The sequence below is a fragment of the Desmodus rotundus genome, chromosome 8 (genome assembly GCF_022682495.2).
Source record: "Desmodus rotundus isolate HL8 chromosome 8, HLdesRot8A.1, whole genome shotgun sequence".
Taxonomy (NCBI): Eukaryota; Metazoa; Chordata; class Mammalia; order Chiroptera; family Phyllostomidae; genus Desmodus; species Desmodus rotundus.
In genome coordinates, this window is record NC_071394.1 from 10,503,260 (window position 1) to 10,789,628 (window position 286,369).

The 286,369-nt window shown below is 45.3% G+C and overlaps 6 protein-coding genes across 24 annotated transcripts; 3 read left to right on the plus strand and 3 right to left on the minus strand.

Moving 5' to 3' along the window:
• The first annotated feature begins 24,249 nt into the window (after positions 1-24,249).
• MTSS1 (MTSS I-BAR domain containing 1) lies at positions 24,250-162,646 on the plus strand. 10 transcript variants are annotated; one of them, XM_045204854.3, is made up of 16 exons: positions 24,250-25,301; positions 47,220-47,281; positions 51,043-51,116; positions 134,534-134,618; positions 136,679-136,770; positions 138,072-138,146; positions 142,099-142,110; positions 149,408-149,565; positions 150,312-150,419; positions 151,614-151,711; positions 153,972-154,182; positions 157,364-157,483; positions 158,468-158,662; positions 159,773-159,946; positions 160,243-160,405; positions 161,776-162,646. In XM_045204854.3, exons 1-16 carry the CDS (start codon positions 25,230-25,232, stop codon positions 162,474-162,476), a joined length of 2,400 nt encoding a protein of 799 aa, XP_045060789.2. In that variant the 5' UTR covers positions 24,250-25,229; the 3' UTR covers positions 162,477-162,646. The 10 variants fall into 10 exon arrangements, with proteins under 10 accessions (XP_045060789.2, XP_024427899.2, XP_045060785.2 ...); XM_024572130.4 differs by lacking the exon at positions 157,364-157,483 and having other exon boundaries at positions 24,270-25,301; positions 161,776-162,129; positions 162,238-162,646; XM_045204850.3 differs by lacking the exon at positions 157,364-157,483 and having other exon boundaries at positions 24,258-25,301; positions 159,824-159,946.
• A 2,823-nt stretch (positions 162,647-165,469) lies between these two features.
• NDUFB9 (NADH:ubiquinone oxidoreductase subunit B9) lies at positions 165,470-169,932 on the minus strand. Its single transcript, XM_024572009.3, has 4 exons — positions 169,776-169,932; positions 168,702-168,894; positions 167,846-167,959; positions 165,470-165,690 (listed from the first exon to the last, which is right to left on the minus strand). Exons 1-4 carry the CDS (start codon positions 169,874-169,876, stop codon positions 165,559-165,561), a joined length of 540 nt encoding a protein of 179 aa, XP_024427777.1. The 5' UTR covers positions 169,877-169,932; the 3' UTR covers positions 165,470-165,558.
• Positions 169,933-169,944: 12 nt separating this feature from the next.
• TATDN1 (TatD DNase domain containing 1) lies at positions 169,945-200,229 on the plus strand. Of its 6 annotated transcripts, XM_045204855.2 has the most exons (13): positions 170,039-170,190; positions 175,637-175,702; positions 177,542-177,591; positions 180,713-180,776; positions 182,339-182,482; positions 182,595-182,637; positions 188,965-189,050; positions 189,130-189,170; positions 191,073-191,149; positions 195,330-195,400; positions 196,637-196,763; positions 198,803-198,879; positions 200,029-200,229. In XM_045204855.2, exons 1-13 carry the CDS (start codon positions 170,082-170,084, stop codon positions 200,043-200,045), a joined length of 972 nt encoding a protein of 323 aa, XP_045060790.2. In that variant the 5' UTR covers positions 170,039-170,081; the 3' UTR covers positions 200,046-200,229. The 6 variants fall into 6 exon arrangements, with proteins under 6 accessions (XP_024427775.2, XP_053785388.1, XP_053785389.1 ...); XM_024572007.3 differs by lacking the exons at positions 170,039-170,190; positions 198,803-198,879 and adding an exon at positions 169,945-170,017; XM_053929411.1 differs by lacking the exon at positions 198,803-198,879 and having other exon boundaries at positions 170,045-170,190.
• Positions 200,230-200,638: 409 nt separating this feature from the next.
• Positions 200,639-212,519, minus strand: RNF139 (ring finger protein 139). The gene is made up of 2 exons (XM_053929410.2): positions 211,962-212,519; positions 200,639-202,825 (listed from the first exon to the last, which is right to left on the minus strand). The coding sequence occupies exons 1-2, from the start codon at positions 212,140-212,142 to the stop codon at positions 201,015-201,017; spliced, it is 1,992 nt and encodes a 663-aa protein (XP_053785385.1). The 5' UTR covers positions 212,143-212,519; the 3' UTR covers positions 200,639-201,014.
• A 6,555-nt stretch (positions 212,520-219,074) lies between these two features.
• Positions 219,075-235,322, minus strand: TRMT12 (tRNA methyltransferase 12 homolog). 3 transcript variants are annotated; one of them, XM_053929424.1, is made up of 3 exons: positions 234,742-235,322; positions 231,260-231,329; positions 219,075-221,580 (listed from the first exon to the last, which is right to left on the minus strand). In XM_053929424.1, exon 3 carries the CDS (start codon positions 220,987-220,989, stop codon positions 219,670-219,672), a length of 1,320 nt encoding a protein of 439 aa, XP_053785399.1. In that variant the 5' UTR covers positions 220,990-221,580; positions 231,260-231,329; positions 234,742-235,322; the 3' UTR covers positions 219,075-219,669. The 3 variants fall into 3 exon arrangements, with proteins under 3 accessions (XP_053785399.1, XP_053785400.1, XP_024427988.1); XM_053929425.1 differs by lacking the exon at positions 231,260-231,329; XM_024572220.3 differs by lacking the exons at positions 231,260-231,329; positions 234,742-235,322 and adding an exon at positions 222,448-222,598.
• Positions 225,180-278,139, plus strand: TMEM65 (transmembrane protein 65). Of its 3 annotated transcripts, XM_053929426.2 has the most exons (9): positions 225,180-225,201; positions 235,729-236,247; positions 250,816-250,896; positions 258,812-258,856; positions 261,856-261,923; positions 266,178-266,232; positions 267,339-267,381; positions 269,156-269,261; positions 272,186-278,139. In XM_053929426.2, exons 2-9 carry the CDS (start codon positions 235,947-235,949, stop codon positions 272,285-272,287), a joined length of 801 nt encoding a protein of 266 aa, XP_053785401.1. In that variant the 5' UTR covers positions 225,180-225,201; positions 235,729-235,946; the 3' UTR covers positions 272,288-278,139. The 3 variants fall into 3 exon arrangements, with proteins under 3 accessions (XP_053785401.1, XP_053785402.1, XP_053785403.1); XM_053929427.2 differs by lacking the exon at positions 225,180-225,201 and having other exon boundaries at positions 235,419-236,247; positions 250,819-250,896; XM_053929428.2 differs by lacking the exons at positions 225,180-225,201; positions 250,816-250,896 and having other exon boundaries at positions 235,419-236,247.
• The last annotated feature ends 8,230 nt before the right edge of the window (positions 278,140-286,369 follow it).

The window sequence follows — 286,369 nt, forward strand, 5'->3', positions numbered from 1 at the left end:
GGAAGAAACCTTAATAGCTATACAATGTAGTGCTTAAGAATATGGTCTTGGTTTGAATCCCAGCTTCACTTCGTACAGGAATTCTGCTCAGTCAGGTCACCACAGAATAGCGTGCTCATCCCGGGCCCGCCCCAGTTCTGGGAAGATGCAGCAAATTGGTGTGTAGTCAGAGGAAAGGGCCCAGGGTGATGGCTTAAGGAACTGAGGGTGACTGGTTCTAGGAAAGGAGACTTAGGGCACGTGGCATGACAACTGTCAACTACCCGAAAGGCTGTCAGTGCGACCTGTGTAGTGGTTCCCAGAATCCAGAACCTGCGTAAATGAATAGAACCCACAGGCTGACAGATTTCAATTCAGTCTAGTGAAGAATTAATAGTCAGAGCTGTTAATAAAAGACACAAAAGTTTCTAGAAGGAACACACGAGACTATTGGTAGTTGTTGCCTCTGGGGGGGGCGGGTGAGGGGGACATACCATTTAAAATTACCCTCGTGTACCATTTGAAAATGTTTTTAAACCATGTGCATGAAATACATTTATAATGAAGAAACAAACTTAATAATGCTATAGAACAGAAAGAAAACACAGGTGGATTTTATCAACTAAGGTATTTTGGTTGCAAGCATCACATTCCGATTATGGCTAATAAGCAGAACAAGCCCAAGGAGGGTTTAATGGAAGGATGAGTGTGCTCACAGAGTTGAGGGGAAGGCCAAGGAAGGTCAGGAGTCCCCGAGCTGCTTGAGGCCCTCGTGGGTCATCTCTCTTTGCTGCGACTTGGTTCTGTCAGTTTTCTATCTTGGTGTCTCCGGGTACCAGACTCAGATTCCGGGGAGCGGCAGTCTGATTGGCGTGACTTGGAGTCACATACCCATTCCCCCGCTGACTGACAGCCCCTAGTAGAATGACTTGCAGTAGGCATAGGCAGTTGCCCACAAGAAATTCGGGAGGCTATTATCACATGAGACGGAAGCGATGCTGGCAAAACCAAGATATCCATTACATGGGTTTATAATAAATGGAGTTAGCTCTCTCACAAGGTAGTGAGGTCCCCATCCCTGGACGTATTCCAGATAGACTGGAGCACTTGGTGACAAGGTGGTAAAGGGATGTGGCATCTAATGAGGTTTGAACTGCACCACATCCGTATCCCTACGTTTGGGGAAATGCTGTCTTTCAGACAGGACAGCTAGGGCCACACTTCCACAGTCGGTATGCATTTCAGACTCGCTTTGTCCAGAGCCCACCGGAGCAAACCCGTACCCTCGCCAGGCTCCCGGAGCACACCTGCCTTTTGTCCTCTCTCCTTCTGTCCATTTTCCTTGCACTTCTGACACTTCTCCTTCGATGACTTTGAGGACTCAGTGAGAATATTAAAGAGGCCTGTCTTTGGGGTCAGACTCCACATCCCCTCCAGGATTCAGCCCTCACAAACTGTGTGACCGTGAGGAAATTACTATTTTGTCCTCTGTGAAGTGAAGATAATAATAGTGCCTACCTCCTGGGGCTGTTGAGGGAATTAAGTGACACAGCTAAAATGGCTGTCAGAGGGCCTGCCATGGAGAAAGGGCTCAGAAAACGCTGTCTCCTCCTCCTCCTCCTCCTCTTCGCATCCTCATCAACAACATTATTATTATTCAAAGAAGCAGCACCAGAACTTTGCCACATAGTTGCCAAAAGTGACCTGGAAATGCACTTTGCACTCCGTGAGGAAAGGGGTCACATCCAATTCATTTTCTGAATTCTCACCCCCAGCGGAGTTCCTGGCGCATGTGGGTTCTTACTAAATATGTAACTAAGTGAGCGAATGGGAGACTCCATGGAGCAATAAGTGAAGGCCGATGAGTAAGGACATTTCTAATGCGGGGCTCTGTTGAGGTTCCAGAAGAAAAGGAAGTCAGCAGAGGAGAAAAACCCTCTCCAAGGGTGTGATGGGGTTAGTCAGCAAGTCAGTCAGGACGGAATAAGCCTGAAAAGCAAAGTCCTCGGGACCACCCCCACGGCGGCCCGTGGGTGGAAACTCGAAAGCTCAGCCATCGGCAGGGCCCCAGGGGACCATCTTGTCCTGATCTGGGTTTCAGGGTTGAAAGCACATGGTGGAAGTTTACAGAGTGAGGCACTGGGGCGATCTATTTTGGAAGAATTATCTGGAGAGAAGAAAATGAGAACTGCCGGTGACCTTTGCGTGACCGCGTTAGGCGGAGAAGGGGTGATTCTGGGACATCCTCTCGGCCTGATTTTTCAGGCCCAGTGCGCTGGGGGTTCCCATGTGAATTCAGGTTGGAAATATAACCGTGTGACGGTGTGTGATACAGACTAGCAGAGGCAGAAAAAGTGCTCAGTAAAAAGACTCTGTCCTGTATGGAAGGGCATTTTGTTCAACTTCATTTTTTGATTACAGTTTGCATTCAACACTTCTTTGTATTAGTGTTAGGTGTACAGAACTTCCGGCAAATTCACTGCCCACCTGGCACCATAGGTACTTATTACAATGTCACTGACTACACTCCCCCTGCTGCACTTTACATGCCCAGGACTATTTTGTAACTACCGATTTGTTCTTCTTAATCTCATCACCATTTTTATTACCTGGATAGGATTTTTTAAAGTAAACTTGTCATTAAACTACAACGGATACAGAGAAAAGGGATAGCTCAGAAATGTCTCACTCCATGAATTTTCAAAAGTGAACATGCCCATGTTACCAGCACTTTGGTATGGAAGTGAGTGTTAAACACAGAAGTTCGTGAGAACCGCGTGGGGTACTTGGCAGGGAAGTTGGTGTCTTGGCCCCACTGCCCGGGACTCCGATTCCACATTGTGTTGACCGGGAGTCTGCCTTTCCATGCGCACCACCAGATTCGGGACCATGCTTCCACAAACACCAGGCTTTTGGAGGAGAATAAGCTTTAGAGTCGTGTAGTCCTGGAGTTGGAATCCCACCTTTTCCCTGAGTGAGTACTTGACCTTCTCACAAGGAAAGTGGGCTAATGGTTCTCACAGGTTTGCTTTGAGGGTTAAACAAGAAAATGCATGTAAATCCATGAAAGCTGCTTAGCACGGTGATGGGCACACAGTAAACAATAAATGTACCAGAGCAAACCCATGCCCAAAAGAACAGCATTGTCCTCAGGTCTATGTGCCCAGCACCTAGCAAGGTTGCCATTGGACAAGACTAAGAGGAGTTTAAGAGTTAGCAATATAGGCTTGGTGGTCTGACACCCTGGGGTGTGAGTTTGAGTCCTGGCTTCTCCACTTACTAGCTGTGTGACCTTGAGCAGGTTGCTTAACTGTTCTGACTCTGTTTCCTCATCTGTGAAATAGTCATAGCAACATTTACTTCACAGGGCAATGGGGGGGATAAAGTGAGATGACCCAAGAAAGCCCTGAGCCCTGAACCCAAGTCCTGGCCCCTGAGAAGAGCTCGCTGAAAGTGGCTACTGCTCGTATTGTAGCTGCAGCGGAGAATGTTCCACCCTGGGTAATGGAAAGGTCCCCCTCAGGGGCAGCCTGAGGGGCAATAGCCACCTCACTGTGACAACAATGTAACAGGACTCTGGGATGAGCAGTGTAATAAAAAGGCTAAGGGCTGGACATTTATTACTAGGCCAAAGTGTCACCACTGTGATTATTGGGCAGGGGGGCTGCCCAGGAAGCCTCTTCTGCGGTTACACCTCTCAAGGCGGTGGAGGCAGGACTAGAGTGAGGGGAGGCCTGGCTCTGCATCTGACAGCTCGTATCTGACTTCTGCCAGACACAGAGGCTGGGATTTGAGTTCCTGAAGAGGATGGGGCATCATGCCGTTTCCAACTACTCTTTCCAGTGCTCACATCTCAGAGCCTTGACTTTGAAAGTTGGTTTTCGGGGGTCACCGCCACATACTCCCTAGGGAAGTAAATGACACTGTCCAGTTCCCCAAGAGCTGGCGTAGAGACAGCATACCAGGTCAAAGTTTGCATCTGCTGCCTGAGATTACGCCTAGAATCGGAGGTTACTACAGGCCAACCGGATCGCCTGGAGCAGGCCAGGCACCTTTCTCTAGCACTCGTGAGCCCAGCTCTGCGGCAGACAGTGGGTGTACGAACCACAGTACAAGATAAGTTCCTCATTCTTGAAAGTAGAGCTGCCTTGTAGAGCTGCACAGGCTGGAAACTGCCCAAAGCCATTTGACCGAGAAAGGGGAGGGGCTGAGGTCCAGCCGGCACTCTGGTCTCATGGGTCAGGCCCACTGTGGGAGACAGGGTGCCTGTCTACTAATTTGCACAAAGGTGCTACAGAGGCTAGTGGTGCATTTCTTAAGATGGTCCTGGTTGCTGACACAGAGATATAAATAAAAACTGCATTTCTATCTAACATGAAAACAATTCTATTTGTTCATTTCAAGAGCAGTTGAGAAGACCAAGTGGGAGAACAGAGATAACAACGGTCTGAGAGAGCATATAAGTCAGACTACAGCTCTAGTGACGCTCTAGCATAATCATCTCGTGTTGCAACCTAGCGGTGTGATCTTGGGGAAGTCACTTTGCTTCTCTGGGCTTCATTTTCCTCCTGTGTGAGATGAATCACTCTCCAGGTAACTGATGTTCATAGTCAGCAGACCTAGTGGATAAACTTCCACTTGCTCCTTCCAGGTCCCACCTTCTCTGAGCCTGTGTCCCACTATGGAAAACCAAACCCACTAAGGTAACTGGAAGCAGGCAGAGGAAACAAATAACTTACAAAAAATACAAAAATGCAACAGGCGTTCCCTGCCTTGGCTAGCATTATGTTTCACTGATATGACTCAACGTTTTGCAGCTGCCCACATCCATTTCCTTCTGTTCCAACTGAAGTTTCAGCCTCATCGTCTGCAGGTTTGTCTGCAAGCCCAGTGTGGTCAACAGTGGTTGAAACAGGAACCGCAGAGGCTGGATTGCTTGGTCTGCGACTATCAGGTCTCAACCATAATGTCACTATACACCTAGGCAGGGTTTCTTTGCCCCAGATTCCTGATTATTTATACAGCAAACCTTTAGGTTCTCAAATGCCTCTTCCTCCCTTGGGTGGGGCTGTGGGAGTGAAGAGCGTCCACCCTCCTCTTCCACGTTGGGATGGGCATGGGTGGAAGTGAATTGGAGCTAACGTTTATTCAACACCTACTATATGCTCCACTCAACAACCTTGTAAAGGAGAGGCGCTTGCCCTGAATTCACAAATGAAAACACTGCTGCCTCGGCAGGTGTGTCTGAACGGCCCAAGCCCACACCTCTGGTGATAAAAACAGCCATGGCATTAACAGCTAGCATTGCTGAGTACGTCCCACGAGTTAGGTCTGTGCTAAGCACTCTTACAAACATTATCTCATTTTATTAACTCCACAAGGTGGGTAATACTATTATTCCCATGCTACAGATGAGAAAATGACGTCTATACAGGTTAAGTAACTAGTCCAGGGTCATACAGTCAGTAAGTTTGGAGGAGGGATTTGAACTTCAGTCATGGAACAAGTCACAGATTCCAGACTTTTTTTTTGGCAAGCTGGCCTTGAAACCCCTTGTCCTCGCATTGTGGGAAACCAATTTAATTGGGTTAATAACTAGAAACAACAACAAAACACAACACCTCCTGCCAAAGGAAAACAATCCTTAGTTAATGTGTACTAACTAGTTAATACACTTCTCCCTCATTTAGGGTCCAGTCTTTCAAGATCTGGCCTGAAGTTCATGGGCCAATTACTGCAGACAGGCCAGCTGTGTTGTGAATCAAACAAGTCGTTCTCGCAGACAACAGGCCTCCATCGCTGGCCCGACGAGCAGCCACGTCTCTGATTTGGAAGAGAGCCCTCCAGTGTCGTGAAGACCACCACTGCCGTGTTCTTCATGGAGCTCTCAAGTCAAATGAAGTCAAAGTGAATGGCCAAGAAAAAAACATTGAGAGAGCGAGCCTGTTGGCATTCGTGTAAGTCATTTGTTTCCCTTCGTGAGCTTCCAGTCACCTCGCTGAGCTTGCCTCTCGTAGGCTGCAGGCTGCTGTTTAAAATGGCAGGTGGCACTGATATGTGGCTACACTGCGGAAGGAGAAGATGTGAAATCTGATCTCTGCTCCTGTTTGCTTTAGTAAGGAAAATAGATTTTAGACAGGCAATGCTAACAGCAATAATATAATTGCTACTGTATCAGCCAGCGAACCCTGAAAGAGCCCAGAAGAAGCAATGCTGATGGCCAATGGAAGGAACTGCAAGGTGTCACTAAAAGGTGTCATTTTAGTAGACATCGAATCCAATTTTCTTGTTTTCAAATGAGTAGTGCACAGGCCTCCCAGAACCCATGCCCCTTCCCCACTGGGTAGCAGCTCTGAGCTCTGTACGGCACTGCTCCAACCCCCGGGTCTAGCCTCATGTCCTGGCCACACACCGGGGAGTCCCCTCCTTCGCCTTGGTTTAGGCTGAGCGCGTGGTCTGAGTCAGTCTAACCACAGTAAAGCTCAGGACTTCTGTTTGCTGGTTTCATGCTAAGACTCTTCTTCCTCTCTCTCTCCTGGTGACACATGTCCACGTGGCCTGGAGCCACCAGGGACACCAGGCTAAAGGCAAAGCCGACACCATGAGGGCAACTAGGCCAAAAGAGCTACAGAGAAATGGAGCTGGAGCCCAGGCCTGAAGCATCTTCAGGAATGAGCCATTTGGAGTTGGGTTTTCTATTATTTGTCACCCAAAGCATCCCAAAGATACACATGAAGTGTTTTACCCTTAATATAATCAAGATCGAGTATCAGGTGGGGAAGGGGGTGACTGGTTTCAAGGAGAGAAAAACTAGTCCACACCAACAAGCAAAGATGGAATTTATTAGCTCCAGAACACGAACAGTTAGCGAATAAATTGGGCTGCAGGCACAGCTGAACACAGAATTCACACACAGTCTCAGAACTCAGTTTCTCTCCACCTCGCTGCTCACTTCTGCCCTCCTTCGTGTGTGGGCCTTGTTCTCAGGTACAACCTCCCTTCTCAGTTGCAGTCTAGACCTTAGGACCTCTCACGTTCAAGGCCAGTGGGGAAATGGAAATCCCACCTTCAGAGCAGTCCAAGCAAACCCTGGGGCTTTCTGATTTTGCCTGGCCTGAGTCCTGTTCCTCTCTGGACCAGGCACTGTGGCCAGGGAACCTGGACTTCCCGGGTGACTAGAGCTTTAGTCCCATGATTCACCAATGCAAAGGTCAGCTTCATGCAAAGCACGTGGCTGAAAGGGGGGGGTGGGTATTTCCCCCCAAAACTAAATCAGGCAACACAGAAATAGGCCACAAAACAACAGATGTCCCTGACAGCTCCTTGAAAATGCCTCTCAGCCAACATTCCTAACATAACACAGATTTGCGGCAGGTGGGCTCAACAGAAAATTGCGTTAGTCGCGGCCGAGAAGCCCTGTCCTACATTTGTCAGCCTAAAACCAGGAGTCATTTCTGTGAGACTTTTGTATGTCTTCTATGCCATGTATTCATTGTTTCAACTAACATTTCCTTTCTTTTTTTATCCAAAACAATTTGTTTCAACTAACATTTTCTGAGCACTCATGACAATAATGGTAATAGTTCTGATCAGACTTGCTAACCACTTACAGGTACTGTGTATACATTCTCTCATCTAACCGTTACTCTAGCTCCTCGGCTTTCAAACAGGGATGATGTTGCCTCCTTAGGGGACACTTGTCAATGTCTGGAGACAGTTTTGGTTGTCACAATGCCAGGGGTGCTTCTGGCATTTAGCGTGTAAAGGTCATGGTCACTGCTAAAAACCCTGTGATGCACAGGAGAGTCCCTCATGGCAAAGAATCATCCAGTCCAAAATGTCAACGGCACCGCGGCTGAGGACCCTGAGCTGTTGCAGCTCCTGATGCCGTCTCCATTGTTACGAATGAAAGAGAGCAAAGCTCAGAAAAGTTGAACCGCTTGTCCACGCTTAAGCAAGTCAGGAAGAGGCGGCGCTGGGACTGTCACCAAAAGACCTTGCTTTCATCTAGTGATCGTCAAACTTGCAATGGAGCTCAGTGTGCCTCCTCCCCACCCGCACCCATTTTCCATTCTGGTTCAGTGGGCCCCCAGGAAGAGGTATAACAGAATCACAGGTGATGCTGATGTGAGCAGCTAAGTGACGAGAATTTGGAAGGCCCTGCAAGACACAGGCACTGGGGACGCTGATCGCCAGGCAGTCGGGAGGTGAAAACGCATGATCTCTGGAGGAAACAGGCTCACGGGCAGCTATGGCGGACCATGGGATGGATGCATAATGACGGGCACCTCCGTCCCGCAGTCTTTGCACCTGTTTCCCCTCTGCTTCGAAGTCCTTTCTCTCTCTCTCGGGAAGCTTCTCACTGTCTAGCTCATCTAGAGAGCTTGTCTTACCTCCGTCTCTACAGTCCTTTTAGATGGTCCCATAGCACGGTAAACAGAATTCTGCTCTCCCACTCATCACACCACGTGGTAGTCTGTAATTTATTTGGCTGTCTCTTTCACTAGACCTCAAGCTGCCTGCGGACGGAACCCACGCCTGTGTACCCAGTGCTTGGCTGTCAGTTATTTCAGGAGTCAACAAACTCTTTCTGTAAAGGGTGAGGCAGTAAATATTTTAGGCTTTGTAGGCCGTATCTCACCACAACTACTTAACTCTCATGTTGTAGTACAAAACAGCCATAGAAAATATGTAGGTAAATGTGTGGTTGTGTTCCAATGAAACCTCATTCACAAAATCAGGCGGTGGGCCGGATTTGGCCGTAGACCAGAGTGTGCTGATCCCCAGAGTATCACTGTGTCCTTTCTTCCATAGTAAGTCCTCACGGTTAGCTGTACGTGTGGCCGCTCGGCAATCCCCCAAACACATTTATACTCCAGGGCAGCCCTGCAGCCAGATATGGACATGTGAGTAGATTCCAGCCAATGAGAAGGAGGTGGGGGAAATATTTGGGATTTCTTGGAGAGCTGTTTAAAAGGAGCTGATTTGTTTGAGAAGGGTCCCTTTCCCCCGGCTCTGCTTTTCCTTCTTCTTCCATCCCATGAAGGGCCCAAGCAGCCATTTGGCACCATGCTGTGGTTTGGAGGAGGAAGCCACCAGCTAGGAGGAGAGAGCAGGAAGATAGGAGCCTGGGTCCCTGATGACACCAAGGGCCACCGTACCTGCCCTGCATGCCCAACATGCAGACTTGTAATAAGGAACAGACAAGCTCCTGCTGTATTTAAGCTGCCACGCGTGTTCGTGTTATGATATGCAGTACAGCCTAATCTTAACTATGTTCCAGTGCTTAGAAATAGCCAACAAACATTTGATTAGTGAAAGGAATGCCCGGGGTGTGAGGAAGCACGCTGGGGGAAGTTAATTTGCTGGGGGTGGGGGGGAGTCAAGGAAACAAACAAACAGCAAGGCCTCCGCAGGCTTTTCTGTGGATTAGCACCCAGGGTGACTCAAGTCTCTGGTCTGTTCCTCCTGCTGCCTTTCTTCCTCCCCACAGGGGACTTTCCTTTTAGAGGGGCCGCGGTCAACCACTTTATCTCTGGGGTGTCCTTTGCCACAAAGATAATCTCGTGAAGAATTCAGTTTCCTGCAAGAGAATGAACTGTTATCCATTGTTTGAATGGGGTCTCACCACTGGACACCAAGGGGGCGCAGCAAGGAGAATTCCCGAAATAACAAAAAGCGCAATATCCGATATGGGCTGAGGAAATGTAACAGGCCCTTATTGTCATGGTCCCTGATTTGTCAGCACATGGGCGGTGCACATGGGGGTCATAGAGGGAAGACAAGGCTTTGGCGTCAGGCAACGTTGGATTTGAATGGCGAGATATTGGCTAAGTCATGTGATTTCCCTGAGGGTCAGTTTCCCCTTCGACCAAAGAAGTCAATAGGAACTTTCTCATAGCACTCTTGTGAGCAGTAAATAGTGAAAGGGAGCCTGGCAGTGAGGAGGAGTCCAACTTACAGTCTGGAAACTTCTGTCTGCCCGCTATCCTGATAATCAGAGTTGAGGTGTGGCAGGACGATAATTTAGGATTTGGGTGGGTCCTGCCCCTGCTTTGGAAGGCCAAAGTCTTCCAGCCTTCACACTGAACACTTCCTTCCCTTGCTGCTTTCTGAGCCTGTCCCTACACAATTACACTTCCTTTCGTCCCCCCACCCTGCTTTAAAGCGATAGCAGAAAAATCCCCAGAATCAGTAAAAAACAAAAAAACAACCCAACTCGTTCTTTTTCCGACATTATCTCTGCCACGCCAGAGTCCTGTGTGAGCATCCAGTGACACTAGGACATTCACAATGTCACACTTACTGGCCGGGCATTTTCTCTTTCTGATGAACATGGGTGGCCTTGACATGTCTCCAGCTGAATAAGTGGTCACAGGATACTTCAGACCTGGGGGCCCTTTCCATAAAGGTGGCTTACAAATGCAAAATAGTCCACGTCCCTGGAGATGTCTGAAAAAGCTATTAGTGCCATGCCTGGGAAATGAACAACCCAAAAAAAGCTGCCAGCAGCGAACAGGATCCCGCAGCCTTCAGTGTGTGCAAATTGGGTTCGTAGAGAGGCTGTAAACTTAGCACCACTACCTGTAAATGGTGTCAAGGAGAAGTGTGTGATGTGAGCTCCAGAGAGAGGGAAGGGAAGGGTACCCTCAGGTGATGGCTCTTTGGAAACATTCATGGCAGAGCCACTTACTGGGGAATAAAAACAATATACCCAAAAGGGAAAAGGAGCCAATTATGGATACAGATCGGGGTGGGAAAGAAGCAAATGATCTCATTTCTAGCACCTGTTGAAACAAATGCTCCTTGTCATTCTACAGGGCATCCAATTATAACAAATGATACATTAGACATCAGGTAAATACGAATAAAAGTCTCACGGAGGCAGGGTAAACAAGTGACTGCTTGTGTAGAGTGAAACCTTTCTCTCTGGTTGTTAACCATAACTAGAGAGAAAACAGGGTAAATTCAATCAGGAACACAGATCCAATGTGTACAGGATGTTGCGTTAGGCTCTGTGCAGACTAGATAGAAGCCATTCATTCATTCACTCCATAAGCACCTGTTAGGCAGTACCTGTTAGGTGCGTGGCCTCTTCCCTTATACCGTTGGCATTGCAGGAGGTGGGACTGGAGCAGTGGGCAGTCCAGGTTCAAGAATCGAACTACCTATGTATAGTCCTGATGCTGCCATACCAGCTGCATGACCTTGGACAAGTTACTTAGTGCTACCATGCCTCAGTTTCCCCACCTGCAAAAAGGGGGCGCCACTAGCATCTCCCTTGTGCGGGCAGGGAGAGGCTTAAATGAGACAATACACACGAAGCATTCAGAGCAGAGCTGCCATTCCATATGTTTCAGTTGTGGCGGTGGCTGCTGCTTGTCACTATTACTGCAGGCAGAGTGGGGAGAAGGCCAGCCCTGAGCAGTTAATGACAAACACACCGAAAACTGGGAAGGAGAAGGGCAGAGCCGAGAAACACCTTCTATGAGGAACTAATCCGAGGGCTAGATGGGCGGTTGGTGGCAGGCTCTGGACTAGGACCCAGCCTCCTGGGTCCTGATCTAGCTGCTCTCCTAGACCAGCCTGATGAAAATTTACTCAAAGCACAAGTACGATGGGACCCCGGTCCTCAAACTAAAGTGTAAAAGCCAGTGAGCCATCGTAACACAAACATTAGTGTCACCTGAAAGACAGCCACGCAGAATAAGGGTTTCCAGAAGCTAATGGCAGCCAGAATGAAAGTCAAGCTCTGGAGTCCAACAGACCAGGGCTTACACCCTAATTTCACAAGGTCAACAGTGTTGTGAACCTGAACAATTTACTTGATTTTTCCTAACCTCAATTCCTTTCCCTGCTAAATAGGGTTAATAACACATTGTGGTGTTATTGTAAGGATGAGAGGTTCAAAAAAACAGAAGGCTTTGTGATTGGCACCATTGTTGTTTAATCTGATGGCCGGTTTACTGTGGGCACTTATTAATCACTTGTTTTTTTTTATTAGTATGTCTTAAAATTGGGGTCATATGCACACTGTTCTGCAGCTGGCTTTTACACTTAGCATTTTTCCAAGCTAGTACTTACAGATACACTTTCTTTTCCTTCATGTAACAGCATTTCAGAGACTCCACAAATAGGCATTGCGCATTCTAAATGAATTTGTGTTTTGCACATCACAACACCGGCTATAAACATTTGAAGAGAGTGGTATGTGTATGAATGAGTCATATTACAGCTGTGATTTATACTGTGGCAATAAGTCTGGACCCGCCAAATGAGAAAAGCAAAGGCTACTTATGCTGAGCTTACTATAGTGAGGGAGTCAGCCACTGCCACTTGCATCATGGCAGAGACTTAAAGTCAGGCCGTGCAGTAGGAAAGCTTTATAGAGGAAGGAATGGAGGGAGGGCTTCAGTGGGTCCTCATTGGAGGCTGTTGACCTGAGGAAGCTGGAGGCGGGCTAACTAGGAGCAGGGCATCCTATTGGCTAGAAATGACTTTCTTAGATTGGTCCCACATGAGAACAGGGACAAAAATTAGGGAAGCTGTTAGTTATTAATCCTGGCCATTTGGCACCAGTTTTTACTGAATTATTGTTTAGCTTCCTAGATTGTCACTAAAGACAGCAAGCTGGCTTCCTGCAAGTCTCACTGACAGCAGGCTGGCCACCTGGGTTGGCTATAGATAAGGGGTTTGTTTCCTGGGCAGGCTGCAGGTCAAAGTTCTGTTTGTTGTTTTAAATTATGACCTGGCCATTGTCCGTTTATATATTCAGTCTCTGGTTCTTAAGGGTGTATGGACCCCTTGCAATAAATTCAAGAAAGTCTCTCTTCACAGCCCACAGAAGGGAATCCATTGCTTTAAAATAGGAAATAATGCTGGCATGTATCCTGGGACCTAAATGCTTTCTGTGGTAGCAGTCTTGCTTGGACATCTGTACCCCAACAGCCAGATTATCGCCAGGCATGGAGCCGAGTATTCAGTGAATACACCCTTCTCTCCTAGGTAAGGAGAATTCAACAATGGTCTTGGCTGCAATGCTCTGGAGAGACGGTGTGGGGCGCTGTTGAGAGAGACTTTGAATTAGAAGTCCTGGGTTCAGGTGCCACTCCGCCACTTCTAGCCATGTGCCTTTGGGAAGTCGACAAACTCCCAGCCTGCTCCCACTTCTGGAACGCAGGTCCAGCTTAGCTCTTTCATATCCATCTGTCTGGGCGACAACGAGATTTGTGAAAATGCTTCACAAACTGTGTTGAGCTATGCAAATGTAAATGCGTATTATCAGGATGATAGAAATGTTACTGCCTGGAATCATGCGTTCAGTATTTTATAGCATCCATTGATGGGATTCTCCTAAAACCAATTCTCCCCTCCCGCATTGTTCTCCGCCAGGCTAAGGACTCTTACTTGCTCAGCTAGTAGGTCTTCGAAGCGGCACACAATTTTCAAGCGAGTTATTCAATTAATCACTTCTGTCATAACTGCATTGTCCCTTTGGATTATCTGCTTCTGGGAAGCCACCACAGCTGGTGGAGCGGGTCTAATTCCTCACTCGTCCAGCCAACAGATCAAGCGGCCTCGGCAGGCTGGGGGCGGGGGGGAGTCCAACTAATGGCCAAATGAATAGTGAGGGGGGAAAAAAGAGAGAGCCAAATGGTTACCATCACAGTTTACCTCCCCTTGCACAATGAGGCGGCCCAGTAACGCCGCTAAATGGGATTGCTACAGATTGAATCAAAACACCGGAGATTGCTATTTAAAAGGCCCTGGGGGGGAAATTACTTGATAAAGGATCTTTCCATTTTCATGAATGAGTCCCCTGATAGGATTGCTTTTTCTAAATTTGAATTTTTATACTCTAGTTTTCGAATTATTATGTATTATAATATATATTAAACTACAAATTATATTATCAAATGGCATATATAAATATATGTAGAATATATAGAATGTAATTTCTATAATAATCATAGTTACTGAGACCCAGTGGCTAAGAAGTACGTGAGGTGTGTGGCTGTTTGAACTGCTCCTCTGAGAGATAATGTTTAACGGAACATGGTGCCTTGACTATAAATCCTTAAGAAAGCTCAACAAGGGAGAAAGACCTCAGCTCAGGGTAACGAAAGTATTTCAAATAAATAGTTAGGACCAGTGAAGAAATGAGTTGCCATTTCAAGTGTTAAACTGCCTGTCAGAAAAACTTAGATTGTGGGGAAGCACTTTGTGGAAATCTGTTTTCATCTCATGATTGGGCTTGAATTTTCTGGAAAATACAGGTCTATGGGAGGTGTGAGATGGATAGGCCTCCTACTTCAACCTGTTTAGGTTAAGTACTTTGGAGTAAAACAAGTATACACGAGTTCTGGGGAAATGAAGTGTCCACGTGACAGCTGGGACAAGCTAACGGGCCGTGTACGCGCTGATTTGTCTGGCGACGGGGGGCTCCAGCCGTCTGCACTTATATGTACAGTTGACCTTGAACAACATGAGTGTAAACTCCAAGCTCCAAGTGCCAAGCTCCACTTACACACTGATTTTTTTTAAACTTATGGTGTTGATAAATATAGTGCAGTACTGGAAATGTATTTTTTCTCTTTCTTACGATTTTCTTAATAACATTTTCTTATCTCTAGCTTGCTTTATTCTAAGAATGCAGTATAAATACATATAACACACACAATATGTTTTCATTGACTGTTTATGTTATCAGGAAGGCCTCTGGTCAACAGTAGGCTATTAGTAGTTAAGAACTGGGGAAGTGAACGTTATACCTGGGTTTTTGACTACGTGGAGGGTCAGCGCCCTAACCCCGGTTTTCAAGGGGAAGCAGTAAGTGTCACCTGAGGGGACTCCCTACATTCATGGAGCATGCCCCCTCTAGTCACTACCTGCAGCAAATAGCACCCATCCCTTCCCTCGTCTCTTTCTCCGGAGGTCTCCAGTCCACAGACACACACATACCGGCAGAGGCAGGTGCACACGCCTCCATATCTAACGCGGACAGAGAATCCAGAGAGAGCCTAACATCAGGCCTGGAGGTCAGCCGGAGTCACATCGAAGCCACCTTTAACAGCCTTTGGAAGAGATCAACCCTCCCATTTTACAGATGAGGGAAGTGAGGTCCTGTGAGGATCTGTGAGTCCCCTGGGATCACACAGCCACTGAAGCCCAGGTGGGGATATTGTTTTCTCTTCCTCTATCTCTGGATGGCCACCGGGCATCGGTTGGGGAGATTACTAAGTAGGATTGTCCCTGCCCCGGGGACAGGCAGCCAGGCTGTGCTGTGCTCATTAGTTGGGTAATGCTTACCATCACCTTTGAAGCTGGGGGATAGGATTGCAGGTAAATGTCATTAACCTCTGCAAAAGTAATGTTTCCTTGTACAAAACCTGTTTTCACTTGTCGCCCGTAGCCGCTGGCCACTGGTAGCTAAAGATGGTGACTGAGCTCCCCTCCCCTGCTCACAAGCTTCAGACAGTAGGAGGGCTGGGTCTGATTCATGTTATTAAAGACAAACAAGCCCATTATTAAAAGTAAACAGGTAGAACTGCTTTGAAACAATTGATTAAATGTCTTCCGTCCCAGACATCTAAATTCACCCCAGTTACCCCCAACAATCCCCTCTCTTTATTGAAATGTAAAGAGGGAATGGCAGCAATACCTTAGGAAGAACAGCCCCCTAAGTGCCTGTTATAGGTTAGGCTTGGTGACCACATACTCTCTAACCCCTGAGATTTATAAGTGGGCTTTAGAGTTAGCATTTTACCAGTGACAGCACAGGCAGGTGAGGTCATTGTTCATGGAAACATTAGGACCTATGACTTCTAAAACCCACACCCATTCCACTCTAGCACATTGCCCCCACTAAAGACAGGTCTCCTATGCCCCTGTTTCTGCTGTTGATTTCAAAGAGAAGCTCAAGACATAGAAGAAACAAGCGTGCATCTGCCCTGGTAAAATCTCCTGAAATTGCAGGCATGCTTGTGGGGTTGCCAGGGAGAGAAAGCCTTTAAGCCACCTGAGTGATTTAAATGTAAAGTAGGCAGACTATAGATGCCAAATGCAGGTGCTCAGCATCTTGCCCCAGTGCCTGCCTAATTCTTCAGCTACATCAAAACTCTGCTTTCCAAACAAACCGGAATGTAGCTTTGCAGGTCCAGAATCTCAGCCTTGCCCATGAATCTAGGGTTAACTGACCCTGAGTGACAGACTCCTGCTAGCCAAACTTATTAGAGACAAATGTATAGACAGAATGTTACTTGGCTGCAGTAGGATTTTGTTGACCTGAGAGTCTTAGTGCTAGAAATATCTAAACAATGACATTGATCTAAAATGAGATTTTTAAATGTCCAAAGTCATGCCATGGTTAGAATCAGGAAAGTTTGCTCTGGCAGCCACGGCAGGTAACAGAGAGATGCTCTACACTGCCAGTGACCAGCTGCGGGTGACAAAGCAGCCAAAACTATTCAGGCGGATGGGAGGTGTCACTGTTACGAATAGATTGACAAAGACTTCATCAGAGCTAATTCATGTTGTGAAAAACCCTGTGAGTTTTATGGAATTTTAAGAAAAATTACTGGAAAACAGTACGACAGTTTCTCAAAAGGTTACAAATAGAATTTCCACGTGACCCAGCAATTCCACTGTAGCATATGAAAAAGATATCTGACAACATATGACCACACAAAAGCTCATACACAAATGTTCACAGCTCCTTTGTTCACAGTAGCCAAAAAGTGGCAGCAAGTCCAATGCCTATGGTTGGATGAATGGGCAGACAAAATGGGGCGCATTCACACGGTGGAAAATTGTTCAGCCAGGATAAGGAGCAAAGTCCTGATACATGGTATAACACGGACGAGTACTGATATAGGCTATAACATGGACGGTCCTTGGAAACGTTATTCTGAGAGAAAGAAAGCAGACACAAAAGTCCACACATCATATGACTCCATTCCTGTGAAATGTCGGAACAGGCAAATCGATACGGACTGAAAGTAGATCAGTGGTTGCCTAGGTCTGAGGATGGGGAGGTCGGGGGAGAAGTGGCGGGGGTGGGGGGCTCTGCTAATGGGTGGGGAGCGGCTTTGTGGGCTGCTGTTCTAACATGAAAATGTTCTAAAATTACTTGTGGTGATGGTTGCACAATTCCGTGAATGTACTAGGAATCCCTGAATTCAAAAGGGTGCATTTTATGGTATGCGAGTTACATTTCATAAAGCTATAAAGCTACTTAAAAAAACAAAAAACAAACCCATTTACAAGTGAGTAGGAAATCATTGTCCTGGATATTTTCCATCCCTTTTCCCACCTCCAATCCATTCTCCAGTCTTACTTCGCTTTGTTCCTCAGGAAGCTGTTCCTATGGGCTGTCTACCCACAGTTCCATCTGCGAGTGATCAAATAATTTATTGTCCAAACCGGGACACTTTTGAGCAAGAACAATGGAGGTAGACAAACTCTCTTGGGCAAGCCAGGGGTCCTGGCTCTGTTGGGGTTTGGTTCCAGCTCTGCAGAGGGCTAAAGCTCCTGCCAGGCAGACCTCTCCCTGCACAGCTGCCCCTCTGGGTTCCAGCCCCACCCCCTGTCCTTGTCCTTCAGGCCCAGGGGTGGTGATGGCTTCCCACCTCGGCCCCCGGAACTGCACTGTCCCCCTGGTTTCCCTAGACCCTGCCCATGTCCTTGGAAAGAGTTTCTGTCTTAAATTTCCTCCATGTTCAGCTGCAATGGGCCATCTGCTTCCTGCTCGCACCCTCCCGACACAAAAGTCCAGATAAACAGCCTGAAAGAGAAATGTGAAGAGAGAAGTGCGGCCAGCACAGTGACACTGCTGGATCGCAGACCCTCCTCCGGTTTCTGTGGACGTCTGTTAGTCCTGACAGCAAGTCCTGACAGCGAGGGATTTTACTGCGCCCCCCCACCCCCCAGGAAATACAATAAAACAAATTACTGCAAGGGGTCTGTTTTGCCACTTTGAAGGAAATGTGTGCATAGTACAAATTGCAATTTTCATTCATAACCATTAACCTAAAACAGAATTTAGAATATCTGCCTAGATGTACATATCTTTCCTGTGTATTTCCACTTCAGTAGAATTTACCTTACCTTTGGAGTTAACCAAAAACGATTTTATGACGTTCAGAAGCATCAAATTAATAAAAGTTTAAAAATTGAGAAAAACCCACAATTTTCAGTATGAAAGTTCAGTATGAAAACATATATTCATTGGTTTTGCCTTGTTCAGAATGTGCTGTGCTACCTCAAAGCTGAGGATTTATGTATTTCGTCAACTTTGGAAAATTCTCCGCCAATGTCTCTTGGAATAGCTGCTCCCCCCTCCCCCATTCTCTAACAGTGTGCTTTAATCTTGTTATATCCTCCTTGTCTTCTAGCCTATTTTTTCTAGTTTTCTACTTTATTTCACTGTGCTTTCTTCTGATCTTTCCAATCAAAAATGTTCTTTTCACCTCTGTGTCGATTCAGCTCCCTAACCTGTCCATATGTAGTCCAAATATATATGGTAATTTCAGTGACTACAGTTTTCATTGCTAGTCTGTATATTTAATTCTTTTTTCATGGTGCTTTCCTTCCTTTCCCATTTTAGTCATTACAATATATTTATCCCTATCGAGCTATTGGATTAGTTTCAGCTGTTGCAGGTTAGACCCCAGTGCTAGTTGTGTTTGCTGACCTTGAACGCCATGGGTAGACTGTTCCTTGTACAACTTATACTTGTGAATTGTGAGCTCATTTCAGGGGACTTTGTCCCTGGGAAACTTACGAGGACTTGACTGAGGGTGTGCCTCCTTAGAGCCATTCCTCATTTGCTTCTGCCAGGCTCCCCAGGATTATTTTAGGCCAGTGACAAGTTTTCACGTCAGTCCTCATCTTGGGCATTTGGGGTCCATTCAAGGTAAGGCAAATTCACACGCCAGACAAAGCTGTGCTGGGGGTCTCTGGTTACAAATTCTCAGTGGGTGCTTTAGACCCATCCAGAGCCCCGACCAGGACTATCACGCTTCTGTGCCAGCTACCAGTTCTGATGGGCACACTGCTTCCTGCTCTACCCGCCCCCCCATCCTTGAAGCTGCGAGAGATCGAGTCCCGACTGCAGGGGGCTCTCAGGTGCACGTCCCTCCTTCCGTGGGCCCAGGGCCTCTTTTTCCTAGGGGTTCCCCTTAGGGCATCGGCTTTTGCACATTCTCTTCTGGTTTCCAGCTTCCTCTATGTTTCTGGCCCCTAACGATTTCCCTTCTTTCTTGCTAGTTCTGCCATGGATTTAAAAGGGTTGTAATTACATTTTACCCAGCATGTCTACGTGGCTGTAGTAGGAGGGAGTTTCAGGGTATAGAATCTGTCTCTCTACAGACACTGGAAGTCCCCTTTTCATTGTGTTTACATCACAAAAATGCTCGGTTTTGTGTATGTGTAACATTTTCCATTTTTAGTTGAACTCAGAGGCCTCTGATTGATTAGAAATAACTAGGTGTTTTTCAATGGCTTCGCACGGTATGTTAAAGGTTTTCTAAAATAATGTTTTTTCATACTCTGATTGCTACTCTAACCAGAACTCACATCTTATTTATAAAACGTTCCTTTTCTCATCGTGCGTGTGTGGAACAGAAAGAGATGAGTTCCAGAGGAAGAAGACGTCAGATCCTGGACTGCTTCGTTCTCTAGTTTGCAGTGGGACTACTGCTCCCTCAGCGTGCCCTTCGCAGTATCGCGGTAACTCAGAAGCTAAGTTAGTAGTCAGCAGACAGCTTGGGGGAACATAAACAAGGAGAAGGAAATTCGATGCTCCTGGGGGACGAGAGTAGCTTGGCACACAGTGGGTGCTCTAGAAATGTCTCAGGAACTGAGCTGAACCATCCCGACCCCGCTACAGAGTGGACACATTTTCCTGGCGACCTGGACACATCAGACAGGGGGCCAGACACACACAGATTCTCCCATCTTCTCTCTCTCGTTCCTATCTTCCCTGTGAACCAAACCCCATACCCGACTTGCAATCACAGGCTGCTTGCAGCTTGCTCGCAGAGGAGTTTTTAAACATTTAGAAATTTTAAAATATTTTGGTTTGGGGGAAACTTGACACCAAGATTCAAAGTTTCAGTTCCTCTGGAAAGATTGGAACATGTGGCAATTAAGGGCCCACATTCCCCTTGGCCTTGGACTGGAGAGCAGCTGGAGAACTTGCTCTCCAGGTCACTATGGCTTCGCCACCACCTATGAACTTACACCTGACCTGCTGCTGCGCACAGATACACTGTCTGACCCCCATAGGCACAGGCTTGTGCCCCTGCTGTTCTAGCATCACTTTGGTCTAGCAACCAATCAGTTCATGAGGACATACCTTCTTTCATTAGTTTCCTGGCCCAGGGACACATTCTGCACTCTGAGGTTACACCTGGGTGTTTCCTAGGCCACCGTCCACAAACACATGACAAACATCTCTTACGGCAACTCCTTGTGACAGATATTATCTATTGATTCTTGCTAGTTTCATTTTCAAAAGGGGATTCCGTTTCTAGGTTTGTGATACTTTATACACTGACAACTCCTCCGTTTTTCTGAGATTGAGTGGCTCTGGGCTCATAAAGAATTTTGCTTATAAAGCGAGCTTAAACCTATTTTGTTTCAGCGATGAGCCGTGGCGATGATCAATACATACTAAGAGCTAACCTATATTGAGCCATGCCGTGTGCCAAGTACTAGGCTCAGTAATCCCATGCAGTCCTCACCAGCCTTCGGAGTTAGCACTTTTATCGTCCATTTTACAGGTGAAGAAACAGAGGCACAGAATGCTGAGAAGTGAAGGAGCCAGAATTCAGACCTAGGCAACCTGACCTCGAGCTTACCCTCTCAACCCCCTCGCACAGCTGCCGCTGAAGCCAAGCCCCTCACTAGGCTCAGGAATTTCACAAACAGCACCTGAAGTGTCATAGCAACCCCGGGGGCCGCACATGGCAACCTGGCCTCACATTAAAGTCATCGGGGGAGTTCTGAGAGCGTCCCGGAGCATGGAGCAAATATCATAATGGGTTAACATTTGGGGAACCTAATAGCGGGTAAATGAGAAACCTCTGTTCTACGCTTGCAGTGTTTCCATATGTCTGAAATTATGTCCAAATTAAAAAATTAAAAGAAGACAAGAATGTGTTAGAATAACATTAGTTGATCTGGAGGGATTTTTACAGAAATCATTGGTAGCAAGAAGTGTTAACAGGAAGTGTTAATAGCAAGATCCAGAAAACTGTGTGTGTGTGATTCCATTTTGGTAAAACAAATAATCACACACACACACACATGCACACACACACACCCTCCATAGGCTTAAATGAGGATGGAATAAAATACGTACGATACATTTTAAGAAAAGTCTGGGGCTCAGTCCCCAGAGATTCTACTTTAGTTGTTTAGGGGTTGAGTAGGTGGGTATGGATATCTTCTTTTAAAGTTCCTTAGATTAGGATTCATAAAATTGCTTCATATTGGAATCACCTGGAAAGCTTTAAAATGTTTTGATGCCCAGAGCACAGCAAAGACAGACTAAATCTGCCTCCTGGGGAGGGGAGCCCAGGTGGGGGTGACTTAAAATTCCCCCAGGGGATTCCAGTTGCTACCAAGTTTGGGGACCAGGCAGGGCTCTCGATGCAGCCAGGGCTGAGAATCGCTTCTGGCAAGGAAGGGAACTCACGTGTGTGGCCCTACTGCATGATAGGCATTCGACATCCGTTTCAATCCTGGGAACAGCCCATCAGTTAGGCACGGTGGCGGAAACGGTGGCTGGCTCCGGGGATCAAGCAGCCTGCTAGAGGTCACAGAGCGAGGACATGGTGGACGTCCTGACCCGCCATCCTGCTTGAGGAAGACGTCATTGCCTCCCCCCTCTCTCCTTCCTAGGATCACAGGGGTTGAAATTCCTCTGGTGGAGATTCATTCCTTTGGGTTCCTCCTTCTAGGAGCTATTAAAAACAAAAACAAAACAAAGTAAAAACTTCCGGGAGAAATTAAGTGTTAATCATCTTGATGTCTGCACAGGGAGCGCTGGGTGTTCCCAAGCAAGGAGACAGTTAGAGGAAGGTCCAAACACGGCGGGGAGGAATGTCCATAAGGGGGTGTACATCTGATCTTGTCGTTTTTCTGCTCGCAATCCCTCCGTTCACCAGCCTGACCCCAGGCTTATTAAAAATGCCAAGTGTTGTCCCATGTCTGGGCCTTTCCTGCTTGGTGGAACTTTCTTTGGCTCCCTCTCAAGGTGGTTTGGGGTGCTTCACTTTCCCACGAAAGACAGGCGTCTGCTTCTCAGTCCTGAGGCCAGTAAAGGCCCCAGGGAAAAGGAGACAAGAGGGGTATGTTTGGTTGCCACTGCTAAGGTTGGGTGTTCTGGGCCTTTGAATTTAGGTGTGTGGCAAGAAAGCTGAACACGGTGTCTTTGTGGCTAAGTCAGGAACCCCTTATGCCAGGAGGGCTGGAGACTGAGGAGGAGTGAGTCCTCAGGCAGGAGAGTCAGAAAACCAAGGTTGAAGTCCTACCTGCCACTTTCTAGTAGTAAAACGAGGGCTAGTATGACAACCTCCTTCTTAAGGTTGTGGTGAGCATTAGGTATAATGCACATAAAATGCCTACATTGTACACAGTAGGCCCTTGGCCATGTCGGAGGGACAGCACACAAACATTAGAGACTTACCCCATGCCCTCTGGGACCGGGACTGGAATGAACCGTGACCTGGCCCCTCCTCCTCCTTCTTTTTAAAAATTTATTTCATTGTGGTAAGACCACAACATGAGATCTACCCTCTTAACACATTTGAAAGTTGTAAGTACATGTTATTCAGCACATCTCCAGAGCTTGTCTGACATGATGGAGCCCTCATGCCCATTGATTAACGCCCACCCCCAGCCTCTTGGCAGCCACTGTTCTACTCCCTGATTCTGAGTTTGACTTTTTATTAAGTTCTTCACGTAAGTAGAATCATGCAGTATTTGTCCTGTGACTGGCTTATTTCACTTAGCCTAATGTCCTTCAAGTTCATCCATGCTGTTGCATCTTGCAGGATTTTCTTCCTTTTTAAGGCTAATAATATCCCATGGTATGTCTACACCACAGTTTCTTTTCCATTCATCCGTCATGAGCATAGGCTGTTCCCACATCTTGGCTACTGTGAACAGTGCTGCAATGACTCTTCCTGTGCGTACGATTTATCAGGGGCTTATTTACTACATGCCAGTAACTGCTATAAATGCTTTCCACATAACAGTCTAGGTGAAACTCAGAACAGCCCTCTGAAGTAGATGCTATCTTTATCCCCATTTATGAAGGAGGAAACTGAGGCCCAGTTAGTGTGGCCCAAGGCCAGGCTGTTAGATTTTAAGCTGGAGTTTGAACCCAGGCAACCTGGCTCTGAAAGCCGAGGTCTTGGTCACTACAGTATCTGCAGTATTGAAGTCCTAATAATGACTGAGAACGAGCTATGCGCCAGGCACTGTTATTGGCAAGGTGAAGATGAGACCTATGCATCCAAATGACCTTGGGGATATGGTCCAGCATCAATTAATTCTAGAAGTGACACTCCTCCTTATGATTTTGGGGAGAAAGGTGGAGAAGTGGGCTGTGGTTAAGAGTTGGGCAGAGTGGCCCAGGGGAAAATGATGTTCTGAGCTGTGATATACATCTCTATGGGTCTCTTTGATTCATGCAGTTTTTCAAAGTCAGAACTTTTCCTATCACTGAGTCGGACACAAGTCTCTAACATTTTACTTATGGTTACTTTTTAATTTTATTTTTTGTTGTATATTGTGCTTCAAATGGACAGCCCAAGAGTCAAGGGGACAGTTCCGAGTTACGTGCTTAAGTTTTAAGGTCTGTAAAAGCTGCTCATTGGGCTCCCGTCCTCCCTGTCTTTTTGATGTTGATCTAAATGAAGGATCTTGGCTGTGCAGTTCGGCGGTGGAGCTGCAAAAATGAACCACCAGCTCCCAACACAACTTGGTCACATTTGCTCTCTTTCCAGGTTAAACCTCCCAACAGGGCTCTCTGCAGTTATACCAGCACCAATGACCTCAGTGGGCCTGGAAAAACAACCATCCAAGCCAAGGGCAGTCAGCAATAATGCTCTTAGGCCATTTATTTTGCAATGGCAAATCAATCCATTTTTCCAGCCTCCCGCAACTTTATTGAACTCCGAATCCCGCTGCAGGACACGCCCCGAACTCTCCTTAAATGACATATTTGGCGGTTTGCAGTCGTGACTTGGCATTGCAGTCCCGATACCACAGACCAGGCCTGTTGTGAGAAGGTTGCAGCAGCAGCTGCAGCAGTTTTCTCTCCCTGTTGAGCGCTCATTATATATTGGGCACTGCGCTAAGCTGGCCAAAGTGATCCCTGGGGAGAGTCGGGTGCACCCTCCATTCCGGGCGCTCGCAGCCATTGTGGGGTGGGCGTTCGCCTAGCCCTGTGTTGACACGCCCTCTCCGAGCTGCAACGAGCGGCCTGGGAAGGAGAAGGTGCCCGGTGCGCGTTCGGAGGAGGAAGCTCTAGCAGTGCTGGGATCCTCGCTGCACCGCCCGCCGGCTCCTCTCTGTGGCCCGCGCCCTACGCGTCTCCAGGGCACGCGCTCCCAGCCCCGCCCGCGCGCGCGCGCCCTCCCCGCGCCCCCGCGGCGGACGCACGGCCACGAGCGCGCGTGCGCCTCTCGGAACGTCCCCGGGAGCCGAGCCAGACCGAGCGCCTGGGCCGGGAGCGCAGGAGTGAAAAGGAGGCGGCGGCCGCGGCTGCGAGCAACAGATCCATCCGGGCGCTGCGAGCTAACCCGCTCCGCTGTTGGGCGGTTTTTTTCTTTAATTTCCAAAAATTTTATTAATTTAGAAAACCTTGCATTTTTTAAATGGCGCTGGCCCCGGGTCAGCGGGCGGTTTTCTCTGTTTCAAGATGGGCTTTGCCGTTTCCGTCGTGGGCACCAGTGGTGGTCTGATTGTCAGCCTTCTCCGGGCATTTTTAAGGCCAGGAGCCGAGCGCTGCATGTAGGCGAATCACCCTACGGAGCGTCTTGGCTTTTAAAATTATTGTTATTATTTTGGGTAGAGAGCAGTCGATCTCGGGCACTTAGTCCTCTTTGCAGGAGAGGCTGCGAGTCTGAGGTGGGTCGCTCCGAGGGTGAAATTCCTCCCGGGGTGAGCGAGTCCCGGTCCCGCGCACAGTCCAGGCGGCCCAGAGTGTGTGTCCTGTCCCTGCGGGCGCCGGGAAAATGGAGGCTGTGATTGAGAAGGAATGCAGCGCGCTCGGAGGCCTCTTCCAGACTATCATCAGCGACATGAAGGTAGGTCGCGGGCCGCCGCGCGCTGACCTGGCCGCGGTGCTTCGCCTCCGCCCCGGGCCAGCCGCCCAATCCTAGTCTGCGCGGTGGCCGGTAGCCACCTGCGGGAGCGCTGCGGCCCGGGTGTCACCTGCTTACCCGGGGCGCCGTTTCGGGCTGTGCTGGGTCACCGGGCGGGTTGGCGTCCATGGAGGTGTCTGATGCCCCCCTGCCCTCTCCCCGTTCATTGTCCCAGGGGGCGACCCCACTTCGTTTTCCTGGAGGATTCAGGGCCCCGGCTCCAAGTTTTCCATTGTCTGTTGCTGGACGGAGTGTTTTGCGACCCGAGGAGGCTGGATGCCTGGGCTGACACCTGATTCCCCGGGGTACGGGGAGGGGGCCCCTGGCGTGGAGGTGGGGGTTGTGCCCAGCCACGGAAAGAAGCTCTCGACCGGAGAGACTGGGAGGGAAGCTTACCTTCCCCTCCCCGGCTTTCAGATCCACCTGGGGGGAATCTGAGCAAATTAGGTATTAATTAGGCTGTTCCAAAGCTGGTGAGAGTGTGCATGCTTCCCTCGGCCCTCCCCAGAGGTACGGAGCAGAAGTTCCCAGAGCAGCCTTGTAGGCGCCCCTCCTTTCCCTAGCTGAGGCTCCCAGCCTGAAGGCAAGATCGGGGCCCCACAAACAACTATATCCTTTTCCCCACGTACCCACCACACACAGACTCCAGGTTTTTTCTTGGAAGGATTGTGAAAATTGTGTGTGCGCGCGTGTGTGTGCGTGCGCGCGCACACGCGAGTGTTGGGGGCGGAGAACAACACCCTGGCTTTTTCCTGCGAAGGGTGGGACTGAGAATAACCTGATCCTTGGATGTGAATTTTCTGGTGCATACAGACAGACAGGGCCCCGTGTTACTCATCCAAAGGAAATATATTCAGCCTTTGGAGCTGGCTGGAGGTGGGAATTGGGGGCGGTGGCAGGAATTTTTTTTTCATCTGTATTTAGGGAGCTTCTCTTTGGCTCTAGCCCAGCCTCAGTTTGCCTCAACAGATCCGGGGAGGTGGTGTTTAATTAAAAGCTCAGCTTCCAAAAGGAGTGGGCAGGTTTGGAAGCTGTGCAGCGAGTGGGTGTGGACAGCCCCTCTTCAGCCGCTGCTTGGGTGCGGGAGGAGCTTTTGTCTGATGAAGTGTAAGGTTTGGAGAGGGCTTGGCCTTGGAGATGGACTTTGGGAAGGAATGTTCAGCTGTCACGAGCTGCTTCTCCCTTTTAGAACCATATGCCACCTTGCCCAGGGTGAACTTTTCCAAGGTGCCTCTGTCACAGTCTTGTCTATTTTGAAATCCTTCTACAGAGCCAGTGCCTTTTGTTAGAAACTGACACTCGTGTAGCATTATCTTCAAAGATACCCTGCTTGCCTAGGAATGCCTCTAATCCAGCCACTTGGAATTAGATTATTTCTTGTTCAAAGGCAGGCCCCTTGCATTCCTTTGCCTTCAATCCACCACTGAAGTGCGTTTTTGAGACAAAGATTGATTGGTGCCTCCTGGGACTCTCAAAAGAGTATTTCTGGTTAACTTAAATTCTACATGCGTTATAATCAAACGAGATTTGGTTTGAGGCACCTGTCCATTCTTATCACTAGGGGAAGAATTTGAGATGGGTTGATAAAGTTGAACCCAGTGACCTAATTGATCTGCCCACTGCAGTCTCAGAGTGTTCACACCTGGAGTTTTTTTTTTTTTCTGCTCTTTGTTCCTTAATCCAGAATCCAGGCTTGGTTTTTCCCATTTACTGGTTTGAGCCCAGAGTCCTTCTGAAGGTAACCCAGTAAAGGGTGGGCCCTTCTGCTTTCCACCTGCCATCCCATGGCTGCCCTGCGGCATTGTGGCCCTGGGGGATTTGTGGGTGCTCAGTTGGCATGCTTTTTTTCCTCTGCAGGATTCCAGTTAAAAATAAAGACTTATTTAATGCCCCTTCAGTGCTGGGTCTATAGTTTGTGGTTCCTGAGTTCTTCCCCTTTGAATGTAGTAGCATTTGTTCAACATGCTGTGGGAAGACATTTATTTTAAAGGTTTCTGTTTGTTTTGTTTTGGCAGTGAAAGATTTTAAAAGCAAGGCGGAGTGGAAGACTAAAATCTGCCTCAGGGGTCTGCAGGATTTCAGACCTTTGGGGAGAAGAGAGATAAGGAAAAGGGGGGGTGTCTGATTTCCAAGTTTTCTGAGTAAAAGATTTCTTCATGGATTAGATGATAGTGGCATTTGAAAAGGGACCTTTAAAATTTGGGCATAGAGGGTAAGCAATGTATAGTATGCATACGCATGGAGTTGCCAGCAGTAAAGGTCAGTTTTTAATATCTGAAGTCAGTTGACTTTCTAATGACCTGCTTATCTGCTTTTTCTCTTCTTTGAACTCCCGGATGGGTTTATAAAGCCTCTGGTTCCCTTACCATTTGCTTTGAAGGACAAGTGTAAATGTCGGAAACCCATTTGGAATGACACCTTGTGGAAATTTTTAGGTTATTTGCTAGGAAGTGATGTTGGCCTGGGGTGAGTAAAGGTAAGGAAAAGGGCTTTTTTTTTTGTAGCATTTGATTCTCCAAAATGAACAGTAGCACAGGAAGTGGGTCACTGTCCTCTTTGAAGGAAAACACACACACAGACACACACACGAGAAACGGAGTCGTGGCTAGGCCTACCACCATCCATCTTCCAAAACCAAAGCACCTCGAGACATCGAAGAGCTAGAGCGCATTCCTTCTGCTTCTTCTGATGATCCTTCATCTGCTTAAGTCCTCCACTGTCAGGATGTGCTGTTTTACCCGTTGCAGGGGGAGGGATGCAGAAGAAGCCCTCACTTTTCTCCCAGGGGGATGCAGCTGTTAAATAACTTATTGATTCCTTGACGAGAGGAAACCTTGTGTTTTTCCCCTTCCTTCCACCCCACTGTGGTGGTCAGTAATGAATGGTGGTGTGCAAAATCGCTTACTGGCTGCCTTTCCGCCCGTCCACATAAATCAAGTCGTCTGGTGTGAGCTGATCCCAAACGAAAAAGGGGAGGCCGGAGATTCATGTGGCTGGAGGCAAGGGCCCATCGTTTGCCTCGGGCAGCAGTGGGCTGGAAGTGACTGTGTGTGGAAGGTCAGTTGACTGACTTCTGATGTTTAGGGAATGTTGGCTGCGTTATGGAGGCCCTGGGAGCTTTTTGAAGTTTCTATCCAAGTCCTGGAAAAAGACAGGCTAACTGTTGCAAACAGCTGATTATGCTATTTTTTTCTTTTTTGAGTTGAGATATAATTGACATAGAACTTTATATTGCTTTCAGGTGCATACCATACTGATTTGATATTTGTATTTTTTAATTGACTATTTTTGGAAAATTTAAATAATTGAGCCAGCACAGGATTCAAGGATGTCTGGGGGAGCTCTTAGGACTGGAGACTCGGGCCAAACTTGGGGGCAGCTCACCCAGTGACTGCCTTTCTTTTTTTAATAATTAACTTAGTTCAAAAAAAAGCTAGATGCTAAAATCAAATATTTTTCTTAGCCTTGTTGCTCAAGAATGAGCACGTTGGGAGCGGAATTGGGCCTGATGTGGGAGAACTTTGTGCTAGGTTGGAGAGTGTGTTTGGGTTATATAATGTGGCCGGGAGTGAAAAAACACCCCACCACACCTTGAATTCCCCACCCGAGGTCTCGCCTCTCGGTGTCCTGTTACCAGCACCTGTGCTGGGCAGAATAGGGGCCTTGTTCAGCTCGTCTCCGCTGCCCCCACCTCTGTTTGCTACCAGTATCCTCTCTCCTGAGTTCTGCCTAAAATTAGAACTGCTAAAGGGACTTCTTGAATTCCATGGAAGTCTCTTTGCGGTTCAAAGGCACGCCATGATATTTTCCCTCACTTATCCTTGGATCAAGAATGTGGGCAGTGGGTCTAATGCTGGATAACGATTTCAGGGTTGGTTTTCTCTCCCTCCTGCTTTGGGTCCCTATCAGAAGAAACGTTTACTTTCTCTGTGTTTATCGAGGGCCTGCTCTGTGGAGGCCTTTTGCTGGGCCTCCAGGAGCCAGCGACCCCCAGGGCCTGCCCGCCTTTGGAGAGGGGCCTGTCCTGTGGGCCCTCAGTAGCTAACACCAGATACAGTGCTGTGGCTGTGAAGGAAGGGCTCGGAGCCTGGTCTGGGGACGGGCATCCGTCGGTCCCTGCAGGACTTCCTAGGACTCTTCGCCAAAAATGTTTTCTTTGAGAAGATACCGAAAACTCAGCCAAGGCCCCTGCCAGCAGCCAGGTGCTCCGAGGGAGGTGGGCCGCTCTATAAATGGCGGCACACAAAGGCAGGACAAGCAAAGCTTTTGTAAAGTACACATGTTGGCTTTTCTCTTAGCAAAGGGCTGTGTTTGTCCAGGGTTTTACAGCTTCCTCAGGTGGAAGTAAAGATGTCATAAAATCCGCAGCAGGGAACTGCCCAGAATGGGTGCTGTTCAGAGATTTGGGGCCTTTCTATGTAGATCAATCTGTTTGGTTCTTTAGGTGCAAATCTTGTTGTCCAGGTTTGGATGAAATTGTTTTTTTTTCGATCATGGTTTTGAGAGTTTCTGTGGGAAAATCCCCTCATACATCATATGTAACCAAGTAGTTTAGAACTAGTTGCTTGGTGTTCTGAAATTCCGCAGAAACTAATGCCCCAAATGCAGAGAGAAGGTCAGTCCTACGTCCTGGTTTGTATGCAAGGCAAGCTGAATTTGAATTTTGCCTGAACTGAGCTGACATTCAGGTCTTATGCAAGGAACATGTACCCAAAATAATAAAGTATTTATTAAGCACCAGCAGAGTTGCAAGTTCCAAGCTCCGTACCATGATTTCAGAAAGTAAGATACAGAATTCCAAGCTAAATTTGAATTTCTGGTGAACATTGAACAGTTTTTAGTGTAAGGATGTCTCATGCATATTATGACTTCTCAGCCACTGCCCTCTTGGCCTCTGAACTCCTGTTTTGCATCTCGGGGGTAGGGAAAAGGAAAAAACTAAAATGATGTCTGTCAATTTGGCTAGCTCCTTTGGGGTTGTTAAAATGCTCAGAGGGTGAAAAGGTTGAAACTATTGATCTATTATCTATAATTTTCATCTAGGCTTTTTCCATCTTCGCAGAGATGGGTGAGAGCTGGCAAGATTCCTTCTGTAGTGAGACCTTCAGATGTTAAAAACTGGGTGTGGAAAAATGAGATCATTTCAAGTTCACCGTTATTTCTCGGAACTGCCTTCGGGATACTTTCCCCTAAAACCCACACCTCTGCAAAAACAAAGAAATACCTCTCCCCAAGGGCCAGAGGACAGATGCAGCTGCCTGAGACATGAGATGAGAAGTATTTGGGGCCCCTTCACTGATGCCTTAATCAGTTTAACTCAGATTCGCAGATTGCACTGCTGATAGGGCCTTATTAAGTAGCAAGCCAGAAAGACAAATGGAGTAAATTAATTGGCTGAGCACTGAGGAAGCCCATTGTATTTGATTGCCAGTGTTCTCCCTCGAATTTGCTAGAGACTGCGGAAGGTTTCATCTGGGTATGCGCCCCACACACGCACAAAACGCCAAAGAGCAGAACCCAAACCCGCCCAGTGTGTGTAGATTCCAGAGCAGCCCACCCATTGCCAATGTTTCCCACCCCTCAGCCTCAGGGAGGCCTTGGCGTGATGCTGTGTCATCCATCTCTGCAGCTTCCCGATTTAAGGTGCTCTGCTGTGGCACCTGTGCGTGGTAAGCGGGTGCTCAGTATTCACTGCGTGTAGCGAACAGGGGCAGAAAGGACTGTGCCAGGCATTGTGCTAAGTGCTTGGCATTTTTGGATTCACGTTATCCTCACGTCAGCCCCACTTTACAGATAAGAAAACTGAGGCTTGGAGAGGGCGTCAGTCACTCGTCGAAGGCCATGGTGAGGCGGACTGGTGTTTGGGCCTTGGCCTATTTGATTGTAAAGCTGGAACTCCGTAGAACATGCCTAGGGTAGAGAGAGGGGTGTGGATTTATTTCTAGAAGAGAGCATTTCACTTGCCTGAGTCCTACCCTAGGCTCAAGACAGAGGCAGGGTCTTATCTCTGTGCTTCTGGCCCAGACCCAGCCTGGAAGTGCGGGCTTGAGCTGAGGTGCCCTCTGGAGGCGTGTGGGCGGGCGGGCGGCTCCCAGACGGCTGTCACTTTTGTGGACATCATTCAATTTATGGTATATCGACATGTTGTGGCTCCCCTCCTTCTTCCACTTACCGGTCTTTTCTAACAGATAACCTGGCATTCTCCTTTCCTCTTCTTTCCCTGGGTGTGTAGAGGGGAAAGAATTCTTTGGGCCTGGCTCTGGCAGTCACCCTTCGCTCCTTGGCTCCTGCCCTTGTCCCCAAAGCGCCTCCATGACAGGCCAGAGGGCCACATTTATACATCAGTCCCTGAGGCAGGGCGACCATGCAAGCCTGACAGCCCCTCCTAATTATATGAATTGAGTAAGTTCACCCAAAGTTCAAATGGCTCCTCAAAGAGAACTCCTTACCTTGAACTCATTTTGTGTCCAGCCCTGGAACTCCCTTGTAAAAGGGCTTTCTGTATTTAATTATGTCCCCGGTAGCCCTCCGGTTTGGGTTGAGTTGGTAGAGCCATTATGAGTCTGTGTTTGAAGAACTCGATGGGATCGCCAAAAAAAAAAAAATCCTTCCTCTGCAGACTCTTGGCACATACGGCCTTGGTCATAGTTTCTAAGTGGTTTTTCTTTTCCTGTCTAGTTTAAGTGGGTGAAAAAAAAAATCAATTGAGTGCCTTTTGAGCTGCGTGTCTTTTTATTTGCTTTCTTTCCCTCAAAGAATTTGGCCCGCAGTGAAGTATTAGCTTGTGCAGCATCAGTGGCCTGGAAGAGGAGGACGGTCGGGTTTGCCCCGGACTCCCTTTCCTGCCGCCCCCCACAGGACAGGTGTCTTCAGGGGGCCGGAGGAGTGGGTCTGGCTGGAGGAGCTGGTTCTGGGCAGGTGTGTCCCTTTTGGTATGCTGGGCGTGGTTACAGGGACAGGTGCATTGGATTCCTGGAAGCCGGAAGACACTGATGCCTGGACCCTATTCCCCAGAGGCTCTGATTCAGTGCCCCCGGGGTGCCTTCCTGGGCGTTAGGATTTTTAAAAGCACCCCCAGGTAATTCTGCTGTCAGGCTTGAGTGAAAGCATCTTTAGATGGCCGTACAACAATGTGAATATGCTTAACAGCACTCAACAGAGGTTTATGTTAGGGCTGTGTGTTAGGTGCCCCTGAGTCAGCTCTGACTCCTGGCCACCCTATGAATGAGTGATGCTGGTGGACGCGTGCCTGTGGCTTCTTTTATGGAATCAATCTGTTTCATACTTGGTCTTCCTCTTTTCCTGCTGCCTGCGATGTTTCCTGGCATTATCATCTTTCCCACGGAGCCCCGCCTTCTCATGGTGTGCCTGAAGTAGGACGGCTTCAGTTTTATCATTTTTGCCTCTAGCAGTGTTTCGGGCTTTGCTCTAGGACCCACTTGTTCGTCTTTCTGGCGGTTCAGGTTAGGTGTATTGTATCACAGATCAAAATCAAAATCAACTTACTGTGAAATGACATTAAAGTAAATGAATTGAAATATAAAAATAACACAGAAAGCACCTTTAGCGTACTTGGCTGTTTTTAATTGATATGTAGTGGTCCTGTCCAATTTGGTTTTTTTGCAGTAATGGAAATTGTCAAATATGGCAGCCAGTAGTCATGTGTGATTGTTGAGCACTTGAAGTGTGGCGGGTGTGCCCAACGAACTGATTTTTAAATTTTGTTTAAATTTAAATAGCTCCATGCGGCTAGTGGGCACTGTATTGGACAGTGTGGATCTGTAACATACCATCTAAGGAAAAATAGGTGCTTGCTTTTCTACTTCCTTCTGGCCACGTCATTGCCTCGAAACCCCTCGAGTAGAAATTTGACTCCAAGGTCAGAGCTACTGCTTACCTTGGAGTCAAAGAGATATGGTTTTAAATCCTGTGGGCAAGTTACTGAGTCTCTTGGAGCTGCATTTTCCTGTTCTGTAAAGTGGGCCCACCTTATAGGGCTGTTGCAGGGATTCTGAAATGGGCTGATGCTTATGAAGGGGCTCACATGTTAGCTGCTGTTACTATTCTGTCTCGTAGGATGCGGAGTGAAGAATTCTGACTTCCTCAAATCAGTGTAATCATTATCTCCACCACTTCTTAGAGCAAACACTATCCCACCCACCCCTTGTCCAGCTGTGGTGAGAGCTTGCTGTGAAGTTGCAGGAAGTGGAGAAGTTGAGTTTTTTTCTTGCTAAGTAAATTGCTCCTGAGTTTATTATAACCACCTCATCTGGCTTAGCTAGGCCTCCGATTTGCATTTCTGTATTTGCAAACCCACTGTCAGTATAGAAAGGGAAGGGAGGACTAGGTGCCTGGCTGAAGTCCCCAGGGTGTTTAATTTAATGTTTAAAAAAAGTTTTTGTGGTTTTTTTAAAATGAGATATTTACACCAGGGTAAGGAGAGAAGAGTTGCTTATAAGGGCCAGCATTTTCTGTCTATATTTTTTGAATCTCTCTTCTTTTTCTGGAGCGACCCCCAGGAAAAATGGCCTTGCTTGCCTGTAGCCTGTTCTGTTGCAGCACCTTCCTACGGAAACTTCTCTTTCTTCCCCAGACTGGGCCATATTTGGGTTCTTAACTGCCTCTCTGCTGAATGTGGCCCAGCTGCCTTAGCCTGGCCTTCAGGGACCCTGGTGGCTTGGCCCTGGCTGAGTGGTCTGCTCTGGGCCCAGTGCTCCCCAGCCTGGTTTCCCTGGCGTCTTAGGTCACATCCTGCGCTCTGCATTCTTGCTATTTGCCCCATTTGGAGGACCCTCTCCGCCATTGTTACCTAACAAAATCTTTCTCCTTCTTCAAGGCCTCACCAGAAAGTTGTATAATTTCTGGTCCCTCTTCTTTTCACCAAGCCAGATAAGTTACCTTTAGGGACTTTTCACATCCTGTGGGGGTTCTGCCTTTAGTGGTTGCCCTTCACCTTTGACACCTAGCTCTGCCACTTCTGTGACTCTGGGCAAGTTACTCAGCCTCCCTGGGCCTTGATTTTCTTATCTGTAAATAGGGGGGTAATACCTCTCCTCTTAAAGTTGTTGAGGAAAAAATGAGAAAGTCTGTGTAAAGAGCTTAGCATGAATAGTTGCTGACTAAAATGCTCTGTGTGTCTGTCTCAGCTACCCTGGTAATTCCTAGCGGGGTACCCTGCTGATAGCGGCACTCGGGTGTCTCAGAAACCACAGGAAACCCATATCTCCAGTAGAGACAAGAGTGAAATGATTTGAGGGAACGAATTACATGTATTCAGCAAATTGATGACGTGCCTGCTGGGTGGTGGAGATCCACCTGTGGACAAGAGACACACAGACCTGACCCTAAAGCCGTGTAGTCCAGAAGAGGAGCAGACGAGGAATTGGCGATCGGTGTGGTTGGCACCACGACAGATGTCAGAGTGACGTCTTTGGGGGTCCTGGGTAGGGCCTCTGGTTCTTATGTGTATGGAGAGGGCAGAGTCAGGGGAGGCTGTTGGTACAGGTAACACCCAGGCTGAGAGCCAAGTTTTATTTTCCGTATTTTACAAGCATTTAAATGACACAACCAGGCATATTCTAGTGCTTTACAAATGAAAACCCTTCATCCAACAGCCCTGTGAGGTAGTTAACTGCCTCATTACCATTTCACAGAGGAGGAAACTGAGGTGCAGAGAGGTTGAGCCATGTTGCCCACTTTATCAAGCCAGGAGGAGGTGTAGCTGGGGTTTGAACCCAGGCAGTCCAGCTCCAGAGTCTGTGCCGTTATCCAGCGTGCCGGACTGTCTCTCATGGCGTACATAGTATTTGAGCATTTCATTTTCAGATTCCGTAATGGGTGTATTTCATTGATCTCTTTGATGACTATTCTGCCTACACCATTAGGACTCTGGATGAACCAGATAAAGCTTAAGAAAATCTAGGCTTTTTTCTGGTTCACTTCAGGAAGCTCAAGGGGCCTCCCTGTATTTGAAGAGGAGTTTGATCCAAGCAATAACAGGCAATTATTGGGCAGTGGACTCACCTGGGGAGTGCCTCTAACTCGTCAGCAGAGGGGAGTCGTGGGGAGTGGGCGGGGTGTGAGACCTAAGCGCCTGACATGGTTGTCCAAGGTGACAGCCACATGACACATGTTTGTTTGGCAGGAGAAACCCCCTCCATCGGGGTCACCCCAGTAACCGTCTGTGCACCCACATGACTGAGTGCTAAACAGGAAGGGGGACATTTGCAGCAGGAGGCTGACCTGCTTTGAGATCGGTTCCCAGGGAGACAGACCTCAGTTGCACATGGAGGCCTGGCTCGCTTGAGCCGGGCTCCAGCAGCTGCAGCAGGTGGTTGAGGAAGTCTTTGAGTTCGGTTTAATGGTCGCTCTTTGTTTTGAAGTGATTGTTTACTGAACCTTCAAAGCCAGCTCTCCAGCAGGATGTGATCTGGGCCTGAATAATTGGATGAGGCACCCCAATAGGAAGCAAGTAGTGGGGACCAGAGCCAGGAGTAGCTAGCTGATGGCCAAGCCTTTGGCATCCGAGCACTGGGGGGCGGGGCCGCCTCTGGAGGGCCTGAGGCCCTCTTGCAACCAGAAGTAGACCTGCAGCAGGGGTCCCTTGGAACCTGGCCTCTTTGATGTCTGGCTGGCCTTAATTAGGGACACCCTAATTAAGTCACCGAGGAGGAAGCTTTTTCCTAAAAATAAATTAGCAAATGTTTTGAGAGCATTTCATGAGGGATTACTTCTCAGATTATGCAAGTAATGGAAAGTTAATGGAAGACAAACTGAGAAACCTTAGTTCAGGAAAAAACCAAAGTCACCCTAACCACTCGATCACAAAGTGCCTCATGTGCACACATTTTCGATGAGGGTTCACGTGGCCTGCGTGGTGCCAGAAATCTCTCTTTCCGCTTAGCCTTTCCCTGTACTGCCTTTCCGTATGCGTAATTATAAGCCATGTCAGTGTCCATGGCCGCGTGGTGTTGCATTGTTCCATAAGCCTGTAGTTAATGCAACTAGTCAACACGTGTTGGGGACCCACTGTGTGTCAGGTTCTCAGTTACGTGCCGGGGGCACAGCAGTAAATAAAAGGGACACAAATCCCTGCCCTCCTGGACTTACATTCCAGGGGAGTGGGGACAGACACACTGAGTCAGTCACGTGTCTTGCAGATTAGAAGGATTGCTTGCAATGGGGAAAAATAAAGCAGGGACCACGTTGCTGTTTTTAGATAGGGTGGTCAGGGAAGGCCTCACAGAGCAATCGCTTATGAAGTTATGTAGATGTCAGAGGAAGAATGTTCCAGATGTGCAAAGGCCCTGAGGTGGGAGCCAGTTCCGTGCCGGTTTGTGTTTAGACGGTGTCCAGGTTTTGATGAATTATAAGCAGCACTGCAGTGAATACATCCTTGTAAGCTACATGTTGTTAGGGTTCAAGGAAGGGGCGGTGTGATCCACTTGTCAAATCTATCCCGGAGAGCAATGGCCTTACAGCACTCGGCATAGTTGGTGCGCTCTGCCACCTTCCACTAACCAGGGCCTCCTCCACAGCCCCGAATCCCACCCCCGGGCAGCCGGGAAGGGCGACAGCTGTGCGCCACTTCCACACTATGGCCCTCTCCTGACTTCCGTAGTCAGGTCTCCCCAGAAGGATTTATCCTGGGTCCAACGCCTGTGCTTTTCACGGCTTTTGGAACCCATTGCCGAAGCCTTTCAGAAAGCGTGCGTGTCAGCTCACAGCCCCCTGTGTGGGTGCTCATCACCAGGGATTTCGTCTTAAGGACCACTAGGACTGAGAAGTTGCCGTGGCCACAGCTTCTGAGCCCCCGAGGGACATGGTGTCTTATCGAGTGTGGGGACCCTCAGTCTTGCTGTTTGTGGTGTTGCAGAGCAGAGCATGAGTGTACCCTGGGGAGTGTGTGAGGTACAGACCCCTGCGCCCATCCCCGGAGGTGCTGCCTGAGAGGATCTGGGGTGGGGCTCAGGTGTCTGTAGTTCTGGCAGACATTCCCTGTCAGTGTCTGGTAGGTTGTGCTGGGATTATACTGCGAGTAGGTGGGAGTAGGGGTGGCTCTTGGGCCACCATGAGCCAGCCACCAAGCACCTCCTGCAGCTCCTGAAGTGAGGAGGAGGGATCTCCCCGCTCTCAAATCACACCTACCTGGAACGTGTTGTAGGTGAGCGAAAGGACTCCTGTGCCTGAATGTTGCACGACCTTCTCTCTGCCTGCTTTTCTTTGCTAATTTTGTTTCTTTTGCAGGAGTGCTTCCTCCTTTCCTTCTTTGTTTCCTTCCTATTGGCCAGGAAGATTCTCTTTTATCCTGTAATTCCGAGGGGAGGTGTCACCACCACTTGCACCAGCCCCACCTCCCAGCACTTCACATTTGGGTGGGTGCCCTCCAAAGGCTTTGGGACTGGTGGCTTACATGTCAGTGTTCTCTTGTCTCTCCATGGCCAACACCCTGCTTGTCGCTTGTGCATAGTAGGTGCTCATTAAATGCCCGAGTCGGGGTGGCTGGCATTGTAGACTGACTCATTGACATAGCTGTCGCCAGCATTTATTGAGTGCTGGTCACCCTTTCGAGCAGTTGGATTATTTCACGTACTCTCATTGTCATCCTTTGAGGTGGGGTCTCCCGTGGGCATCATTTACAGAAGAAGACAGGGCAGCACCAGCCGACTGAGTAACTTCAGTCATCCTGCGGGGAGAGCTGACGTTGGCCAGGCCGACTCCAGAGCCATGCGCGTAAGCCCCGCTGGTGCTTTCGGACTCTGGAATGTGGTTCCCCTCGGGGTCCTCTATCCAGGCAAGGAGAAGGACAGTCCATGGAAAGATGTCAGGGGCAGAGCAGTGACTGCAGAAGTAACACACACACTCATTGCCCTTTTTAGTGACGCCCACCCGGGAGTCATTTCCAGCAGCCGACTGGGCTTTTGAGGGTGTGGAGGAGGCTCTGCATGACGGAAGGTGGCAGAGCGCACAGGTATGCAGGGGGCAGTAAGGCCGTGCACATGCAGGATCCCCTCCCGGGTCCCCGGTGCTGGAGAGATCACCCCCAAGCAGAACTGATCCCTAAAGGCAGAAGCAGTTGTGGAGATGGGTGGAGGCGAATCAGAGAGGGAGGTTCCAGGGAGAAGGGGCTGAGTACAGGCACGCAGACTAGCAGTAATAATGCCTGACATTTGTATAGGATGTGCAGGTCACCAGTAATTTGCTTAGGTTCCTTATCTCTCGTGGACATTTATAAACGGGAATAAACAAATGCAGCAGAAGCTTTGGACTCTGCAGAGTGGGACAAGGTCAGAGGACAGATGCTTTTATTCTGTGTCCAGCCCACGCTGGACACAGACGTTACTTATTCGCACGTGGACGAGAGCAGCCAGACCCTGTCAGGTGCTTAGCGAGTGAGTCCCTGAGTTTCCAGTTTGGACAAGCAGGAAGTTTTTGGCGAATCTGGGGAACAATTTTATTTTCAAAAGAACTGGGCAAACTTAGGGAGCAGTTTACAAAGTAAGTTAGGTGTGAGGGCAAACCCTTCCCTGACCTCTAGGAAATTATTTAAGCTCTCTGTGCCTTAGTTTCCCCGGGGAGAAAGGGGAGTGTTTAATGCCTGCTCTGCTGCCTGCTCTCTCCTGGGTGGCTTTGTACCCTGTCCAGTATGTGTGAAGTGAGACGGTGTGCTTAGTGAGGGTCGTGAAATAGCGAGAACTCCCGGGTGGCTCCAGACCACTCTCTGAAGTACTAGAGGAAATAGCATAGGAGGACAAATGGAGGCGGAGGCAGGGGCGGGGTGGGGTGGGATCAACTGGGAGAATGGAACAGGACAGGGATTTCATTTTCAAAGAAATGTACATCGTGGCACATGCACAAGTTTTGCAGAACTTAAAAGATAGAACCAGAAACCTCGTTGCAGCCAGAATACCCCCCCCCACCCCCCCTGGACGCCCAGGCGACGTCGCCCGTTGGGGCCGGTGCTGCCTGGTGCGGTGCCGTTCCTGCTGGGAGAGAAGTGTTGCACTTCTGCGCCCGCCAGCCCTGGAGCCGCCAGCCACCTGTGGCTGTCGAGCACCTGAGTGAGGAACTGAATGTTTGGGCTTATTTTATTGTGACTAGTTTCAGTTTACGTTAGTCCACGTGGCTAGGGCCCCTTTTATTGGAAGGCTTGGAGTAGACAAAGGGAAGGCTCCTTGGTAGGAAACTTAAAAAATAAATACTACGTTGAAGATACAGTGGACATATTCGTTATTTTTTTTTTTAATTTTATTTCCAGTGGAGACCTACCCATATGTCAGAAAACAGGCATTCTGGGCCTGGAACCTCATAACCCAGGAGGAAGAACAAAGCTTGATGTCCTTGCCTTAATTAGGGTGTCATAGTTACAAATGGAGCGGTTTGTGAGGGGTGGGTGGATGGAGGGAGCACCTTTTGTGGTTCAGTCTTCTTTTTTATAGGCGTATTTATTGCTGGTGAGCTTGGGCAAGTGGGCGAGGGTGGGCGTGCGAGGAAGCAACCATTGATTATCTCCAAGGCTGTCATCCGCTTGATGGACAGGGATAATTAGTGGATTAGGCGAGCTCCAGTCAGCGAATAAAAGCCCAGGAATGGCTTTTATGATGGATGGGCTTACACAGTGCCTTTTATCTGAGGATCCTGGGAGTCCTTCATCTTGCAGGATGGGGTGGGGAAGGGTGGTTTTGGGGACAAAGCTGTGATAGGCACTCACGGGCCCTGTCCTTCATTCTGCACACCCACTTCTGGAAGCCGCAGGTTCCTGCCTTGCACTTAAAGAAGCAAGGGGTCCAGAGGCACTTCTGTGTGGGTCACACGCTTCCTCTTGATGCTTAGTTTTTTTCGTTTCTCCAGAATCTGAGCTCACCAAGGGGTGTGCCCAGAGGAGGAAGGGGAAGGATGCTGTGGGCTGTGTGCCTGACGCTCACCCCGGCGAGGCTCCCGCAGACCCACCGAGGGACCTGGGGGCAGCAGCAGCCCATAGAGATGACCCGGACGGTCTGTCCCATCTCCTGGCAGAAGCAGATTGGTTCCAGGGTCTCCAGAAAACCTGGAGATGTGATAAAATTCCCCGTAATCACAGCACTAGGGACTGCAGCAACTGAACATCGCCAGGGTGTTCCTGGGAGACCTTTTTCTGCATGAAGGGCTTTTGTTTGTTTCGTGTTTTCTTCACTTGGTCGAGGACCCTGACCATTCCTAGGGTGACACTACAGCCCCCTGGGGCATTGCCTTTGTTATCGGGGGCTGTGTGTTTAGGGAGCCCCCCGAACATCCTACGCTGCCTGGGCTTCTACAGGACCCCAATGAAAAGCTGGACCCAGCCTGCCCGCCGAGTGGCTGTCGGTAGCGCTAAGGCTGGACTGGGAGGCTGGGGCTCTTCATCTTGCTGGTCGTGTTTCCCAGAATCAGGGTAGAGCTTGGGTCACAAAGTCAGCCTAGCCCACTGCGTGTGGCCTCTGTGGTCCTCAGTCTCCTTGGCTGTGAAATAGTGTCAGTACCTGCCTCAGGGAGTGGCCGTGAGCCTGTAACAAAAGTGTACATCAGACTGTGTCTCAGAGTGTGGCCTGGGGGCTGCTGCCGTCACTCCAGTTAAACACGCCACATCCAGGTCCCTCCTCACCTCAGACCCTGGGAATCAGAACCTGTGTGTTTTGCAAGAGCCCCAGGCTTGAGAAATGCTGATGTAAGTACCTGGCACCTAGCCACTGCTTAGAAAATGGTGATGCTTGGTGTCGGTCGTGACAGTGACGCTTGTCAAGGTGGAAAGAGGAGCTTGAGAGGTTACCTATCCCGTCGGATACCCCAGCCTTGAGTTCTCATCAGCCATAACCACTGGGGAGCCAGCCTTCGTCTGGGACCTGTGGACAGGGTGGAGGACTTTGAGCTGGAACCGGTGCTCTATAGCCTGTCCCCCACTGGTCCCTATTTTATTCTCCGCTGAGCCCAGTTCTCCTCCTCCTGAGAGTCTTCTCCAGTTCCTGGCCCCTCTGTTCCCTGTGGGGCTGCGTGGGTGTCCGGTTCCTTCAGCTGTCCTCGGAGGCTCCGATGTCACAGTGGGCTGGGCTGGGAGAGGCAGGTCCTGCATTATTTATGGGGCACGTTAACCAGCCGTGCCGATGAGTTTCACAGTGTGGTGTTCTGCTCCGTGTGTGGGATGCCATCCGGGACTTCTGTTTGATCCAAAACAAAACAAAGCAGAACAAAACAAAACAGAACCCCAAGCTCTGCAGAAGGCCAGTCACTGGCTCAGTACTGTGCCCTGCGTAAGACAAGGGTCCTGCTCAGCTTTCTGGCTGTGGGCGAAGTGGAGGAAGAGGAGGAAGACCCAGGGGTGTGCCCAGGGCTCAACCTTGAGGGTGGGGGTGCGGAAGCTGACTCACATGTCAGTTTCGGTGGCCACCAGACTCTTGAGGAGCTGAAAGCTAGATGGGCCTTTTTCCTCAGAAGTAAGAAAATGACTTCATTCTCTTCCCCACTACCCAAGGGACCAGGTTGTGGTCAGGTGTGGGACCCCTTAGCCACGTCCTCTTGTCCCCTGGCTGGTTTGGGATTTTTGTCACTCGCCATGTGAACAAAGGCCATATAGTCTTCCTCGGCTGCCCCATTCGTGGTACGCTCTGGACCTTGGCCTTGAAGGCTGCTCGTGGTCACCTTGCCTGCCCCACCCATCTCCTGCTTCTCCCAGCGTGAATGCCCCACTCCAGGGGTGTCCTGTGGACAGAGCCCACTTGGGTCCTCTCTGCCCCCATTGCTCAGCCCTCGAGCCCACAGTTGGGAGGGGGAGACTCAGGCTCATAGACAGGGAATCTCATGATGCGAGAGAAGCAGGTGCGTCTGAGAACACTCTGGCAGAGGTGACACTTGAGCTGGGTGGTGACAGCTGAGTAGAAGCTTTCAAGATTGTTGAATCTCTGTGGAGGTTAGGAGAGAGGACAGCCATCGGGGGTGGGGCCTGATGGCTGCAGGGGTGAGTTAGAGCCTGTCTTCTGGGAAGCCCACCTTGCTCTCCTTGTAGGACGTGGGGACTGTCACACCGCTTGATTTAGGGAGTCCTCTCCATGCTTGTAAACAAATGCACTTTCTCTTCCCGTTTCAGTAAGGGGGGCTTTTCCTTTCTCTCGGAACCCAGTGTGATCTCAGTTCTGTTTTCAACAGCTGCCAAAGGTTCCAAACCTGCCTACTGTCCGCTGTGGAGAGATTCAGTGGTCCTGGAGGGAGGAGAGTCTGTTTTTCCCTTTGCCTGTGACTTTGGCCTTGGCTGAACCCCGGCTCTGGGCGGGAGTCTCATTTTCTTTGATTTGGGTCTGTCTGGAAAGTTATAAACCCTGATGTGTTCTCTGGTGAACCTCTCAGTGCGGTCTGTGTTGAGAGTTTTCACAGCTCTGGGACAGCCTTTCTAGAGAGTTCCTCAAATGTGGACTCAGCCAGAAATGTGGCCCCAGGAGAGGACCTTCTAGGGCTTCTCGGTGGGCAGTGGTGAAAGACCAAGGACTACATTGGAATTGCTTTCTGTAAGGGCCCTCAGGGCACGCAGTGTCTTGACCGGCAAATTTCTTTTAAAATTTGAGTACGATTTCCTTTACTGAGTCCAGAAAAATCCCTGGTTTTATCTCTGACCTTTTCTCCAAGTCCCTTCTCCCTCCTTTCTCTCCCCCTTCAAGCTTGTGGATTTTTGTAGTAAAACTGATTTCAGGTGGGTAGAAACTTCGAAAGAAACTTTAAAAAAAAAATCTGGAGCAACCCAAATCACCTTGCCTTTACATTTTAATAACATTTACACACTTCAATTTTTTTTTTCTTAAACAAGGAGGTTTTTGTCTTCTGTTCTTAGAAGTTCTTTTTTTTTTTTTTAGAACCCATTAAATTATAGATTGCTTAAAAGAGGTAGGCCTGACACTTTGAAAGACTGTCAAGTATCACGAAGGCAGGAGAGAGCTGCTTTTGGCAGGCTTCTCCTGGCTGAGTGGGCGTCCGTAGGCGGAGAGCTGTGTGCTGCCCCCCTTGACTGGAGAGGGGACCCTCCTTTGGTTGCTAATTTGGTAAAGACTGAAGTGAGGCTTCAAGTGGGGGCAGGAAGTAGCTTTGGGAGTGGTTTGAACAGTCGTTCTTCGGCACATTCATCTCGGGTTGGAGTACTCTACCCACCCTCTGCTTGGGAGGGGCAGGGACGGTGCCTGACTCCGTGCACCCAGCCGCCTCGGTCTGTGGAGGCTGTGGCTGACCGACAGTGGGACGCACAGTGCACCTGTGCCCAGCTGGCTCTGTCCTTGGGAGCAAGGTCGAGGGATTCCAGCCTGGATGGGCAGGCCGACTTAGAGGGTTTGTGCCTTCTCTCCCGACAGCCTGAGAAACACTTGGACCCATCCTCTCCAATGAGCCCTTAACGAGCACTTTTATTCTGACCTCGTTTGTTCCTCACACCAACCCTGCAAAGTCGTGACTGGTCCCCATGCAGAGCTCCAGCAACCTGCCCGATGTCACCTTGCAAACAGGAGAGTGAAGATTCAATCGAGGAGACTGAACTCTGGAATTTGTGTGTGTGTGTTTGAATCCTCACCCCAGGGTATATTTATTGATTTTTAGAGAGAAAGGGAGAGAGATAGAGACAGAGAGAGAGAGGGAGATGAGAGATGAGAGAAATGAGAGAGAAACATTGATTGGTTGCCTCTCACTTGTGCCCCAGTGGGGATCGAACTTGCAACCTAGGCGTGTGCCCTGACCAGGAATCGACCCCGCAACCTTTTGGTATGTGGGATGACTTTCAAACCAACTGAACCACCCAGCCGGGGCCCGATTTCGTGTTCTTTATTCTTTTGTACATTCTTTCAGTGTTCAGTGATGTTAGTGTTCAATAATGGTGATGGAATACCATCCTAATAAATACTTTTTATTAGTACTTATCATTATAAGGAACAGGCCCTGAGAGGTAAAGTGACCTCACCCAGTCATTTATTTACTGGTAGGACCCTTGCTAGGATTCAGGGCTCAGTGCTTCCTGCACAGGCATCTTGACATTCCGTCATGCTCTCAGTGACTGTGCCTGACCTTTTTCTTAAGAAATATCATGGATCATCTGAGTGACCTTCTTCAGGGGCTTCCTGGGTGGGAGTGGCCGGTGCTGGGAGAGAAGGGGCAGCTCTCGTGTCCTTTGTGTAGATGTGAGGTGATGGTGCCTTTGCTGGAAGCGGGTGCTCACGGGGTCTGAACATGGGCTTTTCAAAAAGCTTTTCCCACTGGCTTGTGGATCCGAAGGAGAAGGGGAGGCTGTCACTGGTTGGTGGAGCTCTTGTGCTCTGAAGGATGCTCACCGATGCCTGTCTAGACAGAGATCCCTCCTGGCCAGCCAGCGAACTCTGATCTCAGCCCTTACCTCTTTCATTATTTGGATGTAGATGTAGCAGGGGTGTTCACACCCGGACTTGATAGGAAAATGGGACATTTTTAGGTGTCAAAATCAGAATTTCCCCTCAAGGTCTTGATGGGCCTGGAATGGTGGCAGCCTGTGCTCTTGGAAAGTTTCATTCAACATAAGTTAAAACAAAGTAACGCTCTTGGGTTGTAGAACCGCCCCCCAGGACACAAAGAAGGGATGGAGGCTCTGTGGCTTAGCAGTATGGTGACGAGATCTGTGCATGGGTGTTGGTGTCAGTAGCTCGGGTGTGGCTGCCTAAGGGCCTCCGCCAGGAGCCAGTCAGATGGGGTTGCTGACCTGGTGCAGCTTGGCATCCCCGGGGAGCAAACTGTGGCCGGAGGAGTAAGTCCAGAGGCTTGCAGCGGGCCAGGTGGGTCTCAGGAACCTCTGTGGAGCTGATGGTTGTGACCCAGCAGCTTGTGTGCTGGAGAATTCAGGGTTTGGAGGGACTGCAAATCCATGCTGCTGCTGTTGCCAGGACCTGCCGCTAATTTGATCTTAAATTTTGTTTATGTAACCACTTTTAGTGTTTTTATTAAAATGATACATGACCTTATTAAAAACAAAAAACAAGCTATGGCCAGAGAAGAAAGTACAAAGAAGAAAGCAGCGCATTGGTCCAAATCTTAACTCCCAGAAATAATCCATTTTAATATTTGGTTGGCAATTTTCCAACCAAATATTTGGTTTTCCAACCAAATGCGTCTCTCTGCACTTTGTCAGACAGACTTGATAGCTAGAGAAACGTATGTACATACGCACTTTTATAACAGGGTGTTCATGCTCTGCACGATGTTTTCAAAATAAAAATATATTTAATTTTACTTTCATTTATTGGAAGAATTGAAACTGAAGTGAAGTAATACCAAAGAAATTGCCAAACTTCCAAGAGCTGTTTCAGCCCCCAAAGAAATAAAGTTTCTCAGATATCCTCTAAAGCAGTGGTTTTAACCAGGAGTGATTTTGCTCCCAAGGGGACATCTGGCAATGTCTGAAGACATTTTTGGTTGTCACAACCAGTGGCATCCGTGAATGTTAGTGGCATGTAGGGAACACGGGTGATGGATGCTGCCAAACATCCTACAATGCACAGGGTGCATTCCCCCACCGAAAAGAATAATCTGCCCCAAAATGTCAGCAGTGGCAAGGGTGGGAAACTGCTGTCGGGGTAAGAGAAGATTATCAGAACCATTGGGAAGGTGAAATTACTAAGTTTGAGCTCAGCTGCAGTTTTAGACTGTTTTGATTGGGCTTCTGAAAAATGAGACGATCGGCTTCATGATACAGGTTCTCCCTCCTGTCCTTAGCAACGGAAATCAAGAGGCAGCCCGTGTTGTCTCTGCCGTGTCAAGGTTCGTAGCGTTTACCTTCTGTCCTGCAACCGCAGCCCCCCAGGTGGTTAGTCTTCACTCTGTATTTAAATGATTCAGTGCCAAACATAACTTCTGTAACCATGGTTTCCGCTTCTCTGGGTTTGTTTTGCATCGCCTCTTGGTTGTTGGCTCCTTGATCTTAATGTAAATGGAATGAGCGTGTGCAGGGAGGCGGCAGGCCCCGCTCTGGCTTGGCCCTGGCAGAATTGCACCTGCAGGTTTGCGTTCGCGTCTGAGCACCATGCTTAGAGGGAGGGAGAGTAGGGAGACACGACGGGGCGTTCCCAGGACCCTGTGGGGATGTGAAGCAGGGTCCCGGGTAGAAATGGAATTGAACTTGGGGGTTGCTGAAAGAAGGAAAGCTGTGGGTGAATGTGCTGGTCACCCTCAGTTCTTTGGAAAGACGTCCGTGTGGAAGCAGGTTGGTCTGAACTCTGAAGTTGCCCAGAAGGTTAGAACTAGGACCACACAGATATGTGTAGGACAGGGCGGCAGATACTGGCCGCTGTGGGAGGGTGCTGAGTTCACCGTCTGCTGACCTGTGCCGGGGAGCCGTCTGCAGCCACGCTGTAGGTAGATGCTGTGTTGGAGCCATCAGTGGAGCAGCTCCATTTAGGTAACTTCCCAACCTGGAGATTCTGAGAGTCTAACAATGCTTCCCAATGGCCGCCTGGGCAGGAGCCCCAGTCCCTCTGAGTCCCTCTTCCCTGCCCTGTGGGGTTAGAGGAGAATGGCCAGGGCCACTATCAGGCGGCTCAAGGTGTCCCCGCTCATCGACTTTGGGTCCCCCGCCCACTGACTCGAAGAGTGATGCATCAGCGTGTGTGTGAGATCCTGCCCACTTGTCCCAGGTGGTGTCTGAGGTGTGTGCCAGGTTATGGGGTGGAGCCCACTCTGCACCCATTCCGGAGCCAGTGCATGTGCAGGTAACCTGGGCAACGGACCATACGCTGCAAAGGGAGAGGGCATGCACACTGTCCCTGGCGTCACTGGGACCGGGTGTTGTGTTATCGTCTCCATCAGGTGTCTCTCACGGCGCAGTGCGACCTACTGATGGACGGCTTTGTTTTGTTGTAGGGGAGCTATCCAGTGTGGGAAGATTTCATAAACAAAGCAGGAAAGCTGCAGTCCCAGCTTCGGTGAGTAGAAGCGTGTCGTCCCCGGGAGAATGGCTACGTCCTCAGACAAAGGATGGAATAGGATGGCCCTGGGATGCAGTTCGGGGTTAATTTTGAAAGGGTTACAGATATAGAAGCGTGTGGTTGGTTCTAATTTGAGCATTGTCACTTAGTAGCCGTACGCCCTGGCCTCTGAGTCCCATGTATAAAATTAAACTCATCCGCTCTGCCTCCTTCCACGGGAATTTCCAGAGTGAGATGGGGTATTCTGTGTAAAGTGGTATGGGCAGCATTTATAGGGCACTCACTGTGTACCAGGCATATGTTAACTTAATTAAATCTTCCGACCCCCAGAGCTGAGTACCGTTTCTATGCCCATTTTACTGATGAGGAGACTGAGGCATAGATAAGCTAAATAACTTGCCCAAAGTCACACAGCTAGTAAATAATAGGGATTGGAATTTAGGGCATTTGGCTCCAGAGTGCATCCTCACAAAGTGTAAAACCTAGCGCATCGTACGTTGTAGAAGCTCATTTACATGAAATGTCGGGAAAAAGTAGAGCTGTGGGGGCAGATGTAGATTGGCGGTTGCCTGGGGCCGGAGTGGACAGAAGGTTGGCAGCAAACGGGCTCCAGCAGTCTTTTTGGGTAATGGAAATGTTCTAAACTCGGATGTGGTGGTGGTTGCATAATTCTAAATTTACTAAAACACTGTTGAACTATACACCTGAAAAGGATGAATTTTTATGGTATACAAATTATGCCTACATAAAGCTGCTTAAAAAAAATACAACTTAGTGCTATCTGCCCCCAAGGAGCTATTATTATTGTCTCATCTTGTGCTTTTGCATACATTGCTTAATAAGAAATAGAAAATATACCTACATCTTCTTGTTGAAACTACATGCTTGTAAATCAGTGGGAAGAAGGGCACTTTTGCACTTTGTGGGTGTCCCACGAGGGGGTGGGACACTTACAGAAGCAATCAGTTTCGTGCCCCTCGTTCATGGCACGTGGGTGATGACATAGGTTGGTTTGGATGTGTGAGGGTGATTTTCCAGAGAACAAAGCAGGTAAGTGTTTTTTAGGATCCAGAGCTCTGCAGATGACAGAGAGAGGACAGAAGGATGACCCAACGCTCTTGGGCCTTTGCTTGTGGACACCAGGGGTTACGGCTCGGAGTTGTGGCCGTAGGACTGGACATAGCATGGCTGGCTGCCCTGGAGACGAGGGGGGAAGCACTCGGGAGCAGTGGACCTTTTCCCTTTCAGTCCTGCACCTGCCTGCAGCCTGGGATTTCCATCCATGAACCGGGCATTTCCGGAGCCATGAGCGGGCCTCCTGGTGGACAGGGGCCTCTGTAGTATGGCTCCTTCTCCACTGGTCAAGTCCTTCACCATTTCTTTGCTTGAGAACTTATGATTACTTTACACTGAGTCGGCTCCAAACTCCTGCACTCGGAATGCGAGGCCCTTCACCTGTTTGTTAGTTACACGTGCAGCCCTGCCTCTGCCACTCTGGTCACTTATTTCCAATAGGTCAGCGGCCATCCTGTAGGTGCCTAACTGTAGTAAAACAATAAAACATTTAAGTTTCCCTGCTGCCACCCTCCCCCCCAGTACACACACGTCTACTTTTTCTTACCTCATTTAATTGTGCCCGGCAAGCTTTCAGGATTGGCCAAGGAGAAGATTCCTTCCCCTTTTTTACCAATGAAGAAGCCAAAGCTTAAGGTAATGAACTGATTACACGTATCAACACAAAGTGAGACTTGGAGCAATGTTGTCTTAGCCCCATTGGTCCAGAGTATGATACATTTTCTGTTTTTTAACAACATCTAGGCCTCCTGAGCGCAGGGGCCGTTTCCTCATTCTGGGAAACTGCTGGTACCCGGCCGAGGGCACTCCCGGGGCCTCACACCCATGGGGTGGTCTTCTGCATTTGAGAAAGGAGGAAGACCAGACGGTAGAAGAGGCAGTGAGTCCGGGAGCATTTCAGCTGAATCACTCCTTCCCGCTGCCCGTTGGAGAGGGCTGGGATGTCTTGTGACAACAGCAGGCAGTGAAATGCGACTCACTGGAAGGCAGTGTTTAAAGGCTCTTAATTCGTCACCCTTGACACCGTCCTCCTTTTCAGTGAAGCCCTGGTGACACGGGATGCGCAGGGCACCCCTACCGCGGGCTCGTTAACTGTGGATGGTCAGCGGTGACTCAAATGAGAGTAATTCCAGCCATTGTGTCAGATAGTAATTGTGCATCAGAACGAGCTCTTTATAAGCTCGAGGATGTTTGAGAAAGCTAACCTTTCCGGGGTTTGCATTTGATGTCAGCTCTTTTCAAACTGTGCTTCACAGTGTAATTTTTTTTTTACTTTGGTTTTGTTTTTTCTTTTTAGGTCATTTTTAAAAATAATTTGAGCAGGATGCTTTCTCACTCCACTGGAAAATGTTCAGGCCTCGTTTTGAAGTTTGGCTCTAAGGGACTTCCCAGGGCCACGCCTGGCACCTCCAGGAACTTCCTTTCCTTGCCGCTGCTGCTTACACTGAAAGGCCATTTCTTTCCTTTTTCTCTGTTTTGAACTCTTTCCTTGATAATCCTTATTCTCATCTTCTTCCTTCAGCAACTGTGCCTTCTTAAGAATGTTCAGTAAAGACTAGATTCATGTGTGAAATACTTGGAAATTAGCTTCAGGCTACCAGCCCCATTGCAAAGTGCCAGTCCCAGGGCTGGCTGGCTAGCTTGGGACATCCTCCGCCCTGCCAGGAGCTGGAGCGGTGCTGCTCCTCCCTGCACGACGCCTAGGAGCACGGTTCTAGGAACCAGGTGACCAAGGAGTGCTCCAGGCATCTCATGGTGCTTAGGAGCTTGTGAAGAATTCAGATTTGTTCCTAGGCCAACAAACGAGTATCGTAACTGTTCCCTGTTCTCAGCTTTTAGGAATTCAGAAGAGGCAGTTGAGATAGCATTCTGAGGGCGCAAAAACAGCATCTCAGTTTCATCGTGATTAGGATTTAGGTGGAAAGTCACATAGCTCAGACCTTGACCTTGTTGTGGGGTGAGCGCAGGATGGTGAGTCGTGCAGGGCGACTGGTCCCAGCTCTGGCACGAACTGGCGATCTTGCAAGTCACCTGGTAGTTGTGGTCTCAGTGTTCCCATCTCTAAAGTGGGTTATTTTAAACTGGATGATCTCTCACTAAGATTCCTTCTCCAAATCCAAGTATAGATTGTTTTCCTACTCTAAAATTAATTTTACTGGTACCATTCAAACTTTTTAATGTTTCTCTTTTTGGTAGAAACACCTGTCTCTACCTCCTTTGTGAAACTTTACCTGGTAACACTGTATTTTGCCATGTTTAAGGTGTACTTTTTTGCTCAAATTTTTGAGGGAAAAATAAGGATGCACATTATACATGGGCCTGATGATTACATACCGTAGGCATAATAATGGGCATAATAATCCATGTATAATGCACACAAAAATGTGGGCACGCATTATATACGGCAAATTATGGGGTAATTATGTACTGCCAGGTAAGATGGGATCACCAGCGTTCATTGACCAGCACCGAGTGAGCTGCACGTCGTTGGGGCGGAGGGCTCATGATGTGAGGAGGAGAAATGGTTCCTGGGAAACCAGCGGGTCCACCTAGCGAGTGCTTGTCCTCGCCCCGTCGGGCGGAAGATAGCGTTCAGCCCTCAGCAGAGCTGTTGGCCCCTGTGCTGCGATGAGCTTGCCAGTGTGAGGCATCCCTCATGCCATTGTCATCTGTTTGTATTTCAGGACCACAGTTGTAGCGGCAGCTGCCTTCTTGGACGCCTTTCAGAAAGTGGCTGACATGGCGACCAACACACGTGGTAAGCAGATGGCGGGGTGGCGTCCAGCCTGAACCGGGTTCAGCACATGGGCCCTTTCCCTTGGGGTGGCCTCATAAGAAAAGATAGCCTAAGTTGTCAGAGCTCAGCGGACTCTTACTTCAAATTGTTTTTTAACTCTTCGGGATTCCACATGTGGGAAGCTGCAAAGTTCTCCAGATGATAAAGAACCAAGAGAAGAAGAATGAAAAATCAAGGAAAGGAACCACCCCCTAGGCATGGGGTGGCTCGATGGTTTTCAGGTTACTCCCCATGACACACTGGTTGCAGAGCCTCGAGCTGTGCATTCGGGGTCCTTCGTTTTCCCTTTTCACAAGGGCTCTCCTGAGGTTTTCCGGCCCCGTGTGGGCGGGGAAGCAGTGAGAATGTTTGGACAGGCCACTTTTCTGGGTTCTGTAAAACGAGGGACCCTCGTGAACATGGTGTCCTACTGTGTTTGGGTTTCTGTTCCCCACATTTCACTGCAAAGCCCCTGACGTACAGATGAATGATTTCCTCATGTCTGAACCCCCCCCCAAACATTGTGCCTAGAACATAGTAAGTGTTTAGAGCATGTATGTTAAATCAACAAAAAAAGAAGTCTTTTGAAACATTTTAATGGTTTCAGTGACCACTGAATCTCACACAAGATGAATAATGACGACAAAAAAACAGCCCAGTATCCAGCTCCAGTGTTAGAAATGCAGCATCAGCCACGGCGTGTAGAAACCCCTGCTCCCAGGGGTGAGCTTTCCTTTCCACTCCCAGGCAGGGAGTCTCTCCTGCCTCGCCAGTGGCCGTATCTTTCAGGGCCTGCTCGAGCACGGATAGCTCCATGCTTGTTTTTGTCATCGTCATGGTGATATTGAAGAATGTGGGTGTTGGGGGTTGCTCCCAGTCCCAGGAGAGTTTGGCTTCTCGGAAGCACGTGATGGGCACCTCCGGGGGGCTTTCACTGAGCACCCATTTACCATGGGAGCTCAGTTAAATGTTCGAGTGAATTTGCGGTGAGCACACCTCTCATTCATTCAGCAAACTTGAAAAGTGCTGACATGTCAGGCACTGTCATGGGGCCATGGAAACCCTCACGTTACTCTCCTGGTCCGGGCAGAGCTTGCCATTGAATGGGGGAAATGCGGATGTGCAAATCAGAACTCTCCGTGTCGAAATGCTGTGTTTGCTCCGGTCACAGTGGTAGACCCGAGTGGGGGGGCATGAAAAAGGGGGCAGCTGACTCCACTCAGGGAGTCGGGGGAGGGCTCCCAGGGGAGGTCAAATTTCCTTTTCAGGGTGCCAACATTGTTCCAGGAGGTTCCCTAGGAAAATGGGGTGTCTTCGCCTGCTTTGTCCACCTGATGTTGGTCTTATCCATTGTCGTTTTTAAGCCCTTTAAAACAATTAGGACAGCGTTTATATGGGTCCCCTGTAGAAACTATAGAAAATGCAAATACAAAGAACAACGTCACATTGAAGCCAGTCTTCACCGCTGTTAGTGTTATTGGGTCTATTTTATAATATTTTCTTCTACTTCAGTGTCCAGACCTGGACTTGTCAGTTATATTATGTCCTTTTATTTTATTTTATTTATTTTATTTTTTAATTAATTTATTTATTTTTATTCAGTTACAGTTGTCTGCATTTTCTCCCTTTCCCTCCACCCCACCCCACCCCACCCCAGCCAGTCCCACCTCCCTCCCATATTATGTCCTTTTAGAATAGCCATCGGAATGTGTCTTTAAAAAAAAAAAAAGTGCTTTACTATTTTAAGGAATTTAGATATCTGACATTGCATTTTTGAGGCTGTGATTCATAACAAGTTTTGATATTTTAATGTTCAATTATTGGCTGGGCCCTAACGGATGGATTAGAAAGACACCCCCCAGTCGTCCATAATTTCCTGCAGTGGGAGCCAGGGTGCTGGCAGAGGCTGCTCCTAGGGTGGCTCTTGGTGGGAAACGGGAGAGCCTGCCGGTTCTCGTGGTCGACGGGAGGAAACACAGCAATGATTTGTGCGAAATGAAACCAGAGTAGCCTCTTTGTGGTGGTGATGGAGTTCGAGTCGGAGCTTGGAGGTGATGTATTGGACAGAAAACAAGTAATGCCACAGTGACCAGACCCCAGCTTCCGTAGATTTTTAAAGTATTTGGTCTCCGCTCATTTTTAACGATTCCAGAATCCGTCACGTTCGGCCATGTCCAGAACCCATGTACACTGAGGGGAAACAGCTTTCTGTGGCATGTGGGGCGGCGGGGAGGCGGGGGTTGAGGACTCTCGCATGACCTAAAAAGTGTCTGCTTGGTGGCAAGGAGATATATTTTATGGCGCTGATGAGAGAAACTCAAATGCACATACTTCTTGTATATTCAATAAGCATCAGAAGTGATTTTTACTAAGTTAATTTTTACTTAAAAATTGAAAAATACAGAGCATGCCCTCTGGGATTTTTAAAAATCCCTGTAACCAAATATATAAAATTGAACCCACCCTCCCAGTACCCTTTGCAGGCTTTGGGTTAGTGTTATGTGTAGACGTTTTCCTGCATAGAAACGCACCTGGGAGGGAAAAGCTAGTTGCAGAACAGTCTGTAGAATGACACAGAGCAAAGTCTGTCCGTAGGATCTGTTCCAAAAGGCAGCCTGTAGGAAGCATCATTTCCGTGCTTTGACTCCACAGTGTGCTCCGTGACAGCACCTACAGCTGTGCCTCGCTCCTTCCAGGGGCCAAAAGGAATTTCACTGTCTGGAGGTAGCACGAAGTGATCAGTCTTTTCTTGGGGGATATTAAGATTATCTCCACTTACTTGTTATTACAAGGTACGCTGCAGTTATTGACTATGTCTGCGCCAACCAAGGAAACAGTGAATCTGTAGAAAATGCTTCAAGCTGGTTTGATCAGCGGTAAATATACGAGGTCTGTCTGGAGAAAGTCCAGCCATTGTTAAGATAACGAGAATGGTTTGGGCAACATCGATATCCTGGCAGCCAAGGAGAGTGGACTGGAATGAGCATGTGTGAACAATGACAACTTCACTGTACTAGTCAGTGGGGGTTGGGGGGCAGTAGATGCCCTTGAGTGAGCATGTATTCTGTGCGGCTGTCGCATTCAGAATGACTGGGTGAGCAGAACAACGAATCTGCATCAAATTTTGTGTTAAGCTTGAACATTCCTCCGCAAAAGCTACTAGGAGGATTCAGAAGGCCGCAGCTGTGGGCAGTTTGGTGATTGGCAGCTTCATCACGACAGTGTCCACACTCACGTATCACTTCTCCTGCAGAGTTTTCTTCTGGCAAAATGTCAGATCACCCAGATGACTCAGGCCCCCTACAGCCCAGATTTGGCGCCTGTGACTTTTGGCTTTTTCAAAACTGAAATCACCTTTGAAAGGCAAGAGATTTCAGACCGTTGATGTGATTCAGGAAAATATGACGGGGCAGCTGATGGCAATTGGGAGAACTCTGTGAGGTCCTAAGGTGCCCACGTTGAAGGGGACTGAGGCATCACTGTCCTATATACAGTGTTTCTTGTATCTTGGATCTTCAATAAATGTCTCTATTTTTCATGTTACATGGCCGGATACCTCTGGACAGACCTTGTCTATCTGGGCTTAAGGTCATGAGCGGCTGTAACTCTAATACAGTTTGCAGTACAGAAGGTCCAGTGTCTTTTGCTTAGAGCCTGTGGGTGTGTCTTGCGAGTCCTGCTTGCTGGAGGTGACAGAAGGAGTAGCAGTTATTCTTAAGTGCATCTCTGACGCGGGATCCCAGCCCGCAGGATCCGGTGTTGTGGCAGCAATAGACACATACACTCAGACTACAGAAATCCTGTGGAGAAAAAGGGACGGCGTGGCCACTCTCTAAGTGAGAGAGGGCGAGAGGGCTGGAGAGAGCCCAAGAGAGAGAGTGAGCCGACCCCTGCCTGGACAGGCTTTTATTGCTTTTCTGGGCCCATTACATGGAGGATGGTCCTCATTTACTATATACACAGGTTCGCAGTAGGTGATTACCTTTTACGGACAACAAAGGACAGAATACTGCTAATTACTTCAAAGACAAGGATGTTGCAGCTCAAGGGGGAAACTGGTCACACTCCATACTTGGTGGCTTAGCACAGACTTTAGTAAGCATTTGCTGCCTCAATATCACTCAAAACCACTCAGTAAGCATTTGCTGCCTCAATTCAGGGTGAAGGAGTTTTAGCAAAAGCAAGATTCATAGTAGTCTAGGTACAATGCAGGCCTGATTCCCCACAGGAGAACCTGTCCGTGGGCGTGGGTCCTGCCCGCCAACCTTGCTCCCCACGGGCTTTTCCGAGTAGGGGCTGGGCCACATTTCCCATGCTTGGAACGGTTCCCCATACATCTAACTTGGGCAAGTGTCCAGAACTTCAAGCTAGCAGATCTCTGGTGTCCAAAATATTAGCATTCCATCTTGTTTCCCAAAAGAAACGGCTCTGAAAGGTCTTCGTCCTTTTTAGCAAATATTTCACACTAGCTTTTTATACAGTTAATTTAGGAACAAATTTTAAAGCTAGTCACTATAAGAGCAAAATCACCCTCGTCTTTATGTAACTATTGTTACACAGGATGTAGAAATATGTCAGAACTCTGTTTTGTTATTTTTTTTCTGTGGTGAGTACAAGTTGCCCTTGGAATGTGTGTATTTAGGTTAATAATTAAACTCTGATGGAGCTTAGGAGTTTATTAGCACCAAAATACATGGTACAGCTTCATATTTAATTGATTTTTTTACTTGTGTTTAATATGAAAATACACTTTTTTCTGTGTTATTAGCCACAGAGAATTAGTGTCTAGGCACTCAGTATACTTAGAAAGCCAGACTTTTGGGGCAGAATCACCATTTCCTTTTTGTCTGGGATGGACCAGCACACAGGCTCTTGTAGTAGTTGCGAAATATTTGAAGTGACTGGCATGCCGTTGTCTGGGTCCCATTAACAAAGAAAAGGAAGTGAATTAAGGTGGGGGGAGGCGTCTTAGCCCTCCACAGTGGAGGTGGCCCATTTTGGGGATCAGCGCCTCTACACCTGTAAGCAAGCACCCTGGCACACCAGGGCCTGGCTCTCCCTGTCAGTGGAAGGCAGGTGCGTCGAGCTCATGATATGCCCTGTCCTACTCAGCACTGGCCCTTCGTGGCCACTGCATCATCGCTCAGGTCAGCAAGGGCCTTTGGAGAGCATGATGCTGTGTGACTGTCAGGTCCGGCTGCCTCTGCGTGCGTCCGTAATTACTTGAAAGCTAAAATTCCCCATCTCAGGGATGTTTAGATGATGATACACCAAATCATAGTAAGGAGTTGAAGGTTATAAGAAGGAAGGAAATAGGTCGCCAGCCGACTAGATCATCTTTAATGTCCAAAACCCTTTGTATGTCACTTTTTAAAATGGGCGTGGTTTTCATCTCGAGAATGATGGCTAGCCTTTATTGAATACGTTCACAGGCTGGCCTCTGTCCTGTGTGTTTTACACATATTGAGTCTTTATTTTAACAACAGCCCTAAGAGGTAGGTGCTCGTGATCTTCATTTTAGGTGATGAAATCAGCCAAGAGAGTTTACCTAAGCTGACCAAGGTCACGTGGCTAGTAAGTGGTGAAGCCGGAGTCTGGCCCGGAGCCTAGGCTTTAACCATTAAATGACTATTCCTGGGTAAGGAGCTCCTGGATTTAGTATAGGCTTCTTATTTGCTTAAAAGTTACCACTCCTGAATGGATTAATAAAACAATCTGTGTAGCACCTTGGAGTAGTAACTAACTGTACGGGGCGCCCATGTCTGTGTTTGCCTTCTGGCTGTGCCGGCTGCGTGACCTCGAGCAACTTTATTTTGCTTCTCTGGGCTTTAATTTTTTCACCTGCAACAGGAGTTTTCCAGGACATAGGGCCCTGGATGGTCCCAAGTAAACTTTCTTGGTTGGCTCTAGTATTCTACGATTTTAAATCTTGATTTGGCCCCATTAAAGCCATAAAACGTGGGTGAAGAAAACTGAAGTTTCTTTTCTGTATCATCTTTAGAGTTTGCTCTGGAGACAGAGGGAGTGGAGGAAGCTAGGTGAAGCAGAGAATAATGGAGGGGGAGAGGATTGGAGGAGAAAAATGAAAATGGAAACCACACATGGGTACGTGGGTTGATTTGGGCTGTGACAAGGCCCCCCGGAGACATGAGCATGAGGAGGCGGGTGCAGCCATCGAGGTCAGAGGGTCAGACCTGTGCTGTCATCCGCGATTGCCGTGCTTCTGGGCGTCGGCGAAGAAAATCTCTGGCTGAGGATGGATAAAGCAGTCCTGCTCCTTAAAAATATGTTATGTATTTTTAGTGTATGGTACACGTTTTTAGTGTAGACTTCGTTAAATGCTGCAGTCTTAAGATATGGCTTCGTGGATTATAATCACTCGAGAATTTTTTTTAAAGTATTTCCAGGCCCTGCCTCCTATGTATGGAATCAGAATAACGGGGTGGGTGGGATGGGGAGGCGGGGCCCGGAAATCTCAGATTTACACGAGCTTCCCAGGAGAGGAGGACCTCTAGGAAGTGTCTCGCCACAACCCACCTGTCCAATGACATCTCCGCCCATGGCCGGCAGTGCCACCCACAGAGAAGTGCTTGCTGTTCCCTGAAACTCTAAAACCTTTTATCTCTTCCTGTTCTCACATGTGCATTCCAGGCCTGGCATGACCTTCCCAGTCCACCCCCTTCCTGCCCCCTTCAGCTGCCTGAGGATGTGCTGCTTGTCTTCCCTCTCCCCTTCTCTCCCAAGGTGAAGCCGGCCCCAGGCCTCCGGGCCTCTGTAACACATGATTTTTCTCACCTCGCTGTGTTGTCCCGTCTTCCCCAGCAGACAGTGAGCACCTCCAGGACAGGACCTGTGCCCCCTCCTCTCTGAGGGACCCACACACCCAAACACTAAGTAGCTGGCGTTTAACGTGGGCACATGGCTGTTATTCCCGGGGACCAGAGGCTGCTGGGATGGAGCCTTTGGCCAGATTCCGTTTGGGAGTTCAGAATTTGAACCTTGGCAGGTGGTACAAGGTGCTACTCTGCTGTGGCTGGGGAGGGGGAGGGGGTGGGGGAGGGGCAAAGAGAGAGGAAACCTTCCGTTGTAGGGGAGGAGGTGTTGGGAAATGGTTTGCAAGAGGCGGCTGGGCTGGCTTGTTTGCCCCCAAGTTTTATTTTAACCAGGTTGTTTAGCTGAGACTTCGCCGGCCCTTCTCTTGTGGATTGACTCTGGTGTTCAAGTCCTGAGCTCTCTTTCTCAGAATCAGAGCCTTACCATTCCTACCGAGGAGGCTCCTTAGCCACAACTGAGAAAAAAAATTAATTATTAAAAAAAAGTCTTTAAAAAGCTCTTTTTCACAGGCCTGGAACTGAATATTCTTTGAATATGACCTTAAAGGAACATGAACACATTCATTCAGTAGATTAAAAATAAAAAGGCATAAAACTGCAGTCTGTGGATCTATGGATGTGGCCATAGGCCATAAATTGGTTTCTTGCTCTTACAGGCCAATTGGGGCTCCTTAGTTATTTTTGGTTATGATCCTGAGAATTCTGGGAAGAGAGAGAACTTAGGAGCGTTTGAGAAGTAAGTTCAGTTGTAAGTTTTTTTTAGGAGCTGAGCTTATTGTTTTGAAAGACTGAAGGATACTGTATTAATCTTTCTGATGATCTTCTTCCAAAGGAGGCTTTGTAGGTAACAGGAGAAGAAGGAATGCAGCGTAAGGCATCTCAGGCAGCCTGGAGAAGCTTTATGGAAAACTGCCCGGGGCTGACTTCACTCAGAGCCTGTGTGTGGCTGTCGGAGGGGCGCTGACACCTGAGCTCGGATTTCTGGGAGCTTGGCGCCCCTTCAAGGCCCAGGACTCAGCTGCCGATTTGTGAAAAAACTTTATAAACTGAAGCACTTGCTGGCTTGCTTGCAGAGTGGATCGACCAGTAGCTGTATTTTCTCATAATTTAAAACATGAATCTCGGTGTGCTGTTTTGATCACGACCTAGAATCTCTCGGTTGCCTTTCATTTGGGGGGTTTTGAGCTTGACCTGTTGATTTGATTCACATGAAAGATGCTGGGGATGCCCTCGACAAATTTTGCCATGTTGGTAATTCCATTTTGATAGTGCTCGCTGCTGTATTTGAAGGTGGGTGTGGGGCGTAAGAACAAAGCTATAAAAAACAAAAACATTTGCAGTTGGTTACAAGTAGGAAATTGGCTGGGCCAAGATAAAGTTATCTTCCTCCCGATTTTTTTATTCGTTTTTTTTTTTCACCTTTTCCTGCAGGCGTTGTGCCGGGCCCTGACAGGTCCTGTGTGTGCTTAGGTGAATGGCCCCGATGCAGTCCTGACCTCGTGGGGCCTTGGGGCTGGGCCAGGGTCGTTCTGTGTGATGGGGAAATGTTACACAATTTGCCATCTAATAAGGTGGCCACTCGCCACATGAGGGGTTCCTGAGCACGTGAAATGTGGCTAGTGTGACCGAGCAACTGACTTTCTAATTTTTAAATCTTAATGTTAATTAATTTTAATTTGAACAGCCTCATAGGCCTCATGGCTCCCGTATTACACAGCACAGCTACAGGGAGTGTAATGATTTCTACAAAGAAGGGTGGTTCTGCTTTAACAGTACATATAACATTTTATGAGTTGTCTCATTTATTCTCTTTTCTATCAGAAGGCTTTACTGAGGGTCCTCCGGGTACCTAGGGTTCTGGGAATGCAGCCGTCAGTTAGAAAGGCGCCGTTTCTGAGACAGTGGGTCAGCGGGTGGTGGAGGGTTTAGGCAGGCAGGTAGTGGGGGGCTAGGTGGGGAGGTACATGGAAACAAGAATTGTAATTTAAACGATGAATGCATCACCCTCTTTTTAAAGCATGTCCCTTTCATGCCTTCTCAAAGGACAAGCTATTATTCCAAAGAGGGCAAACACTGGTTCCAGATGAGGGGAGGGAATCTTACCCTTTTATACATCAGACACAGAAATGCATATTCTGAAGCAGACATACGTATGTCTGTGGAATTAAAATTGTGTGGGGAAAGGGGTAATTAGGGAAAAAACATTCCAAAAAGGCTCCTTACGGGAATGATAATGGGGAAAAGCTTGAGAAAATTTTTTTGTGAAGAAGACTTAGCTTTAGACAGGTCAGCCCTTTGCCCCATTCAAGGTACATTTAAGGCATTTTCCTGAACTTGATGAGGGTGTTTGCTGTTAGATACTTCATTTGAATGAACAAAATTGGCAATCCATATTACCGAGCTCCATGGCCTTGTCAAAAAAACGTTGCCCACCGTTGACCAGAAGGTGGGTCCCAAGACATTCAAGACCGGCTCCCCTCCTCACTGTTGGGTAGTTACCATTTTACAAAATTCTTTAACCACAAATGAATGTGAAGAAAGACTTCAGTGCTGCGTTATATCTAGTGGCCCTTCCTTAATTGGACTTTATGGCTATAATCCTTTTAATGAAGATTTAATAGTGTGTTGTGTGTATACGTTTAGGTTTAATCAGTGTAAGAACCTATTTAACAACCTGTGTGTGTGTGTGTGTGTGTGTGCGCGCGCGCGTTCCAGGAGATTGGAACCATGAACCAAGCATCACCCGTGATGAAATGACATCTCTCCTTTCTGACCCCATCGGCCTTTCCTTGATGTTGGAGCCAAGGCCTAACAGCACTGTTTGCCCTGCTCTGCGCTGGGCAGCCCCAGTTGCCAGGGAGGGGCTGCTGCACTGTGGTCAGCCAGTGTCCTGCCTGGGTAGTGTTTGGCTCGTCACTGTGTCTTCCCGAAAGGACATGGGAAAGGGCAGTTCTCGTGAGTTGGCCTGAAAGGATCTAACCTGAGTCCCACTTTTATATAAGGGGGTCCAGAGCAGGATGTCACCAGAATTCTAAAATCCCATACCAGACAGAGCTGGGAATATCCAGATTCCCGCCCGAGCCCCTGTGTGTCCCATTAAGGCTTGCCCACCACTGACGGGAGAGGTGGGTTTGCTTCTGCTCCATTCAGTGGCGTTACCCGGTTTGCCCTGGTGTGTTTTCCCAGGCGACGCTGCAAGTAGGATGTGTGCTGTTTTCTGTGCAGCCCCAGCAGCCTTCGCGAATGCTGGAGAATTATGTGGTGGTGGTGGTAGCAGCAGCAGCAGGGAGGGAGGTCCAGGCGTGGGGGCGTGTGTGTTTTTGTGGGTGCCTGGGTTGGTGTGCGTGTGGCACGGCTGTTTGTGTTGTTAGGCGGTTTCCGTACCGAGGTGATGTCCTCAGTGCTTCGTCCTTTCGGTGGGCCGGTTTGTCGTGCATTTTGTCCACGAGCGCTGAGGATTCTCCCCTCTTCCCATCATAGTCCTTTCCTTCTTTCCTGTTTACTTTGGCTCACTAACTAATACTCCTCCACCCCCTCCTGCTGCCCCTTTGGTCAAATATTGATTAGCATTCATGAAAAGAATGCAATTATTCTAGTTCTTTGATGAGGCAAAACTTTTTTTCTTTTTTTCCTACAGTGCTTTCTTGGGAAAGATCATTTGCCATACAGTCATGAACTTGGTGAGGTTTGCCCCCTCAGATAAAAATAGTCGCGTGGAGCGTAGATGTGAAGTTGAAGACACTCAAGTTGTCAAACTAGTATTTTTCTAGAATGAGCCTACACCTCATCACATAGCCGCCTCCTCGCCACTCCCCTGAGAAAGCCCCAGCCAGAAAACATGCCCGGCATGTGGAAACTGTTGCAGTAACAGCTTCACTGTCGCTGTGCCTTGCACTCTGCTGGAGGAAAAACGAAGTTGGGAAGTAAATCAGGGAATAAAGAATATTCACAGAGTCTTCCATCACCAAGAAGCTGACAGCTAATTCTCACAGTACATTTTAAAGGAACTTGCTTTTTCTACGTTTAGAAATGTATGTGTTGGCTTAAGTGAGAGTTACCTGGAGTTTTTTTGTTGTTGTGTCTTTTTTTTTCTTAACTTAATTCTATGGTCTTTCAATTTTTAGAAAGAATAGGTGTTTTTTTTTTTAATAGACCATCTAGTATCTAGCACTGCCTTTTTGTCTTTATAGGGCAGACTGAGTCTCAGTGAGGTGCAGTCACTTGTCCAAGGCCACCCAGCGAGTAAGGGGATAGCGGGGGTGCCCGTTCTAGCCCAGGGCTTTCAGTCCCACGGTTCCCCCGGCAAATGGCTTGGTGAGCCGGTTGTTCGCTCGCCTCTTGGTTTAATAGTGAGGGTATTCAAGTAGGAAGGAACAGGGGCTGTGCCAACAGATCTCTGCCCTGTGCTCTTGGCCAGTTAGTGTTCATAAAGATGTGTGTTTGGTTGTTTGTGTCTGTGGAGTCCTTGGTCACGTGGTTTCCCAAAGCAGTTTTCCACTTCCATTCCAAGTCCTTTTTCTGTGGAAGGTGTTCTTGTGTTCTTGTAGGTCCGTGTGTGGATGGGCCGTTTTGTTTATATTCTAATCATGTGTTACATTTGACACAAGCATATTTATCTGTAAGGATAACCAGGCTCTTGCATCTACATTGGCGTGGTTTTGTGAATATATCTCTACCTGCGCACCCACATGTGGCACTGCGCGCGCACACACACACACACACACACACACACAATGTGTTTTTGGATTCCCAAATGTTTAAGATCGCTATGGGACTCTTATTTCTAGTAGAAGACACTGCTGTGGAAATCTGTAGCATTTCCTGCTGTGTGTGCCAGGACCCAGGGACCCTGGTTACCATGGAAACTAATATCAGCCACGGGGTGGTACTTTCCTTTAGAGCTGCATTCGAGTGCATTTCACAGTTCAGTACAATGCTGCTTCTTCCCCTTTTGAAATAAGGAAAGGGGGGAAAGATGAGGGATTACAAATCTGAAAAATACCGTTTCTGCTAAGGTAGCATGAGACCTTTAACATGCCTCCTTGTGTAGTGGTTGTCAGTAGGCAGGCACTATCGTTACCCAAACTTGGCCAAGGTGCCTGATACAGCACAAGAGCAGAGTGGAGGGGACAGTGAAAATGGAACTTCTGTCCTGTGCTACTGACCTGTAGTCTTCTCTTTGGGAGTCATGTGTGTGTGTGAGGCTGACACCGGCTTTACTCCCCTGATTCCGGTCGAGTCCTTTGGTGCGTCAGAAGGGCCTGACGGTGGACAAAAGACCTGCTGCTCTTTTGTGCCCGCCAGCCTGCATTTCCTGACCCTGCCCTCTCAGAGCCGCCCTGAGAACTGGCTCTCAGAGCCCGGACAGATCTGCCAAATTTGAGCCCACGAGTCGCCATGGAAACATGTGATCGCCACCTGTGCCTGTTGAAAGGCAGATGCTGATTATAACAATGATGCTCCATTTGGATAATACGACTTGAAGCAAAGTGCAAGATGTGTTGTTTGTCCTGGAACCGAGGGAAATGCCGAGCCTTGTAAATGCACCCTGACCTCCGGTGGTGCTGGTGGTCCTGTTGGGCCCCAGCACGGGCGGGCTCACGGCGTGTCCATACTCCCGTGTTTGCTTTTCCAAATGTGTTTGTGTGAAGCCAGTGCTGGGAGTGTGTGTTATTTGGGAACAGTGAGGTACCCGGGAGCCTTTGCCTATCATAGGTGGTGGGGCTCTTAGTCCAGCCTTGGCCTTGAGGATTTACTGAGGGCCCTCTGCCTGTCGGAGCACTCAGCCCCTCAGCTGCTTTGTCTCCTGGAGGACTGTGGTAAGAAACCACGGAAACCAGCGAGGTGACTTGAATGACTTGGTTAAGATGCCACACAGCTGTGAAGCAGCAGAGACTGGGTCCGTGTGAACGACCCTTTGGTCTCACATCCTTTCCACCTCCGAGATCAGCTGCATATGGAGAACCACCAAGGATTTAGACCAGGGTTTCTCAGCCTCAGCACTGTGGGTGTTTGGGGCTGGATAATTCTTTGTTGGGAGGGGCTGTTCTGTGCATTGTGAGGTGTTTAGCCACATCCCTGTTCCCTACCCCAGCCCATTGTGAAAACCAAAAATGTGTCCAGATGTAGCCAAAGGAGGTGTAAAATGGCCCGGGCGGAGGACCACCGAGCTAGACTTTGGGGGTTTTCCTGTGGCAGATTAGAGGAGCTGTGGCCGTGTCTTTTTTGATGTAGTTGTGGACAATTTACTGGGCTCGGTTAATCTAGGTTTTAAATCATTCATAACTAAGTTACGATTTTAGAAATTTGGCCGTCTGTGTGTCATTTCATCTGAGCTTGTGTGTATAAATCTCGGTGCAGAGTCCGCATCTCACCAGGCAGAACTGCTCCCATTTCACTCGGAGGTCATTTCCCGGTGTGGAAATAGGCACAGCTCCTTTTCAAAAGGTTGAGTCGAGTGAGAGCTGCGATGGAGCCCCACAGTGTTGCCCTTTCCATCACGGGTGAGCCTGGGTCGGGAGGCTGGCCCCAGCCCCTGCTGCCAGCCTCTGCTCTGCGGCCTGGGTGGGTCAGTGCGGTCGGACACACCTCAGCTTTGACATCTCTGAGATGATAGTTGGCTCTGCCGGACCTGCTTTTCAGGGTGACCATGGAGTTCAGAAGAGGTTGTGGCTGTGAAAACCCCAAACAGCTGTGACACAAGATCACTGGGTCGGGGATCACCTGATTCCTGGGGTCCCTGCGCACAGCAGATCCCATGGCTCTTCGGTCATTTGTAGGCACTGGTGTTCATGTCCAATTCCACCTTCGCTTGCCTGGCTCCTCCCACCTCCCCGTCCTCAGCCTCTGCCCATACTCCAGACCCATTTGTATCCCTGTTTTCCCCCGGAAAGACTCCCCATCTTCCTGCAGTGTTTCCTGTTGTACGCATCATCGTGCCCCTGGCCCCTCAATAAAAAAATAAAACTGTTGAATGAATGAAATGAGCCTTTGACACTGATTTGTCTTTGTGTATCTCTTCAATAGCTATATGATGAGAAAACTTATCTTTAAGGAAATTTCTGTGAAATGTTTCACTAGTACTTAAAGGGTTTCTACTTCTGTACCGACATGAACACAGAAACGCTTCTTAAACCAAAGCTGATTCTGCAGTTTATCTGCTCATCTGGGTTATTTTTAGTTGACATTTTGGGCCAGTAATGGTGTTTGGGACCTAGTGGTGTCTGGCTGGCAAAGGGTTACTGGATCTTTTAAACACATTTAATGATGGTCAGATGTATACCTTTTCTTAGGATGTTCAATTTTTTGATTGCTTACTTTTTCTTTTATGGAGGAGAGAGAAAATGTAACCATCCTTTCAGAAATTAATGTTTTTAACCAGATTTCTTCCTTGAAATATGGCTGCCCTGTTCGTCTTTTCTTTATGTTCACAAGTCACAAAATCTTGTTTTTCCCTGTTACTCTATAATTTATAAAAATTATATTGCAGTTGGCTTGGGTAGAATTTACTTAAGCATAGTTGAGCTTTTATATTTTCCTTCTGGTGTGGACAAAAGCATCATCAATTATGAATATGAATTCCTTTTGCAAAATGACAAGATTGAACATTTCCACATGCTAGCATCCAGCTGTCTCATTCTGATGCTCAACAAAGACTTTCTACAGATTGTATTTAATGGCTATGGTATCAGAATCTAAAAAAAAGAAGCTAAAAAGAATGCAGAGTAGCTTACAGTTCATTATTCTGGAAAAACATAATGACAGGGTTTTGTTTTACTACAGCCATTTCTGTCTACCCTCGTGATGCATTTGTGGTCTCAAAGTTTGGCCAAGGCTGCAAACCAAAGGCTTATTTCTCCTCTTCCAAGGGGTCAGCTGTTGACAGGAACAAAACTCCAGTTGTTCAGATGATCATTCTTGAGCCTCCTAAGGCTTAGGCCACCTTCTCGCTCTCCTGGGGACCTACGTCCACCCTTGGTTTGGTGATGGAGATGTGAGTGGTGTCAGTAGCCACTGAGCCATCACTGGGCTGGTCGCTGATTCATTGTGGCCTCACCGTGTCCACGGGGTAGTTTCTGGTACTTCCCCTGCAGGGGGGTGAACTGGGGTCTGATTCCAGGGCCTTTTGAGGCTTCGAACCACGGTGGGTATTGTCTTTATCCCCAGTGTGTCTGCTCAGCCATTGGAGGACCACCCCAAGACACTGGTTTCTGTTGTTCTCACTTGCCCTGGATCCCCCCAGAGTTTGCTGCCACAGAGGCTGACCCAGATATGGCAGCTGGCTCCTTTGTGCTGGAACCCGGGGAGGACGAGGTCCCGCCTCTGGCCCCCGCTGGGGTTTTCTGGTCTGGAGATGGGCCTGTGCTGTCGCGTTCCTTTCCAGGCTGTCCGAGAAGCCAGCCTCCTGGGGGTTTCCTCCTGAGTGCAGAGCCCACGGACCTGTGTGCGTGCATGCGTGCTGGTATTTGGTACTGCATACGTAGTTCGAAAGACGTGGTTTCTGCGCACTTCCTTGAGTGGAGATATTTACTGTTCTATTCCCCTTCTGTTTTTAAATTCATTTAAAAAAACTTCAGACCATTTCCTTTTTAAACCAAAGGGGTTTGGTGCAAGTAAGTTTACTTATTTTTTGCTTACTCTAAATGGCAGTCCTGTGATGTCAAACACAAACACATCAGTCTTCAGCCCCATGGAAGAGAAGTGGGGCTAGACAGTTGGATGCACTGTTGCCTCGCTACTTGGAAAACGTCAGGGGAGGAACCAAGATGGTCCGAAAAGGTCACAGGTTGCAGCGGGAAGGGCTGGAATGACCACTTGTCAGCGTTAAAGAGGCAAGACAAAGCATTTGTCTGTATTTCAGAACCCATCCGTTTTTATTTTCTCCAGGACCATGTGATTTGGCTTCACCACCACCCCCTCCCTGTGTTTTCTTTGTGCTTAGTATTAATTTGGCTTGCCGTGCCACTTCGTATGACTCTCACGTGCTGTCTGTGTGTACACTCATCCTAAGGAAAGTGTCCCTCCTGTGTCCTTGCCGCTCCCTACTTTGTTCCCGCCCTTCCAAGTAGGGACTGCTGTTGCCCTCAGCTGCCCTGAGCCGGCCTTGAAGTTAGCCACTGGCCCAAGCAGCTGAGTCTCCCTTTCCTGACCCCAGGCTTCCTCCTGCCTCACCAGGGCCAGACTGGCTACCCCAGCCTCCCCCCTGCTACCATCTTGTCCCCCAGGCATGAAGGCTACAGCTGAGCCTCCTGTTCTCTGAGCCTCAGAAGCAAATGCAGGTCCTGGAATGGGGCCTCTCCCGTCTCTGTGCTGCTCCTGGAACCCGCGGAGGGGTTATTTGCCCTGAGTGAAGACGCAGAATTGAAGGGTCACCACGTTCATTCCGGGTTCCAGCTGTGGTGCCCCTGATGCCTGTGTCCCCTCCAGGGAGCTGGCAGTCAGCAAATAGGGCGAGCCCAGCACGAGAGAGGCTGCCGGAGAAGGGACAGGGCACACAGGCTGACACACAGCCTCCCGCCCTGCTCCCACTGCATCTGACGCCCACTGCAGGGAAGAGACTACTGCAGTGTGAAATGCAAACGAGGGTAAAGGGTTCTGGTGCCCACGCTGCCCTGTTGTTAGAGTTGAGAGATTGTGTAGCGTGCTGGTTCAGAACCTTGGATTTGGGCTGAATCCCGGCCTGCACTTGTCCTTAGGCTAGTTGCTCTAACCTCTGTGCCCCTCAGTTTCCTCCTCTGTAAAGTGGACTTAGTCATAGCATCTGTTGTAGGACTGTGGGACGAGCCTTTGGGAATGTGTGTTGAGGTCGTAGTTCTGTGGCTTTCAAATATTAGCTGTTATAACGAATAAGGGAAGCTGCTACGTACCAGTCCACATGACTGTGCCAGGCACTATGCTGTGTACTTGGCACAGATTATAGTAATTAATCTTTACGGAAAGCAGTTCTGGGAGAGGCAGTGGTGATTTAAACTAAACAGCGGCCAGGTTCCCTCTGTCATTGAAACAGTTTGAAATATTTTGGGGATGGGTACATTTTCATTGTGGATATTTTAAAAATTGACAAAACACGCATATACACCCCCCACCTCCCGCCACCCAACCAAAACTGAGACTGATGTAAAAGCAAAACCTTTTCATGCTTGAAGTAGCTCCTTTGACATAAACCCCATGTAGGACTCCATCTCTCTGCTGAGAGATGGACGGTGGTGCTGAATGGAAGATTAGTTAGAGTTCATCTTTTTTTTTTAAGCATGCCACCACTTCCCTGTGGACTTCCTTGTTTTGACACATTTGTGTAAGGTTTCTAAAGTCCAGCTGTTCGCCTGGGAGAAGGTTGAGCATAATAATAATTTATTTATTTGTTTATTTTTGTTTCTAACTGACTGCTGGAATCTGCTCCACGAGGGGGGAAATCTTTCTACTCTGTGCTCTGCCACTTAATCCCCAGGGGGCCTTGAAAAGCAGATTAACTCGCTGAAATGTGATTAAGGAGCTCCTTTCCGGTGGTTTCAAGAAACCACCGCTCTGACCAAGAGGGTCTCAGTGGCCTGGCTTAGCCTTCCTCCCTGGGAGTAAAGACTGGGGTAAAATCAGTGCCCAATGCCCAGCAGCCGGGGCCTGCGGCAGCGTGGGCAGGTGTGAGCACCCCTTGCAGCCTCAGCTGTTTTGCCGAGGGGGTGTGCCCTTCCTCTAAACTGTAGAAACACTGCACCTGGCACTGATGAACATCCTCCAACCCATGTAACACGTTGCTGAATTTCTCCAGTAAGAGTGCATTGGTGGTCAGGTCCTGGGTGTTCTTTCCAAGAGTTGAATATAGTAGAAGATTGTAATAATATGCTATTAGTGTAATAGATATATTATATACCACTAAAGCAACAGAAGTGTTACACTGGATTGTGGAAGCTAAGAGCCCTAATTGCGACATATAAATAACCTGCTTTTTGTTATAATTCCCCTCCCCACCTTTAACCGTGGATCAATTTTGGGCACTTCTTTCTTCACCACTTTTAGCTGAGAGGGGAGGCAGGGCCTGACAGTCAGGGGCCCCTGAAGGTTTGATACCAGGAAAGAGGACTTCTTCAGGTGATTCATCCCCATCCCTACCCGGGCTGCCTGACTCTTGGCCTTACCTGGTACCCTGCCTCAACCCCTGATTCCTGAGCTAGAGAGTGAGTTGTCCTCCTTGGGAGAAGCCCTCTGTTCCCCATGTGGGGGTCTGAGCCAGTGGCAGAGAGGCTGCCATTTTTAATATCCCCTTCCTGGGGCCGTTCTGTCTTGTATACTTGACGTTCTGAAAGCGGAAGCTGTGACGTGACTTGTTTTTTCTGCACGTCTCCCAGGACTGAAGGCATATATCACTGCCCAACTTACTGTTTTGCTCACCCTAGACACCGAAAAACAAAAGTTCTGGAGAGGACAAGGAAGACTTAAGTTCAAAGAATGTCTTGGCAATGGTTAGAGGGCATTTTAATTAAATCCCAAACTGGGGTACGTGAGATTATTTCCCTCTCTGAAGGTCACCGTTAGGTTAAGTCCTGGCTAAATCCTGTACAAAGCGTTGTGTGAATTTTCTCCCATCAAGGAGTTAGGCAGCTTTCCAAGCTCTTTGTCCTTGACCTTGTTGCAAATGTGTGGGAAGTTTTGAGATTCTCACAGTCTATACGTCTCCCATTGACATTCTCCAAAGTTTGTTTTGAGTCTGGATATGGCATTGATATCGTGTGTCTACATGGCATCCGTGTTTTCCATTGTAACCAAATGGCAGTTGGTTCCTGGGTGCAGCCAACATGCTCCCAGCACGTTCCACAGTTAGCGGACCAGGCCAGCCTCTGGGAAGGGCTTCTGAAGCAGATCAGGCAAGGATTTGGGCCTGATAAGGCTACCTGTCCAGAATGGGAGAGAATGCATGTACTTTAATACCTATCTTTCAAAGGAGAGAGGGTCCATTTCTATGGAGTTGAGGTCTTCTTGAATCTTTATTGGTGGGCAAAGGATGAACCTGATCTTTCAAAGGACAAGGTTCCCCATGCAGGGATCTACTCCAAAAGCCAGCGGGTCATTTGTCAGACAGACCCTATTGTCACACTGGTTAAACCTCTCACTGTAGCAGAAGCAGAGAGAGCGGGAGATGGAAGGGTTGAGGGAGAGAGGAACTCACAACCCAGGTAATCTGGCTTCAGAAGTGAAGAATTTGAATCTGTCTCATTAGGCCCCTGATGACTCAGTTTTTTAGCACATGTAAGAGCTAGGCAGGGTTTTGATATGGCGTCTAGGGAGCTGGGCAGGTCACGTAAATAAAAGAATGGAGTCAGGTGCCAGCAGAATAGCATGTGCCCTGTCGAAAGCAGGCGGATGGCGCTCTGGCCAGTGGTCGTCTTGTTGGAATGTGGGCCTGGGTTTTTGGGGTTTTCGGAATAGCTCTCTCTGGTAGAACGCTCCCTGGTGACAGAAACGTTCCACATCTGCGTTGTCCAATGGCTGCTGAGCGTTTGAAATGTGGCTAGCACCACGGAGGAACCGAATTTCTGACTTTATTCTAATTGAATTCATTTACACTTAAATAGCCACTGGTGACTCCTGGCTACCATATTGGGCAGTACAGTTGTAGGTGCAGCCAGCGTCTAGGCATTGTGTGAGATCTTCTGATTTTAGGAGTTTGCAGGTTAAATTTGGTTCATGGGCTTTCACTTTATCTACCCAGACAATGATTCTGAGGAGCCTTTACAAAGTTCTGGTACTTTTTGGGCCTTGCTCCCGGAAGGTCGGATTTCACGTGTCTGAAGTGGGGCTCAGGCGCCAGGATTTTCTAAAGCTCCCAGGTCGGTTCTAAGTGCAGCCAGAGTCCGGAACCACGGCTTAGACCCCGAATGTTGGAGCGTGACAGCCGAGGAGCCTCGTGGGTGTTCCAGTTCTCAGAAGCCACTGCCGTGCACGGTTAGCTTTCAGGTTCTGCACGAGTTCAGCAAGGACGGTGATCTCGACCTCTTGATGCAACATTAAATGAGACCTTCTGTTAAGTGACAAGAATGAACTTGATTTGAGATGTAGGAGCGAGGCCTGGCTTCCTCCCTAGCTAAAGGACTGGCCCTCACAAGCCAATCTTGCCTTTGTAGGGGACAGAAAACTTTTTCCTATTCCTCGTCTAGGTTCTCCAGCTACGTTCTTCTCCCTGTGAATTTGGACTGACAGAAGACAGATTAACAAGAGTTAGGCATACAAATTTACATAATACCAGTTTTATATGACACAGGAGCTTTCCTAAGGAAATGAAGACCCTAAGAAATGGTTAAAAAGGTTAAACCTGAGCATTTTCATGCCAGGCTTGGCGAAGAGCAGAAAGCCCTGAAAACACAGGATAGCAAAAAGGGTTGAGCTAAGGGAAGCCACTGGGGGACAGGTAGCAAGGCCTGTTCAGCTGATCACTGTCCCTTTGGAGGTGAGGGTGCTCCTGTCCTCCTGGTCCAGGGAGGGCGCTTCGCCCCCGAGGGCCTTAGTAGGACCTGCTTCAGGCGGAAGAGGGGGCCAGAGAGTCCTTCCTGCACCTGCTGTTTCTCAAATGCCTTCAGTTTAAAATATTCCTGTGTTAAAGTAGCATATTTTGGGATGGTGTACTCTATCCCCTTTACCACCTATGGGATTCAGACCTTCCCTGGGCAAAACCGTAAATGAGCGCTTGCCCTGGACTGAAGATTTCCTACGAATAGTCTCCATCAGGCGTGTTTCAAATCTTCACAAGCTGAGGGTCTCCCGAAGTCCCGCTCTGGGGCAGAAATGGCAGGCACAGGACAGACGTGCTGTGTGGCTCAGGTCTGTGAGACCCCAGCACTGGCAGCAGCAAGTTGACATGGCATTGGAGGCAGAGAGAGCGAAGGGTGGAGCATTATAGTGTAAGGCATGTATGTGTGTTTTTAATGAAAAAAGCCAACAAGTTGCCCTGAGTCTGTAAGTCCCATGACGGTGTCTCTGGGGCCCCGGGCGTTGCAGGGGCTCCCTGAGCCTCTGTTGAGTGAGAGGGTGAACTGGTGCCTGCCAGGCCCTGCACTCCAGTGTCGGGACCACTTGAGAAAGATGTTTCTCTGCTTGTCCTGACAGAGGATTCGGAGAGGTTAATTAGTTCTCCCAGGGTCAGAGAACTAAATGGCAGAATGAGGATTTTAAAGTCTGGAATTGTTCCTATGAGACCATGCGGCTTGCTTTATTGCCATAACATGCACACAAACCCCTGGCTGAAAATCCCCTCTGAAATGCATGCAATGGATCAAAGGGGGATCAGTGGGGATCGTGGTTTAGGAAGCATCGACCCCAATCCATCACCTCCACACCGAAAGCTCTCAGGGATCAAAGACCTTGAAGGAAAACGATGTATTTGGTCCGCTCTCTATCCAGCAGCGTGACCAGTGCTGAACGTACAGGAGGCATCTAGTGAGTGCCTACCGATCTTTTTCAGAAAATTTAAATAACTACTCTTGTATTTCTCTTTCGAGGAGAAGGGAGTGGGACATTTAACTTTTAGAGGTAAGCAGGCGTGTTTTAAAATTTGTAGTCTTCTGCCAAGAAGTGATTGGAGGAGTTTTTAAACTTGCTTGGAATTCCTATAATAGAGGCGGGTGTTTTCCGTCTGAGAGACACCGTGGTCACATTGCCCTTGCCTGGTTCAGTTCTTGTTTATGCAACCCCCAAGCCTCCCTCCCCCGTAATAAAAAGAAAAGGAAAAAACCCCTACATGCACTGCGTCCCCCAAAAGTTAGCATCAATAATTCGAAACATGGTTGTCAGCTACAGCCTGTGTGCCAAATCCAGCCCGCTGCTGGTCCAGGAGCTAAGAATAGTTTTTTAAATAGCTGAAAAAAATGAACAGTAATATTTCATGACATGTAAAAGTTAATGTGAAATTCAAACTTGAGGCCATTTAGTAAGTCTTACTGGAACACAGCCAGCCCCGTTGTTCAGGTTTGGTCGATGGCTACTTTTGTGCAAAGGCAGAGCTGAGTGGCTGTAACAGGGACCGAATGGCCTGCACGGCCTGCAATGTTTACTATGTAACCCTTGATAGAGAACGTTTGCCGATCCCTGACTTAAGCAAAGTAGCTTGGGAGGAGGGAGAAGGGATGGGGAGGTAAGGTGGAAAATATGTTTTCCCTCCCAGTTTCTCTTAAATTTTAAGAATGTGTCAGATGAATCTGTCTTGTAAAAAGTACTCTCCCACCTCCACCCCTGCCCTTCCTGATTTGTGTATCCCTGAATTGAGAATCTTGATTGGGGAAGACTAAAGAAAAAATTGACAATTGGTGATAATGGAAGCAGCCAGAGAAAAGGGTGGTTCTGTACCCTGAGAACATTTTACATTTTGAATTGTCCATGTTTTACCTTGGCATCACGTGGGGAGCCCAGTATGGGAACGCTCACCTGGCCGACTATTAGTCCACCGTAGAGAGTGCCTGTCCTGGGCACACCCAGGGGCGCCTGGGGCTGGAGGCCCCTTCCCAGAGGTGAGGCTGCATTTCGCACTTTCAAAGGGGCCTGTTGTAACTGGGTTCATTTTATACTGCACCCTTAGATTACACAAGAATTCAAGGGAGCTGAGGCTTTCTTTTTCTTGACCACTTAAGACTCTTTAACACCTGCAGGGACTTGGGTCTCTTTGTTTCGATGGGGAACATGGTCTTGGACAACGACTGCGTTGATGAAGACAGTATGAGCCTTTCTGTTGCCAAAGTTGAGACTGGAACATGTTGTTCTTCCACGGGACCCAACCCATAGAAATGCGGTGGACGGTCTGCGAGGTTGCCCGCCTTGCCTGAGGCTGGAAGTTGAATGTCTCCAGACAGCAGCGGACGTGTCAGCCTGGTGACCGTGGTTCCGCACAGGGTCCGGGAAGGTCCGGGGTTCTGAGTCACCGAGTTAGATGGCGAAGAGGGCCTGACCCAGAAAGGGGGAGTTCTGCTTTGGCTCTCTCCTTAGCTCACTGCTCTCTCCACGTTCCTGGAGGGTCCTTCCGTTGGAGAGAATTTTCTTACAGCCTTTACATTGTCCACGCATGTTAGGAATAAATGTTGTGGAAGTTCTGTTACACATTCTCAGTTATGATTGATTTTTAAAAGTCACATCAGGGCCCTGGCTGTTGTGACCTTGTTTGGTGGAGAGTTGACCTGTTCACCTAGAGGCTGTGGGTTCGATTCCTGGTCAGGGCACATAACTAGGTTGTGGGTTCAGTGCCCAGTTGGGGTGTGAATGGAAGGCAACCCATTGATGTTTCTCTCTCTCTCTCTCTCTCTCTCTCTCAAATCATTAACACATTTAAAAAATAAATAAATAAAAATCACATCAGGAATAAACACCTTCTCAGTCCTTCCTTCAGAGTCTTCATTGTCTGACTTAGCCTTGGAACTTCTTGGCCAGTTTTCTTGATTTGAAAAAATAGGGGGGGATTTGAATCTGATGAAATAATGAAGAAGGCAGCACACCCCGAATATCATTCCTGGGATCGTAATCTACATCACATACTTGTTAGAATCAAACGCAAAAGTCCTTTAAGAGCCACAACCTGCTACACGAATGTTCATCACAGCACTGTTTGCAATAGCCCAGAGGTGGACACAGCCCAGGGATCCGCCATGGGATGAACGAATAGACAAACTGTGGTCCCGGAATGCGATGGAACATTAGTCATCGTTCAAAGGAGTGAAGTATGGTATCCGCTACCACTTGGATGAACCACAGACATTATGCTACATGAAAGTCAGGCACAAACTGATATTGCATGATGGTGATTACTTGAAACGTTCAGAATAGGTAAATCTACAGAGACAAGGGTTGCTAGGGGCTGCTGGGAGTGGGGGGTGGGGACTGTGAGTGCTTAATGGCCGGCCATGGGCGTTTGGGGTGATGGAAATAGTTTGGAATTAGGTAGAGCATTACAAATGTACTAAGTGCCACTGCAATGCTCACTTTAAAATGGTTAATTGTATTTTGTGTCAGTTAAGATACACACCTCAGTTTAAACACACACACACACACACACACAAACACAAACATGCACATACGACCTGCCTCAGTGCTACTGTATGTGGTGCGCTTGCCGATTTTCCAGGGGTCGTCAGCCCTTGATGTGCTTGGTCTCCAACCTGAGACAGACGGAGAACTAAATGCCCCTTTGCACATGGGGAGCCTGAGGCTTGGGGGCAATGGGACTTGCTCAAGGTCACGAAGCAGCAGTTCTAAGACTGGCTCCTGGGTTTTTCTGGCTTTCATACATCTTCATTATTCCCATATGCTGTTTGTTGGCATGGTGACGGGAGAAGCTGGCAGATTGGATAGACAGTGAAGGATCAGTATTCCTCTAGGAACTTCAGGTCTGCCTCTCTCCATAAAAGGCAGAGTTTCTTGAGAGCACCCACCAAGAGATTGGTCTTCGCTCTGGTTCTTACTAGCTGTGTATTTTGGCCTGGTTATTTCTCTACCTCTTTGAGCTTGTTTTCAGTCTTTTAAAATAGAAATTATAAGAATTATAAGAGGATCGTTAAGATTTTTCATAACATGTGCAGCGCCTAGGAGAGGTTTAATAAATGTAATTTATTATATGCCTGTCCCTTATACGTTTTGGTTCATTAAATTTCTTGGAAAGGTGTGGGGGAAAAGCCGGTGCCTTCAGAGATGCAGTTGCCTAATGAGATGCAGTGTGGGAGCCCCAGTCTGCCTTAAGCTATGATCTAGCTTGAATCGTTGGCATTTTCCCTTCTTCTCTGTTGATGAGGGTGGGCCTCCCCATGTCTGAGTGGCTGGAACTGCTCTCTCCGTGGTTGACAGTGACCAGACCAAGAAGGCTTAACTACTTTACCAGCACTTGACCTTGTGCCGTTTTTCAGGTGGATCTGGAGTTTGGTACCATGAAATGTGGCCATGTTTGTGAAATGCTCTGTGGCTTTTGAAAAGAGAAGAGGCAGAGCTTTCAGCTGCTTAACACGTCATCGGCCCCGCTTCACGACACCCTTGCAGGAGGCCAGAGAAATACGCTGCCTCGGATCCGGGCCTCCGTATCTTCCCGGGGCAACACAGACGGATGCGGCCCATCTGTGCTGCTTCAGAGCAAGCAGCAGTGAAGTCACGGTGCTTGAAATAGCGCAGGGGGCGGGTGGCTCAGGGCGGCCCTTTTTCTCCACTCTCCCTTGGGGATTTTCACACGGAGTTTTGGGATCTTGGCCTTGTGTCGGGTTCATTCGGCATGCCCGTGTCTGGGTCACGCATGCGCTCGTGACCAAGTTTACGTGCAGCACCGGTGAGTGTGTTTTTCTTAGAGAGGAACATGCGCTGTGAAAATGCATGTGGTCTCCTCTTTAGCTTAGCGTTTCATTTTATGTGGCTTTCCTCCTCTCTACTGTGCTATTACTACGTATTTCGGCATTACTTTAAAACACAGCGTACCTTATAACATAACACACCAGTCCAGTGCAGAACATATACAGTAACTTCATTTTCCAGCTCGGGAAGACCCTGAAGGAAACCCTGACTACTTCATCCAGGGCCAAGTGCTTGGATTTGGTTCTTGAGGTGTACCTCCCCCTCCTGAGGAAAGGACGTAGGAGTCAGCTTGATTCTCTGTCCTCGGTAATAACTGAAAGGCCACTTCTCCATGATGCCCTGCTTCCTTCTCTGTAGTGATAAGTGGACAAAGTTAATATTAATGGGTTCATACTGTCTTCATGCCCCATAGAGTCTGGATGCATCTTACTCTTTCACTCCACACATGCTAAGAAGCACATCCTTAAGCAGCATTCCTTGAGAAAGTTATGCAGCATGTATTTCAGTTGACTTTCCTAAAGGTACCGCATGGATGTGGCTGCCTGCTTTCCTTAAAACTTCTGCAGATCGGTACCTACTGTGTGTGCCGGCACATGCCCTTGGTGTGTGTCGAGCTTCTGTTTGCCTTATTGTTGTCGTATGTAAATATTACTGATCATGGTGTGTTTATGATGGAGGATCTGATCTCTTCTTCCTAAGCTATGTTTATAAAGGAAGTGGGTATCGATCACAGCAGGCATTTCTTGGGCCAGGATGCTGTGTTTTTCACTAAGGTGGTGGTCGTAGAAGAGACGTCTGGTGTTTGTTCTCCAAGAGCTGCTGTCCAGGTGAGGTCAGGTGTCCACGGCCACAGCCTCTCAGACTTGCGCTTGGGACTGATTGAACCGATTGGCTCCTGCCGTGAAGCCTTCTCTAGTTTGAGCCACCCCGTGGAGATGGGAATGTCTTAGAATATTCTGCCTCTACTTCAGCCACCTTCTGAAAGTTACATTTCCTCTACGAGAGCTCCAGGTGGAGTTTCAGAAGAGAAGCAGCCAGTGAGGGCAGACTAGAGAAGGAAGACTTCGTGAAAGAAACGTGAGTTTTCTGGCCCTGGGGGACTGAGGGAGTTTGGGTAGAAAGAGCAGGGACAGCCTCACAGGAAGTATGACCATCTCTGAGCGGTACTGCCCAGCCTGGCACTAGGGAGAGACGTGTGCCCACTCGACTCTGGAAAGGGGACTAGGTGGGTCAGAAACAAGGAGAGAAGAGAGGCTCTGATTCTGGAGGGGACTCGGGAGGGGTTTTGAGCCCAGAAGTGCTGTGGGGAGAGAAGTATGTATCTAAGGAAGATGGACCTGGCGTGATGGACCTGGCAGGGAGATGTGTTCAGAAGGACGGTGGTCGCAGCCATTCAGACTTTGACAAGTTTAGCAGCAGTGGGGACGCGGAGGCACTTCAGAGAAGAAACAGAGAAAAACACCCACAGGCAAGCGATCCAGCAGGTCTGATCTGAACTGGTCGCGATGGAAAATGAAGGGTTCCTGTGTCTGCCGCTGACCGTGGCAGCTGTGTGTTTTCTTCTGGCGACCCCCGGCACTCACGGGCTCACATTCCAGGCCACGTTAAAGAGATGGGTTGAGGTCTGCAGCCCCGAAGCCGCCTCCTCTCACCTACACTCTCTGGAGTTTTCTTTGTTGACCACTGTAGAGGGGGGATGAATTGGTTTCTCAGTAATTAAGAGCGAGGGGTTCTTTTTACTGCTTGTCCTTAAGCTCCCATGCTCACCGCTCTGACACAACCGTCCAGAGGACAGGATGCGGTGAAGCTCTTCGTGGGCCCTAGGGCGCCATACTAACGGTATCTGTTGGAAGCCCACTTCCTTATTTTTATCCTCTCACACGATCAGTTCTAAATGTATTAGGATTGCTAAGCTCCTCTGTCCACTTGTATTTAAAGCGGTAGCTCCTTGCTGATTTCTGAGACTCCTGTGCAGGTGGAACAAGATCCTAAGTCCCTAACCATGGCCTGCAGTGCTGCCTGGGGAGCCCCTGCCTGATCTCTAGTCCCTCCACCTCCCCCTAGCTTGTTAAGCTTAGCAGTGCAGGCACATTCCTTTCCACCGCATGATCACGGACTCTGCCTGCAGTTCCCTCTGCCTGGAATGTTCTTCCCAGACTTCCACGGGGTTTCAGCTCACATGTAACCTCAGAAAGGCCTTCTCTGATTGTATTTTCCCCCAGGTAAAATACCCGCATCCTCCTTCCTGTGTGTCCCCTGTTCCCTCTCCCTTCGGATGTCTTATCTTATGGCACTTGGAATTATATGACATTCTTACTTGTTTGTGTGACTTCTTTTATCTATTTCTTGTCCTCTACCATGTACTCTCCCCGAGGGCAGAACTTGATGTACCTCTGTATCCACAGTACCTGGCACTCAGTAAAGATTTGTTGAATAAGTGACTAAGAATTTTCAATGAATGCATTTAAAAACAGCCTGTGCTGCAGACACATCCTTCTGTGGCGATGATATTTGGATACTATTAGTAGAGCAAGAGCGAGATGCTTGTACCATCTGCCTTTCTGTAGTGTAGGGAGACTCTAATGTTAAAACTATCCATTTTCTTTTACCAGGACTAAACCAAGGAGAGCAAATATTAACTTTGCTTAGTTGAGTGGAACCAACAGATTTTGGCACATAAGCTAGTTGTATAAAGGTTGTTGCCTTGTATCTCTGAACACGTGTAAATAGAAATGCCGAACATTAGTTAAATCAAACAAAAATATGTGGCTCATTGTCTCTGACTCATTTGTGATGGGACCTTTTGCAGTACTGTAGCATCCTCTAAAACAAACAGAACATAAATAAAGCTGCCTTGAATGTATTCCCTGGCCAGCTCTTTTTTTCTGCCTAGTCCAAGAAATCTGGGCTTGATTTAAAGGAACTGTTTTTCCATTTAAGATGTCTAGCCTTAACAGCGTATATATTTCAAGTTGGGAGCAAGCTGTATTGTAAAAGCCAGCCTGTGTGTGGTTATCTCAGCTTCTGCAAACATTAGGAGCCAAGCGTGTTTTATTCACCCCTTGGCTAGCGCCGTTTGTCACGATGTCTCAGCGTAGTTAGATGGTGACACCTACGCAGTTTCTCAGGCTGTGCGTTCTGCTAATTGTTTGTTTAATTAGAAAATGAGTAAGTATTTATGGGGAAAATAGAACCTAAAACTGTGAGGGTAAAACCTTTCTGAAGCGTACCATGCTATCACGGTCTCTAAGGGTTACCCTTGTGGAGTGTGTAGGTGGCAGGGGCCTTATTTTGCTGCTGGTATTTACGAAGAGATTCATTTTTTTTGCTCAGCATTTCAAGTGGAACAAAATAAAATCCAGCTGCTGTAAACTCTCTTTGCAACCAGGGTTTAAAAGGCAGATGCAAGAACAATGCCCGTCTAAACCATGAAGCTTATGTTCATTCAGCAGCTTTGAACCAGGTACATTCAGCCCATCACTGAAGGTACGGAGCTCTATGGGAAAGGGCCCATGGGAACCAAAAGGTGTTTCTTTTTATGGCACAGAAGCAAAGGGAGTCAAACCTTGATAATGGAGAATTTGCTAGATGAAAGCTTGTGTCAGGCGCCATCCTCCAGTGACAGCTAAGAATGGAATTTGAGTTCCGGGGACAGGAGTTATTTCCAGCACGGCAGTCGGCTTTGAATAGTTGACCAAATACAACTGAGATTTTTCTTTCAACTTAACTGCTTTAGGCTTCTTTACATTTCGGTTTTCTGGTCACATGCAGAGGTATTGGTTTTTTCCCCCTTATTGCCAAATCTGACATGCTATTGAAGAGTGTTAGGGTGTGTGTGAAGTTGACCTTGTAGGCCTGTTTGTCATCCCGAGCAAAGATGGAAGGAAGCTTTTAGCTGGCCATGAACACACAGAGAGGGGGATCCGTTGGCAGACTCCCTGGGGTAGGAGAGGAAAAGGGAGGCTTGCGAATGGAGAAGAGATGGGGTGAATTCCTGCCGTCGCTGGGAACTGAGGCGTGGCAGCCCAGCTCTGTGTCTTTCGGATCAAGCCGGTCTGGTGACACCTGCAGTCTGCAGCATCGTTGTCCATGAAGACATTCTCAGGTCTAAGACCAGAATAAAACATGCCTGACAAGGCGCGGCTTGCGGAACTGTTGTGCCTGCAAGAAAACACAAGTGGGGAGAGTAGAGACACTTCCCAGAATACCCGACGGCTTTGTGGGAACTGCTGGGTGCCCGGCCTGCTGCCATCTCGGCCTTGGGGCCAGCCAGGGGAGGCGGAAGAAAGCCTTGGCCACTTGGGATCTTAGTTCTGCTGAGTGTGCTAATTAGGGGGCCTTTTCAAGGCTCGGTTTCCTCACTGGTCTGAAACGATACCATACCTCCTTGCAGGGTTATTAGTTTTCGGTGGTGGTAAAATACATAGCATAAAGTGGACCATTCTAACCATTGTTAAGGGTACCGTTTAGTGGTATTCAGGACATTCACATTGTCGCACACCCCTTACCACCATCCGTCCCCAGACTTCTCATCTTCCCACACTGCAACTCTGCCCATGAAATGGAATGGGGATGGAGAGAAGGAACGCAAAAGCCCAACGGTGAGAGTGGGTGAATGAACTCGGGGTGGAATTTTATGAACTGAGGTCTGTAGTGGCAGGAAGAGGGAAGAAGGCAATGTTCATTGAATAAATTGAGAGGAAATGTCGAAGGAACCACTGAACAGATTGTTGAACTGAGCAAAGGCATCGTTAAGGAACCCCGGAGAGGAATGTCTCAGGCACTGCAGGACGAATTTTGGTTTTTCAGTGTTCAAGGCGCACTGCTCCTCGGGCACGTACACATGCAAGCGATGTAAGTGCCGCTGAAAGGCACCCGGCAGATTACCTGGCACACACATTTGCATTAGGGCGAGTTATCCATTCTCTCCATGCTCAGTGTCCATAAAATAAAAATGGATTATTTCCTCAAACCCAAGATGCTGTCAAGTAAGCAGCAACTTTAATTTTTTATAGCACTAAGGAAAAAAATCCTGCCAGTGAAGCCATGATGTGCTTCTCAGAGATGTGAAAATATGGGGCAGAAAGCCCTGGCTGCATGGGTCAGTTGGTTGGAGCATCATCTGGTACACCGAAAGGTTGGGGGTTCAAGTCGCAGTCAGGGCACATACCTAGGTTGCAGGTTTGATCCCCAGATGAGGTACGTATGGGAGGCAACCAGTCCATATTTCTCTCTTATATTGATGTTTCTCTTTTTCTCTTTCCCTTCCTCTCTCTCTAAAATCATTAAACATTAAAATTTTTTAAAAATATGGGGCGAAAAAAGATTGGCCATAGAATTGAGTCTCGGATTGGTCTTCGAATCAGTGAAATACTTCACAGGGTTCTCGTGCCGGTGCCGGGCATGCAGTGACTACTCAGTGCATGTTAGTGACGGGGGTGCTGGCGCAGCCGTGTTTAACCGAGACGGAAACAGCCCGGAGGCTGAAAGGGCTAACGACTCCATGTAAGCAAAAGCCAAGGGGAAAGAAAATCTGCTCTCTGCAGATTTTGTAGATTTCAGACTTTCCCGACGAGGGAGACCTCCTTGTTGCCTGTAATTCCACGTCACTACGGGGTTGTGAGTGTGTGTGCTTTTAGGTATGAGACAACCAGGGGTCATCCAGCCCCTTGGGGAAAGACAGGGCTCAATTTCAGAGCATGGCCTCTAATCTCGTGTACCACCAAGCTCTGATCTGCACACTCCCGGCCATTAGACAGCCGTTTTGTAACTGTAAATGGTCGGGTTCAGACTAGAAGGCCTGGGTGCTACCAAATTAAAGGCCGGGGGAAGCTGCTTGGAGAACCCAGCCTCCGGCGTTTGTGGTGGAGGAGTCTTTATCTGCAGACAGCCCTTGCTGGAAGGGGGAGGCCACGCCTGTGTCTCAGGAGACGTTAATTAGAGCCGTTGACTTGGTTGCCCCATGATGACAGGTTGAAGTTAGGCCTGTGGTTCTTAGTCCTGAAACCACTCCTGGGAACAGCCTCGCCAAACTGTGGGTGGCACCCTGAGGACTCCGGAGGGCGTGGCCCTGCAGACCCTGGCCTCTGGCTGCCGGTTCCGATTCCTCACCTGTACTTCACCTGCTTGTCACACTCAGGTGTCTGTGGTTTCTTCCCCCTGACCCAGGCACGGGGTTACTTCTGTGCTTGGCTCACGGTCTCTTTGCAAACACCACTTGGCCATCATGAACTCATCCTTGCTTCCCGAGAAGGCCTTCCATGACCTTGCTCATCCTCTGTGTTCCAGTGATACCCTAGCTTGTCTCTTTGGTTGTGCTTTCTAATATAATTTTCTGTTTGGTATGTCTTTGCCCTCCTTGAAGAATTGGAATGTATCTCATTTATCTTTGCATCTAATGGGCACTAGGCTGTTTACAAAAAAGCACCGGAATGTATGAAGGCAAAATAGCAAAAGGAATGCGCTGAGGGTCCTTGGAGGGGGAGGAAGAGGAAGATAGCCTTTGTATGGAGGTAAAGAATGGATCACACAGGCAGGGAACCCAGAAAGGGGAAGAATTCACAAATTGCTGCATTAAGAGTGTGGGGGAAAGGGGAGAGGGGCAGTCCTACTCTTGACTTTGATGGGGGCATGGATCGGGCAGGTGGGTGATTTGGGGCTGATTGTGCCTTCTTGAGCCCGGGTTTCCTACTGGCCTTCTGAGTCCCCTGCCCTGCTCTCCAAAGCTTTGGGGAGGAGGTGACGGTCCAACAAGCACGGGATGCTGGGGGTTTCCCTTCCCTCCAAGGGACAAGTGTCCTTGGCTTTACTTGTAGCTCTTTGCCAAGGCCTTTGTGGGAAGCCTCCTTGAGCAAAGGACACCTGAGGCTATGACTTTCTCAAGAGACACGAGTGTTGTTCACTGAGTATGAAATTTCACCGAGTGGTTTAAGGAAAAACTCACAGCTCAGCGTGCTGATTCTGGAAGGGCACTTCTGGCTGTGCTGCAGGTGCTGCTTCTTGTCTGAAGGGACCAGTTTACAGGTCAGCATAGGACACCTGTTTCTGAGCCATCCAGGCAACTCCTGCCACAGCGGCCCTGAGTGGGGGGTGTTGGGTGGGGGCGTGGTCCCTACACTTGGGCTGTCATCAGGCTAAAGAAGAGCGCTACCCCTTGGATCAGAAATGACTCAAGGCCACGTCTCTCCATCACTTGGACCTTTAGGGAGTTGCCCTTAATCTCTGCCTACTTTATCTTACTGCATAGTACTGAACGCTGGAGGTGGGGAGGGCAGTATCGGTGTTTACAAATAAAAATTACCTGCCGCTTTTCTCTCCATCGGCTTACCCCTCAATATTTGTTACTATAACAACAGTTTTATCTTACTGTCTGTAGAAGATATTCTTAGCTGTGTGCCAGGATCACCTGAGAGCTCTTTGAAAAGTAAAAGTGCCAGACCCCATATTCAGAGGTGATTCAGAAGGTGTGGGGCAGGGGTTGGCTTCTGAGTACTTTAGAAAGGCTCTCTGTCCCCAGGTCATTGTGATGGGTACTCTTGATCGAGAGCCACTGCATTAGGTGGAGAGGCTTCTTGGTGACAGAGACTGAATTCCGTGTTTCTTGCTGTCCCCTGTTGTACCTGACCTATAGTACTTTTTATCATTCATTCAGAAATATTTATTGAACCCTGGTCCAGGGAGGAAGCCTCCCACCTGGGCTGAGAAGGCTCTGGTTTGTGTTCTGTCCCAGGGGTGTTTGTACCTGTGGCTTTGCAGGGACCCCACTGCCAGACCACTGTGCTGCCCGGCTTTCATACGGGATTTGCCACGTGCTTGTTCCCAGCTGCCAGGTTCCTTCTGAATTAGCCTGAGACTATCAGAGCCGAAGTTTGCTCTTTGTCTCAGCTTGTGCAGGCGCGGACTGTTTGCAAATATCCATCTGTTTCCAGGACAGAAAGGAAGGAAATAAAGTGACATCTATAATTTTGAAGTTGTTTCTGGGTTAGTGGGTTTTATGGGTGTTTTCTTAGGCTTTTTTTTCTTTTCTGTATTACTCTTCATTTTTGGAAAAGCTGATCATATTTAGTTTCAAAACATAGATATGTTAGTGTGTTTTTCTTACTGAAACTCTTTCCTCCAAGGGTGAAGTTTCTGAGTGATGAACTTCTAATGACCAAACTCATCCTCCCGCCCTCTGGCACCTGGCCTGGTTGCTTGGACGGTGGGTCTGGGTTTTACTCTTCACTTGTTCTCTCGATGTGTGCCTTTGCCTCTGCAGGTTGCAAATGGCCTCAGGATCTAGAGGTGACTACATTTAGAGGGTAGAGTGTGTGATCCAAATTAATTGTGTGTGTGCGTGTGTGCATGTATGTGCGTGAGTTCAACTCCTCCTTTAAGGCATCCTTTTGCCCTGGGTGAGAGGAGAACTCAGAAACAAGCTTCTTAATGGGCAGAACCAGAGTATCACTGTGGGGAGAACCCAGGAGGAAGAGCTAAATAGAAGAGCTCGGGGATTTCCAGTACTGAGCTAGCACGAACCTGCACCACGCAGAAACTCAAAACCATTTGTATTGTATGCACTTAGTACATACTTCATAGAAATAGCGACTGCTTGGATTTCCTCACTCAGCCAGAGCCTCATTTTTAGTTTTCAGTGGGAGGCATCTCAGCCCAGGAAGTGGGAGGGGGTGGAGCTCCGGCCCAGGAAGTTCATTTTATTCAGAGGAGTGGGGTGGTGAGCTGTGCTGCTGTGGGGGAGGCTTTGCCGATTTATTGCCTTGATCTTCCCCCTTGCCCTGCCATTTGAGGGGGGGTGTGTGCACTTCTTTCTAAAAACCAAAATACACCTTCTAATTATAAACCCGTGTCATTGGTTTCTTGCCCCCTCCTGTTGACTTTCTTTTGGTTAAAATGCTGCTCTGTTCTAGGGCTCGTGTTTCTGTGGGACAACCTATTCCAAATCCCTCAAACGATTGTTTGTGCTTTTTTTGAAACCTAACTCTAGGCTGGTATGTGCCTTTTCACCCACAGCTGAGCTCAGAGCCAGGGCAGGGCTTTTCAGAATTCTTTCTGGAGTGTACGTGTGTACACTGCCTTGAAGCCCATGGATGTCACTGTGTGGTGTTGCGAGCTACCTGGTGAGAGTGGCCGCCCCACCGACCACATTTTGGGGAGTGGGGGGTGGTACCTTTGCTTTGTGAAAACAGACTGTTTCTAATACTCTGTGGCTTTTGTTATTCAAAAGCCACAAGGGACATGGATCATAAGGTCTGGTTTGAACAGTTGAGAGTCAGAGTCAGGAGGGAGGTGTATCCATGTACCTCCTTGTGTCCATTTAGTTTTATTTCATATGGATTCTTATTTAATTCCATGTTATGGGTAGCTCCCACTGCCTGCAGTTGGTTTGGTTGTTCTTTATGTAAATATTCATTCCTTTCTTCAGTGTCTTCACTGCGCTTCAGTACATTCTGCTGCTTCTGTATAAGCGTAGTTCGCTAACTCCTCAGAATTATGGGCTCTCACTCATCCATCCACCCACTTTCTGTTTACTCAGCAGGCATCTGAGTGCCAGTCATGTGCCAGGCGCTGTGCTAGATGCTACTGATTGGAAGATGTGTGAGTCACCATCCTTTCCTTCAGGGACTTGGTCTAGAAGGACAGATCCCTGGGAAAATGGGATCGGGGGCTGAGAGAGGTGTCTGTAAAGAGGGCAGAGAGGGCTCCCAGCTGGGAGTGGAGTGGTGCGGGTGTTGTCCCATCACGGTGCTTAGGAAGAGGACCCAGAAGATGACCAGATACTTTTACATGGTCCCCTTTGATGCCGTGACAATTGTGCCTTGTTTGTTTTCCCCAAGAATTTCTCTGGACTTTAAACTTTAACCAGTGGGAACAGTATGGTTTAAGTGACTGGTTCTTTGCTAATGGAGTCAGATCATAATCCTCAGCCTTTGATCTCCTGAGGAATGAGCTGAGCAGCCCCGTGTGATTTTTAGGAAACTTTTCTGGAATACGCCTAGAGTGCTGATCCATGTGTTGTGAGCCATTTGTTTTGACCTGAGTCGTTTGCTTTATCTAGAGGGAAACCCTCCTGATCTCACCAGAGAAAGCCACACCCTGTACACGAGAATTCTTGAGACGTGAGTCACTGAAATGGGTCAGGAGTCAAGGGGGAAACTGAGCTCCTAAGTCAGTGTGGTAGATGATACTGTTGGGCATTATTTATTTAAAGTTACCCTACTATCAAAACAACTGTTCTGAACAGGGCAGAAAGGTGATTTTGAGGACAGATTGTCTATTTTATCTGCAGTCAGCTATGATTGTAGTTACATCGGGTTCTTACCTAGTTCTTGTAAAATTATTATGTAACTATTAAATAATAATTATTAAATTGGTAGATTATTAGCATCATATATGACAAAGTTAAAAATAGCTGGGGCTTGTTCAGATTTATTTGAAATAAAGCCAAGATGGTACCTTAGTTGTGGCTGCTGTGACAAAGATGCCATAGACTGGGCAGCGTAAACAACAGAAACATATGTCTCACCATTCTGGGGGCTGGGAAGTCCAAGATCAAGGTGCTGTTCAGTTTGGTTCCTTGCGAAGGCTCTGTTCCTGATTTGCAGATGGCTCCCTTCTTGCTGGGTCCTTACATTCTGGAGAGAGGTGATATCTCTCAGTGTCTCTTCTTAGAAGGGCACTAATCCCGTCTGCAAGGGCTCCACCCTCATGACCTAATTACCCCACCTCCAAATACCATCCTATCGGGGGTTGGGGCATCAATATAATGAATTTGGGGGGAACACAGTCTGTAGCGGATAGAAAGGGACTTTATTTCATAAGGCTTTCAATTTGACAACTCCACAAGGGTCAATAGTGAGATTACCAGGTAGGTCCTAACCCACCTGTGGGGTGGGTATAGGAGCTGAGGGTCTCATGCTTTGTGTAGGGAGGTAGGTACCAGGGGGCCTCCTGTGTCATCAGAAGACTCCTGTCTCCTAGTTAAATTTGGGCTGAAAGGGACTGTGTGTACCTGCCTTGTCCATAGTGGATGTGTGGTGGGCATGGGGCTGTCTCGGGAACCCTCGTTGGCCGAGTAGCTGCTGAGCTTTCGTGTCTTCGAGCTCCGTTTTTGCTCAGCGCAGTGGGAATGAGCCTCTCTTCACACCCAGCCCGTCTGTGACTGTATGAGTGCTCCCTTTTGTTGTTGTTGCTGATAAGCCAATTCTGCCCTTAATTCCGCATTGAAAAGAAGGAAAAACATCTTCTGTTCTAATTTTTATGGCTTTGTTTTTAAAACTTTTTAGTATGGAAAAGCTTAAACACACATATAAAAGAGAAAGAATACGATAATAACCCCCCACTGGCCATTACCATCAGCTTTCGGCTATTCTTCTTTTCAGACGCCCCTCCTTTATTTCACTCCAGTATCTTATGCAGGAACTACTAACAGATTAGGCCTTAAAGAAACCCTGTAACCACAATACTGTTATCTCTTCTAACAAAGTTAACAGTAATTTCTTAACATCATTAGTTCAAATTCAGTTTTCCCCAATTGACTCAAATGCCTTTTATGTTAGTTTGTTTGGATCAGAATATAAAATGCTATCATTTGTACTTGGTTGACATGGGCTTAAGTCTCTTTCAATCTAATCTAACCTATAACATCCCATTTAGTTAAATGCCATTTATACTTGTTGGAGAACTGGCTATTTCCTTCACTCTTGCTTTTGCCCACATTTCCCCCCTTTGAATGCGTTCCCTCTGGTTTCTTTCTCATGCTTCAAAATCCAGCCGAGATGCGAATCTTCCCTCCAAGTCCTCCAGCCCCGCTCCGTGCTCAGTCAGTAGTCTGTCCCTTGGGTGTTATTGGTCCCATTGTGCTTTATTTGTATCATCATCATAGCACACGCCGCTCTCCAGATGTATGGTGAGTGGTTGTCGGAGTCTCTCTGTCCCTCGCGCAACCCGGTGGTAAATTCTAGGAAGGCAGAAAGCTTTATTCTTCATCTTTGACTTTTGCAAAGCACGGCCCTGCTCCAGCACATGGTGTAACGATGAATATTTGTGTAATTTCGCGGACTCTTAATTGCTCTCCCCTGTGTTGAGACCCTTCCCAGTTCTGCTGAGATGAGGAAGGTGGCGCCTGACTGTATACTCTTGGGAATCCCATGGACCTTCAGGCTCAGCTAGGGAACGTCAAAAGCCTAGGACGCCCAGAAATGTCATTCTGTTTGTCCAGCTGGCTGTTGCAACAGAGTTGGCATCTAACTTTGTCTTTTGCAGTCATTTGCAGCAACTTTGGAATAAATGCTTCCCTAGAAGAAGGGGTCAGTGGACCTGGTTTGAATGCCTGGCGGGGCTGCACTTCACCCGAGATGGGGTTTTACCACAGAGTCCTAAGGTTGAGTGCCTCCTTGATCTTTAAACCTCGTTGTGAGATTAGTAGAAGTTTTAGCACCATAAAGCTCGGGCCCAACACCCTGTTCTATTACTTTCTGATATTGTGGCCTTGAGCAAGTTTCTACAGCTTTCTGGGGCCTCAGGTTGTTCTTGTCTAAAATAGGCAAATGATACTTCATAGGGTTGATGGGAAGTGTACATAAAACTGTCAAGGGCTGTTCTCACATTGGCTGATAGATATATCTCTTTATACTCATCACAGAACAGTCATATGAATTTTGCACCCCCTTTATTAGTAAGGCAACTGAGACCTAGAAAGGTACCCAGCTGGCCAAGGTCACTTTGTGCGTAGTGACTGAGCTGGGCTTGGGTAAAGGTTCTTGACCTCTGGTGTATTTGGCATCAAAGAATGTACATACTTCGTGTGGTTTAACGTGAACCTTTGAGTTTTATACTTTATGAAACTCTGGTGTTTCTTAAAATTCCCCAGATTTTTGATTTGTCATTTCTTCTGATCTGTGGGGAGGGATGAAGAACTTCTCTGCTACATAATTCATCCCTGTGCCTTCCATTTGCAGATGCTATTATTATCTCCACGAAAGGCGGTGGAGGCTGCGAGAGTAGACGAGAGCGTTTGCTTGCCGTACTTCTCAAAACAGTGCATTTTTTCTTTGCTAATGACACCTTTCTTTAAAATGAAAGCTATGTGGGGGAAGAGGGTCAAACATTTACAAATAAATAGGTTAGTAATTCATTTGGCAAAGATTTTCATCCTCGGGATTTCATTGGCAACTGTCTGCAGGACTGCTTCTAGCCTGTCCTTCCTTCCTTTGGAGTTCAGGCCCCTCCATTAACTGGTGGGTCATCGCCGACCATCCGCCTCATTGCCCTCACGTGGGGTAGCAGTAAGATATTTCTGGAAGCATCCACCCAGCAGTGGGAGCTCTGGAATGTAAATGACCCCAGATGACGCCGAGGGGCCTGAGAGCCTATGATAAGAAAGATGCCCTTTCCTGCTGCCAAGTCACCCAGCTGCCTCCTGATGGGCACTCAGGACCATGAGTCAAGATTTTCTAAGTTTTCAACATTGTTTAAGTGCAAGTCACTGCCAGTGGCTCTGTGGACAGTCGGCCACCCCAGCATCCTCACAGAAAGTCACATGTCATCTCATTTCCTAAAAGGGGTACTTTTATGCAAAGTAAATGTTGTAAAGGCCTGTTTGGTTTTTTTAAAAGATAGCACAGGTATCCTTTCCCCCGATGTTTGATTAACATACTGGAACGAGTAGAAACTGACAAAAAACAGTGTGGGGAGCGTTATGAGATGTTAGACTAAGCCACGCCCTGTACTAGGCTTACCTGTGAGCTGATGCCTTTCTGGACTGTCCCCGACCTGCGGAGGACTGCTGGCTGCCCTCCAGGTGGCATGGAGCTGACCTCGGCGTTCCTGTCGGATCCACCGTTCTGAGTCCCTCCCCCACCGCCTCTCCTGTCCCCTCATGCGTGTGTCCCCGCACCCCCAGGCATTCCAGCCCCGTGTGTCTGGGCAGAGAACTGAGTATGTTTTGGGTTTAAATCGATCAAATCCTTCAGAGAGTTACCCTGAAACAGACAGCTCACTCAGAACACAGGTGATCAGGGTGAGGCGAGGGTGCCCTGCTGTCAGTACTGAGAAGCACCTTTGAGAGCAGTTGTTACCGGTGACTCTCCATTTGTGAAAGATACAGCGGTCACTCTGCCCGCTGTGTTCACTGGAGGTGGGAGGAGGAGGTGGGTGTGTCTGAAAGGCCTGCAGGGTAGAGAAATACTGTGTATTTTGTACTTCACTCCCAATTAATAGGCTTTGGTTAATTTTCCTGGGATTGTCCTCCTTTTTGTTTTTGTGGGCTGCTCCTTACATCCCAGTTAAGGAGGGGAAGGGGAACTGAATGACTAACAAAACATTTTAATTTTTTTAGATAACTTCATTGGGGTGACACTGGTTAATAAGATTGTACGGGTTTCAAGTGCACGGTTCTGCGATCCCTCATGTGTGTATTGCGCTGTGTGCCCACCGCCCGCGGTCAAGTCTGCTTCCAGAGGGTAGGGGGTGGGGGCTAGGGGGCAAAGCGGAGCAAATATATGGTGATGGAAAGTGTTTTAATTTTTTAAAATATTAAGTCTTTGAGAGTCAATGTATATTTTCCCAGGATTGGACTGAATTGGTGAGACTCTGTTGAATTTTCTAGATCTCAGAAATCTGGAACTTCGTAGGAGGAAGCAGCGTCGTGCTACCTTCTCAAACAGTTGGGATCTTAAATTATGCATTGACTACAGGCAGCGATAACCAAATACAACAGATATATGGGTGTGTGTGGGTGATACTCAATATTTGAAGAACCCTTGACTGGACATGTCGATTTTAGGCCTCTTTCTACTTATGTGTGACTTCAGATTATTTGCATAAATTTCTGTGTCTCAGTCTCTTTATCTGTCCACCTGGACTGTGAAATCTCTAAAGTCCCTTCCTTCTTTTTAGAGAATTAACAGGGAATTCCCGGGCCTTCTCCATACACCCTGTGACTCTCAGCCACGGTAGCCTTTGCCAACCGACACACTCAGTGCAGGAAGGAGCTGTGTTTTTCCTGTGTGTGTTGGAAGGAACGCACTCCTGTGCTGGAATAGCGCCAGCCTTCAGCGGCACAGAACCCCTGTCCCCTGCTGTAGTCACCGGCCACATGTGGCCGTTCAAAATCTAGCCACTCAAAATGTGACTGAGCTGACTTGAAATGGATTTATACACATTGGATTTCAAAGACTTAATTTTAAAAAATTAAAATATTTTCTTAACAATTTGTATGTTGCTTTTATATTGAAATGACGACATTGTGGATATATTGGGTTAGGTAAAGTATATTATTATTAATTATTATGTATTATTATATATTATTATTAATTGTTAAAACTATTTTATCCTCTTTCTTTTTAGGTTAATGTGGCCCCTAGAAATTTAAAAATTACTCATGTGGCTCGTACTGTATTTCTCTGGGACATTGCTAACATATAGAAGAAATATGGCTCAGGAAAGGGCCCCAAGGGGAGGTGACTTCCGAACTGCATTTTGATGTTGGGGAGTGGAAACCCTTTAAGGAACATAAATGGACAGAGTCGGAATCTCCGACAGACAAACAGTGGCCCGCGCCTGCCCCCTAAGAAAGGGGTCCTGGGAGAAAACCACCAAGAAGCTCTCCCTCAAGGACAGAGCGGAAGACAGCAGCTCTGAGATAGTTTCAAAACGGTGCAGCCAGCAAGCAGGAAGTCACTGAGTCCCCTGATCCGGGATCAGGGTGACCCATGCTCCGTGCATGTTCCTGTCACAAAACCCCTCGGGTGATTTAGCAAGTTCTTCCTGAGCGAGGGCGTTTTTTTTTCCTGCCGGGTGTCAGCTGGGAGTGTGTGACCCAGTGGAGACTTGTATCCCAGCACAGTTGAAATAACTGCTTTTCTTGTGAAAGCTTTCCCATTGTTCTTTATCTGGCCTGTGGTTTCAGGGAAGGGCCTTCTGCAGTCAGAAATCGTCAGCAGCCTTTATGTGGCGGGCGGAACTCTACGGAAGAACAAGAGAAATGCTTGTTCTGTGACACGTTCCCAATGGCGGTCATCCGTGGCACACAGGGGCCGCGGGGCCTGTGTTTGGTAGCCGGAGGCAGGTAGAGCCGTTCGATAGAATGTGTGTTGTATGTAAAGTGTAACAGCAAAATGTGTGTGACAGGAATGCTCTTGGAGGGGCATGTCACACTCAAGTCCTCGTTTAGACTCCCACGTGTGACCCGCTGGTGCTATCCGCTTACTTTGTGGCGTGTTATCAGCTGAAGCCAGATATCCTTTTGAAAAAGCCTCTTGTTGCCAGGTGCTTTCAGACTGACATCCTAGGAGGTGGCCTTTCTCAGGTTATAGTTTTAAAAATTGCTATGTGCATGTTTGGGGAGTGACTGTGCCAGTGAGGAGGAAAAAGTGCTCCAAAGATCTGGCTTTAAGTCAGGCAGATGCAAGTCAGCAAATAATAGTAGCTGGCGTGTGTGAACACTTGTGCAAACACTGTCCTAAGTACTTTACACGTATCACCTCATTTAGGCCTCATAACAGCCCCGTGTGATAGGTTGCCATTATTTCCATTTCGCAGATGGATGAACTTGGGCAGAGAAGGGTAAATTGACATCCCCAAGGTCAATGGCTAGTGGATGGAGGAGTTGGAATTCGGATGCAGGCCCTAAACAATTGTTGAGTGAGCGCCCGTATTAACCACCGAGTACATGCTGGGCCCTGGGGATGGATGTGGAGTGGTCGGTAGTCAGATAGCTGTGACCTTCCCACCAGGCCTCACCTCCTTTCCGAACCTCAGCTCCCCAACTGTAAAACTGACAACCGAACCCTGCCCTGCCCACCTCACGGGATTAGTTTTTCAGGGTCAGTTGCCCCAGGGCAGGGAAGTGCTGCATGATGTCCAGGGGAAGCTTGGGGTGACTGAAGGCTGTGCATGGCTTTGGTTTGCAAACGTCAGAGAAGAGGAGGAAGTGGAAATGGGAGTCAGTATAAGGGGTGAAGAGACGTGGCCGCCCCTGGCCTAGGACGTTGTCAGTATCCAATCGTGTCCAGCACCTGCCCTGCATGGTGTTCTGATGGTCTGGTCCCTTGTCGTTGCTGGGTGCTCTGGCCAGAGTCGCCCCGCCTACCAGCACGAAGCAACAGGAACGTAAGATTCACAGCCCTTTAAACATAGTCTCTCTATAGCTCTGGCTGGTCCATGGGTGGCTTGGCCACTTGCTGTCTGTTAGTGAGGTTAAGTGCGCCGAGTTTGAAGTCATACTCTGGGTGGCTAAGCCCTGGGTCTTTTCCATATGCAGGAGGTGGCCTTGAATTCGATATTGAAAGATTGCATCCCGAAAGAGCTCACAATATTTTTTCCCAGGCTCAAGAACATATAATCCTGAGCCTTAACTTTCTGTGACTCAAAAGTAGAGCATTGCATCTTTTCTTTGGATTATAGTGCTGGGATCCTTTCGAGATCATGGCGATAGGGGCCTTAATGACTGAAGGAGGGCATTGCGATGATTCAGTTTAGTACTAAATTCTTACTCAGGTAACCACGGCTGGTGAAGGGTAGGTGGTGGATCATTAGCGTGAGTAGGGCATGTTGCGGAATACCAGGCTCGGTTCTAGGGGGGTTTGAATATGCCTTTGTGTCTGATGCTCACAACAGCCTTGTGACATGGGTGTGGACGCCCCAGTTGTGTGGCCAGGAGAGCTGAGGCCTGCCAGGCCCATGCTGTAGTTATGAAAGCTGGTGAGAAGCACAGCCCTGTCTCAGAGCCCCTGTCCCCTCTGTCCATTGTATCACATGAAACCATTGTTTAGGGTACGGGCTGCTTCCTGCTGATAATGTCATGTACCTCCTAGAGGTTTAAATGCTTTGTGCGGTTTACAGGGCAAGCGTTTTCTGTAGAGGCCACAGAGTAAATATTTGAGACTTTGAGAGCCGTGGTGTCTTCGTTGCACCTGCTCAACTCTGCCATTGTAGAGAGGAAGGAGCCCTAGAAAGGGTGGGCTTGGCTGTGTTCCAATACAACTGTATTTATAGAAGATTTCAGTATATATGACCTTAAGCCTTGATTCTGTGTTCTGTTATCAAATATGTGACTCTTTAGTCATATTTCAGAAAACTTGTTGGAATTGCCTCATATTTATAGCTGATCAGCTGAACAGTATGAAGAAGTGAGAAACTGTTTATCTCTGAGTACTTTTGAAATCAGCTAATAACACGATAATGGGGATAGGAGGAATGGTATCACTTCAGCACTGCACGCCCCCCCCCCCCCCCCGTAGCACAGTCAGCTCTCTATGCTAAGTAGCAGCTTTCAGGTTACCCCGGCCTCTGCCATACTTAGCGGCTTCAGGCTAAGGCGGTGGCTTACCCCAGAGCTAGTAGACTCTGTCTACTCTCACTGTCTAGGGTGCTCAGCCACTGGGTGCTGTTGCTGTTGCGCAGATGGATGCCTCGGGCCGTTAGGGAGGGTTTCAGATGCAGCTGCCCTATTTATGCAGGGTGAACTCAACTTATTTTATGGCTCCCTGATTTCTACTTCATGAGAATGTTATCATGCTTTCCATCTGGTTGCTAAACAAAATAATGAGAAAGGTTACATTGCCTCAATATTCTCACCTAGTCCAAAAAACGCCCTGTTACATACACCAAGTACCACCTGCAGGAGTCTCTGAGGAAGGCCAAAGGCACCCTAAGGTTAAAGCACAGAGGTGGGGTCCCTCTGCCGGACTCCTAGGACCAGGAGCACAAAGTCCAAAGCAGCCTCAGACCCAGGTCCTGGGTTTAATCTCAGCTATTGCCAGATTGCTTGCTTGCTTTTTTTGTTGAATATGTTTGGAGACTCCCAACACTAGGACAATGTAACAAAGGTTATTCTCTCGGGCAGCTTACATTCAAAGAGTTTCCTGTAGGGCAGCCCACATGACACAATCGATCTGACAGCTACGTCACGTTCGGCTTCAGGTGCCCTAGCGCCCTCCCTGCTCACTCAGCTGCGAGCACCGAGGCCTCGTGATCCTCACCAAGCAAAGGCACGCAGCTGTCCGTTGGGTCTCGCTGACCAAGGGTGTCCGGGGTTTCAGAAAGCACCAGCGCAGGAAAGGGTGCCCTGCAGAGGGGCTGCCTCACCTCCTGGCGTGTGGAGCTCTTTCCCCACCTGTCCTTGCACAGTGACCGTAAAGCTGCTCTAGCGGGACAACGGTCAGCATTTGCTACAGGTAGGTAGCCAACAGCAAACGACTCCACTAACTTCATCATCCTTCAGGCCTTCCTTGCTCACAGCATTTAAAATTCAAAAGTATAAGACTCTGAACTAAGACGGGACTCTCCTCCAGCGTCCAGGGAAATGACAAAAGAAGGAATGATGTTTTAGATCGTCTGCCGTGTGCCTTGTGTCTTATATGCGCCCCCCACCACTCTCTTCACACCAGCGCAGCAAGTCAGGTCCTGACCCCGAAAAATCAGGGACCCGTGGCCTCACTAAGGTCCGAGAGTGAGCCCCAGGCTCCAGAACTGCCCCCTGCAAAGCAAGTGAGCTTGTTTGTGATTTTCTAAACACCCGTCCCACTCCCTCCGAAGAGGTCAGATAAGATGGCTAGATTTTTTAATGAATTTATCTATCAATCCAATCCCTCACAAGGATATAGTCTGTAGAAGGGAACAGGGAAATGGGGTGGTAAGCAGAGAAGGAATGGAATCTAGGGAGGTTTCAGAGGGTGACATTAAAGAATACGTACACTCACAGTGAGTGCTGACTGAGGGGTGTGCCCAGTGAGAAGCCTGAATAGGCTGGGGCAGGGGGTGCAACCCCGAGGCTCTGATGGGGCTGGTGGGGGCCTTGGTACCAGAGGATGAGCACTAACCACTTGCAGAAATGCAGAAGGCTGGGGGTCGGATCACCTGCACACACCTGGCCTTGGCCCAGCTGCTGTTTCATGCTGGGGCCTGCAGGAAACAGGCGGTCGTAGTCATTGGCACCCTGGCAGGAATGGAATTTCTGTGTCACACTTGGGCCTCAGAGTCTTCACCCAAAGCAACATTCTTCTGACGGGTCTTTTCCGTGAAGGGGCGATCTGCCCAGAAAGTGAAAGGGCTGGTTTCATAGCTACATTTCAGGCGCATGCCCTTGCTGGTTTGTTGATTTCATCCAAACGTCTGCTGGACCCAGGTGTGCGAGTTGCTATGAGAACATAAGGCCAATCAGTCTCAACTTGCCCTCAAAGTCCACTCTCACAGAACACTTACACAAGTTAGCTGAATTAAGGTGAAACTGGTTTGGGAGTTTACAGGAGGCACATCAATTCCAGTTGGGAATAGGACAGCACATCCCAAATTTTACTGTACAAAGTAAGAATCACCTGAGAATCTTTTCCTCTGGGGTCTCTTCTGTCTCATAAAATTCTGTGATTCCTCTATCTTTTTAGGGCAGATGATACTGACTTTCTTTACGGTATTACCCTTGAAGTCAGAGAACGTAGCCTTTGACAATAAATCTAATAAAGATGTTAATCATAATTCTTTTAACTTATCAGAAAGATCTAAGGATATTTCAAATTTCACGTGACTAGGTGTAAAGCTTGTACACTGCTTCCCAATTTTTTGGGTCTTTCTCTTCAACCAGTGGAGAAGATACAGATGAAAAGGTGTCATACACAAGTGTCTGTGATCAAACCCACTACCCAGGATAGCCCCTCCTTAGAATTCAGTAACGCTGCTGAGTGGGGCGTCAAAGGAAGCCCAAGTCATCCAAAAATAAACTTGGAATGAGAAGAGTCCCATCTGAAACAGGAAAGAGGATCGCGCTCAGACATTCCACTCTGAAAGTTCCTTCCTGGGCAGAGATCCATGCGTGCCCTCCGGGACACAGTCAGGAGACTGCGGGGTCCGGGGTCCGTGCTGAGATAAGCAGGCACCTGCTCCCCTCACGCCCCCGCTGAGCAGGCCTGTCTCCCCGGAGCTCCAGGAGGAGAGACAGGCCACAGAGCTAATTACCACCACTCACGCATGAAGCTGGTATTCCCTGAAAGGCTTCCCTTTTAATAACCTAAGAGTTTAAAATTAACACCCGCCACAGGCATACATATCTCCTCCCACTTTGGTCAGGACCCAGGAGGGTGACAAGGACCCTGAGGCCACAAAAGAATGGGTAGCAGAGGAGGATGCTTTTGTTAATCAGTAGTAATTATTGCTACAACGTTACAAGCAAACACATGATAAAATCATTTTGGAAATACAGAAACAGTCCCCATGAAGTAAAGAATTGTCACTAACTGTGGGAGGCCAGTTTGAATTCATCAAAAGGCTAAACTGGCAAGTATGAGCTATGCATTGTCACAACAAAAGGAAAAAGGACTTCCTGTTTTCAGATGCGTGGATACTGTAGTGGCGAGCTCGGTTAAGACGGTGTCGGCAAGTCCTGGGACACCCGCTTTATTTAACGAAGGTATCAAATTCTCAACAGAAGTGCATCAACAGCTCCTCTAAATTGCTGTAAAAGCACACTACTACTGCACAGATAATCTTCCTGTTAGCATTACCATCCTTAGATTTCTTTTCTCTATACTTTCGAGACTGTTACGGTCTAAATGTTCATAAACTTGGGAACTGGAAAGCCTAATCTAATAGAGTTTTACTAAACTTCTTGCCCCAGTAACTAATAATCATAATAGTAAGTCAGATAAGCATTATAAAGACAGACCAATATAATGAGCCTGGCACATGCAGATGACACTAAATGAGCATCTACTACACAAAGCAGATACTGTTTACTAGCTGGATTCTCCCTGCTGTGGTGCTGGATGGGAGCTGTTCATCCTGTTTTACAGATGAGGAAACTGAGCGGTTGCCCTTGGGGCTTACAGCTGATAGCTGGGTCAAGCTGGGGTAAGAACCCCCATCTCTTGACCACACCCCCAGCCCACACACTGTTCGATCACCCCCACCAAGCGGCGGGAAGTGAGACTATGAAATGCAGTCACTCTGGTTCACTAGACTATCCTGGCTGACGTGATGGTTATTTTTTCAAGAAGTCAGAGCAGGAGAGGACTCAGAAATTACACATACACACCTACACCAACTTACTTTCACTTTCAACATGCATCCCTCAGTCTTTTGATGAAGAGCCGAGGCCCTTTGGGAGTATGGATCTGCTGATTGGAGTTCTGTGGTCTTTCTAGCAAGAACCACACCCCACAATGCCAATTTCAGGTTCCTCCAGGGACAGTTTGACTACTTGCAAAGAGAAGAATCCTCCTAGAGTTTAACCACCACCCCTTCTTTGTTGATTCCGATGCATCTCAAACACGTAAAACAACAGGAATTGTTTTAATGCTTTGTTTTTCAAGTCTTTCAGAAACACCTAACGTACTTTACAGAAAAACAACTTATCTCTTCATACGCCAGTGTCACCTGTTGCAAAAAGAGGTTCTGAAGAAGAAAGGAACAGCTGATCAGTAAGTACAGCACTCATCTGGATGAAGCAGAGAGGGAGGGGACAGGCCGGAGAACATTCACAGTCCCCCGCCCCCGACTGGGGGACAGCCACAGTCACTCCGGCCAGCAGGACCACGGAGGGGGGGGCGGACAGTTAGGAGAGCTTCTGTCACACACACCCGTAAGCACCTTGGGAGGAAAACACACAGTGCTTCCATCAGAAAGAGGAGAGGTGTGGGAACAGAAGAAAAGGTGAGACCAACAAACATGAGTTCAGATAACCATGACCTTAGCAAGTCCCGGATCTCTCTGAACCTCGGTTCCCGTCATGAATGGTTAAAACCCTGTGCCTTATGCAGCTGCTGCAAAAATTCACTAAGAATATACAGGAAGCACTCGGTCCCGGCCTCAGAAGACAACCACTCAACAAACCTGAGTTCCTTCCCTGCCTTATGCACCTTCCTCCCACAATGCCTGGCAACACCCGTCCCAGTCCAAAGCCCTAAAGATGGGTGGATAGACAGGTGGATGGACGGAAGAACAACTGGTCTGGTGGCAGAACTCTAAACCCACCTTGGTTTAGTGACTGCTTGGCCCAAATGGCCCAAATAAGTAAATCCAAAAGCCGTATCCTGGATCAAGCAGAGTTTTCCCTACCCAGGGACGAACGAACTCCGATTTTACCAACAAGCATGGAAAGAACAGAGTCGGGATAAAAGGAAAAAAGGGAAGCAGAAGAGAAATAAGAAAGTACTGGACCCGAATGTTAAACAGAAGAACTGCCTCGTGGGTGGATCAGTCTTTTTTCTCCCCTCTTCCTTCCAGCTGTCCTCACTGAGAATGAGACTACATTGGCATGACCGTACGATTTTCCCCCCAAGGGGCAGAGGAACTGGTAGCTAGCTAAATCCAGCAAAACAGGTAGATGGTTTACATTTAGTTTTCAATAAATATCAAGTCTCAAAAAGTTAAACGCGAAGTAGTTCCAGAAAGACAACCACATGTTTGGTTTCCAGTAGTTAGCATTTCATAAAGCGCACAGTTGCCTGGAAGGATGTTCCGACGCTGCAACAAGAAGGTGTGGAACACGCCTGCGCTTTCAGCAGCGGCAGTGACAGGAGGGGAGCGCGCGGAAGTGGAAGGCTCTGAGCTCAGCACGTCTTCTGATTTTTTTTAAGTGAATCAATCACAGAAGATAAGCTTTCACTTACCCTGTAGATTTTGTTGTTGTTGTTGTTTACAAAAGCTCTAAGTGCTGAGAAAACCTCGGGAGGGAACACTGGACTCTGGGAAGAAAAACATCTCCATTTGAACACTGAGCCCCAAGTCAGCCCAGCCTTCTCAGACAGTTCAAGCTGATTCCCATCTCCCTCCAGGGGCCCAGCTAAGCTTTGAAACTATTAGACCTCCAGGCGTATCCTCAGCTCGTAACAGAAGCATTAACTCACCCAGTGTGGAAATGCGAGTCTCTGAAGACAGACTCACTTTCCTCGTGCTGTTTCAGGAGAATATGAACACAGTCCACGGTTTGCTTGCCAGTGAAATGGGTTACAGTGCAGCCCACTTCCGTCAGCTGTCGTGAGAACTAAAGACACGTCACGGACTCGGTGTGTCCTGTACAGTGACTCCCCAGCCCAAGGGAGCGGCTATCACGCTGCTGCTCCACATAATTACCAAAAAGAAAAGAAAATGTGGGGGGGGGGGTGGAATCTTTGATCAGTAAAATTGGCAGAGCGAGGAGAAAACATTGCTAACGCCTAGTGTTAAGGAGACACCACATGTTTTATAACCTACCGGATTACAGCTAATAACTATTCAACATGTTAAAAAAAAATCTGCACCATTACACATACCTTCTTTCAATAAAAGGAATTTATGCATGTTTTCGAGAAGTACCTCAAACAATATCGACACGTTCATACTATTTATGTTTTACACATGTGTTACGTAGTTTCTGTTTACATACCTCTAGATTTGGGGTCTTTTGTGTAACAGGGTGTTTTTGGCCTTTATTAGATATCAGAGTTTCTGTGTTTACCAGTTTCTGTCCTCAATAAGCAGTGCTGTGGATGACAGGTGGGGGGGCCTGGGGGGTTTTATGGGAACGGGTATTCGGGCATTTGGCTGGGAAAGTCAAGCATTACAAATTCCTGTTTACGTATCAATTTACAGCTGGGCTTGAGCAAAGAAGTCCCAAGTTATCTTAAAGGTCAAGGGCCACAGGCTGAGTGTAGCCCACCTGTTCTCTGAAAGGGAGGTCACACCGACAGACTCTGTGTGCGTCCCCTTACTTTACAGTTTGTTTTCTGAGAGCACTAAGAGTAGCCCTGTCCTGTGTCACTTGTTCTCTGGGGTTGTCTGTTCCCTTCTTTTCTCTCAAATGTTCTTTCTTAGTTTTCTTTTATCTTTTTTTAACCCCCAAGGGAGGTTTACTTGTAGGAAGTTTGGGAAGAAAGAAAGAGGAGGGAAGTGATGTTTGTAGGGTAAGTAAGGGTGGGGGGATTGGGCACATTTTCTGTTCCAGGCTTCCAGGGAGGCATTCAGGTGTTAACTCAGGAACCCCCAGGAGAAGGCACAGTGATGCCTTGCAGGAGATGAGGAAGCAGTCAGGAGGGCATGTTATTATGTTAAAAAAAAATTCACTAAGGGCTTTTAAAATCACTTGTAGTCATTTTGTTATCACTTGGGCTTCTCAAACATGCACATTGGGACCACTTGGGATTTTGTAAAATGCAGATTCTGATTCAGCAAGTCTGGTGTGTGTGGCGGGGGAGGCCAGATGCTGCTCCTGTGGGTCCAGGGACCAGGATTTGAATCCCAAGAGCATGGATGGTACATCTGCTGGTTGTTTTTAGCAACAGTGAGAAAAGGGATTTGGATCCAGGAAGTGGAAAGGTTTGCTGCTCTAGTCAGCTGATCCAATTCAGGCTGGTGACTGGCATCTTCCACGTGTCATTAACCACTGTGGCGTAAGGGCTGTGTTCTTAGCAACAGCTCGCCACCTCTGTGTGTTTCCGAATAACGAGTGTGCTTTGAAAGGGTGATGAAGGAAAGTGCAAAGCAAAGGGGGGTGTGGGGAATTGGGACTTTTCATATCTCCCTTGAAATAGGGTTTATACAGTAGTCTCCCCTTATCCTTGGGGGTTACATTTCAAGATCCCCCATGGATGCCTGATGCAGTGGGTAGTACCGAACCCTATGTATAATGTGTTTTTTCTGTTCACGCATACTTGTGACAAAGCTTAATTTATGCAGGAAGACATTAAGAACGATAACTAACAACAGAGTAATTAGAGCAATATACTATAATAAAAGTGTCCCACTGTCCTCAACCTTCTTGTGGTGACGTGAGGTGATGCAGTGCCTACGTGACGGGGAAAAGCGAGGTGAACGATGGGAGCTTTGTAACGTAGCCTTAGGCTCCCGCGAGGTTTATCGAACACAAGCATGTGATCGTGACACTCCCTATGATGACTTAGACGGCTAAGTGACTAGTGGGTGAGGAGCGTGTACGGAGAGGATATGCTGGACAAAGTGAAACTGGAAAAGTCCGCGTTCATGCTGCCTGTCACTACAGAACTAATAAGTAGAGACAAGCGTTGCGTCTTTATGGGCACGTTATTCAGACGCCGGCCATCTGAGAAGACGGCGCGTTATGTACCCTAAAATCTGTCTTAACATCTCATCTCAGTCCAACCTTTTATGAGGAGGAGAAAAGGGTAGGTAAGGGGTTTGGAAGAAAGGTTAATCAGACAAGAGTGGCAGTCTGGTGGCAATTTTCCTAGCATTTCTTTATCCGCATCACAGACATTCACTTGCAGACTCCCTGGGGCACATTGGTTGAATTGCGTGTTGACATCCTGGAGTCATATGGGTCGTGGAGTCCAGATCTTGCAATAATAGCTTTCCATGATGCAGGGGTCATGCACCAGTCACTCAAGCCCATCCACTATAACTACAGCCAAAATCTCTAACTCTCAAGTTCCCCTGTCGAAAGGGATAGTTCATGTCCCAGGCAGGATGGAGCGGACAGCCCAAGATTTCATCACGATGTTCAGAAATGGTGTATGATTTAAAACTTATGAATTGATTGTTTCTGGAATTTACCACTTAATGTTTTTAGACCGCAGTGGACTATGGGTAATGGAAACCGTGGATACGGAAGGACTGTTGTATGTTACCCGTCTTACTGGTTTCCAGGGAAGCTCCCTAGAGAAGATCACTGCTGTTTTGTCATTTTGATTGGTTTATACTTTCATATATAACTTTGGATCTGGAGCACAGCTTAATGTGTGAAAGAAGTAATTGCATTAATTAATTTTGGAAGCTAATTCCACTTGCTCCATCGGTGTGGCCACTCGGAGCTTTGGGGGAAGTCTCTTTTAGAATACCATCCGAACGTCACACAATGTTGGTTTAGAATCAACAAACATTATTTTTAAAACCATATATTGTGTTAAATTTTTGCCCACTGAGAGTGGACCTAAGTTTTCTTTTTAGAAATAGGCGTTGGAGCCAAGTGCTAGGGCCAGGGTGAGTGACAAAGCTGTTCAGTACTGTTTATAATCAGAAAAAGCGTTTGATGCTGAAGTAGTCACAGAAAGTACTTTTCTTCAATTACTTATAAACCAATTCCTAGATTCTGTTCTTACATATGCGTTGTAAGAACCTTACAAAAAGGTTTTGACCAACAATAGCTTCATTAAAGCATTGGCTCCTAACACAACCATTTAGCTGGAGAAATTTCCAGTTTGTAGCAAGATGCATCTTATTAGTGGTTATGTGTGTGCTAATAAAAAAAGGCAGCGTGGAGAGTCCTGCTCCTTACCTCTTCTCTCCTGTTTGCTTTCTGTTGAAACTAAACCAGGCAGACAGCAGCCTTCGCCAGCCAACGCCAGATCTCTGCTGTCCCAGTGGCTGCACAGAAGACTGGAGGGGGCAGTGACGGGAGCCTCCACTTTGCTGCCCCCCACATTTGGAGGGCCAGGGGTTTTATTCTCTAAGCTGTAGAGTAGGGTCACAGTGGGGTCACATCTGCTCTCGGCAGTTGACTAAGGCAGTGATCCCGATGGGGTGAGCTGGGGAGAGACAGCAGCTGGCAGAGCTGAGGGCTTTCACGATAAGAACCTGAATGGACGCTTCGGGAACAGAGTGGACAGTGCGGGGCCAGAGACATCTCAGGACAGTTGTAAACCTGGGGGAGAGTGAGGGGTAGGAAACCGCTGAGCGGGCCTTGAGGCCAGGTGCTGGTGAGGCACAGAGGGAAAGCTGGGCGGTGAAAGGCCAGCGGCAGGCTGGCCAGGACACATCTGGCCATCGCAGAGGTGTTGGGCCCCTGGTGTGCAGACCCTGCCTTGACGTTGCACGTGTCCGAAAGGTCCCACCTGTTGCGAAGTCAGTGTGCCCTGTTTGCTCCCTGTGGACAGAAAGTACATTTTGTATCGCTGGGGAGATTCTGGGGTCAAGGTAGTGACTTTGGGTCTGTGCTGTTCTCAGGGACCTTCCGCACAGGGAGTCTGCCTGGAGTTGGAGTCCAGAAGAACTGGCGTGTCCTTGTCCCCGGCTTCCTTGTCTTTGACTTCAGCACCTAGAGTGTGTGAGGTGCCTTTGGCTCAAGGGCGAAGCTGTGGGGTGCTGGCTGGTGAAATGTTTAAGTGCCTCTGTTAGTCATTATTTTCCTTTTGTTACACATGTGAGTCTTTGGCTCTGAGTGTGGTTGGTGGCTTTATCTTGGTGATGATGTGCTGTTAAATTGTGTATTTGAGAACACGCTGGTGGGTGGTGAGTGTTGCAACACACCCAGCAGGTCCTGGAGTGCCGGGGCCAGAGGTCTCCAGAATGGAGACAGTGATGAGAGGCGGGGTCTGAGACGGGCGTTCCAGCTTTAAATATTGATGGTAGCAGAGCCAACTGGTAATCTTTCTTTCCCTTCCTTCCTTCCTTCCTTCTTCCCTTCCTTCCTTTCCTTCCTTCCTCCCTCCCTTCCTGCTTTCCTTCCTTCCTTCCTGCTTTCCTTCCTTCCTACCAGATTTTATGTTAAATGCTTCATGTGCATTGTTTTGTTTACTTCTTAAAACTACCGTGTCAATACACCACTTTACAGATGAGAGTATTCAGACCTCTTGGGCTTCACTACTTGCTCCAGGTTACGTAGCAAGTAAGAACTAGATTTTTCTGACCCCCAAACCTGTGCAGCAGACCAGTCCTTGTTGAACTTGAACTTTAAGCTGTCCGTGACTCACTCAGGGTCCTACTGAGATGCAGGAGGTCTGGAGGGGCACCCCTGGCTCTTGGTGCTGCTCTATGGGCCCCACTGTGTAGCAGGCATCCACCCCACCTGGCATATGGCTTCCTTTCTTTGAATCTCCCTCCCGGGGTTTGTAAACCAAGGACAGCACTTACTGTTTGCCCCTGTCTTCTGTAGAGTTGCTGTGAGAATTGAGATCGTATGTGTGAAATCTTTGTAAATCAAAATAATGAAAAATACCAGTGTCCTCTCTTGTCTTCTTTGTCTCTCTGACCTTTCTCCTCCTCCTCCTCTTTCAGTTCTTTCCCTCTGTTCCTGCTCCAACCGCATGTCACCTTTATCCCTGTATGGGGACCGCTGTCTGTGTCACGTGGGCCCACAGGTCTGTCGAGGGCTTTGTTGATGGATGACTTGCCTACAGCTGCAGATGGAGTTCGAAAGGGGTCTTGGGGTCCATGGCCTCTTTGGGCCCCAGGGGTAAAGAGCTCACCTTTGCAAGTGGTCTCTTCCCTGGCCATCATTCCCGGGATGTTTATTAAAGAAAGTTGTTTGATCTCGCAGTTTTACGCAGTTAAAGGAGGAATTGTATTCCTTGGAGTCCATGAGGTGTTTCAAGCAAGCCTCAGGCAGGACTCCACGAGCAGGCGCCGAAGCGGCAAGCGTGGCTTCCCACGCCTGTCCTCCTCACCCAGTCAGTTCTTTGAAGGGTGAGTTCACACCCACAGGGCAGGAGGCTGTTTCAGAAGGCATAATGCGTGTGGTGTGTTTTAAAAGATCACAGATGAAAATGATGATGATGAAAACCGGGACTGCTCAGAAGGGGGCGTTTTAGTTTCTTGGATAATTTGCTTAGGGAAACCCCTCATTTTTCCAGGGTATGGGGGAGGCCTTGCTGCATGGTGTCAGAGAGAAAGGAGCCTTTCATCAAGGGGCTGAGGTGAGGGCTGCATCCCTCTGTGCTCGGATGGAGCCAGGCCTGCTTCGCCTCCCCCAGGGCCGGAGGCCACACGTTGCCGACACGGCTATCTGAGCCGCCGGCAATGCCCGGCCTTCTCTTGAGGTCTGTTTTAAGGAGGGGCTTACGCAAGATGCAGCTAGATCTTGGGTGTCAGAGTCAGGTTCCCTTAGAGCTACAAACCCAGGTCTATCCCCCTGAGTCTCAGTTTCCTTGTCTGTAAAATGGGGGTGACAACAGGGTTGCTGGAAGAACTAAAATGAATTAACGTACGTACAGAGCGTAGCCCTGGGCCTGGCTCGTGAATGCTCAGAAAGTGAGCTCTCATTACTAGCTCATTGCCCACCTTGCCCCAGGGACCTTCTTGGGGAATAAAGTAATTTTCCTGTAGACAGCCTAGGACTACATGAAACTTATGCATGTGGCTGTCCCAGTGTGCCCTGGTGTAATGACAGGGTACAGACTTTGGAGCCAGACACCATTGGGGTGAATCCTAGATTTACCTGCCTGTGGCGAATCTCTATCTTTCCAGTGGGAGTAGGTGGGTAACAAGACTTGACTCAGAGGGTTGCTGAGGGAATTGAATGAACTTATATAAAGCGCTTCTCACGGTTTCTTGCCCATCATAGACATTCAGTCAGTGGAAGCCCTTAGCTGATAAAATGCCCGTGACTTGGATTTTCTGTATAGTGCTCTCGCCGGTGGGGGAAAAGCCCCATTTGGGGTTGGTACCATTGACTTCGGTGTCCCGCGCACACCTTGTCGCACAGGACAGTGGACTTGAAGGGGAGCGAGCCATGGCTTTTCCAGGTTCCGCCACCCGTCTCTTCCTGCCCTTTCCCAGAGCCCCTGTCGTGGCGGCCTGTGGGGGGTGGAGGTGGAGGCTCCTGCTGGGCTCACCAGCAGTTTCAGGTTCTTCAGGCGAGTGTGCCTGGGGAGCAGGAGAGGGAGCCTTCCTGCTAATCAGGGTCATAAATGCCAGCCCGGGGCTGGGTGGGCTTCCTGCTGCTGGTTTGTGCCATTGGGCTTTGTGTCCCCTGGCAGTGGTTTAATTGGAAGAGATAATTGGCGCAGTGTCCTGGGGAACAGGATCTGAGAGGGAGAAGACCAGGAGCAGCTAGGATGATGCCTTGAGGTTCAGACCTGCAGACTGTGACGGAAGTACCTCCTCTCCACCAGCCACGCCTTGAGCTTCTCCTCCGTTAAGCATGCTGTTCTGTACTTCTCATCACAGCACATGTTCCATCCTTGGGAAGGGTCTATCCATAGGAAACGGCAATGCCACAGTTTCTTTTCCAAAGTGTAGTTTACATTGCTTCCCTGTGGGTCCTTCCCTGGCTCCCCATTTATTGCCTGTGGAAGTCCAGACACTGCAGGCTGGCCCCTGAGGCCGTTTTCCCTCCCACCTGACCCTGGCCTGCCTCTCCTTGCATCACAGCCCATGCGAAGGTCCCTGGGGGCCTGTGTGCTGCTCAGGCTCTGATCCCAGCCTTCCCTCTCCATGAATATTTCCTGATGTCCTCCTCTCTTGTTCTGGTCCCGTGTTACCTCTCCTTTCTTGGCTGTGGCTCTCTATTATGGAGGAGGAGTTGAGAATGGGGGTTGATAGTCCTGCTTTGACTCCTGCCCCCAATACCTTCTCCATTTGTCACTGTGGGTAAGTGACTTAACCTCTGTGAGCCTCAGTCTCCTCCTTCATGAAGTTGAGGTGCCTGCCTTGGGGGGTCGTGCAGAAGGGAAGGTTCAGGTGTGTAGTGCATGCAGTGGCGCTCAGTAGGTGTTACAGATACAGGGACGAAGCTCTGATCTCTCCCTGATAGCCAGCCCTCGGCCTTCAAGTGCCAACTAAGTAACTTAACTGATCCAGTGTCAGATAGGTGGGACGGCTCCAGGTCTTCAGACAGCCCAAGGACCCCGTGAAGACACCAAGGTCAGAGGTGCCAGCACAGCATGGGAGAGGATGAGCACAGCCTCACTTTCTCTTTGGAGAACCAGGTGGCAGCCTTTCGAGGCACTGGGAGTTTTTCTCTGTGCAAACATTGGCACAGACCCTGCAGCTGCTTCCTGGTGATTGGGAATGCGCAGAGGACTCTGGGTGAAGCAATATCCTCTGACAGGCTCCCTTCCAGCCCGTGGGTGCAGGCTGGGCAGGGCGGGGAGCAAACTGCTGGCTCATCAGCCGCAGTGAGCGGGAGATGCCTCCGGAGACCTTAGCGCCAGGGCAGCATCCGTCCATCCCTGCGGCCCTCACCATGGCAGTGTGACCCTTGCTTGCTTTCTCTCCTGTCTCCTGGAGAAGAGGCTGGGGTCACGCCCAGAGGAAGACACTTGCAACCAGGTGTCCCCGACAGAACTTGCTGGGGCCCTCTGACCTGTCCTTGCTGAGCTCTGGTCATTTCTAACCATTTCCCATGACCAGGAACATCTCATCGCCCCCTGTCTAAGGGCAGGGAGCGCGCCTCCAGCCAACTGCTTTATGGAAAAAATGTCACTAGATCTCTCCCTCCCTGCTCTGAGATTGCTAATTTCTGGACTTCGTGCTTCTCAAGGTCCTTCTGACTGGGGCTACCTTGACTAAGGGATCATCTTTTAGCTTAAGCATCCTGGTAGAAAAGGTACCTGAAAAGCTGTCAGGGGTAGGGCCAGCCCAAGAGAAGAACCACAGAAGCACTAGAATCGCTCTGTGTCGGGAGAAATAATTCTACGCCCGAGACACATATGCAAACACAGCTTCCCCTCCCATAGCCCTTCAGATTCCCTGTGGTCTTGCTTTTGTCTGGTCTCTCTGTTCATTGTCCTCTTCCTCCTCCTCCTCCTCGTCAGCATGGCACTGGGCTTCACAGACCTGGCCCTGGCATCACACTCTCAGCCTCTCCCTTCCCGTTGTTACCAGGCTCTGCGCATAGTAGGTACACGTTATGCATAAGCTACAGTCACAGACTGTGCAGAGTTGACCCCGTAAGCCAACTGGGAGGTGCAGGGAGACACTGAGGATAGGGCACAGATACAGTCCTGCCATCTTGATTTCCTGGAGGGACACACTGCTGTGTGTGAGGGTTTGCTCATGAAGAGGGATGTGTAGCCCCCCATCCGCAGTGCCTGGAGCCTGTTCATCAAGAAATAAAAGGAAGGAGATGTGTTTAAAGAAGGCAGTGCAGCTAACTCTGAAGCTGAAGCACGGAAACCCTTTCACCAGGATCTGAAAGATGCTGTGTGTGTGTGTGTGTGTGTGTGTGTTGGGGGTGGTGCTCATCAGAGAGGGCGGGGGTGCCTTAACCAGCCTGTTCTCCCGGGCCGGCACTGGGCTGCCTCGGGGAGAGGTGCCTCACCGGCAGATGGTCTGTGCCAGCTGAACCCCGCCGTGGAGTCCTGTGCCCGAAAGTGCTGGTCTATGTCCCGTTTCAGCTTGTTACCCTTCATCCCTCGGCCGCACTCTCATTTCTCCGGACGGGAATCCTGCCGGTAAGAAGCACTCAGAGTTGTGACAGGCTCAGTGCAATCAGCATCGGAAGGAGTCTGCCGCTTGCCCAGAAGCCCTGACTCTCGTGGAGGGCTTTGCCTTTGGTACTGTGTGGTCCCGTGATCCCTCTTATCATGTTTTTTAACTAGAATCTTCTGAGGCGGGAAGAGAAGGCCCCCTCTATAGGTGAGCACACTGAGGCTCAGAAAAACCCTTTCCGGGGTCGCATACGAGCAGGAGGCAGAGCCAGGATGTGAGTCTCATCCTGCCCAACACAGACGAGGCCCGTTCACACACGGTGCCTCTCATCCGCTCGTCCCCCTGGCCCCCAAGCCCGAAGCCCTGTAAGGAAAACCATTTCCCTGGTAAGGCGTGGTTTGCACATTTGGGTCTGAACTCCGCATACCCGGGCCCTGGCGGATCGGGGGCCACGTGCTGCTGGGGTCTATAGCCGGGGGAATGTGGGCGCGTCGTTTGCAGCGTCTGTCTGTGAAACAAGTACAGGGAGCCGAGTGAGCAGCAGGGCATCCCCAGGCATTCGCAGACATCTGCCCTTTGCAATGGCGGAGGGTCGGAAAGAGCTTTGTGTGAGGCTCCTTCATTCCCCTGCCCACGCCTGCCTCCCTGCTGTGGGCAAACCCACCGCTTCGGATCAGCTTCCAGCCTCATCCTCCAGCCGTCTGCTCACTGCGCTTCCGTCACCTGAACAGACATTTACTTCAGCACTGTCAGCGTCCGTAGTGCAATACAGGGGTGTTGTTCCTGCCGATGCCACCTGAGACTCGGCCCAGCCAAGCTGCCTCCTCTGGATTTCCATGCTTGTTCATGGAGGCCCCGGCTGAGGTCACCGGCACCTCACCTGTCAGACTAACCTTTGGTTCCTATTCCTGCCTTGTTCATCACACTCGGCCTCTCAAGCTGAGTAGACACTGCTCCCTGCTGTTCGCCCGCACCTGTTCCTTCCTCTTCTCTTTCTCTGTCACATCGCCACCTGAGTCTGGGCTGGGTCACCTCCTCTCTGCACTGTGCCCACACCCTCACAGCCTGGGTGGAGAATCTTCCAGTAGTGGCCCTACCCTACTCAAAAAGATGGTGCTCTCTCTGCCTCGCCACCTGCACACAGTGCGGGTTGGAGCCTTGTGTGGCGCCTGCTGAATACCGTGCACACGGGCCCTGCTCTTCCCTTCTGGGATCCCGGCCTTGAGGGCAGGGCCTGACATGTTCTTCTGTCCTGTGCGGTTCTTTGCACAGTGACGGACCTCGAATGTGGGCCTGAGTGCTGACTGGCATGTCCCAATGGGGGCTGCAGGTGAATCTCCCCGCTTTGTTTTAAGCCGGTTTAACCAGCCCTGACCAATTCACCCAGAGGAGAGAGGAAGCGATCTTCCTGCCTTCCCAGGGAAGGGTGACGTGGCAATTTTATTTCAGAAGGACTTTCTGCGTTCTAGGCGCTCTTTGTTCTTGTTTGGTTTTAAATCAGATGCTTAAACTGGGTGGTTAATTTTATACGTTTCACTTTGGGGGTGAGTTGGTTAATTCAGCAGAAGTTCACTGTGCAGATGAGTTGTTTCGGGAGAGGGTTTTGGGAGAGGGTCAGGGCACCCACCTCTTTGGGGTGCCAGATTTATTGATGTTCATAAAAAGGAAATGTGGTATTCCCAAAACTGAGCCTAATCACATTTTCCAGCAATTGTAGCCTTTCAACGTCGCTCACAAAGGAGATCGATCCACACCTTAATGGAAACTGTCTGGGGAAACGGGACAAGTTAAATGTACACACACGAACACGGGGTCACGCCCGCCAGTCCCCTGTGGTCTTTGTGAGGAAGGGCAGATTTGTGTGAGTTCAGAGGACAGCACAGGGCGTTGCAGTCGGTCATTCTCCACAGGGTTCTGTACTCTGCAGCGTGTGGGAACCCCCAGCTGGAACAGTTCTGCGGATTAGATACCACTCAGGTGCTGCCGCTAGTGCCCAGGCTGCAGCTTCTGGCCAGACTGATGATGGCAAGTAGGATGACTTGCTTCCCGTCTCCTGCAGGGATGGGCCTGTGTGTACTCGGACCTTGCCTTAGACCTCCTCCCCTTCTTTTCCCGTGACCTGGGAGGGGCTTCTCAACTAAAGACTAAAGCCAGAGAAGCAAAACCCAACCCACACCTGAAACCTAGACTTCAGTGCCAAGAACCCCCTTGCGGATCTTTGTGACTCTCCAAGGGTCAATGAGGATTTCTCTGGGAGAAGTGACAGGGACTAGTCTGTAAGAGGACGCAGCCTCTGTCCCCACTGTGATCGGAAAGACAAAGCCCCAGTGCTGTGATGCATGTCTTCCTGCCCCTGCGCCTGGTCCTCCAGCTGCAGGTTTAGGGCCGTCTGCCCTCCCCTGAGCTCCTTTTCCTCCTGGGGGCCCAGGGGCTGATCTCTTCTTCACTCCGGAGACCTTGGCCTGCTGCGCCAACAAGGCCCGCTCCTAAACAGGGCCTCAGACTAACCGAAGGCCATTAAATATTTAATCGAATTATTTCACTGTGGGGATATTGTGATTCATGTTGAAAACTCATCAGCTGCCTGTTTATCTGGCCCTTAAGAAATAGGTCCCTGGTTAAACATTTAAAGGTCAGAGTCATGGCAATTACAGTGGCCTCACTGTTTCCCCTCCTTGTGGGTTTGGGTGGGGAATGGGAAGAAAGGGCCGTGTTGGAAGGAAGATAGCTTGTTAGAAGTTTCCTTTATGAGTAAAGGGATTCCAGGTGATCAGGAGACACTATACTCCCTTTTTTTTGAGGGGGGGCCTTCCCTTGTCCTGAGTCTCCAGAGGGATGCAGGAAGGGGCTGGAATGTGGGTGAGGATGGCTTTTGAACTCGACAGCCGTGCTCAGTAGGAGAAACCGTATTCCCTGTCCAGGCATTCAAGACGGAGTTTCCTTTGCACCGTCACAGTTTGGCGAGGCATCGACATGCCGTGGCTCTGCCCGTTCACCTAATTTGTCATGCAGGACGAAGAGAAGGTGTTTGAAAATTCTCATGACTCTTTCCTCCTTCACTGTGTTGTTGCTGTGAGCACAGGTAGCTGCTCTTGCCCCTGGCATGGCCACCCTCCCACCAGGGTCAGACCCCCACTTTATGACCCTAGTGATAAAAATGGCTTTGACGGTGACTTCTAAAAAGTACATCATCCGGTTCTGTCTGATGGGAATCTCAGGGGAAGGAATTGAAGCCTAGAAAGTGAAGGCATGAGGCTGACCCTGGGTTTATGTTGGTAAAAGACCAATGATGAAATATTTTGAGAGTCAACCGTGTGCCAAGGCCTTGCTGGGCACCCTCGGGACTTAGAGTTGGTCCGATGCCCCCTGTGAATGCCTTATCGAGAAGGGAGGGTGAACGCTGTACCTGTGAGGAGGTGACCACATTCCGTTTCCCCCAGGACAAAAATGCTCAGCTTTGGGCAGGAAGCCCAGCCCCCCAGTTCCTTCGTATCTCTTGGGGATGATGAGTGGGAGAGAGTTGCAGCAGTGGAAAGAAGACCTCTCTGCTGTAACTTGTGTGCTGTTATTCTCCAGCAGAAAAACAGGCAGGCGGCTGATGACTCTTGGGGGAGAGACGTCCGCCAGGACAAGGAGCATCAGCGATGTGTTTGACTCCGCGCAAGGCCGATGCGTGTTCCCTGCATCGCACGGAAGCCGGGCCACGTGGCCAGATTCATGAGTCTGACTTGTGTGATCCTTGTGTATCTAGCCAGCTAGAGATTTCAAAAACCTTTTCCTTCACGTCTTGAAAGATAGATTGTCTGCTTTGTGTGACTTTGTTTGCATTCCCATTATCACTAATGACACTCCCCTCACACCGCCCTGCCATATATTTCTTCTTTCTAGTTTTGCATCATTCAGCAAATTTTCCTGATTGAGGCCCACACCAGACACTGCAACAGCAGACAGGAGCCCCACCTGCATGGAGGAGACAGACATGGCAGGACAGCGTGACCGTCCAGAGAGGACAGGGGCCCAGGGGTCTGGCTCAGCAGGGAGGAGGCCCCTTGGAGGCCAAGCTCTGGGAGTGCTGCTCAGCCTGGGTGGCACCCCAGCAGGGTTACGAGGGTGCATAGAAGCCAGCAGGAAGGGCAATGTCCCGAGGAGGCAATGTCAACAGCGTGTGCAAAAGCCATGAGACCAGCGGAAGGGACGACGGAGCGTTTGGGAGCTGCCAGGACACCTGTCACCTGGAGTGCTTGTGTTGGCAGTTGGTGTCGATTTTGTTTCCCACAAAGGCTCTTAGGTGACAGTTTAAAAGAGCATTCGCAGCTCTGCCTTTTTGTCTGTTAACTTTAATCCATGGCAACTCTGAGATTCAGGGGAAATCCTCCTCCCGTGAATACCAGTTCCCTCCCATTGACTGTGTACAAGAACATTTGAGAGAAACTAAGCAAACACTTGTCCAAATCATTTGGAGCAAAGCACTTTGTCCTTCCATTTTCTGGCCGTCCTCCCCCCACGTGATAGAAACCTGTCACCATCCAACAATTCGGGGGTGTGCCAAAGTCCCTTCTCTGTGTTCCTTAGACCCATATTTCTGCATGCTCATGAGTTGATGCTTTTTACATTTGTTGTCTTCTCTCTTTTTCCCTGTGTCAGGGGAGGCTCTTCTTCCTGCCCCATGTTTGCAGTGCTACCCACAAGCGGGCCCACACAGAGCCGGTTTGGGGGAGGCATGTGAAGGAAACCCCATGGCTGGGGTCTCATTGGCGGGAAAGGGATGGCCTTGGGCCCCGGCCCCTGTTTGCCATCCTCCAGCCTAGTCACAATGCGTAAGAAGCAAGCCTGGTTTTAGCAGCAGGGCCACCGAGTCTGCTGCGTGGGCTGTCCAAGCATTAGTGGTGTCAGTGGGGGATCACAGGCGAAAAGCTCACCCTGTTGACATCATCTTTGGAAATCTCTCCCGTGGTAGTGCAGGGTGATGCAAGGGCGCTTCCCTCTTCGCGTGAGTGAAGGCCAGCACCGTTGTGGAACAGAGGGTGTGCTGTGGGCACTTGTCTATTCGCTTGTGAAAAATTGGTCCATGGAGGGTGGTGATCAGGTCTCCTCAGCATCCCCTGAGACAGGGCAGCAGCCTGTGCATTTAGGTTGGAGAAGCCATGAGGCCTGCTGGAAGGTGTGTGGGCATTGGAGGCACACAGCCCAGTCTGCAGCCCGGCTCCCTTGCATATTAGCTGTGTGACGTATGGCAGGTTACTTGCCCTCTCTGTTCACAGGCAGCTTGGCAATATTGTTATAAGAGGTATTTAGGTAGTACTCTGGAAGGAATACTTTTGCATAATACTTTATACCAGAATGAGAAAACATGCGTAGCCCACATAAAGAGCCCTCCTTCCCAAAAGAGTTGGGGGGATGGGGCTGCAGTGCCACGCCACCTCTTGCAACGACAACATTTTCTCTGCGTAGTTTTCCTCCTCCGTGATGGGAGTGATGGGAACGTGAACACGCCCCGCCTCGAGCTGTTTTAAGCATTAGAAACAAACTGTAGACTGTGCCTAGTACTAGACTGCTGCCCCAAATGAGTGTAACGTGTCGTGGGGAACTTTGCCTACTGACTAATTCGGATCTCTGAGGTTCCTAAAATTAGGATATGCCCTGGTCTTGAGGGGCATGTTCAGAGGGGTGAGCTCTGGGGGCGCTTAGGGCTGGGGGTGGGGAAAGTCTGTGCAGAGGCCCCTGCACTCGCCCACCTCCTCCAGCCAGAGCTGGGCCTCTTTTCTTCCGGAAACAAATCAAAATAGAGTTTCACTACCTAAAAAAAGTTATTCTTTTACAAGTCTCTAATTTAGGTGAAGTTCCTTCTGAAGCACCAGGTAACTTTTCAAAGAGCCTCCCCACTGCCCTGCTTCTCTTACTCGTAAGGAATGGAAGAATGGAGTTTTAGGTCTTTTATCATTGGTTGGCCTAGAAAATGAAGGCGAAGGAGTTCCTGGCCTTTGGGCCTAAATGTCTGCTCTGGGCCCGGATCGGGGGTCATGGGGACCCTGCTGGCCCTTCGGTGAGTGCTTGCTTTGGAAATGGGAGAGAGGCATGGAGTCCCTGCCTGGTGGAGGCAGCTGCTGGCTTTCTGATGACTCCAGGCTGCCTGGTGCCCACAGCACCACCTCGTACAGCAAGGAGGACGCCTTTGCTAATGGCACAGAAGAGACGCCCGCCTGCCCGAAAGTCATCAGCCACCAGCATTCTGGGAAGGAGTCCTGGGAAGAACATTAGGCACGGACTTCAAGTCTGACCCACTCTGCGTGCTGGAGAGAGACAGCCTGCCCTAGCTCTCTGGGCTGAGAGCGTTTCCAGCTGTGGGCTCCCTGCTTACATAATCCTGATTGAAAAAACATTGGGATTTGTCGCATGCACGCAGGCAGGCCCGAGGGCAGATAAAATGTTAGTCCTTAGGTGTGCATTTCTGCTAGCTAATCTGATTGTTTAATAATCAGTCCCTATTTTCCAAAGAACTCCGAATCTGAAATGAAAAAGCAGTCACGATTCCAGCACTAAGGGCCTTGCCTCGTTGCTCAAGGGGTGAGTTCCCTCTCACTGGTCCTATCAGTCAAGGGTCTGCTTTATAGCAGCAGAATCATTTGAGACTCAAAAAGGGGATTTGTTAGAGGCATGAAGGATGGGGGACTCACAGGATCTGTCCCCCCGCCCCGTTCTTCCTTTTGTGTTCCCCTACTCTACCGTAATGCCTGTGACAAGCAAGGCTCCTGTTTGCTTCTGTACCCGACTCCCTCCGGTTTTTGTGATTTGTGGTTGCCTCTCCTGGGCCCCGCCTGGCATTTGGGGATTGGGATTGAGTCACATCATCAAGCTACAGGCAGTATGTCAGGCATGTTGGGGGCTCACGTCACGAAACAGAGCCACGTGATTGGGGTGTCTTTCTGCCTGAGCAAGCACACCTGCAGCAGCAGCATCACAAACATCCGAGGAGGTGGCTGGGCCAGTGTTCCTACCCTCCCCAGCTTCCCGGTCGCCCCAGTGCAAACGAGCCCCACTCGGCCTCGCAGTTCGTTGTGTGTGGGGGGGTCTTCATCCGTTGCACACTCAAGCCTGGGGTGATGCCTCGTGTCGTAGTCGCAGCAGAGCTTCGCGTGTTCCTCGGCATATTTGTGTTGAGCAGCGTCATATCCGGTCTGCTTTACCTGCGTCCTGCGCTTGGAAAAAGGACACTGCACTCCCGCCTCTGTTGGAGGTAGAGGTGGCCTAGAGCTGGGAGGATCAGGATCTGTGGTGCTATCCCCTCCGATGGTGAATGGGAAAGTGATGCTGGAGAGGGACAGGAGGACCCTGAAAGCCAAAGGCCCTAGGACATGCGTTGCCACTGTCTAGGGAGCTGAGCAGGGGAGGGTGTGAAGCTCAGCAGTTGATCCTGTGATTGTGCGTGACTTGCCCCAGGGCCTCCAGGGCTGGACCTTGTCAGGGCAGGAGTCACTTTTTGTTCTGTCCTTGGTTTCTCCTCCAGAACCATCCCCAGAGCAAGGGTGTGATGAGGTCATTGAGAGCCATTGAGGTTCTTTCAGTTTTCATTTTTAATTGTGGCAAAATACATATACTATAAAATTTACTGTCTACCCACCTACCCAGAAATGAGAACACATGGTTTTGTACCCTCATTCTGAGAATTGAATGTTTTTTTTTAATTTTATTTATTTATTTTAGCGAGAGGGGGAGAGAGGGAGAAAGAAGGGGAGAAAAACATCTTTCGGCTGCCCCTGCATGTGCCCTGGCCAGGGGTGGAACCCATAACCCAGGCATGTGCCCCAACCAAGAATCGAACCAGTGACTCCATGCCCCACGAGACGATGCCCAACCAACTGAGCCACATGGGTCGGGGCTTAATGTTTGATTTTTGAACTAAATGTGGTGGGCCATCGGTATTGGCACCTGGGTTCCATTTGAACAAGGGTTCAGTAGCAGATAACACCCAGCTCTTCCCTCCAGCTGTCTGGGGCAGGAGCTGTTCCTCTCTTTAAAGTGAATTAGTCTATTTTAAAGTTTGCCAACAGACAAAATGAAAGGAAGAGGGGCAGCAGAGCTGGCGGAGCTGTGACTCAGATTGCCCTGAAATCGCGTTCCGGATTTGATGGGGGTAGAAACCAGACTTTAGGATGCCCACCACGCGTTGCTAGAGGGCGTGGCGTCCCCTGGAGCCGCGCCGTGCACAGCAGCCCCAGACGCTGGAAGGGACTTTCTGTGGCTGTCTTTGAAGGCAGGGACCGCTCCTCCTAGTTGATCATTGCACGTTTTTGCTACAGGTGAGGTACTAGTGCAAAATGCAAATGCGTCTGGGAATGAGGTGGGATGTAAACCCTAAAGCAGATTTAGTTGAGAGTCTTGTGTGAGGCCACGCACACAGGCAGGGAAGAGGTCTGGAACCACAGCTGTGGGTTTAAGTGTTCAGAGCGTGGTAATAGCGAGTGTCTGTCGAGTGCCCACCCTGTCCGCACAACGCCTGGTCCTCAGCAGCCCACGTGGATCACCTCACTTGATCCTTAATAGTTCTGTGGGGGAGGGGCTCTGGGATGAGGAAGCTGAGGTTCAGAGTAGATGCCACCCAAGGCTATACTGTTGGTTGGTGGGAGAGCTGGACGGTGACTGGATGTCCAGCCAGAATCCTGGGAGGTGGGTCACCCTGAGCTGGCTGAAAGGTAGTGTAGCCAGGGCCTGGGTGTAGACACATAACCAGCATGGCCTGTTAACGTCCATGTCAGTGTTCGGGAACCAGGCCAGCCTTCGGGGCTGGAGAAATGCCCCCGAGGGCTACCTTCTGAACTAGCTCCCAGCCCTGCTCTCTGAGGAGTGAAGCAGGATACATGGCCTATGTGGAGGATTCGTCCACCTGTCCAGTGGGGCATTCACGACTGGATGGTAGCTGTCATGGGTTTACTCCCTCTGCTCGATGGGTCTCATTGAACTTAAAAGTAATAAGAAAGTTGGGTTTACAGTTTCCAACAGTTATCAGTCCGCTCTGAGTGCATGTCTGCGGGCTGAATGCAATCCAGTGTTGAGGCAGTGGCCTAGCTCTGTCCCCGCCCTTGGATTCACCCATGTCCCTCTGTCTCTCATGTACACACATGCACACTCTCTCCTCAAAACTTGAAGTCATTCAAATGTCGTCATTTTCCCTGTTTTCTTTCTTGGGACCAGATGATCCCTGATGCAGAGCCATTCCCCTGTCCCCCGTGGTGTCCGCCCTCGTCATTTCCTGTGACCGCATGCAGTCGTCTGGAAACTCAGCCAGTGGTCCCACAGTAGGGGAGGGCGGCTCCTTTTTCTGTAATGGGGCTGTGCCTATTTGTCCTCTGCCTTCTGGGCAGGAGTGGCTCTGAGCTTCCGTCTTCCCGCAGTTGTCACCACTGGTTTGGAGTGATTGTAATGTCACCTCTGTAGGATGGTCACCAAATCAATGCTAACTCTTGCAGGAGCTAATTCCTGCCTCAAACTTCAGTGTGTTCACTGATTAAGGACTACGAGGATGGTTTGCTGGGTTCCTCCCCACCTGCGTGCTGGCTTCCTGAGGGGAACACTGGTGGAGGTCCTGGGGGCTGCATTGCGGCGTTCTGGGGAGACGCCTGCTCACTGGGGCCATGTTCACGTCCAGTCTGTTTCTGTGGGGATGAGTGTGCTTGGGAGTCTGGGACCAATGAGAGCAGTGCTGGCCATGACAATCATTTCCATCTTTTCAAGTTCTTCTTTGGGGATGGGAGAAATTATATGGCACTAAGTGAACTGGAGTCTTAAGAACATTGTTTATTCCCTTACACATTTTCTGACTCTACTGTGAAACAAGCCTCTAAGCTTGCTTCAGGGTGGTGGCATCAGGGAGCATGGCCCAGAGTGACTATCGAAAGATGCAGGGGCTGACCAGAGGCCATCTGGGGCATGGTGCCCTGAGGCTCATGGACAGGATGGACGTCAGCACTCAGGAGACTGACCCATCATGGGTAGTGTCGGGGGACAGTTGGAGGCCATGTGATCAGGTGCCTGGGTCCAGAAGGCTCCCCTGAGAGCCGGGCCGGGCCTCTCCTCACAGCAGCCCATGTGACAACAGGTGGGGTTCCAGGGTTCCTCATCTGCGAGGCTTGCACTCGGTCTCACGACACGTAGTTCTCACCCAGAGATGCCCCGGCTCGGCCTCCTCCCAGGCCTGGTCTGGACAAACGTCTTTCCCTGGGAGTTTAAGAACCCACATGCATTCATCTCAGGGTGCTGTGATGACTAGCACCCTGGGGAAAGCCGTCCTTGGTGCTGCTCGGCAGAGGTGACTAACGAGGCAGGCACGCCCTGTCCTGGTGGGGCTCGCTTGTGGTTGCGTGTGGGTGTGTGTTTATACACATGTGTGTTGGTTCTATGGCATGTGGACGCAGGGCATGCGGTTATGTTTCTGCCATCTGCAGCCCCCCACGTGGTTCATCAAATACCACCAGGGGCCTTGGTGCCTTTTCCGTGTAGGGTAACAGTGAAATAGTGACCATCGTGAATTTCCAGGTGGCATTTAGCGGCTGGAATTAGAGGTCAGTTCTGTACGGAAGACCTGGGAGAAGCTGCTTCCCATGGCAGTGTTTTTGGTTCGTTCAGTCTCATCAAGCTCATGGCAGGTGTTGCCAAAAAAGTCAGAATGCTTTAGCCAAACCTTCCACTTGGAAAGGGAAAGGTCCCCCAGATGAGAACTCCCACCTTTCCCGAACCTACGCTCACTTTACACCAAGGATTGCAGAGGATGTCTCGTGCCCTCCTCCTTGGAGCGCAGGGTGGACGAAGTTCTCTGGCCCTGGAGCCCTTTCACCCGAGTCTGGGTGACCCTTTGGCAGGGGTGGGAAAGAAAAACATTCCGATAGCACTCTACAACTAGGTTACCCCTAAGTTCTCGTTCGGCTTGTAGATTCTGAAGATTCTTTAGAGAAGGTGGCTTTAAGAAATCCCAGGGCGCCCTGGCTAGTGTGGCTCAATGGCTTGAGTGCCAGCCTGAGAACCAAAGGGTTGCCAGTTCCATTCCCAGTCAGGGCACATGCCTGGGTTGCAGGCCAGGTCCCCAGTAGGGGGCGTGTGAGAGGCAACCACACATTTATGTTTTTCTCCCTCTCTTTCTCCCTCCCTGCCCCTCTCTTTATAATTAAATAAATGAAGTCTTTCAAGAAAAAGAAGAAGAAGAAATCCCAAGGCTTACTGTTGAGGATACCATTTGGTAGGTCCCACGTCCTTCCTCGTAGCTCAGCCAGATGATTGTCGTCATGGCAACAGAGCTGCGCCGGCAAAGGCTTTTCTCATAGCGTACAAGGGGACCTAACGCCGCCTGAGATTGTCAGTAATTATCCTTAGAAAAAAATATGTTCTGATTATTGCAAATATTTTAAGGGTCCCTGCTCTGTCCTTATGGGGACTTTTGAGGTCTGTACCAACCCCACTCCTCAAAAGACTGCTCTTTGTTTTGCCTTCCTGTTTTCTTTTGAGTGTGTTTGTACGTGGAAGAAGAGTTGCTACGGCCTTGCACATAGTAGGTGCTCAGATACGTCGTTTGATTTGGAAGGCTGGCAGAATCACCAAGCATTGAGCTAGATATTCTTTATTAGATTAGCACTTAGGTATGTTCTTTCCCTACATGACCTTAAACTTGGAGCCAAGCAGGCCTCCCAGAGTTTGCAGCCTCAGGGCCCTTGGTATTCTCACACCACAGAGCAGAGTGGACGCCCGGGCCAGTCTCACACTGATGATAAAAACAAACCTCTTGCCGCCCTCCTCTGGGAGCTCAGATTTGTCTCGGCTGCTAAAACCTTAGGAGTATCTGTTCCTCAGAATAGGAGTTTGTCTGATTTTTTTTTTCCCCTTTTGTTCCTCAGAATAGGAGTTTGTCTGATTTTTTTTTTCCCCTTTTTCCGTTTCTGTTATCTGCACATACGTAGTGAGCCCTTATTCCGGGTCAGGCATCTGGGAATTCAGGAGTGACGTGGGCATGGTTGTTCTCCATCCAATGAAGAACCCAGGCCCACGGGGTAGCATGCCCAGGACAAGGTCACCAGTGTGGCGCGTGCATGTATGGGCACGGAAAACCCGTGAGTGAGCTAGCGACCGCCTGGTCCAGCTCTCAGGGGCATCGCATCTCACAGGCCGGTGTGATTGAACCTGGAAGGGCCATCGGGTGGCTGGCCTTGTGTCCTGTCCTGTAGAAACTGGGCAGGACTGGGGTTTGTGGTGGAAGCTTCAGTCCCCTGAGCACTGCTGGTCTTCCTCTAAGGACGCCCCTCAAGCTTTATAGAACATCTTACTTACTGAGCAAATAACAGTTTGAAGTAACAGTGAAGTCCCTCCTCCTCCCACCTTTTCTTTACAGAAATATAACTGTTAATCCGGGGTCATTTCCACCGCATTTAGTACAAGTCCAGCGCAGAACAAAAGGACGGCGTGGTTGAGTTTGCCTGAGCAGTAAAGAGACTTCCAGAAATACTGAGAATGGTTTTGGGGTCTGCGATACTGCTTCTGGACCCTGAGACTCAATTGGGAGCTAGTGACTGAAACCTGTTACAGCCTTGCTCTGACACGTGGAGGGTGGGCGATGAGGCAGTCCTACTTGGAGGGTCCTCGGGACACTTTGCTTGTGCCATGGTGCTGCCTTCACGCCTGCCTGAGTCTCATTTATAATACTTTGTTTGGTTGTTAGAACCAGCTTCCTGTTTGCTGACTCAGGGTTAGCGTTGCAGTTATTTTTAGATCAGAAAGCATCCAAACATTCATTCAGAAACTGTTTGGCGAAGGTACAGCAACTCGAGATAGAAATTGAGAGGAAAAAGAGAATAATGTCATCGATAAGTTTGTTCACATCAACGTAGATGAATTTGGCTAGAAGACCAGCTACAAGGCGGAACTCTGAGTCTGCTCCTAAGTGCCACCATGGAGTCCTGGCCTAATTGTGCCATGCTTCCTTTGGAATCTTAAATCTTAGCTTCTCTTGGTGAATTTCTTGTCACAATGGTGGGTGGCATTGCAGGAGGGATGAAGGAAAGAGGGGAGGAGGGGCTGGGACTGAGAATTGGGAACAGTGAATGTTCTAAGCCTGGAAGTTTGGCGTATCTGCCACTTTCCACTTACTCAGGTTTGTTGAGCATCTACTACGTTATAAAATGTGCACACACCCCATTATGTGCTGTTTTAGGAGGCATCAATGTTTCTAGAACTTGAAGAGATCTGGGTTTGGCTAAGCAGGGCCGGCCATTCCTAGGAAACTGTGTGGCAGCGGCCCCTCCTGGGATGTGCCAATAACTAAAAAGGTGATTATGGGAAAAATTCTCCCAGCAGGTAGGGAAGGGTCTCCTGCATGAATAAACAGCACCCCGTGCCAAAGGACGGTGGCAGGAGGTGACCTGTGCTGAGGTGGTCCACATCCACCCAGTCCTAGGGTGGGGCACGCAGCCTGTACACCCTTGTAGCCAGGCAGTGGCGACAGTGTGGATGGGTTCTGGCTGATAAAAGAGATGGGGGTGGGGAGAGGGGACCCTCACATCTCAGCCCACCCCATATTTAGGTACATGACTGACAACAGTGAGATGTCCTCAAGAATGGTTAAAAGTTTTAATTATGAACTCAGCCCTGGAGGCAAATCCTGGATTCTGCTGTGTGACCTTGGACAAGTTACTTAACCTCTCTGAGCCCCCTTGTCCTCATCTATAGAATGAGAGTAATAATACCTACACTATAATGATACTATATGAAAAATAGGAGATTTAAAAAATTTGAATACAATGTGCTTGCACCTACCTGATTGCAAGCCCTCAGGAAATGGTAACTATTCTTAATAATTTGGAAAGCAGCACGATTGCTTTCCGACACAGGATAAAGCCAACGCTTCTGGCATGGTTCAGGGATATCCCCAAGCCCCTTAAAGGAACAGAGTAGATCGTAGGCCAGCAACGCACAAAGGTAACCTGATTTAAATACTTCAGGATTTAAGGATAAACTGTTTGTCACAAAGATGTCTGGTCACCAGCAGCAGCAGCAGAGCCAGAGGTCTCGCTCTCTGGCGTGTCATCCCTTTGGGGGAGATACGTGCACCCACCTTTCACTCCCACCCCTAAAGCACGAACTGCCCTGTTCTGCTTCCGTATTCATCAGGACCCTTTGACCCTTTGACCTTCCCTGAAGGCTGCCTGGGAGATAACGCCCCAGTCCGTGGCTGTGAGCATTTTATCTGCCGGACAGTTCAATTGCCTGTGCTAAGAAGACATGAGGTTCTGCACATCAGCCCACATCTGCTTTGCTGGCATGGGTTGGCGTCCTCGAGCCGCTCCAGTCTGGCTCCAGAAGGAGCATCTTTCTGCACCCGTGCAGCAGAGGAAGACCCGAGAGGTGGGCGTTCACGGTGGCAGATGTTGGGGAGCCAGCGGCATTTCCCGAGTGACACCCCCACAGTGCTTTCAACCAGGCACCGTTCCATCGGAAACGAAGGCGGGGAAGAATCGCTGTTGGAATGTGCTTGCTCCTGCGCTGGTTTCCCCGGAGCGTGAGCGTGTCCATGTTTTCGTGTTTCCATATTACCCTTCTCGCTTTGCTTTTAAAACAGCAACAAAGGGAGAGGAGTATCGGTCTGCGTGGCTGCCAGGACTGTGCATGCCAGAATCTCGTGCTTGCTGGTCTGAAGCCACCAGATGGTGCTAGGACTGTGTGTGGGGTTTTTTCATTTTTTTCTCTGCGTTTTGAAAAGTCGTGAAGTAGGAGAGGCTGGGGCGTGTGAGATTGGCCAGAAGACTGTCAGCTGATCACAGTTTGCAGTGTCTTCCCACCCGCGCGTGGGCACAGGGGTGTCTTCGCAAAACAGATAGACCTTCTCCAGCGTGTGCTGAGCTGAGCGCACACTATTAGCCGTCCCCATAAACACCAGCTGCTCCGCCTGTCACACCTCAGCCACACGCAGTAGCTGATGGCCCAGTTTGGGGACAGGAAACTCCACGTGCTGCTCTCTCCCTACGATACTGAAGTGGGTTGTGGGGCTTCGCACTGCCTCAAGGGCAAGTTGTGCTTCCTTTGTTGTTATCTTTGAAAAATGCTTTAAGCTTTTTTTTTTAACTTTTGTCCTATAAAACTCCATGAGGACCAAGGGATAGATCTTTCCACTGGTTAAAATACTACTTGTGGTCCTCATCTGCCAGTTTCCTTGAAATTAAATTGTGTCTTTGTTGCAAGAACATTAGGTGATCTAAATAGCACATACAAAAATGTTTGAGTAGTTCGAAGCCATTTTCAAGGCTGACATAAGGTGTTTGAATGCTGTTCAGTGATTTAAGTATGGCCAGTGTCTCCCTGGAGTGGAGTGAGGTTACGTGGCAGGTGTGAGTGGTCAATGATCTCTGTGTGGTAACTGTAATTCCAGGAACTCCTCTCTCCCTTCGCCCCCCTTCACTCTCCCTCCCCTCCCCGTAGTTAAACAAACATAGGTGTCCTAGGATGCCACCTTCTCCCAGTTGTCCATCTCTCCAGGCCCAAGGACAAAAATAAAATGCTGATGAAGCTAGAAGAAATGTAGTTTGTTAATTTGGTGTTTTTAATATCCTGAGCGCCTCCTCTGACCTTTAATGAAAATGACAGTGCCCCTGACGGGAGCCAGCTGCCGCACAAGTGCAGCAAAGAGCAAGGATGCTTCTCCTTGAACAAGAGAAGTGACAGCAAGTGTGGAGCTGCTGAGAAGTCATCGGGAGCCTCTCTGCTAATTCGAGGCAAAATTGGACACTGAGCAGCAAGAGCAAGGAACTGCTGCTCGGGGCCTCCTGAGTTTTCTAAGGCACCTTCCCGCACTCAGGTCACCCGGGAAGCCATCACTTCCAAGTTGAGGTGAAATGTACGTTGTGTGAGGGCAGGGGCTCTCTCCTCCGCTCAGAGCACAATGATTAGGCAGCAGTCGCATTTTTCTGAAGTCCGAGGCACGGGACTGTCGTCCCGTCTCTTCTCCAGCATCTCAGCTGAGATCATTTCTCCCAAAGGAGGAAGAAGGTCATTTAATGCTGCCTGAGGTCACCTGGAGAGTCTGCTTCATAGAGCCTCAAGTGGGTGTGCACCCCTCCAGCAGAGAGCCAGCTGGCACCCCTGCCTGGTGTGCCCAAGAGGTCCTTAGTGGCCCCTCCTTTTGTTGGTCTGGCTACAGTGGTCCATCTAGTGGCCATTAGGACTTGGCCCCTTGGACCAAATATGTGTTAGCTAGGGCATCCTTGTTAAGCTTTTTGAGGTGTAAGAGTTGAGCTCCCTCCTTTCTTATTAGAATTGAGGCTGCCATTCAGGTGGCATTTCGAGACACTTTTACTCTCCCTTTGGAAGTCCATGTGCCATCGCTTAAAGTTGTAAAATAACAGCATCCCAAAACACGCCAGGGAGATGGCAGAAGTAGGGCGTCGGCCTCCTGGTCAAGTGTGACGCTGGCATGTGTGTGGCATGTCAGCCATGTGGAGCGCCGGCTGCAGGCATCCCAGGGCAGCAGATGGCCCGGCCAGAGTGGCAGCTGATGCACGCTGAGGCAGTTTCTGCGATGCAGCGCCAGGGCCGTCCTCCAGCCCGCTGTCAAGGTGAAAGGACACCTGACGTTTCGAGACGGATGAGCTCTCAGAGGGCAGGGACTTGAGAGCAAGGGGAGAGACGCTCTTTCCTTGCAGCGAAGCTGCAGTACCACAGCCTGCTGCAGGCTGTGGCAGACGTGGCCCTGAGTGGTCCTTGGTGGTACCCAACGCCAGATACCCTAGGGCCTTTCCTTTCCGGTCTTTGCTGGAGGAGGTTGGTGGCACAAGTGTCCTGAGCTCTGCAGTATAAAAATAGACAAGAGAGTCCAGAACTCTGGGGGTACCTTAACCGTTGGCAGCTGCCTGCCTGATTTGAAGGCGTAGGGCACCAGGAGATCGAGGCTCGCTGCAGGAGCTTGACCGTGAACCTCTTGGTACTGCAGCAAGGAGTTCCATCAGACGACCACTCTGGTGCTGCGCAACTTTACGTTCAAGCACATTCTTCCTGGGCAGGCTCTCTGGACGCTCCGTCTTGGCTTTGGTGTCCTGAGATGTTTGGGAAGAGGGAACAGTTCTGTCTCTCAGAGAAGCTGCCCTTTGTAAGGTTAACTTCCTTCCCTGTACTCATTAGCCTGCTCCAGGGAGAAGAGCAATATTAGATGAGGGAGAAGTGCAGGCTGTTACACGCTGGCTAGAGCATCGGCGTGGACAGATGCTCCAGCCGGGCCTGAGTTCATTGCTCTGGCCTCTCTCTGCCTTCCTGTAGGACTTGGCTGATCACGGCCATATCGAAGCCCTACCTAACTGTCCCACTGGTAGGGCCAGTGCTCTTTATTTTTCCTCTCAAACATACCAATCCTGGACTGCAGTGAGCTCGCAGCTAGTAGGTGTCTCTGCATATCCACACACCTCTTCCACCTGAGTTGCAGGCTTACTCTAGAGTCAGTTGTGTATTCTTCCAAACCTGTACATGCCAGGTATGTGGCCCATCATAAAGCTATTTAGTTGTAAGGTATGTAAACCTTTGGGACATGAGTGTGAAAAATCAAGATTGATTTCTACAAAATAGGTAGAATGTGGAGAATGACAAAATAGAAGCAAGTTGCTTTTTAAAAAGTGCCATCAAAGTAGGATGAGGCAATTGTAAAAGGTTGGGGACAATTATTAAAAAATCTAGCCCAGGCTGGTGTGGCTCAGTGAATTGAGTGCCGCCCTGCGAACTGAAAGGTCGCCAGTTCGGTTCCCAGTTGGAGCACATGCCTGGGTTGCAGGCCAGGTCCCAGTTGGAGGTGTGAGAGAGGCAACCCATCAATGTATCTCTAGCACATTGATGTTTCTCTCCCTCTCTGTCTCCCTCCCTTCCCCTCTCTCTAAAAATAAACAAAATCCTTTTAAAAAAATCTAGAATGCTCAGGTTGTATCACAGGAAGCCTAAACTGGACATTGCAGATGACGCATGTTGAGTGTGATGTATGCAACAAAGATGAATAAAATACCAGTCAGCATTCCCATTTGTTTAGAGGACAGTCATTAACATTTGAGTCTAAGTAAGACTCAAGGTTACACAGCTGCAAATGGGGGAGCTGAGCCTCGAGTCCACATTGTCTGACTTCAGAGCCAAGCTTGTAACCCTTTGACTCTGCTGCTTTTCTTTCTGATCTTCCTGCTAATTCGGAAGGTGGCGAGGGGCTCGGGGTGTACGCAACCCCAAGCAGATGTCGAGGAGGGGACAGGACGGGAGAGAGCTGCTAAGGAGCCCCCAGGACTCTTGTAGGTCAGTGGGGAGGGGAGGAGGTCGCCTACCTCAGCAGGGAAGATTTGGTGTGGATAAAAGAGAGACATTTTGGAAAAAGATTCCTGATAAAAATACATCATGGGAGGACCTACAAGCATATTCGATAGGTCTCGTAGCTGCCTGCCTGGGGACCGCACACGGGCGCCTCTTTTAGACCTTTCAAACGTGCAGCCGAGGTGGCGTAGTGAGCAGCTCTGCGCCCACGCGTGGCGAGGACAGGGCGCCTGCTGTGGCTATGTTCGTATGGCTCTCGGTTAGTGCCCACGTCACAGGTCAGCACAGACACTTCAGGGCTGACAGGGCACCAGTGGCTGGTGTCCAGATAGAAGTCACGAGAGCTGTTGAGTAGCCTGGGGTCGCTTCTTTGTCCCACTGGCCCCTGTGAGTGGGTTCTTCCTGAAGACGTGGGTGGGGGTCTGCTGTGCCCGAGCCCCTGCCTGATGAGGGCCCCTCGTAGTCGTTTGGGTATTTCCGACATTTCGGACAGCTGCCCCAGTTGCATTCCTGTGTCCCTGAGGCTGTAGGGAGGGAGTTAGTGCCTGATGGCTTTATGGGGAATGTCACTCGTGTGTTTTGAAATGAATGTTTCTTTAACAGCAAGTGGAATATTTGTTCCATTAGTGAACAGGAGTTGCCTGTTACCTCTGTGCTTACGAAGCTGGGGGTGGGCAGTGAGCTTAGTAGCTTCTCGTAGCGCCGTGAGTGTGCTCAGGCCTGCTACTGTAACAGCTGAGTGTGTCAGGTGTGGCTTCCCAAGGCCCGGGGTCAGAATCAGCAGCCCCTCCTTAGGGGACAGACACGTGTTCTCCTAGGCCAGCAGTTCTCAAAAAGGGCAGGTTTACACCTAGAGGACTTTTGATGGTGTCTGGAGACATTTCTGGTCATCATGACTTGGGGGGTGCTGCTGGCATCCAGAACGTAGAGGCTACAAAGCCCCCCACAATACACTGGACGGCCCCCATAACAGAGAGTGACCTGGTCCAAATGTCAGCTGTGCCGAGGTCGCGAGACCCTGCTGTGGGTGAACTGCCCTGTCCCTTTGGACCCGTCTCCTGCAGGGGTTCAGAGAGTGTGCTTCCAGCCAGCGGGCCGCCTGACTCCTAATCAGCCTTCCAACAATATTAGCCCTCAGAGGGGCTGCCGAGGGCACAGTGGGTTATTGTAGCTGTGCGCTTGGACCCAGGCACTTCTGAAGCCCAGCTTCCTCCAGCCCTTCCCCTCCGCCGCAGAGGCTGGCCTGACAGATCCTCTTTTCAGTTTTCACTCGCCACTTGCCACACTGCGGACCCCGCAAGGGCCTGTCCATTAGTACCCCAGCGTGAGGGGAGGTGGGAGCCACCTGCAAATGAGGCAGCACAGAGGGATGGGACAGTGCCACTAGGTGGATGTCACTGTCCTGCCTCTTTCTGCAGAGTCCCTGTGGCAAGCGTCAGTCTGAAGGATATGACCATATCAGACTTTTGGGGGGGAAGGGTCGGTGGCTCTACTCTCCTTGTTTTTCCCTCCCCTGTTGACCCCCAAGTAGGCATTATACAGTTTGTATTTTGCTTGCAACTTTAATGTGCCTCTTTGTCCTTAGTTGGGAACATCTCCAGCTTGTCACAGAGGAAAGAGCCTTTTGGTTTCTGTAAACTCAGGGGTGGGTTCTTCCTCTGCCACCTGCAAGCCCTGTGGCCCTCAGCAAGGTATTATTGTCCCTACTTATAAAGTTGGGACAGGAATACCTACCTCGTGGGCCCTGCACCACTTCGTGGATGGCCCCCCAGCCCACTGTGAGCCCCTCAAGGGCAAGCCCTTGTCCTCACTGTCTTTGAAATCACTTTAATCCCATCCCAGGGTGCATTGTGCTCCCCCCAAAAGATATGTTGAAATCCTAACCCCTGCTTCCTGTGAATGTGACCTTATTTGGACATAAGGTCTTTGCAGCTGTGATCAAGTGCCGATGAGGTCATTAGGGTTGTCCCTAGTTGAGCACGACTGGGGTCTTTATAAGGAGAAATTTGGACACAGACACCGTGTCTCAGGTGAGGACAGACACACAGGGCTTGGGCTGCCTGAAGATGGAGGCAGGGCCTGGCATGATGAGTCCACAAGCCCAGGATTGTCGGCAACCCCTGGAGCTAGGGAAAGGCAAGCGGGGGTTCTTCGCTTAGGGGTTTCAGAGGAGGCCCTGCTTACCCTCGATTTCAGCCTCTAGAGCTGTGAGACGACACAATTTTGGTTGTTTTCAGCCAACTGGTTTGGAGTACTGTGTTACAGCAGCCCAGGATCCCAATACAGTTCTCAACAGACCATTGTGAATTTGAGTTTCCTGTGCCCCAGCAGGCACACTCTGGTCGTTGAGCCTCTGGGCTTTCACTTATTTCTTGCAGATCCTGCAGTTTAGGTTGCCGAGATTCTGTGCTACTTGTGTGTGTGTGTGTGTGTTTGTAAACCTTTGCTTGTTATGGGAGAAAGTGCTTACATATACCACACTGGGAAGAACTAAGATTTTTGCCATGAAGTATTTGTGCATCCCTCAGCAGCAAGGGCTGGACCTAAATTTATTTTAGCAACGAAGTGACACCTGGTGCCAGGAGGAAGCCTGAGAGGTCATTGCCCCCTTCTTTCTTCCTTGTTGAACTGGCAAGAAACAGAACCAGAGCAAAGCAGCTTTAAAAAGAAGGAAATGTATGTTCTTGCAAAACAGGAGCCTCAGATCCAGGGGGAAGAGCAGGCTGTGGGTGTGTTAATTTGGCAGCTCAGCATGGTCACTGGGGACCCAGGCTCTGTCTGTCTTTGGTCCATAGGGTGAGCCTCTTCCTAAGGCAGGTGTCCCCATGCCCATGACGATGGCTGACTGTAGCATCTGGGCAGCCTGCTTCCAGTTCACTTCCTCTGGGATCTCACTCTAAGATCAGGGACATTTACCCCAACAACTTCCTCTCCATCTGTGTCCCATCACTGCCAAAAGGAATGGAACTAGGTTGCTGGCCCAGACTAACCATTGAAGACTAATGGACCCTGGAGATGCAACCGTTGTGCTCGTCTGCACTCTCCAAATTAGCAACATTTACTCATCTTTGGTAGGCAGCATAATGGTCCCCCAAGGTGTCCATGTCCTCATTCCTGAGACTTGTGACTGTGGTACCTCACATGGCAAAGGAACTTTGCAGATGTGATTTAGTTAAGGATCTTGAGATGGGAAGATTATCCTGGTGCATCCCATATGATCCTAAGGAGGAGGAAGGAGGAGCAGAGTCAGAGAGAGAAGAGGCTACACTGCTGGTTTTGAAGATCGAGGAAGGGGCCCAGAGCCAAGGGGTGAGGGTGGCCTCTAGAGCTGGAAAAGGTCAGGAAACAGATTCCGCCCTAGAGCCTCCAGGAGGAACGGAGCCTGTCCAGTGTCTTGATTTTAGCCTGGTAAAACTGAGTTTGGACTTCCGACGACCAGGACTCTCAGATACTAAATGTGTGCTTCTTTAAATCACTGAGCGAGTGGTAATTCATCGCAGCAGCAGTAGGAAATGAACTCATCGTTGTTTCTCCAGGCTGACCTGGAATCAGTATAGACCTTTTCTAATACAATAAGAATCTCATATGCATTTTTACTTATTTTGCATCTTCTGTAGTGTGCACATAGAAGAGGCACAAATCTTTGTGGATGAAACACAAGATAAACCCAGTTCCTGGTCCCGCCTCCAGGTACAGCCGGCCTGGTGATTTGCTCTTACAGTGATTATGTTGGTTCCCTCATTCAGCACGGGTGCTGGGTGCAGGGCTCACGGAAACAAGTACAGTCTTGTCCTCACTCAGAAAGTGCTGAGCATGTCTCCACCAGCTGTTTGATTTCCACAAGTATTCTCACTGTCAAATCGGAGCTCTTCCAGATGTCTGCTCTGTCTTAGCCGCTAAAGCCTGTTTCCTCTAAAGCTTTTTCAAACCTGCTGATTTATTTTTTCAAGTTTTAGCCAGGGCCAGGAAGAACAGAAGACGTTGTTAAGCGTATCACAGAGAGAGCTATTTTTAGGGTGCTCCCCGTTGCTCAGATCAGCACTAACGCTAGGGGCTGGGCCCCAGGGCCCAAGGGGGATGTCATCTGCCCGCTCCTGCCCTCGCGCCCAGCTGGACAGAGACACTACTGTCGGGAAGTTTTCTTTGCGGTTCTTTGTTTCCTCCTCTCTGAGCGCCCCGGGCTGCAGAGGCCCCGGGCTGCAGAGGCCCCGGGCTGCAGCACACGCAGCATGTTTGGAAACTGCTTGCTCTCACACCATAGTGCAGCTGTTGCTGCGAAGCTGTGGGCTTTCCTGGGGATGATGAATAACTGGTGACCATCTATGGGAAATATCTGGGGAGGTCACAGAAATGACGAGCAGAGAAATGGGAGGCGGGAACTGAGCTCCTACGTGACCTTCTCCAACTGCAGCATGCTGTCTAGAGCAAACTGAAGCTTGGGGGACCCACAAAGCAACTGTCCATCACTTAGCTGCCTGGAGTAGCTTAGCAAGGATTGGGGCTCGAGCCCCCTGCTGCCAGTTGGGTAGTTCTAGGCTCAAGAACCAACAACTTGAGAGGGGCTGTAAAGCTCTAACACCCATACCAGTGTGTAGATACATACGTTTGGTGGTGGGTTCTCGGCTCTCGGCTCCGCCCCTTCCCATCTCCCTTTGCCTGTAACAAGTGCTGGGTGCTGAGTGGTGAAATGCATGGACTCTGGGGATGCAGCCTGGGTGGGAATCCTGCCCGCTAGCAAGGTGACCTTGAACAAAGTACCTAAGGCGCTTTTCCTGTCTGTACAGTGGGAGTGATGATAGTACCCGCACAACTAGGAGAGCTGCAAGAATCGAGCCTTTCATGAGTGCAAAGGGCGAATCCCAAGGCCCCACACGCCCCAAGCTCTGTACAAGTGACTCACCTTCCCGTGACCTCACACACGGCCCTGCAGTGTTTAGCTGCCTGCATAGTGTTCCATCCGTCCTGCGGCGGTGTTACATGGTTTATTTAACCCGCTTCCTCTAATGGGATTTTGTTTCTAGTTTTTACTCGTCTGAACAGCGTTTCAATGACTAGCCCCATAGGTAAGGGTTTGCTCTCATCCTTGATTATCTTCCCCGTTCAATTTCCCGGACCAGAATTGCTGGGTCAAGGAGGGGACGATGCTGCCCAATTTTCCTCCAGAAAAGAACTAGTTTACCAGCAGTGAATGAGTGCGCCAGTTTCCTTGCATGGCCAGGTTATTAACTTTTAATCGAATGAAGGTCCAGGAAAAATAGGAGATATTTCCCTGGGGAAAAAGTGTTCCTTGTCCTGGCTTATAAGCAATAAAAGCTTAGGAGAACCTGAAGGGAGCCCAGAGGGGCCCCAGCTCGTGGGGAAGCAGCGCCCTCTGCTGGTTTCCCCGGGTGCAGAGGTTTGAGCAGCCGTAGATGTCCATGCTGAGAGTGGGGACCTATGGCAGGAGTGAGAGGGTGTCGTTTTCCCAACTTCTAGCCATTTAAACAGTCAGCCTCAGGTGACCTTCAGTTCTTGTTCAGGTTGATTTACAGCAGGGCTTCTCAACTTGGTGGGGGGGTGCTTTTATTCCCCCAAGGAACACGTTTTGGGGTATTCCCAACTGGGGGGCTGCTGCTGACCCCTAGTAGCTAGAGGCCAGGGGTTCTGCTAAGCATCTGATGGTGCACAGGACTGTCTCCCACAAAGAAACATCTGGCCCCTACATCAGCAGAGTTAAGGTTGAGAAACCATGTTTTAGAGAATTGCTTGGAAGGTTGCTCTTTTTCAGATTCAGATAAAATACAAAACTGTTAATATATAATACCACTATTATTCCTAACATTTTTTTTTCGGTTCTGGAAACCTGTTAGTTTGGCAGAATAAAATGGAAAATAGTTGGAACAAAAACAGCACCTTGGCCTTTCTAGAAGGCGGAGGGGGGCGTATAACCCATAATAATCTCACGAGTACTAATAAGGGAGGGAATTTTTCTCCTGCTAATTTGACTTGGTTAAACCTACCATAAATTCCTGCGGCTCTCCCTTGAAGGCCTCGTCTGCTAAAAATAGTGCTTTATTTGACATTTCCCCCCTGATTTCATGAGCCCCAGTGTTTTCCTAACATTTATAATTAATTGTGCTTTCCCCTGGCAGTGCAGGATCACCATCTGTAGTTCCAACTTGCTCCTCCCTCCCCCACGCCCAAGTAAATGCTGATTCAAGCATTGTTTCTAAGAGAGGGAAGGAAGAAGGGGCCTTCAGGAGTAATCTTAGACAAGGGTGTGCCTGAAGGGAAAAGTCTGACAAGAATTTCGGGGAAATCAAGCTGCATTGCAGTTTACTTCGACATTTGCTGAGTGTGAGGACGGACCTTGTGCACTGGTGTAACCCAAACCCGTGAAAAAATACCCTATTATTTCATTGTGCCCTCGCCTCATAGTCTCTGAAATGCTTTTATGCGCCTTGAAACAATTAGCTGGAGTGGACTTACTAGCTGCTCTAAAGAATGCTAAGAGGGTTATTTTGTCAGAAGAGGAGGAAAAACAACCAGAGCTTTCCCCTAAATATCAGACAGTATTTTGGTCCTCCTCCTGGGGAAGTATTTTTCAAACCGTAGGTCACCAATGCGTGAAGTGGGCTGTAAAGTCAATTTCTGGGTGACAACCAGCATTTTAAAAAAACAGGGTAGGAAATATTAGAGGGTATTGTATATAGTAAAGGGAACTTTTGTGTTGGTGGTTTTGTAAAAATGGCATCAAACATAAATATCTACGTGTGTGTGTGTGTGTGTGAGCGTGAGCACACGCGCGTGCGTGGGGGGCAGTCTGCAAGGCAGTGGCTCCGGTTTTACAACATGATGAACTGGCGTGTGTTTAAATCCCTTCATTCTCTGTTCAGTGTCTCAATGGTTCTGACTTATCTCCCATCCTCAACGTTGCCTCTGTTGCTTTCTCAGGGGGCACCAGGGAGATCGGCTCCGCCCTCACCAGGATGTGCATGCGGCACAGAAGCATTGAAGCCAAGCTGAGGCAGTTTTCGAGGTGAGGAGCCCAGAGCACCCGGCGGCCACGTGCCGTTGCTGATTGCAGGTTAAGACGTGGTGGTGTGCGGCCTAACTCGCCGTGAGGAGCATTGGTTTCCCCGTAGCGCTTGAATCTCCGCAACCCACCTCTCGTCCCAGCCCATCACTCTGCTCATGCACGGATCACGTATTTGTCAGGCATCTGGTCTCCAAGGACACAACAGACAACCAGAGGTCTAGGCCCCTGCCCTCGTGGAGCCTGCGACCCCCCTTGAGGGTCTGCTCTGTGCTCCTGTGTGTCTCTCCTCACCCCAGGGACCCACCCCCTGCAGGTGTCTCTTGAAGAGGAGCTGTGGCAGTGGAGACTGAGGCATGCCCCACTGTCCTGTGACCCACTGCTGAGGACAGTGGGAGCTCGGAGCCCTGCACATGGTCAGCCTCTTCTCTGCGGGGAGAAACAGCAGTGACTGGCATGGGGATTCAGAGTCACCAGTGTTCGAATGAGAACGGCCATCCTTCCGAGCATATCGGCATAGTTCAGCAGTTTGCACAGTTCTGCTTTGTGGGTAGCAAGTTGTGCGAGTGGCTGCTAACGGGAAATGCCCGACCGTCTTGGCAGGGCCATCACAGCAGGGGACAGGACATAGCAGGAAGCACCTAGGCTGCAATCCTCAGCTGACTCTCAGCCCTTGTAAAATGGGGATAACAATTTCTGAAGGGTTTTTGTAAAAATGAATGAAATGTCCACACATTTACAGCAGAAAGTGCGTGGTGTAGCAGGTGATGAAATCTAGCTGCTTTCCCTTCTTCTCACACCTGGACAGTGCTCCCCAAATCACATAGGGCCTCCTCACATCGTCATCCCAGTTTATTCTCAGGCAAGGCCTGTGGCACCTCACCCTGTTTCGGTGATGAGGAGACACCACTTCACCAGCCACTGTTTATTGAACAGCTACTACGTGCCAGGTGCTGCCTTAGGTATATGGACAGAGTGGTGAATGGGACCACATACTGTTCTCACAGAGCATACACATTGAAGAAATGTCATGTGAGGTCAGGTGGGGGTAAGCGACACGAGACAGAGTTTGTGGGGTGGGGGTGGGGGTGGGTGGCCACTGCCTGACACAGGACGCTTCACTAGGGAGCCTCTCTCTGTTCAGAAGAAAGACCTGAGCAGAGACCTGGAAAAAGGAAGGGTGTGAGCCCCGCTGATGGCTGGAGAAAGTGTGCGAGGGAGGGAACTGCAGGTTGGCCCTGGTCAGAAAAGGAGGGAATCGTGCCAAGAACTTGGAGATTTCCAGGAGGCTCGGCACCAAACAGCAGTCTGAGGACACCTTCTGGGTCGTTCTCTCCAGTGCAGGCCAAGCCGTGTATGGACGTTTTCTGATTTCTCTACCACGGCTCCGTAGCGTGGGAGCGGGCAGTTTTCTCCTGTTGTAGACCAAAGGCTTTGGTTGCCTGGCTCGCATGATTCCTCCATGTGGGGAGCCGCCTCTCCATGGGTGTATGGGGTCTGCTTGGGAGACAGCACAAAATGAAGGGGTGTACCTGGAGATACCTTCACCTCTGATCCTGGGGCTGGCGGTCTGGCTTCTCTTTCTCAGGGCTGCCCACAATTAGCCCACGATCATGACCTAGAATCCTGAATGTGCATCAGAATCCCTTGGGTCTTTTTAAAAATAGTAATGTGGGGGCCTCATCCTCAAAGTTTCTACAAGCTGTGGGGGAGGCCCAGGTCACTTCACCTTTTTAAAGCTCTCCAGGTGCTCCTGTCGTGCAGCCAGAGGGGCCCCACTTGTGTGGCACCCCGCTTGCTAATAAAAGCTTTGACTAGAACGGGGATGAGAGGCGCGGTCACTTCCATCGGTCACGCTTACCGCTTCTTAACAGTCTCTGCAAAGCGTCCTGAAAATGAGGTGGTTGCAACATTGGGGATTTGGATGTGAACTTGGGGTTAGTACGCTGCCTTGTCTTGCTTCAGAGCATCGTGATTTTGATATGTTTTGACAACCAAGTGTAAATCTTTACAACACAGCTATATCTGTTTAATTTCTCCTTTTCTTCCTCTTTTGGTAAAAGCGCTTTAATCGATTGTCTGATAAACCCACTTCAAGAACAGATGGAAGAATGGAAGAAGGTGGCCAACCAGTTGGATAAAGACCATGCCAAAGGTATGCTGTCTGAGACGTATCCAGAAAACGCTGCGGGCTGTGCCTCAGGCCCCCACCTGCCTCACTGGCATCCCCAGGGCCCGCTCTGTCCCTGCTTCTCCTGCAGGCCTTTCAGTGTTGGAGGATAAGGAGTAGAGAGTGGCCTGCGGCAGGGCTCAGTGCCGGTGTTGTGGCATGAACATCCTCAGCCACTGCTGGCCTTCGCTCGGTGGCATTCGGTGTGAGCACCTGAGTGAAGGAAAGTGAATGCAATGCCAGGCTTCACTGCCAAAGATTCACACTTAAGGCATTGCAGCACATACTGAAAACTAAACCTTTGATGATATGAGCTAACCTTGGGTCTCCTGCCCCCAAATGACCATGTCCGTGCCTCATGGTGCCAGGGGCTCCAGGGACAGAGTGGTCCAGACAGACACCACCCCTGCTGGTCTTCCCAGGGCTGCAGGGCGGAGGTGCTGGCGGTGTGGAAGGGGCAGGACACGTTGCTCCAGGATCGCACACCTGCAGTGAGTTCTGGGGAAGGGAAGAAGCCTGGAAAGGAAGGGTTTGCTAACAGACCATTTGAAGAGCATTTAAATGAGAGCCCTGTGGGCTTAGGGTGGGGAAGAGAAACGACGGGAATAACTGTGAGGGAACTAGCCGAGTTTGCAATCATTCCAACAGGAGGGCAGCAGAGGAGAGAAGTGACAGTCACTTTAGATGTCCACGTCTGGGCGATGGCGATACCAGCCACAGACGTGGGGACGTCTGGGAGTGGGTGTGGACTGCTGGGACAGAGGCGGGAGGGCTGTGCTGGCCGTGGTGCGTGTGGGCTGCCCTCCTGGCGGCCGGCAGGGTCTGGCCCTGGTGTTCATGTGAAGGAGAGGCAGCTGGGTCTCTCTCCATTCCCCCCCTTCCCGCCCCCGGGGTCTCATTTCTGCTGCTGCTGTCTGAGGTTCTCTTGCCCGAATTGTGACATCTGGCCAGCATCTTGCCGCGTGGGTCCCTCTTCAGGAGACTTAGGCCTTAGAGAAGTAGAGCACGTTGAAAGTATGTCCAGATACCTGAGCTGAGAAGTGGTAACCTTCATTTTTAGGGAAGTATTCCCAATCGACGCCTTTCCTGGAAGCTGGTCTGAATGAACAGTGCTGGGGAAACCGCGGGGCCTGTTGCAGATTGTCGCGTTAATAACACCGCTGCTCGAAAACTGTCGTGTTTGTTCTGTCGTAGTTTTTGCTTCCTGTGATGAAAGGAAAGGTGGTCCCCCAAATATCTTCTGTTGAGCAAAACGGTAAATGATTCAACATTCTGCTTTCTCTTAGAGTATAAAAAAGCTCGTCAAGAGATAAAGAAGAAGTCCTCGGATACACTGAAACTGCAGAAGAAAGCAAAAAAAGGTAACTTGACGAGTTCTGCGGGTAATAGCGTTACTTTGGGGAAAAGAACATGTGCTTGACCTGTCTTTGAAGCAGAAAGTGCTCGATGCAGACCTCCTTACCTGTGACGGCCCTGGAGAGCAGATAGGCACGAAAAGATTCCATCTGAGTTCAAGTTCTCAGTGCAGGCTGTCTAATAATTTGAGGCCCTTGCAGAGTTGCGCTTGACTTGTTTCCTCCCCCCACCTTTGTCTCCAAGATCTGACAGTTGTCATGCCTATTGTACGTTATAATGAAACCTATAAATTTCCTGGAAGCCTTGGGATCATGCACAAAAGCCTTTATGCAAATGTTCTATTCTAATTATTACAGAAATTATGTCATTTTCTCCATCTTTCACAGCCTATAATCTCCGAAACCCTTTATTAAGTCTTGTGAGAGGGTGAGAAATGGCTGCCATGGGAGCCAGGCATCATTGCTAAAAGGGAGATTTTTCTTGGTGTTCACGAGGGCGGGCGCTCCGGAAGGAAGGGCGGACCAGTGCGAGGGGCCCTCGGCCCGCCTCCCGGCCTGTCATCATCCACACACCAGTTCTCTGTCAGATCCGTGACCTCGTGTTGCTCTTCCCGCACGGACTGGGAGTTGTAGGAGGAGGAGCTAGCTACATGCACTTTGCAAGCATTGGTAACATTTTATCAAGACCTAAAATGTAAGGACTCTGTCTTGAACTTGAAAAGGTGACCAGTTCTTCTTGACACCAAGTTTTTCAATTTGCTGCTTCACAACTTTTTCCCATCAGGCTGCCCCGTGGGGAAAGTTTAGCATTTATTTAGGACAGTGATCTTTTGAGTTAGAAATCCCAAAACCAATGTCATTTTTCCTAAACAAGCAGTTGTGGTTTTTTTTGGGGTTTTTTTTTGGAAACAAAATGTACTTGGAGAGGTGGGATGGTTTGGTGGAAGAGAGGTGAGGACAAAGGTGTGATATTTCTAAACAATGCCCTCCTAGTTGTTACTTCAAGACAAAGGCAGCAAAAGGGTCACCCATGGTCAGATTTTCTGTTCGTATCGGCCCCAGTTGTTGCTTTTAGCTGTGTTTTCCAGCCTCGGTGCTTCTCAAAATTACCTTCTGGCCCACTAGGGCACTTAGGAGCAAGTGTTTGACAAATAAAAGGGTCTGTGGCCAGTAGCATTTTATTTAGCAAGTCTGGAGGTGGACGTTTGTAAATCATACCGCCACCCTCTTCCACTGAGTCTGAGGTTCCATGGGAGGGCAGGCTGCCCCAAGGTTCGGAGTTGGTCTCCACCTCACTGGCAACTGGGCAGCTTTGAGATAAGAGAGAGTATGGGTTTGGAGGGAGGGTCCAGGGGAGACGTTTGTAGCTTGGGAAAGGTTTGGGAGTTTGGTGAAAAGGATGAGATAAGGAAAAGTAGCTAGTTTCCCTTTGCTCTTCCACACTTCTCTTTTCAGGGGCCTTAAGTTCTTGGCTTCAGCGATAATCCTTTTATCTGAATTCTGTACAGAGGCTGAAACAGTCCTGTCTTTTGCTCAAAGTCACTGGCATTGTCCAATTAGTGGAATTTGGACCTCCAGGGGAAGGCTGATAGGTCGAAGGCAGTGCAGCAGGAAAGGAAGTTTCTGGAGATTAGATTTGCCCAGCACTGGCTCAGGAGGACGCCTGGGGAGGACGATGGGCTTCCCTCCCAGGCGCCAGATAGGAGGGCTGCCGGGCTGTGCAGCATGAAGTGGTGCTCTGGCCCTGAGACTTGGGAATAACTGGCGTTTAGTTGTGAGGCTTCCCGGGGTACTTGGGCCTGAAGGCTGAGAGAATGGAGGCTGTGATCTGAAGCGTCCGCCTTTTCCGTTCCAACCACGTATCTGAAGGTCTCAGGCTCCATATCCTCTCCAGACCAGGCGGCTGTGAAGGGGGACTGAGCCAAGTCAGTCACTTGGAATGTTCTGGATGATTTTCTGCTTACTCCAGAAAACATTTTTTTCATGTCTTTCCTTTATTTTTTTTTTTTTAAAAACAACCCTTTTTTCTAAAATATATAAGTACGTTTTTTTTTTTGTTTTTGTCTTTTACCAAGTGTTCATATTTGTGTATTTCCGGGGTGAATGGAACCTTCTGGAAGAGACCAGAGTCATCATTCTGAGTGCCTGTTTGAGATGGAGTGCTCTGGATGGCCCAAGAACGGGCTGGAACTGGTGCAAGCTAAGGGTCCGGAGAAATCTGGTTATTTGAGGCTTCCAGTTGATTTGGGTCTGGTTAGCTGAAGTGTCCCTTTGGTCTAGAAGCCTCTCCACCTGTTACATCTCCCGAGAGGTAGCTTCCCAAGTGTCCATAGTTGCTGGGAGATGTACACCCTGTATTAGGACAGGCAGATGTTTGGATACACTCTTTTTTGTCCTGACGGAACTGAATCTGAGTTATACAGCCAAAGCATCACTTCCCTTTCCCTCTCTTTTCAGGAGAGTATCAAGTAGCTTTCTGCCATGCCTTTTTCAAAATCCGTGATCTTTGACCTAAAAATTCTTCCAATTCTCCTTTTCAAAATTCCAGATGCCCGGTGACCTTAGTCGCGGTCTGAGCCCTGCCCTCAACACAGGCAGACACGTGTGGGACGTAATTTTTGTGACTAATTCACCCTGATTCTGCAGATGTCAGCTGTGGTCACACTCTTTATTGGACTTTTTTATCCCCTGTAATATAGAGAGCTGTCATTTTTAATGTATAGATATTTAAATACTACCATCAAAAACACTTTTACTTTTTTTTGTTTGTTTTTGGTTAGACTTTATCTCAAAATCATTTTGAAACAACTTGGCATGTGCTCCAGCTTGGGCCTGAAGGCTGAGAGGCGTGGGTGAAGGGGTCTCTTTTCGTGGAAGTCAGGTTCATTGAACAGTTACAGGGAGTAAATACGAGGTAGGGAGTTGGGGGCTGGAGAGACTGTCTTCACCTTCCAAGAAGTTTCAGGCTAGTGCCCAGGACCAGGGGCACAGGGCAGAGCCAGCCGGCTGACAGGTGAGGGGACAAGACAGGCAGCAGGCAGGTGGGCAGTGGTGTGGGGCACCTGACCCGGTAGCCCCCGTCTCTGCATGGCATCTCTTGAGCCCTGTCCCTGGTGCTTGATGTCAGCTGAAGGCCTTTAGGCTCCTGGAGTTGGCCATAACCCGTCTGAGGAAATAAGGGGGAATTGGGTGTGAGAAACAGATTCCCTGTGTTTGCCACTGTACTGGACAAAGTCAGCAGCCCTATTTCTCAGTGAACTCCCATGTTATTGTTAACTTAAATTTAAAAAGTTAATTTGATGAAGCCTCTGTTTCAATCTGTAATGACTAAAATTTTATCAGGGACTCTTCTTTGAGAGACCTGGAACATTTTAATACGTTAACCCTCAGGCCTGACATTGAAATAGTTGAATCTATCATTTTCCACAAGAGGCTGTAAAGTTAATATTATAAACCCACTAAACAGACTTACTGAGTTCTAGCATATTATTTGCCTTTATACTAAAACTTTAAATTCTTTAATCATTTTTTTCATTTCTACCCCAGTTAAACTTTGTATCCTAGGTTTTTCTAGTTGCTCTTCAAGTTACAGTGTTACCTTTGAAGGGGTTTTTTGGTAAAGCATCGAAATTGACTTCTTTGGGGAATGTATTCTTCATCTCTCTTTAAAAAAAAAAACAAAAAAAAACCCCTTGCTATATTGCCTAAGGGCGATGATTCCTAACTGGGAAGATTTAGATGAAAAGGAGAGAATTAGCCACTCAGGAAGTGAGCGTGGCTGTGCAGCTCTCAGGAGAGGGGGGGTTAACCGCCCCCTGTGCAGTGCCGTGGCTGCCGTGGACTGTGTAACCCGTGAAAGGAAGGTAAGACTGCTGCTCGAATACCAGTTTGACTTTATTATTTTCCTTTTTGTGTCAATTGTGTGTCCTGCACTTTCTCACCACGCGTGCCCCGCCAGTGGAAGCTCTCGGTAAGTCTACCATCCGAATCTCTGGTGGCTGGTCACGGTGTGGTCCTTGCTGTGGGCTTTCCTTGGTTGTCCAGACCTGCGTTAATGCCCCAAGTTTTCCCACCAGCTCAGAACAATCAATGGTGCTTACTTAATTTTCCCTGACTTTAAAAAATTTGTGTGTGCATTTCGATCACTTTCTTCCTTCAATGATTGGTGCTTTAACGGGTTAGCACGATACTGTGAGAGCCTTCACGTCATTGTAATCCAGTATTTGACTCATGGAAAGAAGAAATACAGAGTGATTTAAACCCCCTCTCCCCAGGAGATAAATATATTCATACATACATACATATATACCTAAGAATATATATGTGTCTGTGTTTATATCACAAATAAAACCTACAGAGCTACACTGAATAACTCCCCCCAAAATAATTCCCAAATCAGATTTGATTGTATTAAGCTTCAAAATATCTTTAACTTGTTGAAAAGAACCATAGAGTTCTTTTCAAAACCAAGAATTCATTAAAAAAAAAAAATCAAAACCACAGTATTTCTTATTTCAATAGAGTTTGTGAAATGGTTCACTTCAAAGGTACTGGATCTTCAAGTTCAATAATCAAAATGATTCTTCTGGACAGAATGTTGAACCTCATTCTGTGGGTGATTTCGCTACTGAACCTTCAAGTTGTGTCTGGTGTCTCGTGGCTGTCCCCCATCTCGGACAGGCCTGTCTGTGAGGGGCCCGTGCGGTGGGCTGGCCTGGGTGTACCCGAGTGTCTGTGAGCGTTCGCACTGGGCAGCTCCCAGGGGCTGTCTGAATTGGCTTCCGTCATCGACAGGGAACCCGAGCCACACAGGTCTCCCCTCACCCGTGGGGCCAGGGTGGTCGCTGTCATGGGAACACAGCTGTGCCCCGACTTCTCCTCACGGAGACATTAGGCTAGCTAGTGGTTCCCCAACTTTAAAAGTGACGATCCTCTCCAGCCCTCAGTGTCGTGTGTGTGACACAGCTCGAGCAGTGTTTGGGGTACCTTTGAAGGAAGGTGAGGCAGCCACCGTTTTTGCTCATCGGGATGAAATTCATACCACATCCCACGCGCCATTTCGAAGTGTGTTTGTCACTGGCTGTTAGTACCTTCACAGTGTTGTGCGGCCATCACCGCCCTCTAGTCTCGGAGCATTTGTATCACCCCCAAAAGACACCCCCTGCCTTTTAAGCAGTTGCCCCCCCCTTCTTTCCTGTTCCCAGCCCCATTGCCAAGGGCAGCACAAGACCCGACACATGTGCAAATGGCTTTTCTCTTCCCCTGGGTGCAGGACTAGGCACAGGTGAGTAGGGCCCTGATCATGGCCTTTCTGTCACATTAAAGACTTGACTTTTAGGGCTGTGTTGAAGCCCTTGAAGACTTCTTGGCTTCTAGAAAATTCTGCCGTGACAGTGTATATTTGGATTTGATTGTGGCTCTGCTGGATAGCTTGTTAGCAAGTGGCGTTTTTTCAGGGGAGAGATGACAGTGGCCAGGGAACAGGGATGGAGAGGCGAACGGGTTCGCAGCTGTTGAGAAGAGTGAGTGAGAGAAGGAGTTGAAGGGGCCACGGGTTCCTGGACCAGGTGACCGGGTGGAAGATGGTAGAATGTTTCCTCAACTGCAGAGGACGGACCTCCTCAGCGACCTGCAGCTTCTCCGTCTGAGACGCAGCGTGGCGAGCCCCAGGTCGGCACGGGATGGCTTCTGGCTGGTCTCCGTGCTGTCTCATCCTGCTCTTTGCTTGGGTGAGCAGCTGATTGCTCAGGACCAGCAAATCTTCATGATGAGGAACCCCTTCCTTTAGTGAAAGGGTGATGGGCTCTTTCAAATTTCTGTACATCAAAGAGGACCTCGAACTGAATACTCTTTTAAAAAGAAAAACCCACTGTGCCCTGTACCCTCCCCTGCTGAGGCGCCCAGGGTAAGGAGGACAACTTCAGGGACGCTGTGTGGCCACTGGTGACACCTGACACTTACCCAGTGCTCACCACACGCTCGGCACCGGGCTGAACGCTTCATAGGAGTGAGTTCGTTGGTCCGCGACAGCCACGCGAGCTAGGGACTGGGCGTCAGCCACGGCTCACAGATGAGTGGGAGCTGAGGCACAGCACGATGCCAGATACCAGGAGTTGAGTTTGAAGATTTTTAAGTCAGAAAGCCTCCGCTCTGTCTCGCTTTTATTCCTGCTTGTTTGGGGAATCAGTGAAGAATGGTTGCAGGATATTAGAGTAGGAAGAGAATATAGAGGCAGGAGGAGAGCTGCCTTTTGGTTGGAAAGGGAGTTTTTCGCTCCAAATTCTACTCTCCAGTCCCGCCTTGCATGTCCCTTTCTGTATCTACGTCCTGTATTTCAGTATTTATATTCCATATCTCACTGACTTCAGGGTGCCGTCAGTTGTAAGGTGCACCGTCATTTTCTAAACCACGAAAAAAGAAAACCCTGCCGATTAAGCTATGATGACACGCCATCGGTCGTAGGACACACCTTGATTTGTGAGGTGCAAAAATGTGAAAGAGTGGGCATGTTAGAGTGACGTACGGTATTTGTATCGGGCAGGTGGGAGTCATTTTGTGAGGTTCCTGCATCTTCCTCATACATCTGGTCGGGAAAGGAAATGACTTTGGATGTTTTTCTGACATCCAAAGCGACCTTGGCCCAGTGTGTCCTGGGTTTGTCCTCCGCTGGGAAGCCCTTAGCCTGAGAACGGCGCCCGTGGTCCAGGCTCGGGCTCAGGTGTGGACTGCAGGGTGTGGGGCGAGGCTGGGAGGTTCCGGGTCACACTCACCACACCTGACTGGCTTTTCATCGCCTTGTCACGGATGGACGTAGAACATTTAGCCCCTGACAGCTCACTCCCGGGGTTTATGTTTGCTGTGAGCCCGAGGTGGGGCTTGTGGACGAGAAAGAACTACAGCTGCGGTCTGGTCTGCCGTTGCTAGCTCAGTGGCCCTGGGCAAGCCGCTTTCCCTCCCTCTGTCCAAAGGGGGCGTTAATTGCTGCCTTGTTCACGTATGTAAAGGTTAAAGGAAAAAAGTGTAAATGAAGAAAAAAAGTGTAAGGGAAGAAATGAGACCTTCATTTCGTTCCAGAAAGTTTTGTAAACTTTCCCTTACAAAACTCAATTTAAAAAGAAACCAAGCCCTTGTCCTTTAAGGGAGTACTTTGGCTGAGACACGTGCCCTTGATACCCCAGGAGCGTTTTCTGTATAAAAGAATAACCATATGACTTCCCCTGTGGGAGCAAAGGGCACCTGGCCTTTGTCCATCAGAGTTCTCCAGTGTGAGGCCTAGAAACAGAGAGGGGAAAAAGCGCTCCAGACTGAGATGACTTAGATTGTACAAAAAAGGTCATGAATAATTTTTTGCTCAGGAATTTTATCTGGAAAGCCCATTTAAGGCGCCCCTCCCTTCTTTTGGCTGCTTGGCCGTCCTGGAATTTGCCAGTTTTACGGTGTTAGGCCGTTTAAGGCCATCGTGGTTGCAGGCCAGTGAGCAAACACAGATGAAGTGATTCAATCAGTGCCTCATCCACTTGCAGACACCTGCGTACCTGTATCCAGGCAGGTGCGCTGGGTGAGAAGGTACAGTGCTGGGCAGAAACATGCGTGGGGCTTCCAATCAGTAGGGGAGACTGACATCACTCAGAAAAGTCAAAAAATAAAGATGAAATTAGTACCAGGGAGTGTCCTGAAGCATGTGTATAGGGAGCTTCTAGCTCAAGTGACAGAATCCTAATCTCGAGAGAGAGTTTGGGTAGGGCTTGGCTGACGGATGGAGACCTGCAGGAGGAACAGACTAGGCAGGTGGGGAGGAGGGAGAGCGACTGGAAGGTGGGGAAAGCAGAGGAGGGGAGGAGAGGGAGGGGCCCAGCAGCTTGAGGCTGTGAGCGGATGGGCTGACCCATGCAAGCCCTGCAGGGCAGGCCATGTGAAGGGCATTGGACTTTTCTGGAAAGAAACAGGAGCTGTGACAAGAAGTGATAATACTTGCATTTTGAAAGCACTTCGGGGCTGCTGATCTAAATGCAATTTGGGTGACATATTAGGGGCCCTTACAGCTGTCCAGGTGAGAGAGCAAGATGGCCCAGTGAGAGTGGCGATATCAGAGGGGAAGTGAGGGGGCAGAGGAGAGTCACGTGGGAGCTGGAGTGGCCGGGACTCGTGTGGAGGTATTGGTGAGGGCCGTCTCTGTGACGTCGCACGCCGGAGGGAGGTGAATGGGCACCTGTGTGGTGCAGCTCTGACTTTGGGGCCTGAAGAGAGTGGCACTTCTTAAAGCCAGCGCATCCAGTGGGGCCACGGAATAATTTCCTCCGCGGTTTTTTTAATAAATATGACTATATGTTGTGTTAGCGAATTTAAGAAATAAACATTGTGTTTTTTGGTTATGATTATCCTGAGTGGAAATGTACTCACTGTAACTGTAATTATAGCAATCTTTACAGATTATACTTATTTTAGAATGCCACAATTTGAAAAGCCCTTTAATTATAACACAATACATATTTAAGATAAGTTTGCTATAATTATAGAATAATTTATGTTTACGAGATTAGACTAGGTTCTAGTCACTTTGCTTTTCTGCGTAAGTATATTTTTAAAAGTCAGTGTCATTAATTACACATAGACATGTGCCTTGTAACTTGTGACAGGAAGTAAAATACACATCTTTCCAATTTCTTAGAGTCTGACAGTAAGAGAAATTGCTCCTATAATCAAAGCACACCCAAGCTGGTTTCGACAGGCATTATGCATTGTTCTCCACCCTCTCCCCCAACTTCCCTCCCCCTCCCCCACTGAAGTTCAGCGCGTCAGACCTGGTCCGCAGCCCTCCGTGGACTGTAGGTGAGGACATCACAGACGAGGCTGGGAGACCTACAGAAGGCCCGAGACGGGCCACGCTGTTGTGCAGGTTGCACAAGAGCTGGGCCTGTGTCATGTACACACTGGGTGTACGTGGAGTCAGGTGCACAAGCCTTACAATTCTAGGTGGTGACGACCCAGGCTCTCCTCCTGGCGCTGTGTCTGTGGGACAGTGTGCGTCCTCAAGAGGGAGCCCAAGTCCGCCAGCAGGCCCCTGGAGAGTGCTCAGCTGGGCTTCCTGTCCACTAGAAACGCGGGAAGCCCATGGTCTGGAGGCCAGGTCGTGTGTGGGGATGGCTTTCCTGCCTCCTGGTGGGAAAAACTGAAGCAATGGCGGAGATGCTGTGGGAACTGGTGGAATTATCCTGAGGGGTAGATGGTGACAAATAGAGGAGTGGGTGAGTGGGTGACCTTCAGCATGTGTGGAAACTTCTCAACGAGCAGATTCTTACGTGATGACATTGTCGGGTAGCGATTCAGTACTGCGTATTGTCGTACCCACCCTGCGTGTGTGCTCCCCTGATGAGTGTCTCTCTCTCTCTCTCTCTCTCTCACACACACACACACACACACAGCACGTTCGCTGTACTTTACAGGCCAGCTAAGGCATTTCCAGGGGTGGCTTCTGACGGCATGTGAGTCTCCCTTTATGTGCTAACTCAGAACTTAACCGCTGCCTCACAAATGAGTTAAAAGCCAACGACATCTTCTATTGGGACATTCTTGAAGCCTGATCTCTTGCTCCAAATTCAGCCTTCTCATCTACTTTATGAGAGAAAATACAGATTATTTTCCTCCACTCAAGGCAATTTTCCCTGACCCTTTTGTTTTTTCAAACCAAACACTGCATTGCATTTAAAGTTCCCTGTGTCATTCGTCAGAGGGGTACGTGGTGACTGGTCAGGAGCCTCCCTGGGAGGGTAGTGGTATTCATTCCTAGACTTGACGTAGTGGGCTGAGGGCACTGAGTCCAGGGACGGAGGGATTGGGCTGCCTGGGCTCGGCCCCCGCTCACTGCCTGTCCCCTGAATGACCCTGGACAAGTCCTCACCTTCTCTAGGCCCCGCCTCCACCAAAGTACCAGCAGGTGCGCTTGCCCAACTCCTCAGGCCACCCCTGTTGCTGATATTCTGTGTTTAAAATGGTCAAGCATTTGTTGAGCACTTGTACGCACACACGCCGTTGTACCATGGGCTGGGAGAGGCCGAGAGCCTGCCCTGCGAAGTTGTTCCTTTTTCTGTTTTGTCGACTTTATCTGGGTGACACTGGTTAACAAAAATACATAGGTTTCAGGTGTAGCGTTCTATCACGTCATCTGTGTATTATGTGGTGTGCTCTCCACCCCAAGTCAAGTCTCCTTCCATCACCGTGAAGAAGTTTAGAAACCCTTTCTCTGGGTTGGAGATAGGGGAAGCCCCTGCTTGGGGGCCCAGTGTGGAAGCACCCCCAGGTGGTCGCCCTCTTGTTCCCACTACAGGTCAGATTACAGTAGCGACCCCCCTGCCCCCCAGGGCCTGTTTGTCCAGTTAGTCCTCTAGAGCAGCAAGCGTTTTCTCTGAAGGGTCAGATTGTAAAGTCTTTGTCACAGAGCTTCCACCCTGCAGTGGTAGCAATGTGGGCGTAGCCAGTATGTAAATGATGGGGCGTGGCTATGTTCTGATAACACTTCATTTATAAAGATGGTTGGCCACCCAAGCTCTAGAACTGCTTAAAAGGTTAACACCCCGTCTTAAACTCTATAAATGGTTGCTCCATGCTGTGGTCTGTGGACCTCCTGGCACAGGGCCCCCTGCTCAGCTGTGACACCCCCTTCAGTTTTGCACCAGCAGAGACCTGACTGTAGGTCTTTTTATTACTACGCTTGTTTGACAGGGAGGGCTTTCGGGACTCTCCACTGGGGAGTTCAGCTGACTGCCAGGGAGTCCCAGGGGCCCCCGGAGCCAGGAGAGCTGGTGCCTGCCGCCCTTACCTTCAGGGAGAGGCACTTCTGTGTAGACAGAGGCTCTTTGATTGAGGCGGACCCAGCAAAGCCAGCTTGTGCCCAATTTTGGAAACATCCACAGGCCCTCACCTGTTTATCCCTTAGCCTCTTCAGAATGTTCCAAGAGGAAAGAATACCATCTGGCTGCCATGTCCTGGGGTTTTGTTGGCAGAAGGCGCTGTGGGGTTGCCCAAGACAAGGAGGCAAGTCAGGAGAGGTCCCCCGGGGAATCTGCTGTGCCAGGAATAAGCCAGTGCACCCTTGCAGCATTGCAAATTGGAAATGGCTAGTCCTTACATCCTTTCTGGGTATTGCTAAAATAACTTTTCTACGTCTTGGAAATGTGTGGTTTCCCCTCCAGCACCCAGGGGAAGAGGGGACATTGTCCTAGGAGCTGGTATCTCAGCAAGCCATGCTTGGGGCTGTGTTCTATTTGCAGGGAGAGGTGACATCCAGCCTCAGCTGGACAGCGCTCTCCAAGATGTCAATGATAAATATCTCCTGTTGGAAGAAACAGAAAAGCAGGCGGTCCGGAAGGCTTTGATTGAAGAGCGCGGCCGGTTCTGCACCTTCATCTCCATGCTGCGGCCCGTGATTGTAAGTTAGTGGGAAGGTCCAGAAGGCGGAAAAGCCAGCTGGGAGGAGATTCTCCTTTCTTCACCCATCATCGAGTCATTGGGAATCGGTCATGTGTCAGGGAACCCTAGCAAAGTGCCCGAATGTGAGTTGTCCCCCTGAGCACAGAACTTTCCAGGGATCCTCTTGCCTAGGCCCGCAGCCCTGGTGCGGCACTTACGGGAAAGTGTTTCTGCCATGGTCCTGTGTTCCTGCATCATCGCCATTTGTTACATTTGTAGTAGAAAGTAGAAAGGAGGGGGCATGTAACCACTGTTGAACACACACGCGCTGTCACAGAGATCTGTGAGCTCTACTAGACCAAAATACCTACAACCTGTGTCACCGCTGAAGCTGAGTGACTTCACAGGAGATCCTCCCCCCGTGGAGGGGGCCAGGCTGCAGGGCCTGTGAGGGAAGACACAGGCGGACCCCACAGCTGGCCTGCTAGCCCCAGACACTGCGGGGGAAGCCCACGGGCTTGCTTCGGCTTTGGTTCACCGCTGTCTGCAGCACGCGGGCTGCTCCAGTGATGGCGGAGCGCCCCTTCCTTCCCAGCTCCCAAACAAGGGGCTGGCAGTGCCTTCAGCAGAGATGTGCCAGTCCCATGGGGACTCTTTTCTGAAAAGTCTGAAGTGTTAGGCAGGGGCCCTAATAAAAATGGTGGGACCAGGACGATGAAGTGGGTTGCTTATGATGATAACATGCTGTGACTTGCTGTCCCTCAGGAAGAAGAAATCTCAATGCTGGGGGAAATAACTCACCTTCAGACCATCTCGGAAGACCTGAAAAGCCTGACTATGGACCCTCACAAACTGCCCTCCTCAAGTGAACAGGTAAAAGGGTTGGTTAAGCACTCAGGAGATGAGTGCTGGCTTTTCAGCCTTCTGGACCCACAGAGAGATGAGATTCAAGGTCATGAGGGGGCCCCTGAGGCATTATCCCATTGTGGTATATAGTGATCATCACCACTAGCCAGTGCAGAGCCCCTGCTGAACCTGGACTGTCTCAGCTGATCTTCGTGGAGGGCACCGGGTAAAGTCACTGAACCAGGTTCGCCTAGCTAATTAGCAGTAGAACTGAGGTGTGAGCTGAGCAGTCAGTTCCAGGGCCTGCGCTCGTAACCATCGTGGCCACCTGCCCTCCAGAAAAGCACTCCCACAGGAACACGACAGTGATGTGGCTTGGTTGTCATGGTGAACCGTTCTAATTAACTAATGCGCGAGGTTCTCCCTTACAAGAAAGGTGACGTTTTCTGTGCTTACTGTTAGCTTCACGTGACTTCAACACTGTATCAAGTGGGAAGGGACGTATCTCGGGGAAGAGCTGATGAATCACAGGTTGGCTTTTGCCCTTTGCATAAAATTCTTACTGGCCCCTTGGAGAGGCAACTCAGAAGACAAACTGGAGAGCTTATATTTCCCATTCTGTGAAATTGCTCTTAGGAGCCCACAGCATGCAGGCATTCACTCAGTAAATGGACATTTACTGAGCACCTACTATGTGCATAAAAGGTAGACCTAACACTCCAGTAGTTCTTTGTCAAGCGAGGGAGACGGATGTAGAAATAACTGTGAAACAGTTGGTTTGCTCTTGATTCTGTCGGTTGTACAATATCGGACCCTGGTCAGATAGGGCACAAGTGACCACTGCAGGCCAAATGGCTAAAGTGCGAGATCAGCGGTGCTGAAACCATTATTGTCTTTGTGGTACCATCAGACGAAAATCCTGTGGATTCTAGCCTTGGGTGTAAATGCTCTTGTAAATTATCTGTCACTGTGAATCTCCCTCTCTCTCTTCATGCCCCCCGCCCCAATTAAGTCTAGTTTTACTTGTCTCAGAAAAAGAATTATGACATTAATGGATTAGTAGTATGGTTCTTTGGTTAAAAAACAAAAAACCCGTAACAACATTTTTTATTTAATCCCCACCCTTGGTGATGGCAGAATTTTAATGTTACAGGTTTTAAGAGTTGACAGATAACTTTCCTTTCTCAGCACCTCGCTCACCCCCTGGCTCTGTCCCCTCAGGTGATTTTGGACTTGAAAGGCTCTGATTACAGTTGGTCGTACCAGACGCCGCCCTCTTCCCCCAGCACCACCATGTCCCGCAAGTCAAGTGTGTGCAGGTAAGTGAAGGGCTCTGCCCTGCTCTTGGGACAGCTCTTCCGCATGCTCCCGAGAGCCGCACGGCGTCCTTCGCCTCTTAGAAATGCTTGCTTTAAACAGGAAGTGGTGTCATCGGCTGACAGAACTCCATGTGATTTTGGCCTCGCTCTTTCATCTCTGGGTTTGTCTCGGATCAGGAGGAAAACCCCATTCGGCCCTAGATGTGTGGATGTAGCTTCCTGTCTTTCAGTTGCATATCATAGAGATTTTCCCACTTTGTGAATTGGCGTTTGATTTCCTTATTCCTGTACAGGCTGATCTCACTATTGTCAGAACGACCAGAGGAAGTCGTGGTGGCTTGTGCTCTCAGTTTCCCCAAGTTTTTATCTCAGGGTTCCATAAAGTAAATGGAACCCTTGCTCTGCTAACCACTACCCACCACCACCACCACTAGTAACTAGTACTGCTTCCGACACACAGCGAGAACCAACTGGAATAGTTCCGCCACCTGCAAAACTGTTTTCTAACAGTTTTCTGTTCGAAGACCATTCTTGGCTTGCTGATCCTGAAGTCTGTTCTCTTCTTGAAGGATGTAAGCTTGATCACACCTTACTTACCTTCTTGGTACATTCCACCTACTCTTCTTTGATGTTTCAAAGCCAAGTGAATTCCACTTCCTGTGAATTAGCATTGACAGGAAGCAGTGGGCAGGATCTGCCGAATCTGTGTGTGGTTATGTCTCTGTACACACTTGTGTGTTTCATTTCATATCTGAGCCTGTACAATGACGCCGAGCAGGAAGTTCAGACTTAAGAGGCTGCCTCCTGCCATTCTGCAACTTGAAAGTATTGGTTGGTTTCATGTCATCTTTTGTGTCTGGGTGTGTCTGGGTGACAAATCTACTGTTTCTGTCTGTTGCTTGATAACTAAGAAAACTGAATCTCACCTGTACAAAGCAGAGCTGCACAAAGATCTCCCGTTCTTACAGTTTCAGTTTCCATAGGAAGTCGCAGTGTGCCGACAACAGCTGGGAGCCGGCTGGAGGGGAGCGCGTGGCTTCCCGGTCAGTCCCCACATGACTGGTTGGAGAGCAAAGCAGGAATCACGATAGTTATTCCCGGCAGCAGCGATTTCTGCCAGCACACGCCAATGTGTCTGCCAGAACTTTGGCACCATGTCATCGCAGTGTAGACAGACACACTTTCTCGGCTGTCAGAGTTCGCGGAACTGGACAGGACTCTCGTGGTTAGGAGCAGAAACCACAAACTTTGGAATCCCAGGCGGGGTTGTTTCTTTCATCCCTTCAGATGCTTCTAGAGCTGCCCTTTAAATGTCGGCTCTGCTGGTTCGGACCAGGACCGTGTTGTTTTCTGGTTTCCGTAATCTGAGCTATCCCACGGAGCGTGGAGCGTGTTTCTTAGGACTGGAAAAGGAGTGCAGACAGAACGCCCAGAGGGTGTGTGTGATTTTTCGACATCCTGTTTACTGTTTGTTCTCAGAAGCTAACGGCTTCACGTGGATTGCCGTTAGTCACTGAAAGCTGCCTGCTTCTTGCCAGGGGTATTGTCAATGCCAGACCCGCAGGTATTTTGAGAGAGAGACACCTGTGATCAGGGTAAGCCATTCATTAAAGCATCGGCCTTGTTAGTAAAACACTGACAGCAGCACACTGAGTTGATTGGCTGATATGCTTTTCTGGTGGCCTCGAACCAGGCTCACCTAGGATGAAATTACCTTGAGACGTCCAATGGCACCTGCGCCACCAAAGCAATGGTGGGCTGGATGACCTTGGCCTCCTGGACCAGATGGTCCAACCAACGGTAGCACTTGTACATCCTGTCTAGGTCACACTGATGCCTTCGTGGTTTTTGCCGTAGGGCCCTGGTTTCTTCTCACAGACGGCAGACGAGATCAGCCCCATCTCTTTTCGTGCCACTGACATCAGGTCCCCTAGCTTTGGTGGTCAGTGACATGCCTGAATTGGGCAGGACGTGATTTTTCAGAATCATAGGCCTCTGTGCTAAAGATGCCTCATCACACGGGCGGACAGCTGAGTCCTGGTGGCTTGATTTTCCCCCTTGGCTCATGGGAAAAGAAAAAACACAACAACTTTTGTTTCCTAGCTTAATGATCTGGCGTTTTGGAAACACCTCACTGCTTGCACTGCTTCTCTGAGACAGAGAGCTGATTCCATCATATCGTTGCCCCTCCTCTGCCCCTTGTTTCCCGTCCGCTCCTCCCTCTTACCAACCCCCACACCCTCTCCGCTTGCCCCCGCAGCAGCCTGAACAGCGTGAACAGCAGCGACTCGCGGTCCAGCGGCTCCCACTCGCACTCCCCCAGCTCCCACTACCGCTGCCGCAGCTCCAACCTGGCCCAGCAGGCGCCTGTGCGGCTCTCCAGCGTGTCTTCCCACGACTCAGGCTTCATATCCCAGGACGCCTTCCAGTCCAAGTCACCGTCCCCCATGCCGCCAGAGGCCCCCAACCAGGTAAGGGTGCCCTTAGCCCCGGGAGCAGCCGTCATGCCTGGTGCCCGGACCCACGGAAGGATCTTGGCTTGGACAAGAGAAGAGTCTGGTTTCCTTTCTCATCTTTAGATGTGTTGTCCCCCGCAAAGGGAGAAACACTGTAAGTCGGGCTTGCAGCCTGTGTTGGTGGTGGTGGTGGCTGAGTCGCCACATGGATTTGGGGAGTTCTCACATGTGAGTAGATAGACTCAGAGAGGTTTGGCTACTCTCTGGCATCCCTGTAAGTGCCTGGCTTAGCATGATGCTGCAGTTAATGGGTGTTTGCACAATGGGACCACCCCTTTCCCATCTCTGGTCCTCTCTGAGATTCCGTCATGGGGCATTCCCTCAGGACCCTCTTTTCAGCCTTGGGTTCCTTCTGTCGGTTTATGTTGAGGATGAGAATGAATCATCACAGCCTTTACAGCTTATTCTGTTGGTACTTTGGTCCTGGGAAAAGGGAAGGTGTTAAATCTCTTCCACCACAGTGGGTTACGGGGGTGGGGCTAGACCTAGCCCTACCCATCCCAGCTGGCCCATCCCCCTGGAGCATGAGGCTGGAGTGGGACAGGGCATCACAGCACCTGCCCCGCTCCCCTCTCTGCCCTTGCTCCCCTGGTGCCGGTGTTTGGACTCGCACTTAGTAAGCACCACAGCTTACTGGAAAACGCCAAAATCCAGGGTGCCCCATGGTGCCATCTGCCAGACATGGTGGCTTCGAGCCAATCCTGTACATTGTGAGACTGATCCTTACCCAGTCTTTGGTCCAAGATCCTGTGGACAGAAAGTCACATGCTTGCTTGTTTATCCAAGTATCCAGTTTGTCTGACAGTCACTGAACACCTCTGGTACAGCAGGCACCATCCCAGCCCCTCCCACATGTATTTTCTGTGTCGTCCTTCCCACAGCCACCTAGTCCCGTCATCCCTGTCGTGTTGTGGAGATGGAGGCTCGGAGATGTGAGTGAGCTGCACAGCTGTGTGGCCTGCAGGTTGAGCACCTAGAGGGGGGTTTCTGACACCTGGTCCAGCCTTTCTGCTGCACCTCAGCTGTAAGGCGGCCCTGGGAGAGTGTTTGGGGCAGCGCTTCGCATTGAGGAAGCAGCTGAGGTGTTGTGGGAACCCAGGCCGGGAGGTCTCTTGCCTGATGTGTCTGACATTGGTGAACTAGAGTTCTTGGTGCCCCGCTCACTCTCTGTGGCATTTGTTCAGCTGTCCCTGGAGACCGTGGCCTCTGCCTGTCTTCCTCAGGGAGAGACTCAATTTCAAACAAACGATCTGGGCCAAGATCTGCAGCTTTAAGTTCTCATGCGCTCACCCCAGCTGGGATGCTTTGGCTTGGTCTCTAAGATGTCACCCACCTGCCCCACACCCATCCCCACCACGTGCAACGCTGAACCCCACCTGTGTGTCTCCCAAGTGGAATGTGAATGATGGGAAGGAAAACAGGATTTTGCAGTTCCTCAAGACTATTCTAATGTGCAGCATAATTCTGTGTGTTTTTCATCAACTGACAAATTAATCCAGTCTTGTGTACTGACAACCATTTCTAAAAAGAGAGGGGCCACGTGCTTCAGGTTTCTTGTCGAAGACAGTGTGGGTCAGGCTGAAGCGAGTGTTTCTGCCTCTAGCAACGCTGCGGGAAGCAGAAGGTGGTATGTTGGGATTTACTTACATCTCAGAGCCGGCACCCAAATACGCTTGACTGGCAACTTTAGTTTCAATAAGCTCGGGGTGCTGCAAAGTTTAATAGAAAAATCTGATTTTTTTTTTTGAAAAAAGCACTGCTGCTACTTATAATTAGAAAGCAGAGGGGAAATTTAGGGAAATTGTAGAAATCACACAGGCCAGAGGATGCGGTCTTCTGATGGCTGTGATGCCGTCTTATTGAGGGTGGGACGAAGGGGACAGGTGTCTGTGGGGGTGAGAGCCCTTCGTTTCTCCACGCAGTCACGTGGGCAGAAACAAACACTGTATGGCAGGGTGTCTTCAGAACTCTCCCTTTTCCCTCCATTCAGGTTGTGCTTTCCCCTGAGTGTGCCCAGGAATGGGCCCTGCTCGTGGTGAGGGTGTTTTCTTAGAGCCGCCGACTCTACCAAAGCAAGAGGTGCTTTAGAAAGAGTGAGCACAAACCAGAAGAAACACGAACCTGCAGTCCTGGGCTGGTTCATTGGTCCTTTATTCAAGTTGAACATAGTTGGATTAGAGGAACCAACATAAACAGTCCTGGAAAATTATGGTGATAACTTAATTTTCTCCACACTTGGTTAAGCCCTGTATACAGATACACACATACATATAAAATCTCATTTTAGCTTCATCGTTAGATATTATTGATCTCCATTCTAAAAATGAAAATTGAGGTTTGGAGAGATTAAGTCCATGGTTCCTTGACAGACAAGTGGCAGAAACAGGACTTAAATCCAAACCTTAAGACTCCAACCCTGGACTGCTAACCAGACACTGAGTTCGCTGAGCAGCCGGGGTGGCGTCCACCATGCAGCTTTGGCTCCACGGAGCCGCTGGCATTGTGCGGGGTGTCTTCTGGGTTCCTTGCCCTTGCAGGATGGGAAAGCTCACGCTGTGTCCCTTTGCAGGAACCTTTCTTTCTTTGGCGGCCGGAAGGGGTGACAGAACCCTGCCTCCTAGACAGTGAATACAGGAAAGCTCCTGGGAAAGTAATAGTAGACCCCAGGGGGGCTGGGCTGCTGTAAACAACTGAGATGAGCCAGAGGTAGCAGGAAATAACAAAGCAAATACCTGGGTGGGCCCAATGTACCAGGGGGGCCAGTTTACACGGAAGAGATGGTGGTTGTCACTCATCCATTGAGTGATTTCGAGCACCTGCCATAAGCCAGTACAGGACTACATGCACACAAATAGGGGTTCTGGGGGCTTACAGTCTGGTGGTCCGGCCCTTCCTGGGTCTCACACTTCTTTTCAAGGGCTTAAAAGCCTCTGTGTGTGCAGCTTTGGGGAAAAAATAACCCTAACGCTCTGCTTCTCTCATCCTTCCCTTGTCTATGTATACGTTTGTCTCTCTGTGCGTGCCCTTCCCCACCCCCATTTTTCTTTTTTTTTTTTTTTAATTTATGGTTACTTTTTGCTGGTGTGTGGTCTGGATTCTGTCGGTCCCCCCACGTGGTCCCCACCACCCGCTGCAGAACTCGTCCAGCTCGGCCTCCTCGGAAGCCTCCGAAACCTGCCAGTCAGTAAGCGAGTGCAGCTCGCCCACCTCGGTCAGCTCAGGCTCCACCATGGGTGCCTGGGCCTCCACAGAGAAGGTGACCGACCGGGGTCCCAGCCACCACGGTCCCACTTCTCCCCGTCCTCCTCCCCTCCCCTGCCTGCTGCTTGTTGTCTCAGGCACAGGAACTTGGAGACTCAAAATCTACACCAAGAGCTGGGGGACGAGGGGGGTGAGGTTAAGAGCATTTTCCTTGAGTGGGTGTCTGGCTCCCAAGCAAGGAGTGTGAGGTCGTCACTAGGTCGTCCAGAGGGAGAGGCAGGGCTATGGGGAACTCGGAGGTGTGAAGGCTTCTTCCCAGAACAGTGTCGTGTTCTCATCTGTCTCTTCTACCCAGCACCCCACCTGCCTACACCTCCTTGTCACCATACTGTTGGATGTGACATTTCACTGCGTCAGGCTGTGTGCTTTTTCCGCCTTTGAGTTTGCAAACCGCCCCCTATTCACCCCGATTTGGAATTCTGAACAGTGTGATGATTTCAGATGAAGACACTTTAGAATTTTAAAATTTGCATAATGAGACGAGCAAATCACTATCGCCTGAAAGGATGTTTTGTTAAATACTCAGAAGTCATGGAGAATGTCACAGATGAAGGACACTGATCAATTTCCAAACTATTGACAGATGATAGATGAACTACTTCCTCCACTGAATATCGTATTTTGCCGTGTTTCATGCACATCATGTTTTGGTGTGCATCATACGTGGGATTATTATACCACGGTACGTGAACATTATACCCAGGTATAATGTGCACCCTTATTTTTCCCTCAAAAACTTGGGCAAAAAAATGCACATTACACACAGCAAAATACGGTACTTACTTGGTGTCAAGTCAGTCAGTTGTGCGTTCTTTGCACCTGGCTTCTGTCTCCTGCATCCTGGATCATCCACGAGCAGAGCCCCGATGTTTGTTTGTAACTGTTCAGGTCTTCCCCTTCGTTGAATGTCAATGCCATCCACACTCGTCCTGTTATATTAATTTTTTTCCTTTTTCCCCCTTTTTTGTTTTGTTTCCAGTTGTCTAACGGGTTTTCTCACTATAGTTTATCAAGTGAGTCCCATGTGGGGCCCGTGGGGGCAAGTCTTTTCCCTCATTGCCTGCCTGCCTCCCGCCTGCTCCCTCGGGTCACCTCTGTCCACCTTCCAGACTACGCTCATTATTACACCATTGGGCCCGGCATGTTCCCGTCATCTCAGATCCCTAGCTGGAAGGTTTGTGTCTCTCCTCCCTCCCCTCCCCCTCTCCTCCTCTTTCCTCTCATTGCCTCTGTGCTCACCCCCTTCTGTCCCACCATCTCCTCACCCTGATTACCCCCTCGCCCTCTTTCTTTCACACTCTGCCTTCTTCCCCATAACACCTCTCCCTAACTAAACTCCCACGGGAGAGCGAAAAAGCCGCAGGCAGCTCCAAGATAGAAATTTCCACCAGGAGCTGAGATTGGAGAGCCTCCCGCACTAAATGTTGGTTAACCGCAGTTAGAGAGTAGGCACAGGTGGGACCTTGCAGGGAAGTCTGTTCCAAGTTCTGCCCTCCAGGGGGCCACCTGAGGGTGTCACTGTTATTACCAGGGCCTGGGAGGGACTGTCTTCCCCGCCAAGTTCCCCAGACTTTCCCCCTGAAGCCCTTATTGGGTCAGGATCATTTCCTAGCAAGTCCAATTGATGGCCTGGAGGATATTCCGCTTTATTTTGAGAGGAGGTCCCTAATTTGAATAGTAGGCCCCTAGGCTGCCAGCATTTTGAGCAAGTCTTAACTTTGCCCCTCAGAAATGATGTGGACCCTCAGACTCCTCAAAAATCTTCCAAAAGGCCCCAGGGGCCTTTCCTTCCTGTGTTAGGACCTCAGGGGACACTTCCTGAAGTGCCCTTTGGGGCCCAGGTTTTGGATCGTGGAGCTTCAGGCTCAGGGAGAGTGGCTGCAGGTCCTTTAGTGCCCCCTGGTGGCCACTCCGCTCCAGAGAAGTCATTTGTGGGAGAGAGTTCCGCCTGGTCCCTGGGGGCGCCATCTCCACTGGCTGGCGCCTTCTGACACCAGACAGTGGGTCAGCTACTAACTGAGAGTCTCCACAGGCCACTGGCCTGGTTGTTGAGGACGTTTAATCTGTAGGCAGATAGGAGGAAATGGGAAGTAACCAGGGGGTCCCCCAAAGGTTTTCCACTCCATTTAGAGCCGGGTGAGGGACTAGAAGGCGCCTGCTGACCTGTCCCAGCCTGAGCTTCCCCCAAGGGGACCAGATGCCTTTTGTGGGCAGCAGTCCGCAGGGTCCGCAGCCCTCCCAGTGGAAGCGAGGCCCTGGCACCTGACCTCGCTGTTCTGCTCAGGACTGGGCCAAGCCGGGACCTTATGATCAGCCTCTGGTGAACACCCTACAGCGCCGCAAAGAGAAGCGGGAGCCGGACCCCAGCGGAGGAGGAACCGCCGCTGTGGGTGGCGCGCCTGCAGCTGCCGAGGAGGCTCAGAGACCACGGAGCATGACGGTGTCGGCTGCCTCCAGGGTGACGCGCTTTTTCTCTGTTGCTGGTTGGGCCCCGCCACTCCCTGCTCTCCAGTTTTTGGCAGACTCACAGTGGGAAAGCCATATATGGGAATCAGACTTGTAGAACTTTCTAGAGCCTAGGGTAGGACTCAAGCAAGTTCAGAGTCCTGGGCCCACAAGCAGGTAGTGTTCCCCAGAGCAAACTAGGAGTGATATCCAGGTTCCCAGTCAAAGAGGTATGTGGAAAGGCCCTGGGGACCTCCGACAGGGGATTCATGGCCCTGGTGGCTTCTTTGTCTCTCCTCCCACCTGCAGCCTGGTGAAGAGATGGAGGCTTGTGAGGAACTGGCCCTGGCCCTGTCGCGGGGCCTCCAGCTGGACACCCAGAGGAGCAGCCGGGACTCGCTGCAGTGTTCCAGCGGGTACAGCACCCAGACGACCACCCCGTGCTGCTCGGAGGACACCATTCCCTCCCAAGGTATGAGGCAGCCAGGCTTCCTGAGCAGTGCCAGGTGAGGAAGAGGGGAGGCCTCTCCTGCTGGACTGACCTGGAAGGGCGGGGAGTCCGTTGAACCACAACGGAAGCCCCGGCTACCAGATCGGCTTCAGCACCTCTCCCTCACCTTGGAATGGCTTTGGAGAGCTGATCTGTCATTGTCGGGTAGCTGCCATCTAAGGACATGACTGCACTGTTGCAGCTTCTCCTGTTTTTCACCATCAGGGTCCAGGGTAGGTCCTCATTTGAACTCAGGTGCTGTTAATGACATCATTTGTGTTCTAGCAATTTATTTTCCCATTTGCTGTTCACAACCACTTATGTAGTAAGTATTTTTATCCCCATTTTGTATACATGGAAACTGAGTCTCCGCTAAGTTGCCCAAATTCACACAACTAATGAGTAGAGCTGGAGTTTGCCCATAAGGTCTGTTAGAGTCTGGAGCCCAAGTTCGTAACCCAAACCCTCTGTCAACCACCATACCCTCTCACCCCATCCCCACGGCACACACGGGTCAGCAGCACAGCAGTATAGCACAGCTAGAATGGCCCTGTGAGAACTGACCCACCCTATTTGCTGTCCATCGGTCAAAGCCTCCGAGACAGGGAGTTGCTGCCCAGAGGACCTTTGGCAGCACATGGAGACGTTTTTGGCTGTCACAACTGGAGGCGGTGCCTCCGGCCTCCAGTAGGGGGCCAGGCGTGCTGCTGAACATCCTACAATGCACAGCACATCCCCCCTACCCACCTGCAGCAAGGAATTTATCTGGTCCACAGGGCCAGTAGTGTTGTCATTCAGAAACCTGCTCTCATCTGTAAGCCTCCCCCTCCCACGTGACACCATTTTTTTGAGAGATGAGCACACTTCATTGACGGAACCTACTTTGTACCTGTTTTCAAGGATCCACTGCCAGAAGCTCACACCTAACAACTCATTATAAGGGAGCTGGTAGGGTCTCAGGTAGTCTGGTTGAGGTTTGTTTCTCATGTTGAATTCTGGTCTGGAGGGTCTGTGGGCTCTCCTTCCACGCCCTCATTCCTCCCAGAGATGCTCGGGGGTAGCTCTGCCTCAGCCTGGCAGTTTTGCGTTTGTTACCTCTCCACAGTATTTTAGTGTGTGCCTCCCATGTCCAGCACTGTTCTAGGGGCCCCGGGTGATATCAGTGAACAGAACGAAAATCCCTGCCTAGGAGTTCTTCCATGTCCAGTTTCTGAGGACAGCACGGAAGCCCAGGGAGGCATGGGACAAGACTGTGGCTCCTTGCCTCCTGGATCTTCTGTCCACCCAGCACAAAAGCAGCAGAAAGCAAAGCCTGCTTGCCTTGGAGATTTCTAATCAAATCCTATCATCAGTTTCAGATTACGATTATTTCTCTGTAAGTGGTGACCAGGAGGCAGACCAGCAGGAGTTTGACAAATCCTCCACCATTCCGAGGAACAGTGACATCAGCCAGTCCTACCGACGGATGTTCCAAGCCAAGCGCCCGGCCTCAACTGCTGGCCTCCCCACCACCCTTGGACCTGCTATGGTCACCCCAGGGGTTGCAACCATCCGACGGACCCCTTCCACCAAGCCTTCTGTCCGCCGGGGGACCATTGGAGCCGGTCCCATCCCCATCAAGACACCCGTGATCCCTGTGAAGACCCCAACCGTCCCAGACCTCCCTGGGGTGTTGCCAGCCCCCCCGGATGGGTCAGAGGAGCGGGGTGAGCATAGCCCTGAGTCACCATCTGTGGGTGAGGGTCCCCCGGGTGTCACCAGCATCCCCTCCTCACTGTGGAGTGGCCAAGCCTCCGTCAACCCTCCTCTTCCAGGCCCGAAGCCAAGTATCCCGGAGGAGCACAGACAGGCGATTCCAGAAAGCGAGGCTGAAGACCAGGAAAGGGATCCTGCCAGTGCCACTGCCTCCCCAGGCCAGGCTCCAGAGAGCGACCCCGCAGACCTGAGCCCGAGAGAGACCCCACAAGGAGAAGACATGCTGAACGCCATCCGAAGGGGCGTGAAACTGAAGAAGACCATGACAAATGACCGTTCGGCCCCTCGCTTCTCTTAGGTGCATCAGAAATGCTGCCAGTGGGGAATGAACTGTTTAATGAATAAAACCTAATTTGTCTTGATCCATTCCAATCTATAATCAAACAGATTTTGTAGGCAACTCAGAATACAGCTCTTTTGAACGTACTCAACACCTTTAGATAAGAATTAAAAGCAACATGTAACTGACATGATTTTGATCTTTTAATTTGTAAATATTGACAATTTTCTTTCTGCACATTTTAATCTTAGCTTCCCTTTTGATTTTTCTGAAGGTGCCAAATTCCCTTTAACTTTTTTACAAGTCTTTGTAAAATTTTAAATGAGTAAGGGGGGAGGGCTGTCAGGGCAGGGGAACCATGAAGTAGTTAACTTCAGAAAAAAGGGGTCACTTTTTCTTTTCTCTCTCTCTTTTTTCCCCTGCAAGCTTTTGTAGATGCATTGTAGTTAGTAGTCTGGCTTAGAAGCAAATTCAAGTTATTTTAATGTACAAACAAAAAATGGTAAGGGGTAAAATCTCCATTTAAATATACTGTTCTGAATGAGCAAAGCAGTAGGAAGAGTTGATGAGCAATATGCAGAGGGAGGTGAACCTGGAGATGGACGACTGTTGGGATTGGGGGGAGGGCCATGGGAGGGGCACACTTTCAACATAGCTGATCCTTTCACATTTAAGAGTAGCCTCGTAGGTTGAATTTCTAGTAGCTTCATGGTTAATGCATCTGAATAAGCCATACTGGATTGCAGTGTTTGTTTCTGTAGGGTGTTTAAGGAATTCCTTTCTCCCATGATTCCTCTCGACTGCACACAGCACCCACCTCCAGTCCCGTGCATGCTGCTGCCACCGGGTAGACATAGAACCCCCACTTCAGTTACTCGTCTGTTATACCCATTTTCATTGAATCCAATACATCCAAAAGGGTAAGGCAGTTTCAAAAATGTGAAAATATTTAAACATGATAGCAGGGAATTCTTAGATAATAGCAAATGCCTTTTACTTAACTGTGCCCAGCAGGCTGGGCACATTGGAAAGCCCAAATATTTTGAAAAAACTTGAGTGGATTTAACAAGAGTAACCAGCTTAGAGTCCAGCAACTTGCCGATGTGTTTACCAATCCGGGGGCTTGTTTTTCTTGATTGGCTTCATACTAAACAATGAAGAGAGGATTTATTTGTTGTCACTGGGAATCTGACCACTAGACTGTCCCTTTTTTGGTTTTGTTTTGTATTCTAGGTAATGTATTTTGGAATGGATTTGTCTTTTCTTAAGTGAAAGTTAAATTTGTTAAACTATCCCCTAAAGCCAACAGGGATTTGTAGATTCAGAGGGATCGTGTTTGGAGAACACAAACATGAAGAAGAAAGTGAACGCCTTAGCAGTTGGGTCAGTTGCAAGGGCTCCTTTGACGGAAGCTGTCAAGAGGTAGGAGCCTGGTGGGTTCCACAGACCCTGCAGATTTCTGTTGGCTCATATCTTCAATGACATAATCTTATGCTTTAATACATAACTGCATTGGATGTGAGAGTAACATATCTGTATAGTCATTGTTCTATATATTAACATTGAACACTGCTGTGATTGCTCAAGGACATTTTATGTTATGGCTTTAAAGCAAAGGCATGATTATTAGAAACTATTTAAGCTTTTTTTTTTTTCTTTGAAAAACAAGCTCCTTTTACAGACTGTAAGCAACAGTAGTGCCTGTGGTTTAGCCCACCAACCCTGACGACTAAAAGCAGCTGATGCATTGTGCATATGATGCTTGAGATGGTTTTTGCAAAAGCAGAAATCACTACAAGGTAATTACAATAGATAAAAGTGGTATTTTAAACCTTTGAAATAAATGGATGTAACTGTACCTTGGTACAGCTTTTCACTTGTTTAGTTTTTAAACGTTAGTATAATCTGAAGAAATTTAATATAAAACGTTGCCAAATTCAATGTAGAAAGAATGTGACGAAACACCTTGGGTAGTCCTGTTTGTGTTTTTGCATATTGTAAAAGCAGTGTCACAGCTAAAAATAAAGAAATCATTTCTAAGGTAAATTATTGGTGTTTAGTTGCTAGTTTGTACTGAGAGTTGACCTCTCCCTGTGCAGTTTTTTGTTCTAAACTTGTATAAATAACAATTGTGTAATGTGTTTCCCTTCTACCTTGTAACAATTGCTTCAGTCTACATTATAAATAAAGAACCACTAGAAAAAAAGAAAGAGTCCTGTATTTCAAGTCTTATTAAAATCCAGTTGGTCTTCATGAAATGTTAGAAGATGGACTGAGACTGCCTAAGTTTACTTAAAAAAACCGGAAAAACGTTCTTTCCGTGATGATTATGAGCCCGAAGGACACCACTTTCTGCACTGATTATTGAATGCAGTTCCAAAGAGCTGCCAAGAACCAAAGGTAGCTGGGTCTGGTTGGCGGATTTTAGAATGGCTTTACCTTTGAAAGAAACTTCTTCAAATGTGTAGAATCCTGCTGTGCCCTTACCTTTGAGTCTGCAGGCAATCCAAGCTATGGTAGAGGAAGCAAAGCTGGAAAACTGCCTCTAAAACAACTGTCACAAAAGTGTTTCATCCCAGGTGGGACCCTTTAACCCCACTCATCAAACTTCCACTTCCGAGAGGACCCCATAAACTCCAGGCATGTTTGTTGAATGTGTGCTTCTTAGAAAAGTTGTTGTTTAATCAAAGCTAAAATCCCATCACAGAATCTTTAGAAAACCAAGACAGTATTGTAAGTCCTTAGTATTAGCACACCTTCTCCTCTCAGCTTCGTGTTCCTCCTAGACACAAGAGCTAATTAAGCCTTCAACTAGTTTGTTCAGCTCAATCTTCATAGTAAACCTTGTATGGCTTCAGCTCCACAGCCTTCCCTTACTGATAACATCTGCTACCTATATGACTTAATGGGGAGGAAAACGCATCTGACTGGCCACATCTCGCATACTTTCCTTTATACGCACACCTGGTAAGACAGTGGCATGTTACTCCTCAGACAGAAGAACACATCAGTCATACCTTGTTACTTTTATTAGGGCAAGTGTGTATTTTCTGTAAATTATTTCACTTGCAAGCATGACTAGTGAGGTGTCTTCCTCTCTCTATGTGGGCCGCTCCCGGGGCCTGGTCACGATATGCCACCACAGGGGGGGCAAATCACCTTCCTTTCGGGCTGGGGGCAAAGCTTCAGTGCTGGGACCTTCAGCTGGGGTTTCCTCTTGCAGCTGCTTAACCTGGAAGGGGTCAAAGAAGGAACAATTAGAAAAGGAGGGGGACTGTGGAGTCCACTGCAGTGAAGTGTCAGCTCTGCTCCTGTCGTCTGTCACATCACACACTACCTGAGCCTCACTGCTGAGGGCAGTGGTTTTTTATACATACCTGCTTCATTGGTACACACACACCTTAACTCAGAAAAGGCATTCTCAAAGCCTTTCCCATTCTTAAAACAGCAAAGCTAAGAAAACAGCCCCCCTGGCCCACCTTATTCATTAACCAAAACCACAATTCCTGTTCCATTTCCCCTTGTTACCCGCCCCTCCCCCGACCTGTATCCCTCCCCCAACAAACATGAATGTTTGTGTCTCGGCTAAGTGTTCTCCAAAAGCACCATTATTAAATCTCAATTTCATACATATTAAGGATATTAATTTTAAAGCCCCACCCCCATTGCAACCAGGACAAGAAGTAACACAAAATCACATGTAAAAATGTGCTTAGTTCTGCCTGATGTTGCCCATCTACCCCCCCAGTTCCAGGAATCGCCAAGACTACCGTGGTCCTAATAACGGAAGACACCTACAGACCCACTTTCCAGAAGAACCACTTCTGGACTGTGGATAACCTGAGCCTCCAGCACACGTGCTGTTTAATAATGTGGAACAGATGGCAGCAAAGGAGGAAAGTTTCTGCAGAGAGGAGGAAGTATAACAGTGACCAGCTGCAGTAGGAACCTACTGCTCGCCACGAATCAGCACACCTCCAGTTTCCAAATGCCGACACCAAGGCCTCCGTGCACGCTGGGGATCCCAAGCCTCCTCTGAGAGACTTCCTCCTCCACCTAGCCCATGTCTCGTCAACACCCTCAGCTTCTCCCTCGCCCCCAACTGTAATCAGCATATACACACCATTGTTTCTCTGTAGGAAATAAATAATCCCTTGGCCTCCAGTTACTGTTGTCAGCAAAACTTCTCAAGAATTAGCTCTCCCTCCTGTCTTCTCTTCCTTACTTTCTGCTCACTGCTCTCAGTATGATTAAGTCCTACAGAAAAGGTTTCAGTGAAGCCCAATAATGCCCTTCCTGTATCCAAACTCCTTGGACATTATTTCCAGTCCTCACTCTGTTCTACCTTTTACCAACTTCCAGCAAAGAGGACTTGGCCCCAGCCATCCCTGAAACACTTTCTCCTGGACGCTGGGTCACACCCCCCTCACTGCCCCTCACCCCTGCGGTAGGCTCTGCAGTCTCCTCCTCCCGACCCCTACAGGTGGGCGTGCCTGCGACCGTTGTTCTCTCTCTAGTCTCCCGGAAGGTTGTCATCCATGTCCGTGGCTTTGAAAACAATAGTCAGCTCACAAATTTCTATTTCTACCTCAAACCTCTCCTTTGAAGTCCAGGTTCCTATATCCAATGTCGCCTACTGACATCAGCACTGGATGGCTCACAGGCTTCTCAAATTGAACGTTCTTCAATTTAACACACTTAAAACTGAGCACCTGACTGTCCCAACACCTGCTTCCCCCATCTTCTGTCTCGATCAACACCATCACTCAACTTGATGTTAAAGCTGAAAACCCGGAAATCATTATTGAGTTCTCACTGTCCCTCACCCGCCACCTTCCACATCCAATCAATCTCCATGTCCCTCCACACCACCTCCTGAACCTACTTCGCTCCGCACCACTGCACCCACCTCCGTGCTGGCTGTCACAATCTTGACTGACCTGCAATAACCTCAGATTGGTCTCTCCGCTCCTCACCTCACTCTCTCCCGTGTACCCTTCACTACAGCAGGACTGAGTTGTCAGAAATGTGAAGCAGACATCACAGATGACTGCAAAGTGTTCGAGGCACTGGTGGAGAGGGAGGGTGAGTGATAACAGGGCGCAGCAAGAAGGTCAGATAAAGGACTGAGGAGGAGGAGGAGGCAAAATTCGAGACCAGAAAACCCAAAAGACCAGGCAAGACAGTGTAACCTGTTGGGAGATGGTTGAAAATGTTACACTTAACTCACTTAGAAATGAAGTAAATGTGAGAGGCAAGGGGCCAGAGTAACTGTCATAACTGGACTCTGGACCTCCTCAGCGGGGAACAAAACCTGAGCTCCTTCCAGGTGTTGCTCCCTCCACCACATGGGCCAAACGATATGGTAAAATGCAGGGGAGACTCACCTCTCGATCCCAGCTTTCCCTCCGCAGTTTCTTCCACTGTTCTCTCTTGGCAAAGTAGTCAGGATACATTGCCTTCTCCGAAGGATGCCAATAATCTAAGCACCACTCAGGCACCTGTCAGGAGAGAAAATCAAGACGTCATTAACAAGATACAGTTACATACCGCTGACAGGTCCTGCACAAGACAAAACTCAAGGTGCACAGTTGTAACCACTGCAAGTCCCAGACTGTTTCTGACACCAGGCAATGAACAGCAGAAGACGGGCAGGCACCAACATAAAGAGAATGCCTTAGAGCAGGTTGGACACCTGCGGCCTGCAGGCTCCATACGGCTCAGGGTGGCTATGATTGCAGCCCAACACAAAATCGTAAATTAAAACATTGTGACATTTTTTGTGTGATTATGTGTCAAAATGTATTTAATGTGTGGCCCTGAGACACCAAAGGGTTGGATACCCCTTCTTAGAGCGAAACAGCCTGGGGTTGAAAACCAGCAAGGTCAGGCCAGAAAGAACTGGCATCAATCCAGTTCTTCTCTAAACATTGGGTAGGTTTATGTGCTTTGGAAGTATCCCCTAGAATTTCTCAGAAATAATTAGCACCAATCCAAGCTGGCTTACCTTCAGGTCCAAAAATGAGTTATTTACCAAGTAATTGAGCACTCTGCCAAGAAAGATACTATAAGCTGAATTTAGAAAGAGAAGTCTTATGTCATCTGGGAGAGAGAAAACTGACACCTGAAGAAAAGTATCTACAACCGTCAGGGAGGCAATCTCGCTGCCCCTACAGGGTAACTGGAACTGGGGCAACAAAGTCCACCTCTCAGGGCGCAGCCACCGGTGCTGACCTCACCTACCTTGTAACACTCGTATCTCTCGTAGGAGGTGCCCCCAGGAGAGTCCGGGAAGATGTATGGCTGAGGATGCTGGTTGTGCCAGAATTCTTTCTCCGCCTCTCTCAGAAGCTGGGTGGCCTTCACCATATCCGTTTCATTCTTATGTTCTTCAAACCGAGCTCTCATCAAACATGCAAAGTACCGGTATTTGTCCCTTAAACCAAAATGATTTTGGAGATTAGAAATGTTATTTACTTGTCCAGACTTTTTCCATCGACTTGAGGTTTTCCCCAGAAGCTCCTTTCCTCGGATGGGGTTTTAGGGTTCTGATAAAGGAGTGGAGGCCTGGCATTCACACAGCTGGGCTGTCATCTCACCTAGTACTACACCTAGGTCATGGAAAAAAATCTGTTTTATGACTATGTTCTCGGACTAGCCTCAGAGGGATAGAGGAAAGAAGAAATTGCGTGGGCAGGGAAGAAGTAGCGGGATGTGAAGGTAGTGAAATGGGCTGGAATAAGCTAAAAAGGGGAAAGCTGATGGGAAGCTGGGAGACTGACGATTCTTTGGACTTAAGACACCTGAGTTTTAATCCTGGTTTGGCCACTTACCAGCTACAATGCCCTGAGCAAGTTACCCTCTACGCCTCTAGCGCCTCATCTGTAAAGTAAGGCTAAAGAGTCCCTAACTCCCAGAGCTGTTGTGACGACCTGAGAAAATAACGCACACATTATTACTGTTAATATCAGGAACGAGGTCATGAAGACAACTATTATCCAGTGAGCGCTGGAGGCGTGACAATTGCAGTTTCAGGCACTTGCCTTTATTTCATTGAACTGTCATGCAACCCTCCGTGCTGGGCACTGCATCCTTAGAAAACTGACGCCTGGGCCACAGAAGCAATTCTTCAAGGTCTCGCAGCCTAGGGCGACGAGGTCTGGACGTGAACCCAGGTCTACGGGCGAACCCTGTGGGTCGAAGGGCCGCCTTCCTAGTCCGTTCCCTACGTCCTTGAGACGCCCCGTCCTTCGGGGACTCGGCCTCCGTGGGGGTCCCCAGAGTCAGCTTCCCCCGCCCTGGGTCCCCGTCCCCCACCTGTAGATGCACCAGGACTCCAGGTGGCGCAGCGCTCGCTTATAAAGTCGCAACACCTTCTGCTGGTGGGTCAGGTAGGCCGTCGGCGCCGAAAACGCCATGACGGCCCGCTCACCTTCAGCGGCCGCCGAGGCTCCCGGGAAACGGAAAGCCGGTGGCCAGAGGGCGGGACGGCTATCGCCACTTCCGCTTCCGCTGGGGAGAGACCGGAACCGCAGTCATGAGTCGCTTCAAGTTCGTGGGTGAGTTGTTTTTTCAGTCCTTGGGTTTTTTGGACTACCCCCGGGCGTCGCTCGCCGCGGCCAGATGGCCCCGGAAGAGGTGTTTGAAGGCTGCAAGGCTCTCAGGGGAAGGAGCCCCCGGCGGCTTCTGGGCGCCGGTCAGGTTCTGGTTCTCTGTAGGTGCTCGCTTCAAGGTGTGCTTATTTGTGAGTTCCCGAGTGGTGCGGTTGTGCTTTGTGCGCCTTCTAACGTGTGTGTTGTGTTCAGTGAAAAGGAAGAAGGCAGCTAAACTACTAAAAACAAACAAGAGGCCACTCACTATATTCTCCTCTATCCCACGTGCACCTCCCACCACTTACCCTCTCCGTGGCCCCAAGAACCGAAGGGGTAAGAATAGTTACTACCAGGCGCTTAGGAAGACCCGGGGGACGTTGTGAGATATAGGATCGGGAGTGCAGTGTTTTGGTGAGCTTAGTTTGTTGTGTGTAGAGTGGAGCTTCTTGGCTAGGTGTCTTGTGGATTTGTCTGTTTGCTGTGTGGTGGTGTCTAGCTTGTTCTCTAAAGTCCTGTATTGGCCGTAAACTTGGAGTTATGTGTAAAGGCAAAGCAAGTCTAAAACAATTGTAATATGCTCTCATTTCCTGTCCCTTTGTGTTCCTACATCATAGGTGACAGCCATACGACTTGACTCACTAAGCTTAAACAGTGAGGTATTGTTAGGTAGGATAGATAGTAAATCAAGGCAGGGAGGAGGAGGAGACGGGTCTCACCCACTAACTCAGCAGTCCTGAGCCTGCCCCATAATATGGCCAGGTGTTCCAACATCACAGGAAACACCGTGCTAGCTTGGGAGAGGGAGCCCTTGAAATTCTATGTATTGTTTCCACTCTGGGAAAGAAAGCCTTTGAAACTGTAGTCACCCCAAGGCCTGGAAGGCAGGAAAGAGTCCGTAAGCGCCCAAAGAAAAAGCCCATAAAATGACTTTGGTTAATTGCCCTACCTCTGGTCACTGTCTGTTTTAAGAGGGAGTTCCTAGTGCTTACTGGAATAGCCTATAAGTAACTTTGGGTAACTGCCTCAACTTTAGTTAACTGCCTCCTGTCACGTACCTGTTTTATAAGATGACCAAATGGGGTCTAGAGCAAGATAAGGATTCAGGCTAACAAAGTGCCACACATACCTACGTTTGGGTAGTCATGTCTCCCCTGGGGAAGCTGGCACCACCTTTACCCATCAATCGATATGTAACCTCTTCTCCTGTATCGCGCCAACTATGTAAGTCCTCAGAACAAAGGACCCGAAGTTCTTGCTGTCCTTACCTTGCTTTACCCTGAACCTGTGCCTTTCACCCCCACCTCCGCAAGGCCTGTTCTCTTCCATGAGAATGTATCACCAATATACCCGGCTTACATGCTAATAGACTTGCTGATCTGTAATTCTTTACTGCGTTGGCAAGACCTGCATTTCTCCCGGAACTGTATCAGTTTAGAGATGTGGTTTTCTTTTGGTTGCAAACATCTTTTCACTCATACTGTTTTGGAAAATAAAACTCAATAATACTGGAAGTGACTTTTAACAGTAAAGCTGGTACTGCTTTTAAAGCCAGCCAGTTAAAAAATAAATAAATGGAAAAGATCTGTATAAGTAAGGTGATATGACACTAAATATGTGAACCCCTCAATTGCCTCCCTTTTACCCAAATCAGAAGTAGTAATTTTCCACTTTGCCCTTCCTTTTTTTTTTTTTTTTAATTTAAATTCAGGTCATTCTCACTCCTCTCTCTCATTTGTTAGTCTTCCAAGTTGTTTATTGTCTTGGCTGGAGCTGGATAGAAATTGATTTTCATACAGTATTTCTTTACTGCATTTTGAGTTGTGGAAGAAAAGGGGCCACCTATTAACCAGGGGATGGTCAGAAATTAAAACTTTTTAACTAACAGTGGTTCATGGCGGGTATTTTTCCCTAACAAAGGTCAGTCCTCACCTTACCTAAGCCTGTCTGTTGTCTTTTGCATATAGGGTAACATACCTGATAAACATGCGTTTGCAATAACAAGTAGTTTCCCTTTTTCTGGACCCCCACACCTGCAATTTCTCGAGGTCATTCAGCTCAAAATAACCAACATGCCAAAGCTACATATGTTGGGATGGCATTTCTGAATGCAGTCAGCAAACCTAAGGTGCCGGAGCCTATTCATCAAAGCATAGAAAGCAGCTCTAATAACTAGCTGAGGAATATGCTTCAGAAAAAACTGTATGTCAAAAAGAAAAAGGTTTAGGGCTATAAGGCACAAGGGTTTCTTGCAGAAAAAGGAAGAAACTGGTGGCTGTGCAGGATATCCTAAAGCCCAAGGCTCACATGGGTCCAAAGCTGAATACAGGTCTCTGAAGTACACTGTGGCCTGGGGCCTGAAAGACTGACCTGTGTGGGGACGAGGCAGGTTGTAAGAAGTGGGGTCCCCTGGAATTGGCCTCAGAGTAAGCACCGAGGAAGGCTTTAGCACCTGTTCCTGGTAGGGTCGAGACAAGGACTTGCAGGCTTCTTAATTGAGCCTCTAAGCTCATCTTCAGTTCACTTTTAAAATTAATATCAGGAAGTTTACTTGTTAAATTGGTTTGCTTTTTGGTTTCATTTGTTTTTCACTTCGTTTTCTAGGAAAAAATTGCTTTGCAAAAATTCTTCCTTTGCTGCACAAAGGGGAAATGGGCGCAAGAGATGCTGATCCATTCTGTGCTCCTAATAATCATCAATAGTGGATGACTAAACTGACCCCTGTGAAAGATTGTTCTAGACCAGGGGTCTCAAACTCATTTTCACCAGGGGCCACATGAGCCTCACAGTTGCCTTCAAAGGGCCGAATGTGATTTTAGTTCCTTAACAGTTAAGGAGTAGTTACATTTACACAGTCCTAAAATCACATTCGGCCCTTTGAAGGCAATCGCAAGGCTCATGTGGCCCCCGGTGAAAATGAGTTTGACACCCCTGGTCTAGACAGAAAGTCCTCTGCTCTCTTCCCTGGGTTTTCTTTCCCAGCCTGCCCCTTCCCTATCTTACCTCCTTTCCCTATGAAAAGAAAGTAGATACTGATATCTTGTAATCTGGGCCATTCCACTGAATTTGTACTCGTGGTATTTGATAATTTGTGTGTTAAGAGCCTTTTTTTTTTTTTTTTTAAATCACTGAAGATATGGTTCTTGATTTTAGAGAAAGGTGAAGATGGGGAGAGAAGCATGGATAGGTTTCTTCTCTTATACATCCCCGGGACCAAACCTGCGTATGTGCCCTGACTGGGAATTGAATTCATGACTTACCCGTTTACAGGATGATGCTCCAACCAACTGAGCCATACCACCAGGGTTGTTAACAGCCCTTTAAAGCGTTCCTGTTGTGAACTCAGTTCCCACCCTCCATTGATAGATACACTGTTGCATGTCTTAGAAGTTTTCTGCACTGTGCCTTTTCATTTTTCAAATGCCTGGAATACTCTCCACCATCTCTTGAATTGTCCAAACTCCAGTTCATCTTGCAAAGCTTGTCTTAATGTTGAAGCAGCAGAGCTCACTGAGGGCCAGCTTGGCAGAAGCAGAGTGAGAATATACTAAGAAGAAGCTAAAGCTCAGCAAAAATAATGTAGGGTCTCTTGGTAGGCAGCTGCTCCCTACCCCCCACCACAAACTTGGAGATTCTTCTAGTAAAAGCTGAAGGGTATATATTTCAAATAAGGATGGCATTTTTATTGCCCACGGCCATCACACTCTGACTTCATGTCTTGTCTTCCCTGTGTTCTCTTGTACTCTACAGCAGGACGTATCGAGGACGGCGCTCGATAGTGTGGGATGGAGAAATCTTTGTTGTGAGAGGCTATCGTGTTTCTGCATTTTAGGATATTTAGCAGCATCCATGGCCTCAAGCCTAGATGATAGTAGCACTGCCTGCGTTGCGACAGCTAGAAATGAATATACATTGTCTACATTGCTAAATGTTGGGGGCGGGGCAGTTAAAAGAAGAGAGGGGCTGCAGAATCACTCTTCATTGAGAACTACTGCTCTGCAGGCTCAGAGCTTCTTCCAGGGTTGTACCTACACACATCTGTACGCAGAATGCCCTTTCCATTAGTTTCAGCTTCCAGATTACCTCTTCTATGTGATAAGCTTTTCTCATCACACTGCCAAAACTGTTATCTCCCCGTTTTCGTGCTCCCATGCTATGTGCTGTTCTTTAAAATGAAAAGCCAAGGTGAGAGGCAACAAGCGTGCATTTGAGACCAAAAATAATTGAACTTCTGGGAAGCACTGACACAGGCAGAAAGCCTAAAAAGTGTTCCAGTTATGGGGTGAAGGTAAAGGGTAGAAAGGGATGGGGATAGAATAGAAGGGAGGAATTTCCGTTGGTGTTAATGAGCTGGGGAAGGAATTCCTATTGTGCCAATAAGCTGAGTTATTCTTTAGCTACACATGGTGGTGCCGATTCTACAGATGTCAGGATTTCTGCTCTCCTGTTAGCTTTGTAAACAGTTGGCCCAGCCCAAAGGTTATTTTGTCCAGTTTAAACATTCCAAAGGTTTGAGAAGTAAGACGTGCTAGGCAGCTCCTGCAGGTGGCAGCTCTGACTCCATTTTAAAGTGGCTCCATTTATGTTATTTTCAGAAAACCATTATGCTAGGTTCTAGGGATACAGCAATGAAGATTAACGTTTTGTGCCTCGTGTTGCTTACAGTCTGCTTATTATATCACAAATTATATTGTAGTTCCCATATAGACTATACATTTCTGGAGGGCACAGGCCAAGTGTTGGGTCTTACTCATTTCTGTGTTCCCTCACCCCTTACCACAGGCTTTGGCACAGAGTTGTACTCTATAAATACTTGATGGTTAAAGAAAATTAATAATGTATTATTCTTTCTGCATCTTTACTTGCATTACCCTAATCCAGGTTCTTTTCACTACAGATATGAGCTCTTGCCTATTTCCAAAGGAGATACCCTGACTCCAATTGCTCCCTTCAAATTCTACCCTCCACGGACTCCAGAATGAGATATCTAGAATGCAAATCTTACCCCTCTCCTTAAAAGCCATCAGTGCTTCTTGTTGCATCTGGTATCTTAAAGACAGGTGACAGTAACACAGTAGAGTCTGGCCTTTTCTGGTCGCTCCTTCCCTATACTTTTCTCCAGCAGCCACAATGACCTGTACTTTTCCATAGTCATTGTGCTATTTCACACCACCGAGGCTTCACTCCTGCTGCTGCTGCTTCTGTCTGCAATTTCCCCTCTTCTACTGGGTGACTCTGACTCAGCCTTTAAGATTCAGTTCAGGGACCCCTTCCTCTTGGAAGTCCCTTCTGGGCCAGCTACCCGACTAGGTCAGGTGTTCCTCTTCTGTGTCCCACAGTACCAGTGGCTACTTCTGTTAATGGGTCTGCCTCCCCAGTTCGTAGGTCCCTGAGACCAGGAACTCTCTCTTACTCATCTTTGTGTTGCAGGTGTCAGGCACAGTGATGGACAAGCTGTAGACACTCAGATTTTGGTTGAGTGAATGAATGGGAGGGTGGAAAGTTTAGTAATGAACTTCTGTTTACGGAAGAAGTTTCACATAGAGGCTCTTCATGATTCAGCATATATTTTATTTTTGTTTTCCACAGATATTGGTATCAACTTGACAGATCCTGTGTTCAGAGGAATTTATAGGGGGGTTCAAAAGCATCAAGGTAAATGTTGAATTATGGTAAATAGTTTCTCTGTGAAGATGAATTGTCTGCCTCAAGGAGATCTGGACAGGCATGATCCACTCTTACAAATGAAATATTAGAGGACTTCTGCATCTTGGATAAAAGCTCCATTGATTAACTGTGATAATGAACGCTTGCAAAGCACCTATTATAACAATGTTAATCAAGCCCTTATCTGTAGAAGTTTATTATTTGGAATATAGAACTTGAACCATTTGCACAACAGCCAAACCTTAGTTGGTGTTTAGTCTTTCAAGCAATTGAACAGTAAGACACATAATTTAAAGATCACGTACAGTTGAACATCAGTGTCAGGTCTGGTTGGCCGGGTGACCGAGTGGCATCGTGATTGAGGGGGCGGTGCACTGCCCTCCACCTTTCCCTGGCTTGCCTCTCCCCCTTCCCAGCCAAGTCCTGCTGTTCAGGTGGGAAGAGTAGTACCTCCAAGATTTGATGGAAAACTTAGCCAAAAGCAAAATGGTTTCTGTTTATCACATCAAGTTCATTTTAAAGGCTTGTTATGTCAGCTAGGTGACTAAGCAGGAAATGATGACAAGTTTTTGAAAGCAGAATTTCTCCAACTAACTGCCTGTGAATATTGCCTCAGAAAATTACTATATCTGTTACAATGTGAGCGAAAACAGGAAAATTTGGTTTTGTGGTTTTGGATGATAGAGAATTGCACATATCAACAGCTGAGTCAGAAGTTAATCTTACTGTGCTTCTAGGCGATGCTGAGTGAAAGCAGGAAGTATAGGGAATGTTAGGTGTCACTAACATTCCCTATAGAAGGGAGAAAGATAAGTATTAGCTTTCCTCTAACCCTTACCTCAAAAAGTTACCTTTTCTGCTTCATTTAGACATTTAGATGACATTACTTACAAAGTACGGTTAGAACACTGAATAACATTCTGCTTTTCTTGCCTTTTAGCACTTAGAGTTTGTGCTTCTTACTTTGTGTATATGAATGTTTGTATATGTGTGTTTATGAAATAAGTTTCATAGTGATCAGTATCAGTATTACTCTAATTTATAATAACTAACAAGACTGGCTGTCCTACTTACTATACATTCACTAAGTTGCTGTTCTTAGTCTCAAATAAATTTTATAGCTACTCTGGAATAGTAATTGAATTCCAATCACATTCACTCTGATGCTTAAATATGAAATTAAGAAATCAATTTTTATGATGTAACTTTAATTTTGCTGTCCATTTATCTCAGGCCTCTCAGAGCTTAGTAATCACTATTGATCTCTCCATCTCCAGTAACAAAAAGTATGTTACTTAACAATAAATTGTAAGGAAAAAGCAAAAACAAATCAACTATCAGAGAAAATAAAAAATTAACCTTCCTCAACGGGAATGGTAATTATGGGAATACAGCATTAACTAAAGTTTAAAAATAGGTGTCATATTTTGGGAGGCATTGCAGGTGTACTCTGAAAAGCCATAGTAAAAATAATTTTAATGATTATTTTTTTTTTATTTCTAAAAATTTACCAACAAGTTTGAAATTCAAGGCAAATGACATAAATTGTAAAGAGTGAATTTATCTTTAGTTTGAACCTTCTGAGTTTTGTTGCTTTCCCCCTTTTGGCCAACAGAATAAAAATACACTTAAATGGATAATTTCATCTAGTTTGCCTTACGCAGGTTTCTTTTTCTTTTTCTTTTTTTTTTTTTAAGGTTATCACTATTATTATTTTAGGATAAATACTCCTCGAATAGTATTGATTTTGATTTAGTCAATGTGATTATATGGATAAATGGATATTTACTTACCAGGCTTTCTTACTTTGGGGTTCCACTTTTGCAGATGACTTACAAGATGTAATACAGAGAGCTGTCCAAATTGGTGTTAAAAAGGTAACATCGAGTTTTTGATACTCTTGACATTTGTTTAGAAACTAATTTTCGTTAAAATACTACAGAATAGAAGAGAAAGAACCAATGTCACACTTGGCTTTTTTTTTTTTTAATCCTCTTGTAAGGATATATTTCCATTGGTTTTTAGAGAGGGAGAAACATCGATGAAAAAGAGACACATCAACTGGTTACCTCCTGAATGTACCCCAACCAGGGATTGAACTTGCAGCCTAGGTATATGCCCTGACCGGGAATTGAACTGGCAACCTTTCGGTGCACGGAATGATGCTCCAACCACCTTGGCCAGGGCCACACTTGGCGTTTTGAGTATATATTGTTAATATGTAATATTAGCAAGTTAATGATATAAAATATATCAACATATTCTGTTCACAGCAGTTTAAGTGACACAGACCTCATGGGTAGTTAGTTCTTCCATACAATCAGAAACGTGATAAATAGCAAAATGTCTTTGAAATTTTTTTTAACCTATCTCAATTACCAGCCTTCTAAAGAGGCAACTCTAAGTACATTTTATGACATACTTTAACATTTATTAAAAACACATATCTGCCACCAAGTCTAGTTTTTATAGTATGGGTATACCATTTCAAATAACTGCGTGCATTTTTACTTTTTAGTAATTTGATACCAGGAAAATTCTTACTACTTCAAAAAGAGCTCTCACAAATGAATATTCACTCAGTGTCAAATTCTTTCAATAGGTATTTTTAACAGTTAAAAAAAATAATTAAAAAAAATAGCAAGCTAGCCCACCCATGTACATACGAATGAGGTTAAATTCCATAGTGTGGTATTAGCACACTTGGTGGCCATTGCTTCTAAGTTGAGTAACTTCCATTTTGAAAAGCAACACTGCTGCCCTGGCTGGTGTGGCTCAGTGGTTGGGTACTGCCCTAAGAATCAAAGGTTTGCCAGTTCAATTCCCAGTCAGGGCCCATGCCTGGATTGCAGGCCAGGTCCCCAGTAGGGGGTGTGCGAGGGGCAACTTCACAAGTAATAAGAAAAGATAAAAGTTACAACACTAATTTCTCAATGTGTGGTCCTTTCACTTTATGAAATGCTTTGTCTATACACTTCTGCTCCTGAATTTTTATGTGTCAGCCATGAATAGTTTAATCTTAATATTTCTGATCTCACACACACGGGCTTAGGAATGCCAGGACATCACAGATGTGGCTTTCACCCTCAGCTTTATTCTTCATAGCTTTGTAACCTGGGCTGCTTCATCTATCTGGACTTCAGTTTTCTCTTCCTACACAGAGAATGATAGTAGTGACCTAAATGCACAGTACTTCGTATTGTGTCAGGCATAAGGTAAACAACCTTTGTTATGTTTATGATGGAAATTGCCATCTTATCATCATCATCATATTATAAACTGGGAGAGGCTGTTATGTCTTCTAATCTTGCCCTAACTTTTTTCATCTATTAAGAGAAGTTGTGGATAAAATAGAAGGCAGGCTTGATTAGAAGCTATTTTATATAATTGAAATACTGAATGTGGGCACCTGGTCTTGCGTTAAATAATCAGGTAGTGTTAGTAAAGTTTTCCAGGATTTTTGTTAATATCTTACATCCTGTGTTTTACCAGTGGTTGAGGATTTAATTATGGCTGTGCACCCCCTGACTAGAGAGAGATTCAGGGTCTGTCACATTAGAAGTTTATGCTGCTGCATGAAAATGGCTATCGTTTGTAGTTCCTCCGATGTTTTGTATGTTTTCTCTTTAGGTGTGTACCTAGAATGAATTCTTCATTTAAGCTCAGTGAGAGTCTTGAAGTATGCTTTTAAAAATAATACACCTTTGGCCCTGGCTGGTGTGGCTCAGTGGATTAAGGACCAGACTGTGAACCAAAGGGTCTCGGGATCAATTCCCAGTCAGGCACATGCCAGGGTTGTGGGCCAGGTCCCTGGTAGGGGTCATGCCAGAGGCAACCACACTTTGATGTTTCTCTCTGTCTTTCTCCTTCCCTTCCCCTTTTTAAAAATAAATAATTAAAATCTTAAAAAATAAAAGTAATACACCTTTGTACTTAAATGCCTTCTTTAGAAGAATCGCACTTAAGCAGCACTTCCTCAGTGGTCACCGTCGACACTTAGCTCTTCAGTTGCATTTTCCTTTTAACAAATTAGCGAAGATGGTGCTCTAAATGCTCCTAATGGGTGTTTCTGTAGAAGTGTGCTTCTTTGCCAAGAGCCATAAATTTCCCTACAAAGAATTCATCAATACATATTAACCCAGTGTTTCTTAAAGTTTTGGTCTCACAACCCCTTCATGTTTTCTAGTATTGAGGATCCCAAAGAGCGTTTGTTTATGTGGGTTTATTTGTTGCTATGTACTGTATGAGAAATTAAAACAGAAAAATTTTAAATATGTATTAATTTGTTTAAAAATAATACCACTATGTAACAAAGAGCATATTTTTATGGAAAATATATTTTCAAAACCAAAAAAATTTAGTGACATGAGTGAAGTTGCTTTGCATTTTTTACATCTCTTTAATGCCTGGCTTAATAGAAGACCTCTGAATGGCACATCTGCTTCTGCAGTCTGACGTGGTATTACACACTATGTAGCCTCCGAAATACCTCCTTGCTCACTTGCGACATAATGAGAGTGACAAAGGCAAAAGCATCTTAGTATTATTATGAAAATGGTTTGATCTCATATGTGCCATGGGGGTTCTGGGATGATACTTGGGAGAACTATTGAATTAACACTGTGGAATCACTGAGTTAGATGAACAGAATTCTAAAATCAGAGGTCTGTAGTTGGTTATTCAGTCTTTTGCAACGTTTCACAACTTGATCTCTGCCCTCAATGAGCTCATGGTCTGATAGGAAAGAAAGACACGTGAATACATTTCAGTAGGTAGGAGTCATGAATTGTGTATTATGTGTCTGCGCCCACCCTGGAGAGAGGTAGACAGGGACCACTTGACATAGGAGGTAATCTTTCAGCAGAATTTTAAAGGATGGGTAGGCATGTGACAGCCTAAGAGAGAAAAGCATTCTGGAAAAAAGCTGCAGCAGGAAGGCATGTTTGTGAACTGTTGCTGGTACCTTGTTAAAGTGGGCTTAATTTATTTCTGTTTCAGTTTATGATTACAGGTGGGAATCTACAAGACAGTAAGGATGCACTGCATTTGGCACAAACAAATGGTATCCTCATATTACTTTTACCAAAAACAAATAATTAAGTTATTTTGAAGAAGTCTTTCTGAGAAATGCTTCAGGTACAATGCAATGAATCGTGTTGGTAGAGACAGCAGGAAAATAGACTGATTTCAATGGAATGTGAGTAGGAGGAAAAAATTCAGAGTGCCCACTGGTATAGCAGAGCTTGAAAAAACACTCTCATTGTACTTGAGATATCAGTTGATGAGAATTCAGGTCACCAGGTACATAATTTAACCTCAAATATTTCTGATGTAGAATTTTTGTGTGTATGTTGTAATGTGTTTAAGATATGAGTTGCTTTGTATTTGCTCTTTTTTTAAACTTAAACTGTGAAAAATTATTTATTAAATATTTATTATGCAGACCAAACACCGCCCCAGCAATGCTAGTAATAATATACTATATAATCTTGCATATGCTTACTTTATGTTCTTACATTCTGCATTTATTTAAAATCTTGGAAGTTTTGGAGGTAATTCCAAAGGAATCCTAACTGTCTAAAATGCCTCCTTTATCTGGCATTCATTTTCTTTTTAACCTTTCTTTTTTGGAGGTTGGAGGCATTCTTCATTTGCTGGACACTGAAAAATTAGACATTCTGTGTTCCCCCCCCCCCCCCAAATATTGGCTTATTAAAAGCCTTGTTTATGGAAGTCTCTTCAGGATCCACTGATACCTTTTCCTGGTGATTAATGTCATAAAAGGAATCACCTTCCCAGAGCTTTCAGGTGTATAAGAATAGTTGGCTCCATACTTTTTACCCCCAGACAGACAGTGTTTAGAAGTTCCCAGACCTCCCCGATGGCGGCCCTCTTCCTCTCCTCTCCCTGTGCTGTGTCCTCGCTGCTCTCAGTGCTCTGCCTCCCTTGTATGTAAACGTCTGCATCAGAGCCCGCGGTGGCTCCACACCTCTGCCCTGGGTTCAGACGCAAGTAGTGCCTTAAGCCACTCGAAAGCCCTTTTTGACTTCACATTTGTGTTCCATACAGTTAAAACTATCAAATACATGAGCCTCCAAATAAGTGAGCTTTACTTTCCATTAGAGAAATGAGTTCCCCCTTCTACCTCTTTAAGTCATCCTTTTTAAGGGGAAGGAATATACATAACAGTTAACATATATAACAGTTAAAATGAACTGTTAAATTAAATACATGAAATAACACAGCTACATGAATAGTGATTATAAAAGATAAAATTAGCTATTGACATTTAATTGTACAAGAAGTTGTTTCATTTTCCTTTCTATAAGACTCACTCAGTAAATACCAAGCTTTGGCAAGAGTTGCGTAAGTTCTTTTTACCAATATGTTAAGGCAGATTTTTCATCTTCTTGTCCTACTTTGTTAAAGTATTCCAGAAATTCTAATATGATTAACCAGTGCAGTTCTGGCAGTTTGAAGAGTTTATGGCTATTGTTGAAAATTAACCATTTGAAATTAATATTCTCTTATGCATATTAAATATAATATGCATATAAATATAATATGCATCACAAATATGAACAAATGTTTTGAAAATAATCCTCGGACATTATTTTGTGCTAGATATGTTTTTCAGTACAGTCGGATGTCATCCTACAAGATGTGATGACTTTGAAAATAACAACCCCGATCTTTACTTCATGGACTTGCTAAATCTTGCTGAAAACAACAAGGGGAAAGTTGTAGCAATAGGGGAGTGTGGTCTTGGTAAGTGCCAATCTAGCCCAGTTAGAGTGGCTTTGAAAATAATTGATTTGCTCTGTATAAGTCCTGAGTAATTATTGGTTCTTTTTTTTTTTTTTTTTTTGGTCTTTTGAAGATTTTGACCGACTACAGTTTTGTCCCAAAGATACGCAGCTCAAGTAAGGAAATTTGTTGACTTTATAAATTATTGTAAAGTCTTAAAGAGAATTTTTTCAAATTGCTTTGATCAAATATGAAGTTAGATTAAGCATCAAGATTTTATGTTTTTCCCATTGTATATCAAAAGTTTAAGTGAAACAAATTCCATGCATGTAATTCCTAAGGGATGGAAGGATAGTTCCCTGATTAACTAACCACCTAATTAGATCTTAATGGTAGAAATAAGGGATGTGTTTTCTACAGTAGAGACTTTTTGTTGCTTTTTATTGCCTTAATAAATGCATTCCCACATGAACTATTCCAATGAAGTGAATGAGATTCATGGAGGGGGGGATATTATTTAAGAGGAAAGGATATCGAAGAGAGACAGGATCAATCACCAAAGCTAGAAAAACTTACTTTACTCTTGTTGGGCATTGGATGTTGTCACTTTGGACAGGAGAACCCTTTCACAAGAGCCGTGTTGAGAGTGGTGGTTCTTAGAAAACAACAAAACTTACAAGCCCAGGGGACTTCCTGTATCCTATTGCCTATCAGTTTTATCTGGGGCTCCTGTCATACTGACGGGTGGCCATATAGGCTGAGAAGAAAAATTAGTCCATAGGCGTAATTGAAGACCTGTGCATTTTGTTGAATTTCAAAAACAATGTCTTAATTATCAAGATGATAAAACATTAGAATGAGCTTCTAAAGGAGGTTAATTCATTATTCAACCATTCAACAAATGTTTATAGAGTAACATGCCAGAAATTGCTAGGAACTCAGTAGACAAAAATATGAATAAGGTATAATATCTGTCCCTAGAGCGATTTAAGAATAAACAGCCCTCCATCTGCTTAGTTGCTTATGTAAGAATGAGGAGTCTGGATCAAAATCTTTCTTAAGATACCATCTAGCTCTGCCATAATATTTTTTTGAAAGATTTTTATTGATTTATTTTTAGAGAGGGGGGAAGGAAGGGAGGGAGAAAAACATCGAGGTGTGAGAGAAACATCAATTGGTTGCCTTTTGCACCTACTCCAACCAGGAACCTGGCCCACCACCCAGGAACCTGGCCTGCCACCCAGGAACCTGGCCCGCCACCCAGGCATGGGTCCTGACCAGAATTGAACCAGCAACCTTTCGCTTTTCAGGACTACGCCCAACTGAGCTACACGGGTCAGGGCGTCATCATAATATTTAATAATTAACCATTTTCATATGGTCATTAATCCAGTGGTTTTAAGAGATGCCAGAAGTATACTTTCTCCTCCTTCCTTCCTTGCCCCGCCACAAACAGCCCCATATGCCCAGTGCAGTCGAAAATGCTTGCAGGAGAAACAGACTGACCAGTGAGTCTCTCAGAGCCTACACTTCAAGCTCCAAAATTGCTGGAGCATGAAGGCCCGTGACCGAGCGACACAGCGTAGGTTAGAGTAATGTTCTGTGAAGTCTTTCCTTCAGTCCTCTCAGTTTTGTAGCTCTGTCCGAGCTGTTTAGTTAGTGATGTAATAGTTGCTGTGTTTTTCAAGGTCGTTAGCATGATTGGCAACAGGTTCCCTAAATCCCTTTCTCTCTCCATTGTCACAGACGTCAGCTCACTTAACCTGAAAAGTTCACACTCACATTTAAGTAGAAAAAGCAGTTGTCTGTAGTAGTTTCTCAGGTGAAGCCCACAGATCATAATTCCTCCACTTTTGTGTCTGTCTTCTGCCAAGATGAGCTGCGTGTGGGAGGAAAAGACTGGTGTGACAATCAAGGACAGTGGCTGAGTTCCCCCAAGATTTCTTGCCCATGTGGCTTTTCATCCATGAGTTAAAACTGATTCCAAAATGCAGCATAAATAACTTTAAACTCAATTTTTTGTATTAAATGAAAACAGTAGTAGTATCGGTTCTGTTTTACTGTTTCGAGGGTACTTCATCATATTAAGATCAGAACTTAAAACAATATGTACAGCAAGCTATCCTTATGTTTTAGCAAACACACCAATTGTCCAGATGTTAATCTGTAATAGAGAGGTCAAACTCCATTCAGTAAATGGTTACCAGGTGCCTCCCTTACAATACAAGGAAGAATAAGACTTTAGAACTACTGTGAGTTGTGGATGACTGTTGAAGGAAAGACCTGTGGACTGTAATGTTCTTCGGCAGCTCTGGCAGGGATAAGCAGGACCCCCGACTGGACCGTGTGCTAAGTGTAATCAGACAAACTCTATTTTCTTACGTGAGCAACTGTTTCATCGAGACTGCTTGTGTACGTTGGAGGAGCCCACGACTTCAGTTCCTTAGCTTTTGTACTGAAAGAACTCAACTTTTTGTAGCGCCTATTCCACATTTAATTTAAAGTAACTTTATAGCACTAAATGGCCCAGCAGAAGGCTTTGCTCCAGACCTGTAAGGACATTTTTTAATTTTTTATGAAAAATGTCTTTGCTGCTTCCGGCCCTAGCAGCATCACTGAACAGCACCTCAACCACATGGGAACATATTTTTGGAAGCAAAACTTTAATCTTATACAACATATGCTGTGGAGAGTGAAGCAAATGTAAGGCTACTTGTTTTTCCTATTTTTTTGGTAACAATAGAATCCACCGCATTGAAGACTCTTGATATTATGTAATTTTTCTAAGTATTTTTTTAATACATTAGAATAAAATATGATGTGATCATAGTCATTAAGTGTATTTGTTTGGAAAGTTACACTTATGAACTTTTTTATAAGAGGACATGAATAATTAAATAGGTTGGAAAACTGCTGTCGAAAAGGTGTGTGGACAGCAGAGGGCAGGACAGAGTGCGCGAGTCAGAGAAGGCTTTCCTGAGGGGACAGGACGTGGGCGAGGCCTCTTCCAGAGTAGGTAGATTTAAAGACAGACACCTGTAGAAATTTCAGAAAGTTGGGAGTTCAATTTGAGATTTTTTGTAAAAGTTACAAAACATCAAATGAGTTGGTGAAAAATGACACAACCAGTAATAATCACATTTGGATTGTTGTTCAGGAAACAAGTACGCATGATTCTGTCTCGGCTCCCTCCCTTCCCACTGGCACACCCTAACAGCACGCAGCCCCTCTTCTCGGCACACACAGCACTCCCCCTGTTTCAGCATTTCTCACCTTGTACCGAGATGTGTTACCCTGCCCCTCCGACAGTAAGCTCGTGTGTCCGAGTTCTCCGAAGGCACGTGCGGAGTCCTACTCCTGTGGTGGTTCCCATAAGTCCCTAGCACAGTTCTTTTAGCACATGGTGGCTACTCAGAGGGAAGTGTCTTTGATTCCTGTACTGCAGCATGGACTCAAAGCCTATAATTCACCTTTTTCTGTTGGGTCTATTTTTGGAAGAATTTACATTTTGGTCTCTGCTTTTATGCCATTTGAAACAACCCGTGTAAGATTTGTCCGGGTTTTTTTTTAGGTAAAAATGTAACCTGGAAAAAGATATATGCAAAATGAAAAATAGAAAATAATGTAATAGATTAGAAGGCAGGACAAAAAAAAACTTATGTGCAGTAGACATAGTGTCTGAAAAATAATGATGGGTAAAGGCAGCAGCATGTTAAAACTAAAAGATCTTTGGAATCAACAGAGCTTTGGGTTTGAATCATAACTGCTCTTTGGTGGCTGTATACCCCTTTATAAATCTGAACTTCCTAAAATGGCAATAATACCTCCTGTCTTTTCATTTGGTAGTGGAGCATATAGTGCTGTGACTGGCATAGAGTAAGGGCTCAGTAAATTGTGGCTAGTATATTATTTTTAGGAATATTGACATCCTAAAGGAAAATACTGGCTATAGTTTCTGTTTGGGGTTTTGAAAAATGTTTTTTGAAGAGCAAAAAGCAAAGCAAAGCATGAAAACCAGGAAAAGGCCTGAGTTAGTTACAGGAAGGTTATCCTTTAAGCATACCCTGTATTTTCAGTTTCTCTGCCCTGTGCTGCACTCCTTACCTTGTTGCAAGGTAGTGCTCTGTTCACTTGAGTGGGAGGAATGTGCTTTGGGGGTATATTTCTTGGGGTTTTAAAATGTTAATACTGTGCAGGACTTTTTTTCTTTGAAATTAAAAATTCAAAGTAATCTCTAGGGGACCTCAGAGATGAGAGATTGAGGCCCTCCTTGCCAACAACCGGTGTGTTGCGGGATTACCACTGGTTAAGGTGTACTAGTGTAACGCATTGGGTCTTTTGGATTTATCTCGTTTCTAGTTCATAAAAGTTGCTACTCTGAGCCTGGACATTTTAAGCCCTTGTCCTTCCTTAGTTATTGTTGAGTCTAAAATGCAAGAAGCAGTAATATAATCAGAATCAAACTACAGCTTCACTAAAATGAGCAAATCTAACTTAGGAATGATTTTCATTTATGAACTAAAAAAAAAAAATCATAAGTAACTAAAAGCAGAGAAGTCCCAGTTCTGCCCTTTAACTTATACTGTTATTTCTAGTTAACCATAGTGGGGTCTTTTTCCTTTGAAGGCACTAGTCATTTGATTTTGAGTACCACTTGTCCTCCATTTGTATCATTAGGAATAATTTTTAACACGTGGCTTCCGTATGATACCTATCTAGCCTGAGTGCGTGGACCTTTCTTTTCTAAAATGACACAAAATCCTGTAGACGTGTTGCTTGGGCATCTGTTATTTTCATTAACCGTACTTCTGCCTGCTCTGTGATAGGAGTAGCTTTCCAAGCTACTGGTTAGATTCTGTAAACCTCCAGCTTGGTCATGTGGCTTATTAGTACATAGAATTGTGCCTGAAAGAAGTGTCCGGTTTAGAGGGGAGAACACAAAAGCCGAGAGTACTGCCGCTGTGCAGCCAGACGCTGAACGCATCGCGAAGCTCCCCTGGTGCCTGGAGCACACTTAGTTGCTGATATTTGAATTAGGGTTACGGAAGTAGTGACTATAGTAATGATTTAAATCTTTTCCCCCTAGTTTATGCTTGTATTTCCTACACTGAAATTTTAGTACTTGAAAAATAGTTTTGCTTATTCTAACCCAGCAGAATTTGAAAGGTTGTCTTAAAACCCTAAACATTGGGTAATAAAGACATAGACCACCAATTTTAGGAAGACTGTGTCTTTAAGAAGTATTCTGTTATTAATTTTGAAATTTAGCATATTCAAGGATTCTGAGGGCTACTCCTTGCAAATAGTTACTCTGTACTTCAGGAGACAAGATATAGGAAAATATTGCCAAAGAGATTTAAGTTAAACACAAATTATTCTCCAAGATCAAGGAGCCTAGAAGAGGTAACCCCTCAGAATATAGTAAGACATCTACTGTGACTTAACTCCTGTAACTCCTGGTTTCACTTAAAGCTGTTTGACCATTAAGGAGAACTAGAACACGAGGGAACACTGTGCTAAAATCAAAAACAAAAACAAAACAACAAAAATCAACACCCCCCCTCCAGCCAATTATGTCCTCTTGGTATCATCATTATAGTCTAGGAAGAGGCTTCTTTGAAACGGTACAACTTTTGGTACTTCTGGCTGGGACTTGGGATTGGAGCTCGAAGTTCTGGTTCCAGGTTTGCCACGTGGTGTATGTGTTGTGATCTTGGACAAGGTCCTTCCCACCTCTGCCACCGGCTCTTGTGCAGTACTAGGGTTGTTTTGAGGATCAAATGAGATAATGGTATGTGGCACTTAAAAAACCTTTTCATAAAGGTATTCTGAAATATTCAGGGCTACCGTGTGATTTTCATTTTGCTGAAAACAGAGTATTTCAGTTTTTGCGCTCTTTAACAGGTCCTTGTATTTAGTTTGTACAAAATCCTGCTTTTTGTTCAGTGGCAGTAATTTCTTAGACAACAGCACATAGAAAACAGAGTACAAAGCTCTACCTGGCTTCTCACCAATGAGTTGACCCCTGCTGATGGTGCTCAGCCAGCTCTCAGAGCAAGGGGCCAACCGTGTATCCTCCACCACAGACACGTTGTGCAGGGAAGGGATCCCACAGGTTATAGGAGGGTGCCTGCTTCACTTGCTGAGGTTTGGTTGGAAAGCTAGTTAAAAGGAATTATTTGGGGAACTATCCCTTCTACCTCTAAACTTGAACTTTATAGCTCTTAACTTCTAGCAGTCAGTAGTAAAGTGCTACCTAAATTACCTATTAGTTATAATCACTCCTGAAAATAACTTTGTAATCTCAGAAAACGAAGTATCCCTTTCCAGAAGATGTGTTGTAAAAGCTTTTGGCCAAGCCTGATGTATTTTAAATGTCTGAATTTACTATTTCTGTCCTATAATTTCTAGGGAAGTCCCCTTAACTAAAAAAGATCATTTGACAATTATTTTTCTTGTGCTAAAACAAAATTTTTAACAAGAAAATGTTATTCATTATGCAGATATTTTGAAAAACAATTTGAATTGTCAGAACAGACAAAATTACCAATGTTTCTTCACTGTCGAAACTCACATGCTGAATTTTTGGGTGAGTTAAAGCTAAAATATTTAGAATTTGTTTTGCAGAAATCCAGCTATTTGCTAAAAGTTCTGTTTTTAATTCACAGATATAATGAAGAGAAATAGAGATCGGTGTGTAGGTGGAGTAGTAAGTATAAGAGGTGTTTTTAATAGATGCTGCATAAAAGCTTCTTGGTTATTAAGGTTGGCCTCTAAAGTAATGCAGATGTCAGCAATAAAATTATTAAGACTCTTCTCTCATTATATGAAGGACAGGTAAATTTAGTTACTTTGTTCAAAGCGCGACAATGAGTACAGAGTTCTGTTCACAAGAAAACCCCTGAATGTACGCATTTTATTACAACAGTGTGGTGACTTTTCTCTGCCTCTTCCATCAGCCATTCTTCAATTTGAGCAAAATGAAACTAGTTTTAATAATACTTGAAAATAATTTGACCCTCATTTCAGGTTTGCCTTCCTAATTTCTTGTCAACTGTATTCATTGACTACTGCCACTCTTAGAGACTCATTCTCTGTTTTGTAATTTGCTTCTGTTGTAAACACTTCTCCTATATGGTCATTTCAATCATTAATCTTGAGGCATTTCCCTTAAATATTATGCCCACCACTGAACTCAAGTATCCATCCATATCAATGATTTTTAATCATTTTGAGGTCATGGACTCCTTTGAGAAGAATCTACCTTAGAAAAATGCTGAAATATATCAATTTTCATACAGAATTTCTGGAGAGACTCACTGGTCTCCAGGAAAAAACTTGTTATCCAGTATATAAAATCACATACCTGTACTTTGCCAGTTAAGGACAGAGGAAATAGCACTGTGCCCTAATTATATACCTACATTGCATTTCTTTGACAGTGTTATATTTATTCTCAAGTTTTTAGCCTCATTTCATACGTACTAATGATGTGCGTGCTTTTTGAATTTCTGGAGTGTTAAACATTACTGTGCGCACTTTTATCCGTAGTTTGAGAAAGGCTTTCATTAATGCTCTTGGTATTGCTGGTGCCACCTATAGCCTTCAGGCTCTCCCTCTCAGTCCATTTGCTTTATTTCTAAATAAGAATTTACTTGGATGATTCTCTAATAGTCATTGGATGATTCTCTGATAGTTAAAAAATTAACAGCAACAACAAATCCAACTTAAATGTTTGACTTTTATTAAAGGGATTGACAAATAATTAATAACCAATTTTCTGAAATGGTTTATGAAGAGTCACATTTAAAATTATTTCAATACTGTTGGAGAATGTGTTTTCTAGTCAGCTGGAAATGCTGAGGATAAAAACGAACCCTTTTGGGCAGTCGTGTAAGCGTTTTATTTGTTGAAAAACATATTATCCTTAGTGTATTCAGACTCGAGGCTCAGTATTAATGTGCTATCACTGGTTAGGTAGAGTGCTGTTATTGTTACCCACTGGTTTTGATCACATAAGTGCATCCAAACTATGAATACTAAGCCCTAACCCCTACATCTTTGAAAGAGAAAAACACGATCTCAATTTTTTTTGCCTACTGAGCTGGTGTTATTGACTATATAACAATTTACATTGTTTAAGCAATGTTTTCACAATCTCTATAAACTGTCTTAAAATTTGCCTCTTAAAACTCATTTCTAGTAAGCAGTATCCTATAACAGAAAAATTGAACATTAAAAAATCTTTAAAGTAGTTTTATAGCATTTCTAATGTTTTCTTACGCTTTTGCCCAAGAACGTGGCTCCCTGGGGCAGTCCGCCTTCCTGGAGATGGGTTCTGTGAGGTGCACACGCAGTAATGCTGGGGGAGAGGGGTCCACACAGCCACAAAGACAGAAGCTTTAGGCGGCCAGCTCATTCTTGCCTCATGTCATTGGAGATGATGACAGGTTATAATTGTGAACGCTGATTTGAAAAATTATAGGGGCCACCACACATGAAATCTGCGGTCCCAAACCCCTAATGCACCTATATTCTTGCTTAGAAAAGCTTATACATTTTATTTAGAATTTTAAAGGAAGAGTCATAAATTATACCTGTATGTCTTTAGGTGCATTCATTTGATGGTACCAAGGAAGCAGCAGCTGCTTTGATTGACTTGGATCTCTATATAGGATTTAATGGTTGGTAGGTTCCTATTGTCTGATTTTTTAACTTTTATATTAACCAGATTCCTTGTCTTATAGTGAATTGCTGGTAATGATATAAAATTTTTTATTAAAGTTATTTTGCATTGATCTTGGCTTGAGAATTTCAGTAATTATGTAAGAAATTAAATAGTACTGTTACACGTTTAAGCTCAGACATTTAAAACTACTACCTTGTGTCCCAGGAGTGGAACATAATTTTGTGTTGAGCTCAGCAGCTAGCTTTCTCTAGCTTATTTCAGGGTATTTTGTCCCAAACATACATGTTCACAGTATTGTGCGTGTGCACACGCGTATGTGTGTATACACAAACACGTGATGTCTAACCATGGGAGAAAGGTCATACTATGACATAATCATCTTTATCTCTGTAGGCCAAGTAACTGGGGCTTAGAGGAACTAAGAAATAGGTATAAAGTACAGTAACTCAAAGTGTGAGGACCTGTGTCGCCTGGCTCTGCACTCAGTGACCTTTCTGCTGTTACATCAAACTAAAACCTCACATACCCAATACAGGTTTTTTCTTCCAAATTTGGTGAGCCTCCACCAGTGTCTTTTTTACAGGATGTCAGTGCAGCGTTTAAATACATTGCAAAATAGTATAAGATTGCTTTCCCTCATTAGTGTTTCATTTCCTTAAAATTACTTTTCTGATATTACTTTTGACTAAAATTTTAGGAAATAGAGTCATGAAATTACCTGTTTGCTGTAGAGCTCAGGCTTACTTAAATGCCCTAGGTATACCTTCCATATTTTATTTGGTTAATTTGTCAGTATATAAAGGAACACATCCATATTAATATGCATAGGGAATAATACATGCATAAGTTCAGCAGTACTAAGAGGCTTTAAACACAGTCTCTAGCATGTGCTCTACTCATAAGTCAACTTTTCCAGAGGCAACCACATTATTATCACATTTCTAAACAATATGCGTTGCAATTATTAATTCATTCCCTTTGTCTATTCTCATGAAGGTATATGAGCATTTAAGTTCACATCCCATACTGTTCCCCCATCTGCACTGTCGTCCATAGTCCTCTCAGTGTAGTTGTTTCAGCATTTTGTGGTTATATGAATATTCAGTGTTTTATCACGTCTGTGTATTGTTGGTGATTGAACCGTGTGGTGTACCACTTTTTGACTCTCCTGGAGTAAATTTCCTCATGCTTTTATTTTACTTGAGAGTCTTCAAAACTTTAGAAGACTCTTCTCACACTTTCCAATAACTGTGTAAAATGCCTTTTTCTATTTTGCCACATGAGGAAACCTACCTAGATAACCCAGTTGTTCCATCCTTTCCAGACCCTTCCATCTTTCTGCTTGTTTGGACTGGTATCTTTTCTGTGATAGAACTATTTTTATATCCCATGTGCTCATTTTGTTTTGATGGAACACATGTTTGAAAAGGAACATATTCTATTCTTCCCTCTTGAAAGTGTGCTTGGATAGTGGATTTTTTAAAAAAGGCAACTTCCATCTGATATTTTTCTGCAGCATCTTCTCATCTTTTTAAAGAATTATGGTTCTTTAAAGTTTTCTGTATACCAAAAAAATGCTCTGTGTTCCTTTTTTTGGTTTCCCTCACAATGCAGGCTCTCTTTAAATGTCAGGCAGTTCTTCCCTGTATATTGTAAAAGTTAAAGAAAAGAAAAAACGCTGTTTGGAATCTGAGATAGCCCATCAACTGGCAGGCCAGCCACGTGGCCACCTTACGTTCTCAGCAGGGCTCCTTCAATGTCAGCTTGTCGAGATCTTCCTCCAGGCAGGTTCAGTTCCTCCAGAGAGGATTCTCTGATCCCTGGGGACGAGTGGGGTGGAGATTCCTAAATGTGCCAGTGTGCTGAAGCAGGGTGGGGTTGCAGAGGCTGTCACTGTGCAGGCAGTCTCCGTGTCCATTTCCGCGTCTCAGCCCTGCACTCTCCTGTGCTTGTTCTCCAGTCCAGTCTCTGATTGAAAACTTCCAGACTGTGTACTTCTCTCCCTCTCCTACCTCCTCTCCCTCACTTCTCCCTCTCCTTCACCCATGGCTGGGACACAAGTAATCGTCTCTGCACCAGTTCACTGGACAGTAACCTAGGAGTCCTCTCTTCTCTTTACCCCAACTCTTCATCAAAAATGCTGTTTCTTTTTTTCCTTGTTATTTTGGGTGGCTTTGGAGAGGAGGAGGGGTAAAAGGCCTTCATTCCACCCCATCAAGCCATAAGTCTGTTTCAAATGTTTCTAACCTATCTTGAGTTTATAAAGACTTAGCTTTTCCTCCTCTACATTAACATAGTATTAATGGATTAGTCATTTATCTAATCAAAGTCAATATTTCTGTTCTTGTTTTGAAAATTAATTTATTATAGTCTTAATTTGAGTCTCCGGTATGGTAATTTATGCTGTCTTGTCACGAAGTCTGTGGTTTCTAATTAAATTATTAACTTTCCCTTCCTAAGAAAAAGGGCAAGTTTAAAGTTGAGTATAGACGCATAGCTGTTCTTCTTTAAATGGGAAACTTTTTAAGTAAGTACACTGGTTTTGATTAAAAATATTTCTTCTGATACTATTTATTTTGGTATTTAGATCAGTTTTTACAAATTGCCAGGACTGTATAATGAAATTAACATGAGACTAATTAACAGGAAAAAATCTCCAAACTTATTATGTAGGAATATATGGGAATTCCAAAGAGTGTGAGACCAGAGGCAGTTGAGGTTTATATTCCCTCTTCAGCTGAGGAGAAGGGGGGGGTTGTGGTTTGGGATTTCAAAGGGGAGGAAGGCAATTCAAGGGAAATGGAAGGCAAATGTTTGTTGGGCCACTTTTAACACAGGGGACACTGTGAGGACATTGATCAAATGGGCCTTGCACTTAGGCTCCTCTCTCTCACAGTTCAGACTGTAGTTAGGATGACAATGTCCCTCACTGGAGCAGGTCCTCTATCTAAATTTCTCTTAGGCAGTTAGGGCAAAGGGCAGAAGTTCCTCCTGTTTTTTCTGAAAAATAACGAGCTTAAAATATCCCAAAAGGCATGTTTTGGGGTGCAAACTTTGCTTCCTCACAAAACAGAGAATGTCGATATATTTTAGAAAATATATTGACAAAATATATTAAATGGACTGAAAGTAAGAATTTTCTTTTTTTTCTACAGAACACTAGGGCTGGTACTTAATGGCAGACTACACAAACATTTCACTCCCACCCCCCCTAAAATCCTACTAAAATAAAATTACAGATACTCAAAAAGGAAAACCTATAAAAATAAAGTCAGTTTTGCTAATGGAGAAATGTTCTATAGTTTTCTGGAAGAGAAAGCTTAGGCTATACACTCTGAGTTACGTAAATTACTCAGAGGAAGTGAAATCTTTTTAAAAAGTTAAGTTTCAGACTCAAAAAGTCACTGCATGCACCAAAAGCAAGATCTGGTTGGAATAGATCTTAATTGGATTCTGGAAAGGTAATGACAAGGAGAAAGTTCTGAGATGTCCAAAAGTAAATGACAGCAGGCCAGAGGGTAGAAGGAAGAGACAGGAAGAGGTTAACAGCTGCAGGGTCAGCTAATAAGACTGCTCACATTCCTGTATGTTGTCTGGTGGAATTTTGGATTAACTGCCTGGTGGCTATTTCCACAATTATCTAAAAAGAGAGACTAGCCAGACGCCATAGAACCCCAGCAGCCTCTGCTTGAACTTTCCAATCTGTTGCCCACAGCCAGTCCCAGGACCAGAGATTTTTTTTCCTGGCAGACTCAGAGCCTATCCCAGAGCTGACCCTGCATTACCTCCTTCCCTTATCAATAGACAAAGAAAATTCTTTCAAAACAACTTGCATGCCCCTCCCAACTGGATGTATAAAAATGCTCAACAACTCCAGGACAGCTAAGTGGCCTTTCCACCTGGCACCACTGGACTTCATACCCCAGGACCTGGTCTTTTTCTTGCTAGCAAGGGCCTAACAGTCTTTTGTTTAAAAAGACTTTCAGCCTTGGGTTAAACTTTTTGTTTAACAATAGGAATGTACAGATTGAATGGTATTCTACCTCTGTAGCCAACCAAAGTTTGTTTTGGGATTTTGAGATAGTTTTGTGATCCGTTTCAGAAAATTTTATAGTCATGGAAAGAGTTATTCTTCATTAAATGCACCTTTTAATTTTATACATTAATATCTTTTTTAAGCTCACTGAAAACTGAGGCTAATTTGGAAGTTTTGAAGTCAATACCTAGTGAAAAATTAATGATTGAGACTGGTAAGTTTGTTTTTAGAACTTTTTCATATTAAAATATGCCAAAAAGATCTAAAGAAAATTGCACAAATATTTTACTTCAAAATGGCACACTCAACCTCAACAGTTACACTCTTTAGAAAACCTTTGGGTATTGTTATCAGTTGGGAAAATACTTACTCAAGTGATGTTTAAAGTTTGACAAAGCGTAAGCACTTAAAAGATGTCAGTAACTACAGTTATAGTTATGAATATTAAACAAGGAGTCTTTTTTTTTAATTTAAGTAATTACCTTTACTGTTAGTTTCTTTTCAATTTCTATTGTTATTCAATTACAGTTGTCTGCATATTCCCACCACTCCCCCACCCACTGCAGCCAAACCTGCCTCCCTCCCTCTTGATTTTGTCCATGTGTCCTTTATAGTAGTTCCTGTAAACCCCTCTCCCCACTGTTCCCTCCCTACTCCCCTCTGGCTATTGTTTGATTGTTCTTAACTTCATAAACAAGGAGTCTTACTAAGCATTTTACCTCAGGGTTTCAAAAACTGTTAAGAATTTTCTTTTTTTATACAATGTTATCTTTGCAGTGGCCTAATTTTAAAGTACTCTTTTTTTTTTTTTAAAGTACTCTTAAAGTACAGAAATTGGTTTAGTCTAAGAATTTTTGATGATAATATTGTCTCTTAAAATAAAACAAACTTAGAAGCTAAAATTTTTATCTGCACCATGGAACTCAAAGGTCTCCTTATACACGTGGACTTAAGGCTGAGCTATTCTGAAGAAATCAGGTTTATTTCCTTGAGGAATAAGGAAAACTAAATGAGCTCATTAAAAATACGTTTATAGAATGTGTGAGCTATTATAATTCTTAATTAGGGAAATCTGTTAGTGAATAGCCCCAGTATTCAAAGCCACTGTTTCGTATTGAGTAGAGGCTATATGGACAAATGTTTTCATGTCACTGGTGTATTTCTTTTAGCTTTAGGTCTTTTTTTTAAAGCATGTCATAGACCAGCCATACTGTTAGCCTGGACTCAGGAGTATAAAAACAAGTCTTATAAAAACATTTAAGAACTTGTACAGTTGTCAAGATTTTAGTAATTGTGCTTTTCTTAGAATTTTTTTCTGTTGCTTTTTGGTATATTTGAAGCTGAATCATGGCTTTTATTTTAGAGGTTATATATTAGCTTGTTTATGTTCACTTAAAAAAATAATTCAAAAAGTTCAATTTCTGAAGAGACTTCTATTTACTAACTCTAGATGCACCTTGGTGTGGAGTCAAAAGTACACATGCTGGTTCAAAATATGTAAAAACTTCATTTCCTACCAAAAAGAAATGGGAAAATGGACACTGTTTGAAAGACAGAAATGAACCCTGCCATATAATGTAAGTATTTTGTTTTTGTGGTCTTCCAAAAACAGTCAACCACCAAATAGCACCTAACATGTGAACTCAAGGGATAGAAAGTGGGTGAAATCCAAATGAAGTTCAGATCAAACACCATTTTAATCATTTTAATGAAGTGATTTGGAGGGATTTGCACCTGAATTGTTGTATTTCAGCCTCTCTGTTCATATCCTCTCTACCTCAAGTGGTTTAATGTTGCAGTGAAAACCTCATGTGATTTTGGTCATTTGTCATTTCACAGGAGGGAAAAGATCTTAATGCTTTCCATATATAGAAACCCCTTAAATGGTGTAAGTTCTGTTCTCATGAAGCTTCCCTGTTGATGGTTATAAAAATGCAGTCTTAGCAGACCTTTTGAATGGTACCTGCACTTGAAATTTGACAACCTGAGTACACCTAAGAAATAACACGAGAGGATTTCCTTTTCCAACTAAAAAAAAGGGGGTAGAATTTTGTTTCCTAAAAAAGCTAATTTAGAATCACTTTTTTAAATTATAATGTATAGCATGTATGAAAAGCACGTCTGAGTGCTTCTACTCATCTCTCAAGGAGCTGGAGACCATATTTTAACTCACAGGAGAAGTTTGTTGTATCACTTTACTGGGGACACCATCTAATTTCTTTTGTTTGCACAAGCCCATAATTTAAATCTAGAATGCATCAGTCTAGTATGGTTTACCAATTTAGGCAATTTAGGTATCAGTGTTATACATACCATCCGTATGTATAACACATTCATATGAATTACTACTGAATTTTAACTTTTAAACTGTAATAATTCCTTCCATATTCATCAACTACTTAAGAGTATGAAGCAAGCCAGATCTAAAGTTCAGCAGGCAGAAAAGAGAATTACTTTATAAAAACATATTGGAAAGATTTTTTTCTGTTATTAAACATGCTGGTGTCGGCAAAGACTTTAAAACGGGATGTTTTAAAACCAAGGGATGAGGAATATATATAAATTCTGCTTAGTAAAGAATCAGTTGTAATTTTTATGAAATGTATGTACTTGCAAATTCAGTCAGGACACACTATTTCTGAATAATACTTTGGAGATTTAAGAGGACATTAGAGATGAGAAACTGGTACTTATCCAGCAGCCAGCTTAGAGAGGAAGCAGTTGCCAACATTTTCTATACTGCCTTAATGTCAAGCTGTTGACTTGAGCTACACATTTGTAAGACAGGATTTTAAGGTGTTTCTAAGCGTAGACAGTTAAGAACTGTCTACAATGCTCGATTACCAACTGCAATCGTGAATTCTAGTTCTAAGTAGGTAGAGCTTGGGAAAATCAGCATCTGCAAACTGAAAAGTCTAAACTACATTTGTAAAATATACATGCCATAGTCTTACTCACTAGCAAGTTAAAATTCCTACTTACAAAGTCATTTTAATCTACCTCCATCTATTAACAGTTTGGCTTTATTTGTATAGAAATCTTCCTTCTAAATAAATTTCTCAAAAGGCATTTTGGAGCTCTTACCATGTCATTTTACTGAGGCTACACAGAGGAATCAAGACAGTCCCTGCCCTCATCCACCCACCAGTGAGTAGGTGCCAGACACTTGGATAAGGCATTAAATGAGCCAGACAGAATCCCTTCCTTCTGGAACTAACGGACGCATACAAAGTGTAATTCCAGATGGTAGTGCTGTTCCAGAGGTATGAATATGTGACTGGGACTGTAGGACATAGCAACTGCCTGCCTTGAAGGGAAATAAGAGAACCAAGGTGACATTTCAACTGTTTACTGACTGGGAGTTATGCCAGACTAACAAACACTCTGAACAAAGGCAGACTGCAGGGGGGCAGGGCTGTTCCGGGGGGGAACGGGGAACAGTGAGTTTAGTGCCACGGAAGTGGGATGCACAGGTTAAGTGATCAAGTTTGGGATGGTGGAGTGAGTCCCGGTTGTGAGGGCTCTTGTATGCCAATCTTAGTAGTTTAGATTTTATCAGGACCTAAAGGATTTTAAGCAGCAAAATGGCAGCTTTTTTTTTTTTTTTTTTTTAAAGCTGTAAGTGGTATCAGTGTGGAGGACTGCAGGGGAGAAGGGCGAAAGGAGTCTTCGATTTTGCACAGTATTACATATGTAAGTTCCGAGTCCAGGTAGTGAAACAGAGGAAGATTCTGTAGTTTATGAAGAAAATTGGATCTTTAGTGTCAATTTAAATGTTAACAGATTTACTTTTAAGCGTATCTTGGATCTTTAGTGTCAATTTAAATGTTAACAGATTTACTTTTAAGCGTATCTTGACTGTCAGGTAACAAAAATTAGCATAGTTCACTTAGTATACAGATTAAGCAAGCCTTTTAGTGTTACTTTTATAGAAAGAGTTCCAGTTAATCTTTAATTTCCACCCAATACCTATAGGTGTTTTATATAAAGAAACTGATAAAGGGAACAAAAATTAAGACAAAGACTATTTAAATGTTTAGACTTCAGAACTTTCCAATTCATGTATAAAAGTATTCTACCTATATATAAGAATGCTAGAAAACATTACTGATAATTACCATTCTAGACAGAGAAACTGAAAGATTAACAATCTGGGTTATTCTTTCTATTGTCGGGGCGGGGGGGGGGGGGGGTGGAGTGGCGGCGGGAGTACAGAAAGAACCCACCCAGCCCCACTCCATTCTGCCTCCCCAGAACACATACTGTTCCAAGTAAGTGACTTCTAAGTTCCTTTGCTGTCATTGTGCTGGTGATCACATCGCAACTGCTTGCTATCCTTTAGTAACTAGTTCTCTAAGCAGTGGCTTTCAGGCTTTGACACATTACACGTGTACGTGCAGAAATAAAACCCAAACAGAGATGAAAGCAGTACTTCCCTACATATGCAGTGTACTTTTCCTTTTCTAACTTTCAATTTTTAAAAGCTCATCGTGACCCAGTAGTGAATATATAGACTCAGTTTTAAGGACTCATTTCCACTGGGTTAATTCCCTAATTGTGGTACACATAATATAGGCTGGTTTTATAATTTGCAGCTGGTTTTTTTGCTCTAGTTATACGCAAGACTACCCCAGAAATCTGTCTCTAATTCTCCTATTTTAAACATCTAGCAGTTATTTGCCTAGCAGTTAAAATTTTCAGCACTTTGTATAGTGCTGAAAATTTTATATACCTGCTGAAGCTTATTAAGGGTACTGGTATCATCCTTTGTGTGGAAAAATAAAAATACCTTTAAAACAGAATATGTATTTGGCAATTTAAACTGTTTTTGTTTTGTTTTAGTCAAATACTGGAGATAATGTCAGCAGTGAGAGATGAGGATCCACTGGAATTAGCCAACACACTATATAACAATACCATTGAAGTATTTTTTCCTGACATGTAATTGGTATGCCTTCCATTTTCCGTCATGTATGTAAAATTTCATGGTAGAACTTAGTGCAAGTTTCAATAAAGGAATTCTCTGGGAGTTGTCCATAAAGAGGTGCTATATATCACTGCACACCATCCCCCTTATTTTTATCCATAAAGTCAAGATTTTTCTTAACTTCAAAGAATGACCACCACCAAATGTTTCATTTTATAATTTCTTTAAAAGTCCAAAAGGACAATTTTTATGTCATTGCTGCAAACACAGAATGGCTAACAAATACACTGATTTTTACATCAAAATTAAACACATTCTGGTTCATGCCAGATACAAGTTGATAGAAGCCAGTTTCTCAACTCATACAATCTCCAAGTCTGGACTTTCAAACTCAGCTCAACCACAGCACTACACTAAAATTTCAAAGTCTCGATCACTTCTGGCAACCTACTTTTCCCTTAGTTTATAAAATTATTTTATTTCCTTGATTTTGTGGTTTCCTCTGATTTGCATTTTCATTCTCCCACCCATCTTAAAGAAACACTAGGGGCCAGAGTTAGATGAATTACACACTTTCATTGAGGAATCTTTGGCACAGTTGGCGCACCATATCATCATTACATCTATTAAAAAGCTATTTGTTCAAATTTTGTCATAAAAATGTGAAAACATTTTATTCTATGTACAATAATGTACACAAATTTAAATAGGTCACCAAAGAGACCAGAAGTAATTAAAGAGGTATATTTACAGTAGCACATCACAGTAAACGGAAAACCATTCACAGATTAAACACTGATACTGTTTTTGTGCTTGGTTACACACTGATGTGAAGCATATTAACTCCATTTTGGATGAACTGAAATTTAACAACCTCAATGATTAGTAAATGCTATTTTAATCAGTCACTGTCCTCATTAAATTCTTCGGCTGCTGTATCTGTGTGCTGAATCACTCCATTTCTTTCTCTTTGAACATCATCGTCACAATCTGTACTGTCATCTTCATTCAATTCCCTGTCAGATTCAGCAGCAGCCTCTCTTACAGCTTCCTCTGGATTTTCATTGGGTGCAATAAATCCACTGTTGTTAGGTATATCTGAATTATTCTTGATATCTTCGATGTATACTTTTTGATGGCACATTGGACAAGTATCTTGAATGTACAGCCATTTCCGAAGGCAAAGTGCATGAAAATAGTGATTACACCGTGTGACACGAGCAGATGATGCAAACTCTTGATAGCAGATTGCACAGACATCACCTATTCCTCGTAAGTTGCTCCCTTTTACTTCAGGAAGTGAATTAATTTTCTTAACAGCAGTCCTACGATTCATAAATGTCTTCCAGCCATTTTTTGCTTGTAAGTAGATGTTAAAATATGCATGTAGACACATCATAAAAGCCCGAATTTTACTTCCAGATTCAAACATCATAGTATAAGCCCCATTTCCAAACATTACTACTCCAAATATAAATTCAATAATATTGCCTGTTGAACGAACATAGTAGACATAATCGTCAAGCTTTTCCCAGAGGACATTGTAGTAGCCATCAATCATGAATAGTGTATAAACAGTGAGAGAAACGATTACTTTTAAGCAGAGTTCCACACAAAATGCTGTAACTGCAAACAACCATGTGTTTAGTTCATAACGATGCCAAAGAATACGACCGAGTGAAAAAGGAAGAATAAATAGGCAAGCAGAGACAAAGAGCACAGGAAAATGTCTACGAAAAGATGACACGTGAGAGGCACTGAGAGACATTAGTACAGGGTCTGTCATTCCGTGGATGAAGTGCAGGACTGCAGTAAACAAAAGGCACATGTTTCTACTCAAGCGAATAAGTCTCTCTTCTGGCCGTAGCCCACTCAAACCAGTCTGAAGAGCCAAAATAAAAAATAGAACAGGTGCTACAAAGCCAAGCCGCCTGTCGTCATCTTCTGTTGATCCGATAAAGGCCAATATTCCAAGGCCCAGGTAATGGGCTACGGAGGAGATTACCGCACTCATGCCCAGGACAGTTAGTGTGGAATCACATCCACTAATGATAAGATTGCTAATGAGGTCCCAGAAATCATCCCAAGAAATAAAGAAGGAATCAGTTTCATTTGCCATCCTTAAAATGTACATTAACACTGTAGCCTGACATGTAATTCTTGTTAGCCAAAATACTCTCAGTATATCTGGGAAACGAATCCTCTTCCATGTGTCCTCCATTAGTAACTGTAATCCATAAATTCGATACATGTGCCTCACTAAAAGATAAACATACCGTGTAGAATAATAAAACCACTTAAGTTTCATTGCCAAGACAAGCACTGTGTTTAATATAAGAATCAAGGAAGAAGTAAAAACTAATCTCTCTCGGATGTGTAATGGTAGCTCTGTGATTAAGCCTATTACAGGAACCAAGAGATCCAAAATAATTAATTGTGAATAGATGGAATGAATTTGGAATAGTGTGACATATCCAATTCCAAGTGTTAGCTGTAGAACAATGAGTGCCATCCATAGTGAGGGCCCTTTGCGAGGAAGCAGCTCAATTCCAAAAGCTGATGTGTTGTAGGCACCATAGAAGTCAATGTGCAAAGCAGCATAATAATTTACCAACACTGAAGTTGCAGCTAACAGAGAGGCTGCACTGTACGTGTAAAACTTGAAAAGTGATCGCTGTGACAGTATCAGAACAACACTGGATAAAAATATACCTGGAAAAAAAGAAAAAGAAGGTCATTTGAATGAAACATTTTTAATAATGTTTACCCATTAAGAGTTAGTCTTCCTATAATTAAGAAATGTAAACATTTTCAAAATTATAAACATGAAGCCTCAAGACAAGGCTTAAAGGTCATAAAAGGTTTTGTAAAAGTCAGTTCGACAAAACAGACAAAACATTACTTCTTAAAATCTTAACTAGAATTCTAGTTTCCAAAGTAATTCAAGTAGTGCCATATACCCATGCACCAAATTATTACTAAATTACCTTCAAGATGAGTTTGGAGTGATACATGCATTTTAACAAGTTTTAACATCTTTAAAGAACATGTCAGTAATTCTGTTACAAAAAGATTAGAACTAAAAATAACCAAAATGTTGAACATTTGTTCCTATTAAATCTTAGGATTCTTTTCTTAAAAATGTTCTTTAGAAAAGCAAGTTTTAAGTTTTATACTTATATCTTATTCCTCTTTTTCCCCACACTGAACTCCTGCTGGCTCTTATTTTTCCTGCTTCTTAAATTTGTACATTCTCCCCTGGGTCCAAAATCAATTTTGCCCCCCGCCCCCAAACACTGTTCCTTGCAAATTTCAGAAGTGTTCTCCAAGTTCCCTTTTTCCTATACATTATTCAAGCTTTTTTCTTCAAATAGCCCCTTTTATTCTTCAAATTACAAAAGTAACATTCAGAAAACCAAAAATTTTAAAAATGATAAATCCTCCCCCTCCATAATCCAAACTTAACCAATGTGTGGTCTGATGTGTATCTAGTACCATCTTCCTTTGTGCTCTGACAAATTTTTAAGTGATTACAATAAACATTATCATCCAAGGTTTCAACATGGAAACGACATCCAAATATCCATCTAGTACCACTTGTACATTACAACTGCAACACTCTAAATTTCTAAAACCTAACTTGCCTCAAAATGCTCTTCCTTGTGATTTCCAATTCCAGTTAAAGGTATCATTATTGTTTTCTTAATAGCACCTTCCAGCCCTGTACCCTTGAACTTGACAATTAGTCACCAAATTCTACTAACACCTATTATCTCCCCTTTTTCAGTGATACCAACCTATTTGTTAGTCTCTAGAAATTCACCTTGTCCAAATCCATCTACAAGCCATCACCAACATGCCTTTCTTCATTTCTCTGCTCAAAATACTGCAGCAGCTCTGAGATTACTATAAACCAAAATCTACACTTGTCCTAGCAATCAAGGATCCAACTGGCCTTACAGTAATACTCCTTCTCAAGGCACATACCAAAGCTCCAGACTTCTTTCTCAAGCACAACCCTTCTGTGCTCTAATTGCAGCTGTGCTGGAACTTTGCTTGGCGTGACGGCCCCGCCAACCTCCCTAGTCCCTGACTGTTCAAATCCTATCCATCTTAAAAACTCACTTTCTCTGATAGTGACTGTTCTGTCAGCCTACTTGCAGAACCTGGTGAATCACCTAATACTCATATACTACCTGCTACTGGAGTTATCACCATGTCCTTGCTAACAAGCAAGAATCCTACCTTGTACATCTATGGATCCAAAAATATTTTGTAGAAAACAAAAGCAATTGCTATTCATTGGGGAACTAAATGTTTCTGTTGAATTCTGGATTATGTTTTTAAAGGCAACTACAAAATACAGCCCACTTGGAAACTGAAATTTATGAACAGATAAGACAAAGCTAAGAAACCAGATCTTTGGAGTATAGAAAAAGTGACAACAAATTAAATAGCCATCCACCCACCTATTTCAGCATATAATCAAAAAAAATCGTATTATAGTGGAGGCATTTCATAATCTATTACATGTAAAAAAGCTAGTTCCTCTAAATAATGACTATGCCCATGAACTTAAAATTCATCCTGTGCCAATTTGGCATGTTATTTGTGAAAAAGAGAACAGAGGAGACAATTACCTAGAAGACACATCAGTTTCTGCATAAAAACCATCTGACTGACTGCCAGAGCAAGCTGGCCACTAATAATCTCCCAAATAGCTGATAGCTGCGTGTAGGCCCTTTCAATAGAAAATGAGCTTTTCTTTTGAGCAGGATTAGAATATCTTATTTTCTCTTACATAGAAAAACTATTTTCCTGCAACAAAACTTAATCTAAAATAAGTCAAAATAAAACCAAAGTAACTTCAATTCTAGTTTATACTAATTAAAAGGGAGAAAGTCAAGCAGGGACTGTAAACTATTTTTATCAACTTGCTATTCACAAAGTGGCAAAATAATTTTTATTTGTGAATATTCATGACTTTGTGGTAATTTATAACCAGTCCTTTTTAGTCTAATAGCTTTCCCCCATCAAGCTTATTTTGGCACACAAATGAAGGAATGAATGATTCGGGTTTTAGAAATATGGAGAAAAAGTGCCATTTTGCTTTATACAAATATACCAAGGGAAGAAGAGAGAAGAGGATGTAGCAGACAAATAATGTAGTGAGACTATAAACACAAAGTTCAAATGTGTCCTAGCAAGTAACAGCCTGATACTATTTCTTGACTAAAATCATAGCCTCAAGATGGTATGATTAAACGACCAAATGTTTCAAGAATAGTATAAAATTGTTTAATTCTTATCCAAAGTTTGCATGCACATGGGGTTCTTAAATTTTTCTTTTATACTCATGGTCCTACACATGGGACGCAGAAAGAACCAGCTCTCATTTTACAGGGAGAATAAAAATGTCAACTTCCTGTGTAACAAGTCTCAACATTCCCTCTCTCCTGGCCTTTAGGGACTACGGACCTAGGAAAGTTAAGTCCAGGGATAGTGGTTCTTACTAGCATTTCAGAGTTACCTGCATAAGTAATCAAAGCTACATATAAAAGATGCTTTATAAAGAAAAACCATCTCAGGACACTGGAGAATAGGATTAACTGATATCATAACTCAGGGATCCAATTTTCCCGTGATTAGTTTCACTGAAGTTTCTGAAGTAAGAAAAGAAACAGGTATCAATCAATTCAGGAGCTTTGAAGCTGTATCAGGGCCTTTACAATTTGGATTACCAAAAATAAGCGAACAAAAACAGTAAACCCCTAACATACTACACAACAAAGTGTTTAACTCTTTTATGTGGAAATTCCATTAATACCCTAACCTTCTCTGGAAACTTAGGACCAAAGTTAGAAGGAAACATGACATAGTATTTACAACTCTCCTGCTACCTTAGATACCTTTAAAACATATAAAGCAAGCTGTGGAAAAACATTTCAATGCTGTAGAGAATAAAGATGGAGCCCAGAAATAAATGTTAGTACTACCTTTCTTCCAAGGGAGCCCCAACAAATGAAATGCAAGACAAGGCAAAATACTTGAAATGGTAATCTGTAGGTATACTGGATAAACTATAGCATAATAAAATTCTATCACACTCTCATTTTAGGTTAAAAAAGGGTGTATTAAGTTTCTTGGTAAGATAAAACTAAAATCTTGCTTGTAAACTAAGATTTTAAACACACTTTTATTTAAAAAATATGAACATGATTTTTGAAGTCAGTCCCCACTAATAGTAAATGAAGAATAAACCAAGCTTTGCATAAACAAACACATTCATAAACTCATATTCTCTTTTGCTTTTTATTCAAAGAGGATCCTACTGAATGGGTTTTCTTGTTGCTTTTTTACCTTTTAAAAATTTGCATTTCTGATTACTTATCAGAGGGCATCTTCCAAATTATTGACCATTCATGTTTCTTTGAATTGCCAGTTTCTTTGCCCATTTATGGAGTTGATTTCCTTTAATGAGTCATGAACATATAAAAAGTATATCGTGACTACAAATTCTTCGTCAATTATCTGTAATGCAAACATCTACAGGCGTGTGGCTGGTCTTTTCACTTTTCTGATGCTGCCTTTGATTAATAGAGGTTTTTAATTTTAACATCATTGAATTTATCAATATTTTACAGATTTGCTTATAAATATTTTAGAAGAACTTTTCCCTTACTTTAAGGTTAAAAAAAAATGTTCTCCCTTATTTTCTTCTAAAAGTTTTTAAGTTGTGCTTTTCACATCTAGGTATTAATCCACTTAGAACTGTTTATATAGTGACATGAGGGTAGCGATCCAGTATCACTTTTTGTTTTTTCCTATGTGGATACCTAAAATGACCACTAATTGGAGAGTCTGTATTTACCTCAACATACTTCAATTCTACCTCTGAAACGCATGAAGTTTGTATATATACATGGGCAGTCTTATTTCTGGGCGCTCTATTTTGTGCTATTGGTCTGTTTGTGTATCCCAGTGGTTCTCAACCAGGATCTTATTCCCCCTCTCCCCCCAGGAGTCATCTGGCAATACCTAGAAACATTTCTGGCAATTTCAGCTGGGGGAAGTGGTGTGCTTCTGGTATCTAATGAGTAGCAGACAGGGATGCCATTAGAAATCCTACAATTCGCCCTGGTCAGGTGGCTCAGTTGGTTGGAGCATCATCCTGTACACCAGAAGGTTGAGGGTTCGATTCCTGGTCAGGGCACATACCTAGGTTGTGGATTTGGTCCCTGTGAAGGAGGCAACCAATTGGTGGTTCTCCCTTCCTCTCTCTCTAAAAGCAATAAAAACATATGCTTGGGTGAGGAGAAAAAAAACAAATTCTACAATTCACAGAACAGCCCCACCCAACCCCCCAAAAAGAATTAGCTTGTCCAAAATGTCTATAGTGGTACTGCTCAGAACACCTAGTCTGTCCTTATGCGGTCATAATTACAACTACTTCACTTTGTTTCTTCACGCCACAGGTTTTCTGAGTTCTTTCTACAGCACTAAAATTACTATATGTCGTTCTTTTCAACAACTTTATTGTGTGGCTAAACCGAATACAATAAACAGATTCCCTTTTAATAGACATTTATATTAGCAATTTGTTGTTTTGTTATTACCAATAATGCTGCAGTGAATATCCTTGTCCACAGTCTTTGTACTCTACATCTTTACGTCAAATTCTTAGAAATGAAATGTGTCAAAAGGAATGAATTTCAGTTGATAGTGCCAGGTGGCTTTACGCAGAGGTGACAGCCTACCAAAACTGTGTAACTTGAACTACTTCCCCAGACTTTGGCAGACTAGTTTCTCTTCAGACTTGAAACTCTTCACCAATCTTAAGTGGTAACATTTTGTTTTGATTGTATTTATTTAATCATAAATGAGGCTGACTGACCATCTACATTTCACTAATCATGAACTGCTTACACCCTGGGCCCATTTTTTTCTGGAAGTACAAGTTTTTCTTATTGACGGAGTCAGACTTGCGCAGTGTCATCTGATGCAGGTATTTTTCTCTCAGGGTGCTATTTTTAAGACTTGTTTTAAGAGTTTTGTCATAACAGTTTTTCATTTATTAAAATTTTCCTTGTAATTTCTGAATTTTATTTTATGTTTAAAAAGGACTTTCCACTTCAATGAATTATCATTATATGAGTCATACTATTAATACAAACTCCTATGCTTGCGTTTTCTGCCTTGGAATCAGATCTGCTAATTCAGCATTATGCTGTACTGGACTGCATTTCATTTACCATTTAACGCCTCCTAAGAATAGCTTAATATTCTTAAATATTCTGTATATTGTGATAAGATTTTATTTGGATCTCCAAAATGATATGCTTTATTTTCTAACCTGTTGAAATTCTCACATTAGTTTGACACCAAATGAAAGTACAGTTGTAGTACTTTATTGTAGCAGAAGGGAAATATATTCTTCAGATGCCCATTTTTATATCATGTTAAAGAAACAGGTCAGACTGACAAGTTTTGAGATTTAGATACAACAGTATATAAATTTATAAATAGTATTTAATAAATTTATAAATTAACAGTATATAAATTATAAAAAAGGTCTACAATTAAAACAATAACCAAGGAGAACAATTAATTTTAACTATCCTTTGATATATTTTACACAAAACCTGTCAATTTAAAAATCAGAAGATGCCTCACTGAATGGGCCTTAAAATACTTAAAGACACTTTCTTTCATTCAGAATGAATTTTTTAGCACCAAAGCCAGGTTTTTAAAAACTTTATCACTTACAAATTGAAAAATTAATAATTACATGCATAATGTAAGGAACAGCCAGGTGACAGATTTGGAAAATTTTTTGTATTTCTGATAAAGTCTTACCCAGAGAATATTTTGAGAGCAAAATTTCAAATAAATAGCACCAACATTTCACGGATGCCTTCAGAAGACCAAAATATCTGTTAACAGTATGGTTTTAATTGAAGTATTAAATTTTTTAAAAAAAAAAAAGCTAGCAAGCTTACTATAGCTAACACTTAAATAGCCCTTACTAGGTCCCAGGTACTAAGGGCTTACATCCTATCTCTTTTATTGTCCTGAACACCCTGTGAGAGAGCTGTGATTACAGTCTATCTTTAAAAAGGTACAGACCCCTGACCAGTGTGGCTCAGTTGGCTGGGCATCATCCCACAAAGCGAAAGGTCATGGGTTCAATTCCTGATCAAGGCACATGACTGGGCTGCAGGTTCGGTCCCCTGTATGAGAGACAGTCAGCCCTGTATGAGAGACAGCCCATGGATGCTTCTCTCTCACAAAGATGGTTGTCTCCTTTTTTATTCCCTCCTTCCCCTCTCTCTAAAAATAAATAAATAAAATCTTAAAAAATACAAAGTACCGATAAGGGCCTGGCTCGTGTGGCTCAGGTGGTAGGAGCATCATCGGGCAGACCTAGACCAAAAGGTCACGTGTTTGATTCCCAGTCAGAGCCTGTACGAGAAGGCAACCAATCGATGTTTCTCTCTCCACCACTTCCTCTCTAAAATCAATAAACATATTTTTTAAAAATAAGCAGAGAGGGTACAAAAAAAATACCAGATTACTTTGTTCAATGTTCTTAAACCACAAATTTTAATTTAATTAAGGAAAATACTCCTTTTCCTTAAAGCTCCCTTGCCTGAAGCTCAACTCAGAGCCACTGCATTTAAGTCTGTTATCTTCTGTTCTCTCTTGTTGGGGGGGGGGGGGGCAGGGTTGGCAGTCTGTCGGTCTAATTTATGATCGTGATGAATTTTTTTTTTAATATTTTATTTATTCTTAGAGGGGAAGGGAGGGAGAAAGAGAGAAACATCAATCCTCACCTCTCACAGCCGCCAACCCAACAACCTAGGACTCGGCCTGCAACACAGGCAGGTGCCCTCACCAGGAACTGAACCAGCAACTCTTCACTCTGGGGGACGACACCCAAACCACTGAGCCATGCCAGTCACTGCACAGGAGTGACTTCTGACAGGAATAAAATGCCCTCCCAACAGCCCCCCATTTCTTTATTTTTTAATTGTTATTAAGAATGAACTTTATTATTGATTTTTGTGACCACGTATTATTTGGAAAGATTTGTCCAAGGCAACAAAATAGGTTGGATGTTTCAAGTGAGGTTCCAAATTGAAATCACACCCACTGAGTAGTCAGGTGGCTTGTTCGGCCAACAGCCCCATTCTTAATTTCATTTTAACATTAACCCATTACTGTCAGAATTAAAAGTATGTTAAGTATAAAATATTAAAGCTAGCTAGTTCTTTTTTAATCAAAGTAGAATTGACAGTATTATACTATGATATTATATTAGGTGCGCAACACGTCAGTTTCAGGTGTTTGATATTTGCATAAATTACAAAAATCACACAGCTCCATTTTTCCCCCAGCTGAGAGCACTACACTTTCACGGCGGTAGTAGGACTGGCTCCTGTGAGGCAGCTGGTGGGTTACTGATAAGCCTTGTGCTGAAGAACAGCTTGTACACATCTGCTGGTTTTCAGACCTAGCATGTGATCGCTACCAGGCTGTAGTGGACTGAAGCTGTCCTGCGGAGGAACGTGGACCACCGCTGATGTCAGGAGATCTTTAAGTCTGGGCTCTGGCAACCACGTATTTGTTATCTATCAAAAGCAGAACTTAACCTCTATGACCCTCAGTTTTCTCATTTGCAAAATGAGAATACCACCACCCACCTGTGAGGGAGTTTTGAAGGTTAAATATTAGGCCAGATAGTACTAGTAAAAATGCTTTGCAAAACTGAAGTACCAGACATGTAAACATTGCTATTTATTACTAAGAACAAAACTCAACATCAGCACAATTCCTTTGTCAGAATAAAGCAGCAACAGATGGCTCCTAATTCACAAAGGCCTGGTAAGGATCTCGGTATCAGCAGCGCGCAGCAACACTTCAAAGCACTAGCCTATTAAAATCTTAATTACTTCATCAACAAAATTTACCAAGTTTCAATCACTTAAAAAATTTGTTACAATAAATGCTTCTCATTCTGGTGATGCAAGTGAAGGTGGGGAGTGAAAAAGAAGCTGCTTTCAACACTCCATTCATATGCAACAAAAACTGACTTTCAGAAGCCTCCCCTGGAAAAGTCTCATCACTCTCCAGCCACGTTTTTTCTTTAAATACCTCCACTTCATTCACGGAACATTTTAGGACTCGTTATAAATATCGCCTTCGTTATGAAGATTTTGGGTAATGGTTTCACGGCCTGGACGTTTGAAACCCTGCCTCTCTCGTTTTTTGGATGTCATTTACCGCAGACACTTCACCATCATGTGGACCCCGCGGACACAAAAGTGACAACATGCGCGTACTCTGCATTTTGGAAAGAAGGAAACTGAGGCCCAGGCCTTAGCACGACAGGGCCAAGGTCACACACAGATAGGGGCGAGCCGAGTGGCTGTTTTCCCAAGGTTGTCGCTCGGGACGTGCAAGCCAGCTCTCATTCCCCAAGAGAAAAGCAGGCAGAGCCGCGAGCTCGCACATCCAGGCCGCCTCGCTGGGAGCGCGGCTCTGCGGCCGGTTCCGATGCTGGTGTCACACCCTCCCTCCCCCAGCCCGCCACGACGCCCCTGTGGGGGACGCACCCGCTTCTCCCTCTCACTACTGCACGCGCGCACACGCATGCAGTCTCACACAGTCCCAGTCTCTCATTCTCGCAGTCTCACACACTCCTACTCACGCATCCTGTCACGCACACACAATCTCACACACACTTTCTCTGACATACACTCGCATACACAACCCACGGCCTGCGCACAAGAGGCACGTCTCCGGCCGCAGAGCCGTCCCGGGGTGCAGGCCACCCCCTCGCCCTTACCCAGAAGCCGGAGGAAGATCTGGACCCCGATGCAGATCCGGCTTTGGCTGGAATCGTAGTAGGAGTTGAAGATGGCGTCGATGATGTAGAGGCAGGGCACACGGAGCGCCACTTCGAGCGCCGCCCAAACCCGCTGACGGGCCATCCGCACCTGCTGCTGCGGGGGCCCCACCGCCGCCATAAGCCGCTGCCACACCGGGGCTGGGCGGGCCCTGGAGGGCCGCACGGGGCAGGACCCGGGACGGCGGCCAGGGGCGGGGCCGCGGCGGACGACTCCGCCCCTCCCTCCTCTCCTGTCTCTCCCGGCCCGCCCCGCCGCCCACTCGCGTCTCGAGATGGAGCTGGAGCAGGCGGCGGCGGTGGCTGAGGAAGCGGCGGCGGCTTCCGGGAAGCCTCTGGGTGTCGGTGTTTTCAGCTGGCTAAGGTCCGGCTCCTCCTCCTTTCACCGCTTCCCCCGCCCGCGGAGCCACCATCTTGACCTCGCCCGCGGGCCTCGGCCGTTGCTGCTGTTGCAAGGCTGAGAGGCTGCGCTCGCGGTCACGCGAGACCGCGGCGACGGCGCCGCTGCCGCGTCATAATACGGAGCTAGGGCGCTCCCCGTGTCGTCATCACGCACGGCGTGGCAAAGTCTCAAAGCGTTGCCATGGTTTCCGCTGGCCTTCGCGACTTTGGCGCCGCCCCGTGGCGCAAGCACTTTGGGGCAGCCGCGCCCTCCGGCTTCCGGGTGGTCGCCTCACCTACCGCGAGGTGGGCACAGTCGAGGGACTCCCTACTGCCACGGGCGGGAATTTGTTGTTTTACTTGAGCCCATTAAACGTCTCATGAACTTGGTTCAAAGGTGCTTGAGCGGAGGAAAGCTGAAGGGCGCCGCCCGCCAGACCTAGCCCATCGCAGCTGGAGGCCAGGCTGGCATTCCGGGAAAATACCTGCGAGACGACGCAGCTGCGTGCGTTTTGGGGAGCGGCCGCCGTTTGTGGCTCTGGGCTCAGTGCCGCAGGCGCTACCCAGAGACACAGACCCCTCATCCCTTTGCACATCACCCTAACCACCTCCTCCCAAATTGGACAGAACTGAGGACACTCCTCAGCCACATTTTACTGATATCAAGGGCTGCTGTGACTTAAGGGCGAGAACCCACCTCCGTCTCTGATTTCTGGTCTTCTTTGAGGTAACCATGCCGAGGCAATCCCTTCTTTCCTCCAGGGCATAAGAGGCCAAACTTTTATTACGTTTTTTAGTAATTGGATCAGAACATGCCACCCCAAAGTATGCCACTTTGACACAGGATTATTTTGAGCTGAAGACAACTGAGATAGCTGAAACCCCTTCCCCCGACACATACACAAAAGCTCTCTTGCCTCCACCACCCCCAAACACTTTTGCCTAAAAAGTAGGACATAAATGTGCATCTGTAAAGGTATCTCCCTCTCCTTCACCTGAAAGAGGACTCATACTCTGAATCACCCACTATAACCTTACTAATCATCTTCCACTAGTTTCCCCTATACATTTATTTACCTTCTAGAAGCCTATATCCCTTTTCCTTTGTCTTGTCACTTCTCTACAAATGTATTGCTCTTTCTTAAAGTGCTATGTAAGCCCCAGGTTGTAGCCACCCCCTTTGAGTTACTCATCAGTGAGTTTATCCCAAGTCTTTATGGACCTCATGACTTAGTGAAACTGTTTTTCTCTTGTTAATCTCTCTCTTGTCAGTTAATTACCAGGGGCTCAGCCTTGGAACCTAAGATGGTAAAGGAAAAGTTCCCTCCTCCTTTCTTGCCCATCCATATAATTAATATACTAATCTGGCCATCCTCATCTTTCTCTTCTTTCACCAGCAAATACGAATGTACATTAGGTCTGAGTCTGCACTGTAGACCTTGCCATCTCAGATTCAGGGGGATAAACAGTAAGCAAGAACCGGGCTCACTTGTGTTCCTAGCCCAGCTGCACTCTGCAATCCACTCTGTGTACGGTCTGTGGATGGGGGATTATCCCCTACGAGTTAACTCCCCATAAGGCAGGAGGGTTATAAAACTCCAAGACCCCTTTCCCTGGATGTTGGTAGGTGTGGTAGAACGATTGAACCCACACCCAAACTCCCTACTCCAGTCTCCCATCTTCCACCTTCCACTGTTATCCCCCACTAATAGTGACTGCCATCTGTGCTTAGTATACACTAGGCACTATGCTAAGGGTTTTACATTTTATTTAAATTTTTCTATCAGCCTCATTTTGATAGGTTTTATTTATTTTTTTTTATTCTCACCTGAGGACATGCTTATTGATTTTCCCGGACAGAAAGAGGGAAAGGACAGTAAAGAAACATAGATGAGAGAAAAACATCGATAGGTTGCCTCCCATATATGCCCGGACTGGGGACCAAACCCCTCCAACTCAGGCATGTGCTCTGACCAGAACTGAACCCACGACCTTTTGGTTGACGGGAAGACACTCCAACTACACAACACGGGCCAGGGCTTGACAGGTATTATTATTTCTGTTTTAGAGAGGAGCAAACTGAGGCTTAGATTAGTCATCAAGATCAAAAAGTTAGGTGGCCACTAAGTCCAAAGCTACTTAAGTCAAATGCAGGATTCGAACTCAAGGCTACCCGGAGCTTACGATTTCAGGCATCTTTGACTCCTTCCTTTTTTTACCCATAGCCAAGCTGCGTTCAAATCTTACCTATCTCTTTTTTCTTGACAGTCTCTCGTACCTGTTTCCTTATTATGGCCACCGGCAGTATCCTGACCCGAGACCCTACTGTAGCTTGCCTGTTTATTGCAGTATCATTATGATCACCATTTTTCTAATCCCGTCTCTTTACTTCCGTGGGGTTAATCTTCCTAAACTGCACATCTGGGGAATAACCCTGCGGTTTTGACAAAATTCCCAAAGGAGAGCAAACTTGGTAAAACGAGAGAACTATGAAGGCTTGCAGAGAAACCTCAGAGATGTAAATTAACTACTTAACCCACCTGTTATTCTGCCCTAATTGCAATTTAAAGCAAAAAGAGAGGCCATTGTGGAGAAAGAGGTCCACAAGGACTAATCTAAATGAGGAGTATGGTAAGGAGACAGGATGTAAGTTTATATTATGATCATGCAAAATGGAAAATGAAAGTTCATGGGCGTCATCCAATTTTTACTTAAAAAGTTAAATATAATAAATACTAAATAAAAAGCTTTTAAACATAAGCAAATGCTTCAGTTCTTATCAACGTTTTAACAGTTTCCTATCTTAGTTTGATGCACAAATTTTATTAGGATAAGAATTTCTAATTCAAACTAAATTGCATCGTGGGCCAAGAACTTTCAGGAGTGGTGGCATAGTCATTCTTATCTTTCTCACCTCTGCCTTCAAGCAAGTCTCTTCTGTCTACATCTCGCCCGCCCTTCGGCGGCACGTATACTAAACTTTCTACATCTTACTCTCACTATCCATAAAATGAAAGTTTGACTAAGATCCTGTCAAGTACTTTAAAATACTACTTTAAAACTAAATTTATATCAGTGAGGTAGCTTTTAGATGCTTAGGAATTTTTAAAATAGAAGATAAGCCTTCAAAGAAATAACTACAACTCACTGAATGTAATCTTTGGTTTCTACACTGATTTGAATGTTGCACAACTCAGGTGTGTATTTACATTGAGTGTATCCAGAGCAATGCGGGTGTGTGTGTGTGTGCATGCACACACATTTCATATACATAAATTACTTGTGGACAAAAATAACAATCTGTTTGTTCAGCTTTAATGATTCAAACACCTTTTACTGGCTCTAAAAAGCCTTTCAAACGTAGGATGTGTAAAAACTAGTTGGAATTTTCTATCAATGTTTTCATCAGCCCTTTCGTTCCCAGACCTGACTTTTCTATCTATAAGGGATGTGAACTATATAATGGCTATTGATTTAGAGGTTATATGGTGTCTTAGTGGGGGCATGATTACTTTCAAAAGGTTTTCCCATCACTCCATCAGACCAACACTTTCTAGCTTGTGTAGTATGTGATAGGACCAGTGAATGCCATGGTCATTGCCCACTAAAATGCCTCCTTTGCTGTAAAGTGGGTACCCTGGGTCAAAGACAGTATTATGTAGGATACATATTAATGGATCAAACACTTGTAAACCCTTGGATAGTAGTGCTGGCCAACATCTTGCAGGCAGGAAAGGCAAGCTCATACCTGGAGATGGAAAGATTCTAGTAACGATGAATCACTGTCCTTCCAGCCTAGAAGCCCAATGTAATCAGCTTGCTACCAAGCATCAGCTTGGTTTCCTTAAGAGATGGTGTTGCGTCAAGGGCTCAGGGCTGAACTGTAGGGAGTGGCTCCCTGGTGAGTGGAAGCTACACTGCTGACCTCTTGCTACCCTGCATCTCTGCAACATGACTACTTTGTTCATGAACCCATCATGACATTACTGGGGTAGCTGATGATTGCAGTCGCTGAAGTTAACCCGCCAAGTCTTTTGTTTACATGGTTGATGAGTGCTTCTTCCATGGTAGATGGTCCCTGGCAAGCACTGTTACACCACACAAAGTTCTTTACACATGTGCCCTAGCCCAGAGTTCTCTACTGCTTCTTTCCCAGGCTTCCTTGTCTCTGATCTCCCCATCTTTCCCATTCCAGGCCCCTGCTCAACTAGCCAACCTATTTGCCACTTGCCATGAAGGCAGAGTCTTACTTCAGGCCACTTCTCTTTCCACACTAAGTGGATGACCAGAACATTCCCCAAAATGCTACCTTTGGGGACGATTTCCCTCGCTGCTATCTTTTAAGACACTCCTGAGCAGGACTATAGGGCAACAGCAGATTATTTTTGTTTCCAATCCCTATTCCAAGAAAACCAGTCAGTGAACTTAGCTCTGGCTTTTTTGTCCTCCTTCAGACAGACATAAGAGCCTCTCAAGCAGCCAAAATTGTGAGCTGAGGAAAGGACACTGGTGCAAGAATGGTAAGTAAGCCATGGGAGTCTGGCCCACCTGGCTGTGCACCTATTTGTTTTCTCTGGCCCTGGTTGTCATCAATTCCCAATGTACCACTTCCATCTTATGATGGACTGTCTTGTGGGTCTGGCAAAACCCAGCCCATACTGGACAATCTGGCTACAGGGTCATTTGCTGTCTTTTGAGATGCTTAGTTCCTACAAGGCCCATTAGCATGCGAAGAGCCATTTTTCAATGACATGTTCTCTGCTGCAGATGACCTGGCCTTGCTACAGAACGCTAGGAGTCTACCTTGTGATTCTCCTACTGGAGCTTAACTCTCATGGCTGCTCTGCTTATCACAGATACTACTGCCCCAAAGAATCTTCTGGAATGAATGGCCCATCCAACAAGACTAATTACAGTGCAAGCTGCACCTGCTACAGAGTTTTACATGCTCTGGATCCCACCGAAAACTGGCAGCCTTCTGTCACCCTGTGTATGAGTCAGGGCAGTATTCCCAATTGTAAATTTCCACAAAGCCTAAAGAGCTTAGTGTGTTTCTTTGGTGGCAGGATATTGATAAAATGAATAAGATGCAAGAATTTGTTCTTTCCTGTGAAGAAGGCATCTTGGCACTTAAACAGATCACTGGCCCCTAAAACTTTCAGAACCATGTCAGTTTTCTTTCACCAGTGAACCCAGGGCCGATATACACATCAGGTTGAATGAATTCATTCAGGTGCTGCCTATCCATAGCTAAAGGCAGGAAGGTAACTCCTCAGCTACTGGACATGTGGCTGTCTGACTCCTCTTCCTCACTGTTTGCCCCCGCCTTCCTCCCCATATTGTTTCAAGCCCCAGCTTGGCATCTTTACTTTGAGGCAAGAAAGCCACAGGCACACACGTGAGAACAAACTCAATATGCACCAGAGGAGATGATGAAGGCAAACACAGAAAAGCTACTTTTGTGATGGGATCACATGACAGCTAACACTTCTGGGGGCTTACCGTGTACAAGACACTTGTTCTTTTTCAATCCTTACAACAGCCCCCACCTTCCACACATCTCTCTCTCACTGCTTCCTCTGTTCCAAATTGATCTACTGGCAATGTTCCAAACATTTTCTGAGCATTCAAACTTCTGCACCTGTTATTTTCTTCAACTAGAATCTGTTTTCACCCTGACTCCACTTACTAAACTTTTACCCGGATTTTAAGAGCCAGTTCAAACACTAACTCTCTAAAGACTTCATCGTTCATTTCTTGGAACCTTTCTTCCCCACCTTTGCACTCCTACAACACGCTGTCACTCACTGGCACTTATTCCACTGGACTCCAATTCTCTGAGTATTTGTGTTATTTCTGCTGCTAAGGTGTGAGCTCCTCAGCGGCAGGAACAGTGTCTAATGAATATATTTCCTGTGGCTCATGTATATAGTAGACACGTATTATTTTGGAATAACACACACAACACCAATCCTGTCTTTAGTGCCACTGTTTCAAGAAGGACAACCAGCCCAGCCCAACACCAGCTGGCCAAATGCTTGGTACAATCGTAATCCTGATAAAGCCACACACTTTTCTGTATTTCCTTTGTCAGGCAAACAAGCCCAGATGGCCTCAAAGTGCACCGAAATAAAGCTCTGAGAAGCAGTTCTCCACAATTAGTCACCCCAAAGGCAAACAGAGTGATTCTCTACAATGAGTCCTCCCAACGATAAAGAGTAGTGATTCATTACAATTAGTCACCCTAAGGGTAAACAGTGGTGATGGCAGGCAGCCATAAAATGAGGGGAGGCTTGAAACCCTAGAGAACACCTCACATTCCCTACAGCTCCTCCAGTTGGTCTTGATGTTGTTGGCCAGGAAGGAAGATGAAAAGGGAGCCTGAAGCCTTTAAAAATCTGAGGTTTTAATTTGAACTTTTAAAATAACTAGCACTTGGCAGCTAATACACAAGCTTAAGACTGAAAATCTAGTTTCCCTACAATATAAAAAAGTCATTTTATCCCTTTTCCTACCACAATAAATCCAATATTTAAGACATGCACACAACCCCCCTCCAAACCACGCATTTAGGAATGCCAAAGTAGGAGAATAGAGTTAATAGAGTAACTTTTGTCCCTTTCCCTCCATATTTTGTCAGTGATAATAACAAAATAGCACCATTTTAATGCCTTGATATGGATGCCATTGCTTAGTCCCATCGATTTTATTTCTCAAGTCCATCCACCTCCCAATGCCACCACCCTAGTCCAAGCCACCATCACCTGGACAACCACAGGAACCTTCTCACTGGTCTACTTCCATACTGGCCACCCTCCAGTCAATTTCCCAAATTGCAACCAGAGTGATTTTGGAAAGAGCAATGCCTTTCACTCTGAAATAACCAATGCTCTATGTACAACTACTTGTTAAAAAAAGCCACATGAGGCAGTTCAAAGAAACCTTCATATGCAAATAAGAAAATCCAAGGCCAAAAGAATATTGAAACCGTGTGCCCAAGGTCAGACCGAACTGAGGTCAGAATTCGGATTCATTGATTGCACAGACGGGCCTCATGTCAGTGAGCCACATTGCTTCTCCCGGATATGTAGCTCATCCTCAGTGTGATCAACGGAAGACAAGTGAAGTGGTGTGGACTGGTCTAGAGCCTGCTTTCAGGCACAAAATATTCAGATTACCCAGAGACGAGAGGGGTGAGCACCCGGCCTGAGCTGATGCACTGAGGGTCACTGGCACGGAGATCCTCCTATCTCAGCATCTACCTTCTCTAGCCAACCAGAGCACAGGGGCGGCACTCCAGATCCAGCACTATGTGATCCACGTGGGGAGCGTAGGATTTCACTGGTTGGATGTGCAAGACTTGTGTCTTCCATGGCTTCCCGTGAACCTGCTGAAGAAGAGCGACAATGCGAGTTTCTGTAGATTCTGCCCATCTGTGCCACTCTGGTTTGATGGCTGCTGACGGCACTTTTCTCCTGGAATCCCTGGGAGCTTCGCTTTCCCATCGGTTGGTGATATTTTGCTGAGGATAAGGCCAGTGCTCCTTCCCCATTTCACCTCTTCCAGGAGGCTGGAGATTCTTCCCTGGGAAAGATTCCACATTTTGGTGGATATGCAAAATGCCCCCAGTGTCCTTTCGTAGCACTTGGCAAGCAATGGGCCAGCCTTCTTCAGAGCTGGGAATCAGCCCCAGGTTCACCCGGTCTGCAACGTTTGAGAGCTTCAATTTTCTATTGTCCCCAAAGTGTATTTGGCACCGATCTGCTACTCCATTAATCTCGAGGTTATTTCTCAGAGCATCGACAGCATGGGGGTTCCACTCACAGGCATGGACGAAGGCAGCACCAGCATGAACTAGGAAGGGCAACGTAAAATAACCAACCCCTGCGTAGAGATCCACCAGCACTTGTCCAACACAGGGCAGCGATGCCACTCGAAGCTTCTCAGTGATGTTTCCGAAGGAGAACATGCACTGGGTTATGTCAAACTTATATCGGATCCCATTATCCACATGCTCAACCCGGCCATCGTCGCCCAGCAGCAATGTCACTGATGGAGTTCGAGTGCCATCCGGTGATACCCGTCCTCGTTTGGCCAAACGCTGGACGCCAAGTGCCGAGGCAACAATCTCCCAGAGTTCTGGTTCCAGATTTTCCCACTGCTTGGCTTGGAAACAGTCCTCACTCAGCAACAAGAGGTTACCGTGCCGTTGCCAAGATCGAGGCAAATCAGCCTCCAACTCAGCCGACCACGGCACTCCTCGAGCCTCTACCCAGCGACTCACCTCAAGACACAGCCTTTGGGCAGGTGAACAACCCTGGGCCTTCTTTGAAGGAATAGGATCCGAGAGCTGCGTTAGCGTACAGGTGCTGCCTGGAGCCACACGAGTCCTCAGCTCCTGCAGGTGCTGCTCAAGGAGCGCCTCTCCCCGCACGGGTACCGCCACGGTGCCATCCGGCATCTTTTCCACGCGGTGCTGTCTGTCCAAGAGTTTCTCCTTCTCGAGATAGTCCCTGCATCGCTGGGTAAACCGAGGCTCAGTCACAACTGCGACAACAGCCGCGGGCTTCCCGCCTCCCCTCTCCATATTCGTGGCCTCGCATTCCTCTGGATTCCCTCCGCGACACTCTCCCTCTGCTCAGAGTCCACAGACACTCACCTCCCCGGGTCCATTCACAGCCACAGCAGGAAGAGAGGCGCGCACGTCTCTGCGCCAGGAGCGGAAGTGACGTCAAACTTGCAGGCCAGAACCAGATTCTGTTGCTGCACCCGTGGACGATTGGCGTCGTCGTTGCCGTGGTGAAGCCGCCGCTGCCATCTTTATTGTGACCGCCCGTTACTTGCTTCACCGTAACAGGAAGTTCATAATAACAAGGAATTGTGTGACCTTAAAAACTTCAAACTAGTGGGTATCCTCCAGAACCCTCATGCGCGCTCTTCAATGCTGCTCAGGAATCCAAAGAGGGAAGTGAACCTGGAGTGATGGGCCGAATTTGGAGAACGGACGCCCGCAGCCTCGTGCTGCTCTCTCAGGTCAGCATCAGCAGCCGCCTTATTTGCTGAGTGAAGAGTACGATGTAGCTTCTTCACTCCTTTTCATTGCAAGCATAGTCGTCACCATCTCACTGTCCAAGGTTGGAGACAGGGGTGTCCAACCTTTTGGCATCTCTGGGCCACACTGGAAGAAGAAGAGTTGTCTTGGCAACAATCCCCTTTAAATACACTAACAAAACACTAACAAAAACTGATGAGCAAATAAAAAGGCTTTGAGTAAATTTACCATTTTGTGTTGGGCCGATTTGGGCTGCATGTGGCCCTCAGCCACGGGTTGGACACATGCCTCGGGGCATTCCAACTAAAGCATGTGAAAGTTGGGAATTTATTTACCAACCCACATCTCTCACTGGTTGAGGGATGATGGTGGGGGAGGGGATGCGCATTAATTCCCCAGCATTTCTAGTCTACCCTGGACTTGGGATAAAATAATTCCAGTGAGCAGAGAAAGCCACAGGCAAAGGCTTCTAAATGCTCGCAGGTAGAAGCCATTGAGTGGCGTATAGAGGAGTGGAGGGTACCAAAGGTACATGGGGCACCGAGAGGGTCTCAGTATCCCGAGCTTTCATTTTTTCTTTCTCTCTCCTGGATTATTCCCACCAGTATACAAACATGCTGCCACCTGCTGCCCCTTGCTGTCTGAACCAACCTCTCCCTGGACTCTTTATTCCTACTGCTCTTCCCCAGTTTGTGTCTCCCACCGCTCCGTATCTCTCACTTCATCTCCAAGACTGGTTGTGTCTTTGATATCCCAACTTGGGGTCTAGTGGGCAACTCACAGTTAATATGTCTAAAACAGATTGCTTGTTGCGCTGCCCCCACCTGTATAATAGAGTACCATACCGTCCAGCACCCACCCATTTTCTCATGCACACAGTTTAGAAAATATCTTCAATCGCCTCCCTGCCCCCCTTTCCTCAACCATGGGATAGTTAGCTGTCGTGAGCTTATATCCTCCACATACTCCCAAGTGCGTACCAAGTTAGCTTACCTCTCTGGACTCCCCCAGCCGCCCTCTGGCACACAGACTACAGCCGCTGCCTCCTCACTGGCCTCCTCATTAGGACTCTCCCCTTCTTCTCTATTCTCCACATAGCAACCAGCCAGAGAGTTTTCAAAACATAGGTTCTGATCCTATCCCTCCCTGCTGAAAAACAGTTGCTGCCTACCCTTTGTTCAACAAACAAGCTCCTGGCCCTGGCCCTCCAGACGATGCATGGTCTCACTCCTACAGCTCATCCTGAGTTGGAAATGTTCCCCAGGCTAAACACACTCTAGGGACACCAGCCTCCTTTCAGTTTCCAAATTAGGCCGAGTCTTTTCTTGTGCTTCACCTTTGCACTTGCTGTTCCCTTTGTCTGAAATGCCCTCCTCTAGATGATGCAGTGGCTGGGGATTTGCCTTGAGGTCATCTTCTTGGGGGGGTCTTTATTTCACACTGTCTCTGTAAGTGTCACTCTCTTCCACTGTTAGGTCTGTTTAACACTTTGTTAGTTTCTTCTTTAGCCCTCGCTTGCTATTTACTTTTTTACTCTTAAATAGCTGTCTCCCTGATAGCAAATACTCTTATAAAGAGGAGATGTTCTTTTTCTATTTACTGCCATATCCCCAGCACCTTGTTTAGTTCCCGGCCCTAAGTAACTGCTTGGCAAATACTATACCTATTAAGAGACTGACTGCTTTGAGGAACCAAAAGACTTGAACACCTAGGTTCATTCCCATTCAAAGAGTACTTTAGTCCATGAATGCAGAAATGATCAGAAATTCAGACAAAGACTGATAAACTAAAATACTCTTGCTTTTTTACTTAAAGCTATATATGAAATGTTAAATAAATCATGATACATGCTTTAGATGGAAATATTATACAATTATTATGATAATTATAAGAAATCGCTATGACATGGGAGGTTACTCCTTATGCAGTACTGAATTACAAAATATACATTTGTGCCCCAGATGGTGGCACATTTTTATTTACGTATTTAATCCAGTGTATAAGGGCAAGCTCTAACATGTGAACATCGATTCACAGTGATTTCCTGTAGGTGATATAATTATAGGTGATTCCATTTTCTTTGGTACTTCAGTTTTTCTCTAGTGACAAATTGCATGTAATGAAGAAATGTTATTTTTTGTGTTAGAAAAATCTTTAGAAAATCTATGGTGCAGTGAGGAAGCTATTTTCTGGGTCCCAAACAAACGGAAACTCCCTTTAGTTTTATCGGTAGTGGGAGATGAAAGAAGTCTTCTGTTACAGTGTTTTTTTCTCTCTAGGTCACCTTTTGTTCCATGGTCATCCTGACACCGGGAAGACTAATTGATGCACTAAGCTTGTGATCTCCCTATTCCTCTTTAGCTTGTGAAATGCCCCTGCCACTCCCCTAGATGCTCATGTCACAAACCTGGGACTTTTCTTTTACTCAGGCCTCTCCCTTGTCCTCAGTGCTCACGACAAAGCCATCTCCATTTTTAATGGATTTTACCTGTTGCATCGTTCTCCAGGGAATCCCTTCTCTCCGTCCAAGTGACAGTGCCCTTGTCTCCAGCTTTTCTTCCAACTCCCCAAGTGGACTTCCCACCTTCGCTTATGACTATTAATATATTTTATTATCATTTCTATTTATTTAGTTATTTCTAAGGAAACACACATATTTCTATAGAAGACTATGTTATGAAAAGTGAAACCAATGTAAACTAATCTGTTTATAATTTGGGATTTTCTTATCCAGCTTTTAAATCTTTGAAGACATACTACTGAACTTTATATGTTCCAGATAATCATGATCCACTAATGGGAGGAATGAAAAATACATGATCCTTGCCTTCAAGGAACTGATAGAAAAGTAGGAATTTAATAAGTACTTACTGCATTGACCTTAATGCAAAGGTCAGTGATGCATTGACCTTTGAGGCCTGAATAACCTACCTGCCCAATGTCACACCTTCCTGATATCCTATAGACACCCGAAGGGTAATGATTTCAAAGGTACCTAATTAACATCAAAAGACTACTGCAGACGCTGGCAGAATATGGGGTTCATTAGTACAACTTAATCATTAAGACAATATTTTATATGCATACTTTCTGGAAAAATACCTTATCACTTTATTCTAATCTTAATCACCTCCTCAATCATAAATTTTATTTGAACTTATGCACCAAAGTTTACTCAAAAGGAAGGGAGCAATGTCATAAACAGGAACAATAAATTATTTACTCAAAGCTACTCAGAACATACTAGTCAAAACTAGAACGAAGTTTCCAAACACACTGTCAGTATTTAAATATTTCAAGGTCAAAGTCACGGTAAGCAACTGGTCTTAGGTATTTTTAGCAATGGCTACAATTAAGATTTAACAAACTGGTCAGTTCTGGAAAGTGTCATACACTGGTGGTTATCTTGAAATTCATTAAGAAATCTATGACAGACCATATTCTTAGCCATAAAACAAGCCTTGATAAATTTAAAAGGATTGAAATCGAAGTATATTCTCTGACCACAGTGGAAGGAAACTAGGAATCAATTACAAGGAAACTGGGAATTCCAAGTATGTAGAAATTAAACGACATATTCCTATATAACCAGCGGGTCACAGGAAAGGAACTGTAGATGGCTGTCCCTGCCTGAGCAGGGGAAGGACAGCCCAGCGGCAGTGGGGCCCACCTGGGGCTGCCTTCTGGTTACAGCCCATGAGTTTCCAGTATTCATTTGACTGTTTCCACTTGAAACACTGCAAACCAGTAAGTAAAAACACAGTCATCACTATATAAAAGTGAGTCATATTGGGATTTTACTGGAGAACACAAAGATTCAGTAGTCGTATTTATGACGAAATGAAAGTGAGAACTTTTCATATAGGATATTTTATTAAAATTTGCTATTTTAAAGTTTTTATAAATTTAAATACTGTAAAATTTCAAGCTCTAGCTCTCATATGAATTATTCAAAACAATGGACAACAATGGATTACTCAATTATGACGTGTGCCCTCTGCTGCTGTTGGGTTGAGTGTTCTGTAGGTATCTGTCAGCTGATAGCTTTGCAGCCCCTTCGCAGGGTAAAATAACTCGATGGTCACAATAATTCACACCCATAGTCTCGAGTCAGACACTGGACTGTCTGGCATCAAGTGCTGATCTGAACATGTAGCATTCTCTTATTCCCGTGCGCAGAACACGCCCCTCCCCTCACTGCCGCTCACTTTCATGACTTCTCTCATTGCCCGGAAAGCTCCCTAGCCACTTACTCCTGAGATCTCGGGCCAGTCAAAACATCTTCAGGAAAAGCGTCTCTAACTTCCCACACATTTCCCCAATAAGTCAAATCTCTACCGTTTATTCTCGTAGCACCATATTCTTGTAGCCCTTTCCCGTCGTAGTTTTTCATTTTTTAATTTGGTTTATGGCTTTCTCCCCCCAAGTGTATTAAGTTTCAGGGGGCAAGGAGCTGGATTCCCCCCCATTTATAATTATTGTGTTCCCTTATTGCACTTATGAGAAACTGCCACACACAGTAGAAGGAACACACAGGTGAACGAATCAATGGGAGATGGAAGAAGAAAGAGCTGCAGGAAAAACAATTCCCGGCCGGAAAGTGTTTTAGTTCTAAAACATTGCCACTAGATGGCAGCAAAAGCAGCCCCAAAGTAGTGGAAGCTTTGGGGGCGATTTCTTGGTTTTGAATGGCCAGGGCTTGTCAAGGGTCCTAGAATTCCCCACCAGTGTTTCTACATTCATCTCTATTAGACAGCCCTTACTAACATAACTAATTAAGAGGTGTGAGTGTGTTTGGCAGCAAGTAATGGAAACCCCAACAAACAGCTGCTCAACAATGGGTGGGAGGTATATATTTTTAATATAAAAATCGAGGGCTGGTGTAGCTGCTTAGGGAAATCCTCAGTAAACCAGGCCCCTTCTCAGCCTCAGAATGACCCTTACTACTCTGGGACAGAAAGGGTCCCCTCACCACCCATGACTGTTAGGGAGGCTGGGGGCAGAACAGGCCAGCTGGTGGGAATAACGTGCTCCATCCTGGTGCAGCGACCTGCCTGGACAGCAGTGAGCCAGCAGTGGCCGGGGCTGAGAGCAGGTGGAGGAGTCAGGAGTGTACGAGAGATTTAGACCGGGCTAAGGGGTCTGGATTTTCTGTTGAGCACAGTGGGAAGCACTGGGCATTTTAAAAACACGAGAATAACATGTGTGTGTTTATAAGCTTTTATACTTTCTTAGCATCATGAATCTTCGGAACTTGAAAATATTTTAGAAATGACATGGTACAGTTTTACTTACACGTGAAAGACAATCTCACAAGCGGAAGATGGTGTATAGCTAAGGCCATGCAGATAGTGCAGGCAGAGCTAGGGACTTGTCACAATTCTGGCTCCAGAACCAGCGTTCTTTCTATTCCAGTACTTGGCCTTGCCATCGTAAGCTGGGACTGATGAGGAAGAATTCACAGGCTTCTTTTGAAAGTCTTTGAAAAACTGTTCCTAAGCTACAAACCGATCTAGAAACAGGAATGTGCGGTCGTCAAGCTCGGAAACCAATTAGTGCAAAGTCCTTGCTAATGCTCCGGTCAAAGTCACTACTAAACTGCGGTGTTGACTGCACCCACGTTCCATGAACCCAATTACTTGTCAGTGAGCACGTCACCTGCTGTGCCAAATGCCTCACATATGGTCCTGGAATCAGAATTTTATAACTTATGAGACCTTTGGGTTCATTCAGCCTAATCTTTTTAACGAGGAAATTGACTTACCTGTGTTCCTCTCTGAGGAACAAAAAAGAAAGTAGTGGTTTCTTTTTTATAAAATACCATCTGCATATTTACATTTCAAATTTGAGTTTGAGATTTTCAGGCTATTTGTTGGTGGGGATAGGAGTACTTTGTTTGAACTGTTATTGAACTTGACTGATTCATTAAAAAAAATTTAATGAGCATGTAATATGTGCAAGGGATACGGTGGTGAAACAGAGAGAGGATGTCCCTATCATCACGAAGCCTGTGTTCTTTTCCATTGCATTTATCAGTTAAAGAAACCCATGGGATAAAGATAAGGGAAACATAAGTGTGAGAAGCTTTCACAGTCATTTGAATTAACATCCAGTTGTCAGGAGCCCAAATATGCCTTAGTTGTAGCCAGCATGTTGGTTGCTATGAGCTCACAGCTAAATTCCGAACGTTCTAACTATGGGCTGTCTCAAAAAAGTAAACTTAGCTATTTTTATTGTCCTTTTACAATATGTTTAGACTTCCTCTTACTATTTGTTCAGTTGGCAAGCATTTATTGTGCACCTGTTATGTACTGGTAGGCACCAGAGACCCAAAGCTGAATAAAACCCAGTTCTTGCCTGCAGGAGGAATAGGCGTTGCTGGGAATAAGATGTTAACCATGTAATTAAAAGAGTGATGAGGGATGTGTGTGTGTGTGTGTGTGTGTGTAAGAGAGCTAGAGAGAGAGGGGCAGAGGCATGGGGAAGTTGAGAAGCAGAGCACTACAGAAGGAACAGCAGCGGCAGAAACCCAGAAGCAGTGACAAAATAGGTGCGTTCCTGGATCATAAGGGAAGTTCGTGGCTGAAGTGTAGAGCAAAGGGCAGCATGTAAGGAGATCAGGTCTCAGATGTGAATGGGGGTTAGATAGGTCGAATAAGTACTAGTAGGACTCAGCGATGAGTTAGGATCCCATTATAAGCCATGAGAACAAGAGTGAGGGGTTAAGCAAGACAGTGAAATTATATGATTTATGTTCTAAGATTACCATTTTTTCTGCTTTAAGGATTATGGATTTGAATGAGGATGGATCAAAATCAGGGAAACCATTTATCAGGGGTGTTCAACCTTTTGGTGTCCCTGGGCCACACTGGAAGAAGCAGAGTTGTCTTGGGCCACACATTAATACACAAACACTAACAAAAACTGATGAGGAAAAAAAAGATTTTAAGTAAATTTACAATTTTGTGTTGGGCTGCGTTCATAGCCATGCAGGCCGTGGGTTGGGCACCCCTAAATTGGAGCCTATCGTGGTGTAGAGCAGAGACGACGGGCCAGGACTAAGATGATGGCTGTGGGGATGAAGAGAAACCTTGACACTTATACAAAGACAAGGTCACAGTAATTCGCTGTCTCTCAGCTCTAAGGTCAACCGGTCTGTGCTTGAACTTGGCTGGGCCTTAGAGAGGAGAAAAGCTTGAACTCTGCAGTCACAGAGACCAGAGGTTTGAATCCTGTCCATCATTGCTTGGGCAAGTCACTTACCCTGCCTGTACTGTATCACTAGTTTTTCATCTAAAAAATGGAGATTAAAAATATTCCTGCATAATAGGGTTATCAATGAAAGTGAGAGAAGTAATCTATATTAAAGGTGTAGCACAGTACCTGGAAAAGGTTGAGCTATGATCATCGTCATTATTATTCTTATCTCTAAGCTGGAGATAACAAAGCTCCTTTGGAAGCCTAAGAAGATTAAAGGAGATGAAGTATGTGAAGTACATAGCACAGAGTCTTCCCTGTGCTGAATACTAAATGATTAGCTATTACTATGAAATTGATTGGCAGACTGAATCATTTAACTTCACAGCGCCTGAGAAGTGATGGAGGGAGAAATGTTTTGCTCACATTAATGAAATAAGCTAGATTAAATTTTGTTTACATGGCTTAAGTGGTTTTGTCTGCCACTGTATTTTATTTTAACAATATACCACATTTTCTTTATCTATCCGTCTGTTGACAAATACTTAAGTTATTTCCATATCTTGCTATTGTGAATAATGCTGCAATGAACATAGGAATACAGATATTTCTTTGAGATACTGATCATATGGTAGTTTTATTTTTAATTTTTTTGAGGAAGCTTCATACTATTTTCCATAATGGCTGTACCAACTTACATTCCCATCAGCAGTGTACAAGGGTTCCCTTTTCTCCACACCCTAGCCAACACTTGTTAGCTCTTATCTTTCTGGTACTTGCCATCTTAACAGGTGTGAAGTGGTACCTCCCCATTTTCTCTACATGTCTCATCTTTTCCATTTTTCAGGCCCCAGCTCAAATGCCTTCTCCCTCTTGAGGTGGCTCTTGGAGATGCTTTCCATGAAGATATGAGTTCTTTGTCTGAACTGTCTCCTTGTGTTCTAGCACATAGGGCATCTCACTTAAAAGCAACTTGAAGGAGTCTTCCCTGCCTAATTCATCTTTGTTTTCCCTTAGCAGCTAGCACAGTGTCCTGTACATATACACACTCATTACATTTGTTGAATTTTTAAAATGATTTTATTTATTTATTTTTAGACATAGGGGAAGGGAGGGAGAAAGACAGGGAGAGAAAAACCAATGTGTGGTTGCCTCTCGTGTGCCCCCCACCAGGGACCCAGCCTGCAACCCCGGTATGCGCACTGACCAGGAATCGAACCTGCAACCCCTTGATTCGTAGGCCAGCACTCAATCCACTGAGCCACACCAGCCAGGGCCATTTGATGAATTTAACATTAAGTAGCGAGTCACTATTTTGTTCTTTTTTATTGAATTATACTTGGCAAACAAAAAAACTGTACATATCTAGTGTACGTCATTTGGTAAGTTTGGACATATGTATACACTTGTGATACCATCACCGAAACCAAGGTAATGAATATATGCATCACTTCCAAAAGTTCTCTTGTGTCCTTTTGTTTTTGTTTTGGTGAGAATACTTAACACGAGGTCTACCTTGACAACCTTTAAGCACACAGCACCTGGTTGTTAACTACAGGTGCTATGTTGTACAACAGATCTCTGGAACTCACTCACCCAAATAACTGTAACTGTGTATCACTGAACAACTCCCTATTCCCCTCCCCCCACCCCCTGGTAACCACAATTCTTCTAATCAGTATTCAACTTTATGAAATACTATTATTTAAAAGACAAAAAATAGCAGTAACCTTAGGGAGCTGTCATCATAGTAAGACCAGCCATCTCTGTCCTAGGTACCAGCAAGATAAAAAAAAAAAAAAGATTGTTAAGGTTAGATGTGGGGGGCGGGGACTGAAAAGTCCTATTAAAATTGAGAAGCCATACCCATGTTGGAAGTAAAAGAGGAGGTCCAAGATGGTTCAGACTTTGAGTTTGGGAGGTATACAAAGGAAATTCAGCAAGAGGAATGAGTGTCAGCAGCAAGATGATAATTTGGGAACAGGTTAAGAAAATAGCTAGAAACCATTTTAGTAACTAAAAGCACAAAGAGATGTTTCAAAACCCCAAACTGTGCATGAATATGGGTTGTGCACGTGGGCCCGAAGCAGTTGTACACAGAGCTCATTACAGCATAATTCACAGGAAGCGCACTTCTGATCCCTCTAAGCCAAGTGACACTAACGTTTGAATAGCAACACGCGGCTGTCTTTCAGATTTCATCTCCCACTCACTTTAGCCCCTCTTCTCAGCCCACGATAATCTGCCCTCCACCCCCAGCACTTAACCGAAATCCCATGGCAAAGGTTACAAATGATTTTCTCACTGCAAATCCAAAGAGCACTTAAAAGTTATTTTTATCAAAGTTGTATTTTGTTATAAAAGTCAAATAGTTCCACAAAGTATAGAATGTAAAGAAGCAGTTTCCAACCCCGTGTCTCCCTATTTCCAATGTTTATTTCAGAAAGGCAATTATATTCAGCTTTTAGAAGCTGCCTCTGGGTCCACAATAGGATTATGCCTATTGTTTCATTTGCGTGTGTGTGTGCTCATTGTGTTGGATATTTTCCGTTTGTCCCTTGGATCTATTCTCTATCCCCTTCCCTGCTCTCTGTTCAGAGAAACTCACCTGTATGAATCACATCAATGGGTTTATGAATGGTCCCTTTGGCTTTCAGTTGAGTTGTTTTGGGGAGAACCTGAAGAGGAGATGGGAGGGGGAGGGGAGGTAAATAGAGGGAGAGGAGAGGGAGAGGGAGGGGGAGAGGATGGGGGAGGGAGAGAGTGATATCAGAGTATTTATCCCCGTGGCTCCATCCTTGATGATCTACACTATCTGACTGTATTTTCAACTGGAGGTCACTGCTTCTCTCAAGGAGGGCTACTCTACTTGACCCTCATTCTAAATTGTGGTCCCCATGCACTCCATTTTTACCCCTTTGGGCCTAAGGTCGGTGACAGTGCAATTGCTGTCTTGGGTCACCACACCATCTCTTGTAGTTCCCCTGCTCCTGCACCTTTATAAATTGCTCCTCTGGAAATAAACCCTCCTCGGGTTATCCCATTTACAGTGTACTACTGTGTCCTGTTGTACCCCTACTTGGCACAAGTACTCTGAAAGACAAAGATTTAGCTTTCTTACTCCACTTCCTTGCTCTACTTTATACATAAACACACACATACACACTTCTTGTGTGGACTGAATGTTTGTCCCTCCCACCCAAATTGTGTTGCTTTTTGGAGATAGGGTTTTGGGAAGGTAATTAGGTTTAGATGAAGTCATGACCTCATGACAGGGTTAGTGCCCTTATAAGAAGAGACAGCAGAGAGTGTTCTTTCTCTCCCCTAGAGGAGAGGCCTAAGATTCATGAGTCAGAATATGGCATTCACTCAATCCTCTTGTTTTGGAGAGCTTCCCTTGCTCTCAGGTGTTTCTGGTGCCCCCAAGCCTAGAGTCTCTCCACTAGTAAACTTCTAGCCTTCTGCTAGGGCAAGGAACTGGCAATCTCCCAGCTACACTGGATGTAGGAGAGGATCTGGCTTTATAATTGCTCCCTTGAAATTTTTCACCTAGGTCTTTTTTTTTTAGTTCAATTCTATTTCTACCTTCAGAGGTACCTGGCACCTCCAATTCCCATACCTTTTTGAGGCAGTTATACAAATTTTCCTTCTTCTAGGTTAGCTTAGTTTTCACCTTTCTCTGACGGAGCTGGCTACCACTCCTCCACCCGCTTTCCATCATGTATTACTGTGTTGCTGTCATCCAGTCCCCACTAACTCTGTGCTTGCAAGGCTATGTCTTCTTTTAGACCCACTGACTTCCATTTTAGTGCACTTTTAATACAAAATGGTCTTAATTACATGGGTTCAACCCACCATTTCTAATGAGTACTTTCTTGTTCTCAATTTGCTTTACTTTGCCGCCGCGTTTGAAACTCTAGCCCATTCATTCTAGAAACGTTATCATTCTTTGGTGTCTGTGACCATAGCTTTTTTTTTTTCTTTTGCCATATCATCTCAACTCCTTTCCTGGGTTCTTTCTTCTTCCACTGCTTTTCCCTTCAATGATGCTGTTTCCCACGTTTCTGTCCTCTTACGTTTTCATTTACACATTTTCTATAAACAACCTCATCCACTTGCATGGATTTAACCACTTCCTTAATGTTGCTGAGCCCCAAATCTATGTGGTTCCAAACGCACATAAAGCTCTGAAACCAGACAGAGGAAAAGAGGACCCTGTCTCCTTGCATCCGAGTCAGGAAAAGCAAGTATGTACTGCATCTAAATATTTGGAAGCCTCACGAAAAGTCTGAGTTTAAAGTTTGAAGAGAAGGCATTTCATAGCCCTATTGTCTATATTTATCTTGATCAATCTCCTCCCAAACTTCAAACATGATAGGAAGCCTGCAAGGGGAAAACAGTTACAAAATATTGCCCTGAAAGAGTCATATGGGTTTATATTCATGCATGCATGTGTGTGGGTATTAAGTATGCATGTGCACTTTTCATGTTGGGTGTGGGACAGTCACAGACTTGTTGTCTATAGGTATGTTTGTGGACACATACATATGAGCTTCATGGAGCAAGAAACTGAGGACAGGAATTTTGAGATCAAATTGATAGCTCCTCCCTTATATTTTTTACTTTGCTTCCATGAGATACCATATCTTTCCCAGTGATGGGCACTTTCCAACATGTAGATTAAGTCATTAGAAATCAAGTGCCACAGAGCTGATGATAAAAAGTAGTATTGAATGGCTGATGTACAGGGATGCAAAACATCCAAAAGATCCTAACTCAGGATTGATTTAGGATTTCTTAGGTGATTTTTCTACCAAGTCTTCTGCAGTTCCTGTCTTTCTAACTAAAGTAGCACTCTCATTTTTCCCATCATTTTATCTGTTTATTTTATTTATTTTATGTGTAACATGTCTCATAAGCAAATTGTGTGTACATTTCAGCTTCTCCTATTTTCTGTAGCAGAATGGAATATTCATAAATCATACAGCAAACACATTACACCAAGCCCCAACAAACAACTGCTTACCAGGTCTGTGATGTCTCACTAATTGGCTTAAGCAAATCACATGGCCAAACCCACAGTCAAGGTGGGACAGTTCTACATAGGGGAATGAATACCATAAGGCACAATTCACTGGGACCACGACTGTTACAACCCACCACTAAAACCTAGCTAGGAAATGGTTGATCCAGTTACCAGACTCTCAGCAATCTGTTTCTGGAGCCCACACACAAAGCCGGTGTCCTGCAGACTGTTGGAGATGGGTTCTTAGTGAGGAGCTTTTCTCAACCCTACTTCCCAGGATCCCACTCCTAATACAATGAATCAGACTTTCCTGGGGGTAAGAGATATGAGGGAGAGGGGGGTGCCAATACCAAGAACTCAAGACTGAAATAACTCTGCAGAGGATTCCTGCACACACACTGGGGCTGCAGAGGGTTCCAGAGACAAGAAGGACAAAACACCATCTCTACACTGCAAGAACTTAACAGTTTCCACAGAATGCATTTTCAGTTGTCATTACTACACCAGAGGCCTTGAGATTTAAACAAACAAACAAAAAAAACCCTGCTTCCCGTGTCTGTGTAAGTTAAAGTAGTGGTTTCCAAACTTTTGTGTGCGTCAGTATTGCCTGGAGGGCCTGTGAACACACACTTGCCTGGGCCCGCTGCGCAGTTTCTGATTCAGGAAGTCTGGGTGGAGCACAAGAGTTTGCAGGTCTAACAAGCTCTGCCGCGCAGAGACCATACTCTGAGAACCACTGAGAGCAGGGGGATTTAGTGACAACGTTGCTCCCTCTACTCACGTTTACATATTGCATTACATGTCTATAGCACGTCTGCTGCACACAAGGGCTTTGGTTGGCTGCAGCCACTGACACGGTAAGGGAAGGATCTGTATCTGGATCACACTTGAGCATATTTAGTATCTGAGTGGATCTATTCTCTAAGACACGTTCAAATGAAGAGAGAAAGGAAAGCTTAGAGTAGAAGACTCTGAGGTGGGGTCTTGAAAGATGCCTAGGGCCTGAACATTTGGAAATAGTGGGGAATGGGGAAATTCTTCGTTTTGGCATAGAGAAAACAAACCTTGACAAACACCCAGGAAAGGTCTGTGACATTCTTGCCTCCAGCGCTCCAGCATTACCAATCTGCAAGCTGTAGGCATCAGAACGAGGAAGGGTGGTCTCTGGGTCAAGTTCTCAGTCTCAAACCCTTCTAGCGAAGGGGTAGAACTGGCCTCGTCCTCTTACTGGAGCTCCCAGAGTGGGTGCCTCAGAGAACGAAGTGTCTGCCCGAGGCCACGGTGGGCGCTGACTTGGCAAAGAGCGCAGCTTGGGCACTTCAATCTCCAAAAGCTGAGTAGGGTGCTGTGACCTCGCGAGGTTCGGAGCGGTAGCGCGGCTGTCCGGAGCCGCCTGGCCGGTGTCCACCTGGCCCTTGCCGAGAGAGGGGTGGAGCACGCTGGGGCATTGTTCCGAAGGAGCCCCAGATTTAGGCCTGGCGCTAAGGCAGGCCGGGTGACAGCTGCACTACCCAGGCTGGCGAGGGGCTCAAAGCTCCTCCTCGGTATTTACTCCGCTGGACTTAAAGGTGACGGAGGCCAGCACGACCCGGTCGCGCCCTCTCTGCCTCCACTCCTAGCACCGGAGGGAGTGGGCACGCTTGCAGGCTCACTGATCGCCGTGGACGAACCAGCAGACTGCGCCTGCGCGGCCCCGCCCCTCCACGCCCCTCCCCTTTGCCCCGCCCCATTACCCCTTTCACCGCCGCTAGGGGTAGCGGCGGTGGTTGGGGTCTGGGAACCTGGCCTCCTGGAGGGCGCAGCAGCGGTTCCGAGTGGGAACTAGGGCTGGCAAGAGGGTGGGAGAGCCGGCGGGAGAGCAGGGCGGCGCCGGAGGAGGGCGGCGCGTGGCTGACTCATCCCTCTGGAAAGGCAGACTGACAGATTCGAGCCCTCGCCGAACCCGCCCGCCCTGCTCCTCGCGGCTGGGAGGCGCCTGCCCGCACCGCCCGCCCGCCCTCTCCGGAGCTCTCCCGGCCCTACCGCCTCAGACAAAGTTTTTCTCCTCCGAGGGACCGGAGGCGCCGCGAGTCTTCTGGAAGGGAACGGGGAACGGAAGAGGAGGCGAGCGCCGTGCGGGCCCGGGCAGTGCATGGTTCCCGGCGCCGCGGCTGCCCATCTGGAGGACATCGGGGCGGGGTCGACTGAGCCCGGCTCCTTCTTCTAGCCTTAGCCTCGCTAGCAATCGCCCTCCGGGACTGCCGCGGGGGTCCCCGCGCCCCAACCCGCCATGTCCCGGCTGCTGCCGCTGCTGAGGAGCCGGACCAGGGGCAGCCTGAGGCCGGGCCCGGCCGCCGCCCCACCTCGCCTGCCGTCCTGGTGCTGCTGCGGGCGGGGGCTGCTGGCGTTCGCGGTCCCCGGACGCTCCCCCGGCGGCCCCCGGGGGCTGGGCACCCATCCCAAGAAGGAACCCATAGAGGCGCTGAATACGGCGCAGGGCGCGCGCGACTTCATCTACAGCCTGCACTCCACCGAGAGGAGCTGCCTGCTCAAGGAGCTGCACCGCTTCGAGTCCATTGCCATCGCCCAAGGTAAGATGGGGGGGTGCGTGGGGATGAGGCTGGGGGCCTGGCGCCCTCCCCTGCCCCGCCTGCCCGGGGATGCCCCGCAGCCCCTCGGCCTGGGACCCCACCCGCCAGCCCCCCTTGCCCGCCTAGCCCCGCGCCTGGGACGTCCGAGGGGCCAACTTTCCGCCTCCTGAGTGTCCTGGCGGCAAGTAGGACTCGTGCCGATCGAGCCAGGCACCCAGGGCCAACGCTTGGCTGGCTGGTTCTTCCCCACCCACAGAAGCCCGAGCCTCAGCCCTCATTGCCAGCCGATGCTGTTTTGATTTGCTGTGTGCCTCCCCTTCCCAGCCCTCTTGTCCCTAAGTCCTCGCTGCTTTCTCGTGAACGTGCTGCCGTGCAGGTGGCATGCCTGCGTCCTCCGAAAGTGCTGCAGACCCGAGAGGCAGGAAGAAACTTTCTTGAATGGTTATGAAACGAAGACGCATGGGTACCCCAAAGAAGGGGTGTTGCTTCATAGGCGGAGATGCTCTCCGCCAATTGTTTGCACACACATCTGGTTGTATTGACGTGAGCAGCCGAAGGAAACATTTCCCTGGGAAATGGAAAGACTGGATCAAACCAGCAACTGCAGATACATACTTGTAAGCCCATATAAGTTCGGTGCTTCGCTAGTTAAACTCCAGTTTGTGTTGTTTCCCCAGAGGTTGAAAGAATCAAGTAAACAAGAAGGTTATTTTCTGGGAAACTGTGGCTCAAAAGGAAAAAGCAAACTTCTGCTCAAAAGTAATGTGGAACGGTGAAAGCAAAGCTATTTTTAAGCCGACATGTTAAAATGGGATATTTTTAAAACCAGTGCAGAATGCTGGTAGGTCAGAATTTGAGTCCAGCTGAAAAAGCTAAAAATTCATAAAATCAAAAGGATGAAAGAAGCAAAGGATAAAATCATTCAGTTTTAAAATATTCTTGCCTTTTAAATACAGTAATACAGAAAAAATACATTGCTATTATTTTATATTACATTCTGATATGTTTGAAAATTAAAAGTCTACTTCTCCCTTAAAGTTTGTAGGTACCATTCTCCTTAAGTTTAGAGCATGTTGATTTGGAACGTGGCATTTGATTTGCCACAGGCTCTTGAAGGTTCTTCTTTGGCCTTTGCACAGGATGGAGGAGTTACCTACCTCACATTAGCGTGACTTATCTATACTGTTGATACTTCGGGAACTTTTTATTAGTTGTGCCTTTTAACCACTTTTTTTCCCCTCAGTTCAGGGAATTGTGGAGCAACTTATATTATTGGATGATTTGAGACATCATCTACCCACAGTGCTTTTACAGGAAAAATGTAACGTTATAATCAATTCATTTATTAAAAGTATAATCATGTTATATGAAGTCATAATCAAATGCTAGCATATTTTGTTAGCTATGTGTGTACTCAGTATGTGGTTTTTAAAATACTCAGTTCTGAAAACGAGCTCCTTGAAAAGCAATGTAGACACTCATATGCTAAAGCCTTAATTTTAGGAATCCTTCTCTGTGGGTAAGACTATTTGAAAACACATTTAACTTTTTCTAAGTAATTTCTCGGAAATGCTGCATTGTCACTGTTGCAAGACTGGAGAGTCCTATAATTTTATGACAATTCTTGAAGACGCATTCATGGTTCAATTTTATGTCATACCTATTGCACATTACAATAGAGATGCTACCTGCATTTTCCAATGAAGATAATGTTTTTAGATTTAACATGGTTTTAAGTATGCTAGAAAGGACCTATAAACTAGTCAGTGGAGATCAGTTAGCATCAGTTATACTTAATAAGTATGTAAGTTGTATGACAGAGAAGCTAGTAATTTGTCTTTGTTCAAAATAAACAGGCAAGGGTATGGGAAGCAATGTGGTAGGTAGTCAGGTGCTTATCTCCTATTTATAAGCTAAAGAACTTTGAAGTTTAAATCAACTAATCATTTTGCCAGTGTTGATGACTAAATTATTGCCCTTTGACTCAAATGACATTTAAATGATGCTACTGCTTTAGTTTTTAGGACAGTCTTAGTGTTACTTATTGTTTTCAATATCAACATACGTAGTTACTATGGAGACAACAGGCATCCTCACTAATAAATTATCTTATTCATTAACTAAGGTAAAGATTTTATTATGTTTGAAATGAATACAACTCATTCCATTGTTGAAATCAACATTTCTTGTCCCAGACAAATGAAAAATTCCTGTTTTTCTTTTATTGTTGCTTTTCGAATGTTTTTAAATACCTAACTCATATTAAATATGTGTACTTAGTGCATCTTCTAATGAAATAAATTCTGATAAAAGGTCTTTTTCTTATTGTAGGAAATCTTATGTGGCCTTGGGAAGGTTGCTTATATGATCTAATGAAGTCTTTCGGATTTGGTGGAATTTATGGGATGTTTCCATTGGAAACATTACAGGGGAAAAAATCATTCATGCTTTGGTATGCCAGTGGAGTCTACTGCTGAAATTTGGTACTTTTGCCCTTATCTCTCTTACGCGTTCATCAGTAGGCATGTGATGTAGTCTGTGACAACATAAAGCATTAGAATCAATTTATAATAGAGAAGGCCTACATTGTGGGATGCTTTATCATGTGACTTTTAATTTACAAGCCGATTTCCTCTCCAATTTTAAAAAGTTGATGTTGTGTTCTCAACTTACCTGTTCAACCTGGTCTTTTTCCAGAAACAGTTCATATTCTCCTGATGGTACATTGTTCATTGTTTTTACAAGTAGGGCCGGCAAGCAGTCATCATTACAGTTGTCTTTAAGTTTAGCCACGCTTTTTAAAACAAATTTGTCTCCCACTTTTTGCAATTATAATTTCTGTTTTTAAAAACTGGTTCCAGGATCCCTGTGGATACCAGAGTCTGTGGTCGTTCAAGTCCCTTGTATAAAATGGGATACTACATGCACATCATCCCCATATACTTTAAATTCTCTCTAGATTAACTATAATATCTGACATAATGTAAATGCTTCATAAATAGTTTTTACACTGTATTGTTTAGGGAGTAATGACAAGTACAAGAAGTCTGCGCATCTTCAGTACAGGCACAAACACCCTAGGCCCAACTATATTGTGCACATCAGCAACAAGTAACTTCTTTTTCCTGAATATTTTTGATCTGTGGTTGGTTGAATTCCCAGATGCAGAACCACGGATACTGAGTCCAAACGTATAGCAATGTCATTTTTGAAGGATGTGCAGTGGCATTGCTCACTGTATTAATTATACATTGCTGTATTACAAACTGCCCCGTAATATAACAGCTTAAAACAAATATGTATTGTTTTGTACTTTCCGAGGAACAGGGATCCTGGAACAGCTTAGTAAGATGTTTCTGATTCAGGGTCTCTCATGAAGACGGAATGAAGCTTTTAGCTGGGGCTGCATCATTTGAAGTCTTGACTGGGGCTGAAGGATGCAGTCCCAAGAAAGGCTCATTCACATGGCTCTTGGCTGAAAGTCTCAATTTCTTGCCACGTGGGCTTTTCCCCAGGGCTGCGCCTCGGTGTTCTCAAGATTTGGCAGTTGGCTTTCCAGAACAAGTGATGACGTAGTCGAAGCTGGAAGCCACAGTGTTTTGTTACCCAATCTTAGTAGAGATAGTCTGTCTCTTTTGCCCAGGTACATCGTAGGAGGGTACTATACAGGGTGTAAAACCAGGAGGCGGAAGTCACTGCGGGGACATCTTAGGGGCTGACTTCCACACTCATTTACTGTGTTGTAATTAATGTTTATTGGAGAATGACAGAGAGAGGTAAGAGTTGGCCTTTGGGGAGACACAATAAAAGATTTGATTTGAAATATAAAAAAAATTTGAGCTTCCTAGGTAATATTTTTGTTAAGTGTATATGTAAGGTATTTTAAAAAATGGGATTCTCTTTACATATAACAAATAAGATGGATTAATGTGAACAAATTAGTTTTTTTAAATCAATGTTAGATCTTAATCAGTTTGCATTTTTTTCTTTTTCATTGTGTAAGTGGTAATTGTATACATTTAAGTTTGCTTTTTGCCATTTACATCCTAATAGACACATCATATAATTTTAAATTATAATCTGTAGTTCTCACCTTTTGTGGTTGTTTAAGGCAGGATGAAGAGCCTTGTTTTGAGAACTCCCACGTAGCACAAGGGGCCTTTGTCAAAGTGAAAGCCTGGAAGATAAAAAGCTGACATTAAAGTGGATGCCTAGAATGCTTAAAAACAAGATTTTTCATGGAGTTCTGATCCACTAGAGATTTTGGACTCTTCAGGAGAGTATCTCCATTTTTCTCATCCTATTGTTCAGGATTATGTGAGAAAGTGGCAACTGTGTTAAGCTATTAACTATTAACCTCTGGGATGAATTGGAGATAATTTTGGCTTTTGCTCAAATAGAATGAGAAAGAGAGCAAGGAAAACATTTCATATTCTAAATTAAGATATATAAGTAAAGGTATTTCAGTGCCTTGGTTGAAACAGTAAAAAAGGAATAAGGGAAGTGTAGCCCCAACTGGACACAGCAGGAGGAGAAGGGCCAGGATGAGGACAGGAAGTGTGAATTGAGTCAGGAGGAGTGAGAGACATCTAGTAAGCCGAGAGCTTCTATATCTTGGGCCTAGATGTGTTAAATGAAGCTTTGCCATGACCAATTATTTTACCAGAATAGAAAGAAACTAAGTATATCAGTATATTTCAACAAGCTTAATTCTGGATATTTTAGAGTTACTGGGCATTTAGGAGTGGCCCCTGTTACTAGGGATTACTGCCAGTAGAGAACAGATAACACAAATAGGATTTTTTTCCTTTATAAAATGGATATACGCTGCTTAACAGTCTTTGATAATCACTTGCATATAACTTAATATCTGGAGCTGTGTGTGATTTAAAACAACCATTCTATTATATCTCTTGATTTTGTGGGTCAGGAATGTAGTTAGGACTCAGCCAGATGATTCATCAGTTTTGTGTGGTCTCTGTGGAGGTCACTCTGTAAACTTCAGCTGGAAGATGGGCTGGTTACAGGGTCTGAGATGGCTTCACTCATGTCCGGCACTTTGGTAGAGATGGCTGGAAGGCTGGGCTCAACCGGGAGTGGTTGACCGGAGTAGGCACATGTGACGTAACCAGCATAACAACCCTAGGATGCTGCAATAGCTAGGGATAGACCACGAGTCCCAGAGAACATGTTCCAAGGGGGCTAGATAGAAGCTTTATAACTGTATTAGTTTCATATTGCTGTTAAAACAAATTACCACAGATATAGTGGTTTAAAACAACACCAATTTATTCTCTTAGTGTTCTGGGGGTTTGAAGTTCAAAATGAGACTTAAGCGGCTAAAAGAAAAGCATCAGCAAGGTTCTGTCCTACTGGAGGCTCCGTGGGAGAATCTGTTCCTCGTCTTTTTCAGCTTTTGGCATTCATTGGTTCCTGGCCACATCACTCTAATCTCTGCTTTTGATTGTCACACCATCTCCTACATTGACCTTTTTTTCCCCTCCCGCTTACGAAGACCCCCATGATAATATTTAGAGTAATATATAATATCCTACCTGGATAATCTCACTCTCTCAAAATCCTTAATTTAATCGTACCTGCAAAATCTCCCTTGCTGTATAAGGTAACATATTCACAGGCTGGAGGATTAGGATGCGGGCATATTTGGGGTCCATTATTCAACCTACCACCCGACTTGTTATGACCTTGCTTGGAAGTCCCAGAATGTTGTTTCTGCTGCATGCTCTTGGTTGAGCAAGGCACTAAGGCCAGTCTGCATTCAAGGGAAGGAAACTTAGGAGGAGGTATTTCAGGTAGACGACCACACCTCATAGTTACAATTTGTTCTTTCTATCAGTACATTTAAAAAAAATGAACCATACCCATTAGAAATCTTGTATTACCTCTTTCTCTATTCATATATACCATTAACATTAGGTTTCGGTTTGTTTTAAGAAATTTGAACATTAGTTCTTGTGCTAAGTGCTAGAACGGTGATTCCTTTTATATACTGAGATATGTAAGATTCCTACCTCCACATCAGTATTTCTCAACACCGGCACTTATGACACTTTGGGCTAGAGAATTCTTTGTTGGGACTGTCCTCCTCCGAGGATATTTAGCAGCATGCCTGTCCTCTACCTGCTAGGTGACAGAGGCGCACTCCTACCCACCTCACCCCCAGTTCTGGAAACAAAATTATTTCCAGACGTTGCCAGATGTTCTGTGGAGAAGACATGGGCTAAGGGGAAGAGGAGGGTAGCAAAATTGTCCTGGTTGAGAGCTGTTCCTGTCTGTGAAATGCTGTAGGCTGTTTCTTCTTCAGTTCTCTGCCTTATCTCTCCTGCCTGTCAGTGTACCTGCTTTGCTTCTACTCATTGCTCTATTTCACATTTATTTGTCTCTGGATATGGGCAGAGGGGTAACTCCTTACCTCCCTGTCAAATTCCTCGCCTCTCTATCAAATAAAGGAGCCGTGTGAAACTGTTTTCCTTGGTTTTGATGTCTCTTCACTTCTGAGTTCTTGACTAAATTCTAAATGTTAGCCACTTAGAAAATATGGCTTCAAATAACTTCAACACTGCTGTAGTGTTTAATTCACCACTAATTAATTCGTTGTTGTTCATTTCAACAGTCACTCACTTACTGCTAACTTTTTTACAGCGATCATGACAAGCAAATTTTTATGAACAAATTGGTGGATAAGAAAATTGAAATAATATAAAGTTTGCAACTATTTAATAGGGTCATCCAGAACTAATATTCAAGATAGGGATCTTGAATATTGGGAATAACCTGATATTAAACCAGTAATAGTTTTGGTTTTTCTAGAAATAGTGATGAATTTGTGTAACCGCACTTTTGTCTGTTTGTTTTTTGTGGGGTTTTTTTTTTTTGGCATGTCAGTGTAAAGGCAACTGGAATAAATAGATGCTAAATCCTCAAGTGAGGATTTTATTAGCATTTTTCTCAAGTCAGATGAATTGATTGGTATGTAGATTTATAGGACTCTCCCCTTGTTTTTGACTCACAGGTTTATGTCTGCTTTAGGTTAGTGAAAACAACCACATTAAAAACAAGAAGGTGGAGCCCTGACCCGTGTGGCTCAGTTGGGCGTCGTCCCGCGAAGCGCAAGATCGCTGGTTTTATTCGAGGTCAGGGCACATGCCTGTGTTATGGGCCAGGTTCCCAGTTGGGGGCCTGCAAGAGGCAACTGATGGCTGTTTCTCTCCCTCTCTTTCTCCCTCTCTTCCCCTCTCTCTACAAATAAATAAAGTCTTAAAAAAGAAAACCAAGATGTTAGATGTTAAAATATAATAACTTAATTACCTAAAATTATCTGGTAAATGAGAGATCTTCCAGACAAAGGACTTTGCAGGTAACAAGATGTCATTCCTCTTAAGCTTGGAAACCTTTACTTTGATAGCTTTTGTTGGAAGCGTATTTGAATGTACTGCATTTTTCTGTCCCTTAGTAAAAGCATAATGGGCATAATTTGGCTTCTACTAGATGTCGGAGTCCTTATATACTGTATTTTAATACAGTGATTTTCTTTGGGGCTACTTCTATTTGTAGACACACTAGTCATCGTACCACGTGCCTCGGGAACACTGTGCCATTTCAGTTGGCAGGCTTTTTAGACTCTGTCATAGTAAAATGTGCTGGGCTTATAGTACCCCTCCCCCCCCCCAGTGCCTTCAGACTGTTCTGCTCTATTCTCATTCATCCCTTGCGGTTGTGGTGAACTCTTTTCTGCTGTGTAAGGCGGTCTGCTTCTTGGCATCTCTGTTATTATTTCTAGCGTGTGCTCTTTGTCACTCCCCCATAGTGTTTGTTCTTTTTCTTTTATTCTCCTTTTGGTTTTGATCCCCTTATGCTTCTCAGTAGGGCTTAATCCTGACACACATTTCAAGGTCATAGACCACTGCCCTCCTTCGTCTTTCCAGCTAGCTAATTGCATCTATCGCATTGTTATTGATCTGTGACTCTTCAGATCCCACACTGAAGATCCTGTGTGTACGTTTGCTAATATCTGGATTGTGGCTGTTCAAAGGGTCATTTAACTGAGGTATTACTATTTTTGGATCTTAAAGTTCTGGGGAATTTTATATTATAATGGTTTTCTTAGTTGGTTTAGTTTAGATTTTCCATTTTCTTTCCGAGCTCTAGGGTAGATTATTTAGTACACTGTATTATTAAAAACATTTGAAATTAAAAAAAACAGCCTGGTATTTTATAACACAACTTCTGAATTTCTGTTGTAAAATGGTTCTTATATTTTATTTACTTATTTATTTTTAATTTTTAAAGACTTTATTTTATTTTTAGAGAGAGGGGAAGAGAAGGAGAGAGGGCGAGAAACATCAATGTGTGGTTGTCTCTTGCATGCCCCTACTGGGGACCTGGCCCACAACCCAGGCATGTGCTCAGACTGGGAAACGAACCAGTGACCCTTTGCTTCGCAGGCCTGCGCTCAATCCACTGAGCTACACCAGCCAGGGCTGGTTCTTATATTTTATAGAAGGCATTTTGCAGCTACCACTATTGCTGCTAATACCATCTTCACTACAATTACTTAGCAATTATTAAGTATTCATTATATATCAAACATACTGAACTAAATGAGTTTTTATGTAATTATTTTGTTTACTTGGAGAGAAAAGGAATGATCTCTGTTCTATAGATTAAGAAACTGAGGCTAAGAGGAATTTGCCCAAGGTCCTGTAACCCACGTGGCAGACTAGAGTTTTGTAACTTAGCTTTGTTTGACTCTAAAACCCCTGTTTTCATTACTACACCTTTCTGGATATTTTTACCAGGGTTTTTTTTTTTAACACATGCTGGGAAAAAAGGTTACACCTCAAATGCTAAATAGAAATAACATGTCTTATTCTATCTTTGGTATATTTGTACAACATACAACAGTCAATACAAAAGCAAATATGGTATCAATACTTTAAAATAAGGGAAATCAAAGTAAAATTTGTGTGCAAAAAAGTCTGTAAATTGTATGAGGAATTTGGGAAAGTCAGAAAACTAGTATTGGGGACTCCTAACTATCATAAATTTCTAACCTGTACTCTAATTTTTCTTCCAAATTTTTAATGAGTTTTATAAAAGATAGCTAACATACTCTTCATGGAAGAGCTTTCCAAACTTTGAAAATTTGTTTACTCAACAAATATTTATTACTCTTTCTATAATGTAATAGACACTGTTGGGGGAACATCAGAGAATTAACTTGACATTATACCCTCATGAAGCTTACATTTTTGACTAAGGAAAGATATGTGTAGTATAGTAAACAAATAAAATAATTATAGGTAGTCTTTGCTGTTAGGATGCACAGAATGATACTTACTTTAAATAAGGTGATCTGGGAAGGCCTTTGCATAGGTAATATTTAATTGGAAGTGAAGGGCTGAGAAACCAGTCATTCAGACAGCTGGAGGAAGAGCATTCTGAGAAGAAGGAAAAGCAAATACCAAGAGCCTGAGATAGGAAGGGACATGGCAGAGCATCGGAATGGACAGAAAGCAAGTAGGGGTGGAATTTACGAGCAAAGTGGAGTGTGGAATGAGATGAGCAGGTAGACAGATGCCACATTAGTCAGGGTCTTCCTCAGCAAACTTTAGGAAAGCCACTTGAGGGTTTAAACACAACAGTGTAATAATTTAAAGAGCACTTTGGCTGCTAGTGGACTAATGCAGGGTGCAAATGCACAAGCTGGGAGACCACTTGGGAAGCTGTCACGGTAGTCTAGGCTAGGGGTGGTGCTGGATTAGACTAGGTGGCTATGGAGTCTGAGAGAAGGAGATGATTCAAGGTATTTATTTGGGAGTGAATTGATGGGACTTGCTGATGGGTTAGAAAGGGGCAGGTAATTAAGGGGAAGAAAGTAGAAAGTGAGGACTTAGGTTTCTGACTAGTGATTGAGTAAAAGATGGTCCTATTAACTGAGGGAGAAGTCTAGGGAAAAATAGTTTTGGGGACAGAAATTAAAATTGTTAATTTTGGACATGTCAAGTTTAAGATACCTTTGTGAATGGACATATCAAGTAATTGGGGGTATGTGTGTGTATATTTATAACATAGATCTGAAACTCATAGGGGAAGTTTAGGCTGAAGATGTTAAGTATGGGTGTCCACAATTGTATGTCTATGGAGAAGAAGGTCCAGGAGAGAACTCAGAAACGCTAATGTTTACTGGAAGGGAAGAGGAAGAAGAACCAGAATTCGAAGGAGACTGAGGAGTTTCCACAAACTTCCTTCCCACAGGAAGGATAACAAGAACGGTGGACTCCAGAAGCTAAGTGAAGAAGACGGAGAAATGATCTGATGCTTTAGATAAGTCAAGTGAGGGGAAGACCATGCGGAAAGAAGAAGGCGCATAGGATTTAATAACACAGAAGAGCCTGATGTCTTTGTCAGAAGCAGTTTCATAAGAACTGTGTCAGCTGAGGAGGGAGTGTCAGTAAAGGATTCAGCTCTTAAAGGGGACTTTGGATAGTGCTACTGTAGTAGCTTGAGTACTACTGAGATTTTCTCTCTACTCACAGGTTAGAAGTCTGAACTTATTTTAAATATTTGCTACTAGTATACTCATTTTTTTTCAGACAGTCCTGTGTAGAATTCTAGTTCATCAGAGAAAAATAAAATACCGCAGGTAAGCATATCACACCCCTTTTTAGCAGCATTGTACAGGAAATATGTAGGCCCTTTAGCAGGTAAGATCTTTTTATTTTCTTTGGTAAGTAGCTTATAGAAGTCAAGAAGATGATTTGAAACTCCCTTTTTCAAATTACGATATCTAAGAGCTGGGGGTCACACTTTTTTCCAGAGTACAGGACTTTCATTGCTAAAACTAAGAGAGTTCCTGGCAAACTGGACAATTGGTCACCCTACCTGACAGTATTTTTGACCTTCTCACAGATTAAAGCTTTTGACTCATAGGAGAGATTGAAAGAAGGATCCAGGTAGAATTTCATGGTCCCTCTGCACGGCCACTTTTCTGCTCCTGAAGGTCTGCACCCACGCGGGTGCTTTCTTACGATTCCCTCTTTTACCGCCTTTTGTGTCTGGTGGGGTTTCTGGTGAAAGAATCTGCAAGAAAGTGCAGACTCCCCCAGTTTCTGTGGATGCTAGTGCCTTCCCACTGTCCCACCAGCCTGCACTCTGCCTTCTCCTGTTCCCTTACTGCTCTAGCTGTGCCCTTCTCAGGGTGTCTGGTTGCACTGATCCCAAGTAAGCAAGTGCTAATGTCCCCTCTGTCCTTGGAGGTGCTTGCCTCTCTTTTAATTTAGGCCAAGTCATTTGCTCTGTGACTTCAGTTCTCTTCTGGGTTGGGTTAGAAATAAGTCATGAACTTGAATTCAGTTTGACTTGGTTTCAGGTGAGGGCGGTAGCAGTGCTCTTTGTAGCTCCCTGCATCCCACGGAGGAAACTTTGCTTCACAAAGTTTAAAGTACATATAAAGTCACCTGGGGATCTCTCTTACTGAAACGCAGGTTCTCTTTCGGTAGGTTTCAGATAGGGCCTGAGATTCTGTGTTTCTGACACGTTTCCAGTGATTTCAATGCTTCAGGTCCAGGGACCACATTCTTCTGAGTAGCAAAGTTATAGAAGATGGTTTTGTTTTGGTTTTAAGGTGGGAGAGAGTTAAGGTCACATATAAGGTCTGTCCAGAGGAATCCAGCCATGTAATATGAAAAAGAGAGGCACTGAAGAAGACACGAGATATAAGATATATGGTACATAGGACAATGACACCTCAGTCCCCTTCAAAGTTGGCACCTTGGGACCTCACACAGTTCTCCCAGCATCTCTTCCACTGTTCAAAACACTCTGCAAAATCCTTTGTTGGAATTGCCATCAGCTGCCCTGTTGTATTTTCCTGAATCTCAGTGACAGTCTGAAATCTCTTTCCTTTCAAAAGTGATTTTAGTTTTGGAAAAAGCCAGAAGTAACAGGGTGCCAAGTTTGGGCTGTAGGAGCTGAGTTACCTGGGTGATTTGATGTTACCCCCCAAAAAATTCTGCACGTAATGTATGAGCAGATGATGAAGCTGCCCATAGCTGCAGCTGTCTTCGCTGTATTGCCCCTCTCAACTGACAAGCAATATTGAAGTAGTACTCCTTGTTAATTGTTTGGCCTGGAAGGGCATAGTCTTGATGTACAACACCTTTCCAATCAAAAAACACAGTTAACATGGTCTTGATCTTGCTGTGACTTTGCCGCACCTTCTTCGGGCGTGGAGAACCAGGCGACTGCTATTGGGACGACTGGGCCTTTCGTTTCAGAATCGTAGCCATGGACCAACGATTCATCCCCATTTATGATGTTCTTGAGGAGGTCTGGTTCATTAGTAGTGGTTTGAATCAAGTTGTTAGCAATCGCAGCACAGTGTTCCTTCTGCTCTGGTAGCAGAAGCCATGAACGAATTTTTATGCCAAGATCCTGCGTCAAAATCTTGGACACAGTGGTTTTTGGAATCCCTAGATCAGCTTCTGCTTCTCCCACTGTCTGTCGGTGTCCTTGTTGACTGCAGCCCATATACATTCACCATTCTCAGGTGTTCTGCTTGCTGCAGGCCTTCCAGAACATTGATCACTTTCAGCAGGTTTTTGACCATCTTTGAAGCATTTGTGCCACACTTTTGTTTGTGCTGCACTCATTGCATTGTCGCCAAAAGCCTTCTGAATCATCCGAGTGGTTTTTGCAAAGGAATGTTCAAGCTTAATGCAAAATTCGATGCAGATTCATTGCTCTACTCTCTCATTTTGAATGTGACGGCCACACAGCGCACATGCTCACTCAACAGCATCTACCGCCCCCACTGACTAGTACAGTGAAGTCCTCATTGTGTATTCCAGGCCACTCTCCTTGGCTGCCAGGTTACATCGATATCACAAAACAGTTCTCGTTATATTAACAATGGCTAGACTTTTTCCAGACAGACCTCATGGATAAGTTCAGGCATGATTGAATTGTGAAAGAAAACAGGCAAACAGAGGTGGGAGTGATAATGTAAGATGTGGTACTTTTGGTGAGCTGGCAGAATTTTATATTTGTGTGTGAGAAAGGTCTTGTGGTTTAAAAATCATCATCTAATTTTTTTTTCCCAACGAGCATTCTTAAAGACATTAGAAAAACTTAATTGAAAACACTGATTTTATAGCCATACAATGAGAACTTTTTAGTGTAATTGTACTTTTCCCACTTAACTTTATATTGCTTTTTACATTTTGAAACAATCTCAAGTTTATAGAAAAGTTTTAAGTGTAGTACAATAAGCCCTGCGCCCAACCCCCCGCCCCCGATGTTTGAGAATATGTTGCTGACGTGATGCCCCATTATACCTGTCACTGGTTAAGTTCCTTGGGAAGCAGTCTCTGGGACGCTGATTGGCATGCAGGACATTTGTTGGGGCGTGCTGTTGGAGTCCTAACCTTAGGAAGAAAGGGGGGAAGCAGGTTTGGGCAGAGGCAGGAGTAAAGTGATACAGTCTCAGTGGACTCAGCTGACCCCGTGGAGGTTTCTAGAGATAGAATGACCCCCTCAGTGTTGTCCTGAGTTGGGTGAGAGGTCTTCTGGGTCTCTGCCTCTGTGTAAAGTAGCTATTGGACTCATTTTCACAGAGGTGGATGGCCCTGGGCCGGGTGCAGAGCTTTGGGAGAGGCAGCGTTCTTTGGGTGGGGCAGCATTCTTCAGCTGGCGCAGGCCTCCAAGGTGTGGCAGTGTTGAACTGCCGCCCTTTGAGAGACTCCAGATGTGCAGCCAGAGGAGCCTGGAGAAGGTGATGAAAAGGATGAAGATGGTCCAGAGGAGCTGACTCTGGTACAAGCTTCACACTAAAGGAACTCTCAGAGATACTTTATGACACTGAAAATACAAAGGATGGAATGTGTAAGCTAATCCAGACTTAGAAAGGAGTGTGATGGCTCACCAGGGCCTAGGAAAGAGGCCTGCTCCACATCGTGTTATATGAAGAGAAGAGCGCTAGCGCTGTTGAAGCTACCTTTGGTAATTTTTTATGAAGAAATAATAAAACTTTAATTGTCGGTGTTTCTAATATTTTAAATTGTATATTAAATAAACATTAGTTTAGTATATATAATGTACACTAAATAAACATTAGTTTTACTATTTCAATTTTTTTTGTATTTCTAACTTAGTAGAGAAATTTTTTTAAAAAATTTCATTGCAGTGTAACAGACATATTAGTTTCAGATGTACAAGATAATGATTTGATATTTGTATATATTGCAAAATGATCACCATGATAAGTCTGGTAAACACCTGTCACCGTACATAGTTCCAGACTTTTTTTTCTTGTGGAGGTTTTAACGTTTGGAAAAAAATTGTAAAGGTCACAGCACAATTGTGATTTTCTGCATTCAGCATGGTTTCAGCTTGCACTGGCATTTTTAGAGCCCCACACTATTGGGCGAGGTGAGGACTGCCTGTATTGTAGCATGATTCACTTCAAAAGTTCATGTACACTTTTTATTTATACATATTTTATTTACTTTATTGCTTGAATACATTTTGATTGTAAAATATTTTTAGCAGGCAGATACCCCAAACCTGAGATTGCCATTGCGAAGCCAGCGAAGAAGGCATCATCAGCAGAGGTCCCTGATAGTTTTGGTATAGTGCAATCTTAACAGTGCCGATTGTGCATCAGACGTTTATTGCAAATAGCAGAGCATCTGTTTGGCAGAACTTTGGACTTCTTGCTGCTTTGAACTAGCATGCTTTAGTTTTAATGATGATTTTTTGCATCATTGTTTTAGATTGTCTACAGAATATTTTTTACTATCTAATCCTAGACTCTGGATATGATGGAATAATAATTGCATGTTTAATTAACTGAAGGATTAAATTTATGACCTTAACAAAAGACAAAATCATTTATATTTAATTATATTTAAATAGTGTATTTTAAAAATTGTTGTAATAACCCTGGCAAGGTACTTATAAAAAGCAACAAAGATTATTAATTTCTTTAGATGAATGAATAGGAAAAAAGACAGGGAAAAACACAGGGAAACCTTCAGAATATATATTGTAAAGAGAAGCTATGTTTACATAACTGAACTTCAGGAAAATATATTTTAAAAATACATTCTCGAATAATTTGAAAGTCACATAATTTTATTTTAAGACCATTCATGAAAAATTTTTTTTTAGATTCAATCTCCATATTGCTTGAGAGGGAGGAAGGGAGGTAGATGGGTAGGTATAAAAATAAATATTTCCTGTTGCTATTTTATTTTTTATTACTATTTAATATAGATACATTACCTAAGAAGTATGACACAGTATATGAAAAGGAATCAGAAATATTTTATGGACCAATTGAAATTTTAAAAGGATAAAGGGTAAATACAACTTAGTTTTCTTAGGCTGTATGCAGGGGAGGGAAAAAGTAGATTTGCAGTTTCTATGAAGAAGACATGCAGGTTAAATAAATAATGATACAAGAATAAACTCTGTGTTTTGTGTACTTATAACTGTAAACCTACTTTTGCCAACCCTTGTATATAGTGTTGAGCAAACACCAAACTGTAAGAACTTCGGAGAACCAGAGGCATAATAGTGTGTGTGTGTCTGCACACATACATATATGTGTATGTTAACATATTAGTACATGTCTGCAAAAATCCCCCTGTATACTTTGCCACTTCTAATGTCATTCTAAAATTAAAAATTTTAACCACAGTGTATATGTAGAAGTTAAAAGTTTAATGCAAAGGCCTCTTGTAGAATAAAGTTTAAATTTTGAATTATTCTGAAGATTGTTTAGTTAGCCCTCATTTTTAGGATCATGTAGGAAAAAAGTGATACTTTTTTTCACTAGGAGGTAAGGAGCTGCCGAACAATAGCTACACCGATAGTAGGACTTACCTGTCAGTGATCACCTTCTGAGACTCCGTCCGTAGCTGTAGCTCTACTCACTGCAGGGTGCTGCTTCTTGAGTGTGTAGGTGGTGCACCTGTTTTTTAAGTCCTGCTAGTTATGCAGTGGACGCAGAATCGTAGAGCTAGAAGGGATCACAGAGACCTAAATTCATTTGATGTACCATGACTTCGAGATCTTGAGGGTTTATACATTATAGTACTGTCTCCACACCTAGTAAGTAAAAGTAACAAGATCTGGTTTTTAAAAGTTGTGCTGTTGTTTTAATATCTCAGTCTTTTTTAAAAAGGAGTATCATTGTGTGTAGGAATTATTTTTTGTCTTCCTTTGGTGTGAAGGAAAGGAAGGAGTATAGCCTCTGTATTAAGAAGTACATATAATTGTCCCAAGTACACAAGTTAGGCGTGTAAAAGTAACCACTATTCAATAATATGTTTGATTATCAAAAAACCCTCTATGAAATGACAGCTATAAGAGAAATACGAGTAAATTGTTATGCCTCTAGTGTTTACTTTTTCTTAAGTCAGAGGTAAACAACAGGTTAGCGAATGAATGAGGGTAATGAAGATGATGATTCATTGAGCACCATCGCCTTCCTCATCATTACTACCGGGCAACTTCTGTTCTCAACTGTTAAGCCCCTGGCCTGCCTCAGCCCAGGAACTGTGTAGTTGCCCTTAAGTAAACTGGGTAGCAGTCTAGTTTGCAAGAAGCGCCGGGTCGTGTGCTATGTATCCCAGGAGGTTAATGAAGTGACAGTATCATGTGATGTATATAGATTTCTCTACCACATAATGTGCAGGAAACTTGAATGCTAAATAAAATTACAAAATTACACTCAATTTCTTTTTTGGGGTCTTAGATAAAGCATATTTGAAAATAAATTTTAAAGTTGTTTTATAATTATAGTCTTTATTTTAAAAGACAAAACCTGTTGATTGAAATTTACTAAAAAGTTAAGTTCCTTAGTATTTTTATTTTTCAATTTGGAATATCAGTTTTTATATTTCTTGGAGATATTAATTCATTTATTTAAAAAATATTGCTGTGTAGCTTTACAAACTCGTTTTGGTGCATGTTTGATTTCTTTTGCATTTAATATGATTTGCTTAAGTTATTTTTCATACAGCATGGTTTGCACTTTAAGTTTGTATTTTTTAGTGTTATATGAGGTCTGTCCAGAAAGCATTCAGCCAAGTAATGTGAAAAAGAGAGACTTTCTTGAAGAAGATACAAGATACAAGAAACATTGTACACAGGAAAGGACACCCCAGTCCCCTTCAAAGTCTGCACCTTGGGACCTCACATAGTTCTCCCGTTTGCCATCAGCTGCCCCGTTATATTTTCCTGAGTCTCATGGACAGTCTGAAATTTCTTCCCTTTTAAAGATGATTTTAGTTTTGGGAAAAGCCAGAAATCACAGGGCACCAAATCTGGGCTGTAGTGGGGCTGAGTCACCTGGATGATTTGATGTTTTGCCAAAAACTGCACAAGACATGATGCATGAGTAGGCACGTTGTTGTGATGAAGCTGCCAACCACCAGTTGCCCACAGCTGCAGCCTTCTGAATCATCCGATTAGTTTCCTCAGAGGAACGTTCAAGCTCGATGCAACATTTGATCCAGATTTGTTGATCTACTTGCTCAGTCTGTTGAATGTGACAGCCACACAGTACACCTGCTCACTCAACAGGTCTACCGCCCCCACTGACTAGTAGAGTGAAGTCACCATTGTCCACACATGCGCACTCCAGTCCACTCTCCTTGGTTGCCAGGTTATATCAATGTCCTGCAAACTGTTCTTGTTATATTAACAGTGGTTGGACTTTTTCTGGACAGACTTCGTATATTTATTGTAAATTTTACCTCATCCATCGGAACTTTGGTTCTATTAAAAGCCTAAATAGTTATTTATAATGTTCAGAAATATAGCCCCTAGGTGATTGCTTAAATGCAGTAGTTTTCTCTGATCTGACCTTTTTATAACTCTCTTATTAGACCAAATAGTAATTTGTGTTGCCAAGTCTATACCTATGTACTTTCTTGGGAAGCTGCTAGGGTAGGGCCTGCAGCAAATATTATTAGGTGGTCAAAAGAATAGAAAGTAGATAATTGGTCACTTAAAGAGTATTTAGTTTTTTACAGTGAAAGGTATAGCGTGTGCATTAAACTGTTCTATGTCATTCAGGGTGAGGTTGCTTTGGTACTTACTAAGTCTATTATAAGTGATTTTGAATTTCCCCTTGATTTGTGATCTTATATTGATTTTTACGTCCATGGTAACAGACTGAAATAAGTTAGAATGTTTAGAATTACCATTGCCGTGAACGTGTAATAGAAAACAAGACTCTTTATTTTTCAGATTTTTTTTTGTTTCAAGTTTGGATTTACAACTTGTAAAGCATGGTTAAATTTAATGGGATGTTTTACAGTGAAAATGACAAACCATAGTTTCTATTACACAATGTACTAGCACTTCCTCTGTATATACCAAGGGGCTTAGTTGTGTTTTCTAGCATCATCACGGTACATACGTTTTGTTTTATAATGGAAACTAAAATGTAGAAACTATAGGTGTTCCATTTATATTTCTTCTATGTCAATTGCTGAGAAGCTGTTATATTTCTGAGTGTGATTGTGGAAATGTTTATTTTGCATTTTGTTGTTAGGTATAAACAAATTGTTTTTTTGCCTTTTTACGAATTGACTCTTTTATCATTTAAACCTGGTTCTGGTAATATAGTACTCTTTGTCTTTAAGTTTACTTTATCTGATATAAATATAGCCATTCCAGCCTCTATAAGCTTCCTGTTTATGTAGTGTATCTTTACCATCCATTTACTTTCAACCTATTAAAGTGTAATTCTTGCAGATATATATTTGGGTCTTGCTTTTTGCTTTTTGACAATCTCTGCCTTTTAATTAGAGTGTTTGGTTCATTACCATTGAATATAATTATTCATATGATTAGATAGAGTTTTACTATTTTACTATTTGGTTTCTGTTTGTCCCTGTTTCTTGTTTCCTGTTTCTATTGACTTAATGCTTTTTGGAATTCTCTTTAGGTTATTTATTTAGCTTTTCAACTATGTTTTCATTGCATTTTGTCTGTGTGGTTGCTCTGGGCATTACAGATATGCATTCTGAACTATTAAGAGCTACTGTTGTACCACTTCGTACATGTTGTAGAAATATTGCAACCAAATTACCACTTGGTCCATTTGTAACCCCCTTTACCCTTTACTCTCTGATGTCATATGTATTACATCTACAAGTTATAAACGGCACAAGGCCATGCTGTAATTTTTTGCTATAAACAGGCAGGTTCACTTAAATTACTAGAAAAAGCCCTGGCCGGTGTGACTCGTTTGGTTGGGACATGATCCTGTGGACTGAGAGGTTATGGGTTCAATTTCCGGGTAGGGCACATGCCTAGGTTACAGGTTTGGTCCTGGTTGCGTGCATACAGAGGACAACCCATCCATGTTTCTTTCTTACATGAGTGTTTCTCTCCCTTTCTCTCTTCCCCCTCTCTAAAATCAATAAAGTAAAATCTTTTAAATTACTAGGAAATACACATTTTTTACACTTACCAATATTTACCATTTCTGATGCTCTTCATTGTTTTCTGAAATCCTGCTTTCTAACTGGTATTGTCCCTTAGTCTGAAGAACTTTCTTTTGCATTTCCTGTTTTGCAGGTTGCCTGGCAACTCATCCTCATAGTTTTAGTTTATTTGTGATATATTTTGCCTTCATTCTTGAAGAACCATTTTTCTGAATATATAATACTAGACTGACATATTCACATAGTTGTTTTCCTGTATTTAATGTGTCATTTTTTTCTGACTGCTTTCTTGTTGTTTTTGTTTTTTTTTTTACATTATTGGGTTTCTTCATATTTACTAGGAGTTCACTGAACTTCTTGTAGCTTTTGAAAGTTCTGTCTTCCACCAAATTTGGGAAATTTTTAACCATTATTCAAAAAAATTTTGTCCTTTCTCCTTGTCTTCTGGAACTCCAGTTACTGAAACCCTGGTTCCTTATTTTTTAATCTTTTCATTTTTCAGACTGGGAATGTTTACTGAGAGATCATCGTGCTCACTAACTTTCTCTTCTGCCACCGCCATTTTGATTTTAATCCTTGTCTGCGTTGTAAGTTTCAGATCATACATTTTTCAGTTCTCAAGATTAATTTGGTTCTTTTTTATAGTTTCTATTTGAACATTTTTCATTTACATCTTGAGTATAATTTTAATTGCTACTTTAGAGTCCTTGTCTGTTCTTTCTAACACTTGAATCACTTTGGTTTGGTCTTTGTCTACTTTTTTTTCCCTGAAAATGGGCCATGTTTTCCTCTTTCTTTTTGAAGTAATTTTATGTTACAGAGACTCTGGCTTCTGTTTTATTTTTTAAAGTATGGATTTTAAAAATTTGTTTTAGCAGGCAATTAATGGTTAGGTTTAGACTACAAGCTGTCTCTTGGGCTGAAGATTTGAAGCTCAAATCTTTAGTTATTTCATACTTAGCTAGGATTTGGGGGGGGTTCCCTGCATATGTGTATGATTCATAGATCAGCCATATCTTTGAATATCAATTCAAATATCTTCAAATGGTCATTCATATTCAAAATGATCACTTTATAATTTAAAAATTTTTGATGGATACTTTCCATAAAATTTAATTTTACATAAAACGTCCACTTTCTAGCAAGCATTCCTTTCATGTTTCCTCTTGTTACTCCTCAGGCTCTTTGTGAAGCAGGAGACAGAATCTGTACTTTGATTTTACATGCAGCTCTGTGCCAGTGGTTTTCCTTTCTGCTCTGTCTCCTTTACTTTATGTTTCTTTCTCTTAAAAATTATTCTTTCATTACTTTTAATTTTTTAATGCTTTTTGTGTAGTTGGAAAGAAAGATTAGGAACTTATGTACATTATTTGCTTTGTATCTCTTTACTGCAACACATTATACATTTGCCTAGCCCTAAACCTTAGGAGTTACAAAATATCTGAAATATTTTGGTTAATATGTAGCGAATCTGAAGAAGTCAAAGCAAGCACACTATGTACTCATTCTATTGGGAAGGTCCTGCCTGTTGAATTTTTAGATGTTCCAAGATGTTCCAGTCAATTGACAGGGGCTTCTGGCAGCGTCAGAGCTGTAGTGATGGTAAGACTAATGCAGCTGACAGAGAGTTCAGGTCTGTAACCACTTTTGCACGTTTGCCTCTCCAGGAAACTCTGCACCACAGTGCTGTACTGTATTCTTTGTTAACAATTGGAAAACTATTTGCATACCTTCAAAGTAAATTTCGAGGTAATACTGCCAGTCGAAGAATGGAGGATATATTTGAATGAGATGTAAAATTCTACAAAAGATTAGCTTGTCTTTATTTCCTAACGCTTCTAAAAGAGGAAAAACAAAACTTCAACTTGTATTCTTAGAACTATGTGAATAACACAGTAATTGTTTAACTCTAGGTTTTAGTGTGTTCCTCATTATAAAGCCATTGTGGTACTCTATGCTTTTTTAGTAACGTTCACAAATATGATTCAAACTCCATTTTTTATATAGTTATAAATGGTTGTTTATTTGCTTTTTGCTTTCTTTTTTAAAACTAAATTCTTCAGTTTTTATGTTGTCATAGATTATACATAAATATTTTAGAAAATGGATACTTAGTTTTTATTGTGCTTCCTTGGGAAACCTGGTTGTATTAAATCTTTAGAGGAGAGCAATCCGTGCTGTGTGTTTTTCTTATTAGGTTATCGATTAATTGTGTGGGATTGGATGAGGATGAAGAAGGTACAATAGGATTCTTTACCATTTTACCATAGCTTACTCTTGTACTTATACAGATGGTGAGATGGTAGTTATTGTAAGATTAGGTAGGTTGCTTTTTTGTAATTATTGTTAATTTTTAGATTTAATGATGGTACTTGAAGATATTTATTTTGATATATACTTGAGAAAACTTTGTGTTTATTATGACATATATTACAAGTAGTATATTGTTACTTGTTGAATAATACCCTATATTTTTAGCTCATTTTATTGTGTAGAATGTTCTATATTATCTAGTAATACAGGTTTCAAGGTTCAAAATATTTAGTATATTATCAAGGGAAATTAATTAAGGAACAGAACACAGTCATTATGGTAATTGCTTCAAAAATATTCTTTTTCTATTTTTAAAGGACATCTAGGTCTATTTGAATATTCTTTCTTTCTTTGCTATCAGTATTCATTTAAATATAAATTTCTTAAGTCATCTTGGGCTGCCATCTTAAAGAATGGTAGCTGTATTTTTGAAGTTTTTAAAAATGTAATTAATGTAAACAGGCTTATTCTACAGAGGCAAGGACTTAAAAAAAAAACTCTGAAAAGCAAATGATTTATTCAGGATTAGAGACTCAATGGCAGGCTTGTACCTAAGCTCAGTTTTGTTTTCTAGCCTTGTATTTAATCCATACCGAGTATTTTCTGTATGGATAATTTTGGTCCATTAACTGAAAGATAATTTGTGAATGAACTTTGATATTTTCCCACTTTGTAAATCTACTGGTGTTTTCTTCACTGTAATAGAAAAAAGAAATCATGCTACAGTAACTAATTCTTGCCCTACACCCTTTTTTCCCCTTTAGAAAAATTGGAAGCTCCACCGCCCACCCCAGGACAGCTGAGATATGGTAATGGTTCTATAATTGTTAAGTATTATGCATCTATCTTTTGGATTTGAACTAACTATTATCAGTCATCAATAGTACAAAAGAGTCAATAAATTAATTCTTTCCAGATAGAGGGGGTTATCTCACTTATTATGCCGAAGCAAAAACTTTATAAACTCGGTTTAAGACATATCACAGTATTATGGCATTTCTAATATTGTTACCCATATTTATTATTGTTTAAATATTTTACCATCTCGAAATAGAATTACACTTATCATAGAGATTTTCCTAATGTCCAGGAAAAAGGATGTATTTACTTTAGTTTGGATTTAAGTTGGGCAATTGCCCAACTAGAATTACTAGGCTCAAGGCTAGGTAGACCTGTTCTCTGGTGGAGAAAACCTTTCTGCTTACAGTTTGTGCTAGTGAGGAAAGTAGAGTCCATTTAAGACCGACCACCAGGAAGAAGAACCTTTCGATGCTGCCGGCGTGCTGTCCTTACTCTTTATGATGGGAATTCATATTCAAAGGCTAACACTGAAGTAATGTAAAACAGTTCGGGAGCTTATTATAAAGACAGTGGAAGAAGAGAATTATTTATTGGTGCAGCGAATTTTAGTAGGTTTTTAAGTTAAAGCTAAATATGAGATGTGATTTGCTGATAACTGCTGAGTTATAGAATAATATTCCCTGAAGGAAATTGAAGAAATTGCAAATTGAAAGGAGATCATTACATACTGGAGAGCAAACATGTAATTTTTAAAAACCATATTTAATAGTGCTTTTTTCTCTCAGAGGTAGCATATACTTTATGTTAGAAAGAAGTAACTGTCCCCAAATACCAGAGCAGCTTAAGAATTAAGACTTTAGGTAACCTTTCCTGATTCGAATAGCCTACATTCGCACGTCCTGTATGCATAGCACTATGTAATACTATTACCATTTTTGGTCGTATTGAAATGAACTATTTATGTGAGTGTCATCATACTCACACAACCCGAGGGCTGGTAAACAAGTCTCATTTGTCTTTGTATCTCAAGTGCTTAGTGGAGTATTCAGTACATTTATTTAACCTTTTGACAATTATGTTTTTCCTTTGGGTTGAAAATAAATTTTTATAGGTCACATTTATCTAGGTCTGAACATAAAAGTTTGATATATTTTATAATTCAAAGTTAGAATAGCAACCTGCCTTGGTTTTATTGACCAAGTTTTTACAAATAGCAATTAATTTAATCTTAGTTTAATAGCCTTAATACACAACTGTAAGATATTTGTAACTGGACAGTTTTAGAGTTGCCAAAATGTTAAGTCATCCCAAAGGTTTCTAGTTACTTTGCCATATTTATATTTAAAAGACAACTGGGAAGATGATTTGGGAGGCTTTTCTCCAGAGATATATTTAAGTAGTTTTTTCTTCACTGTAAATTGTTTCATTCAGTAAATTTTTAAAATTTCATTGTCCTCTTTTGACCTATCAAATCTGTATTATATATTTTTGGAAATTGAGATTGTGTATATGTTTTGGCTACTTATAAAATTTTGAGTGTTTAGTAGTTCAGCAACTAGATTTAGACAAAAAGTCAAAGAAAGAAGACTAGACTCTTTAATTGAAAAATCCTGTTTCATTATGTGCTATTTGATTTTTGTCATCTTTAATAGGTTTTAAAATAATATTCTTTACAATTCAAAGATGTGCTTTTTGTCTCAGACATTCTTACTTGATGACAAGAAGAAATCTGAAATGACCTAGGATATATACCGATTTCCCTTGATCTTAGTCTTTGATAGTCATTGTGGGTTGAGGTTATTTTTTTGTAGGTATTTTAGACTATTTATTAGCCTTCCCTGATTGCTTCATTATAGTAATACCAAACCTTCATAATTTCTGGATTATATTTTAATTATACTATCTGTGGATGTTACTGCATAAAAAAAAAAAACACCTCTAAACACTGAAACTGAACACATAGCCAATTGGTTTATGGGACTTTATATTTCGGATGTAGTATAAAACTAAGAGCTTTGATGTTTATCTAAAAAAAACCCTCCTTAGTTGAACTGATACTGACTATACCTTGGCAGTTTTATAGATGAATTAGAATAAAGTCTTTGAACTATCCCTAGCTTCTAATCTGTTTCACAGTCTGCCTTCAATTCTCTCAATCTGGAATTCTCTTCCTTTCCAGGTTAGTGGTCCTCAGCTTACTTAACTAATGTTTATGGAGCATCTACTATGCACTGGGCATTCTGCAATGTGCTGAAGATGCAGATGCGAATAGAGTGAGACTTAAGTGTATAAAAATTGTATAGGTGTCCTTCCTAGCCACACCTCTATTATCTCAGGTTATTCAGATTACATACAAGACAGATGAGGTAAGGTGTGCCTTTGGTAGGAAGAGGCCAAGTTACGTTTTGATTTAAATACAGTGTTGTTTGTTTATTGTTTGTGAAAGTATTCAGTGATACTGGTGCATTGTGAGGGGAAAAAAGACTTTGCCCATAGGCACTTAAAATATAGATGAGGTAATCACATTTTCCTAACGTTTGTTTAAAAAAATGTTTAGTGAGTAAAAGTGACCAAATAGCTTCCCTGAAATTTGATTCAGGGGATTTTTTATTATTTCTAATGCAGAGATCAATTTTATGATGTTGGCCTAAGTATAAGAGAGAAACAGATTGATGTCAACATCAATTAGCATGGTATTCATAATATTTATTTGCTTATTCTGCCATTAACTGTATGTAATTTGTGTGTGTGTTGCCAATAGAAAACAGAAAGGCCTAACACAATTGTTTTTACATGTTATGTGTTTTTTAATTTTTTTTTTCCTCAGTAGAGCTTCTACCAAGTAGCGAAACTACAGCAGGAGCAGAATCTTTTGGCTAAGGGGAATGGAAAGCAAATTCCAAAGCTTATCAGATCTACTTAGGAGACTTTAATCATATGGTCTGTTTTGTCATTTTAAAATTTTAGAAATCTTAAAATATATTTTTCTGTTTTTGATGTTTTTCAGTATTCATCCACAATGCAATACCTTTCATAGGGTTTGGCTTTCTGGATAATGCAATTATGATTGTTGCAGTAAGTTCTTTCTCTCATCCTTCTATTTTGAGTAAATGAAGACACTTGTGTGCTCTAAACTTTTCTAGTAATTTGCATGTTGTAGCTATTAAGTTTTAAATAGTATCATAATGAATGAAGCCATTTTTTACTATATTTTATGTTAATTACACTATAGCTCAATTTTAAAGCATCACATATATTAATCATTAAGACATTCTGGTAAAGCATGGACAATAATAAACACATATGTATTGCAATGGTCTATATTGTCCTGTTCTGGTTTCAACATTCTTATTAAAGAAAAAAGTTTGCAAAATTTTCTGATGTTCTTTAATTGTATCAGCAGTTTATGTCACATGTTATTTGATTAGTTCCTTGTTCAATTTCCCCATGCAAAAGTGTTTTAAAGGGTGTTTTCATATGGTCTGTCTATCCATTTGACCAGAAGATGTACTAAATTGAATTCAGAGCTCTGTGAGTATACACCTCTTCTGTCTTTGTTTCGCTGTAATGTTAAAAAGAGTGTTCCTTTTCTGTGCTCAGTGTAAGGGTGTTCTTTACAAGTGTTGTTTAGTCGCAGGGATGGTGGATTTCTCTTTTTGACTGTTACGTGACACCTCTTGTTAATGGATCCCAGTATTGGGTTCAGATTCTAAAGTCAGAACTAAGTCCGTAATGAAAGTGCAGCTGCTTGGAAACCACCCAGTGCCCCACCGGTTCTCTTCACTGACTCTGACTTCAATGAAATTCCGTAAACTCCAGCCCTTGGGTAGGACAGGGGTCCTCAACCCCGGTCCTCGGGCCTTCGCTCCTACTCCTGCCGCCCTGCCCGCCTTTCGCCCCCACTTCCGGCCCCCCTCCCGCCCCAATCCATCCTTATGGGTAGGCAGGTGAGTGAAGCTCACCTGAGCTCGGCGCTTAAAAACAAAAAAAAGTAATGATTTTTGGATTGTTGAATATGAGGAAAATACATATGAGAGATGCAAGGTTTTGAGGTTGGTTTGTTTTTTGGTGTTTTGGAGGTCAAATGGACGTAAATGGAGCATTTGGTTTCAAAATAGGGATAAAAGGGTAATTTACATTGTATAGATTATAACATTTGCTTACAGAGTATCTAAAATTGGTTCATTCAAGAATGGTTTTCTTTGCCATGTAGTCTCATTTATGTCCAGATTGACGGGAGTCGGGTATCCAGAAAGCCCAGCCATTTGCCCGGTGGAGGAATCTGACCAGTCACACAGCAGGAAGGCGCCCTGCTCCCCGCGCAGTGACATCAAATACTGTTACATGCGCACAAGCTGAAGGCGTTAAACACCCGTTGGGTAACTCCTTCACAGAGTAATCTGGCAAAGCCTTTAAAATATAATTTCAAAAGGCCAGTTTTTTTGACTGATTTCAATATTTTCCTAATATGTATGTAAGAACCAAATAGGCCAATTTTTGTATCTGTGGATGTGGAAAACTTAGCCAGTTAGAATTACACTGTCTTTTCTGAAATTACTAAAATCTGAATCGGTTAGATTATTTAAATAGTTAATGTAAGTAAGATCTAATTGCAATGAAAACTTCGTTATGATGAATTTATAAGCTATAGTTAAGACTTGTGTTTCTTCCACAGATTGTCTGAATTAAAGTCTGTGACAAATATTGTAATTTTACATGACTCACTCAATATTTTAGATTCCCTTTATTAACAGCTGCTAGCTCCCATGCTGCCATCTTAAAAATCTTTTATTTTTTTTCCACCTCATCAGGGCAGAGCTTAGATATTCAAATGCCAAAGACTGACCTCTCTGATACAGGGAAGTGCTGCGATGATACGAGTTGCATAAAGAGGGGCTCAGGGAGATTTTGCAGGGAGATCAGAATAGGGAAACTGGGTAGCTTTTTAGATCCTGAATAAGACCTTCACAGTATGGTCTTATCATTTGTTCGAAAATAAATATCTAAAGTGACAGATATCTGTGTTTAAATAGAGCCACCAACAAAACAAAACGCCCACCTTCTAGAGTCAAATTACTGTATCATTGTTCACTATTTTGTGTGTTTCAGGCCTTGTCTCATTATTAGTGTGAGAGTGGACTATTTTTGCAGGCCCCAGATGGTTGACTGCAATTTAGTGATACTTGTTTTTCTAGTTTACACTGAAATCCAGTTTCGGGGATTTATCACCAGGTTATCATTTATGTAATACTAAAATATTTAAGTCTCTGGCTTCAATACCTGATTGAGAGTAATAGGTATGGCAAAAATATTATCCTGGAACAATTGCAAACTAGTTCAGGGACAGAGAAATTTTCCAAAGAGGTTTTATAATACACTGCTGAGACTAAAATACATAAATAATGTAACTATAGAATCTATGAAAAGGGAAACAAGTGATCATTACTATTGTAAGAATTTTTTTCTTAAACACACACACACGGATTGCCTGCTAACACTGTTGTCAGACAGTAGTGAGTCACGAAGGTATTCGGTTCTGCTTCCCTATCGTGCCGTGGACATTTGGTACTTTCCTCCTTCTGAGGTGTGCTCTCTGGGCTGCTGCCAGCCCAGCTGTAGTAATAAAGACAAATTTATATATAACTTCCTGTGATAGGTTTGACCTTTTTTGTTAACTGCTATTCATACTAAGCTTTTGGTTCTGTAGTTTTTTAAATTATATTTTTATATTATGGGGATTTTCTTTTGTAATTTAATGGGGTTTAGGATTATTTTTCTTGCAACTTAATTAGGACAGAATTTGTTAGAATTCTAGAGTACATTAATTGTATTAAGGTGACAAGCCAGGTATAACTTTAAGACAACTAGTGTTTGATTTGTTTATAACTTCTAACTCTCCTGTTACATGAAATTTGATTTAACTATGGAAAAAAGTAAAGGAGTGGATTGTCTATTGCCTTCAACTGACTGACTTTATATGAAGCTTTTTATGCTTTTAGAAGAACCTTCAGCTTCCTTAAATTTAATTAATGATTAAGCACTTAAATACTTTTTTAAACACATGTATTGCAAACAGATTCTTCTTGGGTCATTCCTAATGATTCGTGGCTGTTAAAGATGCTGTATTTATTTTTCATACACTGTAACTGTCAGGTGCTTCTCTTCAGTGGTAAAACTCCAACGTTGTTCTGTTTTTGTATCCATCTATAAAGATACACGTCTTTATTCTTTGTGCCTATTCTTTGTTTTTATTCTTGAGAAATCTCTTTCTTTGGGTACCTTTACAACCTTGTAATTTTGAGTGCCTGGGAGACTTTTGTGCATCAGGTCTATGAGAATTAATTTTAAAGGGGTGGAACCAAAAGGCTTAGGGGAAAGAAAAGTGAGGAAAGCTTAACCCAGCTTCTCTTCAGTTTTACAAATAATTGATTAATGCAGTATTTCTACATACCAAATAGGGCATTCTTCATTCTTTTTTTTTTTCTTCCACAAATACCATCAGATTTTAAAAGGACTTCAAGCATTAGTTTTCAGGAGAGCTTTCAAAAATTAAGTCCATTTCTGGAAGCATTGCCCAAGCATTAGAATTGAGCTAGCACTATAGATCCTAGGATTTCTTCTTTAGTCTATGTAATTACCCATTAGAATACCTGTATTCTGCCGTGTGTAGAGGAATGAGATAGAAGTGGAAAGGCTTAAACTCTCTTAGTAAATGAACGCAGTGGAAATACAATGGAGCCTCGTTTTTGCTGAGGCCCTATTGTATTTACTGGGGTTTTTGCTCATAAATAAGTCAGATAGTCTCACTACTTAAAGACTGAAGAACTAAGTGTTATAAGGGTAATTTTTGAAGTTAATGATGTTTTGGGTTCCTACAAACTGGTTTAGTCTGTCTTTCTAATCTTTTAAAGGATAAATAACAATAGTATAGATGTAGCATTCAAAGTTCAAAATTTAGGTGAGTTTGCCGTCTTTGTGCTCGAAGAGCTTTAAAGCAGCTTTCTCTGTGGTGGGAAAATATAAATCCTAGATTCTTAACAAATTGTTTTCTATATGTGCTGCTGTTTTTTTATTTTTATGAAAACCTAATTTTAATAAAGAAAATATTTATGTTATTTCTGCATGAATGCGTATACTTAATTAAATGAATTACTGCATTGTATGTGCATATTTCTGCATATTTTTATATATAATTTTGCTGCAGTAACACATTTGACTATTACCTGTTTTTAACATGGGTTACCTGTTTTTATTAATGCTTTACTATTCCTTTATAGTCACTAGAACTCTACTATTTTAAGATTAAATTTCTTTGTAATCATTTTTCAGGGAACCCATATTGAGATGTCTATTGGAATTATTTTGGGAATTTCAACTATGGCAGGTATTTAACAATAGTAATACTATTATTGTATTGTCTGTATGTTTAAAAGCCATTTTAGTAGGGTAGGTTTAGAAGAGGATAATTTATTGGAATGAATTTACTCATAAAAATGTCTACTAGTTTGTCCAGGCCAGCATGGCTCAGTTGGTTGGGTGTTGTCCTGCAAAGCGAAAGGTCGCCGGTTGGTTGGGTTCCAGTCAAGGGCACGTGCCTGGGTGTGCACCCTGCTTCTCAGCTGGGGTGTGTGTGAGACAGTGGATCCGTGTTCCCCTCACACGTCAGTGTCTCTCCCTCTTTCTCCTTCCTTTCCCCTCTCTCTAAAAATAAGTAAAATCTTTTGAAAATGTCTACTAGTTTATCTCCTAAATCCTATTCATTTCATTCTTAATTTTGTATATGAAACACTCTGAGAAATTTTAGGAACTTTGTTAGTTAATGAGTAACAATAATCTACTGTATTGATTATGTTTAAAAAAGGTTTTCTTTTAATTACTGGTTACCCTGAAAAAAGGATAGCCTTTTTTTCTCTATTAAATTATTTTTAAGTTGGGTAGAAAAATCAGAGGAGGAACTACATGATAGAAATCTGTTTTGGTTCTGTCCTCATCTTCCCCCCAGTTAACACTCTATTCATGACGGTGAAACTTGGGGACAGTTCTGTGTCGTATGCATTGTGTGGAGCATATTAATGAATAAATTAATGAAAGAGACATGTCTTCTTGGTTTTCTTGAATTTCAGAGCTGTACATGTAGCTTTACTCTTTTCCAAATATCTGAATTCTCTTTCACAAATGTTATCTGAAAGTTACAACTACAAAATATTGTACATGTTTTAATATTGAAACCAAAATGAAAACTGGCTGCCACAACAGAAAAAAAAACTACTCCTTGGTGGAGGTAGAATACAATAGTCTCAGAAGAATCGTGTTCTATTTTGAATTCTTGAGATGCAGCGCTATCTAGTGCGTTACTCTGAATACAGTTGTTTTAGTTTGAGAAATGTGATAACACTTCCAGACAAGTGATTTATTGATTACAAAGTAATGTATTAGAATGATTTTAATGACTTCCATGTAGCAATTCACTTGTCATTTTTCACTTTTTAGCTGCTGCTTTGGGAAACCTTGTGTCAGATTTAGCTGGACTTGGGTAGGTCCATTCATTTCTTCATTTGTGCATGCATATACTTACTTACTGTCTTTCTCTTCTTCATTCTCCTATAATTAAGAAGGCTAAAAAAAACATTTTTTGTGTGTGTTTTAGAACTAAATTTTAAAATTTTTATATCAGTAGTACTAAATCTTTGTCATACTTCAAATATAGATGCCTGGGTCATGCCCCAGTCATACGGAATTAGTTTTTGGGGAGATGGGGCCCTGACATTTGTGTTTAATAATCTCCTCAAGCAATTCTGATATATGCAAAATATTTTCTAAAACTAACATGATGTAAGCAGAGTTAAGTATTTATATGTATGTATTTTATATACATTTCCAAGGCTGAGACAGGATTAATAGTAAGAACTCCTATCACTATTTCACCCCACCCTCCTCCCACTAAGGCCAAAGAGATATGGCTCAAAGGTGAGGATGCTGGGAATGTTTTCCAGAGAGAGAAACTTTTACAGGGAGTAATGGCCAAAGCTACATGTATGTGTCTGGCCAGTTTTTGTCTTTTTACTTCATGTGGCAGGAATGATGAAACAAATTGCGGCTGTCTACTTAGAAAAGCCCAGTTTTCTCTCTCTTTCTACTTTTATACTCATTTCCAAGCAACAAACAGCCTGGGCTGCTTCCTGAGCTTGGGGAAGTCTGGGAAGTATAAATTGGACTAAATTGTCATTAACTATAGTGATAAATATACTCTCTCTTACTCAATCTTTGGTTCTGTTTCTTCCTTCCCTGGTTCATTGGAGTGATAAGTTTTGAAATTTAGATTTGGGGCTAATAGGAGTCTACTTAGCTCTGAAATATAGGCAAAGGCAGCTTTATAAGTGATCTGCACTGGAGCTGGGACCAAAGCTGTTAAAACCAAAGTTTCTTTGCTTTGGAGCCAAGGCAGAAATTTTATATTCTTAGAATTTCTGGCATAAATCTGTAATGATGTCACTCTTCAAACATTCCATTTCCCAGTTTCCAACAGTGAAGTTAATAAGGGTATTATAGCTGCTGCGATAGCTTTCTATATGTAATAGAACGAAATGATGTAATAGCTTTTAAGGCCATTTAGCTTTAGATTGCTTCATAAAACAATTATTTTTGTTTATAGATAAAGATTTTGTTGGAAGACTTTATATTTGAGAACTATTTCTTCTCTGCCTTAAAAAAATCATTAAATAACATAAACCATAGTTTATCGGTTCTTAGATACACAGTTTTTTTTAGACTTAATGTATCTGACATTGGTGTTTTTTTTCTTTTTTACAGTTTATAAAGTAAGATTGTATCCAATAAGTGATGGTAACCTAGAATTGATAAATACTTGAGATTGTCCTGAAAATTCTAGGCTGTTTTTGTCATCTATCTGATAAATTTTGGAAGTTTTTGCTTTCTGATAACAGCTACTAGTTTATGCCATATATTAAAGTGCTTTACTTTGAATTAGATAAATGCATAAACTGTAATTGTAAAAAGCTTTATATACCTTGAATTGGTCTTTTTAAATTAATAGTAGAGAATAATTTCTCTAAGTCCATTAATTTACCTATGTATTAAATATAGTAATATGAAAATAGTTTTAAACTGGATATATTTATACACAATAAAAAATGAAAGTTTATGAAAGTGTTTGTATCATTTCTAGGATGCCAGTTAATCATAGGCATACAGCTATTCTGTTTCCCTTTGTAATGATTAGTTTTTACTGCCGAGGGTATTTTACGTCTCGTGAACAACTTGTGTTCTGTCCTTGTGCATTCTTAAAGTCTTGCAGGCTACGTAGAAGCCTTGGCTTCCCGGTTAGGCCTGTCAATTCCTGATCTCACACCCAAGCAAGTCGACATGTGGCAAACGCGTGTTAGTTCACATCTGGTAAGTACTCTATATGGCGTCTGACAGTGCATTTGGGCAGCCAGCTCAAGTTCAGTCCCTTTGAGACAAAGCATGGAGCTTTATTAGCATGGAGTTTTTAAATTGGCCAAGCCTTGGCAGTTTTCAGTGAAAGAGTAATTTTTTTATTGACTCTTATTTTTTGTACATGTACTCGATTTTTAAAAACTTCTTCGTATACTTCAGTTAATCTTGAGGCATTAGTTACATCTTAGTCATAAAATGAATAACAAACTATAGTTCTTTTTGAGGATTGTTTAGGTAGAGAACCAGACATTTAAACAAATTATAATTTAGTGTGACAGGTGCAGGAATAGAATTTTACACAAGATATAATAATAGCACAAGTAAAAGAATTAACACTTTGTGGGGAGAAATTTCTTTTGGTGAGGAGATTTCTTGGTGATTATTAGATCTAAGCTGATTTTTTAAGTTATTGGTGAGACATTTACTAGGTGAACAAGAGATTCCAAGTATACTGACCAGCAGGTAGAAAAGCGTGATAGAAACAGGGTGTGTTCAGAGAGAGAGAGAAATTGGGCATTGCTGGGGTAGAACGTGTAGTGGTTGTGCGTAGAAGCAGTCGTAGAACACAGCGAGGGAGCAGTAAGAATGGGCCGACAAGAAAGACATTTCCTGTTGATGTATAAATCGTGCTACGGAGCTTGCACCTCGTACCTAGGTGACGGAGAGCTATTTTAAATAGGAAGGAAGGACACTGGGTGGATCACAGTGCCACCAATTAAGTCAAGAAGAGGAGGAAGAACGTGTTTGTAGGGGAGGAGCATGAGTTCTGTTTTGGGCGTGTTGCGTTTGAGAGACTAGTGGGACACTCAAATGGTGACACCGAGTAGGCATTTGGATCAAAGGTCAAGAGTTATAGAGGTCTGAAATAGAGAGAATGATGTTATCGTTCATTCATTCAACAAACGTTTATTGTTTACTTATATGCAGGGTACAGATGTAGGAGTTTTGAATATACTGGCTAACAAAACAAAATGTTTTTTTCTGGTGAATCTTACTTTCTAGCAGCCTGAGGGGAGAGAAGCTATTTTAAAACCCAGACTTATAAAATGTTTAGTACATTAGAAGTCCACAGTGTTATGGGAATTAAAGAAAAAAGAAAGCTGAACTGAATAAAGGAGTTCTAGGACAGAGATGGACTGCAGCGTAGACAGGAGGGTCACCGCAGGCCTCAGTGGAAAGGCCAGTGACAGTTCAAACCACATGGAGGGCAGTGGTTCTCTCCGTGTGATGGCTGGACCAGCAGGATCAGCCCCACCTGGGAGCTTATTAGGTGTGCGAATTCTTGGGCTCTACCTTAGACCTATCTATTGCTGTATAAAAATTTCACGTGAGTGTGTGTGTGTGTCCATATCTTGCAATTTGTAGATAAACTGAAGCGAGACTAGCTAGCTAACATCAGCCAGAGTTGTTGAGGAGTAAGGATGTTCTAACATTCTCATAATTTGGCTTAACATTTTACCGCCACAGTTGGGATCAAGAGATTATTTTCCTGGGGTCTTCTCACATAAACGATAATTGTTTTCTTTCTATATTATAAGTAGGTCCCTCTCCCCTCTTCTATAACAAAGCACTTCAATTATTAAACTATTATTTATATATATATGTGTGTGTATGTGAGTTTTGATAAAACTCCGCAAGCATATTCCTTAGTTATTGACTCTGCCTGTTTTATGTTAGGCTCAAACCTTCTATTCTGTAACATAGCATTTGGCGATGAACAGCTGTAGTGGTTGAAGTTAGTGATCAGCTATCTAGTTATGACATAAGCTAACTATGAAATTCTACATAATAGAATATATGTCCACACAGCTTCTAAGTGATGTAAGTTGTATTTAAAAACCTTGTTTGAAATTTGGTTGTTTGAAACTCTGAAAATACTTTTTTGCAAAACAATATCACAGATGTCCTTAAGTCCTTAGCTAGCTCCAGTATACCACAGTTAACTACAGGGTCTAGTATCATAAGATCTGAAAATAACATATGTAAGTAACTATTCTTAACAGTGGAAAAATATGTGTTAGGTCCTGGATCAGGGAGCCAGAAAAGGATGTCCCATTTCTTTCCTCCTCCTCCGCCTATTACTTTATGCCAGTTGAGATAATTGGGCTGGAGCTCGTTGACTGGCATTCCTACAGTGCAGGGGAAGAAAGCCTTGGTTTTCACGGATGATAGTAGCAGACATTCCAACAGAAAAGATGGGAAGTGGAAGTAGAGTCTATTAGCAGTGGCATTTCATATATATACGTGGGGAAGTCAGGAATCTAAAGTAGAATATGGTCTCAGTAAGTATATATATAAGTAACAACATCATCTAAGGTCAAAATAAGAATCGAGATGAGGTTTCTTGTCTTGTCTTCTGACATTAAAATATATGTACAATTTTTAATAAGTGTTTTCTACTTAAATATTTCTTTGATGTTATTTTTATGGCTGTTTGATAAAAAAAAAATTCCTGGTTGCATTGAACTTTAAATATCATTTGTTCTAGAATCGTTTTGTAGCTTCTTCTTTAAAAAGACTTTATTTATTTATTTTTATTTTTAGAGAGAGGGGAATAGAGGGAGAGAAACATCGATGTGCGAGAGATACATCGATCACTTGCCTCTCGCATGCCCCCAACTGGGGACCTGGCCCTCAGCTCAGGCATGTGTCCCGACCTGGAATAGAACCAGCGACCTTTTGGTTCGCAGGCCGGCACTCAGTCCACTGAGCCACAACAGCCAGGGCTTTTTTTATATTTAAGTTACTATGATCAAATGACATACAGTCACAGTTGAATTTTATAGTACATAGTAATTGTTTACAATAAATACTGAAGCAAGGATTCCTCTTATAGGGATAAAATAACTTTCAAAAAATGTTTTCTTTTGTTTCCTTAGGGCAAAGCTGTTGGGGTGACTATTGGCTGCATTCTAGGAATGTTTCCCTTGATTTTCTTTGGAGTAGGTGAAGAAGATGAAAAACTGGAAAAGAAAAATTAACCTTCTTAGAGTACCTATAAAAAGATGTAAACTAATGTACCTCAATTATTAAATATGCTGTCACGACATTTAGGAATTAAGACAGTAACAGTGTATAGATACGGGATCAAATAATTTCAGCATGTATTGTGGAAAACACTAACTTATTGTGGTTTGGTTTTCTTAGGACATCTTTTTTTAAAAAAAAAACTGTTTAGTATCATTTTGTGTAAATTGTTGAAATGCTTTTTCATCAATGGCAATCAGCGTTTTACTTTTCCTTCTCTTCCTTTGTATATCCAAATATCATGTAAGTATCAGTCATTGGTGTTCCGCACTGACTTGGGGCTTGCCTATTGGTTACTTACCGTGTACATGCATGAGCGCATTTTCTGCTGTTGTGTGCTGTACAGCTACAATTCAACCTACGAGTTCTCCAAATTACTTAAGATGTTTAATATCAGTTGAAGATTTTTTACTCTCTTTTTGGCAACATCAATTTTGTACTGTTTCACAGTAAACATTCACAATTCTATAATTTGTCATCATTTTTTACTCCCACATCTATTCCAGATGGATGTAGACTTTAAATACTTTAAGGTTTTACTACTTATTTAATTTTTTAACCTTACTGTCTCAAGTGCCAGAGGTCAGTCAGAGTGAGCAATTAGTTATGTGGTCCCCCTACTTACATAAAACCATATATGTTAAGTGTATTATTTTGAATTGATGTTTTTACTTTTAATTTCTCAATTTTACATAATTACATGGTGGTGTTTGACTCCTGAGAGGAAGAAAAATACTATTTTAGGATCTTTTTAATGGTGATTGTGGAATTAGATCTAAGGGTTTTGACATTACACTTGGAAATTAAGAAGCTAAAAATCTTTTTTAGAGAAATAGAAAAGGGGAACTGTCAAGAAGGTTTATGGCATCAGAGGTAAAGTTGAAAGGATGTTTGTAAGGTTAATGAGATATAATTTACATTGTTTGGAAAGGATTCCTCGTCCCCCCTCCCCCAAAGTGTCTTGTCATCTGCATTGAATGAATCTGAGTACTTCCTACTCATAATCCTGGTGGTGGTGTATCTTGTTTGGTGAATTTTACTTCTGGATAACTTCTTTTGAGGTGAAAACTAAACATTATATATATATGTGTATATATATATCTTTTTGCTATATATAGTCTAATTGTCAAAAGTTACATGAGTAATGAAATTCTCCTTTTTTTTGCTTTTTTCTTCTTTTGTGGTTTTTAAATCATATTCTAGACTGAAGCTACTTATTTTCAGTCTTGCATATCTGACTTAAATATAACCATGTGGTAATCATAAAATTTAATTTTATGAACACTTAAAGTTTGTTACATGTGCTAAAAAATTACTCTTACTTGTAAGAGTAACTAAACACATCGTGAAGGAGAAAAACTGAAATTAAAATTAGTACTTGGGCCGCTGAAATTATTTATGTTGATAAATAGATGCAAAATGAAGGAAATTTATAAGGCGGCTGTATTTACAGCTACCTTATTTTAAAATTTTATTTGCATATATTTACTTTGAGCTCTTTTTCAGAGGAGCTGATTTTTCCCACTAGGCAATTTATCATATTCTCTTTGGTTGTGCTTCAAAATAATTTAGTGCTGTCCTTTAATCACAGATTTTTGAAGGAAAAAGAATAAATCATACAATATGAAAATAAATATGTACTATCCTTATGTACAGGTACATGACAGTCTCATTTGATCAAGTTAGAATTATAGAGCTTGGTATCTTATTAGACAGGATACCATACACACACCAAATTTTGTTTTTATTATTTCAGATGAGAGGACTAGAGTGCTTATTAAAATTTTATATTTATGTTTACATGCTTTTGTCCTGAACTTGACCTTTCTGTTTTCTGAAAAAGCATTTTATTGTGGTGCTTAAAATTTTTCTTATTAATTAAATCCCATATCCAGAAAGAACCTTGCCTGTAGGTTGAGAAAGGGCCTTTGAGTGCTGTTTTTTTGTTTGTTTGTTTTTCTGTTGCAAATAACCCAGCCCTACAAAATCTTTCAGTTTAGCTGGACATCTACGCAGTTATTTAAGGTATCCAAATATGTAATATAAAGTCTTCATATTAAAAAATATTTTAATTTATGGACACAATAAAAATTTGCATCGTTCAGGTAATTCCTTTTCAAAAAATGGCACCCTTTTGTCTTTAACCTGAGATACACGTTTTTTCAGGATCTTACTCTACAGTTAGTATGGTGCTTTGCACAGAGTGATTTCTGAAAAGTGGGTCCCTTTAAGATAATTACTTTATGTAATCATTAGTTTGTCATCTGTCAAAAAGAACCTTATTTCAGATTGAAACTGGAATTCTTATTTCTCATATTAGCTATATATTGGGAGCACTATAACTGTGGTTAAATGCAACATGAGCTACTTACTAGTACTGTTCATGTAAAATTCATTTTGTCTATGTATTATGATTTATTAACTTCTTGATGCATGTAAATTGGGTGCATTTTGTTGCCACTGTATGTTAAATGGTGACCAATGTTTTTACAAAAGAGTTGAACAAAAAAGTCTTTTAAGAATTTTGGAATGTGGTTTTGATTTTGAGATTTGATTTTCTCCCTAATCTCAGAAAGCTCTGGTTGTTGTGTCACTAAAGGGCATAGGATTAATAGACGCAGGTCGTTCCGGGGCTGTGGCAGTGTTCCTGCGAGAGTAAAACGGAACTGTTGATCACCTCACTGAGTCTGCACTTGCCATACAGCATTACAGTTCTGAGAGGAGAATGATCCCCCGTGGAGATAATTTACCTTTAAGAGGGCGTCAAAAAAAGCTTTAGGAAGATTGGCACGAATTACACTGATGGCATTTATAGCAGTCGTATTCAAGCCTTCTATATGGTAATGCCTCATTCCCTTTGCTCCTTCTCTCTAGAAGGTGAGCTACGAAGGTAATGGAAATTTATCTTTTACAACAGAAGTTTGTCCAAACCATTTTGAAGTAAATCTTTCTAATTTTAGAATTATATTTTCTTGCTGTCTTAAGAGTGTATTAAATGTAATGTAACCTTTTTCTTAGTGGCTAAGCATCATTTTCTCGGACCTGGTTATTGTGTTGTAATGCAGTATCTTGGGAATCTGGATTTTATTTCTCATTTTTTCTCCCTTTTTTTTTGCTGCTCTCACTTCTGGCAACTGCTTTGTGTCTCTGATTTGCTGCTTCCTGGCTACTGTATGGTCTTAGAAACTAGGTAGCGAGTTTTACCATGAATTACTTGGGGAATGTTAATAAACTGACTGTGGAGCTTGAGTGCCATGACGATGGTGACGATACACGCAATGTTAGATCCCTTCTGTGAAGCACTGTTTATTGCTATGTACTGTGAAGTTTCGCACCCATTAGCACATTTAGTCACTTTAATAACAACGAGTTGGTGCTATTATTATTCCTATTTCATGCTGGGTCAGTTGAGACATGAAGAGGTTAATTTGTCCACCGTGTCACTACTAATGAGTGGACTGGAATCGAACTTTGCCCAGGTATAAAGCCCATGTGCCTGACTCCTCTGCGATGAGGACATCAGTTGCATGGGCTTTGTAATGTCCGTTCTCTGGTAGGTTCCTTTTCACCTGCCTCTCGGTGGAGGCACTTTCTCGTCTACAACCTGGAGGAATTGTACTTACTCGCCCAAGGTCCCTTTCACAAATCCTGTGTTTTGGTTGCATGCTGTGTGCTAGGAACTGTTCAAGGCACTGAGTGAACAGCCAGAACATGCCTTGCCTCCTGAAGCTTCCACTGGGGGGGAGGAGGACACAGAAAAGCAAATATACACTAAAGTATTTTATGCCAGATGGTGATAAGTTCTCTAGATATAAATGACCAAGGAAGACAGAAAGTACCAGTGGTCATATGTGGGGGTGGGGGTTTGTTTTTATGTAGAGTGGTCAGGGAAACCCTGAAAGGTGTGAGAGCATCAGCAAGGCTGCGAATAGAGGGCATCGTGCTAGGTTCTAGAAAGTGATGGCAAGAAAATATCCAACACGTGAAATATATTTCCTTATGGAATGCATTGAAGATGCCTTTGGGTTTTTTGCATTATTCATGTTTTGTGGATTAAGCTGAAAGATTAATATTCAAATATTAAGATTAATGCCCCTGCATATTTACGGACATCAGTAGCGGGAAATGACCCAGAAGCATGGGGATTGCACCCTGAAATTCATAGTCAGTAGGTAATCCATCAGCAAATCACTCAGGGTTTGTGGTGTGTTCATAATGAAACCTTATTAACAGATCACTTTTCACCAAAGCAGTGAATGCTATTGGCATATGAGTTGTAACCCTGAAGTTAGTGTTTTTCTCGTGTTAGATTTTTGAAATGGAAGAGCAATTAAAATAGGGACAACTTAATTTTAATTTTGATTTTGAAGTTTCAGGACTCTCAGAGTCTACTGATCTTACACAGCCTGCCGTGTGAAGCACATGGTATCATGTATTGGTTTTTATGTGATAAGTTTATGAATGAAAGAAATATGAGCAAATTTTTAAATTCGTACAAAGACTAAAGAGTAGGCATCTGAGGGATTTTATAATTTCTCTACAACTACAACTCAGATTGTTTTTGTTTAAATGAATAAAATGCGAGATGATGACTGAAGGGGTAAACTCAAAGGGACCACTTTTGCAGGGAGACGAGAACACTCTAAAACTGCAGGATGACAGAGCTGTTATGGGAACAATGAAATTCATGGGGACTTGGCATTTGCTGTAAGTAGGAAAGCTATACATTTATATGTGCTTCATAATTTATAAAATATACAGATGCTAGACAGAAATGGGGTGTAAGAGAGGTAACTGAGTCAAAGAAAACTCTTAGGTACTTTAATGAGAATTAAGAATTTTTCCTTTTTTATTGAGGTGTACTTGACATACAACATGCTAGTTTCAGGTGTGCAACATAATGATTCAACATTTGTATACACTGCAAAGTGATCACACTAAGTCTGTTTGTCGGTCACCATACAGAGTTACAAAGCATTTTCTCTTGTGATGAGAGCTTTAAACTTTACTTAGCAACTTTAAATTTTGCAATATAATACTGACTATAGTCACCAAGCTGTGCATTACATCCCGATGACTTATCTGATGACTGGGAGTTTGTACATCTTGATCCCCTTCACCCACTTTGCCCACACCAAACCCACTTCCCTCTGGCAACCCTCAATCTGTTTTCTGTGTCTATGACACTGGTTTGGTTTTGTTTGTTCTTTTTTGTTTTTTTTTTTAGATTCCACATATAAGTGAAATCAAACAATATTTGTTTCTCTCTGACTTTTTTAACTTAATACCCTGAAGTTCTAAATCTGTGTTGTCACGAATGGCTAGATTTCTATTCTTTTTTATGGCTGGGTAGTATTCCATTGTATGTGTTTACACACACACACACACCAAATCTTTAGGCATTCATCTTTAGATGGACACTTCGGTTGTTTCCATATCTTAGCTACTATAAACAATGCTACAATGAACATACAGTTGCGTATATCTTTTCAAATTAGTGTTTTCATTTTTTTTTGGATAAATACCCGGAAGTGGAACTGCTGGACCACATGGGAGTCCTATTTTTAAAATGTGAGGAATCTCCATAGTGTTTCCCATAGCAGCTGTACCAATTTCTATCCCTACCAACCATACATGAATGCTCCCTTTTCTCCACATCCTCATCAAGACTTGTTGTTTATTGTCCTTTTAATGATAAGCATTCTGACAGGTGTGAGGTGATATCTCATTGTGGTTTTCATTTGCATTTCCGTGATTATTAGTAATATAGAACATCTTTTCATGTATTTGTTGGCCATCTGTATGTTTTCTTTGGGAAAATGTCTGTTTAGATCTTCTGCCCATTTTTTAATTGGATAGTTTGGGGGGGGTGTCATTGAGTTGTATGAGTTATTTATGTAGTTTGAATATTAACCCCTTATCAGATATATGATTTGTATTTCCCCCCATTCAGTAGGTTGCCTTTTTGTTTTCTTGATGGCTTCCTTTGCTGTGCAGAAGCTTTTTAGTTTGATATAGGCCTGTTGGTTTATTTTTGCTATTGCCCTGGCCTTTGAAGTCAGATCCATAAAACCATTGCTAAAATCAATGACACCAAAGCAGGCAAAAGCAAATAGCAACTATTGATGAGCCATCGGAATATCTTAATAATTATAGCATTTGCATAGTAAAATAGGTAAGGGCAATACATTTCTCAATTTTATAAATGAGAAGAGTGGTGACGCTGTGTAAGTGGCCAGACCTTTATTTAAATACATCTCTTCTGATTCCAAATCCTGGGCCCCTTTTTCTTCCTTCAAATATTATAGGATTACATTATAGAGAGGGGGTAGATAACTTGGCAGGGGAGGAGTTGGGCATTTTTTTCTCTTTATTTTTTTAAAGTATATTTTATTGATTATGCTGTTACAGCTGTCCCAGTTTTTTCCCTTTGCCCCTCTCTACCCGGTACACCCCTTCCTTCCAGCAATAGCCCCCTTAGTTTATGTCCATGGGTCGTGCATATAAGTTCTTTGAATTCTCCCTTCTCTATACTATGCTTAACATCCCCCTGTCTATTTTCTTCCTCCCAATTATACTTCTTGATCCCTGCACCTTCTCCCCCTTCCACCTCCCTGCTGATAACCCTCCAAATGATCCCCATACCTATGATTCTGTGGCACAGCCTCCCCTATCACCCAATCTGGATATTCAAGGTGCGCCCTTCGTGTGGGCCGAGTGCACCCTTCTCTTTTAGTTGAGCCTTGGTTGCCGTGGCAGATCAATGGGAGAGATTTACCCAGGCTAGTCAGCTGCAAGGACTGGCTGTGGCCACTTACCACCAACCTGCACCCTCCGTGGAGGATCAGCTGTACAGGGGCAGGGTGGTGGTGCTCTGAAGTGGTCTGTAGCTGTCCACTGGGTGTGCTCACCCTGGGGTTTCCTGGGTGGTGGAGGCCAAGGTCAGCCCCCACCTGTGTTTTGCCCGGGGCCTCCCTTCCTGAGCTATAAAGCAATCTGAGATGGCTGCTACTTGTGCTGGGCTGGGCGAGTCCCAGGTGAAGCCAAGCTGTGAAACTAAGCTGGCTGCTGCTAGTGCCGGCCCTGGAGTTCACTGAGGCCGGCTGTTGCTTGATAGGATTTAGGAAGTTGTGAAAGAGCTGTTCATACGGAAGGATCACTGTTAACAACTTGGGTGGGCGTGTAAGTTGGGTGGGGCGGAGTCTCTGAAGATTTCCAGTGCTGGTCAAACTGTTAGCCAGGTTGATGGAGTCTCAAATATGGCCCCAGCCTGATGGCTCCATGGCTCTGCAGGGCAGGGCTCAAAAAAGGACAATGGCCTCTGCTCTCCCTGATGCCAGATACTTCAGCCTCTCCTAGTATGCCCTTGGTGCCCTTCAAGCTGCTACCCCAGCACTGGAGCTCAAGGGAGTCTGAGTAGGTGAGTCCGTGTGTGGGTTCTTTAACAGCAGCTGCTTGTGGCTGTAGCAGTTTCTTCCACCAATTCAATCCCTGCTGGTTTTTGCAGCCAGGAATTGTGGGGACGTATCTCCCTGGCACTGGAAGCCTGGGCTGGGGAGCTCTGTGTGGGGAGCCTGGTGCGGGGCTGGGCCTGCTCACTTCTAAGATATTCTTCCTGAATTTTTATCCACCACAAGAGTGTGAGAGACCTGCCCTTTCCACGTCTGCGTCCCTCCTACCATTCTCGATGGATGTGGTTTCTTTAATTCCGTAGTTGTCAGACTTCCATTCAACTCAATTTCTGACGATTCTGAGTGATGGTTGGTCTATTTTTAGTTGTAATTTTGATGTGGTTGTGTGAAGAGGTGGGCCACGTCTGCCATCTTGACCGGAAGCTCCTTTTTCTTAGGGGTGTTATTTACACAGAGTGAATATTCTGGTGGTTGGTACTATGCTTTCAATATTTATATTCCCTTGTGTAGAAAATGAAAGTTCTCAGAAGAACAATGCTTCAGGTACTTAAAATAAACTGTCCTCACTTATCTCAAGCAATTTCTATTTCTAAGCAGTTAGATTTCAGGAGCAATAGCATGTTGTAGAACAGCTCTGCCAAAAGCCTAGTCAAATTCTTTAGTCTTTCCTAGACAGTGCAGCCTGTGTTTTGGTTCTCTGCTATTAACAGATCACGGTTTGGGTGCCATCTGATATTTGGCATGTTTTATAAACAGGCTGAAAACGCTAGGCTGAATGCCAGCCACATTTGGGTTTTATAATTATATCTTCCTGCAATATTCTTCCCACTCAGACAACTAATAAATAGTTTAACTAATTTAAAATGCATCCTTTTTGTTTGTTTCTGCAAAATTTAGAAATTCAAAATGCAGCTCAGAAGAAAAACTGTTTCCTGCTGTTGCCCCTACCATTGCGTTTGGTGTCCAATAATGAGCCAGGTTATGAGGGATGTGGGTCACCTGATCCTGAGCTTCAGTGTCTTCTGTGGCGGATCTTTGGGTCCCAGAGAGATGGGCAATCTTTGGGCGCTCTGCAGACTCCAGAATTGTGCGATTCTGAGTGACCCACGTGGTCCACAATGGTGCTAAGGTCTTGCAATACATAAATTATAGTTTTTCTTACATAATTAAACATACAAAGCGATAGAGTCATTTTGACATATTTGTATTAGTTAATCTTTACTCTGCAGGAAGACATAATGTAAGTAGCCTTTTAAATAACAACAGTAAATTACTTCAATTCGGGAAAAATATAAATGAAATATAGCAAAACATCAATTCGTTTTAAATTCATGAGTTACACTCTCCGCGATCCCGTGACGCCCGTGGTGCATGAGCACATTGTTGCACTTCTCCTCTGTGATATCTCAGCACTGAGGCCAAGGCTGCTTCTCCTTCGTGGCCTTGGTGTTTATCACAATTTATGTTACAGGTTATCCCCCTGTGTTTTTTTAGCATCACTATTTTGGACTTCTGGAGGCTTGCTGGGAGAATTGGAAACTCATTAAATATACATAGATTTAAACTCACTCGTCAATGCTCCTTTTAAGCCTTCAGCCTCTGAGCCTCTGAGGGTGGAGGTTGCTGCTAACAGACCCAGCAGTGGGTCATCTAGGAAGACCTACTTTCACAGCCGAAATCCTTTGCTTTTCTGAAACTGTGTTAATGGTATTTGTCATTTGGAATCCAGCACTTCCAAGTCGATCAAGTTCTAGCTGTGGGAATTTACACATGAGGACCAATCTCTCTCAGACTGTCCCCATTCATAAAATTGAGACAATAACATCTCTTACGGAGTTTTACGTATTGAGATTATGTATTTATAATGCCTGGTGAATATCGAAGGTGCTGGGAATGTGGAAGGTACTCAGTAATTGGTTGTAGTGAAGGTAGTACTTTTTAGGACTTTCTTCTGTCTTCCATTTGGTGGTTAAATATTTGAAATAAAACGGAAACTGTTGAATATTTTTTCAAAAGATTTTATTTATTTATTTTTAGAGGGAAGGGAAGGAAGGGAGAAAGAAGGGGAGAAAAACACTGCTGAGGAATAATTGGAAAGTGAAAACATTCCACTTTCTCTTTGGGCATTTATAGTGTGACTTTATTTTGTGTTAAGTATTGAAATTTCTGTTCATTAGACACATTTTTTTAATCATTTTTTTATTGTTGTTCAATTACAGTTGTCTGCATTTTCTCCCCACCCCTCCACTCCACCCCAGCCAAACCCACCTCCCTCCCCCGCCTCCACCCTCCCCCTTGGTTTTGTCCATGTGTCCTTTATAGTAGTTCCTGAAAACCCCTCTCCCCAGTATCCCCTCCCCACTCCCCTCTGGCTGTTGTTAGATTGTTCTTAACTTCAATGTCTCTGGTTATATTTTGTTTGCTTTTTTTCTTTTGTTGATTATGTTTCAGTTAAAGGTGAGATCATATGGTATTTGTCCCTCACCACCTGGCTTATTTCACTTAGCATAATGCTCTCCAGTTCCATCCATGCTGTTGCAAAGGGTATAAGCTCCTTCTTTCTCTCTGCTGCGTAGAATTCCATTGTGTAAATATACCATAGTTTTTTGATCCACTCATTTGCTGATGGGCACTTAGGTTGCTTCCAGTACTTGGCTATTGCAAATTGTGCTGCTATGAACATTGGGGTGCATAGGTTCTTTTGGATTGGTGATTCAGGGTTCTTAGGGTATAATCCCAGCAGTGGAATTGCTGGGTCAAAAGGCAGTTCCATTTTTAGTTTTCTGAGGAAATTCCATACTGTTTTCCACAGTGGCTGCACCAGTCTGCATTCCCACTGACAATGTACTAGGGTTCCCTTTTCTCCACATCCTCTCCAACATTTGTTTGTTCATTATGTTGGCTACTCTGACCGGTGTGAGGTGGTACCTCATTGTGGTTTTAATTTGCATCTCTCTGATGGCTAGTGATGCTGAGCATCTTTTCATATGTCTCTGGGCCCTCTGTATGTCTTCCTTGGAGAAGTGTCTGTTCAAGTCCTTTGCCCATTTTTTAATTGGATTGTTTGTCTTCCTGGAGTGGAGTCATGTGAGTTCTTTATATATTTTGGAGATCAGGCCCTTGTCTGAGGTATCATTGGCAAATATGTTTTCCCATACTGTTGGTTCTCTTTTCATTTTAATGCTGTTTTCTTTAGCCATGCAGAAGCTTTTTATTTTGATGAAGTCCCATTTGTTTATTCTTTCCTTTATGTCCGTTGCTTTAGGGGACATGTCTGTGAGGTTGTTGCTGCGTGGAATGTCTGAGATTTTCCTGCCAATGTTTTCCTCTAGGACTTTTATGGTGTTACGACTTATATTTAAGTCTTTTATCCACCTTGAATTTATTTTTGTGTATGGCGTAAGTTGGTGATCGAGTTTCATTTTTTTGCATGTAGCTGTCCAGATCTCGCAACACCGTTTGTTGAAGAGGCTATTTTTGCTCCATTTTATACTCATGCCTCCTTTGTCAAATATTAATTGACCATAAAGACTTGGGTTTATTTCTGGGCTCTCTGTTCTGTTCCATTGGTCTATGTGCCTGTTTTTATGCCAGTACCAGGCTGTTTTGATGACAGTGGCCTTGTAATACAGTTTGATATCAGGTATTGTGATCCTTCCTGCTTTGTTCTTCTTTCTCAAAATTGCTGCAGCTATTCAGGGTCGTTTATGGTTCCATATAAATTTCTGAAGTTTTTGTTCTATATCTGTGAAATATGTCATGGGTACTTTAATAGGGATTGCATTGAATCTATAAATCGCTTTGGGTAGTATGGCCATTTTGATGATGTTAATTCTTCCGATCCATGAGCATGGTATATGCTTCCATTTGTTTGTGTCTTCCTTAATTTCTTTCTTCAGTGTTGTGTAGTTTTCTGAGAACAGTTCTTTTGCCTCCTTGGTTAGGTTCATTCCTAGGTACTTTATTTTTCTTGTTGCTATAGCAAATGGGATTTTTTTCCTGATTTCTGTTTCTGATGTTTCATTGTTGGTGTACAAGAATGCCTTCGATTTTCATCAGACACATTTTTGATGAAAATTAAGCCACCAAAAGATAATCCAGATCAAACACATGATTTTGAAGTTACTCGTTCCATGCTTCCCCTAAAATAACTGAAGTGCAGTGGTGTAGAGCCTCCCAGTATTTTTCTTGCGTGCTGTGAAAATCTGACAAGGCCCTATGAAACACCTGTAGTTTTACTGAAATAATATTTAGATGGGAGTCTCATATCTTCGGTTTCATAGCTGTTTGATCTTCAGCAAGTCACTTCGCTCATCTGCCAAAGGCATACTCGCCACTGTGAGTAGTATCCCACAGGTTTGTTTTAGGGTTGAATGAGGCATCGCATGGGAGATGGCTTTGCCGTGGGGGTAGCTGTTACCCTAAGTTGTAATACTACTAAACATGCGTGGAGGTGAAATGGGGACTTCAGTTTAATGGGAGACTTCAGACACACCTCTTTCCTCAAGGGAAACAGGACTAACTTCAGGTCACTGGATTCTTCGGAATCAGATAAGAGGCGATGTTTAAACTCACAGCACTTATTTCTATTTTAACAGTTTTAGCCTCTCAATCACTAACCTGGCTGCTCTCCTTCCCTGGGTTTTATCTGTCTACTACCGCATTTTGCTTATGACGGTTGGATTGAAGGGAACTTGTCACTTACTGGGTCCACTTTGGGATCTGCCTGTGCAGAGAAATTGGCCGTGTGATAATTTTATTAGAAAACACTTTGCTGCCTCCGGGAAAGGCCCCTGGTTTACAAAAGGTGCCTGTGACTTGATAGCTGCCCTGCCTCGTTCTGGAATGCAGAATTAGGAAGGCCATTGTCGCTGCACGCCTGACCCAGATGTCCACCCTGGCTTTATCAGCAGTACGGCTGCTGTATTTCCTTCAACTGCCGGTTTATAGTTTCTCAGAAAGTTCAGAACTCAAATGGGGAAAAAAGAGTATTCTTTACCACTCCACTGAAAAGTAGGGGCTAATGTATTGAGACTGATATCTCACGAGCTGGCCTCTGAAAACCTGTGTAGAAACCAGCTGCAGCTGAGTTTAAGACAGAGTAACTTATGGGACAAATCTGAGGTGGCAGTGTAGTTGGCCTGGTGCTCCCCCATCCAGGTGGGGGGGATGTGCACACACCCACGAGGGGGGACCCAAAAAACCCGGAATTTATTAAAAACTGTGTATTTATTCTTACATGTTTAAACTTCAGTCACCTTCCAAGTACTCTCCATTTGATGCAATACACCTATTAAGATGTTTTTTTCCACTGTTCAAATCAGTTTTTGAACAGGTCAATTTTAATGCATTTTAGTGTTTCTGCTGTTTTTTGTTTCACCTCTTCCACATCGGCAAAACGTTTCCCTTTGAGGACTTTTTTCATCTGGGGAAAGAAAAAAAAGTCGCTCAGGAAGAGATTGAGTGATCCATTTTGTTCTTTAATTCTCACTAACATCTTTGAGATAGGTTTTATAGATGATGAAAGGGGCTCAGAAAAATTCAAATAACTTGTCCAAGGGGAAGAGCTAGGATGAAACATGTCCGCTTGGTTTCCACGCTACGCTGCAGGCCAGCTCCTTGGAGCACGCCTCTGCGGTCTCCAGATGGTAGACTGGTATCTCAGACGCAGGGCTGGGCAGTATCAGGCCAGAGCTTAGGATGCAGGCCTCCTGATCCCCAGCGTAATCTCTTTTTCGTGACCTTCCCTACACATGGGGAAAAAGGAAATCTGGGAACATCATTGATTCTGGTGAAAAGAGAGAGCAAGAACACCGATTTTTCTTTCCTTGTTTACATAATTTGGGAAATTCTGATTCCTTCAGAAATTATGGTTTTTAAAAGATATTTACCAAAACACTGAATTGTGGTGTCATGTGGCTTTGAAACAGATTTTTCTGGGCTCTGCCCCATTTCCATAAACTGCTATTCCCCTAACTTTGTAACAGATGCCAAGACAGGCCCATAATTGTTGGTCCATCCTGAAAATGCTTGAAACCGCGTTAGACCCTTCCAGCCACTGCGAGCCTTTTCCCGGAGAACTGGCCAAGAATAATAGCTGCGCCACGAGGGGCTGTTTTAGGCTGAGAACGGGCTGGTTGTATGAAAACCCAGCGGTTTTTGTGAATATCATCATACAAACCAGAGGTAGAAAGCAGCATCAGCAGTGCCCTGATGTGAGCAAGAGTGAGACCAGGACCCACCGTGTCTGCAGCGGACACCTGAATGTGCTCTCCACTCTGCCTGTGACATGTGAGATCTTAGGCAAAGCTGTCGGCCTGGGCGGGCCTGGGATTCTTGTTTTCAATTCTTCTAATTCTGTCTATGCTACGGGTGGAGGTGAGGCCCGGGTGGCAAGGTCAGTGAAGAGGTTACCACGTGTAAGCTGTTAGGAAGCTAAGATTCACCCGCCCCCTCCACTGGCCGTTTCGTGGTTTGTCAACAGAACTTCAGGGCTGATGTGATCAAGGCCAGGGCTCCCGACACCTGATGGAGTCGAATGCTGAATATTTATACCAACCGAGAAGCTCAAAGATGAGTCCCAACTCGTGATGGTCACCTTTTCCTTTGTCTTCCTGCCATTCA

Coding starts and splice junctions, on each gene's coding strand:
- MTSS1 (XM_045204854.3), top strand. CDS start 25,230: ATGGAGGCTGTGATTGAGAAGGAATGCAGCGCGCTCGGAGGCCTCTTC. Junction 158,663..159,772: donor CTCAGATCCCTAGCTGGAAG/GTTTGTGTCTCT, acceptor TGTTCTGCTCAG/GACTGGGCCAAGCCGGGACC. Junction 159,947..160,242: donor CGGTGTCGGCTGCCTCCAGG/GTGACGCGCTTT, acceptor TCCCACCTGCAG/CCTGGTGAAGAGATGGAGGC.
- RNF139 (XM_053929410.2), bottom strand. CDS start 212,142: ATGGCGGCGGTGGGGCCCCCGCAGCAGCAGGTGCGGATGGCCCGTCAG. Junction 202,826..211,961: donor GATCTTCCTCCGGCTTCTGG/GTAAGGGCGAGG, acceptor CTTTTTTTCCAG/GTATATTTTTATCCAGTGTT.
- TMEM65 (XM_053929426.2), top strand. CDS start 235,947: ATGTCCCGGCTGCTGCCGCTGCTGAGGAGCCGGACCAGGGGCAGCCTG. Junction 261,924..266,177: donor ATGCAATTATGATTGTTGCA/GTAAGTTCTTTC, acceptor ATCATTTTTCAG/GGAACCCATATTGAGATGTC. Junction 269,262..272,185: donor CGCGTGTTAGTTCACATCTG/GTAAGTACTCTA, acceptor TTGTTTCCTTAG/GGCAAAGCTGTTGGGGTGAC.
- TRMT12 (XM_053929425.1), bottom strand. CDS start 220,989: ATGGAGAGGGGAGGCGGGAAGCCCGCGGCTGTTGTCGCAGTTGTGACT.
- NDUFB9 (XM_024572009.3), bottom strand. CDS start 169,876: ATGGCGTTTTCGGCGCCGACGGCCTACCTGACCCACCAGCAGAAGGTG. Junction 167,960..168,701: donor AGAGATACGAGTGTTACAAG/GTAGGTGAGGTC, acceptor CTCTCCTGACAG/GTGCCTGAGTGGTGCTTAGA. Junction 165,691..167,845: donor GGGAAAGCTGGGATCGAGAG/GTGAGTCTCCCC, acceptor GACCCCTTCCAG/GTTAAGCAGCTGCAAGAGGA.
- TATDN1 (XM_053929411.1), top strand. CDS start 170,082: ATGGCCCCGGAAGAGGTGTTTGAAGGCTGCAAGGCTCTCAGGGGAAGG. Junction 189,051..189,129: donor CTCACATGCTGAATTTTTGG/GTGAGTTAAAGC, acceptor TTTAATTCACAG/ATATAATGAAGAGAAATAGA. Junction 196,764..200,028: donor AATGAACCCTGCCATATAAT/GTAAGTATTTTG, acceptor GTTTTGTTTTAG/TCAAATACTGGAGATAATGT.